The following is a 279,921-nucleotide window of genomic DNA, read 5'->3' on the forward strand; positions in this document are numbered from 1 at the left end:
TGCTGCATGTGGCAGTCCCCAGGCTAGGGGATGAATCAGAGCTGTAGCTGCTGGCCTATGCCAGAGCCACAGCAACACCAGATCTGAGCTGCGTCTGTGACCTACACTGCAGTTCATGGCAACACTGGTTCCTTTAACCCATGAGCGAGGCCAGGGATCAAACCCACCTCCTCATGGATACTACTCGTGTTCATAACCTGCTGAGCCACAAAGGGAACTCCCAGAAGAAAGAGTTTCAATGGAAGGGGAGAAAGTCTCACTGTGAAGACATCAATAAAAAACCCCATGGAGTTAAGGAAGGAGGTGTTTCAGTGAAAAGGAAAGAGGAAAAGAAGCCAAACTGGATGAAAGCAATCATCTCATCCGGAGGATGGAGGCGATGCTGTAAAAATGCAGAGTATAGGACTTGAATATTGTTGAGTCAAGGATTTCATGTATGGGACACCTGCCAGGTGCGTAAACAGAGATGCTCAGAGCAGAGTGTCTGTGATTCTTGGGGTCCCTCCTCGACAGTTCTGTCTTCCCAGCAGAGGAAACCATGCCTTCCTGCCTTCCTGCTCCAGGAGGCTCTGGTTTGTGGTGTGACAGTAAATAAACCTATAGGGGGAAGAGACCTCGCCCCTTGCCATTCCACGATGGCAGCGGAGGAACATTTCTGAACATACTCATCATTTACCAAGCTCTAGAAAAGTATAGTTTAAAATTAAATTTCAAGAAATGATGGTATGGAAATTCCCATTGTGGTTCAGTGATAATGAGCCTGACTAGTATCCTTGACGATGCCGTTTTGATCTCTGGCCTTGCTCAGCAGGTTAAGGATCTGGCATTGCTGTGAGCTGTGGTGTAGCCTGCAGATGCAGCTTGGATCCTGAGTTGCTGTGGTTCCTATTGGACCCCTAGCCTGGGAACTTCCACATGCCAAGGGTGTGGCCCTAAAAAGCAAGAAAGCGGAAAAAAAAAATCGTAGGACTATGTACTCAGAGACCCTATGAAAGAATAGAAAAATGAAATTCTGACAATATTGTCACAAATAATTTTAATGAAAAGAGAGTTAAGCATTCAAAGAAGTGAATGTTGCTAAAGAGAGAGGGATTTGAACTCAGATTTTAAAAGGCTACCGTCACAGTGATTTGAAGGCAGGTCACATCATTTCAATTCCAAAGACAGAAAAGTAGGTTTGCTCTTATTTCCCCCAAGCAGTGCTTGGGGCAAGAAGCAGCTCAGATACACACAGGTAAAGAATGGGACATAGTAGGGAATAGGCTTGTTGGTGGGGAAAGAAGGCCCAGCGTCTCACTGCCCATCTGTCTGTCTGTCTATCTGTCTGTCTATCTATCGACCATCTATCAAATAAGTATCTATTATCTGAGTATCTATCAACCTGTCATCTAAGTATATCTATCGATTGATCAAATAAATGTTTATCAATTTATCTAAATATCTATTAATCTATCACCTGTGTCTATTATCAATCAATCAATTTGGTAAGTAAGTATCTATCTTCTAAGTGTCTATATCTATCTATTATCTAGGTGTCTATCAATCTATCATCTAAGTATCTATCAACCAAATAAATATCTATCAATTTATGTAAGTATCTACTATTAATTTGTCCTCTGTCTTCTGTCTGTCTGTCTGTCTATCTATCTATCTATCTGTCTATCTATCTATCTATCTATCTATCTATCTATCTATCTATCTATCTATCTACCTATCTATCAATCAATCATCCCACTAGTGTATTTAGCATGGGACCAATGGTGTGATGGGTTCTAAAAGATTCCAGACAAAACAGGAGGCCCATGGCTTCCCTTGGAAATGTTGGAAGGCATCTGGTCCAAGCGTTGCCTCTTCAGTTGAGAGCACCGGGGACCCGAGAGGGTAGGTGACTCATGCCAGGCTGCAGAGTCAGCAGAGCCAGGATGAGTATTTGGGGGGGCTGACCTTGGCATTTTCCTCACTGCATCACTGCTTTTCTTTGTTGTGAAAACAGGTTTACCCCCACGAAAGCATGGAGGCATCCTTGAGTCCCCCCCTTCTTTCACATCTTATATCCAATCTGCCAAGAAACCTGGTTGGCTCTTTCTTCCAATCGCATCTAAAGCTGGTCACTTTCACACCTTGCAGGGCTTCCTCCCCTGTACGCTCCTCCACCATCTCCTGGGCTCCTGCAGGACCCACGGACGCTTCTCCCTCCTTTCTCTGTTGCCTCCCTTGCTGTCTGTGTGTTTGGGGATCATTTAACACATCAGTGCATGTGTGTCCTCTGCGCAAAGCCTCCCCAAGCTCCGCACTGTCCTCAGTAGGAGCTGAAGTCCTCGCGTCACCCACTGGCCCCCAGGATCCCTGTATCTCCCAGACTCGCCTACGCTCACAACTCCCTCTTGATCCTCAAACCACACCAGCCTCCCCACTCCTGGACCAAACACACCAGGCCTGTTCACACCTGGGGCAGCTTCCCTGGCTCTTCCTCTGCCCACGTGGCTCGTTCCCTTATCTCCTTAAAAATCTGCTCTCTGTCACCTTCTCAGACCACCCTGTTAAAACTGGCCCCCATTCTCTCCACTCTCCTGATTCCCCTTGTCCTGCTCGTTTTCTTTTTTCCACAAGACTTATCATCATCTAATATATAATATATTCGTCTATTAAGGTTATTGTCGGTCTCCTCCCCAGGAATGGAAACTTACAAAAATATGCATCTTTGTGTTTTATTCTTGGATGCATCCCAAGCTCACAGCATCCCAAGCTCCTGGCACGTAGGAGGATCTCAATAAATACTGGTCGAGCGTTAAGAAATGTGCAGAGACCAGCACGAGGCAGGCCCCTTCCAGAGCATCCGCTTTGAATTCTGGTTTCTGTTTTGCTTCCCTTGTTCAGTGAGTCCACGTGGAGAAGCAATGCAGCCTTCTAGCCCAGCAGTCCCGGTTAGTGTGGGAGCTGTGCCAGCAAGGGAGGCGGCAGCTGTGTGGCCAAAGGAGTCAAAGACTGGAGTTAAGCTGTTTCCGTAAGCTTAACTTACAGAAACAGTTTGTGGGGTGTCTCTGCATCCTATAAACTTGGTCACCCTTGGGGCTCTGTCTTCCAGAGGCAGAAACTGGACCCTCATCTCAGACCCATGCTCCTGGGGCTCGTCCTGCTCCCTCTGGATCCATCCTTGCCCATCGAGTGGGATTCTATCCTCTGTGCTTCCTGCTGTGAGGGGGGGTGCATGCATGGAAGTGTGTGTGTGTGTGTGTGTGTGTGAGAGAGAGAGAGAGAGACAGAGAGAGAGAGACAGAGAGAGACAGAGAGAGACAGAGGGAGGGAGAGACAGAGACAGACACAGAGAGAGCGACAGAGAGCAGAGAGACCTTATTCTCTTTTCTACTGTTTGGCTCTTTTCTTGTGCCCTCTCCCCAGGCCCATTTCCTGAAGAGGAAGCTCCAGAAGGTCATACCTTCTTCTTGGCTTCATGCACAGAGATTCTTACAATGAGCTCTTTCCTCAAGGACTGGGGAGCTGAGAGCTTTGGCACCATAGTAGTCAGGGCTGCCTGCGGCGCTCTCCCAGAGTTCCCGCTGTGGTGCAGTCGGTTAAGAATTTGACTGCAGCAGCACAGGTTTGATCCTCGGCCTGGCGCAGTGGATTAAAGGATCCAGCGTTGCCATAACTGCGGCACAGATTCAGTCCCCGACCTGGGAACTTCCATTTGCAGTGGATATAGACATTAAAAAAAAAAAAAAATCCAGTGGCACTCTCTATAAAAGGCAGGTGCTTTCTCCCCCAAGTCCCATTTCCATCCTGCTCTTCTGGGCTGTGGCATCTTGGGAGGTGGGATGGGAGGCCAGGGCTAAGGACCTTGATTTTTCCAGAGGTCTCAAGCACTGGGCAAGTTCTCTGGTGTCGAGCTTGCGTCGTGGCTCCGCCTGGCATCCCCCTCCTCTACTCTGTCTGCCGGACCTTCCCTTCCTCCAGGACCTGCCTTGCCGCCCACCTCCGTTGGACCCCCTAGCCCGCCCTGAGTGAGCGGCCTTCCTCAGAAAGCCAGGAGCACTCCTGTTGCCTGACTGGTCCTCTTGCCTTCTCTTGCCCTTGACCCTTCCTGCTTCTATCTGGTCTCCCCAAGGAATCCAGATTCCTCAAGGTCACCTCTGTCCACCCCCCTCCTTTCCCTCAGTATCTGGATCTGGATCTTGCTCTGGTGGGACTTTAGCTCTTGCCCGAGAATGAAGGCACCTCCTCCAGGCTGGCTCCCGGGCCTGGCACAGTGTGGAGGGTCAATTGTCGTCCAGGGACTGGATGGAGAAGCTCCTATTGGCCATGCCCTCTGGTGTCCAGTCCATTCAATGCAAGCAGAGCTTCCTGAGGACCTGGTATGTGCTGATTCCCGTGAGGCTATAAAAGCAGATAAGGCACGATTTCTGAATCAAGGGGGCACTACTGGCTCCGATAACTCTACTATAAGACGGGATGACACTGTGCAGTGAGTGACTTGCGTGACCCTGTGATCACCTTCCTTCTGCTGTTGGAAGGGAAGAATGGCGGGCCAGCCAGCAGTGAGTATGATGCCAGAACCTTCAGCAGCAATGGGGAAAGGCTTGAAGGTGTCCACTGGTCACCCTGAGGGATGCACCAGGGTCCTGGGCTCTGCCTGGAAGGACGGGCTGCCCAGGGACCTTCGTGGGACATGGGACCCTTGGAGTCTCAGGAAGGTGCCGGCCCAAGTCTCCGCTTGCCTGTGTGGGATAATGAGCTCAGGTCTGCTCACCGGGCTGGAGGGGAATCGGGGTCTTCTAGATGTGTCTAGGCCTGTGGGGTTGAAAAGGCAGGGGCAGGTTTATTGTGACACAGGGTCTCCCTGATACACCTATTAAAGGAGGCAAGTTCCAACTTTCCTCTGGGTCTGCCTAGCGGGAGATTCCCACGCTCGTAAATGGCCTTAATAACTCTCTTGCCTTTTATGTTGTCGGGAGGCCTGTCGTCTGCCTGATAAAAGGCAGGAGCACTCGTGGTCTTCAGCATGGGACCTGCTGTCCTTCCATCCTCCCCGCGTCCCCATCCTGGTCCCCCACACTGGCCTGCTGAGCAGAGGCATGGTGAGCCGTTCCTACCGCATCAGCTCCGGCCACGGGGTCAGGAACTTCAGCTCTTGCTCGGCCGTCATACCCAAGCCTGAGGCTCACAGCTTTGCTGGTGGCCTGGCCTTCTGCAGGGGCAGTCCAGGTGGCCCTGGCTACAGGTGTCTCGAGGGCTTCAGCAGCCAGAGCCTGTGTGCACTGGGGGCCCCACGGATGCAATGAGTTGTAAATGGCCTCTCCGCAGCGAGGGCAGCTTTGGCTACCGGGCAGAGGGCCTTGGTGGCCCCAGCCCGCCCTACATCACCACTGTGTCCATCATTGAGGGCCTCCTCACGCCCCTCAACCTGGAGATCGACCCCAAAGCGCAGTGTGTGAAGCAGGAGGAGAAAGAGCAGACCAAGTGTCTCAACAACAGGTTCGCTGCTTTCACTGACGAGGTGGGTGTCTGGGTTGTTTCCTGGGGCTGTGGCTTAGGAAACATAAGGGCCTTGGAACCCAGTGATGGACTGAGGTCCAACACTTGGAATCCTGCCCTGCTACTGATTAGCCCCGAGCACACGGACCCTGAATCAGGGTCTTGATTTTCAAATGTTGCCTAGAGACTCCAATGCAGTCCTGGATGTGAAACACCCAGTGGAACCAGAAACACTTTCTGGTGCTCAGTGTGTGTCTGTGGCCCCATCTTCTGGATCTCAGCCATCACCCAGTAAGAGATGCCTGGGCATCTCTTCTTAGGCTGGTGTCCGACCCTCTCCTAGAGGAGATGGTGCCATTCTCAGTGTGGGCAGGGGAGCCAGGACGCAGGGGAGCCAGAAGCTCCCTTCCTCTTCTATCCTGGTTGAGAGACTTTGGAGGAGGCTGAGAATTTCCAGGACTTCAAGCCCAAATGCCCTCCCTGACTCAACACTTACACAGATGAAAGATAGCGAGTTGAGGTGTTTGCGTGGTGGCTCAGCAGGTTCAGAACCCGACTAGTATCCATGCGGATGAGGAATTGCTCCCTGGTCTCCCTCCATGGGTAAAGGATCTGGTGTTGCTGCAAGCTTCGGTGTCGGTCACAGATACAGCTCGGATCTGGCGTTGCTGTGCTGTCGTGTAGGCTGGCAGCTGCAGCTCTGATTCGACCCCTAGCCTGGGAACATCTCTATGCTGCAGGTGCAGCCCTAAAAAGCAAAAAGCAAAAAAAAAAAAAAAAAAAAAAAAAAAAGACAGTGAGTTGAGAGACTTAAGGAGGAGAGCCGTGGAGGTGCCATTGAACTGTACTTCTCTGATGTTGCAAGATCGCCCGTCTATGGTCAGAGCGAGGGAGAGTCACAGGGGCTGCCTTTTTTCATCACTGCCATAAAAGTTCACAAATTTAGCAGCCTAAATTCACACAAATTTATTACCTCATGAAGCCAAAATCAAGATGTCAGCAGGGCTGCATTTTCTTCTGGAAGCCCTGGGGAAGACTTTCGGGGTCAGGCTTTGGGCAGAACTTAGGTCCCTGTGCCTGGGTGACCCGGGTCCCTGCTCCTTCGCTGGCTGGCTGCTGAAGGTTTGTCTCAGCTTCTAGGGGCCATCATGTTCCTAGACTCATGGCCTGGTCTCTATCTTCAAAGGTGATGGAGGTCGAGAGCTTCTCGTGGTTCGGATCTCTCCTCTGCCTCCTTCTCCTAAGCATCTCTTTCAGTCTTCTCCTTTCCTTGTCAGCTTTAAAAGGCCCATGTGATTTCCTTGGGGCCACCTTAATTTTTCAGGATACACTCTGATTTTCAGATCCATCTGCAAAAAAAAGGCAATAAAATGTCCTTTTTGCCATGTAATGTGACTTTTTCATAGGTTCCAGGGAGTGGGCTATGGGCATTCTCGAGGGTCCATTTTTGGGCCTACCCCATGTGGTCTGGGATATTTTCGCAGGATCAGATGTTAAGTCATTCTGTACAGCATAAATTAATCACAAATAAATTGCATGCTCTTCCTGGGAGAAGGGATGAGGTGATGTTGGTAGTTCCTTGGGGAACAATTGTGACCTGCGTTTTCTGACTTTGCCAAATAATTTGGCCTCTGGGGGAAGGTCATGGGATCTGAAGATCAGGGGCCATCCCCAAGAGCAGAGAGAGCTCTGGGGGACCTGGCCCCTCCCGGGGCTGCCCCTGAGTCTCTTTCTCCCACCCTGGGTGGCAGGTGCGCTTCCTTGAGCAGCAGAATAAGCTGCTGGAGACCAAGTGGCAGTTCTACCAGAACCGAAAATGCTGCAAGAGCAGCCTGGAGCTGCTGTTCAATGGCTACATTGAGATGCTAAGGCGGGAGGCCGAGTGCGTGGAGGCTGATAGCGGGAGGCTGGCCTCCGAGCTCAACCACGTGCAGGAGGTGCTGGAGGGCTACAGGAAGAAGTGAGTGTGGCTGGGCTGGGAGTGGTTATAGATGTGGGGTGGGTCTTGGCTGGGCTCACACAACTTTCCTGGAGGCGGAAATGGCTGAAAGTCAGGGTCATCGCAGGCTACCTAGCAGGTGGTACTGCTTTATCGGTCTGCTGTATCTTTGCTTTAGCTTCCAGCTCTTGCAGCCCTATCCTGGGAACTGGGCAAAGATTTTCAGGGAAGAAGAGCTCCCAGCGTGGGAAAGGTGGATCACACCATCCAGGGCACAACCTGACCCAGAGATGGAGAGAGAGGAACAAAGGAAGCAGGAGAATGGCGAACAGTTGGGCTGGGAGCAGTCAGTGCTAGGATGGGTGGAAAGGAGAGGTGCTGGGAGAGAGACCTTGAACATGATCTGGCCCGTGCCATTCAAGGCATCTGATGACCCTGGATAATTTTGTTGATTCTGCAGATAAGTCATCTTGTTCTGCAAGGCTCCGCAATTCAAAGGCCCATGTAAATCTCTAGTCTGGCTGTTACCTAGTTTAGATTCAGTGGGTCCCTGTGAACTTGCTCTTCTTTACCTGGTAGGTACAGACAGAGTGCAGGGTAATTTTGACATAATCTGTCCCGATAACTTTACTGGGAAGTAACTGAAATCCTGGTCTTGGGAGATCAGGCTTTACTGTCCAGATGGGTCCAGCAATGAGTTTTCTCTTCCCCTCGGGGGAGGCAAACTTGGACACAAATTCCGTTTGCCGGTGTCAAGGTCTGTCTCCCGCTCTAGGGGTGTGAGGGCCGGTGATGACAGGGCTCAGACTTTATAGCAGCCCCAGTTACCCCTGTCATTAAAAACTTGTGAAAACCGTGCTCTTGGAACTCTGATCTTCCTTGTCAGACTGGGCCAGGGCTGCTCCAAGGATAAGAGCAAGGGAACAGGCCAGACTGTTAGAGGAGGGCTGTGGAAATGCCCCCAGTGGTCTGGGCACTGTGGGCGGCTTCCATGAGTTCAAGGCCTTGGATGTTGGGGGAGGGGGGATGACCGTCATGGGGCGGGTTGGCCCTTGTGTACAATTTCAGGGTCGAAAGACCCCCCTGCCCCGGAGCATCTGTCTTTCGCTCATCCCACAAATATTTACTGAGTGCCTGATCGCACACCAGGCAATTTAATCCGAGATGCAGAGAGATTCAATGCCTCGTCTGAGGGTTTGCAGTGACATCAGCCTCCGTTTGAACCAGAAACCAGGCACCTGGACTCCGTACCCAGCATCCTTTTAGTGGGTTCTTTATGGCTGAGAAACAGAAGTCCAGAGAGGCCAAGCCTCTTCTCTGAAGACACACAGAAAGTCAAGGGCTGAACCAGGGAGCCATGAACACCTAGGGCTCCCCTGGCCAGCCCAAGGCCCTCATCCCCGGGGACCTCCACCTGTGCCCTCTCTCTGCAGGTATGAAGAAGAGGTGGCTCTCAAGGCCGCAGCTGAGAATGAGTTTGTGGTGCTGAAGAAGGTGAGTGACTCTTCCCACAAGGAGAGGAATTACATCTTGGATGCTGGATGCTCTGAGGCTGGGCATCTTGCCAAGGTCACAATAGTCTGGTTGTGGCAGCCAGGCCCTCCAGTCCCCTGGCAAAAGGAGGCTGGCCCGTGGGTCTGGCTGTTAAAGCCAGCTTGGCCCCGGTGCAGGAACCCAGACTAGGCTGATGGAGGCTTCCGAAGAAGGGACCTCATCATGCTGCTGTGTGGCTTTTTGCAAACTCCCTGATTAGCTGAAAAGGTCACTTTCAAATCATTTTCACTCTCCTGAGGACATTGCCTCCCAGATTGGGAGGTGTTGACTTGCTAGTGACTGGATGAGCTGTGGCCTCATTCAGTGCAAATACAGATGAAAACACCAGAGGGAAAATCTGCTGATGGTTTCCCTGTGGCTTCAGGATGTTGATGCTCTTTGTACATAACATGCTGACCAGATGCCTTATTTGTTAGCAACCACGAAGCAGAGAGAGGGCTGGTAGAAAATCTGCCAGGAGAGGTGTGACCTTGGCCTCAGGCAGGAGAGTCAGCTGCATGAGTGTTGGGTGGTGCCAGATCTGGGTGCCAAGGACCACCTGCTGGGGACGTGCACCCCTGGCTCTGCGGCTACCACGTGGTCGTGCTCTGTGGGCTTGGTGGCAGCAGCCTGACACCTCGGGCTGTCGTGCTAAGGCTCCTTGCTCCTGCAGGATCCCCAATTCTCGAGGAGCTAGAGAGAAGGGGTCAGGCTTCTCTCCACTTCCTATTCCATCGAGGGGTCCCACTGAGGTTTATGTGATGGGAGAGTGGGGGGCTGGGGGATGGCTTCAAGGTTCCCTACAGAGTGCAGAGGTCCAGGGGCACTGAACGTCCCTGTGCCCTGCTCTCCTGTGTGTCCCCTTCAGGACATCGACTGCGCCTACCTGCGCAAGGCTGACCTGGAGGCCAACGTGGAGGCGCTCAAGGAGGAGATGGGCTTCCTGCGGTCCCTCCATGATGAGGTGAGTGTCCCTGTCCATCTCCGGAGGAGCAGGTGGGGGAGGGACGAGGGGGGGGTTTCTTGGTTTTTCTGCCTGGTTCGAGGAAAAGTTTTACCTTCCTTATTCTTCTAGGGCCTCAACATTCTTTCCTTTTGGGACCAGAGGAGGTTCTTCTCTGGTTCAGGTCTCCTTTCAAAATGGAAATGGGTTATGCCCTTCTTTTTGGGGATCAGCATATACACGAGACCATATATGAAATATACATAACCAACAAGGACCCACTGATTGCACGGGGAACTATACTCAGTGTTTTGGAATAAGCCATAAGGGAAAAGAATCTGAAGAGAAGATAGATATGTATGTCTAACTGAATCACTTTGCTGCACACCTGAAACTAATACAACATTGTAAATGAACTATATTTCAATTAAAAAAACCCCAAAACAAACAAATGAAAAATATTCGAAAGACTGTGATTCATTGCCTGTCTACACAGCACAACGTGAAGATTTGCTATGGATATAATAATCGTATCTTATTAATTTGGGTAGTGTGAAAATGCAATTAGAAAACCCAGGACTCTGAACCTATCTGTAATCTGGTGCATTAGATTTATGCAGATAGTCACAGCTGATCTGGGTAGTTTAGGCCCCAAGTGGAGGGATCCAGTTTGTCTCTATCCCTAGAAATCTACCTCTGTGGATTCAGGCATTAGTGGAATTCCACTTTATTCCTTGCCTTGAGGTCAAGGTCCAAAATCTAGGCTTTTATTTAAAAATTTATTTTTTATGTTTTATTTTTATCTTTTATAGGGCTGCATCTGTGGCATATGGAAGCTCCCAGGCTAGGGGTCGAATCAGAGCTACAGCTGCCAGCCTACACCACAGCCACAGCCATGCCAGATCCAAGCCACGTCTGTGACCTACACCACAGCTCACAGCAATGCTGGATCCTTAACCCACTGAGTGAAGTCAGGAATGGAACCCGCCTCCTCATGGATAATAGTTGAGTTTGTTAACCACTGCGCCACGATGGGAACTCCAAAATCTAACCTTTTAGTAAAGCGGCACTTGAAAAAATGTCCTGACTTGCCAGGAGTTTTCTAACTTCTTTTCTGAAGTTTCAGCGTTGGGGCTGTTTTTTGGATTATCCGCGGAAGTGGGAGTCAGAGGGGGCTTTGGAGCGGAAGGCCCTGGTTTGTGTCCCCTACAGGAAATCTACCTTCTTCAGTCCCAAATCTCTGACACGTCGGTGGTGGTCAAGATGGACAACAGCCGGGAGCTCAGCAGGGACTCGGTCGTGGCCGACATCAAGGGTCAGTATGACAATGTCGCCAGCCGCAACCAGGCTGAGGCCAAGTCCTGGTACCAAACCAAGGTGAGCTGGAGGGTCACCTCCAGCAGGGCAGAGAGGATCCTTGGGAAGCTGGAGCTTCCCCTGGAGATGCACCCCTGCACTCAGGGGGGCTGCTGCGGAGGTCTGGGCAGAGCAGGGGCAGCAGGCGGGACTCTCCAGAGGAACAGGGAGCTGGCTCTGCGTAGCTGCATCCCAGCCCCTTCTTCGGCCACCTCGAGATCATCAGCTGTTTCCCCACGTCTGTCTCCCAACCCGAAGTGCGAGCAGTTCAAGGCCACGGTGACACAGCAGGGCGAGACCCTCTGCAGGACCAAGGAGGACATCAAGGAGCTGACCCGTGTGATCCAGAGGCTGACGGCCGAGGTGGAGAACACCAAGCAGCAGGTCAGCGCACTGCTGCTGCTGCGGGTCTGCTTTCTGCTTTCCTCCCGCCTGGAGAGGCTGCTGCTAACTTAGGAGAGGCTGCTGCTAACTTAGGAGAGGCTTATATTTTAACCATCAGCATCTGAAGGACCAACAGCGCACAGGATGTTTAGGGAGAAGATTCATCTGTCTGCCTTTGAATTCTGCTCTCATTGTCCTCCGTGTCCTTTCACTGTTTCTCTCTCCTAAATACACCTTAGACCATATGGTTTAGGGTTGTGCTTGTCTCCTGCTTTCTCTGTCCTCGCCTCTCTCTTTCTAAAAATGGAGGTATATTGATTTTCAATATTATATTAGTTTCAGGTGTATGATGCAGCGATTCAAAATTTTTATCTATTATGCTCCATGTAAAGTTATAAAATATTGGGGATGCTCACTGTGGATTTGATGTGCATTTCCATGAGAATTCGTGAGGTTGAACCTTTTTTCATATACCTGTTAGCACTTATATGTCTTCTCTGCAGAAATGTCTATTCAAGTCCTAAGCCCATTTTAAAAATTGGGTTATTATTACCATTATTATTATTATTTTGTTTTTGAGCTGCAGGAGTACCTTACACGGAAGGAACTTACAGAGGGAGGAGCTCTATTTAGTGTGTGGGGTGTTGTCATAGGCATTTCTCCCTACATGCTGACCTCAGTGGGCCAAAGAATGAGACCCTGGGCAGAGGCCTCTGAAACCCTGGGCTTGGCACTCATCAGCTGGGTAGCTCAGCGCAAGTCACAGCCTCTCTGAGACTCAATTTTTTCATCTGCATAATGGGAATAATGTTGCCTGTTCTGACAAAATCAAGAGTAATGTCAAGGTCAAATAAGATAATATTTTCCAAGGCACAGAAAGTGCCTTGGAAACACAACAGTATAAAAATAGAAGATAATATCACAAATTACCTCATATTAGCAGTAGCCCTATTCTAGCGCTGATATTTCCTCTCCCTAAAGGCTCACTATGGACTTGAGTTTTACAACAGTGGTAACGAACCCAACTAGTATCCATGAGGACTCGGTTTGATCCCTGACCCTACCCAGTGGGTTAAGGATCTGGCATTGCTCTGGCTGCGGTGTAGGCCAAGCAGCTGCAGCTCTAATTTGACCCCTAGCCTGGGAACTTTCATATGCTCTGAGTGCGGCCCTAAAAAAGAAAAAAAAGAAGAAAAAAAAAAAAAAAAGAAGGAAGCTCTAAATGGCTGTGATTTCCCTGCCAGGTTCATTTAACAATGGACCGTTTTGAATGGAGATGAACTAGGATGACCCAGGTCAGGGAGACCCATGAGAGTTCCCACGCCCACATCTTTCTTAAGCTCCTTCCCGCCCCTCCTTCCCCACAGCGCTGCAAGCTGGAGGCCAACGTGGCCGAGGCAGAGCAGCAGGGCAAGGCCGCCCTCAATGATGCCCACTGCAAGCTGGCGGACCTGGAGGCCGCCCTGCAGAAGGCCAGGCAGGACATGGCCTGCCTGGTCAAGGAGTACCAGGAGGTGCTGAACTCCAAGCTGGGCCTGCATGTGGAGATCGCTACTTACCGCAAACTCCTGGAGGGTGAGGAGACACGGTGAGAACGGGGCTCAGGGCCTCTTCTCATCCCCACTTCTGGGGAGACAAGGGCCTTGTTGACGAATCTCCAGGCAGAGAGATTTCAAACAGGGAGGTCGCTGGAGACCTAGAGAGACCAGCCGTTTCCCCATTCCCAGATAGGAAGAAGCTGAGGCTCCGGATAAGGGAAGGGCTCATCCAAGAACGGCCCTAGCCTCCTGGCTGGCGCTCCAGGGAGCTTTCCCCTCCTGCACGGGGACCTCCTGCAGCTCCTAATGCTCATTCCCAGGCAACTACTTGACCTGCTGGTTGAAAGGATGTTTTGGTGGTCACATCTCAGGGGGTTGCGAGAGCTGGAATCATTCAGAAGATTTGTGAAAGGCCATTGGATTGGGGATGCGCTGACAAGGCTTCCTACCCACCCAGAGAGTCGGGTGTCCGGGACCAGCGAGTAGAGCCTCCTTGCCCAGCTGGGAAGACCTGAATCCATCCTCTGGTGATGGGGTTCAGTGTCCCAGGGACGCTGTCATGGGCTTCTCAGGGGAGGAGGTAGAGTTGCTGAGGGGGGCAGAGGGGTCAGGAAAGGGACAGGACACTTCAGGCTGTACTGACAGTTTGAGCCAAGAAGCGATGCCAAGTGAAGTCAGCAAGGGAGGGATTTGCAGTGTGGGTTTACCTCTCGGATGGGGCCTCGGCCTCTCGCCTTGAGGTACCACCTCATTGCAGTCTTCCAGCTGGGTCCCATTGTGGGGAGCAGGCTAGCCTGGGGAGTAGAGTATAGAGGTTAAGATCATGGGCTATGATGGAGTTCTTGTCGTGGCTCAGCTGGTTAAGAACCTGACTGGTATCCATGAAGATGAGGGTTCGATCCCTGGCCTCGCTCGGTGGGTTAAGGATCTGGCATTGCCGTGAGCCATGGTGTAGGTTGCAGACATGGCTCGAATCCCATGTTGTTGTGGCTGTGGTGTAGGCTCACAATTCAACCCCTAGCCTGGGAACCTCCATATGCCACGGGTGCGGCCCTAAAAAAAAGAAAGAAAAAAAAAAAAAAAAGATCGTGGGCTGTGAGCCAGATCACCTGGGTTCAAATCCCAGCTCTAGCTCAGAGCCTCTACGGTTCAGTGTCCTAATCTATGAGACAGACAATCAAAGAACCCACCACTTCAGGCTGTTGCAAGGATTCACTGAGTTACTGGGACGTAGTAAGTGCAGAAAGGAACCGGTGATTATCAGAATGAGACTCTCTCTAGCCAGGGTGGCCATCCACGGAAAGTTTCCTTACTAACTTGGTTAGGGTTAAGAATCTGACAAGAGTGGCACCCAAGGCAGCTGGCTGTGCTGCTGGATTTGCACCACAAATCATGGTACACTTTTCTGTCCATTTCCTGAGGCCTCTGGATAAGCCACCAGCGCTGTCTTCTCCTTTGCACCCATAAACTCTTAACCCACTTGCCAGCATGCAGGGAGGCACTCGGCATCCTTTCATTACAGTAATAGTCACCAGCATGTTAATAACTCAATCATACAATGAATGATGCATTGTTCCCTATGCGTGAGGTTGGAAAAGGTGGTTTAGCATATTGTCTTTTACGTGGCATTTTTTTTTTCTTTTTAAGGCTGTATCCATAGCATATGGAAGTTCAGAGCTACAGCTGCCAGCCTACACCACAGCCACAGCACCTCGGAATTTGAGCTACATTTTCGACCTACACCATAGCCCACGGTAACACCAGATCCTTAACCTACCGAGTGAGGCCAGGGATTGAACCACCATCTTCAATGGGCCCTCCCTGTTGTCCTTTTCATGACCTTTACCTCGTGCATATGGCATGTGTAAATGGATTATGTAAGTCATGCTTGTTGCAGAAAATACAGAAAAATAAGAAAATAAAAGCAGGTGTAATCACTCAGCTTGGAGATAGCGGCTGCCAGCATTGTGACTCAACAGGTACCATAATTGGCTAGAATATTCCAGAAGGGCACCATTCTGAGGCTGTGGCAAAACCAGCTTCATGTGGCAGGAAGGTGAGCCAGAAGCATATTTCCCCTGAGAAGCTGTGGAGGGGAGAGAGGCTCTGAGTCAGGCCAAATGAGTGAGAGTAGAGTTTTGCTGGACTGGAAAAGTTTTGAAACTGGACTGGGAGTTAGCAAAATGGGGGGAGAGACGTAGAACAGAAAATACCGGTGGGTGCGAGGGAGCTGGGAGAGTTTATGGAGAGTGTAAGATCTTGGAATAAATGTCTCATCATTACGAGGTGTTTCCATAGTGTTCACAGCAAACACTAACCTTGGAATTACTGCTCGCCAGGCTTTTTATGCACAGAATTTGCAAAAGTCCTATGAGGTGGTGTTACCATCTCCGTTTTATTTTTATTTTTATTTTTTTGCCACATCTACGGCATATGGCCCATGGAAGTTCCCGGGCCAGGGACTGAATCTGAGCCGCAGCTGTGACCTATGCCACCGCTGCAGCCTAGCCCACAGCTGTGACCATGCCAGATCCTTAACCCACTGTGCCACAGTGGGAACTCCACCGTTCCCATTTTATTTATTTATTTATTTTGATAGGCAAGACATAGATTTATTAAAATAAGATGCTTGTGAGAGAATGCAAGGAGGCTTTGCCCATTCGCATTTTACAGCTGAAGAAAATGAGGCAGAGAAAAGTTAGATGACCTGCCCAAGGTCACCCAGTAGGTAGCTCAGACAGGTTTGAGCCAAGGTGGTCTGTTTCTAGGCTCTGAACCATGAGGCCTCCAGCCTCCCTTTGAATTCGTCAAGTCGGGTGCATGTCTGAGATAGCATTTATTTGTTATTTGGTCTTTGTAGAGCTGAACCCATGGCATATGGAGGTTCCCAGGCTAGGGGTCTAATCAGAGCTGTAGCTGCCAGCCTATGCCAGAGCCACAGCAATGCCAGATCCAAGCCACATCTGTGACCTATACCACAGCTCCTGGCAATGCTGGATCCTTAACCCACTGAGCAAGGCCAGGGATTGATCCCATGTCCTCATGGATACTGGTTGGGTACCTTACTGCTGAGCCACAATGGGACTCCTGAGATAGAATTTAAACCACGGGATTAAACATGGACCCATTCGGATGCTGAGCAAGCTTCTTCCTACCCAGCAGTGTCCAGTTAGGCAGCAGGAGCTCCCATCACCTATTCTTTGTCTTTGCTGGAATTTCTAGGACCCCACATCATCCCACCCAACCCACCCCTATCTTTTAGTACCCTAAGTGTCTGTGGCTGAGAAGTAAACAGGGCACACCGTGGCCTTATGGATCCTGCAGGCTAACATTGCCCTGTCCTTTGGGGATCCCAGGAGGCAGTACTAACACCGATGCCATCTGCAGATAGGCAGGCAGCTGGCCCCTGCCCCTCATCTCTCCTCCCCTCCTTCAGGATGGAGGAGAACTGCCATGCCCAGCGCTGCAGGGAAACAGGGAATCCTGGAAGAGGGACGGTGCAGTGTAACAGAACACGCAAGATGCTCACGTTGAGAAAGTGGGGGACCAGAAGGCACTCTGTTCCGCAGAACAAAGGCACCTAGGCTTTAGCCCACATGATTTTCCTTAAGGAAGGTGATGAGATTATTATTAGTGGGATTAAGGAGGGCGACAAGATTGGTGAGCAGGGACAGGCATAGGCAATAAGATTATCTTCTTAGTGGTATCATAGGAGGTATCCTTAGGACGTAGTGCAGCTGTTTCTAGAATAGCATGGTTACTACATAAGTCCTTTATCCTGTCTTGAAGGAGACTCTGTCCTTTAGAACTCTGTCCATAGATATGTGTCTTCTGCCGAGTCCAGCTGTTCCGTGGTCTCCAACAAAGAACAAGCCTGCTCCGGGAGCAGAGGAACTAGGTTCTAACCACTCACTCTCTTCTCCCCTGCAGGTTGTGTGAAGGCGTGGGCTCGATCAACATCTGTAAGTTTGTGTATGGGGGGCGGACATGATTCTTTGGGTGTCAAGGGTCTTCATGTCAGGTTGCATCTAGCTGGGGACTGAACCTCTGTCCACTGGGCACTGAGTCAGGGAGATAGGAATGGAGAGAAATGGATGGTCCGAAACATCCGGCCCCTCCATGGATCCTTCTGGAACACCTGTGAAGCCTAAAGGGGCAGATTCTGACCCCCTAACTGGTTCTTCTAAAAGCAACCCAACTCTTTCAGCTACCCAGAGTACTCCTCAAGTGGTCCAATATTTTATGAGAAAAAACCATGAGATGTATATGGTGATCAGATGGGGCCACTGAAGGCATCTCTTAAAACTCTCTCTTTAATAATTCAGTGTGTATACAGACCTGAGCCTAGAGGTCTATCTATTCCCCTCACCTTTCCAGCAACCATATTTCTAGAAGATTCCTCTACTGCGATCAATCAGTTTTTGCCTAACGATTTCAACATTTCACCATTAGTCACGTAGAATTAGGTGTCCGCCTCGCTAACCACACTCCTTCAGGAAGAAGATGGTGGTGGTTTTAGGTTTCCCTGTAGTTTTTTTTTGTTGTTGTTTTTTGTTTTTTTGCCTTTTTTTTTCTAGGGCTGCTCCGCACCATATGGAGGTTCCCAGGCTAGGGGTCCAATTGGAGCTGTAGCCACCAGCCTATGCCACAGCCACAGCAATGTGGGATCCGAGCCGTGTCTGCAACCTACACCACAGCTCACGGCAATGCCAGATCCTTAACCCACTGAGCAAGGCCAGGGGTCGAACCCGCAACCTCATGGCTCCTACTCGGATGCGTTAACCACTGAGCCATGATGGGAACTCCTAGATTTCCCTGTAGTTTAGAAAGATTTCATGTCACTGGCCCCCTCCGTGGATGAAGAGAGTTAAGTCACTGGTTCTAAAAAGAATTCTGGGTCGCATGATCTGGAATGAAAGAGTATTCTGACCTGGCATCTCCTTACAGGTGTAAGCCACTCCCAGGGTGGCGTGGTCTACGGGGGTCCCGGTTCCACGGTCCCTCGTGGCCTGGGCAGCATGTCCATCAGCAGTGGTGCCCTCTGTTCCTCCTCTGTAGTGGGGGCCTGTTCCAGTGCAGCATCTGTGCAGTTTGCATAGTGGTGGGTGGGACTCTGGATGGATGGGGTCTCCCGGGGGGTGAGGGTGGAAAGTGGGGAATGGGGAAAACTTGGGTCGCTTAGGCCCAAATGTCAGCTTAGTGATGGTCCCTTACTGGGAACTAACTCTCCAGTGTCCTCATTGGGGTTCTGATTTACTCTTTGAGACCAAACCCTGGGTTTGGCATTCCTGCCAGCTCCACTGGGCTGCCCCTCCCTGTGGTCCGGGAAGGGATGTGAAGGCTTTTTGAAGCAAATTGCATAGTCATTTTCTTCCCCAACTAACATCAGGTCAGCAGACATTTACTGAGTGCTGATTGCACACCAGGCCCTCAGGTCAGGGACCCGGGTAGGGGATGGCAGTGTGTGGGTTCACCCCTGTGCTTTGCCCTTGGACGAGGGGCCGTGCATGTTCCCTTAACACTGAGCGGACAGCAGGGGAAGTGGAGCTGGGGCTCTGGGGGGCCTCTCCTTTGATCTGAGAGATTGTATGTTTCCAGAGCATCCCCAGATGCTCTATGTCAGGAGATGACATATCCCCAGATGCTCTCTGCTCATTTCCAGATGCCTGTGTCAGGATGGAAAGACTGAGGCTAATCTACACACGTTTCTTTTATGGGTGGTTTGGAATTGTATTGTGTTTCAGTGATTCCTGCGTGGCTTCTTTTCTCTTTTGGAGTGCGTGATTAAAAGCCCATGGCAAAAGTTTTCTCCTAGTAACCAAGTCCATGCCTGTGCCCTTCATTTTTCTCCCCAAATGTTGCTGTGCTTCTCCAAGTGTGGTCCGTGGACTACCACCAATGTCGAGATTCCCCAGGGGGGTGGTGGAGGGACTTGTTAAATAGGCAGATGCAGAGCTTTATCCAGAACTACTAAATCAAGAATTCCCGGAGTTCCTGTTGTGGCTCAGCAGGTTAAGAACCCAACATAGTGTCCGTGAGGATGTGGTTCGATCCCTGGCTTCACTCAGTGTGTTAAGGATCCAGCGTTGCTGCAAAATTGCATCTATAGATTGCAGACCAGGTTCAGATCTGGTGTTGGTGTGGCTGTGGCGTAGGACCTAGGTGGACCCCTGGCCCAGGAACTTCCATAAGCCAAGGTGTGGTTGTAACAAGAAAAAAAATAAAGGAATTCTGGGGATGAGCCCAGGAATCTGAGTTTAAACAAACTCCCAGGTGATTCCTTTAAGAACTAAAAATTGAGTCACTGGTTTGTGTGGGCGGGTCAGCTAATTCTGGCGGATTCTCACAGGATCAGATTCATCTTTTTTGCATTTCTCCTTGGACATTGTCAACAGGTCAGAGCCAGTCTGGGTCACTCCCACTGGGTGGAATGGGGACGAAGACAGGAAAGAGGAGAGGGGAATCTGTGTTCACAAGCCTCTGTTAAGTGTCTGGCACATCATAAAAGTATTTCATTCATGGCTCATGGCAATAGTACTATCTTCATTTTACAGATAAGGAAATTAAGGCCCAGAGAAGTTAAGTAACTTTATCAAGGTCACACAGCTATTCCAAGGTTTAAACTGGAGTCTAGGGAATGTCACCCTTCATATACTTGCCATTGCCTTGTCTCAGTTGTTCCTTGGGAATAAAATCCTGGCTCCTCAGAATGCTCCTGGATGAGGGGTTCTAACTGATCCTCCCTTACTGATTCTTCAGAGACAAGGGATGGGAGGTGACATAAAGGAACCTCCTGGAAGCATTTGTAGAAACATCTCCCCACAGCCTCTGCTCTCAGAACCTTGAACAGACCTTATTATGGGGCGGTTTACACATGCCCCTTATGTGAGAATCCAGAATTAAAACTCAGATTTCTGCCCTGATGGCCTGGACAGGGACAACTCAGTGGGGAACTCTGTCTCCAGCCTATTCCTGGACTGACAGGCCCCAAGAAGTCCCACCCACCAGGGAAGTTCGTTCAGAGTCCCCTCTGATGCAAGGGGGCGCCTCGATGTGATGAGATGGAGAGAGGAGTTTCTGGTGGGCAGCCTTCTTTCACTTGTTTTCAGGAAGACCTCTTATTTCTTCTACCTTATTTGGGATTGAAAAAAAAGGATCGTGAAAAAGACCTGACTGGGTAGAAGATAATTTTGCCACAAGCATACACATCTGATCTCAAGACATAGCAAAACCTTGGCGTGGGTCTCCCTGGCACTGCCATCCCTCGGATGCTTTCAGAAGCTGTCCTCGGAGTTCCCGTCGTGGCGCAGTGGTTAACGAATCCGACTAGGAACCATGAGGTTGCGGGTTTGATCCCTGCCCTTGCTCAGTGGGTCAAGGTTCTGGCGTTGCCGTGAGCTGTGGTGTAGGTCGCAGATGCGGCTCAAGACATAGCAAAGATCCTGCGTTGCTGTGGCTCTGGCGTAGGCTGGCAGCTACAGCTCCGATTCGACCCCTAGCCCGGGAACCTCCATATGCCGCCGGAGCGGCCCAAGAAATGGCAAAAAGACAAAAAAAAAAAAAAAAAAAAAAGGTATCAGAGAAGCTGTCCTCAAGAGGCACCTCGGTCCCCTGGGACCCTGGGAGGACCTAGATCTTTTTTAGTGTGGTTCCCCCCTAGTCTCAGCCTCCTCGGCTTAGAGGGTCCTGCAGGGGCTGCGTCCTGGGCACAGCACAGTCTGGATCCCACCACAGTCCAGCAGGGGAGAGAAGCAGGTTCAAAGGGCCACCAGGTCTGCTCTATGGAGCAAAAGGAGTTGTACCAGGCACCTGGTGCCCCAGGGTAGGGCTGGGGAGGGGGCAGTGGTAGAAATGGGGGAGGGTCTACCTTTTGTTCCGACGACGGTGATGCTGGAGGATGTGGATATGCATAGTTGTGCTTCTGGTGGTTCCTTTTTTTTTTTTTTTTTGAACGAGAAAGGTTTATTGCAAGACCATGCAAAGAAACAAGTGGCCCTTGATCCCCCCCATCCCTAAACTCCCTGAAGTGTTTCAACAAAGCATTTTTATTTTTATTATTATTTTTTTATTTTTATTTTTTTTGCAACAAAGCATTTTTAAATGCCAGGTGAGGGTGAGGTGTCATCCTCTGAGGGCCGCCTCTGGCCACTCCTTTCCCTTGCTACTCCCTTCTTCCCTTCATGGTCCCCTAGCACCAAGGGAATAAGAACAAGTAATGCAGGAGTTCCCGTCGTGGTACAGTGGTTAACGAATCCAACTAGGAACCATGAGGTTGCGGGTTCGATCCCTGGCCTTGCTCAGTGGGTTAAGGATCTGGCGTTGCTGTGAGCTGTGGTGTAGGTCGCAGACACGGCTCGGATCCCACGTTGCTGTGGCTCTGGCATAGGCCGGTGGCTACAGCTCCAATTGGACCCCTAGCCTGGGAACCTCCATATGCCACAGGAGCGGCCCTAGAAAAGGCAAAAAGACCAAAAAAAAAAAAAAAAAAAAAAAGAACAAGTAATGCAAACCGTCACCCCAGACTCCCAGAGGGTCCCTGCCCATGTCCACATCCACTCCAAAGAGGGACACACTTTGTGATCTCCTTGGTCTTGGGGTTCATCTGCATTTCTCACCTTGCTTGGCTCGGGTAACAGCTCCAGGTTGTACTTCCTGAGACCCCAAGGACTGCAGCGGGGATTGGCGACCGGGGCGGGGGCGGGGGTGGAGCAGGAGAAGGAGCGGCCTGGGGGTGGGCATTTGTGAGGATGATCCAAAGCAGAGGGGATTTGAGACTCGGTGGAGGTCAGGCGAGCGCGTGGAGAAAAAGCGAACGAGCCGGGTGTTCAGGCAAGAAGAAAATTTATTAGAGGGGCAAGAGAGACGGTGACGGACCCTTGAGAAGAGCCAGTCCCTGCCCTTCTCATGGGGCCTTCTTATACCCCGAAGATGGGCAATTGGATTCCTGGAGGCGGGGGGAGGTTAGTTTCTCTTTCGTCTGCAGCTGGACTCTGGTGGTCACGTAGTCATGAGAAAGTCAGAGGTGTGTGGTGTCCCACGGTGATGGGATTGGAGGGTCTTGGAGTCGGGAAAGTCGGCACCAGCGGTGAAAACAGGATGTCGCTTGAGCAAGGTGGAGAGTCTCATGGGTCAACAGAAAGAGCCGTTGCAACAATGAGCTCCCATGTAGCCCCTAACAGTGGAGGAGGGCTTGCAGCCTCTGAGAGGAATGGAGGAGACTCCAAAGCCCAAGCTTACCTGACTTTTTTTTTTTTTTGCTTTTTAGGGCGGAACCGTCCACATGTGGAGGTTCCCAGGCTAGGGGTTGAATAGAAGCTACAGCTGCCAGCCTACACCACAGCCACAGCAACGTGGGATCCGAGCCACGTCTGTGACGCACACCACAGCTCACGGCAATGCCGGATCCTTAACCCACTGAGAGAGGCCAGAGATTGAACCTGCATCCCCATGGACACTAGTCGGATTCATTTCTGCTGAGCCACGATGGGAACTCCCCCATTTTTTTTTTTTATAATAAAACTTTAATCCTCAATTATTCTTGGAGCACACTCTGCTTTCTGCAAGGAACAGCTCTTTTATCAGGAGAGCACCGTAGCAGCCCCAGAATCCTTTGAAAACAGAAGCGCTTGCTCTGCATTTTTGATGTTGGCTGCCAGGAGGGTCGGGTAGAGGTTTCATTTTTATAAGCTGATGGCACCTCGGGCTGCCATGCACACAAAGCATGGAAACTTATTAAAAACCTATTGATATCTCCCAGCTCCTGGCTGTTTGACTTATCAATGTGTGGTGTATTTGGGGTCATCAGATTTGGCATTTTAGTTATACTTGGCCCAGAACCACGGTACCATCAAGGTGATGTCCCCAAGCACAGACTCAGTCCAGCCATCCAGAACTGCAGGGAGTCGCAGAGCTGGAAAAGGCTTGTCTCACAGATCCCCAGACTGAGGCCCACAGCATGGAGGCTACTTCTTGCCCAATATCTTACTGAGACCAGGCAGACTTGATGCTCAAATTTTGACCTCTTAACTTTTCAACTCGGAAATTTAACCTTTCCTATAAACGGATTCCATTCCTAAATGGAATGTTGGTCTATCGTGATTATAACCACGCTCTCGGGGCACAGAGGTGGGAAAATGAAGAGGAAACAGCAAGAACCTTCGGAGGAGGCGCATCTGGTATGGGCCGGCAAACCTCAAAAAGCAACAGCCCGAGCACTCCGGAGATGGAGGTGCTGGCAGCCTCCAGTGGAATTACAACCCTTTGGGCCTGAAACGAGGATTCCTCAGAATGCATAGGGCCTTAACTTTCCTCCTGGGGACAAGCTGGGGAAGGGGGCAGCAGGGCCAGCCGGCAGGGGGACATCTGCCTGGACTAGTGATGGCCAGTCTGTTCTAATGGGGAAATGGAGCTGAGTCCAAGAAGACGGATGCCTACAGCTCCTGCTCTACAGCTACTCGAGTTCATCCAACCATTCCCAGCCTGATATGTTATGGGGCCCCATCCTGGAATGCAGTTGGGGGGTCAAAGCCAGGAAGAGGGACTTCCTGCTCTCCAGGAACTTCCACTTGATCCAGTGTCCAGATGCACCCAGCGACCTCCCTGGCTCCAAACCACAAGGGGAGGCACTGAGATCCTCTGGATTTGAGGCCCTGCGGGGCAAGAGGAGATGTGTGTGTGGGGGGAGGTAAGCAGGGAGAGAGAGCACTGAACAAAGGCAAATGGGAAGAGGGGTGTGGGATGGCCTGTGTGGCCACGTGGGACGGTCTCGGGAGGCCTCAGAGGGAGGACTTGTCTCCATGGGGTGGAGCCTGCGTCTGGGAAGATTAGCATCTGGGTTGAAGGGTTGCACAGGGCCGAGGAGCAGGTGGGGAAAAGGACTGAGGGCATACACTGGGAACTGCTTTGAACCAGGTGGTAGGAGATGAGTGCCAGGAGTCTGGGATGTGGTGTGCTGGGGGTGGGGTGCAGTGGGGGTGGGGAGAAAGTGGTCACGTGGGAATCTGGAGCTATACAGTCCAGGCCTGAGGGGCACTGAGTGGGAGTCAGGCTAGAGAGGTGGACGGGAAGAGGTGGAATCACTGGAGAGTTGGGAAAATGCGGCTCGGGGCTGGGAAGGACTGGCCAGCTGGAGAGGGTCAGAGCGGAGACATTATTGTTCACAAGATCATGTATCTTTGCATCGCAGCAGCATTTATTGAAACACAGATCAAGACAACCCAGAAGGCGAGGCACCCACAGACAGTCATAACAAGAGGGAGACCCAGGAAGTGGCCTAACCTTCTCCATCCTATCCCCTCCGCATTGGACAGATTCCCTCTTGCACCAGCAGGGGGCGATCTGGAACAACCATGGAGTTTTCTTTGAAATGTGTCAAGGTGCACTGGATAACAAACCTGTCCAAAGTCAAAAGAATTCTCCCCATAATGAGCCTCTCAACTGGGAGGTCACAGGAGGCGTTTGGCTGGAACAGGTTAACTCAGAAGAAGGCAGCCATTCAGAGGGACAAGCAAAACACAAACAAAAATGACCAAGGGGCAAGTGCTTCCTTCCTGCAAAGACCTTCGCAGCTGGGAGAGGGGAGCTGCTGGGGAGGGTGGAGTTCCTTCCTGATTATCAGGTTGTGGGAGGCCTGGCTGGATGGTTAAGCTTATTCCTTGTGCCAGGGGAAGACTAAGCTTCCATGATGTCCAGCCGCTCCAGATGACTGGTAGGGTCCCAGAGAGCTTGGTGAATAATACAAATTGGCCGCAGGTATTTAGAAATCAAATCAGAGTTGAGTGACAGGGCCAGGAATGGCTAACTGAAGCCTGGAAGAGAACCAGGAAACAACTCCCTAAAACATGAGAAGGTGGCGGAGAGCAGCGAAGGGTCTTTCCCTCATGGGAACACATGGAAGATTCTGGAAGCAAGCACACCTTTTCCATTCACACACCACTCTGTGCTGGGGGGACACAGTTACGGCCTCCTGACTCTATGCAAAGCGAACCGACCGGCTGCTCCCACAGCTGAAGCTGGAAGCGCGGGGCTGACAGGGGGCGCAGGAGTCGGGCGCCATCACCGTGATGCTGCCGCCGGTGGCCACGGGGCCAGAGGTAATCTGGCGGCCCGGGGTGGTGCTATAGGTGAGGCCTCCACTGCTGACTCCGCCGCGGGAGCTGCTGACGCCTGTGGGAAGAGAGGGGACATGGAGGGCTCAATGGCCTGCCATGATGTCACCAACCCCAGGGCAGGTCCTAAGCGGCTCCTGTATTACAGGAGCTTTCTCCTCCTCGAAGGGATTTAGTGGTTCACGACTCAGGCCCTGTTCCTCGCGGCATCTCAGCCCTTCTATAGGGCAGCGGGGCGAGAAGAAAGTGAGGGCCTCCAGACCCAGAGGGGCCAAGCTGTCCCATCCTGTTTCCCTGGCCTGCAGTTCACAGATACACCAGTGGAGGGCGCTCAACTCTGCCTTCGGCTGAGTGCTCCCTGTGAGGAGCGGGAGCTGGGGCTGATGGGGGCATAAAAGTTCTCCTCCCAGGCCAGGAACATTCCAGGTTCACAGGGTTTGGCTGTCAGGTTCAGATTCGCCCACGAACAGAGTCATTTTTCTAGGAGGGTTTCAAGCAGGTACTTACAAACGTTCACGGAGCCCACGCCTTCGCACAGCCTATGGAGAGAGAAGCTCTGTTAAGGCTGGGCCCTGAGTTGGGGTCTTTGAGGCAGATGGTTGCTTGGGCACAGGGGGGCCCTCCTGTGCACAGATCCAACCTCTGAGAGGCAAGACGCATTCCCCCAAAGTCTGCATTAGATGCTCGCTTTCTTTCTTTAACCATTTTCTGACCACAGAGACAAAAGACCCTCTGCTTTTCCGCAGAGGTGGGTCAGATGTTGAACTCCACTGGCTGCTTCCAATCTCAGCGACCCGGCCCGCCCTGGATAGCGCTGATCAGGCTCACAGAAAGGAGGGTTGAAGCTAACACAGCAGCGGGTATGAACGGGCTTGGGGCCAATGAAGAGCTGCAGCACAGAGTGTCCTTACAAAGCACATGCCTTCTGGGCAGGCCAGGCTGCAGCCTCCTGTAAGAAGCTACTAGAAGAGGATGGATTTTAGAGGCACCGGTCTTGGGTTCAGGGCTTGGCTCTTGCGCTTATTAGCTGCGCGGCCACAAGAAAGTCGTTGAACACTGGGCCTTATTTCCCTGTCTTTGGATGGGAAAAACAATACTTACCTCTTTGGCTCGTGAGGATTAAAATGATCAGTTAGCACAGGCCTGGCGCATAATAGCCTTCAGTAAATTATTGTTGAAGCTTGGCCTATTCGAGCAGTGAGCAGAGATGCAGCTCACACTTGGGTTCAGGGAAATACACTCCATAGAGGACCAGGGCTGCCTCCTTCTAGACCCCCAGTGTCTTCCTTAGCCCCACCTGTGCTCCTCGCCCTCCAGCAGGCGCCGGTAGGTGGCGATCTCGATGTCCAGGCCCAGCTTGGAGTTCAGCACCTCCTGGTACTCCTTGACCAGGCAGGCCATGTCCTGCTTGGCCTTCTGCAGGGCGGCCTCCAGCTCCGCCAGCTTGCAGCGGGCATCGTTGAGAGCCGCCTCGCCCTGCTGCTCAGCTTCAGCCACGGCAGCCTCCAGTTTGGCCCGCTATGGGAAAGGAGATATGAGGATGAGGATGAGAGAGAGAAAGCACAGTTTGACTCACCTGAACTGAGGGAACTGGGGGAGGGCTTCCAGAGAAAAGGTAGGTTAACTACCTAGGGACGGGTAGTTAATGGGACTATGAACCTGAGTGAGGAGATGGGCATTTTTCACCATCTCTCCTTGGTTGGTTGTTGCTGGGTGGCCAGAGAAGGGGACATCAATGATATGGCTCATCCCAGCTCCAGTGCTGTGTGAAGTGGCAGAGCCCCTGTCACTGCTCAGGACCCCTGCTTTCTCACGGGCACACTGCGAAGCTTGATTAGGGCCAGGTCTTTGCTCTTCTGGGGGGCAAAGGGCCCAGTGCTGCAGTCTGCCTGTGCTGGGTATTCAAGCCCTCCTGGAACGCATACCTGGCACTTGGCATTTTCAATCTCGGCTGTCAGCCTCTGGATCATGCGGTTCAGCTCGTTGATCTCCTCTTTGGTGCGGCGCAGGGTCTCCCCGTGCCGGACCACCGTGGCCTTCATCTCCTCACACTGGGGGAAGCAGAGATGTGCTCAGGATGGGACACCCCATTCATTCAGGACAACATGGATGATAGTGCAGGTTGTGCAGTGCTCAGCCTGGGCAACCATACATGGCAGCCCTACTCTGCCACCCAAATGGAAATCTGTCCTTTTCTTACCATCCCTAAAGATCCAAATCTCCAGACAAAAGAAAGCTTTGCTAACATACACCTTCCACCCTTCCCACTGCCATGTCTAGGAGGCAGGTGTCCTAGGCCACTCACCTTGCTGCGGTACCAGGACTCAGCCTCAGCCCGACTGCGGCTGGCAACATCGTCGTACTGAGCCTTGATCTCGGCGACAACACAATTCATGTTCAGGTCCCGGCTGTTGTCCATCTTGACGATGACGGAGGTGTCTGAGATGTGGGCATGGAGGATCTGGAGCTCCTGGGGGGCCAAGAGCCAATGCTTTTGGTTCTGGTGCCTGGTCCTGGCCATGTACTCTACCCCTGGGGTCTGTGTCCACTCCCTGGAGGGGGCACTGGTCATGCACAACACATGACTCCTACTCCCCTCTATTTGCACACAGCTGCATCGTAGGACAATAAAGCCAGAAGGGGCTCTGGAGGCCAGCTGGGGACAGTCCCCGACTAACAAATGGGGAAACTGAAGCCCAGTATGTGATAAAGGCCCGATTCAAAGTCATTCATTAGGGAGAGTTCCCTCCGTGGCTCAGCAGTTAATGAACACAACTAGCATCCATGAGGACGTGGGTTCAATCCCTGGCCACCCTCAGTGGGTTAAGGATCTGGTGTTGCCATGAGCTGTGGTGTAGGTCACAGATGCAGCTTGGATGTGGCTGTGGCTGTGGCTGTGGTGTAGGACGGTGACTACAGATCCTATTGGAGCCCTAGCCTGGGAACCTCCATATGCCGTGGGTACGGCCCTAAAAAGACAAAAAGTTAACAACAAAAAAGTCATTCAGCAGGCATTGAATGCTAGGACTTGTGATCTGTCCAGGAATTAAGACCCTTCTCTAACTGGAAACCCCTCCTGTCCCCCCCCGCCTCCCATCCCTCCACACATTCGCTTTCATATCCATGTAGAGACCAACATACAGGCACACACACTGCAGCACACAGGCTCACAGGTGCAGAGAGGCCCAAATGCTCGTGCACACCACAGCCCTTGGAACTTGTGTGCACGTGTCTGTGACAGGCATGCAAGACACCCCATTACATGTGTGTACATGCATGTTCCTTACATGCTTCCATCACTCGAGGGGCAAACATGCACACGACCACCCTCTTCCTCCTCCCCGGGTCTCCACGCCTCCCCTCCCCGCTTCCTGGCTGGTTGGCAGGGCCCCCTCACCTCATCATAGAGGCGCTTCAGGAAGCTAGACTCCTCTACCAGGGCCTCCACGTTGGCCTCCAGGTCTGACTTCCGCAGGTAGGCGCAGTCCACATCCTGGGGGGGGGGGGGCGTGTGTTTGGGGGGGAGGCCCAGGGAAGGTTCCTGTGGGGGGTGTGGTGACCTCCCCCACCCACTGGAGGGTGCCCCTCCCTCCTGGCCCCATGACCAGCCCCCTCACCTTCTTTAGAACCACGAACTCGTTCTCTGCCGTAGCCCGGAGAGCCACTTCCTCTTCATACCTGGGCGTGGGGGAGACAGGGGCGGGAGCTGAGAGATCAGGGCTTGGCAAGCATCCCAGCTCCGGGGCAAGCTCTTCTGGGGGGTCCAAAGGGATTAACTCTGTAAACGTTTTCCTGTCCTCTCTTTGGTCTATCTTGTGTGATGTTCGTTTGCTAGCCCTGTCCCAGCCTGGCTTATTCCACCCCAGCGCTGCTGCCTCTGCCATGAGATCAGGCAATGCACACTCTGTCCTCCAGGGACAAAAATCAGCTGTGCATCCGGGATCCAAAGAGAGCTGGTGTCTCAGACAGGGAGGAACAAGAGAGCTGTAGAACCCCGCTGGGTTTCCTTGCTCCCCCAAAGCAGCTCTAAGACCCACTGGCCTCCAAGCAGTTGAGAAACCTACCGTCCACCCTCTTGGGAACTGGGCAGCCCCGGGTGGACAGACGCAGGAATCTTAATGAAGGTGCTTCAAGAGGGTTGTGGGCGGAGCCTTCCAAACCCCGCCCCCTCCTGTTATCACCCCCCCCCCCGGGGGGGGTGTCCCACTCACTTCTTCTTGTAGCCCTCCAGCACCTCCTGCACGTGGTTGAGCTCAGAGGCCAGCCTCCCGCTGTCGGCCTCCACGAGCTCGGCCTCCCGCCTCAGTGTCTCGATGTAGCCATTGAACAGAGGCTCCAGGTTGCTCTCACAGCAGCGCTGGTTCTGGTAGAACTGCCACTTGGTCTCCAGCAGCTTGTTCTGCTGCTCAAGGAAGCGCACCTGCAGCCCAGGGTGGGAGAGAGAGACTGAGCTCGGCGAGGAGCTGCGGTCCCTGAGAACTCTCTTTGCCTTGATGCTCTCAGAATAGGGCCGTCAGAGGACTGGATAGCTGAGCCCTGGAGTGCCTTCCACTCAGGGAGCCCTGCTCCCAGCCCCCTAGAAAGGCACTGAGGGAGTGACTGCCCTTGGACTTGAGGTCAAAGGTCTGATTCAGGTTCCAGGTCTGCCACTGTAAAGGAGCAGTTTTTAAACTCTGGGTGTTTGCTTTTCTCATTTTTAAAACAGAGGTGATAACAGTACCTTCCTTAACGTTGTGGAGATTTTACAAGTTACTACATGTAAAGTGCTTAGAACAGTTTCTGACCCACATTAAGTGTTCAAGCAATTTAACTATGACCTTAATTACCAGTTATACTTCATTTATTCATTTATGCAAAAACACTTATTGAATATTTACTCTGTGGTGCCAGGGATTACTAAAATGTGTGCACGTGCATGTGTGTGCGTACACACACACACACACACACACACACACACACACTCCACACACACACATCTTTGTCTTTGTATGTATCAATTTCATTCAATTCTTCACCACGTTAAGATATTATTTCTCCCAGAGTACAGAAGGGGAAACAGAGACCCCAAGGTGTGAAATGACTAGCTCATCATCTCATAATTAGTAAGAGATGGAGTCAGGATCTGATGTCCCCTGAGTCCCCTTTACCTACCCAGCACAGTTGGTCTGAGCAGCCCACGAAACTCCCTCAGCCTCAATTTGCTATTCAAAAAATGGAGATGATAATATCTGCGCCATTGGGTCATTTTGAGGATTAACTGAGATCACTAAAGAGTAAGTGATAGCGGGAAGGTGTCTTCTGTTGCCCCCTTGCCCTTCATTCCAGACCTCAGAGTTGGATCCTGTCTCCTCTGCCAGAGTGAGACCTTGTGGGGGAGTGGGGGGGGGGGTGGGCAACATGAAGGGAGGGGCAGAGGTGGCCTCTTTGGGAGGCATCCATGGCAGTACGAGGTTTCTCACATTCTGCTGGGCCTCTTTCCCCATTCCCAGCTCTGCATCCACGAAGGAGGCTGCCAAGCCTGGTTGGTTCATTGTCACCCTTCCCCGCTTACCGCTGTCCTCGGGAAAGAAAGCTAATAGCTAACATTTATCAAGCACTTACTATGTGCCAGCACGTTTCAGGCATAAGCGCATTAATTCTCACACCAAGCTTACCAAGCGGCTTCTGTTATACAGACAAGCAACACGCGGCGGAGGGGCGGAGCCAGGATGGGGCTGCAGCGTGGCCCCAGCCACTTCCCCGGGGGTCCCATCACCTGCCTCTTACGCTCCCCACCGTCCCCCACTCTGCCAGCACCCAGTGCTCCGTGTTTCAGCGGCCGCTCTGACAAGCCCACGTTGTCCCGCCTCGGGAAGCACACACGCTTTAGACCACAGACTCCGTTTCTGGACCACACTGGGCCCCCGGTATTCTTTGCTGGATTCGGGTGAGAAAACGGATCCTTCCGCCTGTTTGATTGGTACCTCTCTCCCTCTCCCGGCTGCGATGCTGGCTCCCCTACAGATTGGGACCTTCACGAGGGGAGGGCAGCGCTGGGGCCATCTCTGGACCATCCCAGGCCTGACTGACCTTGTCGATGAAGGCAGCAAACCTGCTGTTGAGGTTCTTGATCTGCTCCTTCTCCTCATGCTTCACGCACTGCGCATTGGGGTCGATCTCCAGGTTGAGGGGCGTGAGGAGGCTCTCATTGACGGACACGGTGGTGATGCAGGGCGGGCTGGGGCCGCACACGCCCCCGGAGCGGTACCCGAAGCTGCGGCCACCGGAGCCAGCGCGGAAGCCGCCCACTGCTATGCGGGGCCCAGAGGAGCCCAGGGCGGAGACGCTGCGGCTGCCGAAGCCCGTCAGTCCCCGGTAGCAGGACACCCCTCGGTAGGGGGCGGCGCTGATGCAGCAGCGGCTGCCAGTTTTGGGGGCCACAGCCGAGCACGAGCTGAAGGTCCTGGTGACCCCACATCCCTGGCTGATCCTGTAGGAGCGGCACGACATGGTGTTGGTCTGAGCGGATGGAGGCTGAGTGAGCGGGGATTTCGAGAGTGGCAGATGCGCTGCTTAGGAAGCTTCTGGCCCCTCTGATCCTCGTTGGTCCTTTTATTGGTGGGGAGAGCTGGGGTTGGCTGCATGAAAGGAGTGAAAAGCCATTTTATGTTGTTTATTGGCTTGGGGAGTTTGCCAAGTAACTCCCCAGGGACTCATCTTAAAGGTGAGCTCAGTGGCGACTCCGGGCCTCCGTAAACGTATTGAAGATGTTATTAGGTATACTATGTGTTTGCACTTTTCATCTTCAAAGCTCGTTTACATACATTAGGTAATTAATTTTCTCTCAGTCTCCTTGTGAGATGGCCTCAACCCACACCCGGAGACGGACTTGAAATCCCCGGCAGTCTGGCTGGGTGTGGGATAGAGGCTGGGGCCGCGGTCCCCAGGGAGAAGTTTGGGCGGGGGCGGGGGTGGGGTCGGGGTGGGGGGAGGTCCCAGGCTGGTGAGACCACCAGGGGTCATTATCTCGGTCCTCCTGGCTCCAAACGGGATACATTCTCAAGGAAATGGTGTTTCAGGGGCTGATGGATCAGGCGAGCCCAAACCTACTCAGGCAGCACTGGTTGGAGGTGGTTCCGGTCCAGAGGGGTCATTTTGACCACATTCCCAGAGGGCTGGGGCACATGGTCTCTTAGAATCTTTTGGATTCCAGCCTAGACGTTTCTATCCTGGAGCCTTCATTTCTCACCCACAAAACTGCAAACCACTCACCTCTCTGTGGCCACAACAATGGCCCCTTGTGGATAATGAGGAGCCTCCCTTTAGCCACTTTCTCCCACTTGGCTGAGAGGCTGGGAGAACCCTGTCCTGGGACAACCCAGCTGCTATGCGCTTGCTCTGGACACCATCCGTTGGCTGTTTGAGAAGAAACGGGTCCTTTGAGTCTCAGCCCCAAGACCACTAGCCTGGAAGGGGGGGAACTCATCCTGTTTGTCACCCCCAGAATTGTCACCCCTAGAAGAACATTCAGAGACAGGGGTGGGAGGAAGGTGGCTTTTCTTGTCCAAGGACACTGATTTCTTGGGAGGAGAGGGGCTCTGGAATCCTGGTTCCTTCTAACCTCCTGCTTCTCTATGTGTCCTGGGGCTGCTTATCAGGATAATGATGGCTATTCTTTAATATTCATTGAACACAAAGAGAATGTGATCTTTTCCCCCAGGGAGGCCAGCCAGGCACCTGAAGGGTTAGGAACTTCAGAAGGAAGAGCAGAGGAACTTCCTCTGAGAGTCACAACCCCTCCAGGGAGCCTCCCAGAACCAAATGCTGTCGTGGTGTCACCATTCTATGAATCCTGCCTCAGATGCTCCATGTTCTGTCCTGGCTCTGCCCTTGTTCCCATGGCCAGACCCACGGAGGTCATTGCCCAGCAGCAGGCTGACTGTCTTCTCTCTTCGCATCCCACACCTGTCCTTCTGAGCAGGGCAGAGACTTGGGGAGGGCAGGGGCAGGTGGCCTCACCAGCTGGCCCCAAATAATCTTCAGATCATAGTCACTCATGCTGAAGCAGCTAGTTTAGCAACCTGGATGATGGCATCCAAGAGGAAACCTGGTTTAAGTTCAGCTTGGACACTGCCTAGCTGTGTGGCTTTGGGGAAGTTCCTAACTTCTCTGAGCTTCTGTTACATTGGCTGTAATGGTTTTTTTTTTTTGTGTGTGTGTGTGTTTTGTTTTGTTTTGCTTTGCTTTTTAGGGCTGCGTTTAGGGCATATGGAAGTTTCCAGGCTAGGTGTGAGATAGGAGCTGCAGCTGCCGGCCTACACCACAGCCACAGCCACACCAGATTCGTGCTACATCTGTGACCTATATCGCAGTTTGTGGCAACGCTGGATCCTTAACCCACTGAGAGGCCAGGGATCCAACCCACATCCTCATGGACACTATGTTGGGTTCCTAATCTACTGGGCCACAGTGGGAACTCTGTGGGATTCATTCTCATCTTCCAGTGTTGTTGGGAGGTTTAAGTGGACGGCACACAAGAATGTGCTTAGAGGACCAAAACCTTCTGTATAAAGGAAAGGGACCCTTGCTTTCTGTTAGAAATACCCCTCCCACCCCCTGCACCCCTCACCCAGCAGAGGGTGGGCCTGCGCCTTGCCCCGCCCGCCTCCTATGCACATTTATGATTTCTTTATCCTTTCAAGGCTGCTTTTAATATTTTCTCTAACCTGATTTCACTAGTATAAAAATTCGGGGGTGGAATCTGGGGAGCACAGGAGATGGTTTCCCAGCCACCACCCTTCAGTGGGGCCCTGCTGGCCTGGGTCCAGAGATACGTTCTTGTGTCTTGGACAGTGAGCTCAGTGGCAGTGGTGTAGACCTAGAGTGTATGGTGGGGTCAAGAGAGATCCAAGCCCTTAGAAATGGAGGGGGGGGGCAGTGAGCATGGGAGGTGGATGGGTTCCCCCCTCCCCACTCTGCCAGCCTGGAGAGCCCCTTTCTCAACTCCTGGAAGCCTCTACTCTTCTTCAATGGTTGAGAAGAACAGAGGACCCATTTCTGCCTCTTGGTAGCAGAAGGGAGTGGAGGCTTTGTCCCAGAGGGACGCTCCTGTATCAGCTGCCCACCCCCTCCATGTCCTCAATGCACACGCACATGTGTGTGCACTTGCACACACACACACACACACACACACACACACACACTGGCACACACACCGAAGCCTCCACTCAGCTTGGGCCTGGGCACTGAAAATGTGGGGAGGAGGGGGAGCAGGGCAGAAGGGAGATCTGGGAAAACCGCACTGCTTTCAGAAATAAGCTGCCCATTCAGGAGCAGGAGGACTACTTAGATGGAAGGTGTGAGCCCCTGGGTGGGTGTAGCAGGAGTGAGGGCCGGCCCCGCCCGGTGCAGGGATGTGCTGGGTGAAGCTGACATCACTGCAGGTAGTGGCTGCTTGGGAAGACTGTCCACGTGGTGCTTCGGATTGAAAGGGCTGGGCTGGAGAAGGAAGCTGAGCCTTATGGGACTGTTCCCAGGTCGCATGGGGCAAGTAAGAAGCTCACGGACCAGGCCATTCTGGCATGATGCCCCCCGGCTCTGTGTTGACCCACAGGACCTGGGTCTGTGCCACCTGCTTCTACCCACGGGAGGGTCAGAGAGCCCAGAGCCCCAGCCCATCTCTCCCCAGCACCCAGCACGCTGCTTAGCGAGACCAGAGCTTTGTCTGGGTGCTAGGGTGGGAGCTGGACCTCCCCTTACTGGCCTCCTCCTCCTTAACTGCCCCCATGTGCCCTATGCATTCCCTGCACCCCTTTCCCTATGCTCAAGTCTTCTCCCCGGTCACGCCTTTGCCTGGAATGTCCCAGAGCAGCCGGCCACCTCTTCCAGGAAGGCTTCGTGGACTAGTCAGAGGGAGGCTGTGATTTCTCCTCTGCTGTCTCAGCACACAGCTCATTAAATGCTCTTCCCAGGGCTCCCCAGGTTACTCCAGTTAGCCCCTCCCACACCCTCTCCTCCAGGGCTCTGGCATTCATCACCTCCTTTGCTTGGTCCTGTCCTCTCCCGCCCCCACACCCAACCTCTGGGAATGAACCCATGGTCCTCCCATAATTTAAAAACTCCCGGGAGGCCACTTCTTCCAGGAAGTCTTCAAGAGCTAATTGGGCGAGCGAGGTTTTTCTACTCCATCCGGGAGTCTCAGGCAGCTTCTATGACTCCCTCTGAATTTCTCCGTTCCTGGGATCCAGCTCTTGGGGTTCCCCAGAGGCCTCGTCACTCACACTCACATGAGTGGAGGAAGAGAGGGTCTCTCTTCCTCCCTTGTGTGGCCTAAGTTGGGATGCTTGCTGGGGGCACGTGCTCGTCCCACCCCAGGGGCTCACCCCCTCCCTTTCCTTCTGTCCTCTCTACTGAGTGCTTAGAATCTCCCTGCTGCTAGCGGGGCTTCCTGGATTAGCCCAAAGACAGGGGAGTTCTGATACCGTCCTGTCTTGCCCTGTCTGCCCTTAGAGCTGCTGCCTGTTAACCTTTGCAGTTTTGCTTTTTTTAAAGGGCCGCATCCACGGCATATGGAGGTTCCCAGGCTAGGGGTTGAATTGGAGCTGCAGCTGCCGGCCTATGCCAGAGCCACAGCAACGTGGGATCTGAGACTCACCTGTGATCTACATCACAGCTCAGAGCAATGCCAGATCCTTATCCCACTGAGCGAGGCCAGGGATCGAATCCATGTCCTCAAGGATACTAATCGGGTTCATTACTGCTGAGCCACGATGGGAATGGCAACCTTTGCAATTTTGAATACACGTCTGCCTGGGTTCTCAGGGACCTTCTCACTCTCATTCCAGGCTGACTGGTTCTCTGGGATTGACCCTGACCACTCCCCATGGGCAAGGCCAGTCTTGAGCAGGTCCTTGGTTGCTACCCCTGCAGTTTCCTCAAGTTGGGCATCGCCCATCACCTTTGCTGGTCTTCTCCACACTTTTATTATGCGCTCAGATCTATGCCACCTCCTGGTGCTGGGACACAGCCCTTGAGGGGTCTTTTAGCCCAGTGACACTTTCTCTGGCCTTTGCAAGACTTGGGTGTGACTCAGGAGCCTATTTGAGAGGAATGAGGTTGGAGCCACAGGGAGGCGCTGGAGGAACACCAGCCCCTCCCCAACCCGTCTGGGGCCCTGCACTGCCTGTCCCTGTCATCACCTCTCTCACCTCATCCCCTTGCTCTCAGCACCCACACTGGTCTCCCATGGCTCCTAAGACGCACCTGGCCGCTCCTGACTCAGGGCCTTTGCACTGGCTGGCCCTTGTGCCCTGAATGTGCTCCCCTCTGCCATGTGGCTCACTCTGTTGCCACCTGTGGGTCTTTGCTCAAATTTGGCCTCTCAAAGAGGATTCCCTCTCATTTCTTCCAAAAATGGCAACCTCTCTTCTCCCTCCCAGAGTGTGCTCCACCCACCTTATTTTGCTCTAATCTACTTTTTTCCCATAGCACTTAACACTTTCTTTCTTTTTTTTTTTACACCACCGCCACAGCATCACAGGATCCGAGCCACATCTGCAACCTACACCACAGCTCAAGGCAACGCCGGCTCCTTAACCCACTGAGCCAGGGATCGAACCTACATCCTCGTGGATACCAGTCTGGTTCGTAACCCACTGAGCCACACTTAACACTTTCTAACACAGTCTATGATAGACTTGTTTATTCTATTTCTGGATTATCATCAGTTTCACCTCTCACCCCAAATAAACTCCATGGAAGTAGGGATTTTGTCTGCGTTGTTCACTGATGGTTCCCAAACACTCAGGACAGTGTTGGAAATATAAGCGCCCGGTAAATACTAAAATTTTTTTTTTACTGTAGCTGATTTACATTAGTCTATCAAATATTTGTTGACTGGTTGAATATGTAAATGAATGGATATCTTGGAGACTTTGGATATATTATGTTTGGCAGAAAATGCCACCTGTGCTACAGCCTGGCCCTTGAACTCTGTGGAGCACATTTAGTTTGAAAACCATGGGGCTCAGAGCATGGCTCTTTCCTGCTTCGGGCCTGTGATTTTCTGAGCATCTGTGGAAACAAAGACCAATAGAAACAGAATGGTGAAAACTGTGTGATGGTGGGCTGGTCAGTGAGGGGTGGATTTCTTTTCTTAAAGTTGCTAGCCAGTGTTGCAATATTTCATCCTAAACACAATTTTGGAGGGGAAAAAAAAAAAAGTTTTTAAAAGACTCTTAGCTCCCCTGGAGCTGCCAATATCTTATCAGGGAAATTGAACATCCCTTCTCTTCCAGGGAGGCTGAGGAAGTTGGCAGCCAGCAGAGGGCAGCAAAACCCCACAGGTAGCCCCACAGAGGCTCGGTCCTGCCAGGTTGCAGGAGCAGAAAGGCTAGGGAAGCTGCCTGCCTGTAATCTCCACAACTCTTTGAAACAGGAACTGTTTTCCCATTTTACAGATGAGGCAAGAGGCTTAAGATGAAGTGACAGACAAAAAAGCATGGTGGAGACAAGCATGGGTTCTGGAGTCAGAGTGCCTCTGCTTTGACCTTGATTTTGTCATCTGTCCAAAGAGAAATAAAGTGCCTGCTGCAAAAGATTGTTGAAAGAATCACTACATTAAAACATGAAATGCACTTGGAACACTGCTCAGTTCAATCCATGTTGACTATTAGTCTCGCCTGCTATTCCCTTTGGTCTCATAGCTGTGAAGTAGAGAACCTGGGATTTGAATGGGGGTCTGGCCACATCCGAGTCCACAGGTTTGAACCTGGTGTTATCTTTGGGGGAGAAGAGATGTCCTAACACCACTGCGTCTCCCAATCCGTAAACATTGTATACATTTCCATTTATTTAAGTCTTCCTTGAGGTCTTTCATCATTGTTTTGGAGTTTTCAGCACACAGATCCTTTTTAGAGGCTTATTCCTAAGCATTTCATTTCGGGGCTCCTTTTGTGTATGATACTTAAAAATGTTTAATTTCCAACCATTCTTTGCTAGTATAGAGAAATGTGATTAATTTTCATATATTGACCTTGTATCCATTACCTTACTAAATTCTCTTATTTGTTCTAGTAGGTTTTTTTTTTTTTTTAAGCTTCTTTGGGATTTTCTGTATAGAAAATTAGGTCTTCTGAAAATAGAAATAGTCTTATTTTTTCCTTTACAACCGACTTGGCTTTTGTTTGTTCTTGCCTTATTTCACTGGGTAGGCCAGCTTCTGTAACTCCAAGAGTGGTGTGAGCTGATCCTCTTTATCTTTTCCTAGTCTTAGGGCAGAAAGCATTCAGTCTTTCATCATTAGGTATGTTGCCAGCTGTAGGGTGTTTATTTATTTATTTATTTTTGTGCCATTTCTTGGGCCGCTCCCGAGGCAAATGGAGGTTCCCAGGCAAGGGGTCGAATCGGAGCTGTAGCCACCGGCCTACGCCAGAGCCACAGCAACGTGGGATCCGAGCCGCGTCTGCAACCTACACCACAGCTCATGGCAACGCTGGATCGTTAACCCACTGAGCAAGGCCAGGGACTGAACCCGCAACCTCATGGTTCCTAGTCGGATTGGTTAACCGCTGAGCCGTGATGGGAACTCCTAGGGTGTTTATATTTGTCTTGCTTTTTTTTTTTTCTTTTTTTGGTACTTATTTATTTAGTAGATACCATTTAGGTTGAGGAAGTTCCCATTTATTCCTAGTTAGTTTTTTTTTTTTTTAAATCACTAACAGATTTTGAGTTTGGTAGGATCCTTTTGTGCATCTATTGAGATAATCATATGATTTTTTCTTTTCAGTCTGTTGATGTCATGAACTTACATTAATAGATTTTTGAAAGCTGAACCAGTCTTGAGTGCCTAGGACAAACTCTCCTTGTCCTGATGTGTTTTCCTTTTATTTGTTGCTGTTTTCAGTTTCCTAATATTTTTGTTGATGGTTTTTACATTTACATTCATGACAGATATTGATTTGTCATTTTTTCTTTTCTTATTATGCCTTTTCTGGTTTTGGTATCACGGTGATGCTGGTCTCATAAGAGGAACTGGAAGTTTTCCCTCCTTTTACATTTTCTTAAGGAATCTGGAATGAGGAGTTCCCGTCGTGGCGCAGTGGTTAACGAATCCGACTAATGACCATGAGGTTGCCGGTTCGATCCCTGGCCTCGCTCAGTGGGTTAAAGATCCGGCATTGCCCTGAGCTGTGGTGTAGGTTGCAGATGTGGCTGGGATCCAGTGTTGCTGTGGTGTAGGCTGGTGGCTACGGCTCCAATTCGAACACCAGCCTGGGAACCTCTGTGTGCTCCTAAAAAAAAAAAAAAAATCTGGGATGAGTTTTTCCTTAAATGTTTATCAGAATGCAGTGAAGGCATTTGGGCCTGAAGTTTTCTTTGTTGGAAGATTTTAAACTACGCAGTCAGGTCAATTCCTTTAGTAGAAATACAGCTATTCAGATAAGACCGGCTTATTTATGGGGTTTAATGCAAAAATGCAGGGCCCCCGTTACAAATTATTATAATTATTATTTTGCTTTTTAGGGCCACACCCACGGCATACCGAAATTCCCAGGCTAGGGATTGAATCTGAGCTGCAGCTGGCAGCCTACACCATAGCCACAGCATTGCTGGATCCTTAACCCACTGAGCAAGGCCAGGGATCAAACCTGCATCCTTATAGATACTAGTCGGATTCGTAACCTGCTGAGCCCCAACAGGAACTCCTTAAAAATTATTAAGAATTTCAAGATGATAGCAATAGTCATTAAACCATGTGTGGGGACTTTCTACAGTTTGGGACCCTTTGTTGCACAGGACACACACTAAGAGTTCTGGCCACAGTTCTGATGTGTGTGTGTGTGTGTGTGTGGGTGGGTGGGTGGGTGCAGTGGGGGGATTCCCTTACCAACAAGCAATTCTTGGACCCTAGCTGGGCATCCCACAATTCAACTCACTTCTAACACTCTCCTACCTGGAGACAGCAGCAGATTCTACAGGTAAAGGATTCCGTCCTACAAGACCGCCCTCCCCAACCCCGTTTTAGATGCCAGCTGCAAGCCCAGCGTATCAGGTAGACTTCTGACCCACTGGCTCTAGATTAGAACTTTCAAAGACCTCCAACTTGGGTTTGATGTATTTGCTTGCGCAGTTAACAGGACCCAAAGAAACATTCTACTTACTCGAGGACCAGTTTATGATGAAATGAAATAACTCGGGAACAGCCAGATGGGAGAGAGCATAGGGCAAGAAATGGGGAAGAGGGCAGAGCTTCCATGCTCATTCCAGATGCACAACTTCCCCCACAACTCCATGTATTCACCAACCTGGAAACTCTCTGGACACAGTCCTTCTTTTTTTTTTTTTTTTTCTTTTTAAATGGAGGCTTCATTACATAGTCATGATTGACTGATTCAACCTCCAGCCCCTCTCCCCTCCCTGGAGGTCTGGGGTTGGGGTGGGTGGTGAGACTGAAAGTTCCAATCCTCCAAACACATGGTTGGGTCCCTTGGCAACCAGCCCCCATCCTTAAGTGTCTAAAAAGGGCTTTATTGATATCACAAAATGCAACATTGTCACTCATCACTTAGGAAATTCCAAGGGAGCTCTGTGCTAGGGAGGGGACACAAAACAAATATGTATTTCTTATTCTAAATCCACATCACTCATGCCCAAGAAGCATCCCTGTCTGGGTTATCTGTTTTTTTCTTGAAGGAGCTTTGACAATTTGTATCTCTCAAGGAATTGCTCCATTTCATCTAAGTTCCAAAATGTATGGGTTTTCAGTTGTTTATAGCGTTTTTTTTTTTTTTATTATCCTTTTGATTTTGTAGTGCCTGTGGAGATATCCCCTCTTTCACCTTTTTTTTTTTTTGGCCACACCCACAACATGCGGAAGTTCCTGGGTCAGGGATTGAACCCACACCACAGCAGCAGTCCAAGGCACTGCAGCGACAATGCTGGATCCTTAACCCTCTGCCCCATAGCAGAAACTCCCCTCTTTCCCTCTTAAATTGATATTTCTCATCCTCTTTCTTTCCCCACCATCAATTTGGCTAGAGTTTTTCCAATTTTATTTTTCTTCTGAAAGAGGTAGTTTTTGGTTTCTGGGTTTAAAATTTTTTGTATTATTTTATTTTATCTTTTGGTCATGCCTGAAGCATGTAGAAGTTCCCAGGCCAGGGATCAAACTTTCGCCACAGCAGTGAACTGAGCCACCACAGTGACATTGCCAGATCGTCAACTTGCTGAGCCATCAAGAAACTCCTGTTTCTGTTTTTTCAGTTTTTAATTTCTGCTAAGAACATCTCCCTTTCATTCACTTCAAATATGTTTATCTTTAGCTCATGGAACATAGTTATAATCGTGCTTTAAAAACTTTGTGTGACTACTCCAACGTCTGTGTCATAGTGCCCCACAGTCTCTTGAACAGGGGAAATTTAATATAGATAACATTGGGAGTTGGAGTCATGAGGGGTTGGCTAGTGAGAAATCAAGAGACCTCTAAAGAGCATAGGAATGACAGGTGTAAGGATCAGCCACTACCCTTAGGGCTGCGCTAGAGATCCCAAGGAAAAGCCATGGCCGAGATGCAGACCTTGTTCAAGAGGTACAGCCACTGCTTACGGGATTCCAGGAATGTCACTTGGTGTCACACCAGTGGAGCTTGCTGGAAACCCACTTACCAGAACTTACCAGAAATCCACCCTCTGGGGTGCTGTGGAAAGCTTTGCATGAAGAAGTGTCTTGCTGAAGACACCCTGCATGAAACGGCCCAAGGCTGTCACTGGAGGGGCCGCTGCTTTCACTGCACCAGCCTGATGCTATAGCAGCCACCTGCACCGCAGGAACCTGGAGCCAGGGAAGCTGCCCAGAGAGCACAATGGAAGGAAAGTCCCCTCCTCCGGCAATGTCTCTCCCATGTCTGTTGAAGTACCTACTGACAAGACTTAACATCGTTCCAGCTGGCAAAAGAAAATCCTTAAAGGGACCAGGTCCATTTTCACAGAGTAGGCAACAAGGGTGAGTTTGGAGCTGAGTCAATAAAGAGATAACTGGCACAGGGCAGACATGGGTCTATTGGAGGAGAGCTACAGATGGGGCCATATGGTTGTTGCCGCCTGAGGATTGTGTATGACTGCACGAGGTAGATGGGGTGGGAAGTCAGAAGCCGTTGAAAGTAGGAAGGCAGGTGGTTGGTGAGTCCAGGGTCAGGCAAGCCTTGGACTGTGAGCAGAGAGCGCCTGTAGGTTCTCAGGTTGCTAGCTGAGGTCTGGGAAAGGCGGACTACAGAAAGATGGAAGATGTGCTTCATGCTGTCTAAGAAGGCGGGGAGGCAGGCAGAGCAGCAAACAGTCATTGCTCTGAGATATGTGCCTGAATGAGGCTATGCCCAGCCAGTGCAGTGTATTTCTACCCTCTGTCCTGTCGTCAGACTCAACTCCGGGCCCATCCCCAAACTGGGCACACTCTCTCCATCCACTTGATTTTTGCATGTGCCGTTGCCTCTGCTTGGGACACTTCCTCCTTAGTATGGCTAATTCATCATCCTTACCTCTCTGCTGGGACATCACATCCTCCAGGAGGCTTTTAATGATGCCCCAAGTTTGAGCTGGGTCTCTCCTCTGTGCGCAGTAGCGCTGACTCGACTCTTAACTCAGCACTGAGCATATTGAGTCGAGATCGCTTGTTTACTTGTCTATTTATCAGGCTGCCCTGTAAAGTCTTTGAGGTCCAAGGCCAAATCTCACTTACTGTTATTTTTCCCGGCAGACCTGGCATGTAGCGGCTGTTTGCTGAATGAATAAACGATGAGAGGCTGAAAGTGGCGTACATGGGGAGGGGATGGTAAGGGTGTACTCAGGGGTCATACACCATGTTAAGAAGTTTAGGCTATTTCTGGAAGGCAAGGGGGAGCCACTGGAGGGCTGTAAGCAGGGGAGAGCCATGATCCGTTTTCTGTGTCAGAGAGATCTCTATAGCAATAACACAGAAATATGTTGGACAGGATCAAGAAAGTGGACAGAAAGACTAGGAGGCCCCTGCAGTGATCCCAGAGGAAATGGAGGAGGCGTGGGCCCTGGGGAGCTGGTGGAAGTGTTGGCCTAGGGGTTGGAGGGCAATGCGTTGCGAGAAGCAGGTGGCTTGGCACTTGTTTTCAGAGCTATTGCTGTGTCTCCTCTTCCTCGCTGAGCTCTGAGCCCCTCCAGGGACAGGCCTGAGCCCTCTTTCCTTGGGTACCTCCTCTGTCCCAGACACCACCTCTGCCCTCTGCAAGTCCCTGGCGGGGGGTGGGGGGTGGGCTAGTGGCGTCTAGGCGACCATGTCCCCCATCTTCAGCATGATCGAGAAAGAGAGGCCAGAGTCCTAGTGATGTCAGCATGGCAAGTTTATTGAAATCCCATCAACACAAAGAGCAGTACGAAGAGGGACCCGCCCCAGCCCAGGCCTCCCTGGAGCTTACAGACACAAACCCTCCTGCAGGGGAAAGGGCTGGGCCTCCCTCACACCTCCAGCAGGGGTGTGGGGGTGTGGTAGGGCCCACCTCTCCATCAGCACCCACCCACCGCATGGACTCACAGGCCAGGGTTAAACCACCAACCCAGGAAGAGAGGCAGCCAGCACATGTGCCACTCGGAGAAGACCCATCTCTGGGGATTCAGGGATCCCTGGGGCCAGCAAAGACGGGGGATCCTTCTGGGTCAGGAAGAGAGGGAAAGAACCTTCTCCTGCCAGGGAAAGAAAGGAACGGGAGGGAGGCAGAGGACAATGGGCCGAAGACATCGGCTGTGTGGAAAGTCCACCCTCCACTCTCCATGTTCATCCAAAGCTGGGATGCGGTGGTGCCAGACGCGTTCATTTCGGCGATGCAGTGTTCCTTTCTCCCCCAACGCTCTGATTTTTGAAATTGTATTGAATCTGCTTTTCTTGAGGCTGTGGGACTGGGTGGCGAGCAGTAACCCAAAGGAAGGAAACTGGGAATCGGGGAGAAGTCAGACCGCAGGACACCGGCCAGGCAGAGCAGCCCTTGGCTTCTTGGCAGGAAGAGTAGGGAAGAGCGGCCTCGGGCCAGAGTCGGGGCACGCGGGGGACAGAAGCGGGAGGTACGGAGACGGTTCCTCTGGGGCGGCGGCTGGCTGCACTCGGCTCTCAGTACTTGGTCCGGTGGGAGGTGGTGGTGGACACGAAGCGGACGCTGGCACCGCGGCTGCTGCGGCCGCCGCTGCAGCTGCTGAAGCCGCCCTCGGTGGGCAGCGGGCAGGGGACGCTGGGGGCGCAGGCCTCGCCCACCAGCACGGAGCCCCCTCCGCAGCCCGCGCTCACCCGGGACCCGCCCACGCTGGAGCTGCAGAAGCCGCTGGTCCGGATGCTGCTGCCGCCGGAGAAAGCGACGCCGCCGCGGGAGAGGCCGGAGCTGGTGACCAGGGCATCAGGCCCGCACACCACGCCGCCCCGGGAGCTGCTTACGGCTGCGGGAGGGAAAAACCATCATCAGAGAGGCTGTCTCATCGACTGGGGGGAGGCAGGCGGGGTGGGCCGGTGGCTTCAGGGGGCGTGACCTGGGTCCAAGTGGTTCCTACTCTCTACACAGTCAATACCCATTTCTCTCTTCCCTTGTCCGGGGACTCAAAGACTGGGACTCCCCTAAAGTCAAACATTCAGACTAAAGGTGGGAGAATTCAGCCTATTCCCCAGGTTATTGGCGTAGAGCTGGCAGCCGACTGTCAGTTATATGGGGCCGAATTAGGGTTGGGTTATGTGGGCAAGAAGTGAGCTGGATTATGCAGCAGCTGGAGCACAGCCTCCATCAAACCAGGGGCTTCTCTTCCAATTCTATCATGCCCCTTAGTGGTCCCCACATTGCCCCTCACCCCCGGAGCCCCTTGTCAGTTCCTCCTGATACACTGATGGCTCTGCTCTGCAGCCCCCCCCCCCCGCCCCCGGTTTCCTTGCCCCTCCATGACCCAGCACCTAGTCCGACTCAACCTTGCTTAGACCAGCCCTCCATCGGTGGAGAGCCCTCCCTTTCTCCTGTCTCCACTTACCAGAGTCCTTCCTGCCCTCTGTGACCCAGCCAGCTTAGCACTCAGCTCCCCACCACAGCTGTGTATATTTGCACTTTTGGATCAGAAATCTGGATTTGAATTCTGGCTGTGCCACTAACTAGCTTTGTGACTCCTGGCAAGTCATGCATTTTCTCTGATCGAGTAAAAGGAGGATGCCCTTGTCTAGTCCTTGCCTGTTCCCCTCCCCCCTCCTCCCGGGGCTTTGAGGGTTAGGTTGACAGTGGATAGGATTCCTCTCTAGAAGAAGCTAATTCTGAGAGCAGGGGCTGGGGCTTGCCTTCACTGCGTCTCTACCCTGCAGAGCTCAGGACAGACTCTGCATGCTATGGGCTCAACTGATACTTTGGCGGTAGCGGCGGTAGCAGCAAGGGGACTTGCGTTCAGCCTTGTCCCATCCCCTGCCATCTGGAAGGGAGGGAACTCCCTGGCACAGGCCTTTCTATTCTTTCCCTGGTCTTTGCCCTCGAAGGACAAGGCCACTCAAAGCAAAACAGCTGACTCTCTTCCAGAACCCTCACGCCCACCAGGCCCTGCCAACCTTTGTGATTGCTTAGCTCTGGGGAGGCAGGCTCAGACTTCAGCTAAGGGGATGCTCACTGTCCAGGGGCCAGAGGGTCCCTGCTGCCCTGGCTGCCATGACCAGTGCAGCCATGGGCTTCTGAACCCCTGTGTGGGCTTGAGTTTATAGGAAAGTTGAAGGGCCCTAGGAGAGAAATGTGTGAAGAGGAAAAGACTGAAGGTTCTTACATATGTCTACTGGTCCAACACCTTCACAGATCCTGGAGAGAAAAAGAAGCAAGTCAGTTGACAAGCAGTGTTGCTGAAAACCTGTGTACTATCAGAGGGTCTCCTTGGCTTAGGGGACCCATGGACCAGTGATTCTCTTCCTTAGCTACACGAGCATCTGGGAAGTTTTGAAAAACTACATGTTCCTAGACCCTGCCCTCAAACTATTGAATCAAAATATTTGACGAATGTCTTCTTTTACTATTTTATTTTATTTTATTTTATTTTATTTTATTTTATTTTATTCCTTTTGTCTTTTTAGGGCCACACCCTTGGCATTATGGAAATTCTCAGGCTAGGGGTCAAAGTGGAGTGGCAACTGCCGGCCTACGTCACAGCCACAGCAACATGGGATCAGAGTCACATCTGTGACCTACACCACAGCTCACAACAACACTGAATCCTTTAACCCCCTGAGCAAGGCCAGGGATCGAACTCGCATCCTCATGGATACTCGTTGTGTTCGTAACTGCTGAGCCACGACGAGAACTCCCTTCTTTTACTTCAATTTATTTTTAACACGCTAACCAGTCAAGTAGAACTCCCTGAGATTCTGGTTCAGGCTGTCTACAAACTTGCACTTAGAGGCATGTTAGAGCCATCTTCTAATCCCCTGCTATGGGCAACTGACTAGGGTTTTCGGAAAAGGTACTGCTACCTCTAGAGAGTGCCCATGTCAGCAACTCCTCACCTGGTCCCCATCTCCGCTCAGTCTTTCTAAATGCTGGACGTCTGCAGCCCTGAGAGCACTTACCGGATCTCCTCGCCTTCTAGCAGGCGCCTGTAGGTGGCGATCTCGATGTCCAGGGCCAACTTGACATTCATCAGCTCCTGGTACTCACGCAGCTGGCGCGCCATGTCCTGCTTGGCCTGCTGAAGGGCGCCCTCTAGATCTGCCAGCTTGCTCTTGGCATCATTGAGGGCCGCCTCGCCCTGCTGCTCCGCCTGGGCCACCGCGGCTTCCAGCTTGGCCCGCTGCAGGGAAGGCAGTTGGCAGGTGGGCTTTGGCACCACCAAAGGGGATCCCCAGGTGGGGCTAGAAACACTGCCCCCCTGTGGGTGGGGTCACTGCTTGGTGCCAAGCCAGAGATGGAACCCATGTAGACTGCTTTCCTCATCCTGTAGTTTGAGGTCGCCAGGAGGTGGAATATTCTTTTCTTCAGTTTCCATCCTCACTGATTTTTGCACTTACTGATTTCTGCTGCTCTAGGATGCAGGGGATCCAGCGTATAAAGCCATTCTTTCTGCCTCACCTGCCCCTGTCAGTCAGCCCCAGGTCTTTCTTTCTGTATGGGAGACTCTCTTTCCCTTCCACGTTTTCCTCCTCCAGGAAGTCTTCCTGGACTAATTCCTCCATTTGTCTTTCTGGGTCCTGGTAGGCTCCCCCACGTCACACGACTCAGGCTCCCCAGAGCTTCAGGCCCTGCCTCCCCAGAGCTTGGGACCCTCTGGGCCTTTCTGTCTTTTCCTTTGCCCACCTGAGCCTTGGCGTGCTCGATCTCTGCATTCAGCCTCTGGATCAGGCGGTTCAGCTCATTGATCTCATCACGAGTGCTGCGCAGGTTGTCACAGTGTTGGCCAGCTGTCACCCGCATCTCCTCATACTGGGGGTGGGGGTGGAGGGAGAAGGGTTCGAAGGTTGGGTCAAGTCCACAGCCCACTGTCATCCATGAGTCTTACCCCAGGGCTGCCCACACCCCTTCCCCGGCACCTTCCTGCCCACCTTGGTCTGGTACCAGGACTCAGCATCAGCCCGACTGCGCCTGGCAATCTCTTCATACTGAGCCTTGATGTCGGCGATGATCCCGTCAACATTCAGGTCCCGGCTGTTGTCCATCTTCACGATGACGGATGTCTCTGAGATGTGTGACTGCAGCAACTGGATTTCCTGTGTTGGGGGATCAGCGAGACAAATGGGCTCAGAGTCCCATCATTGGCTGAGGCTGTACCAACAGGGTCCCCAGGGAAGTGAAGTCAGGAGAGAGAGCATCGTTTGTTCGTTCAGGGCAAAGCAATAGAGCAGATCATCCAAGCCAAAGGCAAAGAAAAAGATGTGGCCCAGACCCTTTCCATTGGACTTTAAACCCTTCTTATACACTCAGAGACATCCCTTTTAATACCCTAATTTGCTTAGGGGACTGTTAAAACCATGAGGGCCTAGGGGGTTGGTGGAGGGGAGAGAGAGCCCTACGAAAGGATAAATTTTCCTTTGGATAACCCACACAGTGGCTGCACCACTCACAGATCATTGAGAACCAACAATATTTTAGAATATGGTAGTCTAGGCATTCCTATATCCCAAGTCCTTAATAGAACTGGGGGTGGGGGGTGGGGAGGGCTGGGAACTGGCCTGCAGGGTGAGGGTCCCAGAGGGAGCTTACTTCAGCCTTTCAGCTCAGAGCCAGACATTCAGATCTGATTGGCTCTAACGCAGACCAAACCGTCCTTAGAAAGAAGCAAAAGCTAGCTAGTTCATTTGACAAATCAGGTAACCATTTTTCTTCCATCTCCTAGCAAATCAGTTTCTCAGATTCTTCTCATTGGTAGACAGGAAGAGACCTTCCTAGAACCCAGTCTTTACTTATTTATTTATTTTTGGCCACACCTGTAGCATGTGGGCCAGGGATTGAACCCGTGCCATAGCAGCGACCCAAGCTGTGGCAGTGACAATGCAGGATCCTTAACCCTTAACAAGAGAACTCCAGACTCCAATCTTTAGATTGGCCAATAAGGAATTGGCTCATAGATCCAAGGAGCTTATTCATAGACCTAAGTCAGGGTACGAAGAAGCCTGCTCTCCTTACCTTCTCCCTTTGTAGATCAATATGTAGAGGGTATAGATTTGATGTGAGGAAAGATGTATGATACCAAATGTTAGAAAATACACTAGTCCAGCAAAGCCCCCAGGGAGTCCACGCCATGTACGGATCTCCTTGGATGGCTCAGAAGGAGTGAACCCTTACCGCCATGTATAGGGTTTTCAGGAAGTCAATTTCCTGAGTCAGGCTATCCACGTTGGCCTCCATATCAGACTTATTTAAGAAAGCTGAATCCACATCCTGCATCAAAGAGAGAAGGATAAAATGCTCATGACTTGTGCACTGTTTAAGCTCTTCACCTAGAGGAGATGGGTAGGAAGATCAGGGATCCGCACAGGGCCAGGCCAGGTGGGATGGCTGGGAAGGTCCTTGGGTGGAAATCCAGCTTAATAACTCTTCTCCTTCTCCTTCACACAACCTGAACCCGCCAGGGATATTGGACATTTCCTGATGCTTATTTAGAGGCAAGAAATCTGGATCATCCAAGCCTCTTAAAAAGTCATCTTTTCAGACCTCTGCTTTCATGAGGACCTAATCCTAAGTAATTAGGGGCCAAGTCAGAACTTTGAAGGGAACCTGTTGTGGCCTTAGGGTGTCCGCTGTGTGTGAGTAGTCACAGGGCTGCCTGGGCAGCATCCTGGGGTCTTGAGAACATTTTCCTGGCTGGGGGAGAAGTTTGCCTGGGCCTATGTCTCTCTCTTACCTTCTTCAGAGCCACGAACTCATTCTCAGCATTGGCCCGGAGCACCACCTCCTCTTCATACCTGGATGATAAGGAATAAGAGAGTAAATTCTCACTCTGAACTGAGAGCCAGTTATTCCCCAGTCATGACCTCTTGCGACCTCTGTGCTCCATCAAGCCTGGCTCCCTGTTGCCACCTGCATGTTCTCATCCACTGTGTCCCATCTTTACAGCCTTTTATGAGTCAGTGGCCCTCAAGTTTCTCTAAATCACTTTTACTTTCTCAAAGTGGATGTGGGGTTTGAAAATCTGAACTTTTTCTGTGCTCCTTTGCTGGAAAATCCTTAGGGTCTTTGCACCTGACCTCAGAGGAAGTGGGACCCAACTATGGCTGGACCTGGGCACTGTTCTCAAAACCAGGGGCTCCTTTTTCTGGGGTCGATTCACTCATTTCCACAGGGGGGATTAGGGACAAATCATAATCAATTCCAGTTCTCCTTTTCCCTCAGGACCCACAGAAGGAATCCTTCTCCCATACATATCAGAGCCCCACCCCTGTCTTCAGGCTGGGGATTGAAACCAGCATTCAACCCTAATCCTTTCAGTGGCTCTCATCTGAGTTTGGCCCCTGCTTTGGGGACCAGCCCATGCCCATCCTTGGTCAGTGCTGTGCAGAAGCCACTCACTTCTTCTTGAAACCCTCAAGGACATCCTGCATGTTGTTCCTCTCAGCTTCTAACCGGGCTCGATCGCTGCTCACTACATCCAGCTGGTGCCGCAGGTTGGTGATGTAGTTCTCAAAGAGGGGCTCCAGGTTGCTCCTGGTACCTTTCTGCTCTTGGAGGAAGCTCCACTTGGTCTCTAGAAGTTTATTCTGCTGCTCCAGGAAGCGCACCTAAATCCACAGGGGCAAAGACATGGCAATGGAAGCACTCCATAGAGTCACCTCCGTGTCGGCTAGTTGCTCAAATGGCCAGAGGTGACTTAACACGTGGTGACATTGTTCCTTCCTCTGTTGACTTGCATTCCTCCTCTAACTCAGTAGGACCCAGCAGAGCAGGGCTATGACCCCTCCTCGTGCTCAGCCAGGCTTAGCTACAGACAGAAGCTTTTGAACCCAAGCTCTTCAGTACCGTTTTCCCCGCAACCTTCTGAGGAAGGTGAGGGATGGTTGACTGGGAAGTTGGAGATTGAGTCTGCCTGAGCTGAGGTTTGCCTATATCTGAAAATGGATGTCAACCATCCCTGGCAGGGAATGAGGAGCAGAGTAAAGTACATTTGAGGTGGGATGTGCATTAAGTGAAAATTTCACATCATTGGTCACACCCATCACCCCAGATACCCTATCCACTGAGGCTGATAGAGCTGGAGGAGAATGTAGAGAACATTTGCTCCAAGCCCTCATTTCAGAAGTGAGGAAACTGAAGCTCACAGGGTTGAGTTCCTAGACCCAGACACAATCAGAGCATCCATCTCCGTGGAGACATGGCATCCGGGATGTCAGTTCCACCTCTATATTCCTCACATCAACCTGAAGATCACTGACCACCAGTGGTTGTTCCAAGCTCTTTCCCTCCATCTAATTGACTCTGCTGAATCTGGATACCCCACATGGGAGAGGGGTATGAATCCTTTGTTTTATACGAAAACGACTCAACTCCATTCTCCATTTCCTTAAGCTGGAATGGCTACCCAGCCTCAGGAACTATGAAAACTTCTAAGAGAGCATGAGGAGCTCAAAGGATAAAACCTCTTAAATCTGGACCAGCCAATACCTGGTGAAAGATATTTCTAAGTGACTAGGTGGAAGGCCTTAGTTTGTCCAGATGTCTTTAGATTTAGCTGGATGGTCCTCCCTCCTCCAGAAGACACTGCCACTGTTTTAGTCTATTCCTCCACGCAGTGCTTTCTCAAACTCATCCTTGCTTTGCCACAGAACAACCCAGAAATCATACTGCCATGTCTTTAGTTGATGTCTGAAGGATCTGAGGTCAAGGTCTATGCCCCAGGCATGGACCAGGTCTTAAGGGAAAGAACACCCCAATGCATTTAGCTCTCACCATCCCAGACCCAGAGGCTGGGCTGTCCCACGTACCTTGTCGATAAAGGAAGCAAATTTGTTGTTGAGGGTCTTGATTTGCTCTTTCTCATCCCTCTTCACCCTCTGGGCATTGGGGTCAATCTCCAGGTTGAGGGGGGTCAACAGGCTCTGGTTAACAGTCACTGCTGTGATAGATGGGGCTGCTGGCACTCCAATTCCTCCAACTCGGTAGCCAAAGCCAGGGCCACCGAAACCATAGCCAAGGCCACTGCCAGCTCCAAATCCCAGACCAACACAACTGCCAGACCCAAACCCCAGACCAGCGCCGCTCCCATCACCATAGCCAAAGGCCATCCCACTGCCAACACCAAAGCCAACTCCACAGCGGATGGGACGAGGGCCCACGGCTGCTATCCGGGGTGAGCATGATCCAAAGCTGATGACACTCCGACTGCCAAAGCCACCAAGACCCCGGAAGCTGGGCCCACTCCTGCAGGAGACAGAGCTGGTCCGGAAGCGGTTCAGGTTCTGGTGGGTCATTGCTGAGCAAGAGCTGAAGTTGCCCACACGGCGACCAGAGCTAACTCTGTAGGAGCGGCAAGACATGATGGCTTCCTGCTTGAGAGCAAAGCGGAGCTGCAGAGTGGGGTAAGCTGAAGCTGGGAGTCCCTCTGAGGCTAGTCGATCCCTCTTGCCCCTTTTATGTGTGTGGGGATCTGAGGGTTGGCCCCATAAAAAGGAAGAAAAAGCCATTTGGAAGCATTTATGAGCTTGGGTAGTTAGCAGAAACTCTTCATGCCTGTAACCTACTTCACAATGAGCTAATCTCAGACACACCTATTCTCCTCAGGATCAGGGCCATAACATCCAACCTATAAACATTAAAAACATATAAATGCATAAACATTATGGTCCTATTTTTCCTGCAAGTCCTCAGTAATTGCCATTATGGGGACATTAATTTGCTTTGGTCATTAATCCAATAGACTTTCCACTTTAAGTGTGGCTAACCACCAGAAAGTTAGGATGGCAACAGCTCCAGCGAGAGGCTTGTAAGGGAGGCATCTATATAGATTCAATCCCCTACATAGATGAGGGGTGTGCGGAAGGGAGGCAGGGTCTGCATAGCTCCAAGTAAGAAATGATGAGCCTATAGCTTATTGCATCCCTGTAGATGGATTAAACAATCCAGAAGCCATTTGCCGTGTTTTATCTATCCTCTATGATCTGGTTTCACTTTTTGCATAAGAACTGAATAGTTAGTAAAGCTCATTTGGGTTAGTGTAGATACATGTCTGATTTGAGACACTCCAAGTAGATTCATTCATTCACTCAATCATTAATTCATTCAACAATTACCAGGTGCCCACTCTATTCCAGGTAATGTACTTGGTGCCAAATGGACAGAGATAAAAAAGATGGTCTCTATCTTCACGGTGGCAGAGGGAGATTAATCTTGAGGACTTCCACCAGTCAATACTTTTGTGGCATAATTTGAGGCTGGAACATGCAATGATGTGGCCTTATATCTGTGTGGAAAGCTAACCACACGATTTTGAGCTCCCCCCTCCCCCAAATACACATTAAGGCTGATCTACAATCCTGTCTGTACAGGTTCCTTGCCTTCTTGATGAATCTTTGGTTAGGATGGAGAGACACAAACCAATAAGCAGCTGGGTGGAAAATGAAAAGTTCTAAGCCACTGTGTATTGATATCATTGTTATCAATATTCCAGATATTTCAGGACCCAGAGACAGGTGTTTGCCTTTTGTAGTCTAGAGAATGACATGATGTATCCTGTTTGTCTGTGCCTGGGGAAAACGTGTGTTTGGATGCTTACTTGGGATTCTACTTGGAAGGATATGTGCTTTTGACTGGAGCTATCCAGCTCGGGTCTTCACTATTCTCTTCCGCTCCAATCTCTATACCTCTTTCTTTTCCTTGTCTTACTGCATTAGCTAAGATTTTCAGTTTGGTGTCGAAAAGGGAGCATCTTTGCCTTAGTCCTGATTTTTAGTGAGAAAGCTTCAAGTTTCTCGGCAATAAGTGTGATGTTAGTTGTAGTTTTGTTTTTTTTTAAATCAAGTTGAGGAAGTTTTCCTCTGCCCTAGTTTTACTACTATTTTCCATAAATTCAGCTATCAGGTGTATTTCCAAAGAGAGAAGAAGCAGAAACATAGTTATAAGAGAACGCTTCTTGGGAGTTCATGTCGTGGCTCAGTGGAAATGAATCTTAGTATCCATGAGGATGCAGGTTCCATCCTGGCCTTGCTCAGTGGGTTAAGGATCCTGAGTTGCTGTGAGCTGCAGTGTAGGGTGCAGATTCAGCTCCAATCTGGTGTTGCTGTGGCTGGGGTGTAGGCTGGCAGCTGTAGCTCTGATTCGGCCCCTAGCCTGGGAACCTTCATATGCAGTGGGTGTGGCCCTAAAAAAAAAGAAAAAAAAAGAATACCTCTCATGAAGATTGCGCAGAGGCTTCCATGTTGCTAAATTCAGTGCTCTGTTCTCAGCCTTCAGTTAACTTAGCAGGATTTGACATAGTTGCTCATTCCCTTCCCTCAAAACGATTTCTTCTTTTAGTTTCTAGACACCACGTTCACCTGATTTTCTTTCCGTATTATCGACTGCTTCTTTTCAGTCTTCTCAGCAGGCTTCTCCTCATATCTCCAGCCTCTACACACCATAGTGTTCTTGGGCTCAGCCTTTGTATCTGCTCATGTCTTTATCTACACTTGTTCCCTTGGTGACATCATAGAGCCTCATGACTTTAAATGCCATCTATCCACTGATGACTGCCGAGGTGTATCTCTACCCTGGACATACATTCTGGGCCCACATATATATTTCGGTCAACATCTCTATCTGGATATCAATGAGGCACCTCAACTTTCATCTGTCCAAAACCGTTCTCCGGATCGATTGTTCCTATGAAATACATTCCACTTGCCAGATTCACTATCCCTGCCATAGTTCAGGCCAAAAATCTGGGAGTCATCTTTTATTCCTCAGCTTTTTCCATATCCCACATTGAATCCATCAAAATATATCTGGACTTCTACTGCTTCTCACCACCCCGCTGCTACCATGTTGGCCCAAGCCCATCACTCCTCACAGGGTCTCTTGAAGTGTTCTCCCAGCTAGTCACTCTGCTTCCTCCATTGCCCCTTCTGTCTTTTCTTGACACCACAGTCAGAGCGGTCCTTTAAAAAACATGGCAGGTTGTGCCATTTCTAAGTGAACTCCTTCCAGTGGTTTCTCATCCCACTCAGAGTAAATGCCACACAGGATTCTACACAGTCTGCCCTCCCTTTTCATGAACCTCATGTCCTTCTGTCCAGCCTACTGCTTACCCTGCTCCAGCCACCTTGGCCTCCTGTGTGTCCATCAAACAGGTAGGAAAACTGCTCACTTTCCCATTTGCTTTTATTTTTTTTTCCCTGTTGGGAGCTCTTTTCCCTCAAATAGCTACATGGCTGAGTCCCTCACCTCTTCCAGTTCTTTGCTCATAGGTCACCTTCTATTTAAAGCCCTCCCACCGCCTTCTTAGCACTTCTTACCATCCCAGATCCCCTCCTACATGGATTTACTTATTTATTGTCGGCTTTCCCATATAATATAAGCTCCGGGCACTGCTGTCTATTTTTTTTTTTTTTTTGGCTATACCCGTGGTATATAGAAGTTCCCAGGCCAGGGATTGAACCTGTGCCACTGCAGAGGCAACACCAGGCCCTTAACCCACTGTGCCACAATGGGAACTCTTGCTGTACTTTTTTTTTTTTTTTCTCCTCTGTGTCCCCTGCTTGGGTGAGTGGGGCACATGGTAAGCATGTTACATAGTTTTGTGGAATGAATGAAGACCCTGCAAAGATTAAAAGCAGGAGGAAAGGGGGAAAGAAGCAGGGGGCCAAAAAGAAGAGGAATTTGGGCATTTGGCTTCATAGGTATTTCAGGAAGAGGAGACTCCAGTTTCCAACATGGACAAGAATGTCCCTGAAGGTGATGATGGTGCAGAAACTCAAGAGCTCAGTGGGGCCCCACCCAGTTTGCCCTGCAGCTCCAGCCTCTTGGGGTGTGAGTCTGGCTGCTTGGAGGAAAGGGCGTCCCCCTCCCCTGAGGTCAGGCAAGTGGGTCCAGGAGACTAGGAAGGGGACTGAGGACACCTGTGGAGGGGAAAAGGTGAGGGGAGCAGGAGAGATGGCATGGAGGACACCGCAAGTATGCTGGGCTGGGGACAGAAGACTTGACCCAGCCCTTGGAGTCAGATGGACCTGGGTTCAATCCCAGTGTTTTGTTTTGTTGTTTTGTTGTTCTGTTTTTGCTTTTTAGGGCCACAACCATGGCATATGGAAGTTCCCAGGCTAGGGGTCGAATCAGAGCAGCAACTGCCAATCTACACCACAGCCACAGCCACATGGGATCCGAGCCACACTCATGACCTACACTACAGCTCACAGCAATGCCGGATCCTTAAGCCACTGAGCGACACCAGGGACTGAACCGCATCCTCATGGATACTAGTCGGATTCGTAACTGCTGAGCCACAACAGAAACTCCTCAATCCCAGTTTTGTCACCAGTCCACAGTGTGACCTTGGCTAGTGGTGCCGCAAGGGTTCGGCAGTGGCTGTCTTTGGGGGAAGGCAATAAGGGGTGCTTGTCTGTAGAGAACGTAAAAACAATGATACATCCAACTAAAAGTCTGTCGCCTTTTATTATCACTGTGCAAATGCGTGCTCTCCATGGTATACCAGTGACCCAAGGAAATTGTTTAACCTCTCCAAGCCTCAGTTTCCTCATCTGTAAAGTGGAATTATAACAACTGCGCAGGATGTCAGGGTTACACATGAAAGTGTCTGGAGTGGATGCTGTGTGGTGCCTGGCATGGTTATTGTCCTTTATGTCTTTCCTTTGCTCTCCTTCCTCCCTCCATCCATCTTTTCTTCCCTCTGCCCCTTCCCGTCTCTTTTTTGCCCAAATCCCCTTTTCACTTCTAAGCTGTCATCTCTGTTCCCATCCAGCATCCCACCTCCCTCCCGCTCTGGTGGCTGTGGCCTCATTTCCCCACCAGCCATTTCTGGGGCTGCCCCGCGTCTCAGGCTGGGCTGGGTGGGGTGGGGGTAATTGAGCCCAGTCAAGCATAACCCCTGTCCTGGGATGAGCTGTCGCCATCAGCCGTTTATAGTTCTGAGGCATTATTTCGCCAGACGATGCATAACACAAACTCAGCCGTTTGTCAGGGGGTGGCAGGTGGGGAGATGGGAGGAGCTGCCCTGGAAACTCTGAGCTGGGGCTTTTGCTGCTCTGACAGTTTCTTCTTCCTGTTGGGAGTCAGGCTGGATGTAATCCTGAGATCTGCTGGCTGAGCCCAGCCTCGGCTCCTCACTGAGCTAATGTAGACCATTGCTGGCTCATGGAGATGCTATCGGCATGGGGGGTGGGCGAGGACTGCTGAGGTTGGGGAAGGTGGGGAGGAAGGGTTGGGAGGGGAGGGGGCTGTCCTGGTTGGCTGAGCAGAGCCTGGGAACCCTGGGCATGCTGCGACTATGCGTGAGTGTGTGTGCACGCGCACGTGTGTGTGTGTGTGTGTGTGTGTGTCTGTCTGTCTGTCTGTCTATCTGTGTCTGTGTATGTGTGAGCGTGTGGGAGGGAAGGAGGCGGACAGGGAAATCCCAGGTGATGAAAAGCCTCTGCAAAAAGCCGCCTTCTTCAGAGTGTTTCCGTTTGGCCAGGGGACAAGTTTGGGCTGGAGAGAGGCACTGGGAGGTGTTCAAGCTGAGACCTGCCCTGGTGACAAGAGAAGCTCAGGAGTCCCGCAGCAGCAGGAAGGAGATGATGGGGAGAGGCTGAAGCCTTCCAACCCTGTCAGACTAATGATGCTTGGACAGAATCTGGACACCTCCCAGGACAGACAAACCACCCCCTGCTTGGGCGCATCCCACCCTTTCAGGCAGAATGATTTTTTTCAGGTTCAGCCCAAATGCCTCACCTGCCTACACAGTTATCACCCGTCAGGGTGAAATGATGCTGCTTGTAGGCGTGCAGGTCACTTTGCTTCAACAAACCTTGCTGATGTGAGCCCGGCATCTAGGTTAGGTGTTGGGACCTTCTATCGGACTTGGTAACCCTAAATTCTCCTCCTCTGCTCACAGTTCCATTTCTTTCTTTCTTTTTTTTCTTCTTTTTTTATGGCCACACCCAAGGCATATGGAAATTCCCTGGTGGGGGATTGCATCCAAGTCGTAGTTGCAACCTATGCCACAGCTTCCACAACCCTGGATATTTTAACCTACTGTGCAGGGCTAGGGATCAAACCCACAGCTCCACAGTGACTGGAGCCACTGCAGTCGGATTCTTCTTCTTCTTCTTCTTCTTCTTTTTTTTTTTTTTTTGTCTTTTATCTTTTTAGGGCCACACCTGTGGCATATGGAGGTTCCCAGGCTAGGGGTTAAATTGGAGTTTTACCTGCCAGCCACAGCCACAGCCACAGCAATGTGGAATCTGAGTCGTGTCTGTGACCTGCACCACAGCTCATGGCAATGCTGGGTCCTTAACCCACTGAGTGAGGCCAGGGATTGAACCTGCGCCCTCATAGATGCTAGTCAGATTCATTTCCACTGAGCCACAACAGGAACTCCTGCAGTTGGATTCTTAACCCACTGCACCACAGCGGGAACTCCCACAGTTCCATCTCTGCTGCCATGTCCCTCAGTCCCAAGTCGAGAGTGGCATTAGTGGGTCCTCTTGGGGCCGCTGATGGGACTGGGACTAAGAAAGGGTCCTGGGGAGCCTGGGGGAGAAGCAGAGGGCACCTGAGGGAGGGGGCAGTGGGGTGAGGAAGGGCCTCCTGGTGAGAAGAGGGACCAGGAAATGGTAGATATTCTGGGGAGACAGATGCAGAAACAGGGGGCTCCCTTCTGGGTCCTCCCCCACTCCCCAGGCCTCCTTGGGCCGTACTCCATCTGTCCTCAAGGGGGCGCTCTGGAAAGGGCTGGTATCTGGATTCTGGAGGCCCTGTGGATGCAGGGAGGCCTCACGCAGACGGTTCTCCCTTCCTCCCCAGGGCAGGGCTGGGGCCTGAGCCTCCCTGTAATGCCAGCACCCAGTGCAGGGCGGGTCCCTGGAGAAGCTCAGGAGATGCTTCCCTGCGTGAGTGATGAACAGCCAGGCCACCACCAGGAGGCACTTTCGTCCTGCCTGCCTGGAGTCCCCGTCTCCCTGGGGAGACAGGGAGGTTGGGGGCAGGGCTGCACAGCATTCAGGGGGATCCCCTGGTGGAGGCCCTGGAGGGGCGCCCCAGGGCCTCTAGTTCACGTCCAGGTCTGAGCTGGGGTGCCTCACTATTGGACTGTGTCTGCCTTGTGGGTGGTTCCAGACATGCCTCCCTCCCCCAGGCGCAGCGGGAGGTGGGGGGCAGGAGGGGGCTGGACCACTGTGGAATAGGAATTCCCAAATCGATGGTGGGCAAGCCCACCTTGCATGAGGATGGGGGAGTCTTTCCCCCCTCTCCTCCTTTGCTCCCCTGAGGTGTTCCTGGGCCTGGGGTGGGTTGTCATCTATGGGTAGAGGGTGGGCGGGCTCTTGGAATCTGGGCTTTTGCTGACTCCTGGCCAGAGTGTCTCTGTAGTTTCCAGAGCTTTAGTTTTAATCAGCGAGGAGCTTGGGTGGCTCTAGGCCTAGGTCCAGAGTGACAGGGCTTCAAGTGGGAACCAAGGCTGTGAGGTCCCCACTGTTCCGTCCCCTCCTTCCCTGGGTGTGGATGTGTGTCCCTTACATGGCCGGCCTCACCCGCCTGACTCTGCGCACTCAGGCTCACAGTTGCTGATCCCTAGCCTGTAGCCCCCTCTGTGTTTCCTTGCTTCCTCTCAGTCCTGCTGGCCTTCGGGCTCCAGCTTGCCTGCCCCTACTCTGGGGACTCTCCCAAGGCCTGTGACTAGGGTAGGACCCTTAGTCATGTCCTCCTTCACAACAAACCTTCATCTATAATTTCTTTTTATCTTTTCTTTTCTTTTCTTTTTTTTTGTCTTTTTTTGCCTTTTCTAGGGCCACTCCTGCAGCATATAGAGGTTCCCAGGCTGGGGGTCTAATTAGAACTGTAGCTGCCAGCCTACGCCACAGGCACAGCAATGCGGGATCTGAGCCACGTCTGTGACCTACACCACAGCTCACGGCAACGCCGGATCCTTAACCCACTGAGCAAGGCCAGGGATCGAACCCGCAACCTCATAGTTCCTAGTCGAGTTTGTTAACCCCTGTGCCATGATGGGAACTCCGCATCTATAGTTTCTTGTTCCAGGTCTGCATCACCGGCCAGGCTGCAAGCCCCAAAGGCATGCCCTGGGCCCAAGGCCCCATTTTTTAGAAACAGCTTTATTAAGATGTAACTCCCATATCATATAATTCACTCACTTGAATTGTGCAATTTAGTGATTTTAGTATATTCTTAGATATGTACAACCATCAGCAAAATTGATTTTAAAAATTCTTATCACCTCATAAAGAAACTTTTAGCTGTCCCCCGCCCCCCTGCCGTCTTCTCCTTCCTGCAGCCCTAGGCAAACACGGATCTACTTTCTGTCTCTGTGGATTTTCCTAATCTGGAATTTCATACGAATGGAATCACAGAATATGTGGTCCCTCTGTCTGGATTCTCCATATTTTTCTTTCTAGGCCTGCACTTGTGGCATATGGAAGTTCCCATAGGGGTTGAAATGGAGCTGCAGCTGCCGGCCCACACCAGCCACAGCAATGCTGGATTCGAGCCACATCTGTGACCTATGCAGCAGCTTGCCACAGCACTGGATCCTTAACCCACTGAGGGAGGCCAGGGATCAAACCCACATCCTCATGGACATTACATCGGGTTCTTAGCCTCCTGAACCACAATGGGAACTCCTGTCTGGCTTCTTTTATCTACCGTATGTTTTCAAAGTTCATTCACATTGTAACCTGTATTGGGACTTCACTCCTTTTTATGGGTGAATAATATTTCATTGTGTGGAAAAACCAAAATTTGATTATCCATCCATCCATTGATGGACATTTGGGTTATTTCCATTTCTTGGCGACTGTGAACTGTGCTGCAATGAAACTTCACGTACAAGTTTTTGCATGAATGTATGTTTTTCTTTCTCTTGCGTATAAACCTATGAGTGGAATGGCTGGGCCACCTGGTAACTCTGTCTACCATTTTGAGGAAAAGCAAGATTGTCTTGCAAAGTGGCTGCACCAGGTTACTGTCCCCACCATGGGCTCGAGATCCTGTGTCTGCTGTCCCTCCTGGTAGATCTGCCCTGACTGGGGCTGCCTTGTTTACCACTGTGGCACCAGCCCCTGGGTGGCCTGACCCATAGCAGGTGTTTGATGAATATATTGAGTGAGCAAGAACACGAGCAGATGGGCCCTTTGGACTCTGTTGCCTGCAGATCTGTAATCCTTGTCCGTTCAGACCCTGACCTTGCAATCTTCTCTGGGAACCTCCCTCTGACCCCTTGCTGGGCATTATCATGAGTTGCTTTTTCTTGTCGCTCCCATCTTCCCTGGCTTTCATTACTATGACTCCTCTGTGGGGCAGAGTCCCTCCAGGGTTCACAGGATGCATAGTCATTTCTGTATAACCAGCTTCTAATGCAGGGCTTGGCACAGGAGCCATACCCTGAGTGGGTATGGCTTTGCCCCAATGCTTAGGGGACAGGAACCACAGGGGGTAGTTTGTGGTGGTGGGAGGGTCGTTATAGGGGATCAGTGAGGCAGCAAGGGAAGGTATCAGGACCCCACAGAGGGTGGAACCAATGCCACCAAGTCTCATCTCTAGGTCCCTCTCCTTAGCTGGGCTGCTGCCCATCTTCCCTGCTTTCTCCAGGCCTGTACATGGTACACACAGTCCAGAGGAAGGGAAGGCAGAGCCCGGGCTTGGAGGCTGCTAAGTACAGATGTGATAGGGGGTCCCATGGACTTTCTCTAGGACACGTGCCAGGGACCATGTGGTAGGGATGCCTATGGGGAAGAGACCCGTGGTTTTCAATGTGCAAGTGACTTGCATGCTCTTGGGGTGCGATGTGCAGGTTTTAAGCGTGATCTGTATGGATCCGCATTTATTCCACAGGCTACTTTCCCATCACTCATATGGGGTTTTCCATTTTGTGTAATAACCTCCATTTCCGCTGCCAACTCCCTGATCCTCCAGCCCCCAAAGGCTGTTCATCAGTCTCCCCTCATTGCCCTTCACAGAGCGGGGTGAAGAATCCTGATTCTGGTAGCCTGTGAACAGTCAGTTTATTGGGAATAGACAAGCCCAGAGGCTCATGGCAGAGACATGGATCCCTGGGTGGGTGAAGCTTCTGCAGGTACAGTGCTGTGCAGGGGTGAGGGGATGAAGGGGGACTCTGGGGAGGTGGGGTCAGCCCAGCACCTCCTCTTCCCCCAGGGCCCATGAGCCAGAGCCCCCACGTCTGCTGAGGGAGCCCTGCATCACTGGAGCCAGGAAGACCTGTTTATATCAGACCCAAAGCAAAAGGAACTCCAGGGAGAAGGAGCAGGACAGGGTAGCCAGGTACAGGGGGTGGGGGTGGGGTTTGATCCCATTGAACAAATAGTGTCAGCTCTTGATTGTCCCTTTGTTCAGTAAATACTCCCTGTCCTTTGCCTTTGTGCTGGGCATTTCTCAGCCATCAGGTGCCAGTGTGAGCTCAGGAAAAAATATGTATTTTCAAAAGGGTAAGTGCCACACACCTGAGCAGGTAAATTTACTGCCCAAGACCACTTCTTGATTCTGTGTGCCTACCATTGGCAGGTCCCAAGTGATCCTGAAATCCTGGCACTTGGCTTTGGGATTCGGAATGGGATTTTGAGGTATCTCCTTTTGATACTTGCAATCATGCATGTATTAGGTGGGCGTTAAAAGGAGTTCACGTTTCTTAGGTGCCTGACAGCGGAGGTAAGAGAGATGGGAAGTGTCGGGGGTGTGGGAGGCTGGATGTGTAAGGAATGTTCCATGAGATCATCCACAAAGCGGACTGTGATGTGATGTGTCCCTTTGGCTTTCTCATGGGGAAGAGAAGGGCTTGGGGGCCTCTGCCCTTCTCTTGGTCCCCCTAGAGCCTGACTGTGAGCATGCCAGGGATTCAGGGTGGGGGTGCCTTTTCTTTCTGTGCATCCCACCCCTACCCCAGGGCCTAGCTCGGGGTCTGCACACAGCTAAGTGAAAAGTGACCCTTGGAAATACCTGAGCGGCAGCTCCCATGGAAACCCAATAGAAACCTTCAGTCAGTACAGGATGGCGGGATTTTGGAAGAGCCTTGTCTTCAACCCTGGTGGGAGGGCAACAACCCTGGCTGGGGGCTGGTGCCCTGTCCCCTGGGCTTCCAGCTTCTGGGGCTGTCCTAACACTTGTGGCAGGAAGGGCTGCCCCCAGTCCCGACCTTCACGCTGGAGTTCCGCCCACTCCCACAGCTGAGCAGCCCCTGGGGCTCGCAGGGGATGTAGAGTTCACCGGTGCCCACGATGCTACAGCCTCCGCTGCTCTTGAGGACACTGGGGCCCCCTGGACAGTACACGGGTGTGCTGACCACGCACGGCTCGTAGAGGACTGCGCCTTTGGAGCTGCTCACAGCTGCAGGAACAGGAAGGGAGGCTCAGGGCCCTGCACCGTGGGCTCTAAGGACCCTTCCCTGAAACATCTCAACCAGGCCCTGTGCCTACCTGCTGCCACTCACCCCTAAGGACACCCCCGTCCCAGCTACCAAAGCCACGTCTCCCACACCAGCCACATTAACTGCTGGAACGTTCCCCACGTGTTTCTCCTCTTTTCCCTAGAGCTCTATCTTCTGCGTCACCCTCTCTGTTTCTATTTGTCTCAGGCTGCTTCAAGTCCTCTTTCTCCAGAAAAGCATCTCTCTGTCTCTACGGTTCCTGGTAGCTTCTGGGATCTGAAGCACCGGGACCGTGCTGCGTGTCTGCTCCTGGTTCTGACTCCCATAGACTCAGGTGGCCCTGAGGGAGAGCCTCTCCATCTGCCAGGAGCTCCCAGGCAGACAGAACTCTTCCTTTGGGGTGGGAGAGGCACGCTAAGGTTCGGGCAGGAGTGGTGTGGTCTGTCTGTACTGGGTCGATCAGCATCCAAGACCCCAGCTCCGCTCCTCCCAACGCCACCCCATGACGGCTCATTTACTTACAAATATTCACGGGCCCGATGCCTTCACACAGCCTGGGGATGAGAGGAAAAAAGAAACACAAGGGAACTCACATTATCACTGGGTCACCATGCTGTACAGTACAAAATTGACAGAACAGTGTAAACCAGCTATCATGGAAAAAAAAATAAAAATCATTATTAAAAAAAAGGAAACACAAGAGAACTGCATCAGGGAACAGGCCAAGGACTGCGCGGCACGCCCCTCCTCCTGTCCGCCCCACGGATCCTGTCAATGAGGAGGGTCTGCAGACTGCATGCCGCTGTGGATTCTCCACCGCTGTGATGGGCAGCGGCAGCAGCAGCAACCAGAGGGCAGGAGAATAGACACACCTGGAGCCCATCCTTGACTTACCTGTGCTCCTCGCCCTCCAGCAGGCGCCGGTAGGTGGCGATCTCGATGTCCAGGCCCAGCTTGGAGTTCATCACCTCCTGGTACTCCTTGAGCAGGCAGGCCATGTCCTGCTTGGCCTTCTGCAGGGCCTCCTCCAGCCCTGCCAGCTTGCACTTGGCATCGTTGAGGGCCGCCTCACCCTGCTGCTCAGCCTCAGCTATGGTACCCTCCAGTTTGCAGCGCTGGGGAGAGAGGGAACAGAAAGGCATTACTGGGGGCCCCAGAGTCCTGGGCTGACTCTCAGAAGAACACTGAGAACATGGTCATTGTGAGATAATAGGAAACAATATATATTGATCTCTGCCCTGGTTCCTGGCACAGAGATCCCCCCCAAACCTTGTAATTTCCTAAGTGATAAGCACACTAGGAGCATCCTTTGTCTTAACATTGGCCTTTGACTCTAATTTCTGACACAGAGTCCCTAAATCCCTTAAAATTTCCTGGGTATTGGCAATGTCTTTGTTTTAATAGGATGACGCTAGGTGGGCTTCTGGGTGGGGGCTGGTCACCAATAAGGCCAAGCCATGATTAGAAGCTTGGAATTTTTCAGCCCACTCTGCCATTCTCTGGAGACAGGAGAGGGGCTGGAAATGGAGTTAATAATTGATCATGCCTATGTGAGGGAGACTCCATAAAAATCCCAATAGTAGATGATTTGGAGAGCTTCTGTGTTGGTGAACAGGTATAGGCCTGGACATGAAGCTCCATCCCCTTCCCACATATCTTGCCTTAACCATCTCTTCCACCTGGGTGTTCATCTTTATCACTTATCATATCCTTTTATAATAAAGTGGTAAGTTATGTGAGCTACTCCAACAAATTAATGGAACCCAAGGCAGGGGAAAGAGGAGTGTCATGGAAACCTCTACTATATAACCAATTAGTCACAACCTGGACTTGGGATCGGCATCTGAAGTGGGGGCATCATGTGAAACTTGGGGGCCAGGCCCTAAGCTGTGGGATCCATTGCTATTTCCAGGGAGTGACATAAATGAGTTAAATTGTAGAATACTCAGCTGGTGTCGCAGAGCTGGTTGGTGTAGGAAAATCCTCCACACCACTGGTGTCAGAAGTGGGAATGTGGGGCTTTCCCATTGTGGCGCAGTGGAAACGAACCCAACTAGCATCCATGAGGAAGTGGGTTCGATCCCTAGCCTTGCTCAGTGGGTTAAGGATCTGGCATTGCTGAGAGCTGTGGTGTAGCTTGCAGGTGTGGCTCGGATATGGTGTTGCTGTGGCCATGGTGTAGAACGGTGGCTACAGCTCCGATTCAACCCCTAGCCTGGGAACTTCTGTTTGTCACAGCTGTGGCCCTAAAACGCAAAAAGTGAAAAAAAAAAAAGTGTGAATGGGGTTGTGGGAGAGGAATGGAGGGACACAGGAGGAAGAGTGAGTTTTCCTACAGTCATGGTTACCTGCCGGATTCAACAGTGCTGTGGGTTTCACCCTAGGATTGTGACATTTGGTTCCTCTGAGGGCTTGGGCCCAGTTCTCCTGGCTATAATACCTCGAGGAGATATGAGAGTTTCACCTTAGATATGCCAAGAAATTTCTCTGTGGCTAGTAGATTTTAAGCTCCTGCTTGGTTTCCACTAGCCTAGGAGAATGGAGCCGTCTGATTTTATGAACTCTGCAGAGTCACCTTGAATTTCAGGATCGTAGAATTACAGAATCTTGGTTGGAAGGAGCCAGGAAAGCATCTTTTCTTATTTTTTTTCCCCCTTTTTAGGGCTGCACATGCAGCATATGGAAGTTCATAGTGGTTGCATCAGAGTTACAGGTACAAGCGTATGCTGCAGCCACAGCAACACAGGATCCGAGCCGCATCTGCAACCTAAACCACAATTCATGGCAACACCAGATCCTTAACCCACTGAGTGAGCCCAGGGATTGAACCCTAATCCTCATGGATACTAGTCGGCTTCGTTACTGCTGAGCCACAATGGGAACTCCCGGAAAGCATCTTTTCTATACTCCCATTTACTGAAGCACCCTTGCTGTCTCATCATGATGAAAGTAGGTCCCCTTGCCTCTGCTGGGGGTCAGCTCTTGTAGAAAGGGCTGTCTCCTTCTTATGGGAGGTAGCACAAGTGTATTCCCTCTATAGCAGGGTTCCCGGCGTTTGGGGTTGGGGGACGGGATGGGCATGCCCCTCACAACCAGGACCAGCCTGTGATGGGGGTCAGCCTGTGATGGCCTCACCTGGGCTTTCACATTTTCAATGTCTTGCTGCAGCCGCTGGATCAGCTTGTTCATTTCCAGGATCTCGTTCTTGCGGTTGCGGAGGTTGTCACAGTGGTTCCCAGCTGTTAGTCGCAACTCCTCATACTGCCGGACAGACTGGGAGGTCAGAACCTGGGCGCTGCTCTGTGGCCCCTCCCAGCCCCCTTTCCCCACTGTCTTGAGTCTCTTCTCGCCTGATTTCCTGGCTCAGGTGCTCTCTGGATTCTTAGGCTTATTCTGTTGCCCTTCCTGTTCCATTGCCGGGCCGTTTTGGGGTCCTTTTCCAGGTTGCTCTTTATTCCCTTCTTACCTTTAACCTTCGGGCTTATTAAATTCTCTAAGCTCCAAGCTCCTTTCCTCTGTTTAGGAGTTCTGTGTCGCATCCTTTTCTCTCTGCCCCAGAACTTCCCTCCCTTTTGCTCCATCCCTGCTCTGGACCTTGGGGAGGGGGTGGTTTCTGTGCTCAGCCTGGGGCACCTAACAGACCAAGGACTGAGGAAGCAGCAGTCTGCCCCCACTAGGGTGAATATGTTTGCACATTCTCATTCAAAACAATTGAAAACACAATGCAACATTCCTCCCTATCTTGGCTTAACACTTTTTTTTGACCTTTGCACTTTGGATCTAATTTCTGAATAGTATGTTATGGATTACATTAATGGATTTAAAAATATCAGCCAGCTTTACATTTCCTGCATGTAATGGATGGGAGTGTTTTGCATAGAAAATGCAAAACAAGGGATAAACACAAATCACTCTCTTTGGTTATTGTGGGAAAGCCTGTAGTCAATATCCATTTTCCTCTTCTTCAAACAGAAGCCCAGATAAGAGATATTTCTTATCAATGAGGTTTATGGCCATTGCTTGGTAGGGCTTCCAGGAAAGCCGTTTAAAGTCAGGGATGACTCAACTGGCGTGTTCCTATTGCCCTCTGTTCTTCCTTCTGCCTGGAATGATCATGTGATATTGGTGGTATTGCAGCCATCTTGGTACATGAAGACACCATGAGGATAAAAGCAGTGTGTTAAGAATAGCAGAATAGAAAGCTAGAAGGAAGCTGTGTTCCTGATGGTGACTTGGAATGCTGGTGTTACCTCTGGACAGTCTATTTCTGTACTTCAAGATATTTGAGAAAAAAGTAAAAATCAAATTTCTTTCAACTGGGAGTTCCTGTTGTGGTTCAACAGAAATGAACCCAACTAGTATCACTGAGGATGCGGGTTCAATCCCTGGCCTCACTCAGAGGGCTAAGGATCAGGCATTGCCATGAGCTGTGGTAGGTCGCAGATATGGATCAGATCCTAAGTTGCTGTGGCTATGGCATAGACTGGCAGTTGCAGCTCCCATCCGACCCCTCTCCTGGGAACTTCCATATGCTGCAGGTGTGGCCCTAAAAAAGACCAAAAACATTTGTTTTAACTACTGTTATTATTATTATTGTTGATTTCTGATCCTCATAGCTAAATACAATTTTTTTTTTTTTTTTTTTTTGTCACACCCATGGCATGTGGAAGTTCTGGGGCCAGGGATCAAACCCATGCAATAGCAGTGACTAAAGCCACAGAAGTGACAACACCATATCCTTAACTGGCTGAGCCAACAGGGACCTCCCAAATACAATTTTTAAATAATAGAGTTATCTTTCTAGTTCTGACTTAGGAGGATGGGAAACTGTGTTGTTTTCCTTGAGGCCACCACAGTGATGGGTGGCTCAGGAGAGCAACCAGAGGAGGGGCCAGCCAGAGTGAGCCCTGGCTGTGGATGGGCCAGAGTCTGAGTCACAAGGCACTGACTCTAGGCCAGTGTCAGATACCTTGATCACCAAGAATTTCCAGACAAAAGTCAGAGCATTGCTGGGGGCACTCCCGGAGAGGGAGGGGTGGGAGGCATTGCCCTCAGTAAATAGTCCAAAGCACTTTAGCACAGCTCGGCAGCTCTGCCCCCCGTGTCTCCAGCCTCATCGCCTTCATGGTGCTTCCTGGCCCTGGGGCACTTCCCTTTCATCCTTCTTTGGCCTGGCTCCTGCTGGCTCCCGCTGGCCCTCAGCTGGACGTAGGCTGCCCCCCTGCTCTGTGTATTTCGATCCCACTTGGCCTCCAAGATCCGATCAAATGCCAGAGCCTCTGCCTTTCCAGTTGCAATTTATTGCTTCCATCCTGGTCATACTCCCTCAGCCTGCTGCTCAACTTCAGCTACCTCGTATTTCTGTTTGGTTGGCAACAGGTTTCTTTCCTGTGGGCTGTGATCTCCTTGAGGACAGGGATGGTCTGACTTCGTATCCTTGTGGTGTCACGAACCCCAGGAAGGCCACCCTTCCCTGGCACCCTATTAGAAGCCGTTGCCACCACACTCCCTACGCTTCACTCTAACTTATTTTCTCTGTAGCATGTGTCTAACCGACATCCACGGTACTTCTATTTTGTTTATCTGTCCCACCCGTTCCTCTAGAATAAAAGTGACATGAAGGCAGGGATGGCTGTCTATCCTGCTGGATCTCTGGCATCTAGGAAGGTGCTTAGCAGGATAGATGCTCAGTAAACAGTTATTAATGAGTGCGCGAGTGAATGAATGAATGGTGTTTTTCACAGACGGGGCAGCTGAGACTGAGATGATCATATTTGTTAAATCAAATTGCCCTCAGGGGCACCGACTGCCCTCCCGGCAAGCCCCTAATTACCTAAATCTGGGGTTACCTTAATCACTGTTTTGGCTCTACCATTAGCAGCCACTCCATGCCATTAGCCTCCTCCCACGCCTTGAAGCCTGGAGCCCTCTTTGCCATCATTGCCAATGAGCACTCCTTGAAGGCTCCTTAGAGAAGTGCTTCCTGAGAGTCTGTGGGTGAACAAAGCTGGGGAGCTCGGATGACAGGCCTGGGGGGTTTCTCACTCACCCTGTGGGGACCTGGCCTGGGGCCAGGCAGGAACAACAGGGGCTGGGGTTTATGAGGCTGCCTGTCCCTATTCGCTCCTCACCCACTTCCTGGGGGAGGGTGGGTCTGAGGTTCCCCCCGCACCACCTGCCTCCCGTCACCGCGCCCTTCCTGGGCCTTACCCGGCCCTGGTACCAGGCCTCTGCTTCCGCTTTGCTGCGGCTGGCGATTTCGTCGTACTGGGCCTTGATCTCGGCAATGATGCCATCCACGTCCAGCTCCCGGCTATTGTCCATCTTCACGATGACCGAGGTCTCTGAGATCTGAGACTGGAGCAGGCAGATCTCCTGGGGGAGGGGGCCGGGGGTGAGGCGGGGAGAATAGACGGGCTCTTTTGAGGATAAAGTGGGGTTGGGAGGGAGGAGGACAGGCGGAGGTCTGGCTCTGACCTTCCCACAGTAGATTTGCCTGGGCTTTGCTTAGCGGTCCTGGCCTTCGATCTCCAACCTGCTCCTCATCCCCACGCTCCACGTACACAGAGACCCAGGATGCAAGGTCCGGACTTCTGGGAGGCTCACTGCCTGAGAAGCAGCTGTCTCGCACTTCTTCAGGTGCTCCCTTTTTTATTTATTTGTTTGCTCTTTTTTAAGGGCCAAACATGCAGCATATGGAAGTTTCCAGGCTAGGGGTTGAATTGGAGCGGTACCACAGCCACAGCAACACCTGATCCGAGCTGTGTCTGTGACCTACACTGAAGCTCGTGGCAATGCTGGATTCTTTCTTTCTTTCTTTCTTTCTTTTTTTTTTTTTTTTTTTGTCTTTTCTAGGACCGCACCCATGGCATATGGAGGTTCTCAGGCTAGGGGTCTAATCTGAACTGTTGACGCTAGCCTATACCAGAGCAACAGCAATGCTGGATCCAAGCCGTGTCTGCGATCTACACCACAGATCACAGCAACACCAGATCCTTAACCCACTGAGCGAGGCCAGGGATCGAACCCGAAACCTCATGGTTCCTCGTTGGATTCATTAACCACTGTGCCAAGACGGGAACTCCAACACTGGATTCTTAACCCACTGGGCAGAGCCAGGGATCAAACCCACATCCTCATGGATAACAGTCAGGTTCATTACCACTGAGCCTCAGGGGGAACTCTAACATGCTCACTTTTAAGTCAGCTTGTCCTGAAAAGTACCTACTGAACAGGAGCTTTCCCACCCTGTCCTCCCCACAGCACTGTCCCCTGGCTGACACCTGTAGCTGTAGGTACCTCATCATACAGGCTTCTCAGGAAGTCGAGCTCCTGGATCAGAGCCTCCGTGTTGGTCTCCAGGTCAGCCTTTTTCAGGAAGGCCGTGTCCACATCCTGCGGCCAGAGCAGTGACAACCATAACCTAGGGCCACCCCTTCTACCAGCGGGGCCACCTCCCAGGCAAGCTGGGGGCAGGCAGGTGGCAGGTACAAGTCCCACTGTCCTCAGGCCCCCGTGGAAGTGAAGGGGTGACAAAGCCAAGGATGCAGAGAGGGGTTCCCAGCCCCAGGACCCCACGCCTGGGCCTGGCCTCCCGATGGGGGAAGCCTGAGGGAGTGGGGTTCAAGGAGCTTTGAGGGCAGCTCCTCAGAGCTCCCCGTGTGGACCCGGGACCGGGAAACACCAAGCTATTGGAGGGAGCATCACAGTGGTTTTCCTCTTTGGGGATGTGCATCAGAGTTTTGTTTTTGATTTGGCAATTGCTGCTTCTCCAGCTTCCTGGGCAGGTGCAAAGACAACCCTTCACACGAGCTGGGAGAAGGAGGCCAGGCCACTCACTGCCCTTCTGCAAGGGGTGGAGCCTGGCCCCCCCTCTCCCAGGGTTGAGGGGCTGGCACCGGGGACTGCAGGCACCTTTGGACCCAGTTCAGGGCTGAGTGGCCCCAGGCCTGCTGGGCCAGCTCAGGGGGGCCTTCTCCCTCTCTGGGCCATGTTTTCTCACCTTCTTCAAGGCAACGAACTCATTCTCAGCACAGGGCCGCAGGGAGAGCTCCTCTTCATATCTGGTGGCATGGACAGGAAAGAAATGTTTTAGCTGCGCTTGGAAAGGTATTGGCATCAGTTGAGGGTAGGAGCCTCTGTGGGTAAATGTGTCTCTCACTGACTGACGGCCCCAAGGAGGCTCCAGGCCACATTCTCTGGGAAGTCCTTCTTTTTATTTTTGTTTTGGCTTTTTAGGGCCGCACCCACAGCGTATGGAAGTTCCCAGGATAGGGGTCAAATCAGAGAGACAACTGCCCTCCTACACCACAGCCACAGCAACATGGGATCTGAATCGAGTTTGTGACTTACACCACAGCTCATGGCAACGCCAGATCCTTAACCCACTGAGCGAGGCCAGAGATCGAACCCTCAACCTCATGGACACCAGTCGGGTTCGTAACCGGCTGAGCCACAATAGGAACTCCTGGGAAGTCCTTCTTAAAGCTACCTTTATTCTCTCTTGCTGCTGAGGAAGCTTACTTCATCCAGTGGTTTCCCCTGGGGAGGTGGTGAAGAGGGGGCTGCCTGCTGCTGGCAGAGCTGTCTTTCCTGAGTGGTTCTGAGAATTGGCTGCAGTCGCCGAAATCCCAGCCAACCCTGGGCCCCTTCTGGCCAAGAGAGTTCTGAGCCTGGGCTGTGCCTGGAGCTCACTTACAGAGGTAGCAATTACCCGCTTTACCAGATCCTCAGAGACAGCCCGGCTACTTCCTCTAGGCTCCACGGGAGCTCCTCGCCCACACACTGCCCCCCAAGGCAGTGGAATCGGGGTCAGGGGGTTCCGTCTGCCTGGAATGACTCAGTTTGATGAGCAGTTCAGTTTGAATGGTTCAGTTTCGAACCATTCAAAAGCTCCCTGTGCTTCCTGACGCCCATTCACCAGAACTCTGGCTTGGTGCAGGTGCTGGACACCGAGCCTGCTGCCTGGGTTTCAATCCCAGCTCTGTCCCATGCTAGTCATGTAACTGTGGGCAAATGACTTTGGCCATCACCCAAGTTAACATCCGCAAAGCACCAGGCCAGTGCCTGGTGCTGGAGAATGTGTGTTTGCTCTTATTGCTAAAATACCATCTACTCTCAGCCTTCTCCTGTTGCCACACCTTAAAAATCCAAAGTCGTCATCTTGAGCTGCAAAACAACTCCTGCCCATCTTGTGTCCTACTCATCAGGAAAAGCATCACCCCTGCTTAGAGGGCTGGCCTCACCCCACCCTCGACCTTGCCACATCTTGCCCATCACAGTCTGTTTAAGTAGTCTCCTCTTGTTTGACATGGTCTGATCCTTCCTTGTCACCTGCTCCTTTTCCATATCCTTTTCTGAGGTCTATTCTGGACTCCTCCTTGATACGAAACCACTGGAATGAAACATAACCTTCAAGGCCCTAAGCAAAATGACACCTCCCCCAGGAAGCCTTCCTGGGCTCCTTCTGCTCTCTCACTCCCTTGGAATTCCTCTCTCTTTGTGCCTTGTAACATCTTGTACCTGTTGGTGCGAATGCGTGGAGGTCTGTGCTGACTGGACCGGGGCATCTTGAGGGAAGGAACCAGACTTTCCCAACTTTATCACAGCCACACTGCCCAGCACAGCGTCTGTCCCCCAGAAGGCATGTGGCTGACACCTGCAGCGTGTGTCCCCTGCCCTGCTTCATGGCTTCATTCCACTGAACCTCGCTCACAGCATATTCACACTGTCTCTTGTCAATGGAGATGCAGCTCTTCTAACCCTTCCCCTGCAACACAGGAGATCCATCCAGGCCACCCAGGACCACGAGGCCACTGATCTGGGCCTTAGCTTCTTGCAAGAAGCACTGAATCTACTGGCCTGTGAGCTCTCCTTTAATGTATGCTTATCATTGAACTTCTGCTGTGTGAGTCGGGTCTGGAGCTGCCCTTCCGGAGGGCAAGTCTAGGCAGCTACATAACCTTAACCACAAAGAACTGAAAGGGAGATAGGGAGACAGGAAGTGATGGTAAGAGTGGGTGGGGGCTGGTGGTGATGACTTCCGGCTGCTGTGATGGGAGGAGGCGGAAAGACAAAGGGGCTTATCAGGAAGAAGGAACTGTGGAAGCCCAAGCTGGGACGGAGGAGGGTTTGGGGATCTCTTTGGGGAATAAGAAGTGTTCAGGATCTGGAGAGCGATTGATGGAAGCTGAGGCAGAACTGGTGGTAGGGCAGAGCCCTGGAATTCCGGGAACGGCAGGAGAAGACTTGTTTTCCATGAAGAGAGGAAGGAGGTGGTGGGAGGGAGATGAAGACAAATTCTCTATTCTCTAATAACTTAGATGGGAAACGACACTGAGAAAGAACGGATGTATGTGTATATAAAACTGATTCACTTTGCTGTACCCTTGAAACTAATGCAACATTGTAAGTCAACGGTAATCCAATACAGAACATTTAATCTTGACACAAATTCTAAATTGAGACTTCCTTGGACATACTAGACTTAAAATCAGCCTGCCTCTCAACTCTCTTGCTGAGAACTCTCTACTTTCATTTTTATTTGCCTGCTTGTTTTGCTGTTTGTGGTTTTTAAAATTAGCTGTGTGGCATTTTATTTCATTTTTTTTTTTCTGTGTCGTATTTGAGAGTAAAATAAAACTCCTAGATTTTATTTATGATTCTAGACTGCAGAAAATCTGTCCATTTTGTAAGTTTAAAATTTTCTAGTTGGATGCAAACAAAACAAAACAAAACAAAACAAAACAAAACAAAAAAACCAACAAAAACCTCCCAGTAAAACAATTACCTAAAAAAAAAGACACAAGCCCCCAATCTCAGCCCTCCTACCATGTGCCAGGTGGGCATCGTCCTCGATGTTCTGCCTACATTATCCCACATAATTGTGCTCCCACACGGTGAACTAAGTTTTCGGCTTCCCACTTAATAGATGGGACATGGGCGCCCAGATTGTTTGTCACTTGCCCTAGGCACCCCCCCATGAGGTGGCAGCAGAGCAGACTCACTTTTTCTTATAGGCCTCCAGCGTTTCCTGGACACTGCAGAGTTCCGACTCCAGCCGGGCCCGGTCCCCGGCCACACAGTCCAGCTGCCTCCTAAGAGCGCAGATGTAGGCCTCGAAGATGGGCTCGATGTTGTTCTGGCAGCACCTCTGCTGCTGCATGAAGTTCCATTTGGTCTCCAGGAGCTTGTTCTTCTGCTCCAGGAACCGGACCTGCCGTCAAGAATAGGATGTCATGGAGGGATGGGGACCACGGGGACCGCAGCTGGCGAGGCTAAGTGCTGGTGGTGGGGGCAATGGAGTCCGTCTGGACTCCCACTTCTGACACACTTCTGCTTCCTGCTGCCAGGGGCTGTGTCTCTGTGTCTCCCCTGCCTGGGGCACCTCATGGGACCCCACCTCCCACCCAGGGTGGCACATTGCAGTGGAAATAGCGCTTCCTCAAGAGGCCTGGCTGTGTCCTCCTACCAGCCCTGCCTGCCTCCCCCGAGCCCTGTAACTTGGCATCTCAGCCCTTCAAGCCTCACTTTACTGCCTAAATGTCCCACTCTCGGTCCTATGGGGAGATCTTTGCACACCTTCCTACTAGTGTAAGCTGGTGTGTATGCCGGGAATTGGGGTTTCTTCGATGAGAGCCCAGGGGTGCTCAGGGGAGAAAGCTCAAAGCCTTGGTCCTAGCACCCTGAGCAACTCTGTCCCATCCTGCATGGCTGAGTCAAAACATGTCCCTGTCACAATGATGTGGCCGGCAGCTGGCCCACCTCCTTTATTTTCTTGGCTTGGAAACTGGGGTTAGGAGAAGCTGAGCGATAGCTGGGCCATAGTCACTGGCAGGGGACATGCGGGCTCCAGTCCTCACCCTGGGATTTTGCAGCTTGCTCACCGTCTCTCAAGAAAACGGTGGAGAGAGTAACGTTGCCCCGTGTGTGTCAATGACCACATCACCAGGAGGCTCCCAGCCTCCCAGAAGGTGCTGTGATGTACCTGCTGTCGGGCCCATGTGGTTGGAATGAGTTTACAACCACAACTTAATGAGATTTCAAAGGCTTTTAACAGTTCCCACGTACTCAAACTAGTTCCTTTAAGGAGCACTTTTGCATAGATTACTTCCTGTCATTCTTCCACCATCACTGTCCCCTCCCCACCCTGGGCAGCAGGGTCCCCAAGGCTGGGGGGTAAGTGGTTTGCAGAGGACCTCAGGGTGACAGTCAGGAATGGAGCCAGTACCAGGGTCCAGATCTCTTGACTGCCAGCCCAGGACTCTGCCCTGAACTTGGGGTCACCAGAAACATTAGCTCAGCGCTTGGCATGTATCCTCACCCCAGGAGCCTCCCTGGGGTCTAGGGACAGGCCAGGAGCAGCTGAGGTGACAGGCCAGTTCAGTGCCTTCCAAAGGCAGCATCACCCTTTACTGAAGCCCTTCAGAGCTGTGGCTCCAGGGTTGACAGATGTAAGATTTTGGTCATGGCTACTTTGTGTCCCCAGCTCTGGCTGCTCCACCTTCTCCTCGTCCCAGCCTGAGCTGATGGCATATTCCAGGATCACAGTGCCAAAGGGTCACTTCAGCCCCAAGGGTCTCAGAAGCTGGTTCCTTTTTTAAAGGCTCATCAAGAAAGGCAGGTGTCTGTCTCTTTGGTTGCTCCTTTCAGTATATAGCATTGCTTTGGAAGTTCCTCCTGTAGTCTAACCTCAGGCCCCCTTGGTGATTTTATCAGATGATATCCAGAGAGAGAGGACATATTAAAAAAAGGACTAGCAAGGAGTTCCTGTTGTGGCTCAGGGGTAACCAACCTGACTAGTATCCATGGGGATGTGGGTTTGATCCCTGGCCCCGCTCAGTGGGTTAAGGATATAGCATTGTCGTGAGCTCTGGTGTAGGTTGCAGACATGGCTTGACTCCCTCGTGGCTGTGCCAGTAGCTGCAGCTCCAAGTCGATCCCTAGCCTGGGAACTTCCAAATGCTGCGGGAGGCCCTAAAAAGCAAACAAAAACAAAAACAAAAACAAAACATGATCTAAGGAGGTTTCAGTGATTAGGAGTGAGAGGCTAATGGATCCACCATGACGTCTTTTTTTGTGTGTTTGTGTGTCTTTTTAGGGTCAAGCTTGAGGCATATGGAGATACAGGCTAGGGGTCTAATTGGAGCTATAGCCATTGACCACCTATGATACAGCCACAGCAATGCCAGATCCAAGCTGCGTCTATGATACACCACAGCTCACGGCAATGCTGGATTCTTAACCCACTGAGTGAGGCCAGGGATTGAACCTGCGTTCTCATGGAAACTAGTCAGATTTGTCTCTACTGAGCCAGGATGGGACCTCCCCACTATTGTCAGTCTCTCCCTGCTCCCCTGGGGCAGCTACAAGGCACTAACTGCCTCTCCGGACCCTTGGGCGAGCCCTCTTACCTTGTTGATGAAGGAGGCAAAGCGGTTATTGAGGCATTTGATCTGCTCCTTTTCATCCCTCTTCACCCTCTGCACCGACGGGTCGATCTCCAGCTCGAGTGGGACAAGCAGGCTCTCATTGATTGTGACGGGGGTGATGCAGGCAGAAGGCCCGCAGGCGGTGCCCACTCGGTACCCAAAGCTAGGCAGGCCACATCTGGAGGCGACCCGGGGCCTCCCAAAGCCCACATTGCACAGGCTCCGGGAGCCGAGGCAGCCCAGGGCACGGAGGCCCCCACTGCCCCCGGGCCGGCACAGCCCCTTGCTCACTGCATAGTGGGTGACCATTCGAGGGAGGACGGCAGAGCAGGAGCTGAAGCTCCGGCTGCCACATCTGGAGCCCTGTTGGAAGGAGCGGCACGACATGGTGGGAGCAAGAGGCAGAGAGACGGGGCCCTGGCAGAAGGACGGAGGTGGGAATGATTAGGTCAGCTCAGCCTCATCCTTTTATCTGGTAAGGGATGCAGCGCTGAGCTGGGCCAAACCCCCAATCACCATGAAATCAGGTTAATGAGCTTGGCATATGGGTAGCTGCTAAGTATCGCAGTGGATAATTAGGGTAGCAAAGAGCACAGAGTGGGAGCCAGTGGTCAAGGCTGGTGGGTCCCATAAAAATCCTATTTGTCCTCTTTCCTTGTTTATGGGGGTGATGAAAGGGGCCAACCAGACAGATGTGTTTGGCCAATTCCATGGCTCAGCCTCAAGGAAAGGGAGAGTTGGGACTACATACCCTTTCATGGTGGGAGGTGGAGATGAATTATATACCCTGCTGCTCTGAGATTAGAGGCTAAATTAGATGTGCTTGAGGAGGCTCTAGTCCCCCAAGGCTGTTTCTATGTTTTTCTGTGGATGCTCCAGGTCTAAGCACCCTCCAGCAGCTCCTAGGTGGTCCTGAAAGCGCCCAGCGACGGAGGCTTTGGGCGTGAGAGAAGCCTCCCTAAACAGGCTGGGCCCTGGCCCTCCTCAGGCCAGCCGGGGTCCTGGCTCTGGTTCAGCCACCCCCTTTCCTTCTAGGGCTGCTGAGCTAGAAGTCTCCAGACAGACTCCTGTCTCCAGAGCCTGGTTAGTCCTGGCTGGAAGGGACTCAAGTAGAGGTGCCTTGCGCTAGAGGAGGGGAGGGGTGGACACTCTTCCCACGACTCTTTGGGCCCTGCATGGCTGTGGGCATAACTGACACCATCTTGGCCTGTACAATTCCTCCTGTCCTTCTGCCCCACCCCCACCCCCAACTCAGGACTGTACTGTGTGGGAAAGTACTTCCCTGTCATCAAGGGCTTTGTGGTTCATAGATACTGTTTTCTAATCATTGGGTCCAGATAGCCCCTCTGCTCTGTTAGTCCTGTGCAACCATGAAAACCTTCCCTGACGTATTCCCGGAGCCTGTGACTTACCCATTCATAAATTTTGACTTAGAAATGCATGTCCTATTTCCAAGCACTGACCCCCACCCTGTACCCCAAGTTAACTATACAATTGTCCCAAGGGTCCTTCAGGGGTACAGAGTGCAGCTTCGAATGCTTCTAGATTGTTCACTTGATCCCACCCCAGAAGTAAGTTACATGGTTGTAAATTGATCCCTTGATTATATGGAGCTGCCTGCTTCATTTTTTTGTCTTAAGATACTGTTTCAGTTCAATAGGTACTTTTCATTCCCTCTATCCTCCAACAGCACCCCCGCCCCAGATGGGGTGGATGGATGTCAGGTATTAGGTCAGGGTTCCTTTCCCTATCTCCCTGCCTGAGTCTCCCTGAGGTGGACAGAACTTGCTCTGGCCCAAGAAAATCTCTGGGGATGGTTGTTGCTTTTAGGAGTTGTTCAGGTGGATGCAGGATACAGTCTTTCTCTCCAGAACCCAAGTCACAACTCTCTGGAGATGCTTGAAGCCCTCTTCCCGTTGTCATCTCTCCCTCTTTCCATCAGTCCCATCAGTGAAACCACTGCTGTGACCAACTGGTCTTTCCCTTCTGCCCTGTGACCTTTTCCCAGGTCAAAATCAAGTCAACAGTTTTAATAGTATCATTTATTAAGTGCTTCTTCTGTGTTGGGAGCACCCTGTGCTCTACACCTGCTATCTCATTTAATTCTTCTGGTGACACCATGATGTAGTTTCTATTTTATAGATAAGGAAAGTGGGGACCAGAGTGGTTAGATAACTCTCCAAGCCACACCACTTATCTGAGACAGACTGGGATCCAATCCTATCCTTTTTGATGTCACCATGACTGTTACCTTCTTTCTCAGCTTCCCCACCTCTGGATTAGGAGACTGGAACACAGACATTTCTTGTGCCTGGCAATTCTCAGTCTAAGTGTGACATTGCACACTGTCCCCTTATGCATTGCCTTGACTTTGGGTCCTGGAATGCTTGGGAGGAGAAGACCGGGGCTTGGAGAGATAAGGGGTAGAACAAGAGACCATAGCTGATGATGAGAGGCAGAGTCAGGCGGGGGTCCTGTGGCATGGTGTCAGGGGATTTTCACTCTGCCCTAGAGTAAGCATTGTGGGTGAATGGCACCTGCTCACAGACAACTCCATTTCCAAGGTCATCCTCTGAGCGTGGGATAGGACATAGACTCAGTCAAGACCTAGAGAGCTCGGTGACCTTTTATTGCAGCGATTTCAGGGAATTAGGCAGGCACAGGGAGCAGGCAGTTCAGAAGGGTTTGAGCTGTCGGAAGGGGAGTGACATTTTTTTCTGAAATTGTGATCTCTCCTTGTCCTGATAGGAGCAGCACGGCAGCCAGGCTCTCTTGCCTTTGGAGTACATTTTGGTCTCAACTACATGGCAGATGTCTTGAGGGCTTACAGCTCTTTGGACTCCATGGGGAAACCACCCCGTGAAGGCCACTCGAAAAGATCTCTGTGTCTCCCCCACTTCCTTACTGCACCGCCACCCCACCTCTGCTTCCTTCAAGGGGCTGAGCCACAAACCCGTTCAGGGGGAGGAAAAACAAACCCCCTCTCTCTTCCGGGTCTGCTGTCTTGGGCTTTCCGTGTGGGCAGAGAATCTGGTGAACTGCCTTAAAAGAGTTTGGTTCTGGCCAGGGCTGGGGATAGGCAAATCCGCACTGTAGACATTTCAGAGACAGAGAGATAGAAAAGGAAATGTTGAGAGATTGAGAACAGGAAATATACTGCCAAATGGATGACTGGGAGAGGAAGAAAAGAGAAATAAAAGAGAGGAGGGGAGAGGATGGAGAAAGGAGACACACAGGGTTAGAAGAGGAGGAACAGAAAAAGAGAGCGGGGAATTCCCATCATGGTGCAGAGGAAACAAATCTGACGAGGAACCACGAGGTTGCAGGTTCGATCCCTGGGCTCGCTCAGTGGGTTAATGATCTGGCATTGCTGTGGCTATGGTGTAGGCTGGCAGCTGCAGCTCCAATTTGACCCCTAGCCAGGGAACCTCCACATGCCTTGGGTGTGGCCCTAAAAAAAGAGACAAAAGACCAAAAAAAAAAAAAAAAGTAAAAGAAAAAGAAAAAGGGAGTGAGGGTGAAGAAGGAGGTGGAAGGCACAGGGTAAAAAGGAAAGTAAACCATGGCTGAATCAAAGGCAAGCGGAAACTCTGGTGCCTGGAGGATTTTTTGGAAGGACTGCTTCCCAAGGCAGTTCTAATACAGGCTGATGGGGTTCCTTTCTTTGTTGTGTCTGTTCCTTGATGGTCTGGGGCTATCTTTCCTTCACTGTCACGTGAGCCTGGCTTCCTGCTGGCTCATCCTCAGGACCTTTCTGATTGGGATGGCAATTTCAATATGGTCTTGAACAAGGCGGATGTGGAAGGGTGTAGCTCTGGACTCTTAGGGAACGTAGCCCCAGGCCACAGGGAAGTGTTGGGTTGTGGATAACGTTGTTCCATTCTAGCTTGAGTAATCGAATTGGTCATATTTTGAAGGGCATTGATTTCTCGTTCAAATATTCGGACGTCAGGAGGGGGCTGGGGAAGTGGCTGGAGGCCCTGCAGGGAGGAGAGGGAGGGCAGTGAGGAGGGACTCTGTGGGGAAGGGTTTGCCACATTGTCTCAGGCGAGGGCACCTGCAGGAGAGGTGTTCTGTCGGTGGTGGGAAAGCAGAGACCTGAACTGCACTCAGCTTCTCTGGGGGCACTAGGGTCAGTTCTAAGCAGCCCCCAAGAGGACTGTGGTCGCAGACAATCTGGGTCAGACAGGAAGAAGCCACTGCAGGGAATGTTCCAGCCCAAGTCTTGGCATATGGCATTTAGAACAGTTGCAATGGGTGCCCGTGGACCCTGGAGGGCTCTGGGATGACCAACAAGTGGGGAACTTTTGCGAGGACCTGTCTGGAGGTGGAGGGATGGACGAGGACTCGCAAGCCACTTCCCTGCTCCCTGTGCCTTCCATTGATTCTGTGCATGGGGGTCAGCAAAGCGGTGGGTCTTAGGGCTGGGGTGGGGGCGGGGTGTAGAGGGGAGGCAGCCGGGTGGGGATGGGGGTGCAGGAGGGCCCTTTAGCTCCTGTAGCTCCTGGTGGACGAGGTCTTGGAAATGATGCGCATGCTGGAGCTGCTGCCGCTCATGTTGCGGCCGCTGGTGGAGCTGAAGCTGCCTCCGCTGCTGCCGTAGCTGAGGCCGCCCCCGGTCATGCAGAGGCCACCGCCGCTGCTGTAGCCTGAGCCCCCCGAGGAGGAGACCACGGCTGTGGAGAGAAGGCACAGAACCCACTGGCAGGCTCCTCCCGGGTGTCTTGCCCAGGGGCTCCCAGGGGACCTCGAGACCGCATCACACGCTGCCTCCACGTACACAGGACGTGGCAAGGGTCAAAGCTTTCCCAGCTGTGACCACACTGGTCTCCTCATTGGACCTGAGTGGATGCCTTTACTGCCATCACTCCCAGAGTTCCTGCTGTTGCACAGCGGAAATGAATCCGACCAGGAACCATGAGGATGCGGTTTTGATCCCTGGCCTTGCTCAGTGGGTGAAGGATCTGGCATTGCTGTGAGCTGTGGCTCCAATTAGACCCCTAGCCTGGGAACTCCATATGCCATGGGTGCAGCCCTAAAAAAAAAGACAAAAGACAAAAAAAAAAAAAAAAAAGATCATCACTCCCATTGATAGAGGGGAAAACAGAGGTGCCAGTGGGCTGCCAAGGTCACATCTGCCAGAAACACAGGCTTTGGGGCCCTGTGCTCGTCCCTCTTCTCTACCTGGGCCTCCCAAGCTGGTGGGGCATGAGGCTCCATATCATGTGTGGGGATCCTTGGCTCCCAGCCGGGAGGGGCCCGGAGGCCATCCAGGTGAACACCCTGGACTGGAATCCCCTCCGCTGTGTCACCCTGAGGCAATTCTTCAGCTTCTGCTCCAATCCCCTCAGTGATGGGGAGCTCACTGCCTCGGGGTACAGCTCTCCCAGCCTGCCAGACACTCGAAGACACCTTTCGCCCTCCCCTCTCAGTGTCCCTTTCTCCAGGTGGAGCATCCTTGTTCTTTTTATTCATTCATTTACAGCCCTATCCTGGCTTTCCAGCCTCCCTTGCGTGGTCTGACTCAAGTAGGGTTAAGGGAACTCCACCTCCCCCTGCTGGGGACATCATCGCGCTCCATGGATGCCGCAGGAGCCTGCTGGTCCTCCTGCGGGATGGCTCCCCCCGCCCCCCGACTTCCCTCCTGGCACCTGAAGCCAAGCCCTCCTGCTCTACTTGTCCAATTAATTTGCTTCAATTCTAAATGCAAGTCTTTAGCCATCGGCTGTTGGATAGCCTCTTGTTAGTAGTGCGAGTTTGAATTCCTGCCAGAACTAGTTGAGAAATGAAATCAGGCATTCAGACTGGGAGCCTATTGCTCTGTCCTGTAACTGGTGTCCTTGGACCTGGGTGGAGCATTTCTGTGACCTCCTGGGGGAAGTCACCATGAGCCTCTCTTCATCCCCCTGAGGTCAAGGACCAAAGAAGACAGGGATCCCTAGGAGGATGTTAATGGTGTCCTCGCCCCAGCTCGCTCACTCTCTGTTCACCAAGTCCTTGTTAGGGATGTTATTAGTTTCCGTTTTACCTCCCACTTTTCTATCGTCCCAGGACATTTACTCACAGATGTTCACGGGTCCGACGCCTTCTCCTGTGAGTCTGTTGCAGAAGGAGAGAGAAAGACACATTTCATTTGCTGAGAAGTTGGAGAGCCCTGGGTTCTTCATATTCAAAGCCATAAGCACAGAGGGTTTGCTGTGTGCCAGGTACTGTGCTTAACAAGCATTTCAGGAGTTCCTGTTGTGGCTCAGCAGAAACAAATCTGACTAGTATCCATGAAGATGCAGGTTCGATTCCTGGCCTCGCTCAGTGCGTTGAGGATCCGGTGTTGCCATGAGCTGTGGTGAAGGTGGCAGACGTGGCTCGGGTCTGGTGTTGCTGTGTCTGTGGCATGGGCTGGTGGCTACAGCTCTGATTCGACCTCTAGCCTGGGAACTTCCATATGCCTTGAGTGTGGCCCTAAAAAAGCAAAAAGCAAGCAAACAAAACCCCATGTGTTTCATTCATCTCATCAGTTGCAGGAAGCTAGTATGGATCTGGGAGGGCACATCCAGCACAGAGATCAAGTCAAGATATTATAGAGAAATGGGCACAGGGAGGGGCAGTCAGTAGGCATCTCTGGGCAGACACGGAGCCCTGGAGCCTCGTCTCAAGTGCGACCTCATTTGTTACGGAGCCTGGGCAGAAATGGCCCTGCCAGTGACTCTCCGGGTAGTCATGGGCCACCTCTTCCTGACACTTTCACCCTGGCTCCTGCTCTGGGTCCCACAGGGGCAATGGGAGGGAGCAGCTGCAGGACGCCTCCAGAGAACAGCTACATTTGAATCCCATTTCGGCCCTGGGCATATCTATGTGGGGCCTGACACTATGGGGCTCTTGGCCTCTGTGTTCTGGTAACATCCATTTGAACCATGGTAGGAGGAGAGGGTCGCCCACCTGCACTCCTCGCCCTCCAGCAGCTTGCGGTAGGTGGCGATCTCGATGTCCAGGGCCAGCTTGACGTTCATCAGCTCCTGGTACTCACGCAGCTGTCGCGCCATGTCCTGCTTGGCCTTCTGCAGGGCGTCCTCCAGCTCGGCCAGCTTGTGCTTGGCGTCCTTGAGGGCCAGCTCCCCACGCTGCTCTGCGTCAGCAATGGCAGACTGGAGTGTGGCACACTGCCGAGAGGACACAGGCATTTGTGCAATCATCCACGGGGAACGTAGCAAGGTGTGGGCTTTAGTTTAACAAATAGGGAAGAGCGTCCTGAAACAGACTTCATGCAAAGGAGGATGGTACTTCATCATCTTTAAAAAGAAGATTAATCTCTGTTCCCTTTGGATAATCTGTGACTTAACCTGGAATGGAGAAATGATTTTGAAGGGGGTGTCCTTTTCAAGGCTGAACTTCTCTGGATTGTGGGTAGGTAAAGTGAGTCAAAGATTTGGGCTTTCTTTTCTTTTCTTTTTTTTGCTCTTTAGGGCCATACTTGCGGCACATGGAGGTTCCCAGGCTAAGGGTCGAATCAGAGCTACAGCTACCAGCCTAGGTCACAGCCACAGCAACGCCAGACCCAAGCCTCATCTGTGACCTACACCACAGCTCACGGCAATACCAGATCCCCAACCCACTGAGAAAGGCCAGGGATCGAACCTGCATGTTCGTGGATACTAGTTGGATTCATTTCTGCTGTGCCACAACAGCAACTCCTAAGTTTTGTATCTTTCCTAGAGGAATTGGTGTCGGGCAGATCTCAGAAAGAAGGCCCTGATGTCCCCAGGGGAGTGGGAGGCTGTCCATTTACATTCCTGGATGGTCAGCCATCTGGGGAGGCTTCGCGGACTGAATGAAGACAGGCCAGGTCTGCCCAGAGGCAGGGGCATGGATGGGATGGCCCCTGGGGGCTCAGCCCTACCTGCTTCTTCAGGTTGTCAATCTCAGAGCGCAGCCTCTGTATCACCCGGTTCAGCTCAGAGATCTCCATCTTGGTGGAGCGGAGGTCGTCCCCGTGCCGGCCGGCCGACCGCTGCAGCTCCTCGTACTGGGAGCAGGAGAAGCAGGAGGCAGGGATGGTCAGGCCAGAGGAGAGAAGGCGGTGAATTCCCAGGGCCCAACAGGCTTCCGAGGTGCTGCCCGGGGGCACTTCCTTTTGCCCCCAGCCCTCTCCATCACTCCATCTCTTTATCACCTCTTGGCTCTGCCCTTCATTCTCCATGTCTGCAGGCTCCACCCCACAGCTGGCCCCTTCCTCTATCCCGCCTTACAGGCCTCTTCTCCAGCACCAGACTTCTCACTCCCACAAACTCAGCATCCTGCAGAGTTGCCTGTCACTCTCTGATTTTAAAGCTTTTTCATACCTCTTTTCCTTGGCACTAGGTGTCATATTCCAAGGGACTCCCTAGCCCACACTCCCTCTCTCACCCCTGCTGGCATTGGTGGCCATCCCTCTCCTCTCTTCTGTAGGGCATTGAAGGTGTGTCCATCCCTCCCCCCACCCGCCCCCATGGCAGAAGGACAGACCACCTCTTGCCTTTGTCTGGCCCTTCCCCCAGGTCCTGATGGTGCCATCTGAGGAGTGCTCAGAACAGAGGGGGAGCCCCAAGCTGAACTCAGATCCCTTTGACCCCATCTGACTGGGAAGACAAGGCTCTTATCTAATCCGCCTTTGAGGCCCCAGTTCTCTACCATTGTTTCCTGAACTTGACCTTGATACCTCACCTTGATCTGGTACCAAGACTCAGCCTCAGCCCGACTACGGTTGGCAATGTCCTCATACTGGGCCTTGACCTCGGAGATGATGCTGTCTAGGTCCAGCTTGCGGTTGTTGTCCATGGACAGGATCACAGAGGTCTCGGAGATCTGGGCCTGAAGCTGAGCCAGCTCCTGTGAGAGGGCCCAGAAGGGAGAGCTGAAGCAGGGTGTGTGTGTGTGTGTGTGTGTGTGTGTGTGTGTGCGCGTGCACATGTGCATCTATGCATGTGTATTGGGAGACTGACCAGGCCCGCAGAATAGACTTGGCATCGAGGACCTCACTAGCACCCTTAGGATGGAACAGCCAGCTTAGGTCTGAAAGGGAGGTCACTGAATTTACCCCCATTCTCTGTCACCACCTCATCTGCACAGAGGGAGCAGCATCTCAGGTAATTCTCCAGAAGTCACTCCCATTGTCAAGGGCATGCATCTTGCTGTGACCTGTCAGTGCTGTGATGTCTCATATTCTGAGAAAATGCAGCCTTTCGCCCCAAATAAAGACATTATTGTGGGAAAGAAAACTGAGTCAGAAAGAGCCAGAGAGATGTGCTGCGTCCAAGCCCCATTTCCCAGCTTTGCTCCGCCCTGCTCCTCGGGCATGGGAAGTGAAAAACAGCTCGAAACAGCAGAAAGACCTGAAAAATTCAAGTCTTGGATTTGCCAAGCAGGTTAGATAGCATCTCTGTGTCAGAGGGACTAGTCATCGTGCTGCTTCCCAGGATTTCTGTGAGCACGAAATGCATTCATGTCCGCCAAAATGGGTTTTGAAACAGAAAATGCACAATTAATTTGTTAGGGATTATTTTTCAAAATCATCTAAGGCAGGGGTTCCCAAAATGTGACCCTTGGACCAGCAGCATCAGTACCACCTGGGAACTTGATTAAAATGAAACAATTTGGGCCCCACCCTAGTCTTCCTGAGTCAAGACTGGTGTTCTAACAAGACCTCTAGAAGATTCTGATGAGTTATAAAATTTGAGCTCAAATCTATGTAAAAATACCCCCTTTCTTTCTTTTTTGGTTCCTGCATTTCCTGTTTCAAGAAATTGTTATTTTTTGTTGTTGTGATGCAATTTGTTTTTTTCCAAATAGTTTTTCCTTGTAGCAGACCTAGCTGGGTCAGCCCAAAGGTTTGCTATTCGGAATTGGAAGCCAACACCACCCTGGTGAATAAGCAGAGAAAGCGATGCCTTTTTTTTGCCCCAAGTCTGTCAGATGGTCTTGGAAGCCATTTGAAGACATAGATCCATGTTCCTGCTCCCAAAACATGGCCAACTTCTGTTGGGCATCAAACATGTGTAACCTCATGGGCGTGTCATCTGTCCTCACCAGGCCCAGCTGCAAGACTCAGTGCACCTGCATTCCCACCATAACATCTCTGATCCCATCTCTACTACTCCCCACTCGCTTACTCCACTCCAGCCACCTGGGCCTCCTCCTTGTGTTCCTGGGTCCTCAATTCCTTCAGGTTATCACCCATTACTGACTGGGGGTGGGGTGGGGAAGGGTGTACCTGGCACCACTTACCGCATCGTAGAAAGCCCTTAGAAAGTTGATTTCGTCCATTAAGGCTTCCACCTTGGCCTCCAACTCCACCTTGCTCATGTAGGCGGCATCCACGTCCTAGGCACAGAAGATGCTGTCACTCTGAGTACCCCCCCTTCCTGGGTCAGCCAGCCCCTCCATCTGTGAATGAGGTCAGAGAACTTCAGCTCCCCAGGTGAGCATGTTTCTCTCTCCCAGGCCATGGCTGGAGTGGAATTTACAGGGGCTGCAAACTGTGTGAGGACCAGGACACTCAGGGAAATGCCCGCCTGCTCATCAGCGGGTGCCGCGTGGAAGGCCCTCCCACGTCATCATGTGGTGAGGACCACCCATCCCCGGGTCTCCCCTGTGTCTGAGAGGCTTGCCCTCCTCCTCAAAATCTGCCCCTCCCTCCCCTTCAGACACAGATGCTCTGTTCTTCCTCCTCCAGATGAACTCCTGAGGCCGGTCCTCCCCCTCCCTCTGCCCATCTCTGCTAAGCAGAAAGGTCCATGGCTCCTGGACCTCCTCTCCTGGAATTGGTCCCCATCCTGTGTCCATCTCAAGCCTGACTTGAGGTCCTACAGACTCATCTCAATGCAAGACCCCGTTTGCCTCCCCTCTTCCTGTACCTGACTCCACCTGGGGAGGGGGCAGGGGTCATGATTTACACTCGGGACTCTGGTGTCCTGACTGGCTTCTAGTTATCTGGGTAACCTGGGGAACATTTATTTAACTTCCCTGACCCTGAGTCTTCTCCCTCCTAAAGTAAAACCTGCTTCCAAGATTGCCTGTGCCAATTAAATAAAGCCTTGCCTGCAGGGCTGCTGGCTTAGGTGACAACTGTCACTCCCAGAAGGGGCCGCCTGGGCCCAGAGTCAGGAGGGAGCACCTTCTGACTCACCTTCTTGAGCACCACGAACTCATTCTCTGCCACCGTGCGCCTGTTGATTTCTTCTTCGTACCTGTGGGAAGGATGAAGCGGATGGGTGCTGGGGGTGGGGTGAGGTCCCGTAGTGAGATGGCAGGTGGGATTCCAGAGCAGACTTGGAAAATGGGCGGCTGTGGCATTGCTCTCCCCAATCCCAATTCCATCAAACAACCACCCCGTCCACCTGAATCCCAAACTCAGAACAGGGGCAACACAGAACCATCCCTCATGCCTCCTGAGGTGGCTTTCTCACAGCTCTGCTCCTCAGAGGTCCCGTGAAGGGGTGCACATGCTTCCTTTTTCCCCCGTGGTCTCACCCCAACCCAACCAGGGTGGTCATGAGGGGAGGAACAGAGGACAGAAGAGGCAGGCAGCCTAGGCCTGGGCCGGCACCTGCACCCCGTGGCTCCCTCACATTGCCTCACTCTTCTGCTCTCAGCCACGGACCCGTGGCCTGGGGAGCAGAGTCTTCAGGCTCGTAAGATACCTCCCTCTTTTCCCTCCATCAAGTTTTCTCATCTTCAGTTTTCCCTTAGGCAGTAAGCTCCCGCTCCCTTGGGTTCCCCCTTCTATCCACCCCCACCCCCCCGCCAACTGGTCTCTGGGAAGGATGTTTTACGTCTACTCTGAATAACCCATTTCCCATCCCACCTCCTATTGGGATCTGCCAATCCCACCCTCTTGGAGGCTCTGGATGGCTGGGCTGTGGTTTGGGCTTTATCCCTTCCATCTACCAGCTGAATAACCTGGGAAGGGTCACTTGACCTCTCAGAGGCTCTTTGCCATCTATGGGTCATCTTATTATTATTTTTAAAACCACAAAGAACTATCCCACATGGCATGCATAGCCAGAATCTCCCCTGCTTTTATCTTTCTTCTATTGTCCAGTAGGATCTGAGAAAACTCTTTCCTGCGACACCATCTTCAGAACTGTGCTCTCTCCTAGGTTCTCTGGGACAACTGATTTGGGTTTCCTTATTAAGTCTTCGTGGTGTCTTTTCATTAAATCTGACCACTGCACCTAACTCCGTGCAATTGTCCTTCTGCATTCCCAGTTCACAGGGCCTCTGCCAGAGGGCAAGCATCACGAGGCCCTGCACGGACCTCTCAGACACCTGCCACAGGAACATCACAGTCCTTTAACCAGGAGCACATTCTCAACAGATCCCCCCACCCCGTATCCCTCCTCTGTGCCTCTTTCCTTCTCAATCTTAAGCTTGTGTCTCCTCCTCCAGGAAGCCTTCTTGGATTGAAACACTATTTTCCCACATTTGCATGATATTGTAAATTGCCCATCTGCACTTGCTTCTCTTGTCTATGTTTGCATCACTACACAATATATCTAACCATCAATACAGTAAAAATAGCTAGCATGTATTACGGGCTTGCTTTTGTGCCAGGCACCAAAAAAGCAGTCTATCAAGTGAGTACTTTGGATGTGAGTTTTGGTTTAATATTCTCCCTCCCCCATGAAGTGAGTACTGTTAATATCCTTTTTAACAGACGAAGTAACTGGGGCTTTGAGAAGTTAGTCTTCTTTGGGTCATTGATCCAGTAAGTGGTTGAGCCAAGATTATAACATCTGACTAGATTTTGCAGTGCTGCTCAGGAGAACGTTCAGTGATGATGGAAATACTCTATGTCTACAACCATTATGGGACCCATTAGTCACATGGGATGACTGGGCACTTGAAAGTGGCTAGTGTCACTGAAGGGCTGACTTTTATATTTTATTTAATTTTCCTTAATTTAAACTTAAATAGCCCCATGTGGCTACCATGTTAGTGCAATTCTAAAAGCTGGACACTCACTACATTATACAAATAGGAACCAAAATTTATTTTGTTTGGACCAAGAACACTAGAAATAAATTAAAACAATAAAAATAAGGAATTGTTCATATCTATAGGCACTAACATGCTATTATGTTTCATGGTGTGTATGTGTGTCTGTGTGTGTGTGTGAAGTTCCAGGGAGAAGGCAGGAGTTATGCCTCTTTTTTCTTCATTCTCCAGCCTTGGCCTGGGTTAGGTTAGATACATGTACATTGCATAAGTCAGCAATGGGGTTATGTTGAACAAAGGTGAGCATGAGATTCTGGGGGCTTGATTCATAACTCATGGGTTGCACTTATATAAGCTTGGATGAGTCAGTTACTATCTCAGAGCCTTACTTTCCTCATCTGCAGGGTTTGCAGAATCACACATACCTCGCTCTGCGTGCCCATGTTAGTTATTGTCTCTGAGCCCAGCCTTTCCCCAAAGCCTCAGCATTCTTGACTGCAGGGTCCCAGTTCTTTTTCTGAGTCCACCTCCTTGCCCTAAGTGTGTATCCTCTTTCCCGCTGGGCACTTCTGGAGCGTGGGGCCTCCCCTGGAGCCTCAGGGGCTGAGCCCCTACTCACTTGTTCTTGAAGTCCTCCACCACGTCCTGCATGCTCTTCAGCTCTACCTCCAGCCTGGAGCGCTCTCCCCCCAGGCTGTCCAGCTGCCGCCTCAGGTTGCTGATGTAGGCTTCAAACATAGGCTCGATGTTGGCCCTGGTGGTTTTATGCTCCTGCAAGAGGCTCCACTTTGTCTCCAGGACCTTATTCTGCTGCTCCAGGAACCGCACCTGCTCCCACCAGAGGTAAGAGATGGTGAGTGCTTCCCTGCAGAGCAGCCTCCCGGAAGAGGGCTCTGGGATACTGGACTCCCAACAGTGCAGGGGGTGGGGGACTGCAAGACCTCAGGGGTCCAGGTGGCAGGCCCCTCCTCCTCATCATGGAAGGAGCCAAGCCAGTGTTGATGCAGTGAGTCTGGAGACAGGCGCTGGCTTGGTTTGGAGGTGGGACAAGTGAGGAGGGCCAGAGGGGCTGGAAACCCTCTGAATACACCAAACCATGCTGATGCGTGGCTGCTGAAGAAGAGAACACACTGCCATGTTTCTGAGTGGGATTTCAATTCCTTTTAAATTGGCAGGAGGTTCTTGGTAGAAAATTCAATCCGTTTTCTTTCCGACCTGGTTTCTCTAGATCTAGAATCTGGACTCAGTGGCCCGCACACTCCAGGAATGCTGGAATGGGTCACTCTAGTCACCCTGAGAGGACCTGGGCACAATCCCAGCCATGTCCCTTACCAGCTGTGTGGCCCTGGACAAACCCCTTCTTCTCTCTGCCCTCTTGGGACCCTGTGCTCTTGTGCTACTATTTTGGTTTGTTTGAATTGAATTGCCCTCATCTGCTCCTCTATCTGGGAGGTAGAATTGGGAAGAGGCAAAAATCATTCTCCCTAAAGAAATCCTTCTGTTGGAAGTGGCTGGGGGACCACGGAGTCCCAGAGAACAAAGGAACAAAGGCTTCAAGACTTTGGGATGGGCAGCGTGTCTACAGAGGGTCTTTAACAAACATACCCCACCACCCACCTTCTCTTCCATTGTCCTGGATCCCAGTCCTCTGCAGCCACATCCCATGACCCCATGACCCCTTCAAATAAACCCAGGAAAGCAGGACCCACAACTTTCCCCTCAGAGCCAGGCTTCTGGAAATCTCACATCTGTTGCTGCAAATGCCAGGCCACAGAGGACAGGAGTCATAAAGGCCTCAGCTGAGCTTTTGATTCTATTTATAGTTTCAAAGTCCTGGGTCTATAGCACAAGGAAATTCTTAGCTTGTTAGACCTGCCCGGGGACTTTAGGGTCCATCTGTCCAACCTAACGGAGGCTGGAGAAGTTAAGGATGCTCCTAGCAGGAGAGCTGAGGATGGAGCCTGGGCTGGTTGCCTCTTAGTTTGGCCCTCTTTATTCCAGACTCCAGGCATGGAGCTAAACAGTCCAGATCCTTGAACTGGTTTTTCCAAGGCATAAAAAAACCCAACTCAGGGATGAACTGACATTAGTACACCTGTTTCTTTTTCCAGAACTGGGGAAATCCCTCAGGTTGACAGCAGGAGGGACTCAGGGCTGAAGTCATAGCTTCCCTCAGACCAAAAAGAAAATCTGAAACACTGAGTACGCCCACTCGCTAACCACGCCCACATCACTAGAGAGGTTGCTATAGGACTTGTCCCTGTTAACTGGCAGGCAAAAGTGACTCCAGCCCACTTTTGGGAGCTGAACTTGTAAATTCCATTCCTTTATCCCCTGCCCTCCAAACGAATTCCTTTTTGTTATCTACTTCTAAGCCAAGTACAGAATCACTATTCATGAAAAGAGCAATGGCCTTGCAGTGGATCAGACAGCTCTGGAGTCTGCAGATGGACATTTTGCTCATCTCATCAAGGTGGGAAATCACCTCCCCCTCCACCCTATTAGCAGGGGTGCCAGCCCCCAGGACCTTGGAAAAGCACAAAAAGCAGAGATCCCCCTGGGCACCAACTGCTTTCCTGATGGAGACCCCACCAGCCTCTCACCTTGTCGATGAAGGAGGCGAACTTGTTGTTGAGAGTCTTGATCTGCTCCCGCTCCTCCTTCCGCACCCGCTGGAGGGATGGATCGATCTCCAGGTGGAGGGGGGTCAGGAGACTCTGGTTGACAGTGACCTCCTGGATGCCCCCAGCTCCAGTCATCATCCCACCTCCAAATCCATAGCCGCTGCAGGCTCCCCCAACCCTGTACCCTATGCCCCCGAGACCCAGCCCATAGCCAGCACCTCCTAAGCTGGCCCGGCCCGACCGGTAGCCGCCACTGATGGAAATTCTCTTGCTGCCCCCAAAGCTGTGGAGGCTCCTGGTCCCGAAACCGCCCCCGAAGCCACCCCCAAAGCTCTTCCCGCCCTGGGACACAGAGATGGAGCTGAAACTGGGCCGGCAGCCTGGGAGGAGGCTGGCAGAGGAAGCACTGAAGTTCCGAGAGCCCCCTGACTTGATGGTGACAGAGGAGCGTTGGGTCATGGTGGGAGCCGGCGCCAGAGGGTGAGAGGAATGAAAATGTCAAAGAGATGAGGAGCCGTTCAAGTCTAGGTCTCCCCAGCTCTCCTTGACTTTTATCCCTTTCAAGAACTGGGCTTGGCCAGAGAAGATCAAAGACCACGCTGTTGAGTTCATCTCAAAGGCATGTCTGGCCACGGCCCGTCTTCCTGCCCCGCTCATCATTGCGGGGGAACACCTCACACAGGGCAGGACCAGGCCTGGGTCCCGAACTCCCCTGCACCCGTAGCCCCCCTCCCCATCCAGGTTCTCAGCCACACGCTGCAGACACTCCCACTGCTTCCCATGTATCTCTTCTCGATTTCCAGGTCTTAGACTCTGAACCCAAGCACTTGACTATGCCTTTCCCATCACGATCACTTTTAAAGGAAAAACCCCATTTATTGAGGACTTAATCTGTGCCAGATCATGTTCAGGTCAGTCATAAGCATTAAATTATTTGATTCTTTTTTCTTTTTCTTTTCAGGGCTGCGCCTGCGGCATATGGAAGTTCCTGGGTTAGGGGTGGAATTGGAGCTGCAGCTGCCGGCCTATACCACAGCCACAGCAATGTGGGATCCAAGCTGCATCTGTGACCTACACCACAGCTCATGGCAACACCAGATCCTTAACCCACCGAGGGAGGCCAGGGATCATGCCCGCATCCTCATGGATACTAGTTGGGTTCTTAACCTCTGGAGCCACAACGGGAACTCCTCTTTGATTCTTATAATAAAGTTGTGAGGTTGCATGAGAGCTACGATAAGTAACTCCTTAATACTTGTCTTCTCATAAACTTCACACAGTGCCATGGAGTAGCTATTATGCTTGTTTTGCACAGGAAGCCATTGAGGTGCAGAGTAGATAAGAAACTCAGGACTGCAGGTTACCGGCTCTGAATCACCATTCCTCACATTGAAGGAAGAGAGGTGGCTTGCCCAAGGCAAGGAGCATATTCAGGATTTCACTCCAAATTCCCGTCCTTCTCCCCCTCTTCTCCGAGGTTTCATCCCCTGGTCACCCCTGGGGATCAGGGACACACTCTCAGTGTCATTTCTCTCCTTTGTGCCATCCTCTCCTTCCCAACCCTTCTAAACTCCAGCCCCTGGTTTTACACTCATCTTCCCACATCCCTCATGGTCTCTCCCTTCCCTGCTGCTTAGTGTCCTGCTCCTTCATTCTGGCTGTGCCTCAGATCCCTGGTTCTTAGCGCCCACCAGTTCCGAGCATGGTACCAAGCTCCGAGCCCATTCCACACCCTCCAAGCCCACACCAGCTTCCCCCACTCTGGGCAATGCCGGGGGCTCAGGCCTGATGGGAGAGGTCCAGAGACTGTAAACGCCCACATTTTTACTGTAAACTGTAAAAATGTGGGAGCTGCCTGCAATTATGGGCCAAAATGGCCCCTCTGCTGGGTGGAAGCATCACCCCCAGGGCTGCCTTTTAACTCCTCTCCTGGCCTGTTATTTCCCAGCTCAGGTCTGCAAGTTGGAAGCTGTCAGGGAACAATCGGCCCTTTGCTGGCAGAGGGCTGGGCCGCCCACCCTACGTCAGTGTCCTCGGAACCCAGTCTGGGCTTGGGAGGGAACAGCATTGCCCTGCATGACATACAGAGTGGGGAGGCTGGGCAGAGCTTCTGCCCAGCAGCTTGGGCTTCTCAAAGAAGGCATCTTAACAAGAGATGGGAGGAAGTGGGCAGAAGCTTGGGAAGGGATGCTCTGCCCTCCTGCCCCTCCCATCTTCCCAAGCCAGTCTTCTTGGCACTCTGAGGGAAAGGGGAAGGTCTGGTGCGTTCTGAGCCCTCCCTATGTGGGGCCCCATGCAGGGTGGAGGGTGGGAGGAGAAGGAGGATTGCTCTGTGTTCTATCACATTCCAAACAGAGGGCTGGACACCAAACACATTACACATGCATTTAATAGACACAGTCCAGGGAGGAAAGAGAGGAAGACTGTACTCCCACGCAGCTCATAAGCACTGTGAGCCAGGTGGGTTGACATCGAGATGGCACAGGAGACACAGACTGCTCATCACTGCATCGGAAGGGAGGGAGAGGGGCGGAGCTGATGGGGAATCTCCAAAAGACAAGCCTACTGTGAATTTTGAAAGAGAGAAGGCTTTGGCACTGAGCGGTACCAGGAGCCATCTGGGGACTGTTGGGAGGGCAGAGGCTGGCTTGGGCTGGGGATCGGGGTTTAGCTGGAATGCCAGGCTTCCCAGCAGCACAGGTGGGCCTCTCAGAAGGGAGATGTAGGAGAAGCCCCCAGGTAAGCAGGAGCAAGTGCAGACAGGCCAGGTGAGTTGGAGGATCTGGCTTCAGGGCAGTGCTGAAGGTGAGGGGCGGCTGCCCTTAGTGCTTATAGCTCTTCCGGCTGGAGGACGTGGTGGAGACAAACTTGACGCTGGAGCCACTGCCCCTGAGGCCCCGGCTGCTACTGGCACTGAAGCCAGAGCCCCCCAGGCTCGTCCCCAGACTGTGCCCACCACTAGTGGTGAAGGAGTAGCCGCTGCCCCCACTGACGCCGAGGCTGCTGCCACCAATGCCGCTGCCAGCTCCGTAGCCACTGGAGACGGTGGAGGTGACCACGGCTGCCGGAAGAGAGGAGACGTTATCAGACCAAGGGCAGGAGAGGAGACCCTTGGGGCATCGGGGCTAGTGCCCCAGAGTTTACGGAGTGTGGATGGTGGTTTGCCTCATTCCAATTCTCTTGCTCACTTCGTGAGGTCACTGTCCTTCATCTCAGCCTGGTTTTCTCTGCGCCCCAGCGTCAGGCATCCATCAGGTCCCAAATGGCTTGCTGCCGCCCTTCTGCTCCTATTTGCTGTTTCCCTTTTCCTTCCAGAGCTTTCTGGAGAATTCTCTCCTCCAGGAAGCTGTTCTGGTCCACACGCTTTCCCTTTGGATTCTTCCATACTCCCCTGCTGCTCTGTCCCCATCTCCCTCTGTGGCCCCGGCTCTGGTGTTTCCCTTCCTTCTGGGAGCTTGTAGGAAGGCATGTATGCATTTCCTTTTGTGTCCCCACTATAAATTCTCTGAATCCTAGAGCAGGGCTGGAATATTCTTTCTCTTTTTCTTCCTTCCTTTCTTTTTTTTTTTTTTTGCCTCTTCTGAAGCCTTTGGAAGTTCCCAAGCCAGGATCGAACCCGTGCCACAGCAGTAACCTGAGCCACAGCATCTGACGATGCCAGATCCTTGACCTGCTAGGCTACCGGGAACTCCAGGGCTGGAATATTCTTGACAGACCAAGTGACAAATGAACCAGTGGCCAGGAATATTCTTGACAGACCAAGTGACAAATGAGCCAGTGGCCAGGCAATTCTGCCCTTTTTCTTCCCTAACCTGCTCTTTTCCTAGTTTTATAACCACCCATCATCTTAGTCCTGATCCTTAATACCTGTAATGAAATCTTACTTGGAAATAGGATCTTGGGGATATAATCAGGTTAAGATAACATCATTAGGGTGGACTCTAATCCATTCTGACCAGTGTCCTTATTAGAAGAGGGAAGAGGTCCATGGGAGGACAGACACCCAGGGAGATGGCCACATGAGCACAGAGACAGAGAGGGGCGTAATGTGAGGCACACCAAGGATTGACAGCTGCTGCCAGAAGCTGGGGAGAGGCATGGAAGGATTCTCTCTAGAGGTTTCAGAGGGAGTATAGTGCTGCCAGCATTCTGGTTTTGGATTTCAGAACTGTGAGATGATCCATTTATGTTTTAAGCCACCTAGTTTGTGGTACTGTGTTGGGACAAACTTAGGAAATGAATACAGTCTTTTAGGTGCTTTCAAGAGAAAGGAAAATTTAGAAGTTATGCCATGCATTCCCAAAATTAGCTTTGAGGGTGTCTGGAGCCACTGGACAAGGACTTCTGGGAAGGAGGTCCCCTGGGTGGTTCAGAAGGATCTGTCTTCTGGAACCATTGGTTAATGTCATTGATTGCTTTGGTGAATCCTGCATCAAGGAAACTGAGCTGACTTGTAGACCATAAGTTGTAAGAGTCATCTCTTGGCCTCACGAGGCCAGCACTGAGCTCCACTAGTGACAACTTCTGTGCTTAGCTGTCTGTGGCTGTGCCAGCTTGCTAACAAATGCCCCTCCTGTTTCTGAGCAGCTGCACCCAACTGCTGGGTCTTGAGCTCCCGCTGCTTGACAGCCTTGGTGGGCTTTCTGCATTTATACTCTGCAAGCTGAGAAGAGCGGCGGGGCTTCTCTGGGAAGGGGCTACCTAGCGCCTAGTTCTAAAGTCCTAGTGCCCAGGGTAAAGTCTCCCTTCAAAGGCTGTGGGCAGACAGGAGTTTTCAAAAATCCTGTCTGCACTGAGCACTCAACTCTGAGCTAGACTGACTGCCCCAGCTAGAAAGGTGTGGAATTCTGGGAGGTGGGAGGGGTAGTGAGTGGGTCTTTCCAACCCAAGCAGAAGGATTACAGCAAACCTCTCATGGCTCCCTTCTGGGGAGTCCTCTCACTTGCAAAGAGGTAAGAATGGTGACATTAAAGACTCTCCTAACACAGCTCTTTTTAATGCATTCAGAGGCTCAAACCCTCTCAAAATGAACCTCATCAATGGGATCCCCTCCAATGCCCTGTGTGTCCCCCCACCACCCAGGCTCTGACACAAGCATACACTCCAAATGACACAAGAGGAGGGTCATACTCACAGATGTTAACTGGAGAAACCCCCTCTCCACTCAGCCTGTTTGGGAGAAGAGGGGAGAAGGAAGGTTACCATGGTGTCCGACAGCTGTGGGCATTCGAAACAACATCTTGAACATTGTTTTAAATGCATTTTAAAAAAAAACCCTTAATTATTTTTACTGCAGAAGTAATGGAGGTTGAATTACTTAAATTATTTAAATATGAGTAATATATTTTTACTGTTATAAAAATAGTAATCTAATCAATGAAATAATGCAGAGTTTGAGGTTCATGGGAGTAAAACCTGCAATCTCAGAAACACATTTTTGGCGTAAACTAGGGAGACATCTTAAAAAAAAGTTAAAGCTGGAGTTCCTGTCATGGCGCGCAGTGGAAATGAAACTGACTAGGAACCATGAGGTTGCAGTTTTGATCCCTGGCCTCACTCAGCGAGTTAAGGATCTGGTGTTGCCGTGAGCGGTGGTGTAAGGCTGCAGACGCAGCTCGGATCTGGTGTTGCTGTGGCTCTGGTGTAGGCTGGCAGCTGTAGCTCCGATTCGACCCCTAGCCTGGGAACTTCCATATGCTTCGGGTGTGGCCATAAAAAGAAAAAAAAATAAAGCTAATCACATGTTAGTGTCAGTTGGAAAGGCAGGGCTGTCATAGAACAAGAAGATCTCTCTTTCAACAATGCACTATTGTCATTCACTGAAGTTATTATAGGTGTGGAGATGAGTCCGAGTCACAAATGTAACAAGACCAATCATCAGTCTATCATTGTTCTACCAACTGGAGTAATTTTGCATCCTGAAGACAGAAGTGGCATTCATTCATAAACACAGGCTTAGAACATTGAAGACTGCTACCTACCTGTTACCTACATTATGCCACTGAATTCTCTTAATAACAACCCTATTAAGTAGATATTATTATCTCATTTTTACGGATGGGGCAATTGAAGACCAGAGAGGTTACTTCATGATCACAAAGCTGGATTTGACACCAAAGCCCATATCTTCGGCCACTAAAGTAAAAGATAGCTAACATTTATTGACCACTTGCTGGGTCCCACACATTGTCCTGAGAGTTAATGTGTAGTCCTTTACTTTAATCCTCTTGATAACATGTAAAATAGAAACTCTGGTTATCTCCATTTTACAGGTGAGGAATGGGAGATCAATAACTTGCCTTCCGTCATACAACTGGTAATTGGCAGAGCACAAAGCTCCCACTAAGCTTTGGGGATCACATGACCTGGCCTCTTTATTCTGTCACTAAAGAAATTGAAGTTCAGAGAGGGGATACTCACTTTCCCAGGCTTACATAGATAGTTAGTGGTGGACCTGTAAGCCCAAATCCTAGGATATTTTATCTTCAGCCCAGAGCCTTTCTTACCACAAATGCAGTCCCACAGTATAACCAAATTTTTCCTTTGGTAGAATTTGATTACCTAGATCCATTCAGGTCCTAGATTTCTATGGGATGCTCAAAGTAGTTCCATCTTAAATATGGGAATCTAATGATGATTTACCTGGAAGAAATTGCATCTGCATTCTTTGTCAGAGCCCAAATCTACCTGCCTTGTGCTCCTTTCCCAGGCAAGAAGGGGCTTGCATAAACCTGAGCCCCCAGGAATGCCCAGGCAGCTGGGGTGGGGTTGGTGCATCTGCCCTCACCTGCACTCCTCTCCCTCCAGCAGCTTCCTGTAGGTGGCGATCTCCACATCCAGAGCCAGCTTGATGTTCATGAGCTCCTGGTACTCGTGCAGCAGCCGTGCCATGTCCTGCTTGGCCTTCTGCAGGGCATCCTCCAGGTCCACCAGCTTGGCCCGTGCATCCTTGAGGGCCAGTTCTCCACGCTGTTCTGCGTCGGCGATGGCTGTTTGCAGGCTGGCGCACTGTAAGGAAAGGGGGAAGCCATTAGCCTTACAAGAGTCTGGATCCTTCTTAGGTAGGAGCCCCACAAGTGTGGCCGAATGACCCAGGAGTGAGTGTGTGGGGAGCTCTGGGCCCTCCCAAAATGTACCTGCTTCTTGACGCTGTCGATCTCGGCTCTCAGCCTCTGGATCATCCGGTTTGTCTCAGAGATCTCTTGTTTGGTGTTTCGGAGATCGTCGCCGTGCCGCCCGGCTGTGACCTGCAGCTCTTCATACTGACAGAACCGGAGCAGAGTCGGTCACCCCCTCAAATGCCGGCCTGGGCACTCCCCATGGAGTGCTGTCCCTCTGGGCCCTGAGCGGGCCCACCCACCCGCTGATCATTCACAATTCCCTCGCTCCCTACTTCTTCTTTTTTAAAAAATTGTTATCATTTTATTTTTATGTTTTGTCTTTTTAGGACCACACCTCTGGCCTATGGAAGTTCCCAGGCAAGTGGCGGAATCTGAGCCACATCTGCAACCTACACCACAGCTCATGGCAATGCCGGATCCCTAACCCACTGAGCAAGGCCAGGGATCAAACCTGCATCCTCATGGATGCTAGTCAGGTTCGTTACCACGCTGAGCCATGACCGGAACTCCCCTTCGCTCCCTTCTTGAACACATCTACCTGCCAGGCATGTCCCAGACTCTGGGACTATCATGAAGAGCATAATCGGACTCCTGCCTACAGTTTATTGGGAAAGATAAATAATAATCGTATCGGCATATTAGCAAATGTATAGTTCCACACTGAGATAAGTATCCCTTAGGAAGTGAACAGAGGCCTATGAAGGCACAATAAAGGAATCTGATCTAGACATAGCAGTGGGGGTAGGACAGGCAGGGAAGTCTTTCCAGAGATGGAGAGGCTCCAAGCATGGGAAGGAGTGACCTAAGTGACGGGGTTGGGGGAGAATATTCTAGATGAGGGAAACAGCCTGTGTGTGAAGACCCTGGGACAGGAAAGAGCAAGAGAGCTCTGGGAGTAAGACACTGTCCTTGGGGCGTTCTTGGTCATGGGGCATTCATCCTGATCAAGTAGGACCATGAATTTTGGTGACCCTCCGGACAACAGTGCTGGGGAAATAGGGAGGAGATGGAAGGAACCAGTGCTGAATGGAGCCCAGGCGGCAGAAGGCCTTGACTTTGTAACAGAACCCTCTGTCTTGGGCGGCTCTCCGTTTAATGGTGCGCATCCAGGACACACCCATTTGGGAGCAATAAATACGCTCTGTGTCCTCCAGCAGAACAGAGAAAACCTCTACCTTTCCCACAGGAAGAAAAGCCCCTGCCTGTGTGAAGATCTGTCCAGTTTTGAAGGTGCTGAATAGCTCAGCCCCTTAGTTTCCAGACACACACATGGTTAAAAGGAACAACCACCTCGCCAACAAAAGGAATCTTTCACTATATATTTCAACCACTCCTCCTAGGGTTAAGTGCATCCCACCTTCACTAACCACCAAAGGACTGCTTCTGCCCTTGCATCCCGGCACTTGACACTCTGCTTCCTTTCTATCCCGTTGCAGGGATAGGTAGGGACTCCGGCAGGCCCAGAGCAGGGCAAGGATGGGAGCCAGCTTGCAGATGAGCAGCTGCCCATGAAAAGCATTTGGCAGAGAACCGATCTCATGGATTGGATCATCTGGGCTACTACAACCCTTAAAGCCAAACTTCTAGCCATATGCAGCTTCAGGCAGCAGCTTATTTTGGTCACCCCAACATCCTTATTTCTAGTACAAATTCTCTTGCTCAGCAAAGCACTCATTTCTGCCTTCCAGCCCCACAGGACCACGCATTCGGCCTTAAACACCTCCTCGCTCCTTGGCAATCTTTTTTCCTTCTCTGCTTCCAAAACAGACTGAAAACCCTCTTATTCTTGGAAGTGTTTTATTAATGCTGTCTTTTCCTCTTCCGTGACTCTTCATTCACTTCATGGCCTCCCAGAGTTTGGGTTCCTTTTACAGTTTACTTATTTACAACTCTGCAGTCCCGCTTGGCAGTGGTAATTCTGTCACCAATCAATAAACCCTTTATTTTTATTTTTTATTTTGTCTTTTTAGGGCTGCACCTGCAGCATACAGAATTTCCCAGGTGAGGGGTCCAATTGGAGCTGTAGCTGCCGGCCTATACTACAGCCACAGCAATGCCAGATCCTAGCTGTGTCTGCAACCTAAACCACAGCTCAGAGCAATGCCCCACTGAGCAGGGCTGAGTCCTCCTGGGTACTAGTCAGGTTTGTTACCACTGAACCACAAGGAGAACTCCCCAATAAACCTTTTAGAAACAATGTTATGACTGTTTCTTGTCTGTTTCAGAATCTTACCCATTCCCCAACTACTTGGTAAGGGATGTGGGAACTGTGACTGTCCTTTTGAGCATTCAACATTGCCTGATCACATATCAGTGTGTAAGTGTAGTAACGTTTTCACATGCACTTCAAGTTAAGTTTTCATAGCATCAAAGACACTTCTGCCAGGTTGGAGGAAACATGGTCACACGTTTCCCAAGGCTTCAGAGAAACTCTAGCCCTGGAACCTACTGTGGAGCTGCTCACACTCACCTTGGTCTGGTACCAGGACTCAGCCTCGGCCCGGCTGCGGTTGGCGATGTCCTCATACTGCGCTTTGACCTCGGCGATGATGCTGTCCAGGTCCAGGCTGCGGTTGTTGTCCATGGACAGGACCACCGATGTGTCGCTGACATGTGTCTGCATTTGGGACAGCTCCTGCAGGGCCAGCAAACTCAGTGTCATTGCAGCATAAAAAAGAAGGGGTCTTGAAATCACATGGTTGACCACCTAGGTCAGAAATCTCTTCTTCGACCTCCCTGGCAGGAATTTTCCAGCTCTTCTCATGCCAGGCTTTTAAGGGGTCCCATGCCAATCCCCAAGGAGTTTCTGGGTCATAGATCAGGGTGATGGGTGCCCCAGCATCCTTTCTCAAGGTTCTCCGCTGTGCTTTTGCCCTGAGGTTGAAGGATGGGTAAGCAGTCTATGAATTCAGATTATAACAAGTTGAATACAACATGTGATTCATATGCCAGGATTAAAGTTTCTACAAGATTGGGTGGGTTTTAGAATTGCCTGTCCCCCAGTGTGACTTCATCACTCTCTACCCCTTCCTCCCCTTTCTCAGACCCAGGTCTCTGCCATCAGAGTGGAAGTGTCCAGAATGAGACATCTTCAGAGGCCAAGAAGCACCCCAACCAATAGGCTGAGGGGCATCTTGCCCTTTGAACTTTTCTGGGAAAGGGAAGGGAGAGGTGGGTCTTGATTCTTTGGGAATGTTACCCAATGACCTGAGATTTTAGGAATCAACATTTTCTCCTTGCTAGGCCATGGGGTTGAGGGGAGAAGCCTTGGAGCTGGGTGGGGTTGAATATGGCAGGATTTCAAGCAGTTCTTCTCAATACCCAAGCCCTGGCTTGGAGTATCTGGGGCGCCATGCCAGCTATGGGCACTCTATGGATGACACTCTGCAACGTCCTTTTCTTTTCAGGCTCCAGACATAGGCAGGAAAAAAAGATATTTGCAGGCTCTTACTGCTTCAAAGAGCATCCGCAAGAAGTTGATCTCATCAGTCAGAGAGTTGACCTTGGCCTCCAGCTCCATCTTGTTCATGTAGGCAGCATCCACATCCTGGAAAGACAGCACAGGATGCTCCACTGAGACCTTGGCCCAAGAAAGCAAGCCCAAAAGAATATGGGAAGTCTCCTTCCTGAACTTTCTAGGTTGGATTTTAGCAAACTCTGCATTGGGGGCTTGGGGGTGGGGGCGGGTGATTGCTGGGTTTCCTGGGCTAACAGAAATCCAAGTGGGGTCATTGGGGCCATAAATGGGGTGGGCAGTTTACGGCAGATTTGAGCTCTCCAGTTCTTCTTAAGTTATCATGATGTCACTTTTCTTGGGTGGCCCAAGAGTCAGTCATCCCACACTCCCAGATTCGGGCTTTTTTTTTTTTTTTTTTTGTCTTTTTTTTAGAGCTGCAGCCACAGCATATGGAAGTTCCCAGGATCGGGGTCTAATCTGAGCTACAGCTGCTGGTCTATGCCACAGCCACAGCAACACCAGAACCGAGCCACATCTGTGACCTACACCACAGCTCACGGCAATGCCGGGTCCTTAACCCACTGAGTGAGGCCAGGGATCGAACCTGAAACCTCATGGTTCCTAGTCAGATTTGTTTCCACTGCGCCACAATGGGAACTCCCCCCAAATTCAGTTTTGAATCTTCTTCTTTGAGAGATATGTCCACGAACCTTCTTCAGAGCTACAAATTCATTCTCGGCAGCCGTGCGCTTGTTAATTTCATCCTCATATCTGTAAGCACAGAGGAGAGGGGGCGGGCTGTTGAGCAAGGGCTTGATTGAACTCTTCCCAGGCTGAGGAGGACTGTACGGGTGTAACAACAGTTAAGAGACCTCAAGTCCTACCAAGCTCTTCCGCTGACCTGTGTGTGACTTTGAGTGATTCACTTAACCTTCACTTCTCCCCCTATAAAAAGGGAAATAATTTCTTCTGCCAGGGATTTTTTTTTTCTTTTGTAAGACTAGAAGGTGAGCATGGAGCTGATGGGAATAAAAACATGTACTTATGCAACTCCATCATCTTAGAGGTGTGCAATGCCAATCTCTAAAAAAATTTTTTCTTTTGCTGCCTCCAATACCTGCTGGAAGTGTGGGCTGGACTTTGTTCAGGACCCTGTTCTGGTCAATTTTGACATATTTTCACTGAACCTCAGGGTATCCACTTAAATTGAGCTTTTGGTGTGTAGGGGTTGCTCTAACTCAGAAACGAAGGGTGAACCAGCTAAGGGGTTGGCAAGGACCATCCTTTCTGTTGAATACCTCACCTACTGCAGCCCAGGGGATGGCCAGTCAAACTTGCCTCCGCAAAGGAGGGTCCAAATGCTTTTACTCTAGTGTGCATCTTAGAAATGCAAGCATCTCAATATCAGAGCCGACATCCAATGGAGTTAAATAATAAGCTGACTGTAAAACAATAGATTGCTTTCCAGAGGCAGGATGTTTTGTGAGCTGGCAAAGCTATCCCTTTGTGGTTATGGAGATAGATGAGAATGGGCTTCTTGTTAATAGTTATACATGAGATGAAGATCCCTTTGTTACCCCACATCTCATGGGAAAATGACCTCAAATCCTAACCTCCCCAATGTGAGTTTTTGCTCTTTGGCACCCCTTTGGTCCTCATAAAGGGTCCTGGGATGATTAAATGTGACCAGAAGGGTCTCCCACTCTCACCTGACTTTGAAATCTTCCACGACATCTTGCATATTCCTCAGCTCAGCGTCCAGCCTGCCCCTCTCAGTGGTGACATTGTCCAGCTGACGCCGGAGGTCATTGACATAGGCATCAAAGAGGGGCTCCAGGTTCTGCCTGACAGTCCTGGTGCCCTGCTCCTGCAGGAGGCTCCACTTGGTCTCCAGAACCTTGTTCTGCTGCTCCAGGAACCGCACCTGGGTGGGAGAAGAAGAGAATGAAGTCTGGAGAAAGTGGGGAAGCAGAGCCAGACACCCCAATTGATAAGGGAGAGAGGAAGAAAGTACAATTTCCACCTGATGCCTATCTGCCAATGATATAATTGACAACTCCAACTCAAGATGGGAAAGCCCTTGAAGCTTCCCTGATGTTCTCAGAGGCTCCACAGAAGCAGCAGCAGCAGGGCTTGGAGCTCTGGATGGGGAGCCTCCATTCCCTACTCATTCCCAGGCTGAGTACTCTGGGTTAGGTTAGTTAGAACTTCGTTCTTCCCTCTGTGTTGACAGAACCAGCTGGCAGGACTCCCCAGGCATAAGAGGGGAAATTCCAATGGGTCCTGCAGAGCAGGCTGGTGCTACCCACTGATACCTCTGCCCCTGGGAGATGCTTGTTGAGCAGGTGCGCTTTCCCAGGGAGGCCATTGAGTGAGTGCTCCCCAACCCCATGAATCAGATGAGCCCCCACCTTACCTTGTCGATGAAGGAGGCGAACTTGTTGTTGAGGGTCTTGATCTGTTCCCGCTCCTCTTTCCGCACCCGCTGGATGGTGGGATCGATTTGTAGGTTGAGGGGAGTCAGGAGACTCTGGTTGACCGTGACCTCTTGGATGCCTCCGGGGGGGCAGACGGAGAACCCGGAGCCCACATAACCCCCTCCAATCCCACCCCCGTAGCCAAATCCACCGCTGACCCCAAACCCGCCACTTGCCCTGCCACCAAAGCCGCTTCGGAAGTTGCTGCCACACCCACTGATGGAGACCCTCTTGGTCCCCCCGAGGTTGTAGAGGCTGCGGCTTCCAAAGCCAGCCCCAGCGCCACTGATCTTTCCCAGCCCTCCGCTGCCCCCAGGAGAGCGGGTCACTGAGACCGAGCTGAAGCGGGAGCGGCTGGTGGTTGGGGTGGTGGCGGAGGCAGTGCTGAAGCCCCTGCGGCTGCCGGTCTGGAAGGCGATGGTGGACTGCCTGGACATGGTGGCTGGGAGAGGCTGGCTAGGAAAGCTCCTGACCTGGGTGCGTGAGGAGGGGGATGGAGAAGACAGGGCATCTGGGGAGCCCCGAACCCCCCGGGACTTTTATGTTCCTCCAAGGGGGCGGGGCGCGCTCATGCCAGCCTCTGATGGCATCCTCTCGGCATCTGCATCCACCAGCCTTGAGCCCCCACTCAGCCCCCCTCTGCAAATGGTGGAAAAGCTGCTGGTTGGCTGCCTGGCTTCCCTCCCCCCACATGGAAACTCCTTTCCAGTCGCAACTTGATCAGCAGTTGAATGAGAAGCGCCTTAATTGCCTTCAGTCATGTCCTAATCTTGCATCTCATAATGGACTCAGAAAACACTGCCTCATTTCTAAACCGCTCTCTTAGGCCTGGGACCAACTCCCTCCTGTCCAAACATCTTGTGTCAACCCCTGTGCCTGCGATTCACTGTTTCCTGTCCCTTCCTCCCCTTTGGTGCTCATCTTCCTCTGGAACACTTTCTCAGCAGTTAATTCCCCCGGGGTCCCCCTCCCACCCCCGCCAGCCGCAGCCCAAGCCTTCCCTCCAGATCTTGAAAATCCTGCTCCACATTCCTCTTTCTCAGGGATCCACCGCCGTCTTGATGGCCCCTTTATTTTTCTCTGAAGCTGCCATCTCTACTGTGTGGGTTACACACGACGTTCTGGGGTGTGAACGTGTGCCTTCGTACAAGTAAGTACGGTCCTGTCTACTCCTGTGGAATATGACCCTCAGGGCCGAGCCCTCAGCCTGTATGAGGGTGAGACGATGAGTTGGAATCCCAGCCCCATTGCTTCCTAGTGGTGAGACATGGGACTCAGAGGAAGATGAGCACCTAATGGGGAGGAAGGGGAAGGAAACAGTGAATCGCAGGCACTGTGGTTGACACAGGGGAGCACATGGGACCAGCCGTGAAACTTCCCTGGGCCTCAACTTGGGTGTCTGTGTAGGGGGGTTTGTGATGACTGTCCATGTGGGAAAACAGCTTTTGCAATACCGAGGACATGCAAATGCTTAGCCAGTGTTTGTTGAGTCTTCGCTCCTGATGTGATCAGGTGTAGTGAAGGAAGTGCCAGCGGGCTGTCCCTCCTGAGGCAAATCCTGTGGGGATTCGAGAGAAGCACAGTAGTCGTTCTTTAATGACAGGCTTGCAGTCTGTTGGGAAGATAAAATGGGAGCCCATTGAGGAACTTATGAAAAGGTTGTTTGCAGCAAAGCGCTGTCTCCCGACTCTGCTTGAGGCTCCCTTATTCTGGAAGCCTCCCTGACTGTATACTCCTCCTGCTGATGGCCAGGGATTCCAACTCTTGAATCCTTCCTCAAAAGGCCGGGGGACTTCCCTGATGGCTCACTGGGTTGAGGAGCCAGCATTGTTGCTATGGCTGTGGTCACTGCTGTGGCGTAGGTTCGATCCCTGGCCCTAGATCTTTTGTGTGCCATATGCGAACACACACACACACATACACACACACACACTCAAAGCCCCAGTGACTGCACTGAGTAGAGGACTTGTTCTCTTCTTCCCTGTTAGTCTTGTTGATGAAGTCCTCCAGCCCCCATCAGTCTAAACTGATAAGGAGTCTCCAGGGCTCCTCATCCCCTTTCTTCTGCATCACCTCCCCGTCCTTACCACAGGGGGAATCAGACAGAAAAATGGTCACATCTTTTGTCTTGCAGACTTCTTGCTTCTTGTGAGAAGGATGAGAGAGTGAGAGAGGAGCTGAAATGGATTCAGTCTGTTTTGTGGATGAAGAAATCTAGTCCCTCAATGGTAAACAGAGGAGACCGACACTGCCCAGCGAGAGAGAGCCAGGTCCCTGGTCTCTCCACACAGGTGCCCTTTCAGAGGTACAGCTGATGGGTTGGCAGATGCTCATCAGCCTGGAATGGCTTGGCACTTGAACTGGCGGTTCTCTGTTCTCTGCGCTACTTCCTCCTTGGGGCTGAGGCCAGGGGGCTGGGCCTCTCCTCCCTTGAAAGATTGTTTGTGAATCTCAGTTTCTACAGGGAACCCGTGAATCATAGCTTTTGTTGACACAGGCCAGGAGGAGCACAGCAGTTCTCCCACCCAGTTGCTGATGTGCCCAGGTCCTAGCTGGGGTGGCGCCTGTGTCTGGGGTGGAAAGAATAATTGTCTGTGTTTTCTGTACTCATTGTAAGATTATCTTTCTCCCAGAAGAAGGGAATCTTGTTTCCTGAGTCATGTTGAGCAAACTTTTCAGAGCTTTCCGTGGAATAAAAGTTGGTGAAGGATCAAGGCTGGGAGTACCTTAGCAAGAATGTCCATGGGAACGGGGCCACGGCAGCTCTTGGCCATCAAGCTTTCTGCATGGAAGCTGCTGCAGGCTGCTTTTCCTCCTGGGTCAGGCCTTTCTTTCCCAAATCCTTTCCTGGGAGCTAATTCCATTGCCATGTCATCCTATGTCCATTCTCATTGCCCCCGGCCATCACCTCTTGTTTGTGGTTGCCCACATTCTTCCTTCCCTCCCTCCTCTCTCTAATTTTTCTACCTGGACTATTGTTTCCAAAGCTAGATTGTCTTACTTTCTGACTTTGGTGAAAAAAAAAAGGGAAATAGCTAAGTCTTACCCTCTTAGCCCCTTGTCCTTCTTCACGTCACCTTCTGTGATCTTGGATCTTCACTGTGAACTTCACCCTGGTGGACCCTGTATACATGAATGCCTAGGACATCCTGGTCTCCCCGACAGCCTGTGTGCCCACCCACTTTGAAACCTCGAAACTTAGAGACTGTGAACACCCCTGTTTTCCTTCTTGCCAACAAGATATTTTATTTCGATTTTAACCTCCTTAATAATTTTGCTTTGAACTCTCCCCCAAGAAGCCCTCTCAGATAAACTGTGCCCAAGGACCAGCCCCTTCACACTTGTTCCCTGAGCAGGCCTGTGCTTGGCTTGCTCACTGGGTGTGCTTTTTCACCTGAATTGGCTTCTGGGTTCATCTCTGGGTTGGGCATGCCCCTCCCCACCCCCCGCCCTGCCTCCTGGCACCCTACATAAAACAGTTCATAGGTTGTCTAATTTAAAGAGCTTTATGGAGTTCCCACTGTGGCTCAGCAGGTTAAGAACCCAACTAGGGTCTGTGAGGATGCAAGTTCGATCTCTGGCCTTGCTCAGTGGATTAAGGATACGGTATTGCCATGAACTGTTCTGTAGCTTGAAGGTGCTGCTTGGATTCCGAATTGCTGTGCCTGTGGTGTAGGCTGGCAGCTGAAGCTCTCATTTAACCCCTAGCCTGGGAACTTTCATATGCTATGGGTGCAGCCCTAAAAAATTAAATTAAAAAATGAAGAAGAATGTTATGAATGTATTCCTTTCTACTCTCCAAATCTCCTGAGTCTCTCCAATCCTTTGTGGATGGGTCTATCTGGGAGGAGGTTTCTTGAGGTTTGGGGAGTGGTGAGTTTAAAAGCTATGGTATGTGATCTGGTGCCCAAGGCTGGGAGTGCCAAACCCCTCTACTTCCCTGTTCCCACCACCTCCTGCTCAGGGTGTCTCTCTCATCCTCAGAGGTTTGCTGAGGCCCTTGGCTGTGGTGGATTTCAAGGATACTGGGCCTGTGGGGGGGCAACCAGGGCTTGAGGTTGGGGGGAGAGGGGAAGAAGGGTTGGAGGAATGCCTCCCAAGGCTGAGGGAGTTGGGGGGGTACACCAAGGAGCTTGGGCTTCCAACAAGGTCAGGGCCAGAAGAGGGAAGGCTAGAGGGCACAAAGGGGATTGAGTCATCCTCTAGAACAGGCTGGCCTGATGCTTAGTCAGAATCCCTTGGCCCAGTGTCCAAAGACTCAGGCCCCAGCCACCTACCTCCAGCCCCTCCATATGCTACGTACCTCTCAAATGGCCCCTTCTTACTGTCTCAGGGAGTCCTGCCTCTAGCTACTAACTATTTACTAGCATCTGCTAGATCCCAGATGTTTGTTGGTCTTGGCACAGGAGATACAGCAGTGAACAGAGCAGACGAACTCCTTTCTTCCTGGATATTACACTGAAAGAGAAAGGGGACTGAGGCTGTTTGGAGGTGCAGTCATAACCTGGGTCTTACAACTCTCAGGAACTGAATATACAGAAGACCATTCCGTGGTGGTGGTACCCGAGATGACCCATCAGAAACATTCCTCAACCTCGACTGGTCATGCTGGGCTGCTGACTTCCTCAACGTAAGGCATCTCTAACAGGTACAGCCCAGCCTGCCCCCTCAGGGGTCAGAACCTCCACCTCAGAGCCTCCTTGGCTCCTACATTCAGTGGCAACAATTTCCTCTCAAAAGGGATTAAACATGCCACGTGACCTCAAGGAACCACTGAGGTTCAGGACTGGGAACACGGACGTGCATCTTTCACTGGGGCCCAGATTCGATGGGCAGGTATGGTGCCTGACATATGTGGGCAAGTGGCCCTCAAGTCCTTTTCAGCCAATTTCAGCAGCAGAATGGGGTGCTCTTTCCATCCAAACTTGTGCTTAAGAGAAACAAGATGAAGCGGCCCCTGCCCTCCACCATCTAGAGCTTCAGACACACTTGACAGATATGCACAGACCATGTGCAGACAGACACATGAACACGTGTCTTAAGAACGTTTACAAATTGATGATTGACATGTGAATGGGGTGTTGACTGGGAATGTCAAGGTGGAGGGGTGTAGTGAAGGAGCAGAGTCAGTCTTTAGAGCTGAAGGAGCCTTAGAGAAGAGAAAACCAAGGGCAGGAACCACTGAAGGCCACACAGCCATCTGGTAGACCAGCCAGAGCTCCCAATCCCATCTGATGCTGCCTTTGGTGGAAGCCTCCTTCACATCCTAGAGCTGGGGGGGAGAAGAGCCCCCTATTGCCCAGGAAGCACAGTTGGTGTTCTTCCTGGAGGGAGAGGGTGGTAGAATGCCAGTGTCTCAAGGGCCCTTGCAGTGCATCCCCATAAAAATCACCTGGGGGGATTCCAATGTGTCTTGGCCATCTACCTCTGTCCACTTTAACAGCCTTCCCTGACCTCAGGAGCGGGGGCCCTTGTCCCAGTTTCTCTGGTTGGTGCTGAGGGAGAGCTGCCAAACAGGGAGAGGAAAGTGGGGGAGGAATGGGATGCCCTGAGGCTCTTCCTGAGCTGTCTGTGAACAGAGGTACACAATACCTAGAAACTCTGGCAAGGTAAACATGGCATGTAGCCACAGCCTGGTGGGCTGGGTGATACTCAAGCACCGAGGGAGGCTCTTTACACCATCCCACTGGCTCTTTGGCTGCTGTTGAGGCTGGGTGTGCATGTCACCAACTGGGAAGTAACAGCCATAAGCATCAACCTCACCCCTGTGCTAGGCTTGGCACTTCTTCATGTCTCATGAACTTGGACATCAAAGAAACACTTTCCTCCTTCCTTCTTTCTGTTCTAATGCTCTCAGCTACAGATATTCTGACATGAGCCTTCTGACAAGACTCATTTGCTCATTTAATCTTTCAACAAATATTTGTGGGATTACCAATGTGCTTGGTGCAAGGATATGAGAGTGAAGGGGGTCCCATCACCAACATTGCTTCCGGGGAGCAGATCATAGAGTGATGTGGTGTCACCATATGGATAGGAGTAGGCATAGGATTGTGCAGGGAGCTCTGACACACCTTCCAGGTGTCCAGGAGGCTGGGCCATGACTCTGGGGTCTGAACCCTAGGCCCTTGCTTGCTAACCTCAGTTCTGCCTTGCCTATTTTGTGGATGAGGGGAGTGAGGCCCAGAACCCCACAAGAAGTTGAGAATAAATTTGAAGTTAGGGCTCTTGTCCCCTGTCCCCTAGCACAGGGCTTGTGCCCACTCCACCTTGGTCCCTGCTGTATTAAAGGTACCTTCCATATGTTCCCACCCCAAGGGGCTTGCTGGACTGTGAGGAGGATAAAACTGACCTAGGTGAAACCATACGAATCATATAAAGTGGCATGTGACAGAACTAAAAAATACGAAATTCAGACAGTGAGCAGCATGACCAATTGCAGGATGGGTGTTGAGGATTGCAGACAAGATTTGCTCTCCCTGTTGGCTCCCAAGGCCACAGTTTTGGGGTACACAGAGGATATGGCCTCCTGAGTGCAGGAGGAGAGGTGGGGGGAGCCAGATGTGTTTAATATTTCTTATGGATAAATCACAGCATGAATCCATCCATGGACCTTTGAGATGAGATTGCCTTGATCTGCTGAACACACACCCACATACCTTGTCTGTAAAGCCATCTTCCTGTCTGAGACCTCTTGGAGATGCATCATTTACATGGGTATTTCCATAGGCAGGAGCTTCTGCATGTGGGGCTATATTTTCCACCACCCCCCAGACGGTCAGGCCCATGGGGCATCCAGCCTTGGCCTCAGAGTCCCTGCCCCATTCTGGACTGTCTGACACCCAGTTGACCTGTGGCCACCAAGCAAGCACCTGCTGATGATGAGGATGGTGACAATGACAACTGTGTTGGAAAAGCCAAGAGCCATTAAGCTGGGAGCAATTGACTCAAGGAAACTGGAGAACCAATAGTTCTTCGTGCTCTGATTCAAAAGTCCAGACACAGAGGGATGAAAAATCAGTACTCATTATTGCAAAAGAGTTCATCTCTTTGAAGAAGGACTTAGGAGAGGATCCTTCCAAGTGGCCAACTCTCCCTATGTCCACTCAGAATACAGTTGATTGAGACACAACTTCCCAGGAGGGCTTCTGGGGAGAAGCCCTCTGTAAAACCAGGTGTATTGCTGGAATGTGGTGAGATGAAATTGGAAGAGACCAGTGCCACATCTGTGACGCAGGTTACACTGAGCAGCCAGGACTTTGCTCTCAACTTCCTTCCTGGAAAAGGGCTCGAATGGTGTATGACCCCACAGCCAGACACCTCAGTGCCCTCTGTGTGATTCTTTCCCATGGATATTCTGGATATGTTCCCCTCAGGCCAATGAGAGACACTAATTCCTTTTAAAGAAATGCTTCAAAGAGCTTTCCATTTGCCCTGAGCGCTGGCTTGTTAAGCAAGTGTTGGCCAACCTGGAGTGAGCCCAGAGACTCATGAAAATGATGAAGGAATTGGGAAATAGGAGGAGTGAGGAGAGGACAAAGGTATTACGCTAGGAGGCCAATCTGTGTCTTCATCATTGTTGTATCCACTGGGGAATACCCTTCAACCTCAGCAAGAAGAATTCAACTCAATATCAAAAGGCTCCTCTAATGGCAAACAGGGAAATTCTCTCTCCAGGGATCTCTCTGGAATGATATAGAGGGTGTGATTCCACAATAAATGGAGTTCTTTTTGTTTGTTTTGTTTTTCTGGAGCATTTAATGTCTCTGTGAGATAAGTACCTAGGTATTCTATCTGGATAAGGTTGTTTAGGTATCATGGTATTTTATAGGTTTTGTTCTAGAATATGGTTTCCCTACATCTTTTTAAAATTTCTCTTCATTTGAAAGAACTGACACTTGCTCAGCCTCTCTGAAATTGGGCCTGCCATTTACTCATATACCTTCATACTTTGCATGCATCAGCCTTGCCTCTTAACTTATGTGGTGTGTGTGTGTGTGTGTGTGTGTGTGTGTGTGTGTGTGTATGGGTGTAGTTCTGGCTCTGCCAGGTGAGAGGAATTTTTTCAAGGGTAGGCACATGATTCAGTTGAATCCAACCTGCACTTAATAATGCACCTACCTTCCTTTAAATGATCTGTGGTGTCCAGAAGCTAGCTCTGTCACAGGTAACTCTACAATGAATTGCTGAGTGACTTTGGTGGGTTGCTGAGTGACACAGGGTGTACATGAGCAAATAATGAAGTTTGGAAAACATTTTTTTTGAGACAAGAGTAATACAGGCTCAAGATAACCAACTTCCACTCATTGTTACCTCATCACCAAGGAATAAATGAGAAGGCAAAGTAGGGAAAATAAGGTTGCAGAGACTGGTAAGGGCTCTCAGGAGGAGGAAAGACAAAATAAAGCTTGGATAGATTCCAGACCTGGGGGAGGAGGGCGAGGGACTCTGGGCCAACTTGGGCAGACCGTCATTCATCTTCCAGTGTGGGTTGGGTTTCTCAGGCTCAAGGGCAACATTGCTTGGCATTTGCCCTCAGTGTGGGGTATGTCACCAGCTGATGTCATGAACCAGCAGATCCCCCATTGAGATAAGGAGCCCACTCCCGTGTCTGCCCCTAGCACCCCAGCACAAGAGCGTCTCCACCAGAGGGCGAGCAAAGCCAGGAAGGGCTGGGGTGGTGGAGGAGGCCAGGTCAGTCCTTCTGGGTCCACACTTGTACCTCTGCCCATAACCAAAGCGAGAATGGATGGAACCAGTCCGTGGGTGAGACCACACCTCCCTAGCACTGGGCAAGAGTACAGATTATGAAAGGAGGCAGGTTGGTCTTCGGATCCTGGCTCTGCCTCCTTCTTGTTACTTAATCATTAGAAGTGAGATAAAGTTTAGCAAATGTTTGGGTACAGGAATCAGTAACTCATGCACTACCTTTCAGTAATTAGAAAACATGACAGAGAAGAAGGTGTTCTAATTCACAACACAAAAATGTAACATCCCTAGGGAAACCTAATAGCAATAGCAGTGACAAAACAAAATGCACACGAAATAACCAGAAAACATTGAAAAAAATGAGAAGAAATTGCTGTATCAGAAACCACCATGATAACTATAAAACATTAATCAAGGAAATTAAAGAAGATGTAAAGAAATGGAAAGATAGTCCATGTTTCTGGATTGGAAAAATTAATACTGTAAAAATAGCCATATTACCCAAAGCAATCTACAGATTCAATGAAATCCTTATCAAATTACCCATGATATTTTTCACAGAACTAGAACAAAATACAATAATTTATATGGAACCACAAAAAAACCAGAATTGCCAAAGCAATTCTGAAGAACAAAAACCAAGTAAGAGGCATAACTCTCTCAGACTTCAGGCGATATTACAAAGCCACAGTCATCAAGACAGCGTGGTACTGGTACCAAAACAGACATACAGACCAATGGAACAGAATAGAAAATCCAAAAATAAATCCAGACACTTATGGTCAGTTAATCTTTGACAAAGGATGCAAGAACATAAAATGGGAAAAAGATAGTCTATTCAGCAAGAATCGCTAGGAAACCAGGACAGCTACAAGCAAATCAATGAAACTAGAATACACCCTCACACCATGCACAAAAATAAACTCAAAATTGCTTAAAGACTTAAATATAAGAAAAGACACCATCAAACTTCTGGAAGAGAACATGGGCAAAACATTCTCTGACATCAACCTTATGAATATTTTCTCAGGTCTGTCTCCCAAAGCAACAGAAATAAAAGCAAAAATAAACCAATGGGACCTAACCAAACTGACAAGCTTTTGCATAGCAAAGGAAACCAAAAAGAAAACAAAAAGACAATTACAGAATGGGAGAAAATAGTTTCAAATGATGCAACTTACAAGGGCTTAATCTCTAGAATATAGAAGCAACTTATACAACTAAACAACAAAAAAGCCAACAACCCAATGGAAAAATGGGCAAAAGACCTAAATAGACATTTCTCCAAGGAAGATATACAGATGGCCAACAATCACATGAAAAAGTGCTCAACATCCCTGATTATTAAAGAAATGCAAATCAAAACTACCATGAGATACCACCTCACACCAGTCAGAATAGCCATCATTAATAAGTCCACAAATAACAAGTACTGGAGGGAGTGTGGAGAAAAGGGAACCCTCCTGCACTGTTGGTGGGAATGTAAGCTGGTATGACCACTATGGAGAACAGTGTGGAGGTACCTTAGAAATCTATATGTAGAACTACCATATGACCCAGCAATCCCACTCTTGGGCATATATCCGGACAAAACTTTCCTTAAAAAAGACACATGCACCCCGATGTTCATGCAGTTCTGTTCACAACAGCCAAGACATGGAAACACCCAAATGTTCATTGACAGATGATTGGATTAGGAAGAAGTGGTATATACACAATGGAATACTACTGAGCCATAAAAAAGAATGACATAATGCCATTTGCAGCAACATGGATGGAACTAGAGACTCTCATACTAAGTGAAGTAAGTCAGAAAGAGAAAGACAAATACCATATGATATCACTCATATCTGGAATCTCATGTACAGCACAAATGAACCTTTCCACAGAAAAGAAAATCATGGACTTGGAGAATAGACTTGTGGTTGGGAGGGAGTGGGAGGGCTTGGGAGCTTGGGGTTAACAGATGCAAACTACTGCTCTTGGAATGGATTTACAATGAGATCCTGCTGTGTAGCACTGAGAACTATGTCTAGATACTTACAACTGGAGCATGACATGACAATGGGAGAAAAAATTATGTGTACATGTATGTGTAACTGGGTCTCCATGCTGCACAGAGGAAAAAAAAAGTGTGTTGGGGGAAATAACAATAAAAAATAAAAAAGAAACCAACATGAAAAAGAAACCTTCAGTAATGACAATGGTATGGCTGCACAAAGAGATGAATGGAATAGAAGAGAAAATATGTGAATTTAGCATGGAATAAAAGTTGTATTTCAATGGGGGGAGGGGAGGAGGATATATTTTTATGTAATTAAAATGTACAAAAGGGAAAAGAACATTTACCCAAATTCCTACTCCTCAGAATCAACCACTATTCATATTTTGACTTACGTATTTGTTTTCACTCTTTTCTCCATGTTAACGTTGTTTAATAAATCACATACATAATAAATAAACACAATTTGTCATTTAGAACAATCCATGGCTCAAGTTCTGGCTAAAATGGCCAACTAGCTGTACTGCTCGCTCTCTCTCCCAGGATCAAGACTGAGTAATTAGAGAGACACATAAAAGCCATGGGTGCCAGGAAACACCAAAGATGACTCACTCTTGTGAGAAACCCCAGGGGTGCTCAAGGCTGTTTGAGCTGATTTGTGTGGGGGCAGGTGGGTGGCTGTAGCCTGGAGATGTCCCTGAGGTAGCAGGGAGGGGGCGGTTTGGAGGGAAAGATCTTAGGTGTGTCCTTGCCTATCGTCTGCCCCTTCACAATAGACATTTGGAGCGGCAACCCAACCACCAGCGCCCTTGTCTGTAGTTCAATATGTCTGTAGTTCATAGGAATGGTTGTCATACTTAGCAAATAAAAATATAAGATATGCTGTTCAATTTTAAATTCAGATTGACAACAGATATTTTTTTAACATAGGTAATTCCATACAGTACTTGAGGCACAGTTCTGCTAAAATATTTTTGTTGTTTACGTGAAATTCAAGTTTAACAAGGCATCCTCCATTTTTTCAGGTGACCCTATTCATAGATGGCTGGAGTAGTAATGCCTGGCCTGAGTGTCAAGCTGCTGACAAGTAGTGGCCTTCACAGACCTGGTGACTCATCAGATCCTGACTCCAGGGTGGCCAGGGAGACACGTATGTGACTTTTTTGGTATGGAGCTTCTCACTTGGGGAGGGAGAACCAGAGCCTGAGCCTGGTTCATTGGGAGGTTTCATCCCAGTTTTTGGGATTTTGTACAGCTTGGCCGTTCCTAAGCTCTGCTTCAATCATGCCCTTGATTCAAACCCTATAGCTACATAATAGCCGTATAGGGAGATCACCAGTCCCAAGAAGTCTCCCCCACTAGGCTTCTGCCTAGTGACCTGGTCAACAGCAAGACCCTTGCCGACCTGTGGACAACCATGGAATAAGGCTAGATTGCAACTTGATATGCGACCAAGGCTGAGGGTCTCTGCTGTGGCTTCGAATTAGCAAAAGGTATTATCACTGTACTGATTATTTGTTCTCATGGAAATTTTTCTTGCTTTTTATTCTCCTGCACACAGATAGGACCTGGTAGGAGTTTCTGTCATGGCTCAGTCGTAACAAACTCGACTACTATTCATGAGGATGTGGGTTTGATCCCTGGCCTCGCTCAGAATCCGGCGTTGCTATGAGCTGTGAAGTAGGTCGCAGATGAGGCTCAGATCCCGAGTTGCTTCGGCTGTGGCATAGGCTGTCATCTGAAGCTCTGATTTGATTCCTAGCCTGAGAACTCCCATATGCTGCACCTGTGCTCCTCCGCCAAAAAACCTGAAAAAAAAGCCCACAAACCAAAACCCAAACCAAAAAACAAAAAACCCCCTCCAAATCAGATAGGACCTGGTAGAGAAAGCCCGATTCTAGAATGAGCTTGAGTAAACATGGCTTAAAAAATTGAGAGTCTCTTTCTTTCTTTCTTTCTTTCTTTCTTTCTTTCTTTCTTTCTTTCTTTCTTTCTTTCTTTCTTTCCTTTCTTTTCTTTCTTTCTTTCTTTCTTTCTTTCTTTCTTTCCTTTCTTTCTTTCTTTCTTTCTTTCTTTCTTTCTTTCTTTCTTTCTTTCTTTCTTCCTTCCTTCCTTCCTTCCTTCCTTCCTTCCTTCCTTCCTTTCTTTCTTTCTTTCTTTCTTTCTTTCTTTCTTTCTTTCTTTCTTTCTTTCTTTCTTTCTTTCTTTCTTTCTTTCTTTTGTCGTTTTAGGGCCGCTCCCACAGCATGTAGAGTTCCCAGGCTAGGTAGGGGTCCAATTGGACACTGACAGCTGGGAAGATTTGAGTAAACCTCTAACATCTATTTTGCTTGTTGAAGTTTGTATAGAAGTTTACACTGAAAATGGCTTTTGGACAGCCTATCACAGGAAGAGTATGTTCCCAGCCAGGACCACCTCTCTGCTAATCTGAGTGCCGTGTGACAACAGGGACCATTTTTCTATCTCACTTTTGCCAACAGTACTTCAAAGAAAAGTCTCTAAATGACACTATTTGGAGGTTTTTAAAATTTATTTCATTGACTTTTTTGACAGCTTCATTTTGTTTCAATGTTATGAAGAGATAATTTATAGACAGTCAAATCCACTGTTTTTAGGTGTACAGCTTTATGAATTTTAACCAGCATGTGTCAAGAGGAGTTTCTCAGTGGAAACCAAGTATCTCTGGGTAAAAGGAAATCCATGGCAACTCATTCTGCACTATGTGACTGTAAATCCATCCACCAAGATTTGGGGATGCGCCTTTTCTTTACTGCTACTTTTGATTGATACAGCTCAGATGTTATGTGGAAGCAATAGCTTTGTGGCAAAAGTCTGTACCTATCACAGAGAGGGATCTGGCGTTTCACCTGCCTCCCATCTAGCCTCTGTTGGGTCAGTGCGATGTTTTCCTGGTGGCGAGTGGGCACGGTGGGGGATGTGTCTGAGGGAGATCAGGCTGGGGACCTACCAAGCCACCAGATGATAGAGGTAGAAAAACAACACCCTCAGTTATCAGATCATGCTTGTATAGCTTCCAAAACCCTGGTTTCCCATTCTTTCCTAATGCTTTTTGAACAACTCCATTTTGAGAAAAAGCCTCCAGTGGCAGAGGGCTGAATAGCAGTTGGTAGTCACCCATCCACAGGATAACTGAATAGCACACGATGTTGACCGACAGAGTTGGGTATGAAGCAAGGTTAGCTGTCAGTGGGGCTGACAGAGGACCAGTGTGTGAGATGAGATAGTCTCAGTACATGACCATCAACACAATCTAGTGCAGAATCATTGTATTAGAAATCTGTTTTAGGAAGTTCCTGTCATGGCTCAGTGGTAATCAACCCGACTAGTATCTATGAGGATGAGGGTTCGATTGCTGGCCTTGCTCAGTGGGTTAAGGATCTGGCATTACCATAGCTGTTGTGTGGGTCACAGATGCAGCTCAGATCTGGTGTTGCTGTGGCTGTGGTGTAGGGCAGCAGCTGTAGCTCTGATTCGACCCTTAGCCTGGGAACTTCCATATACCGCAGATGCAGCCTTGAAAAGCAAAAATAAATAAATAAATAAATGAATGAATGAATGAATGAATGAAAGAAAGAAATCTGTTTTATTCAATGTGACAAAAGAAAGCAAAGAGAGCAGAGAACAATATTATAAGGCTATAACTGCACCTGAGAGGATGCTGTCGATGCCATTTAGGAACACTACAAGGGGAGATAACTTACACATTCTGTGGGGAACTCCCGAGTCCAGCTAGAACAGGTAGGGCCATTAAAATTATAGGAAAGATTCCCTACTCTGTTGGCATGATCTGGTTTGGGTTTGGTTTTCGAGAGGGACAGAGGTCATTTTCTTCCCAGAATCGTAGTGGACCAATAAAACTGAAAATAAGATGAGAACATCAATAGGATGTTGACATATCTTTATGACACTGATTGTTGACCTTCCGATGGTGAATAATGGAAACCTGAGTGAAGTAGGTCTAGACAGAGGAAATGAGGACTTAGCACCTTGAGCTCTAACTCATAAGTCAAGAGATGTCAGAGGCTGGAGAGAAGCAACAACCTGAGGAAAGGGTGATGCATTTGGACAGGGGACCTGGGACAACGTGGGACCAAGAACCAATGGGAGGACTTCAATGCCTTTGGCTCTTCCTGCTGGAGGAGGAGGAGGTGGTGTATCTGATGGTGGAACTGCTTCCCTGAGTGGAGCTGAGACCACTTCTCAGGGCTCTACCACTGCCAGAACTGAAGCCACCTCCAAGGCTGTGACCACTGCTGTAGGAGTAGCCACTGCCTTCACCCAGGCCTAAGCCACTGCCGCTACTGCTGCCATTGCTGTATCACTCGAGATGGTAAACCTCACATGGCCGCTATCTATCTCAGATTGGTCTCTGGATATATGTATGAACTCATTAGTCTCCTGCTTGATGTTGTACAGGTCATCCCTTTGTCTGTCTACCTTGACCTGCATCTCCTTATACTGTAGTCTAGAAGATTAGAGAAGTAGTGTGCATGAGGGGAGGGGCAGTGTGTATGAGCTTTCAAATGAAAACAATGACTTTCAATTCATTTAATAAACTAATTCCAAATGATGTGACATCTCCTTCAGAAAAAGTAGACAGCCCAAGATTATTTGCTGCTTCACAATTGAATAGTTCTGTTCAATCACTGAACACTTGGTTTTACAATAACCTGGTGATGTCCTTCATGATTCACAATCAGGAAGGTATTGAAGGCAAAACTTAATAGCACAATGTCATTAACTCCTTTTTTCTTCTTTACTCAATAGGCTTCATTATAAATTCTTTGGCTACATGAACTGAGCAACGATGGACCTCTTATGAAATCATCTAGTGTCTTTGTACTCCAGAGTCCATTCAAAACGCCACAGTAGTCAGGTGTCCCTGAGTGTAACCATCTGGGAGGGGCAGGTGGCTCCCCTATTGCTGGTGACTGCTCACCTTGGTCTAGTGTAAGGATTTGATCTCAGTTCGCCTTCTTTGAACGATTCTCTCATAAAGGGTATTGACCTCAGAGATGATGCTATCCAGGTCCAGTTAGGGCTGTTGTCCATGGAAAGGACCACAGAAATAGCTGAGGTGTGGCTTGAGTCTGAGAACACTCCTACAAGATATGGATTGTTAATACCTCTGCTTCCAGTGATGCACCTATGAGCTCAAACTCTCAACTATTCTATCCACCTAGACTCTTAAGCAGAAAAATAAACAAACCAATAAACAGGGTGAGGTGCATACCATCTCAAAGTTGGAACATAAGAGATCAATCTGATTGCTAAGGATATTTATCTTGGTTGAAATTCAACCTTATCCATGCAGCATCCATATCCTGGGAAAAGAGGAACAGAGCTGATCCCAGCTCATCCAATATCTTCCAGTTCATCCAATATCTTCTCCCAGGTGTGAGCTCTTCCAGCCTTCAACAAAGGGACATCGACACCCAATCTTGCTAAATCCACCTTCTTCAAGATTACAGACTGCGGGCTTGTTGATTTCTCATTTATATCTAGAAGAAGAGAATGAAGAGAGATGCTTGAGCCAGTGAGTAAAGGATTTGAAAAAGCCTGCCTTGACCCAACATTTTTCATTAAATGAGTAATTCTTTTTTTTTTGTTTTTTGGTCTTTTGTCCATTTAGGGCCGCACCCGCAGCATATGGAGATTCCCAGGCTAGGGGTCTAATCGGAGCTGTAGCCGCCAGCCTACACCACAGCCACAGCAATGCAGGATCCAAGCCGCGTCTGAGACCTATACCACAGCTCACAGCAATGCCGGATCCTTAGCTAACTGCGCGAGGCCAGGGATCAAACCCGCAACCTCATGGTTCCTAGTCAGATTCATTTCTACTGCGCCATGATGGGGACTCTAAATGGGTAATTCTTAAATTGAACTATCAATCTAAGGAGCCTATGAAGTGACTACTCTCTCATCTTCTCCCCTAGTGTATATTTGGAAGTCCAATGCACATTTTATTCATTCAGATTTTTCTTAGGCAACAATTTATAATTTTCACTTCCACTGGATATTTTTCCTAAACAATCATGCCCACAACTGGACCTGGTCACTCAATAGACTTGAAATGTGGGCTTTAGGAAACTGAGTTCATTTCTCTCCTATAGTTCACTAGTTCTTGAAGTCCTCCACCAGGCCCTGCTTGTGTCTGAGCTCCAAGTCCAGGCAGCCACCCAAAACAAGAAGAAGTTCCTTTTACCTCCTGAAGTTGTTGATGTGCTGCTCGAACATAAGGACCAGGTTCAGTCTCACAGGCTTGGATCTCTGCTCCTGAAGGAAGGTCCACTTGGTGTCCGGGGTCTCGTTCTGCTGCTCCAGGAACCACATCTGGAGGAAAGCAAGATAGTCATTTGCAAGACATAGAAAGAAAGTAAGAAGTACCGGTATTAGTAGGTGTCCAAGCAGAATGGTGCTGGGCTACTAAGAAAATGTACAGAGGCTCAGACTGGGAGTTAAACTCCCCTGATTTTCCTTCTCAAGATGTGGCAGATCTTGCTGACAAAACTCTCCCACAGATCTTTGAGCTATTCCTGCCCTATACATTATTGTGCCTGTCAGTGATTTTTCATTTCTTCCTCTCTTTCTCTTGACAAGTAGAATAAAAAAATGCAATTTAAAATAGCTTTTACTTGATATAGTGTTTGGGGCTTTTATTTTCCATATATCTCAGTAAAAGGAATGCTAAAAGTTATGTAATGATTAGATTCTAATCAAAACTCCCATTTAGTGCATGTATCTCTTCTAAAACACTCTTAGATGGTCATGTTCTGATTCTAGAACAATCTCTTTTATAAATATTTGCACACCTCAAATGTTTCTTTTTCTCATGTGGTCAGAAATTAATTTTATTTTTCTTTTCTTCTCTTTGTTTTAAATTTACTTCCTATTGAAAAGATAGCCAGAGCACAAGAGCAGGTTGTGAGTGGCCCTTTTTCGGTATCCCATCTGAGACTCTTTAGTGGTCGACATCAACCCATTCCATCTCTGTTTCCTTTATCTTTGCTTCAGTGGTATCAAGAGTTGAGAATTCTTTCTAGGCAGGAATGAGAGACCTTCAAAGGATCAGCAGTTCTAAGTGATTTCTATCACCTTCCGCCTCTCGTCCACATGGATGTCCTGCATCCCAGTGGAAAGCTGGCCTGAGTCCCATCCTCCTCCCCCCCTACCCCTGCTGCCCCCCCCATCCCTGCCTGTTAGGACATTAGTTAGATCTCTAATCTGGGGACTGAAATCCAAGTGGTGCTCCAGGCTCACTTAATCAATAAAGAAGGCAAACTAACTAACTAACTTTCTTTCTTTTTCATTCTTTCTTTTTTTCTCTCTTCCTCCCTCCCTTCCTTCCTCTCTCCCTGTTTTTCTTTCCTTCCTGCTTGCTTGCTTTCTCTCTCTCTTTCTTTCTTTCTCTCTTTCTCTCTCTCTCTCTCTTTCTTTATTGCCCCACCTGCCACGTTTGGAAGTTCCTAGGCTAAGGGTCAAATTACAGCTGCAGCTGCTGGCCTATGCCACAGCCATGGCAATATGGGATCTGAGCCGCATCTGAGACCTATGCCACGTCTTGCAGCAACACTGGGTCCTTAACCCACTGAGCAAGGCCAGGGATCAAACACACATCTTCATGGTTACTATGTTGGATTCTTAACTTTCTGAGCCACAATGGGAACTCCTTCAGCTACTGTTGTGGATGGTGATTTTCTTCTATACCAGGAGTTGAAACAGCAACAGTAACAACAACAACAACAAAGCCAAAATAACAAACTGAGAAAAATCACCTCTCCTGGTATTTGCATATTGTCCCTGAGACAGGCTGCTCCTTGACCACTGAGCATGGCTTGCTCTGAACCTAGAGATCTGCCCAAGGTAAATGCTCAAAATCTTCTCAAGAATTTTCTGAGCATGTGTCTTGCCTGGATATAGGCATGGTTATCTAAATTCTCCTATATACACAACTGCTTTTGAAGGTCTTCATTTCCCAAAGATTCTCACTCCAGATTAGCTTCTAGACATTAGATGGTCAGAGGATCTATTGTGTATCTTCTACTGTGGCCTCTTGCCCCAGGCCTCTGTGAGTTTGTGTCTGCCCTGTGGTTTATACTAGCTGTACCTGCTGTTTTCTTGACTGCATTTGGATTTATGTGACACAAGGGTAAGAACCTTGCATCATTTCTTCAGGAATCCCTCAGGCATGTTTGAAGAGACTTTCACAGTAATTTGCAAATAGTCTGTACCTGCTCTTTTTGGTTCAAGATGCGTGGGCTGGGTGGTGGCATGTGGGGGAGGGGAGCAAAGAGGTTTGAGTGGGGCCTGGAAAGTGGGAGGGAGGCTGGAGAAAAGTTTGGGAATAAGGCTGCTGGCTGCTCACCAGGTAGAGGGGAGGGCACATGCTAGGGAAATTGTCACCAAGCTTTGTTATAAATTTGAAGATGTATATTTTTGATTGGGCATTTGGTTGGTTATTGTAAACTTTGTTTTCCAGAGCTCCCACAAAGTTCAGACAGCTTCTGGTTGCTTCTTCCATATTTTCTTGGCAGAAGGAGAGTTTGAAGTTCTCCAGTCTGACATTATCCTAACCACACCCTCACTGTGAGATTTTAATTAGATAAATCTGTATATACAGATTATTTTGCAATCTTCTTATTTTTTCATTGCTGTATTCTATACATTTTTCCTGGTCAGTTATTCCCTTTCTATTATACCTCATTGGTACATAAAAATAGGAATATTAAGTGGCCTTAGATTTCAGAACCTGGTCACCACACTTGCTGCTGGGGAAATTCTGGGCAGAGAGTGAGGGGGTACTCACTTAAGAGGCAAATTTTTTGGTCATGAGGTGAGCACAGAAGGATACTGATACAACAGGATGCAGAAGTATTTCCTCTATGTTATTAAACCCAAGACACTTTCCTTCGTGATGTAAGAGCCTGGGGGCGAGGGAGGTAATAATTGCTGAAACTGGGACCAGTGTGGCCAAAAGGCAGCACAAATGAATGATGAGCCATGCACCACATCTTGAGACTTCATTACACAGTCAGAGAAGTCACACCAGGCCAGGGTACGCCAGAGGGGAGATGAAGGATCACCTTACCCCCTTCGTGAGAGTCTTAGTGTATGAGAAGGTGAGAATTTCCATTCTTATTTTGCTGTGACAATTTAAGAATCCAGCATCTGGGAGTTCCTGTCATGGCGCAGTGGAAACAAATCCAACTAGGAACTGTGAGGTTGTGAGTTCAATCCCTGGCCCTGCTCAGTGGGTTGAGGATCCGGCATTGCCATGAGCTCTGGTAGGTCGCAGACGCAGTTCGGATCCCATGTTGCTGTGGCTGTGGCATGGGCCAGTGGCTACAGCTCCGATTAGACCCCTAGCCTGGGAACATCCATATGCCAAGAGTGTGGCCCTAAAAAGACAAAAAGACAATCAATCAATCAATCAATCAATAAAAGAATCCAGCATCTGAATTTTGTTCATAAGTCTTTGGATGCTGAATTTGACAGTAATAGTGATTAAATTTTTCCGGCTGTGAGGATAGTTGGAAGTCACATTCACAGACACACCTTCCTGCATTTGAACCATTTCCTCGAGATATATTTCTAGAAGTAGAATTGCACTTGAGAAGTATGCACTTTCATGTCCCTTGATACCCCTTGTCAGGCAAGTTTTTTGGTCATGAAGTTAATTCTAAGGAAAAAATCAAATACCTTACTGTCTCATAAAATGTTCTTTTGCTCTGATTGGCCAGACATATCTTCTCCAAATGGGCCTTTAGGGTTGATCCCTGGGGGCTGAGGTGCAGTGGTCTTAGAGACAAAAGAGAGAACTAAGCCATTACTAACTATTACAAGCAATACAAAGAAGTGTATACACGATGATGGACCAGATTCCTCCAACTGCACTAGCCAAACATTTAGATGAAATCCTACCTGGGAAGGCCATCTGAGAATTAGGGTGCCAAAATGTTGGCAGTTGTGATTCAATTAAGGAAGAGAGTGAAATACAAAGGGACTGGAAATATCTTTACTACATGAACCTGCATTTGTTGGATAAAATGATTGAAACCACTGATGACAAATCAAGGCAATGAAATAATGCATTGTATTATAAATCTGCTTTATTTAGCAATTACAAGTGAGCAGAGAACAGAGGAAGCATCACAGGGATCCAGACCCTGTACATCATAGAACTAGTCATTTGTGCTTTCATGAAGAGAAGACTCAACAACTGTAAGATGGGGAATCCTGGACAACTGGAGAGCAAGGGGAATTGCTCGGATCTGGATCAGAACCCAGGCAATGACCTTCCAGTGTTGAGCAATGAAAGCTCAGGTGGAGCAGGTGTTGGCAGAGAGGAGGGGAGGGCACGCAGCAACCTCACATTCTAACGCTAAGAGTAAGAGAAGAAGGAAGCAGGAGAGAGGAAGCATCGGGAGGAGAAGGCAGTCCAGCTGGAGAGGGGGCCAGAGACGTTGTGGGACCAAAAGCACATGGCAGAACTTCAGTGCCTGTAGCCCTTCCTGCTGGAAGAGGAGGAGGTGGTGGTGGTGTATTTGATGGTGGAACTGCTGCCCCCAGAGGAGCTGAGGCCACCTCCTATGGCTCTGCCACTGCCAGAACTGAAGCCACCTCCAAGGCCGTGACCACTGCTGTAGGAGTAGCCACTGCCTCCACCCAGGCCCAAGCCACTGCCGACACCGCTGGCACCGCCATAGCCGCTGGAGACGGTGGACTGCACCACAGCTGTGGAGGGAAGGGACAAGATCAGCACAAGACACGCTGACCCATTCATTCTGCCAGACTGAGTCCCATCAGAAGAGCACAAGGACAAGGGAGGGGGCACGCAAAGCTACTTACAGATGTTGACTTGTCCAACACCTTCCCCATTCAGCCTAGGAGAGAGGAGACACGGCCATCATGAGACCTGAGAGTCACAGCTGGACTGCTGTGCACACCCCTTTGTGAGGAGAGTCCGTGGGGAATGCTCTTCCTAAGTGGTTTTCTGAGGGTAGCATCATGGCCAAGACTAGACGGCCTTCGGCTTGAGCTCGTGACTGGATGTCTTGGCGATGGCCCCAGATGTTTGAGGGGGTTGTGTGAGTTACCCACCTGCACTCCTCGCCTTCCAGCAGCTTCCTGTAGGTGGCAATCTCCACGTCCAGGGCCAGCTTGGTGTTCATGAGCTCCTGGTACTCCTTCAGCAGCCTGGCCATGTCCTGCTTGGCCTTCTGCAGGGCATCCTCCAGCTCGGCCAGCTTGTTCCTGGCATCCTTGAGGGCCATCTCCCCACGCTGCTCGGCATCAGCGATGGCAGACTGCAGGCTGGTGCACTAGAGGACAAGATAAGCAGAGGGAACTAGCAACCTGATCTCCAGAGCAGACTAACCATGGTACCTCCTTCCCACTTCGGAAGAGTTCTGGAGCGAGGACCCTTTGGTCGAGTCTTTGTCGGTTCTGCAAACCTTAACTAGCCTAGGAGAGACTAGAGAAAACCTATGCCCTTCTGTGTGGAGCATCGTAGTGAGGATGGGCTGGTGACTGCTGGAAGATAGCACAGCAGATACAAGATCAGGGGACACGGGACGGAATAGATCCACTGGATTGTTTGGAATGTTGACGGCGGATGCTCATTCGCTTAGGCGATGTCACAAACATTCTCTGGGAGGTGGTGATTTGACATTAAACTGTGGAGACCTTGCTTCCCTTCCAACTCATATTTTTGGACAGTGCTTATTTTGATCCTTGTCTTTCCAAGACTTTCTTTTTCACATTTATTCGGAGTGATTTTTCAGCAATCTTCCTCACTCTTTCTGGCTGGTTCTTTTCTCTACCGGCTTGTTTCTTACATGTGTTCTCTTTTCAGTGCCTCTAGACTATATCTTTGTACCACGGGCCCTATCAGGATTGGGCCCGTCATGAGTTTACTACATGCCCCTTGGCTGAAGTCCTTAGGAACTCACTGAGGGGGTAACTGTGTGCCTTCCTCTCCCTGCTGGCCCCTCAGTGCAAGAAATTTCCCAAATGTGGCTGATGCATGCCTGCTGGTCTAAAAAAAACAATGGTTTAAGCTCCATGGTCCCCACCATACCTGCTTCTTGACGTGGTCGATCTCAGACCGCAGCCTCTGGATCATGCGGTTGATCTCGGAGATCTCCTGCTTGGTGTTGCGCAGGTCATCTCCGTGCCTGCCCGCTGTGACCCGCAGCTCCTCATACTATAAGCCAGAGGGAGAGAGGGTGTTTTACGTGGGCTTCACGTGGCAATGGTGACTGCCACGCATTTAGCAAATTAATGCTCCTAGCTTTCCCACGAGACGTTTTAGGAAAAGGGACACCACAAGATCATTGCTGTTCTACACCCACGGCAGACCATCCCTGCCAGGACCACTGACTGCCTAGTTCACTCCAGGGTCAAGAGTGTTCTGCGTGGTTTCTGAGAACCAGCGTCAGGGTGAAGCCGACACAAAGATCTTATCTACAGTAGCTTTTGTCTTGCCTTTGGGTTCTTTGGTTTCCTAGACTTGGACCTAACTACTGCAAAGATCTCCTCTGTTAGGGCAGGGGGCGCATCGCTGTGAGAGGACCCCAGCTTCCTAGAAGGAGATTTCCCCAGGGAAGTCTGTAGCCATGGTGGCCTTCAAGGAGGAGGCCCAGGGAGGCTTCATCAGCTGCCCCCGCACCACCCACCTTGGACTGGTACCAGGACTCAGCCTCAGCCCGGCTCCTCTGAGCAATGTCCTCATATTGGGCTTTGACTTCAGCGATGATGCTGTCCAGGTCCAGGTTGCGGTTGTTGTCCATGGAGAGGACCACAGACGTGTCTGAGATGTGGGTTTGCATCTGAGCCAGTTCCTGCAGAACGCGACATCCTTAGATTGTCTTTGCCTGTGACATTTACAGACGTACCCGAGCCCAAGCTTTCCATCCCTCTCAGAGTCTCGTCAGAGTGACTCGAGCAAGGTGAGGGGAGATGCTTACTGCGTCATAGAAGGCTCTTAGGAAGTTGATCTCATCTGTGAGAGAGTCGACCTTGGCTTGTAGTTCAACCTTATTCATGTAGGCAGTATCCACATCCTGAGAAAGAAGACCAAAACTGACAGTCAGATGAACCCTCCTTCCCAGTCTAGCCACCTTTTGGTCTCCCTGCTTATTCTTCTCTTGGCTGCGGGCAGGGACCCAGAGTGCTCTCTTTCTGCAAAGAAGCATGAACCCCCGACCTTACTCAGCTCACCTTCTTCAGATTCACAAATTCATTCTCGGCCGCTGTGCGCTTGTTGATCTCGTCTTCATACCTGGAATTAGAAAGGACGAGACGTACTTGAGCCAGTGGTGAAGCTGATACACAACAGACACCCTGGGACCCCAGTCTCCCCGAGTGGGATATCCAAATGGAACTTTCCTGCCCGCAAGCCTAAGAGATGAGCTCTGTGGTCCCGAAATGGGTTATTTCTTTACTCGCCCCACCCACCTGGCTGGCCCTGTTGTTCTTTTGGGTCTGGGTATAGGCAGTGATTTTGGTTTCATTTCCATGGCCATATTTGCCTGGGAATCATGCCCTCATGTGGACCTGGTCATCCAAGAGACTTGCAGTGTGGGCTTCAGGAAACTGAGCCCCCTTCTCTCCTGTCACTCACTTCTTCTTGAAGTCCTCCACCAAGTCCTGCATCCCCCTGAGCTCTGAGTCCAGGCGGCCTCTCTCCCCCAGGATGCTGTCCAGCTGTCTCCTGAGGTCGTTGATGTACTGCTCGAACAAAGGCTCCAGGTTCTGCCTGACAGTCTTGATGCCCTGCTCCTGCAGCAGGGTCCACTTGGTGTCCAGCACCTTGTTCTGCTGCTCCAGGAATCGGACCTGGAGGAAGAGCAGATGGTTATTTGCCAGACGAAAGTTGGAAGAGAGAGATGTGAGTTGCCTGGTCCCCAAGCAGACCTGGGTGGTCTCCGTGAGGCTGGGCTACTCCAGAGCATGTACAGAGACTCAGGCTGCCAGTTGTGTTTTCCTTGACAGCACATAGCTATCACTGGCTATGTTCTTCCTTGAAGTTTTAAGGTACCTTCCTCTAAGGTATGGAGGCTGTCACTGTCTTTCCAAGTTTTTTTTTTTTTTTTTTTTTGGTCTTTTGTTGTTGTTGATGCTATTTCTTGGGCCGCTCCCGCGGCATATGGAGGTTCCCAGGCTAGGGGTTGAATCGGAGCTGTAGCCACTGGCCTACGCCAGAGCCACAGCAACGCAGGATCCGAGCCGTGTCTGCAACCTACACCACAGCTCACGGCAACGCCGGATCGTTAACCCACTGAGCAAGGGCAGGGACTGAACCCGCAACCTCATGGTTCCTAGTCGGATTCGTTAACCACTGCGCCACGACGGGAACTCCCCAAGTTTCTTTTATTCCTCTTCATAAGCACAGTCACAGACTAGTTCACAGTAGTGTTTCTTTGGTGTATTGCACAGTTTTCTTGGAAATTATACCTCCATTAAAGTGTTCCCAGATATGTAGAAACTCACGATCAATTTTGAATCCTATTAATAACTGAATTCCAGTTTATTTTCCCATTCAGTGCATGAGTCTCCTCTGAAACCAACTCCCTTAATAGTCAAAATCTGGTTCTGCAGATTGCGTATCTCTATGGATATGTACTTCGTTCTGAGTCTTTTTTCCCCCTAGAATTTCCTTTTCTCTTTTATTTTCGTTCCTCTTGTTTCCCCCCTCTGTAGGGCTCTAGAGCAGTTTCCACTGTAATTCTGTTTTTAATTTGTGAGACCCTTCAGAAGGTCAGGCTAACCCGTTCCTTGCCCTCCTTCCCTTTCCTTTGCTTCAGGGTTATCAAGAGCTGAGAATTCTTTCCAGGCAGAAATGAGAGACCTCCAAGGGATCGGCGGTTCTGAACGATTCCCATCACCTCCTGCCTCCTGTCCACACAGAGCCTGTCCTGCATCCCAGTGGAGAGCTGGCCTGAGTCCCCTCCTCCCCGTGTCCTGAGTCTCTCCCTGGTAGGACTCATGGGTTGGTTCTTTAGTCTGGGGGCTGAAATCCCAGTGGAGGGCAGGTGCTCCAGGCTCACCTTGTCGATGAAGGAGGCGAACTTGTTGTTGAGGGTCTTGATCTGCTCCCGCTCCTCGGTCCTCACCCGCTGGATGGTGGGGTCGATTTGCAGGTTCAGAGGGGTGAGGAGATTCTGGTTGATGGTGACCTCTTGGATGCCTCCGGGGGGGCACACAGGGAAGCCAGAGCCCCCATAGCCCCCAACAAAGCCAGCTCCACCACCGAGCCCAAAGCCACCACTACCAGCACCAAAACCAAATCCACTCCTGGCTCCACCTCCAAAGCCGAAGCCAGCCCCAACTCCGCCGCCATATCCACCAGCGATGGAGATCCTCTTGGAGCCGCCCAGGCTATAGAGGCTGCGGCTGCCAAAACCAGCTCCTCCACACACTCCAGACAGGCCGCCACTGCCCCTGGAGCGGGACACGGAGACAGTGCTGAAGCCAGAGCGGCAGACCCCGGGGACTCTGGCTGAGCTGGCACTGAAGCCCCGGCGGCCGCTGCTTTGGCTCTTCACGATGGATTTGCAAGACATGGTTCCTGAGGATGAGAAGGCTGAAGAAAGGCGTGAGAGGTGGAGGGTAGAGCTGAGGGGAGCAGATCTGTGAGAGGAGCTTCCCAGCAGCAGCTTATATATGGAGAAGAGGGGCTGGGCTCAGTGACCTGCTGATTGGGAAGGGCTGGGCTTTGCAAACAGTGAGATCACATCTGGGTTATTAGAAATGTTATGAAATATGAGGATTGCATTTTTGGTTTCCTTTAGTCAGGGAAAATTTCTCCTGCCTTCCAGCTTTGACTTGATTTCAGTACAATAAGACTATTCTCAACTCACTGAGCTGGGAGTTAGTCACTGTCTTACAGAAAGATTTATACGTTATGCGTGTGTGTGTGTGTGTGTGTGTGTGTGTGTGTGTGTGTGTGTGTGTGTCTGTGTGAGAGAGAGATAGACTAATGTACTGAGGCTCTTCTCCACCTGGAGATTTTCCCAGGAGATATTGTAGATAAACTAAACCACAGGAGATATTGTAGATAAACTAAACCATTGCATATCCCTTAACTGTAATTATAATTCTTTTTATTGATATGAAATTTAAATACGAATTTTTTCTTTCACTTAAAATTTCACTCAGGTATGTTGAATAACAACATAATTAGGTGTATATATTGATCACTAAACTTTTAAAAATAATTATGTCATTGTCAACCTTACTTCTATACTCCCTCACAATTCCCTGTCAGTCCTAAAATATTTGAAAGGTAATCTCAGATATCATATCATTTCTTTAGTATATAATACTATATTTAGCCTAAATGACAGACTTTCAAAAATTAACCAAAATACCTTAAATTTTTGTATATTCATTAACACCAAGAAATGATGTTTAATATTCAATTAAACTTTTCTCTGTTCATTATATTTTATATTTTGATTGTCCTAATAAATATCCATGTAAACCCCACACATTGTATTTTGGTAATATGTCTTTTAAATAATGTCTTTAAAATAAATTAAATCCTTTAATCCCTCTTCAATTTTCCCCTCACTTTTTATTTGCAAAAGTCGCCAAGTTATTTTTCCTGTGAAGTTGTCCATTCTTGGAGTTTACCATTGCATGGTCATGATGTAGCCTGTAAGATGACTGTTAAAACTAGAAGCTGAAAAATCTATTTAAACATTCCAGATATAGATGTGCTAGAATTCCCATTAATATATTGAGTATTGTTATTTACACATTTATTTGCTTAAAAATTTTTTAAAAATTCATGTTTAAGGATGAAAAAATAAATATTCAAAGCCACTCCCCAGACACCCCATCTTGTATAGGGAGACAAGCAGTGTTCCTAGTTCCTGGTGTATCTCTCTAGTAACTTCACTTGGATGTTTTGTGCTTGTCCTGGGGTGTGTGTGATGCTCGTGTGTGTGTGTGTGTGTGTGTGTGTGTGTGTGTGTGTTTATGAAAGAGAGAGAGGGAAAGAACAGGAGAGATGGGAGGATGTATGTGGAGAGCAAGCCCATATGTTTTATTCATATATATGTATACATATAAAATACATATTCTCTTTTGCAATTATTATGTGGTATATGTACATTGTCTTCTATATCTATGTTTTCTCTCAATTTTCATGTAGCGCGCTATGATCACTATTTCACAACTGCTGTTTTCTCCATTATTTTGCATAGCATTGTCTTTTCCTCTTCTGCTACTTTCAGTTTGGCCTTCGTTTCTATCTTGGCTTTTCCTTCCCTCCTTTCTTCCTTCCTTCCTCTCTCTCTCTTCTCTTTTTCTGAGCTCTACTGGTTAATGTTTTAATTTTTTATTGTCTCACTCTATTGCCCCTTTGGTCTATTTTATCATGGTGTTATTTCATTGACTTTTTGAGTGATATTTTTGGTGACTTTTTTCTGTTCAGTGTTTCCTGTGTGCCCCTTATTTTCCCTTTTCCTTGTATTTTTTTTTTTAAAGGAAAATATCCTTTGTGGATCCTGAAATGGTTCCTTTCTCTTTTTTTTATTTTTTATTTTATTTTATTACTTTTTTTTTTTTTTTTTGTCTTTTCGACTTTTCTAGGGCCGCTCCCATGGCATATGGAGGTTCCCATTTTAGGGGTCTAATCAGAGCTGTAGCCACCAGCCTATGCCACAGCCACAGCAACTCGGTATCCAAGCTGTATCTGCGACTTACACCACAGCTCATGGCAATGCTGGATCCTTAACCCACTGAGTGAGGCCAGTGATTGAACCGGCAACCTCATGGTTCCTAGTCCGATTCGTTAACCACTGAGCCACAACAGGAACTCCTCTTTTTACATTCTTTTTTAAAAATATTCTTTGCGAAGTTCGGGTCATGGTCCAGTGGTTAACGAACACAACTAGTATCCATGAGGATGCAGGTTTAATCCCTGCCCTTGCTCAGTGAGTTAAGGATCCAGCATTGTTGTGAGCTGTGGTGTAGGTTGCAGACATGGCTCAGATCCCGAGTTGCTGTGGCTGTGGTGTAGGCCGGCAGCTGTAGCTCCGAATAGACCCCTAGCCTGGGAACCTCCATATGCTGTGGGTGCAGCCCTAAAAAGACAAAAGACAAAAAAAAATATTCTTTTCCATTATGGTTTATTACAGGATATTGAATATATTTCCCTGTGCTATACAGTAGGACTTTATTATTTATCCATTCTGTATATAATAGCTTACATCTGTTAACCTCAATCTCCCAATCCATCCCTCCCTCAACCCCCTCCCTCTTGGCAACCATGAGTCTGTTCTCTATGTCCATGAGTCTGTTTCTGTTTCATAGATAGTTTCATTTGCGTCATATTTTAGATTCCATGATAAGTTATAACATATAATATTTGTCTTTCTTTTTCTGACTTACTTCACTTAGTATGAGAATTTCTAGTTGCATCCATGTTGCTGTAAATGGCATTATTTCATTCTTTTTTATGGATGAGTAGTATTCCATTGTGTATATGTACCATATCTTCTTCTTCTTTTTTTTTTTTTTTTGTCTTTTTGCTGTTTCTTGGGCCATTCCCATGGCATATGGAGGTTCCCAGGCTAGGGGTCTAATCAGAGCTGTAGCCACTGGCCTATGCCAGAGCCACAGCAATCCGGGATCCAAGCCGTGTCTGCAACCTATACCACAGCTCATGGCAAAGCTGGATCCTTAACCCACTGAGCAAGGCCAGGGATCGAACCGGCAACCTTATGGTTCCTAGTCAGATTCGTTTACCACTGAGCCACAATGGGAACTCCTGTACCACATCTTCTTAATCCATTCATCTGTTGATGGATATTTAGGTTGTTTCCATGTCTTGGCTATTGTGAGTAGTGTTGTTATGAACATATGGGTGCATGTATCTTTTTGAATTGTAGTTTTGTCTGGATATATGCCAAGGAATGAGATTGCTGGATCGTGTGGTAGTTCCACATTTAGTTTTCTATGGAACCTCCATACTATTTTCCATAGTGGTTGTACCAATTTACATCCCCCCCAACAGTGTAGGAGGGTTCCCTTTTTGCCACACCCTCTCCAGCATTTATTATTTGTAGATTTATTAACGATAGCCTTTCTGACCAGTGTGAGGTGGTACCTCATTGTGATTTCGACTTGCATTTCTCTGATAATTAGTGATGTTGAGCATTTTTTCATGTGCCTGTTGGCCATCTGTATGTCTTCTTCAGAGAAATGTCTATTTAGGTCTTCTGCCCATTTTTCAATTGGGCTGTTTATGTTGAATAGAAGAGGTGAGAGTGGGTATCTTGTATTGTTCCAGATTTTAGCAGGAAGGCTTTCAGCTTTTCACTGCTGAGTATTATATTGGCTGTGGGCTTGTCATAAATAGTTTTATTATGTAGAGATATGTTCCTTCTATACCTGCTTTGGTAAAAATTTTTATCATGAATAGATGTTGAATTTTGTCAAATGCTCTTTATGCATCTATTGAGATGATCATGTTTTTTTTTGTCTTTTGTTTGTGTGGTGTATCACATCGATTGATTTGCTTATGTTGAGTCATCCTTGTGAACTTGGGATGCATCCTCTTGGTCATGAATCCTTTGAATCCTTTTTAATGTGCTGTTGAATTAGGTTTGCTAATATTTTCTTGAGAATTTTTGCATTTATGTTCATTAAAGATATTGGTTTGTAATTTTCTTTTTTGGTGCTTTCTTTGGTTTTGGTATCCGGTGATGTTGGCTTCATAGATTGTCTTTGGGAATGTTTCCTCCTCCTCCTTGGAAGAGTTTGGGAAGGATTGGTATAAATTCTTCTCTTTATATTTGGTAGAATTCACCTGTGAAGTCATTTTGTCCTAGAGTTTTGTTTGTAAGGAGTTTTAAAATTATAGATTCTATTTCACGTCTAGCATTTAGTCTGTTCAATTTGTCTATTTCTTCTTGATTCAATTTGGGCAGGCTCTTTGTTTCTAGAAACTTGTCTATTTCTTCCAGGTTGTCAAATTTGTTGGTGTATAATCATTCATAATATTCTCTTACTTTTTTTTTTTTTTTTGGTATTTCTGTGTTTTCCAGGTCTCCTTTTTCATTTCTTATTTTGTTTATTTGGGTTCTCTCTTTTCTTCCTGGTGAGCCTGGCCAGAGGTTTGTCTGGAATGCTTCCTTCATAACAAGAACTCATCTTTGAACGAGGTGAACTCCTTCTGGACCTGCCCTTTGCAGACAGTATTCTGGGAGGAGGGGCCAGGCTGCATTCAAACTAATAGGAAATCTCATCATGACACAGGAAAATTTGTAGTTTTAATTCAGTCAGACCCGGGAAGATGGCTGCAGTGTGGCTCACAATTCAGTCCTAGCTTTCTTTGCTTCACAACTACACTCTTTCAATCGGCCTTTCTTCTGATTCTTTACTCAGCCTTGCCTTCATTTTGTCTTAAAATTTCCTGGCAAATAGAGTCTTGCCTGCAGCCCACACGCTCACTTCTGACTATTGAAAACCAGAGGTTCTTGAATTTGCACCTGAGGACGTGTGCTTCACATCCACACAGGAGGAGTTACATGAGTCAGCCGTCACTGGCAGTAAGAAAACCTCTATGGGGTGTTCCTCTGTGGCTACCAGATTTTTTTTTTTTTTGTCTTTTGTCTTTTTAGGGCAGCACCCGTGGCACATGGAAGTTCCCAGGCTAGGGATTTAATAGGAGCTGTAGCCACTGGCCTACACCAGAGCCACAGCAACACCAGATCTGAGCCGCATCTGCCACCTACACCACAGCTCACAGCCAGATCCTTAACCCACTGAGCAAGGCCAGGGATCGAACCCGAAACCTTATGGTTCCTAGTTGGATTCGTTCCCGCTGCGCCATGATGGAAACTCCCTGATTTGTTTGTTTTTGAGAGTGTTCTTTACTGGGTTTTTCTGAGATCTGTGCTGAGGGCAACTTCTCTCTGAGTTCTCTTAACAACTGTGTTTGTATGTTTTTGTGTTTGTCTCTTTCTGTGAGAATGGTCTATTTTTTTGATTGCAGGGTTTTTCTTTTGGTTATTGAGGGTAGGGATTACTTTTAAGTTTCTCGTTCCTGTTGTTTTTAGGTAATGTCTGAGATGGGGAAATGCCTCCCTTTCCTCCAGTAGGTCAAATTCAGAAGCCTCCTATTCAAAATATTTATATTTTAAAATATCATATTGTTTAAGATATTAGCTGGTAACTTAAATTAGAAATATTAGTTTTCTCCTCTCACACTTCATGAAACAATTTTATTCAATGAGATGTGATTGTCTTCAGGGTCTTTCCCTTCCTTGAGCCATACTGGGAGTCATCTGAAAATTTTCTACAAGGCACCACCACAAAAAGACTTACTACTAAAATACAGTTGTATTCTCCTCAGTGGAACAGCCTACTTCTTTTGCTTAATCAAAATTTGTATCTTTAAGGGAGTTTCTGCTGTGCTCAGTGGTGATGAACCCGACTAGCATCTATGAGGATGCAGGTTCGATCCCTGGCCTCTCTCAGTGGGTTAAGGATCCGGCTTTGCCGTGAGCTGTGCTGTAGGTCACAGATGTGGCTCGGATTCGGAGTTGCTGTGGCTGTGGTGTAGGCTGGCAGCTGCAGCTCTGATTTGACCCCTAGGCTCAGGGAACTTTCATATGCCACATGTGCAGTCCTAAAAAGCAAAACAAAGCAAAGCAAAAAAAAAAAAAAAAAAAAAAAACAAAAAAAAAAAAACGAAACAAAACAAAATGTATCTTTAAAATCAAGGGAATAAAATTTAAGAGAATGGTTTACCCAGATTAAACAGTTATCAATATCGTCTCATTGTTCTTCATCTAATTTCTTTTTTTTTCTATATCTAAATCCTCTTTTGTTGGTGTATCTTAAAGGAAATCAAGACATCAAGTCATTTTACTTGTAAATATCTGCATGCATTTCTAAGTAATAATGACTTTTTAATCTAACTGCTTAACACTTTTGCATGTATCAAAACCAATAGTCAGTTCTTATTGAAACCTAATTGCCAATTATGTCCATATTTTTCTGATTATCTCAAAGATGTCTTTTCTTGCTGGTTTGCTTGAAGCAGCATCCTAACTAGATTCACATATTGCATTTGACTATTGTGTCTCCTAAGGTTCTTTCATTCTGTAACAGATTCCTTTATTTCTTTTATATACCTTTGATTTGTGAAGTTGCTTTTTTTTCTACAGAATTCTACATTCTAGATTTGTCTTTTTTTTTCCTGTTGGTGCCACATAAATTCCTCCATCCACAGTCTATGTGCTGTAAGTTGTTTAGAGTCGATTAGATTTAGTTCCATTGTTTCAGGTAAGATTATGTACTCGCTGGGGCTGTGAACTCTCTATTGCATCAGATCATGAGGTTCATAATACTAGTTATCCAATTATTTGTGATAAGACTGATCAGGGGACAACTATGGTTTCAGCCTCTATTTTAAAATGCACAACAATATTTTCATCTAAGCTGTTATATTCATGCACCAATTTTCAGGTTCACTATTTCATTAAGGGTTTCAAAATGGTAACATTCTGATTCTACATCCTGCCCCTGACTTTATCAGCTGGGGGACATCTATAAGAAGGACTCTTCTTCATTTAGTTTTTAGGTAACCTAATGTGCATTTGATTCATACAGGAAAGATAGAATAGGTGCTAAGACTCTCCTCCCTTTGTTTTGCAATTTTTGGAGTAGCAAGTTGGGACTCCAACAATTTCCAAAGTAATCCAAGGAAATTTTAGTTTGATCATTTACATTGTTTTTGCATTTTTTCTTTTTTTTTGGTTTTTTAAAAATGACTTCTATTTTTTCCATTATAGGTGGTTTACAGTGTTCTGTCAATTTTTTACTGTACAGCAAAGTGACCCAGTCACACATACATACATACATTCTCTTTCTCACATTATCCTCCATCATGCTCCGTCATAAGAGACTCTCTTAAATAATTATAAATTCACAGTTTAAAAAATACGGTTGATATATTTCAGTCCATTGCCATCATTAATACTTTTCCTATGTAAACTGTCCCATTTTAGGCACCTACTAAAGTATTCCCTCCCCTGACTATGCTACACCCCTGCCCCCATCATGCATTGGGCTGTGTTGAGGATTCTAGCCAATGCAGCTAGAATCCATATTGTATGGCTCGCAAAGGATCATCCTAGATCACAGAGGGTTCTGGTAAAGTGAATTTTGAATATAGCCTCTAATTGGCAAAATGTTCTTCTATTTGAGGGTGTTATTAAAAAGATGTATTTCCTATATGGACTCTGTACTAGAGAAGGCAATTAGCCAGCCTTCTTCAGAGTCAAATCTGGTACCTAACAACCATTGGTACTGTCCTTCCATGCCTCAAAACAAGTCTTATGCTCTTGCAAAATAAATCTATTTCTCCTTATTCAGTCCTCAGTGGATAAAGGAATGCAATCCAAATGTTTTAGTCTCATGGCTCTTAAATCTAGAGATTGAATCTTTACTCCCTTAGTACCAAAATATGCAACCTTGTTTAATTTCAGATGTTCTATAATTACATCATTAGAGGACATCCCTTCTCTTTTAAAATAACATTTTAATGATGAAAGTAACACATGTTCAACTTAAAAAGTTTAAGTATATAACCTATAAAGAGCACAGTTTACTTGAGTTAACATCAATTTGAGATAACCAATATTATTGTTTTAGCATTAGTCCTCCAATTACTTTTCTGTCTCTGTTTCTTTGTCACTGTCTCTATCTTTATTCAGCTTAGTTGTTTATAATTTGATTTACAAAATTAGAGTTAGTTAAAAATACAGATGTCACTTTGAGCCCACACCTGAAGTAATAAGGTAATGCTTTTTGTAGTAAACTGTTTATTTTAGAATAATTTTAGATGTACAAGAAGATTTGCAGATAGAACTGAGAAGTCCTGTATACCCTACACTCCCAGCTTCCCCTATTATTAATACCTAATGTTGGACGCTCTTGCTGCAGTGAAGGAAACAATGTAAATATATCATTATTAACTAGTTTGAACATCGGTTGGACTTCTCTTAGCTTTACCAGTGCTCTTTTTTCCCATTCTGGGATCCCATCCAGAATACCACGTTGCATTTAGTCACTTAGTCATTATGCCTCTCTCCTTAGACTCCTCTTGGTTGAGACAGTTTGCCAGACTTCCTTTGTTTTGATGACCTTGAAAGTTTTGAGAGCTCTGCCTAGGTATTTTGTATATGGATCAATTTGCCCTTCTTCTTTGTTTATCTCTAACCTCACACACCAACACTGATAAGCCTGGCCCCAATCACCTACCTAATTTTTCAATGCCGGTATACATTTATAGAAGGTTCAGAATTATTAAGCCATGTCCCTGGGAAACAACTTTATTAGCTAGAATACATTGTTTATACATAGTTCCTTTTGCCTTTAGTCTAATAGATTCCAGTCATCTCCAAAATTACTTCCTTAGGCCAGCCTTTTTTCTACCTAACCCCTTCAGTGAGGTTGTTTCATACACTTGTAATACATATATATTCTTTTTTTCACATTCTGCATTCCATCCTGGGCTCTCTCAACCTCATAAATTATTATTTTAAAAAACTCAAACATTAAAGTTTACTCAATGCTACAAAACTCTATGAATTTTGACAAATGCATAGTGTTGTGAATCTACCATTACAGTACCATACGGAAGAGTTTCACCACTCTGAAATTATCCCCGTGGACTTCATCTATTTAACCGGTCAAAGGCTTTTCCCTTTCTGTGTAAACTTTAAAATCAACTTACTGATATCTATAACTGAGCTTGCTGGAATTTCACTTTAGACCGTATTTTGTGTGTGTGTGTGTTGGAAAGAATTTACATCTTAATTTTATGTGTATTCCAATGCATAAATATGAACTATCTCTTCATATATTAAGAGCTTTAGTTTAAGAGTTTATATTCAGCTTTGATTTTTTCATCAGTATTTTATAATTTTCCACAAATGGATTCTCTACATACTTTGATAGATTTATGCCTATGTATTCAATCTTTTGGTGGCTATTATAAATGGTATTGTTTTTAAATCTCAATTTTCATCTCTTTATTAATGATACATATGCTGTCAGTTGACTTTTGTACAGTAAACTTGAATCCTACAACTATGCTATACTGGCTTTTTAGTTCCAAGAAGTTTTTGATACTTTCAGATTTCCTATATAGATTATCATGTTAGCTGAGAATAAAGAGTTTTATTTCTTCGTTTATAATCATATAACTTTTACTTTAATCTCCATTTTCTTGAACCAATTAGAACTTCCACTACAATGTTGAATAAAAGTGGAGAAGGGCCTTATACTTGTCTTGCTCTTGATCTCAGAAGAAAAAGTCCAGTCTCACACCAGTAAATGTGATGTTGACTATAGGATTCTTTTGGGTATGTTCTCTATTAAAATGAGGAAGTTGCCATCTATTCCTTATCTGAGAAGAGATTTTTTTAAAAATTATGAATGGTTGTTGGATTATGTCATGTACTTTTCCTGCGTTAATTAATATAATCATGATTTTCCTTTTTTAGCCTTTTGATATGGTGGATTGCACTGATTGATTTTGAATGTTGAACCAGCCTTGCATATTTGGAATATAATCTCACTTGGCTGTGGTGTAGAATTCTTTTTATATGTTAGAGAATTGAATTTGATAATATTTCTTGAGCATTTTCATGTCTGTGTTCATGAGAGGTATTGGACTGTAGCTTTCCTTTTTTGAAATGTCTTTCTCTGGTTTTGATATTATATAATGCTGGCCTCATGCAATGAGTCAGAAAGTATTCCTTCTGCTTCTAATTTCTAGAAGAGATTTTCAAAAAATTGGCACCTTTTCTTTTTTAAGTTTCATATGATTAAACATCTGGGCCATGTGCTTTCTTTTTTTGAATGCTATATATTATTGATTCAATATTGTTAATAAATAAAGGATAGTTCTTATTAATTATTTCTCCTTATCTAAGTCTAGTGGTTTTGTGTCTTTCAAACATTTGGCCAATTTCAACTAAGTCATCAAATTTGTCAGCATAGAGTTATTCTTAGTTTTCTTTATTTTAGTTTTAAAGTCCATACTCTGTAAGATTTTAATTTAATTTAAATCCATATATACATATACTATATTTAACCTCCTTTTTTGTATTTCTGTGTCCTAGATACTTTTCCTTACCAGTTATGTAACTTCCTTTTTTATCCCCCCACTTTTTAGGGCTGCACTCAAGGCATATGGAATTTCCCAGGTTAGGGGTCAAATTGGGGCTACAGCTGCCGGCCTACACCACAGCTGCAGCAATGCAGGATCCAAGCTGCATCTGTGACCTACACCACAGCTCATAGCAATGCCAGATCCCCAACCCACTTAGCGAGACCAGTGATCCTGTGAACCCGCATCCTCATGGATCCTAGTTGGATTTGTTTCCGCTGTGCCACAACAGGCGCTCCCAAACATTATGTAACTTTCAATATTCCTCATAGGTACACAGTAGTAATGTGTGGTGGGTGGGCTTAGACCTCAGAAGCCAGTCACCACACATCTGCTGTTGGGGGAAATTCTTGGCAGAAAGTGAAGTGTTGCCAAAGTCAGAAGCTGCCCATGTTACTGGAGGAATGATTAGCGTGAACATGGCAGGATACCGCAGAATCCAGAAATACCCTCTATAAATTAGCTTCACCAAGAAATTTCCTCTTGTAATGTGAGAGCCTGGGGACGCTAACAGACCACCCTTGCACTATATCCAGATATTTGCATTACCCTTTCCTAGAAGTCAAAGCAGACCAGGGCACAGCTGAGAGAGGATGCAGGGCCACCTCTTCAGAGCAATAGGACTTGGATTCTTAGAATTTCTGTGAGAGGATAACTGAGTAAGAAGAAAGGCATTTCCACTCTTACTTTGGCTCTGCACTTCAAAAACTGAACATCTGAGTCTTTGGATCCAGAATTTGGCCACTGTCTCCAAATTTTCCCTGTTGAAAAGATTGTTGGGATTCGCATCCATGAAGTAAAACTTCCTATGCTTGTTTTATTTCCTCAGGATAAGTCTCTAGAAGCATTATTTCAATTTAGGAGTGTATACATTGTAATTAGTTTTGTTACATGCTATTAGGAAATATTCTTGCTCATGAGGCAATCATGAGCATAAATTAAATATCTTACTCCCTAGTACCTGTCTTCTGCTCTAATTGGATGGTATTATGATTCTCTGGGGATAATGGGTAACCATTGTAGGGGAGGAGGTGTAGTCTTAGAGTCTTAGTCAGAGAGACTAAGCTGCTAGAACCTGGTCTTGGCAAAAAAAAAAAAAAATGGCTTCAACATGTTGGTTCTATTTACCAAACTGATCTGAGAGGATATCAGGGCATCGGGATGCTGAACTGCTGTTTGATGAAATTCTGTATAGGAGGGGAATAAAACACGAGGGGATAGGGAATGTCCTTCATTCATGAAAGGGCATTTTTCAGATGAAAACCTCAAGAACAACTGATGAGGAAGGAAGGCAAGAGGAAATCATGTTTCATATTATAAATCTGCTTTATTTAGCAATTACAAGTGAGCAGAGAACAGAGGAAGCATCACAGGGATCCAGACCCTGTACATCATAGAAATAGTCATTTGTGCTTTCATGAAGAGAAGACTCAACAACTGTAAGATGGGGAATCCTGGACAACTGGAGAGCAAGGGGAATTGCTCGGATCTGGATCAGAACCCAGGCAATGACCTTCCAGTGTTGAGCAATGAAAGCTCAGGTGGAGCAGGTGTTGGCAGAGAGGAGGGGAGGGCACGCAGCAACCTCACATTCTAACGCTAAGAGTAAGAGAAGAAGGAAGCAGGAGAGAGGAAGCATCGGGAGGAGAAGGCAGTCCAGCTGGAGAGGGGGCCAGAGACGTTGTGGGACCAAAAGCACATGGCAGAACTTCAGTGCCTGTAGCCCTTCCTGCTGGAAGAGGAGGAGGTGGTGGTGGTGTATTTGATGGTGGAACTGCTGCCCCCAGAGGAGCTGAGGCCACCTCCTATGGCTCTGCCACTGCCAGAACTGAAGCCACCTCCAAGGCCGTGACCACTGCTGTAGGAGTAGCCACTGCCTCCACCCAGGCCCAAGCCACTGCCGACACCGCTGGCACCGCCATAGCCGCTGGAGACGGTGGACTGCACCACAGCTGTGGAGGGAAGGGACAAGATCAGCACAAGACACGCTGACCCATTCTGCCAGACGGAGTCCCGTCAGAAGAGCACAAGGACAAGGGAGGGGGCACGCAAAGCTACTTACAGATGTTGACTTGTCCAACGCCTTCCCCATTCAGCCTAGGAGAGAGGAGACACGGCCATCATGAGACCTGAGAGTCACAGCTGGACTGCTGTGCAGACCCCTTTGTGAGGAGAGTCCGTGGGGAATGCTCTTCCTAAGTGGTTTTCTGAGGGTAGCATCATGGCCAAGACTAGACGGCCTTCGGCTTGAGCTCGTGACTGGACGTCTTGGCGATGGCCCCAGATGTTTGAGGGGGTTGTGTGAGTTACCCACCTGCACTCCTCGCCTTCCAGCAGCTTCCTGTAGGTGGCAATCTCCACGTCCAGGGCCAGCTTGGTGTTCATGAGCTCCTGGTACTCCTTCAGCAGCCTGGCCATGTCCTGCTTGGCCTTCTGCAGGGCATCCTCCAGCTCGGCCAGCTTGTTCCTGGCATCCTTGAGGGCCATCTCCCCACGCTGCTCGGCATCAGCGATGGCAGACTGCAGGCTGGCGCACTAGAGGACAAGATAAGCAGAGGGAACTAGCAACCTGATCTCCAGAGCAGACTAACCATGGTACCTCCTTCCCACTTCGGAAGAGTTCTGGAGCGAGGACCCTTTGGTCGAGTCTTTGTCGGTTCTGCAAACCTTAACTAGCCTAGGAGAGACTAGAGAAAACCTATGCCCTTCTGTGTGGAGCATCGTAGTGAGGATGGGCTGCTGACTGCTGGAAGATAGCACAGCAGATGCAAGATCAGGGACACGGGACGGAATAGATCCACTGGATTGTTTGGAATGTTGACGGCGGATGCTCATTCGCTTAGGCGATGTCACAAACATTCTCTGGGAGGTGGTGATTTGACATGAAACTGTGGAGACCTTGCTTCCCTTCCAACTCATATTTTTGGACAGTGCTTATTTTGATCCTTGTCTTTCCGAGACTTTCTTTTTCACATTTATTCGGAGTGATTTTTCAGCAATCTTCCTCACTCTTTCTGGCTGGTTCTTTTCTCTACCGGCTTGTTTCTTACGTGTGTTCTCTTTTCAGTGCCTCTAGACTATATCTTTGTACCACGGGCCCTATCAGGATCGGGCCTGTCATGAGTTTACTACATGCCCCTTGGCTGAAGTCCTTAGGAACTCACTGAGGGGGTAACTGTGTGCCTTCCTCTCCCTGCTGGCCCCTCAGTGCAAGAAATTTCCCAAATGTGGCTGATGCATGCCTGCTGGTCTAAAAAAAACAATGGTTTAAGCTCCATGGTCCCCACCATACCTGCTTCTTGACGTGGTCGATCTCAGACCGCAGCCTCTGGATCATGCGGTTGATCTCGGAGATCTCCTGCTTGGTGTTGCGCAGGTCATCTCCGTGCCTGCCCGCTGTGACCCGCAGCTCCTCATACTATACGCCAGAGGGAGAGAGGGTGCTTTACGTGGGCTTCACGTGGCAATGGTGACTGCCACGCATTTAGCAAATTAATGCTCCTAGCTTTCCCACGAGACGTTTTAGGAAAAGGGACACCACAAGATCATTGCTGTTCTACACCCACGGCAGACCATCCCTGCCAGGACCACTGACTGCCTAGTTCACTCCAGGGTCAAGAGTGTTCTGCGTGGTTTCTGAGAACCAGCATCAGGGTGAAGCCGACACAAAGATCTTATCTACAGTAGCTTTTGTCTTGCCTTTGGGTTCTTTGGTTTCCTAGACTTGGACCTAACTACTGCAAAGATCTACTCTGTTAGGGCAGGGGGCGCATCGCTGTGAGAGGACCCCAGCTTCCTAGAAGGAGATTTCCCCAGGGAAGTCTGTAGCCATGGTGGCCTTCAAGGAGGAGGCCCAGGGAGGCTTCATCAGCTGCCCCCGCACCACCCACCTTGGACTGGTACCAGGACTCAGCCTCAGCCCGGCTCCTCTGAGCAATGTCCTCATATTGGGCTTTGACTTCAGCGATGATGCTGTCCAGGTCCAGGTTGCGGTTGTTGTCCATGGAGAGGACCACAGACGTGTCTGAGATGTGGGTTTGCATCTGAGCCAGTTCCTGCAGAACGCGACATCCTTAGATTGTCTTTGCCTGTGACATTTACAGACGTACCCGAGCCCAAGCTTTCCATCCCTCTCAGAGTCTCGTCAGAGTGACTCGAGCAAGGTGAGGGGAGATGCTTACTGCGTCATAGAAGGCTCTTAGGAAGTTGATCTCATCTGTGAGAGAGTCGACCTTGGCTTGTAGTTCAACCTTATTCATGTAGGCAGTATCCACATCCTGAGAAAGAAGACCAAAACTGACAGTCAGATGAACCCTCCTTCCCAGTCTAGCCACCTTTTGGTCTCCCTGCTTATTCTTCTCTTGGCTGCGGGCAGGGACCCAGAGTGCTCTCTTTCTGCAAAGAAGCATGAACCCCCGACCTTACTCAGCTCACCTTCTTCAGATTCACAAATTCATTCTCGGCCGCTGTGCGCTTGTTGATCTCGTCTTCATACCTGGAATTAGAAAGGACGAGACGTACTTGAGCCAGTGGTGAAGCTGATACACAACAGACACCCTGGGACCCCAGTCTCCCCGAGTGGGATATCCAAATGGAACTTTCCTGCCCGCAAGCCTAAGAGATGAGCTCTGTGGTCCCGAAATGGGTTATTTCTTTACTCGCCCCACCCACCTGGCTGGCCCTGTTGTTCTTTTGGGTCTGGGTATAGGCAGTGATTTTGGTTTCATTTCCATGGCCATATTTGCCTGGGAATCATGCCCTCATGTGGACCTGGTCATCCAAGAGACTTGCAGTGTGGGCTTCAGGAAACTGAGCCCCCTTCTCTCCTGTCACTCACTTCTTCTTGAAGTCCTCCACCAAGTCCTGCATCCCCCTGAGCTCTGAGTCCAGGCGGCCTCTCTCCCCCAGGATGCTGTCCAGCTGTCTCCTGAGGTCGTTGATGTACTGCTCGAACAAAGGCTCCAGGTTCTGCCTGACAGTCTTGATGCCCTGCTCCTGCAGCAGGGTCCACTTGGTGTCCAGCACCTTGTTCTGCTGCTCCAGGAATCGGACCTGGAGGAAGAGCAGATGGTTATTTGCCAGACGAAAGATGGAAGAGAGAGATGTGAGTTGCCTGGTCCCCAAGCAGACCTGGGTGGTCTCCATGAGGCTGGGCTACTCCAGAGCATGTACAGAGACTCAGGCTGCCAGTTGTGTTTTCCTTGACAGCACATAGCTATCACTGGCTATGTTCTTCCTTGAAGTTTTAAGGTACCTTCCTCTAAGGTATGGAGGCTGTCACTGTCTTTCCAAGTTTCTTTTATTCCTCTTCATAAGCACAGTCACAGACTAGTTCACAGTAGTGTTTCTTTGGTGTATTGCACAGTTTTCTTGGAAATTATACCTCCATTAAAGTGTTCCCAGATATGTAGAAACTCACGATCAATTTTGAATCCTATTAATAACTGAATTCCAGTTTATTTTCCCATTCAGTGCATGAGTCTCCTCTGAAACCAACTCCCTTAATAGTCAAAATCTGGTTCTGCAGATTGCGTATCTCTATGGATATGTACTTCGTTCTGAGTCTTTTTTCCCCCTAGAATTTCCTTTTCTCTTTTATTTTCGTTCCTCTTGTTTCCCCCCTCTGTAGGGCTCTAGAGCAGTTTCCACTGTAATTCTGTTTTTAATTTGTGAGACCCTTCAGAAGGTCAGGCTAACCCGTTCCTTGCCCTCCTTCCCTTTCCTTTGCTTCAGGGTTATCAAGAGCTGAGAATTCTTTCCAGGCAGAAATGAGAGACCTCCAAGGGATCGGCGGTTCTGAACGATTCCCATCACCTCCTGCCTCCTGTCCACACAGAGCCTGTCCTGCATCCCAGTGGAGAGCTGGCCTGAGTCCCCTCCTCCCCGTGTCCTGAGTCTCTCCCTGGTAGGACTCATGGGTTGGTTCTTTAGTCTGGGGGCTGAAATCCCAGTGGAGGGCAGGTGCTCCAGGCTCACCTTGTCGATGAAGGAGGCGAACTTGTTGTTGAGGGTCTTGATCTGCTCCCGCTCCTCGGTCCTCACCCGCTGGATGGTGGGGTCGATTTGCAGGTTCAGAGGGGTGAGGAGATTCTGGTTGATGGTGACCTCTTGGATGCCTCCGGGGGGGCACACAGGGAAGCCAGAGCCCCCATAGCCCCCAACAAAGCCAGCTCCACCACCGAGCCCAAAGCCACCACTACCAGCACCAAAACCAAATCCACTCCTGGCTCCACCTCCAAAGCCGAAGCCAGCCCCAACTCCGCCGCCATATCCACCAGCGATGGAGATCCTCTTGGAGCCGCCCAGGCTATAGAGGCTGCGGCTGCCAAAACCAGCTCCTCCACACACTCCAGACAGGCCGCCACTGCCCCTGGAGCGGGACACGGAGACAGTGCTGAAGCCAGAGCGGCAGACCCCGGGGACTCTGGCTGAGCTGGCACTGAAGCCCCGGCGGCCGCTGCTTTGGCTCCTCACGGTGGATCTGCAAGACATGGTTCCTGAGGATGAGAAGGCTGAAGAAAGGCGTGAGAGGTGGAGGGTAGAGCTGAGGGGAGCAGATCTGTGAGAGGAGCTTCCCAGCAGCAGCTTATATATGGAGAAGAGGGGCTGGGCTCAGTCCTGGAAGGTGAGCTTGCAGGTTGGGAAGGGCTGGGCTTTGCAAACAGTGAGATCACATCTGGGTTATTAGAAATGTTATGAAATATGAGGATTGCATTTTTGGTTTCCTTTAGTCAGGGAAAATTTCTCCTGCCTTCCAGCTTTGACTTGATTTCAGTACAATAAGACTATTCTCAACTCACTGAGCTGGGAGTTAGTCACTGTCTTACAGAAAGATTTATATGTTATGCACGTGTGTGAAATGTACTGAGGCTCCTCTCCACCTGCTGTTTCTCACAGTGAAGACACTGGAGATCAAACTAATTCATTGCTTATCCCCTGAGTATAATTATTAGTGTCTTTCATTGTTTCTAGAAGTTAGAGTTTTTGCTTTCTTTAATAGTTTCACGTGGGTAGATCAGTAAATTGACAATATAATGGGCCTCTCCACCTATCACTGGGTTTTATAAAAAGTACCTCATGGTCAGCCTCATATCATCTATACTTCCACCCAATTCCTTATCATTCCTGAAATATTTGAAAGAAAATCCCAGAGATCGTGTCATTTCTTTGGGATATAATTCAATGTTTATATGTAAATGAGTGCGCCTTTAAAATATATAACCAAATACCATTTATATATCCTTAATATTTATATATTCACTAGACATCAAGAAGTGTCTATTCAATATTGAAATCCTGTGTGTTATTCATATTTTTTATTTTCATTGTCTAAATCAGGATTCTAATAAGTTTCATACGTATCATGTGGTAATATGTCCTTAAACAATATGTCTTTAAAATCATTTAAATCATTAAATCCCCCTTCTCTTCTTCTTCTTCTGCCTTTTTTTTTTTTTTGCTTTTCAGGGCCACACTTGTGGCATATGGAGGTTCCCAGGCTAGGGGTCCAATCAGAGCCACAGTTGCTGGCCTACACCATAGCCACAGCAATGCCAGATCCAAGGCACATCTGTGACCTGCACCACAGCTCACAGCAAGGCCAGATCCTTAACCCACTGAGCAAGGCCAGGGATTGAACCTACAACCTCATAGTTCCTACTCAAATTAGTTTCCACTATACCATAACAAGAACTCCCCCCTCCTCTTCTTGACTTGCAATTCATTTGTGAAAGGAACCAGGTTCTTTGTCCTGTGCAGTTGTCCATTCTTGGAGTTTTCCAACTGCATAGTCACTTTGTCTTATTTAACATGATCTCCTCTGCTTCGTGTATCCTGTAAACTGACAGATAAAACTACAATCTTAATGAGCTCTCTATTTAAACATACCAGATGTAGAGGTAGTAGAATGCCTATTTATATATTGATTATTGTTATTTACGTACTTGTATATTTTAAAATTAAGTAAATAATGCATGTTTACATATTTAAAGAAAAAAAATATGCTCAAGGCCGTGGTCTAGCCATGCAGTCCTGTGTGGGAAGACAGGCCGTGTTCCACTTCCCTGTGTATCCTTGTAGGAACTTCCCTTAGTTACTTCTCTGTATTCTTCCTGGGTCACATGTGATGCACGTGATCATGTATGTGTTTTGTATGTGTGTGTGTGTATTTGTCTCCTATCTCTGTGTTTTCCCTTGGTTCTCATGTAATATGATTGCTATCTCATAATTATTGATCTGCCTTTACCTGTGATCCATTATTATTCATTGGCAATGCTTTGTGCTGCTCTCAGCTTGGTCTTCATTTCTATGGTGGCTTTATTTATTCACTTGTTTATCATTGCCTTCCTGTCTTTTCTTTCTTTCTCTTCCTTTCTTTCTTTCTTTCTTTCTTTCTTTCTTTCTTTCTTTCTTTCTTTCTTTCTTTCTTTCTTTCTTTCTTTTTTTCTTTCTTTCTTTCTCTCTCTCTCTCTCTCTCTCTCTCTCTCTCTCTCTCTCTCTCTTTCTCTCTCTCTCTGTTTCTTTCTTTCTCTTTTCTTTTTAGGGAAAGAAAAACCACCTGCAGCATGTCAAAATTCCCATGCTACGGTTCAAATTGGCCAACAGCTGCCAGCCTAGGTCACAGCCACAGCCACAGAAACAGGGGGCCTGCAACCGTGACCTACGCTGCCACCTATGGCAACGCCAGATCTTTAACCCACTCGGTGAGGCCGGGGTTTGAACCCACACTCTCATGGACATGGACACTATGTCGGGTTCTTAAGCCAAACCACAGCGGGAGCGCCTTCTTTTCTAAGCTCTACCAGCTAATATTTTTCTTTTATTGTCTCATTATACTGCCTCTTTGTTCTCTTATTTTATCATGGTGTTTATTTTACTGCCTTTGGGGTAATATTTTATTGTGACCTTTTTCTATTGAGGATTTTCTGTATTTCCTTGTTTTTCCTTTTCTTTGCATTTTTTAAAGGATAGCACTGGGAACTATATCTAGTCACTTATGATGGAGGGCAATATGAGAAAAAGAATGTGTATATGTTGTGTGACTGGATCACTCTGCTGTACAGTAGAAAATTGACAGAACACTGTAAACCAGCTACGATGGAAAAAAATAAAAATAGTTTGAAAAATAAAGAAAGAAAGAATCCCTTGTGGATCCTGGAATGGTCCCTTTCTAGTGAGAGTTCATCTTTGAATGAGGTAAGCTCTTTCTGGACCTGTCCGTTGCAGACAGGATTCTGGGAGGAGGGGCCAGGCTTCCTCCAGACTAACAGGAATTCTCTTTATGACACAGGCTGTGTGAATAATTCTTTTAATTTTAATTCTGTCAAGCCCAGGAGGATGGCTGCAGTGTGTGTGGCTCACAGCTCATAGTCTCAGGCTTTCTTTGCTTCCCCAACACATGTGCCAGTGGGTCTTGCCTCTTACTCATTTCTCAGCCCTGCCTTCACTGTGTCTTAAAACTCCTTGGCAAATAGGGTCTTGCCTGCAGCCCCCACACCCACTTCTGACTATTGCAAACCAAAGGTTCTTGGATATCTACCTGAGGAGCTGTCCCTTACCTCCGCACAGGAGGAGTTGCATGAGTCAGCAGTGCCCGGCAGTAGGAAAACCTCAGGGTTAGTTTTGTGTTGCTGTTTCTCTGTGGTTACCACGTTGCTTGGTTTTGATTTGTTTTTGAGAGTGTTCTTTACTGGGTTTTCTGAGCTGTGCGCTGAGGGCGGCTTCTCTCTAATTTCTCCTACCACTGTGTTTATGTGTCTCTCCTGTGAAAATCGTTTGCTCTTTATTTTGATTGAGGGATTTTAAAACGTTTTTCTTGTGGTAGTTGAGGATGGAGCGTACCTTTATATTTTGGGTTCTCCGTGTTTGCTTTTAGGTAATTTCTGAGAAGAGGAAATGCTTCCCTTTCCTCCACTAGGTTAAGTTCAGAAGCCTCCCACTCACCTATTAATATTCAAAATAGATCTCTTTACACAGCAAGCCAATAACTTAAATTAGAACTATCACTTTTCATCTCTCCCACTTCATGAAAACTGTTTCATCCACTGAGACTTCATTGTCTTCAGCCCCCTCCCTTCCCTGAGTCATGTTGGGAGGCACCTGAGTTTTCTACAAGACATCGTATTTATGGTCATCAGCAATTTTAGCCCAAAATATATTTGTGCTCTCCTCAGTGTGAAAACCGACTTTATTGTTTAACCAAAATTTGTATTATTGAAAATCAAATCTATTTAAAGAGAACAGTATATAAACCACCATGTACCAATCACCCAGATTAAACAGTTATCAGTAGCTGTCATTATTGCTTCATCTAGAATTCATAAAAAATTTCCCTAGTTTTTATACCAAAATCCTCTACTTCTTTTTTTGATACACCTTAAAAGAATTGAAACATCAAGTCACTTCACTTGCAAATATTTGCATGCCGTTTTAAGTAATAATGATTTTTTAATCTTACTGGGTGACAGTTTTAAATCAGAACCAACAGTCATTTCTTTTTTTTTTTTTTTTTCTTTTTGCCTTTTATCTTTTTTTTTTTTTTTTTTTTTTAGGGCCGTACCCGTGGCACATGGAGGTTCCCAGGCCAGGGGTCGAATCAGAGCTGTTGCTGTTAGCCTACACCAGAGCCATAGCAACGCCAGATCCGAGCAGCATCTGTGACCTATACCACTGCTGACGGCAATGCCGGATGCTTCACCCACTGAGCAAGGCCAGGGATCGAACCCGTAACCTCATGGTTCCTAGTTGGATTCGTTTCCAGCGCGCCACGACAGGAACCCCAACAGTCTTTTTTTTTTTTTGTCTTTTTGCTATTTCGTGGGCCGCTCCCGCGGCATATGGAGGTTCCCAGGCTAGGGGTCGAATCGGAGCTGTAGCCACCGGCCTATGCCAGAGGCACAGCAACGTGGGATCGGAGCTGTGTCTGCAACCTACACCGCAACTCAACGGCAACGCTGGATTCTTAACCCACTGAGCAAGGCCAGGGATTGAACCCGCAACCTCGTGGTTCTTAGTCGGATTCGTTAACTACTGCGCCACAACGGGAAATCCCCAACAGTCATTTCTTAATGAAATCGAATAATGCCCATTTGTGTTCAGATTTCTCTGATTATCTCAAAGGTGTCTTTTCTTGCTGGTTTGCTGGAAGCAACATCCCACGCTGGTGCACATATTGCATTGGACGGTCGTGTGTCTTAAGATCCTTTCATTCTGTGACAGACTCCTTTCTTTTCTTTTAAACACCTTTGAGAAATTATGGAGAAATTGATTTTTCTGTGGAATGTTTATATTCTGGAGATGGCGCATTGCTTCCTGTTGGTGCCCCCAAACTTCTAACCCCCGTTTTTCCTATATAATAGTTGTAGTAGAGTTGATTAGATTTAATTCCATTGTCTCAGGCAGGATTATGTTCCAGCTGTTGCTGGGTACCACCTATTGCATCACCACGAGGTACATAATACTAATTGTCCTACTTCAGTGATGTTAAGGCTGATCCAGGGATACCTGTAGTTTCAGCCTTATCCCTTCGTTAAAAAGTACACAATGGATTAGCAATGAGATCCTGCTGTGTAGCACTGGGAACTATGTCTAGTCCCTTATGATGGAGCATGATAATGGGAGAAAAAACAATGTATACATGTATGTGTAACTGGGTCACCATGCTGTAAAGTAAAAAAATAAAATAAAATAACGTATTGGGGAAATAAAAAAATTATGTACACACCTAAAAAAATACACAATAAAAATGTCACCTAATATCTTAATATTCATTGATCCCTTCCCATATTTACTATTTCATTAGGGGTTGCAAAATGTTAACTTACTAACACCCCGCCTCTGCATTTATCAACTGAGAGTCATTTGTAAAGAGGGATTCTTTGTTGTTTATTTTTAGATAATCTAATAAGTGTTTAATTCATCACAGGAAAGGCAGAATAAGTGCTTGATTCTTTCCCTTTATTTTGCAGTTTTCAGAAGAGTGGGTTGGGACCCCAGCAATTTCCAAATGTCAGCAAAGAAAGTTTTTCTTTGGTTATTTTTGTTTTGGGGGTTTTGTGCAATTATAAATTCATAGTGTAAAAAAATATATTTGACTATAACATTGTAAATCAGCTATACTTTAATGAAAAAAAATTTAAATAAAAAAATTAAAAATATATTTGATATGGTTCAGTCCACTGCAGTCATTAAAATTTTGGTGCTTAAATTGTCCCATTTTAGGCCAATGGGAGCTCTTTGGATTGGCTTCTGTGTCCTCTTGTTAGGACCTTATTCAGATTTGACAATTTCCTTCTTTTCTGGGATGAGCTGTCAAGGCTACCTTGTACTTTTCTAGAAACAGACATGGAATCAGCCGTTTCTCTGAGTAGCTCTGGTTCTTTTTATTGGGGAATGATAACCCTAAGCTGGAGTTTTCATGCCATGGATGCTCATTGTTACTGGATTCTTCTTGCTTTGAAGATTGATCAATGGACAGAGCTGGCAAAAATGTAAAAATATACTTAAAAAACAAATCAGAAGCTTATACTAATATTTACTACTCAAGGAGAAGAATATGGGATGATTTTATACCTGTATTTATTCTACTCACTCTGAAAAGCCTGGCTATGAATGACCTAAACATATTACTTATTTGCTTTATCCTCCAGCATACTTATGATAGTATGAAAATAACAATACAAATACTACTATTAAAACTAGGTTTGCTAAACACAGTTTCTGATTTCTTTGTGGCTACTTCTCCTGGTGCGATGAAAAAAAAATCAAATTAGGCAAGGGGAATAGAGAGTTAGAAGAAGGGGATAGAGGAAAATTTTCATGAGAATCCAGATAAATTGTAGCCTGGTAGTTTCAAACAGAAGCAGGAAAGAAGGTCTTCCGCTGTTACAACTGATGGAGAAGAGTCTCTCAAGTGAGGGAGTACAGGCACAGATGGCATTAAACAAGGGACTGCTACAGTTGCATAAGGAGATTGGGGACAGCAGGAGTGTTGGGAGAGGTGGCACATCTGAATAGACATACCTCCAAGAGCATGGTTTTCCTGCCCCCACCCCCTCAGTTTCTAGTGCCAAAGGGACACTCCTGCCATCCGGTAAGTGAGAGTGTTGAGAAGGGACTGCCTGGCAAAAGTCACAGTCAAAGTATCCAGCTACTGTCAGAGATGGACTTCTTAGCCCCCTTTTCTTCCCATCCACGGGTCTGCCACCAGCTCTTCTTTTCTTTAAAATTTTTTTACTAAAGTGTAGTTGATTTACAGTGTTCCTTCAATTTCTGCTGTACATCAAAGTGACCCAGTCACACATACATGTACATTCTTTTTTTTTTTTACATACTATCTTCCATCATGTTCTAACCCAAGAGACTGCACATAGTTCCCTGTGCTGTACAGTAGGACCCCATTGCTTGTCCTTTCCTAATGCAACAGTTTTCACCTACTAACCCATTCCCGCCCCCTCCAGCAACCACAAGTCTGTTCTCTATGTCCATTATATGTTTCTGTTTTGTAGATAGGATCGTTTGTGCCAAATTTTAGATTCCACATATACATGATATTATATAGTATTTGTCTTTCTCTTTCTGACTTACTTCACTTAGTATGAGAATCTCTAGTTGCATCCATGTTGCTGCAGATGGCATTCTTTTAGCCTTTTTATGGCTGAGTGGTATTCCATTGTACATATGTGCCACATCTTCTTAATCCATTCATCTGTTGATGGACTTTCATGTTGCTTCCATGTCTTGGCTGTTATGAATAGTGCTTAAGGCCAAGTACAACAGAGTTAGCTATCAAGGAGTTCTATAGGCATGTCTCCTGGGGCAGGAGCTGGACAGAGACGAGCAGCCTGCTCTCTGCATCTCTTGAAGCATTTCCTCTCCTGACTCTGCTCCACCCCTCCCCCCAGCTCCCCACCAATGTATGGAGGTGTGATTCCATACATTGAGGTGTGCTGGGATTCCAGTCAATGCAGCTAGAATCACATGGCTTACAAGCTATCATCCTGGATCGCAAGGGACTCACATAAGGGACTTTGGATATGGCCTCTAACTGGCAAAAAGTTCTTCTACTTGAGGATGTTATTAAAAAGTTGTATTTCCTATATTTTCCAGGTACATGGGCTCCACACTGGAGAAGGCAACTGGGCGGCCTCCTTAGGAATCAAATCTGGTATCTAGTGACCATCGGTACTGCAAAGTCATTCCTTGCCTCAAAAACCAAATCTTTGCTGTTGCAAAATGAATCTGTTTCTTCCTAGTAAGTCCTCAGTGGGTAAAGGAAAACAATCTAATTTTTTTTTTTTCTCATGGGCCTTAAATCCAGAGATTGAATCTTTTGTCCCTTCATACCAAAAAGTGTAACCATGTTTAGTCTCAGACATCATACAATGATGACGTCATTGGGAACATGCTTTCTCTTTTGAAATAACACATGTTCAACATCAAAAAAATTAGAAGGCACACAACTTAAAAGAAATACAGTTTTCTTGAGTTAACACCAAGTTGAGATAACCCATATTATTGTTTTAGCGTTGGTCCTTCAATTATTTTCTGGATCTCTGTCCCTCCACCTTGTCTCTCTGTTTCATTGTCATTCTGTCTCTCTCTCTCTACCTTACTTACTCTATAATTTTGTGTACCAAATTTGTTTAGTTAAAAATACAAACGGTCCTTTGAGCCCCACACCTTAGATTATTTTGTAATTAACTTTTTTTTTTTTTTTGGCTTTTTGTCTTTTCTGAGGCTGCACCCACGGCATATGGAGGTTCCCAGGCTAGGCGTCTAATCGGAGCTGTAGCTGCCGGCCTATGCCAGAGCCACAGCAACGTGGGATCCAAGCCGTGTCCGCAACCTACACCACAGCTCACGGCAATGCCGGATGCTTAACCCACCGAGCAAGGGCAGGGACCGAACCCGCAACCTCATGGTTCCTCGTCAGATTCGTTAACCACTGCGCCACGATGGGAACTCCAACTTTTTTATTTTAGAGTAGTTTAGACTTACAAAAAATTGTGAGGGTATACAGACATCTTGTATACCGTACACAGCCAGTTTCCTTATTATCATCTTCATGATTATGATTATGATTATATGGCTGCACCCACGGCACATGGAATTGAACCTGAGCTGCAGCTGCGACCTCTTCCAGATCCTTTAACCCACTGGGCTGGGCTGTGATCAAACCTGTGTCCCCAGAGCAGCCAGAGATGCTGCAGTCAGATTCTTAACTCACTGCTCCAAGGCAGGAACTCCTCCTTGTTATTAATACCTCCCATTAAGGAAGCAATGTAAATGTATTATAATTAACTAGTTTATACCTCATTTGGACTTTTTTACCTTTTACCCTGTGTTCTATTTTTCTGTTCTGCGGTCTCATTCCATTGTATGACTTTGCATTTACTCATTGTGTCTCCTTAGACTCACCTTGGCTAACACAGTTTGTCAGATTTTCTTTGTTTTGATAATCGTGAAGTTTTGAGGAGCTCTGCCCAGATGTTTTGTAGATGTCCACAATTGGGCTTCGTCTGGGTGTTTTCTCATGATTAGACTGGGGTTGTGGATTTTTTTGGGTGGAAGACCTCGGAAGTGATGTGCCTTCTCGTCACATCATATCCGTCGTACATGATATCGACATGACTTATCACTCTTGATGTTCACCTTGATCATGTGGCTGAGGAAATGTTTGGTGGATTTTTCTACAGTAAAGTTACTCTTTTATCCCATGTTTTGCTGTAGTCTTTGGAAGGAAGTCATTGTGCCCAGCCCACACTTAAAGGGGAGTCGTTATGCACTCCTTCCTTGACTTGGAAACCCTAGGTAACCAAATGGAGTTCTTCTGCAGGAGAGTTGTCAATCCTCCTTCTTAATTAATGCATGCAATCACTTATTCATGTCTGTACAGACCATGCATATTTATTTTATACTTTGGATTATAATGCAACATATTATCTATCTATCTATCTATCTATCTATCTATCTATCTATCTATCTATCTATCGTCTATCTATCAAGGCTCAAATTGTCCCAATTTGGCTACTGGGAGCACGGAAGCAGCCTTTTTGTTATTTCTTTAATTTGGGCACTGAAATAGTTTCAGGACCTTCTTATTTACATATCCCACCCGATTCTTAGAATAAGTTGTTTCTCCTTTGTTCCTAGGAAGGAAACTTTCATTCCTAGTGGTATTAGGCAGTGTTCTCCAGAGAAAGAGCCAGGGATTATGAGCATGGCCACAACAGAGACTGGAAACAGTGATTGACCCTGAGGGAGCACAAGCCGACTGACCATTCTTGCTCTGTATCCTGAATGTTCCCACTCCTCTTCAATAAAAAGTTGAAGCAGACCAGGACACACCTGAGAGAGGGTGCATCCTTGTTGAGGTAACAAGGATTTGACTTCTTTGAGTCTCTGTGAGAGGCTTATGGTGTAAGGAGGAATGCATTTCCCTTCCTATTTGCCTCCATGCTTCAAAAAATCAGCACGTGCATTTTGTGCTTGAGTCTTTGGATCCTGAATTAGGCCAGTGTATCCAATTTTCACCTTTTGAAAAGATTATTGGGATTCACATCCATGAACGGCAACATCCGCAATTTGTACTATTTTCTCAGAAAACAATTCCAGAAGCATAATTTCAGCTCAGGAGTATGTGCATTTTAATTACTTCTGAAGTGTGCTATAAGGCAAGTTTCTTGGTCATGAGGCAATTTTAATTATAAATCACATATCTTATTCCAGAGTCAATGCGCTTCCAATCTAATTAAACTGTAATGTGATTTCCTGGGGATTTCGGGTGACCTCTCAGCAGGAGGAAGTAGAGCCTTAAAGACCAAGTCAGAGAGACTAAGCTTAGGACATGGTGCAGGCAATAAAAAGGAGACTTTACAACGATGATGGACCAGAACTCTCCCACAACACTTGCCAAACGGATCTGGGAGGAATCATGACCATCATGATGCCAAACAATCATTTGGTGAAATTTTCTAAAGGAGGGGAGTGAAGCACACAAGATTAGGAGTATCCTTCATTCATGAAAAGGCGTTTCTCAGATGAAACCTCAAGAACAAGTGGTGACAGGGGAAAGCAATAGGAAACCATGCACTGTATTATAAATCTGCTTTATTTAGCAATTACAAGTGAGCAAAGAACAGAGGAAGCATCACAGGGATCCACACCTTGTATAGCATAGAACTTGTCACTCATGCTTTAACATTGAAACCTGTAAGATGGGAAATCCTGGACAACTGGAGAGCAAGGGGAATTGCTCGGATCTGGATCAGAACCCAGGCAATGACCTTCCAGTGTTGATCAATGAAAGCTCAGATTGAGCAAGGGGAGATGCAGGCACTCAGGAACTTCAGTTCTAACTCAAGAAGTCAGGGAAGTTGGGAGCAAGAGAGAGGAAGAAAATGGAGGAGATGGCAGTTCAGATGAGAGAGACCTAGACATCGTGGGACCAAGAGCACATGGCAGGACTTCAGTGCCTGTAGCCCTTCCTGCTAGAAGAGGAGGAGGTGGTGGTGGTGTATTTGATGGTGGAACTGCTGCCCCCAGAGGAGCTGAGGCCACCTCCTATGGCTCTGCCACTGCCAGAACTGAAGCCACCTCCAAGGCCGTGACCACTGCTGTAGGAGTAGCCACTGCCTCCACCCAGGCCCAAGCCACTGCCGACACCGCTGGCACCGCCATAGCCGCTGGAGACGGTGGACTGCACCACAGCTGTGGAGGGAAGGGACAAGATCAGCACAAGACACGCTGACCCATTCTGCCAGACGGAGTCCCGTCAGAAGAGCACAAGGACAAGGGAGGGGGCACGCAAAGCTACTTACAGATGTTGACTTGTCCAACGCCTTCCCCATTCAGCCTAGGAGAGAGGAGACACGGCCATCATGAGACCTGAGAGTCACAGCTGGACTGCTGTGCAGACCCCTTTGTGAGGAGAGTCCGTGGGGAATGCTCTTCCTAAGTGGTTTTCTGAGGGTAGCATCATGGCCAAGACTAGACGGCCTTCGGCTTGAGCTCGTGACTGGACCTCTTGGCGATGGCCCCAGATGTTTGAGGGGGTTGTGTGAGTTACCCACCTGCACTCCTCGCCTTCCAGCAGCTTCCTGTAGGTGGCAATCTCCACGTCCAGGGCCAGCTTGGCGTTCATGAGCTCCTGGTACTCCTTCAGCAGCCTGGCCATGTCCTGCTTGGCCTTAAGCAGGGCATCCTCCAGCTCGGCCAGCTTGTTCCTGGCATCCTTGAGGGCCATCTCCCCACGCTGCTCGGCATCAGCGATGGCAGACTGCAGGCTGGCGCACTAGAGGACAAGATAAGCAGAGGGAACTAGCAACCTGATCTCCAGAGCAGACTAACCATGGTACCTCCTTCCCACTTCGGAAGAGTTCTGGAGCGAGGACCCTTTGGTCGAGTCTTTGTCGGTTCTGCAAACCTTAACTAGCCTAGGAGAGACTAGAGAAAACCTATGCCCTTCTGTGTGGAGCATCGTAGTGAGGATGGGCTGCTGACTGCTGGAAGATAGCACAGCAGATGCAAGATCAGGGACACGGGACGGAATAGATCCACTGGATTGTTTGGAATGTTGACGGCGGATGCTCATTCGCTTAGGCGATGTCACAAACATTCTCTGGGAGGTGGTGATTTGACATGAAACTGTGGAGACCTTGCTTCCCTTCCAACTCATATTTTTGGACAGTGCTTATTTTGATCCTTGTCTTTCCGAGACTTTCTTTTTCACATTTATTCGGAGTGATTTTTCAGCAATCTTCCTCACTCTTTCTGGCTGGTTCTTTTCTCTACCGGCTTGTTTCTTACGTGTGTTCTCTTTTCAGTGCCTCTAGACTATATCTTTGTACCACGGGCCCTATCAGGATCGGGCCTGTCATGAGTTTACTACATGCCCCTTGGCTGAAGTCCTTAGGAACTCACTGAGGGGGTAACTGTGTGCCTTCCTCTCCCTGCTGGCCCCTCAGTGCAAGAAATTTCCCAAATGTGGCTGATGCATGCCTGCTGGTCTAAAAAAAACAATGGTTTAAGCTCCATGGTCCCCACCATACCTGCTTCTTGACGTGGTCGATCTCAGACCGCAGCCTCTGGATCATGCGGTTGATCTCGGAGATCTCCTGCTTGGTGTTGCGCAGGTCATCTCCGTGCCTGCCCGCTGTGACCCGCAGCTCCTCATACTATAAGCCAGAGGGAGAGAGGGTGTTTTACGTGGGCTTCACGTGGCAATGGTGACTGCCACGCATTTAGCAAATTAATGCTCCTAGCTTTCCCACGAGACGTTTTAGGAAAAGGGACACCACAAGATCATTGCTGTTCTACACCCACGGCAGACCATCCCTGCCAGGACCACTGACTGCCTAGTTCACTCCAGGGTCAAGAGTGTTCTGCGTGGTTTCTGAGAACCAGCGTCAGGGTGAAGCCGACACAAAGATCTTATCTACAGTAGCTTTTGTCTTGCCTTTGGGTTCTTTGGTTTCCTAGACTTGGACCTAACTACTGCAAAGATCTACTCTGTTAGGGCAGGGGGCGCATCGCTGTGAGAGGACCCCAGCTTCCTAGAAGGAGATTTCCCCAGGGAAGTCTGTAGCCATGGTGGCCTTCAAGGAGGAGGCCCAGGGAGGCTTCATCAGCTGCCCCCGCACCACCCACCTTGGACTGGTACCAGGACTCAGCCTCAGCCCGGCTCCTCTGAGCAATGTCCTCATATTGGGCTTTGACTTCAGCGATGATGCTGTCCAGGTCCAGGTTGCGGTTGTTGTCCATGGAGAGGACCACAGACGTGTCTGAGATGTGGGTTTGCATCTGAGCCAGTTCCTGCAGAACGCGACATCCTTAGATTGTCTTTGCCTGTGACATTTACAGACGTACCCGAGCCCAAGCTTTCCATCCCTCTCAGAGTCTCGTCAGAGTGACTCGAGCAAGGTGAGGGGAGATGCTTACTGCGTCATAGAAGGCTCTTAGGAAGTTGATCTCATCTGTGAGAGAGTCGACCTTGGCTTGTAGTTCAACCTTATTCATGTAGGCAGTATCCACATCCTGAGAAAGAAGACCAAAACTGACAGTCAGATGAACCCTCCTTCCCAGTCTAGCCACCTTTTGGTCTCCCTGCTTATTCTTCTCTTGGCTGCGGGCAGGGACCCAGAGTGCTCTCTTTCTGCAAAGAAGCATGAACCCCCGACCTTACTCAGCTCACCTTCTTCAGATTCACAAATTCATTCTCGGCCGCTGTGCGCTTGTTGATCTCGTCTTCATACCTGGAATTAGAAAGGACGAGACGTACTTGAGCCAGTGGTGAAGCTGATACACAACAGACACCCTGGGACCCCAGTCTCCCCGAGTGGGATATCCAAATGGAACTTTCCTGCCCGCAAGCCTAAGAGATGAGCTCTGTGGTCCCGAAATGGGTTATTTCTTTACTCGCCCCACCCACCTGGCTGGCCCTGTTGTTCTTTTGGGTCTGGGTATAGGCAGTGATTTTGGTTTCATTTCCATGGCCATATTTGCCTGGGAATCATGCCCTCATGTGGACCTGGTCATCCAAGAGACTTGAAGTGTGGGCTTCAGGAAACTGAGCCCCCTTCTCTCCTGTCACTCACTTCTTCTTGAAGTCCTCCACCAAGTCCTGCATCCCCCTGAGCTCTGAGTCCAGGCGGCCTCTCTCCCCCAGGATGCTGTCCAGCTGTCTCCTGAGGTCGTTGATGTACTGCTCGAACAAAGGCTCCAGGTTCTGCCTGACAGTCTTGATGCCCTGCTCCTGCAGCAGGGTCCACTTGGTGTCCAGCACCTTGTTCTGCTGCTCCAGGAATCGGACCTGGAGGAAGAGCAGATGGTTATTTGCCAGACGAAAGATGGAAGAGAGAGATGTGAGTTGCCTGGTCCCCAAGCAGACCTGGGTGGTCTCCATGAGGCTGGGCTACTCCAGAGCATGTACAGAGACTCAGGCTGCCAGTTGTGTTTTCCTTGACAGCACATAGCTATCACTGGCTATGTTCTTCCTTGAAGTTTTAAGGTACCTTCCTCTAAGGTATGGAGGCTGTCACTGTCTTTCCAAGTTTTTTTTTTTTTTTTTTTTTGGTCTTTTGTTGTTGTTGATGCTATTTCTTGGGCCGCTCCCGCGGCATATGGAGGTTCCCAGGCTAGGGGTTGAATCGGAGCTGTAGCCACTGGCCTACGCCAGAGCCACAGCAACGCAGGATCCGAGCCGTGTCTGCAACCTACACCACAGCTCACGGCAACGCCGGATCGTTAACCCACTGAGCAAGGGCAGGGACTGAACCCGCAACCTCATGGTTCCTAGTCGGATTCGTTAACCACTGCGCCACGACGGGAACTCCCCAAGTTTCTTTTATTCCTCTTCATAAGCACAGTCACAGACTAGTTCACAGTAGTGTTTCTTTGGTGTATTGCACAGTTTTCTTGGAAATTATACCTCCATTAAAGTGTTCCCAGATATGTAGAAACTCACGATCAATTTTGAATCCTATTAATAACTGAATTCCAGTTTATTTTCCCATTCAGTGCATGAGTCTCCTCTGAAACCAACTCCCTTAATAGTCAAAATCTGGTTCTGCAGATTGCGTATCTCTATGGATATGTACTTCGTTCTGAGTCTTTTTTCCCCCTAGAATTTCCTTTTCTCTTTTATTTTCGTTCCTCTTGTTTCCCCCCTCTGTAGGGCTCTAGAGCAGTTTCCACTGTAATTCTGTTTTTAATTTGTGAGACCCTTCAGAAGGTCAGGCTAACCCGTTCCTTGCCCTCCTTCCCTTTCCTTTGCTTCAGGGTTATCAAGAGCTGAGAATTCTTTCCAGGCAGAAATGAGAGACCTCCAAGGGATCGGCGGTTCTGAACGATTCCCATCACCTCCTGCCTCCTGTCCACACAGAGCCTGTCCTGCATCCCAGTGGAGAGCTGGCCTGAGTCCCCTCCTCCCCGTGTCCTGAGTCTCTCCCTGGTAGGACTCATGGGTTGGTTCTTTAGTCTGGGGGCTGAAATCCCAGTGGAGGGCAGGTGCTCCAGGCTCACCTTGTCGATGAAGGAGGCGAACTTGTTGTTGAGGGTCTTGATCTGCTCCCGCTCCTCGGTCCTCACCCGCTGGATGGTGGGGTCGATTTGCAGGTTCAGAGGGGTGAGGAGATTCTGGTTGATGGTGACCTCTTGGATGCCTCCGGGGGGGCACACAGGGAAGCCAGAGCCCCCATAGCCCCCAACAAAGCCAGCTCCACCACCGAGCCCAAAGCCACCACTACCAGCACCAAAACCAAATCCACTCCTGGCTCCACCTCCAAAGCCGAAGCCAGCCCCAACTCCGCCGCCATATCCACCAGCGATGGAGATCCTCTTGGAGCCGCCCAGGCTATAGAGGCTGCGGCTGCCAAAACCAGCTCCTCCACACACTCCAGACAGGCCGCCACTGCCCCTGGAGCGGGACACGGAGACAGTGCTGAAGCCAGAGCGGCAGACCCCGGGGACTCTGGCTGAGCTGGCACTGAAGCCCCGGCGGCCGCTGCTTTGGCTCCTCACGGTGGATCTGCAAGACATGGTTCCTGAGGATGAGAAGGCTGAAGAAAGGCGTGAGAGGTGGAGGGTAGAGCTGAGGGGAGCAGATCTGTGAGAGGAGCTTCCCAGCAGCAGCTTATATATGGAGAAGAGGGGCTGGGCTCAGTCCTGGAAGGTGAGCTTGCAGGTTGGGAAGGGCTGGGCTTTGCAAACAGTGAGATCACATCTGGGTTATTAGAAATGTTATGAAATATGAGGATTGCATTTTTGGTTTCCTTTAGTCAGGGAAAATTTCTCCTGCCTTCCAGCTTTGACTTGATTTCAGTACAATAAGACTATTCTCAACTCACTGAGCTGGGAGTTAGTCACTGTCTTACAGAAAGATTTATATGTTATGCACGTGTGTGAAATGTACTGAGGCTCCTCTCCACCTGCTGTTTCTCACAGTGAAGACACTGGAGATCAAACTAATTCATTGCTTATCCCCTGAGTATAATTATTAGTGTCTTTCATTGTTTCTAGAAGTTAGAGTTTTTGCTTTCTTTAATAGTTTCACGTGGGTAGATCAGTAAATTGACAATATAATGGGCCTCTCCACCTATCACTGGGTTTTATAAAAAGTACCTCATGGTCAGCCTCATATCATCTATACTTCCACCCAATTCCTTATCATTCCTGAAATATTTGAAAGAAAATCCCAGAGATCGTGTCATTTCTTTGGGATATAATTCAATGTTTATATGTAAATGAGTGCGCCTTTAAAATATATAACCAAATACCATTTATATATCCTTAATATTTATATATTCACTAGACATCAAGAAGTGTCTATTCAATATTGAAATCCTGTGTGTTATTCATATTTTTTATTTTCATTGTCTAAATCAGGATTCTAATAAGTTTCATACGTATCATGTGGTAATATGTCCTTAAACAATATGTCTTTAAAATCATTTAAATCATTAAATCCCCCTTCTCTTCTTCTTCTTCTGCCTTTTTTTTTTTTTTTGCTTTTCAGGGCCACACTTGTGGCATATGGAGGTTCCCAGGCTAGGGGTCCAATCAGAGCCACAGTTGCTGGCCTACACCATAGCCACAGCAATGCCAGATCCAAGGCACATCTGTGACCTGCACCACAGCTCACAGCAAGGCCAGATCCTTAACCCACTGAGCAAGGCCAGGGATTGAACCTACAACCTCATAGTTCCTACTCAAATTAGTTTCCACTACACCATAACAAGAACTCCCCCCTCCTCTTCTTGACTTGCAATTTATTTGTGAAAGGAACCAGGTTCTTTGTCCTGTGCAGTTGTCCATTCTTGGAGTTTTCCAACTGCATAGTCACTTTGTCTTATTTAACATGATCTCCTCTGCTTCGTGTATCCTGTAAACTGACAGATAAAACTACAATCTTAATGAGCTCTCTATTTAAACATACCAGATGTAGAGGTAGTAGAATGCCTATTTATATATTGATTATTGTTATTTACGTACTTGTATATTTTAAAATTAAGTAAATAATGCATGTTTACATATTTAAAGAAAAAAAATATGCTCAAGGCCGTGGTCTAGCCATGCAGTCCTATGTGGGAAGACAGGCCGTGTTCCACTTCCCTGTGTATCCTTGTAGGAACTTCCCTTAGTTACTTCTCTGTATTCTTCCTGGGTCACATGTGATGCACGTGATCATGTATGTGTTTTGTATGTGTGTGTGTATTTGTCTCCTATCTCTGTGTTTTCCCTTGGTTCTCATGTAATATGATTGCTATCTCATAATTATTGATCTGCCTTTACCTGTGATCCATTATTATTCATTGGCAATGCTTTGTGCTGCTCTCAGCTTGGTCTTCATTTCTATGGTGGCTTTATTTATTCACTTGTTTATCATTGCCTTCCTGTCTTTTCTTTCTTTCTCTTTCTTTCTTTCTTTCTTTCTTTCTTTCTTTCTTTCTTTTTTTCTTTCTTTCTTTCTTTCTTTCTCTCTCTCTCTCTCTCTCTCTCTCTCTCTCTCTCTCTCTCTCTCTCTCTTTCTCTCTCTCTCTGTTTCTTTCTTTCTCTTTTCTTTTTAGGGAAAGAAAAACCACCTGCAGCATGTCAAAATTCCCATGCTACGGTTCAAATTGGCCAACAGCTGCCAGCCTAGGTCACAGCCACAGCCACAGAAACAGGGGGCCTGCAACCGTGACCTACGCTGCCACCTATGGCAACGCCAGATCTTTAACCCACTCAGTGAGGACGGGGTTTGAACCCACACTCTCATGGACATGGACACTATGTCGGGTTCTTAAGCCAAACCACAGCGGGAGCGCCTTCTTTTCTAAGCTCTACCAGCTAATATTTTTCTTTTATTGTCTCATTATACTGCCTCTTTGTTCTCTTATTTTATCATGGTGTTTATTTTACTGCCTTTGGGGTAATGTTTTATTGTGACCTTTTTCTATTGAGGATTTTCTGTATTTCCTTGTTTTTCCTTTTCTTTGCATTTTTTAAAGGATAGCACTGGGAACTATATCTAGTCACTTATGATGGAGGGCAATATGAGAAAAAGAATGTGTATATGTTGTGTGACTGGATCACAACATATACACAGTAGAAAATTGACAGAACACTGTAAACCAGCTACGATGGAAAAAAATAAAAATAGTTTGAAAAATAAAGAAAGAAAGAATCCCTTGTGGATCCTGGAATGGTCCCTTTCTAGTGAGAGTTCATCTTTGAATGAGGTAAGCTCTTTCTGGACCTGTCCGTTGCAGACAGGATTCTGGGAGGAGGGGCCAGGCTTCCTCCAGACTAACAGGAATTCTCTTTATGACACAGGCTGTGTGAATAATTCTTTTAATTTTAATTCTGTCAAGCCCAGGAGGATGGCTGCAGTGTGTGTGGCTCACAGCTCATAGTCTCAGGCTTTCTTTGCTTCCCCAACACATGTGCCAGTGGGTCTTGCCTCTTACTCATTTCTCAGCCCTGCCTTCACTGTGTCTTAAAACTCCTTGGCAAATAGGGTCTTGCCTGCAGCCCCCACACCCACTTCTGACTATTGCAAACCAAAGGTTCTTGGATATCTACCTGAGGAGCTGTCCCTTACCTCCGCACAGGAGGAGTTGCATGAGTCAGCAGTGCCCGGCAGTAGGAAAACCTCAGGGTTAGTTTTGTGTTGCTGTTTCTCTGTGGTTACCACGTTGCTTGGTTTTGATTTGTTTTTGAGAGTGTTCTTTACTGGGTTTTCTGAGCTGTGCGCTGAGGGCGGCTTCTCTCTAATTTCTCCTACCACTGTGTTTATGTGTCTCTCCTGTGAAAATCGTTTGCTCTTTATTTTGATTGAGGGATTTTAAAACGTTTTTCTTGTGGTAGTTGAGGATGGAGCGTACCTTTATATTTTGGGTTCTCCGTGTTTGCTTTTAGGTAATTTCTGAGAAGAGGAAATGCTTCCCTTTCCTCCACTAGGTTAAGTTCAGAAGCCTCCCACTCACCTATTAATATTCAAAATAGATCTCTTTACACAGCAAGCCAATAACTTAAATTAGAACTATCACTTTTCATCTCTCCCACTTCATGAAAACTGTTTCATCCACTGAGACTTCATTGTCTTCAGCCCCCTCCCTTCCCTGAGTCATGTTGGGAGGCACCTGAGTTTTCTACAAGACATCGTATTTATGGTCATCAGCAATTTTAGCCCAAAATATATTTGTGCTCTCCTCAGTGTGAAAACCGACTTTATTGTTTAACCAAAATTTGTATTATTGAAAATCAAATCTATTTAAAGAGAACAGTATATAAACCACCATGTACCAATCACCCAGATTAAACAGTTATCAGTAGCTGTCATTATTGCTTCATCTAGAATTCATAAAAAATTTCCCTAGTTTTTATACCAAAATCCTCTACTTCTTTTTTTGATACACCTTAAAAGAATTGAAACATCAAGTCACTTCACTTGCAAATATTTGCATGCCGTTTTAAGTAATAATGATTTTTTAATCTTACTGGGTGACAGTTTTAAATCAGAACCAACAGTCATTTCTTTTTTTTTTTTTTTTTCTTTTTGCCTTTTATCTTTTTTTTTTTTTTTTTTTTTTAGGGCCGTACCCGTGGCACATGGAGGTTCCCAGGCCAGGGGTCGAATCAGAGCTGTTGCTGTTAGCCTACACCAGAGCCATAGCAACGCCAGATCCGAGCAGCATCTGTGACCTATACCACTGCTGACGGCAATGCCGGATGCTTCACCCACTGAGCAAGGCCAGGGATCGAACCCGTAACCTCATGGTTCCTAGTTGGATTCGTTTCCAGCGCGCCACGACAGGAACCCCAACAGTCTTTTTTTTTTTTTGTCTTTTTGCTATTTCGTGGGCCGCTCCCGCGGCATATGGAGGTTCCCAGGCTAGGGGTCGAATCGGAGCTGTAGCCACCGGCCTATGCCAGAGGCACAGCAACGTGGGATCGGAGCTGTGTCTGCAACCTACACCGCAACTCAACGGCAACGCTGGATTCTTAACCCACTGAGCAAGGCCAGGGATTGAACCCGCAACCTCGTGGTTCTTAGTCGGATTCGTTAACTACTGCGCCACAACGGGAAATCCCCAACAGTCATTTCTTAATGAAATCGAATAATGCCCATTTGTGTTCAGATTTCTCTGATTATCTCAAAGGTGTCTTTTCTTGCTGGTTTGCTGGAAGCAACATCCCACGCTGGTGCACATATTGCATTGGACGGTCGTGTGTCTTAAGATCCTTTCATTCTGTGACAGACTCCTTTCTTTTCTTTTAAACACCTTTGAGAAATTATGGAGAAATTGATTTTTCTGTGGAATGTTTATATTCTGGAGATGGCGCATTGCTTCCTGTTGGTGCCCCCAAACTTCTAACCCCCGTTTTTCCTATATAATAGTTGTAGTAGAGTTGATTAGATTTAATTCCATTGTCTCAGGCAGGATTATGTTCCAGCTGTTGCTGGGTACCACCTATTGCATCACCACGAGGTACATAATACTAATTGTCCTACTTCAGTGATGTTAAGGCTGATCCAGGGATACCTGTAGTTTCAGCCTTATCCCTTCGTTAAAAAGTACACAATGGATTAGCAATGAGATCCTGCTGTGTAGCACTGGGAACTATGTCTAGTCCCTTATGATGGAGCATGATAATGGGAGAAAAAACAATGTATACATGTATGTGTAACTGGGTCACCATGCTGTAAAGTAAAAAAATAAAATAAAATAACGTATTGGGGAAATAAAAAAATTATGTACACACCTAAAAAAATACACAATAAAAATGTCACCTAATATCTTAATATTCATTGATCCCTTCCCATATTTACTATTTCATTAGGGGTTGCAAAATGTTAACTTACTAACACCCCGCCTCTGCATTTATCAACTGAGAGTCATTTGTAAAGAGGGATTCTTTGTTGTTTATTTTTAGATAATCTAATAAGTGTTTAATTCATCACAGGAAAGGCAGAATAAGTGCTTGATTCTTTCCCTTTATTTTGCAGTTTTCAGAAGAGTGGGTTGGGACCCCAGCAATTTCCAAATGTCAGCAAAGAAAGTTTTTCTTTGGTTATTTTTGTTTTGGGGGTTTTGTGCAATTATAAATTCATAGTGTAAAAAAATATATTTGACTATAACATTGTAAATCAGCTATACTTTAATGAAAAAAAATTTAAATAAAAAAATTAAAAATATATTTGATATGGTTCAGTCCACTGCAGTCATTAAAATTTTGGTGCTTAAATTGTCCCATTTTAGGCCAATGGGAGCTCTTTGGATTGGCTTCTGTGTCCTCTTGTTAGGACCTTATTCAGATTTGACAATTTCCTTCTTTTCTGGGATGAGCTGTCAAGGCTACCTTGTACTTTTCTAGAAACAGACATGGAATCAGCCGTTTCTCTGAGTAGCTCTGGTTCTTTTTATTGGGGAATGATAACCCTAAGCTGGAGTTTTCATGCCATGGATGCTCATTGTTACTGGATTCTTCTTGCTTTGAAGATTGATCAATGGACAGAGCTGGCAAAAATGTAAAAATATACTTAAAAAACAAATCAGAAGCTTATACTAATATTTACTACTCAAGGAGAAGAATATGGGATGATTTTATACCTGTATTTATTCTACTCACTCTGAAAAGCCTGGCTATGAATGACCTAAACATATTACTTATTTGCTTTATCCTCCAGCATACTTATGATAGTATGAAAATAACAATACAAATACTACTATTAAAACTAGGTTTGCTAAACACAGTTTCTGATTTCTTTGTGGCTACTTCTCCTGGTGCGATGAAAAAAAAATCAAATTAGGCAAGGGGAATAGAGAGTTAGAAGAAGGGGATAGAGGAAAATTTTCATGAGAATCCAGATAAATTGTAGCCTGGTAGTTTCAAACAGAAGCAGGAAAGAAGGTCTTCCGCTGTTACAACTGATGGAGAAGAGTCTCTCAAGTGAGGGAGTACAGGCACAGATGGCATTAAACAAGGGACTGCTACAGTTGCATAAGGAGATTGGGGACAGCAGGAGTGTTGGGAGAGGTGGCACATCTGAATAGACATACCTCCAAGAGCATGGTTTTCCTGCCCCCACCCCCTCAGTTTCTAGTGCCAAAGGGACACTCCTGCCATCCGGTAAGTGAGAGTGTTGAGAAGGGACTGCCTGGCAAAAGTCACAGTCAAAGTATCCAGCTACTGTCAGAGATGGACTTCTTAGCCCCCTTTTCTTCCCATCCACGGGTCTGCCACCAGCTCTTCTTTTCTTTAAAATTTTTTTACTAAAGTGTAGTTGATTTACAGTGTTCCTTCAATTTCTGCTGTACATCAAAGTGACCCAGTCACACATACATGTACATTCTTTTTTTTTTTTACATACTATCTTCCATCATGTTCTAACCCAAGAGACTGCACATAGTTCCCTGTGCTGTACAGTAGGACCCCATTGCTTGTCCTTTCCTAATGCAACAGTTTTCACCTACTAACCCATTCCCGCCCCCTCCAGCAACCACAAGTCTGTTCTCTATGTCCATTATATGTTTCTGTTTTGTAGATAGGATCGTTTGTGCCAAATTTTAGATTCCACATATACATGATATTATATAGTATTTGTCTTTCTCTTTCTGACTTACTTCACTTAGTATGAGAATCTCTAGTTGCATCCATGTTGCTGCAGATGGCATTCTTTTAGCCTTTTTATGGCTGAGTGGTATTCCATTGTACATATGTGCCACATCTTCTTAATCCATTCATCTGTTGATGGACTTTCATGTTGCTTCCATGTCTTGGCTGTTATGAATAGTGCTTAAGGCCAAGTACAACAGAGTTAGCTATCAAGGAGTTCTATAGGCATGTCTCCTGGGGCAGGAGCTGGACAGAGACGAGCAGCCTGCTCTCTGCATCTCTTGAAGCATTTCCTCTCCTGACTCTGCTCCACCCCTCCCCCCAGCTCCCCACCAATGTATGGAGGTGTGATTCCATACATTGAGGTGTGCTGGGATTCCAGTCAATGCAGCTAGAATCACATGGCTTACAAGCTATCATCCTGGATCGCAAGGGACTCACATAAGGGACTTTGGATATGGCCTCTAACTGGCAAAAAGTTCTTCTACTTGAGGATGTTATTAAAAAGTTGTATTTCCTATATTTTCCAGGTACATGGGCTCCACACTGGAGAAGGCAACTGGGCGGCCTCCTTAGGAATCAAATCTGGTATCTAGTGACCATCGGTACTGCAAAGTCATTCCTTGCCTCAAAAACCAAATCTTTGCTGTTGCAAAATGAATCTGTTTCTTCCTAGTAAGTCCTCAGTGGGTAAAGGAAAACAATCTAATTTTTTTTTTTTCTCATGGGCCTTAAATCCAGAGATTGAATCTTTTGTCCCTTCATACCAAAAAGTGTAACCATGTTTAGTCTCAGACATCATACAATGATGACGTCATTGGGAACATGCTTTCTCTTTTGAAATAACACATGTTCAACATCAAAAAAATTAGAAGGCACACAACTTAAAAGAAATACAGTTTTCTTGAGTTAACACCAAGTTGAGATAACCCATATTATTGTTTTAGCGTTGGTCCTTCAATTATTTTCTGGATCTCTGTCCCTCCACCTTGTCTCTCTGTTTCATTGTCATTCTGTCTCTCTCTCTCTACCTTACTTACTCTATAATTTTGTGTACCAAATTTGTTTAGTTAAAAATACAAACGGTCCTTTGAGCCCCACACCTTAGATTATTTTGTAATTAACTTTTTTTTTTTTTTTTGGCTTTTTGTCTTTTCTGAGGCTGCACCCACGGCATATGGAGGTTCCCAGGCTAGGCGTCTAATCGGAGCTGTAGCTGCCGGCCTATGCCAGAGCCACAGCAACGTGGGATCCAAGCCGTGTCCGCAACCTACACCACAGCTCACGGCAATGCCGGATGCTTAACCCACCGAGCAAGGGCAGGGACCGAACCCGCAACCTCATGGTTCCTCGTCAGATTCGTTAACCACTGCGCCACGATGGGAACTCCAACTTTTTTATTTTAGAGTAGTTTAGACTTACAAAAAATTGTGAGGGTATACAGACATCTTGTATACCGTACACAGCCAGTTTCCTTATTATCATCTTCATGATTATGATTATGATTATATGGCTGCACCCACGGCACATGGAATTGAACCTGAGCTGCAGCTGCGACCTCTTCCAGATCCTTTAACCCACTGGGCTGGGCTGTGATCAAACCTGTGTCCCCAGAGCAGCCAGAGATGCTGCAGTCAGATTCTTAACTCACTGCTCCAAGGCAGGAACTCCTCCTTGTTATTAATACCTCCCATTAAGGAAGCAATGTAAATGTATTATAATTAACTAGTTTATACCTCATTTGGACTTTTTTACCTTTTACCCTGTGTTCTATTTTTCTGTTCTGCGGTCTCATTCCATTGTATGACTTTGCATTTACTCATTGTGTCTCCTTAGACTCACCTTGGCTAACACAGTTTGTCAGATTTTCTTTGTTTTGATAATCGTGAAGTTTTGAGGAGCTCTGCCCAGATGTTTTGTAGATGTCCACAACTGAGCTTCGTCTGGGTGTTTTCTCATGATTAGACTGGAGTTGTGGATTTTTTTGGGTGGAAGACCTCGGAAGTGATGTGCCTTCTCGTCACATCATATCCGTCGTACATGATATCGACATGACTTATCACTCTTGATGTTCACCTTGATCATGTGGCTGAGGAAATGTTTGGTGGATTTTTCTACAGTAAAGTTACTCTTTTATCCCATGTTTTGCTGTAGTCTTTGGAAGGAAGTCATTGTGCCCAGCCCACACTTAAAGGGGAGTCGTTATGCACTCCTTCCTTGACTTGGAAACCCTAGGTAACCAAATGGAGTTCTTCTGCAGGAGAGTTGTCAATCCTCCTTCTTAATTAATGCATGCAATCACTTATTCATGTCTGTACAGACCATGCATATTTATTTTATACTTTGGATTATAATGCAACATATTATCTATCTATCTATCTATCTATCTATCTATCTATCTATCTATCATCTATCATCTATCTATCAAGGCTCAAATTGTCCCAATTTGGCTACTGGGAGCACGGAAGCAGCCTTTTTGTTATTTCTTTAATTTGGGCACTGAAATAGTTTCAGGACCTTCTTATTTACATATCCCACCCGATTCTTAGAATAAGTTGTTTCTCCTTTGTTCCTAGGAAGGAAACTTTCATTCCTAGTGGTATTAGGCAGTGTTCTCCAGAGAAAGAGCCAGGGATTATGAGCATGGCCACAACAGAGACTGGAAACAGTGATTGACCCTGAGGGAGCACAAGCTGACTGACCATTCTTGCTCTGTATCCTGAATGTTCCCACTCCTCTTCAATAAAAAGTTGAAGCAGACCAGGACACACCTGAGAGAGGGTGCATCCTTGTTGAGGTAACAAGGATTTGACTTCTTTGAGTCTCTGTGAGAGGCTTATGGTGTAAGGAGGAATGCATTTCCCTTCCTATTTGCCTCCATGCTTCAAAAAATCAGCACGTGCATTTTGTGCTTGAGTCTTTGGATCCTGAATTAGGCCAGTGTATCCAATTTTCACCTTTTGAAAAGATTATTGGGATTCACATCCATGAACGGCAACATCCGCAATTTGTACTATTTTCTCAGAAAACAATTCCAGAAGCATAATTTCAGCTCAGGAGTATGTGCATTTTAATTACTTCTGAAGTGTGCTATAAGGCAAGTTTCTTGGTCATGAGGCAATTTTAATTATAAATCACATATCTTATTCCAGAGTCAATGCGCTTCCAATCTAATTAAACTGTAATGTGATTTCCTGGGGATTTCGGGTGACCTCTCAGCAGGAGGAAGTAGAGCCTTAAAGACCAAGTCAGAGAGACTAAGCTTAGGACATGGTGCAGGCAATAAAAAGGAGACTTTACAACGATGATGGACCAGAACTCTCCCACAACACTTGCCAAACGGATCTGGGAGGAATCATGACCATCATGATGCCAAACAATCATTTGGTGAAATTTTCTAAAGGAGGGGAGTGAAGCACACAAGATTAGGAGTATCCTTCATTCATGAAAAGGCGTTTCTCAGATGAAACCTCAAGAACAAGTGGTGACAGGGGAAAGCAATAGGAAACCATGCACTGTATTATAAATCTGCTTTATTTAGCAATTACAAGTGAGCAAAGAACAGAGGAAGCATCACAGGGATCCACACCTTGTATAGCATAGAACTTGTCACTCATGCTTTAACATTGAAACCTGTAAGATGGGAAATCCTGGACAACTGGAGAGCAAGGGGAATTGCTCGGATCTGGATCAGAACCCAGGCAATGACCTTCCAGTGTTGATCAATGAAAGCTCAGATTGAGCAAGGGGAGATGCAGGCACTCAGGAACTTCAGTTCTAACTCAAGAAGTCAGGGAAGTTGGGAGCAAGAGAGAGGAAGAAAATGGAGGAGATGGCAGTTCAGATGAGAGAGACCTAGACATCGTGGGACCAAGAGCACATGGCAGGACTTCAGTGCCTGTAGCCCTTCCTGCTAGAAGAGGAGGAGGTGGTGGTGGTGTATTTGATGGTGGAACTGCTGCCCCCAGAGGAGCTGAGGCCACCTCCTATGGCTCTGCCACTGCCAGAACTGAAGCCACCTCCAAGGCCGTGACCACTGCTGTAGGAGTAGCCACTGCCTCCACCCAGGCCCAAGCCACTGCCGACACCGCTGGCACCGCCATAGCCGCTGGAGACGGTGGACTGCACCACAGCTGTGGAGGGAAGGGACAAGATCAGCACAAGACACGCTGACCCATTCTGCCAGACGGAGTCCCGTCAGAAGAGCACAAGGACAAGGGAGGGGGCACGCAAAGCTACTTACAGATGTTGACTTGTCCAACGCCTTCCCCATTCAGCCTAGGAGAGAGGAGACACGGCCATCATGAGACCTGAGAGTCACAGCTGGACTGCTGTGCAGACCCCTTTGTGAGGAGAGTCCGTGGGGAATGCTCTTCCTAAGTGGTTTTCTGAGGGTAGCATCATGGCCAAGACTAGACGGCCTTCGGCTTGAGCTCGTGACTGGACCTCTTGGCGATGGCCCCAGATGTTTGAGGGGGTTGTGTGAGTTACCCACCTGCACTCCTCGCCTTCCAGCAGCTTCCTGTAGGTGGCAATCTCCACGTCCAGGGCCAGCTTGGCGTTCATGAGCTCCTGGTACTCCTTCAGCAGCCTGGCCATGTCCTGCTTGGCCTTAAGCAGGGCATCCTCCAGCTCGGCCAGCTTGTTCCTGGCATCCTTGAGGGCCATCTCCCCACGCTGCTCGGCATCAGCGATGGCAGACTGCAGGCTGGCGCACTAGAGGACAAGATAAGCAGAGGGAACTAGCAACCTGATCTCCAGAGCAGACTAACCATGGTACCTCCTTCCCACTTCGGAAGAGTTCTGGAGCGAGGACCCTTTGGTCGAGTCTTTGTCGGTTCTGCAAACCTTAACTAGCCTAGGAGAGACTAGAGAAAACCTATGCCCTTCTGTGTGGAGCATCGTAGTGAGGATGGGCTGCTGACTGCTGGAAGATAGCACAGCAGATGCAAGATCAGGGACACGGGACGGAATAGATCCACTGGATTGTTTGGAATGTTGACGGCGGATGCTCATTCGCTTAGGCGATGTCACAAACATTCTCTGGGAGGTGGTGATTTGACATGAAACTGTGGAGACCTTGCTTCCCTTCCAACTCATATTTTTGGACAGTGCTTATTTTGATCCTTGTCTTTCCGAGACTTTCTTTTTCACATTTATTCGGAGTGATTTTTCAGCAATCTTCCTCACTCTTTCTGGCTGGTTCTTTTCTCTACCGGCTTGTTTCTTACGTGTGTTCTCTTTTCAGTGCCTCTAGACTATATCTTTGTACCACGGGCCCTATCAGGATTGGGCCCGTCATGAGTTTACTACATGCCCCTTGGCTGAAGTCCTTAGGAACTCACTGAGGGGTAACTGTGTGCCTTCCTCTCCCTGCTGGCCCCTCAGTGCAAGAAATTTCCCAAATGTGGCTGATGCATGCCTGCTGGTCTAAAAAAAACAATGGTTTAAGCTCCATGGTCCCCACCATACCTGCTTCTTGACGTGGTCGATCTCAGACCGCAGCCTCTGGATCATGCGGTTGATCTCGGAGATCTCCTGCTTGGTGTTGCGCAGGTCATCTCCGTGCCTGCCCGCTGTGACCCGCAGCTCCTCATACTATAAGCCAGAGGGAGAGAGGGTGCTTTACGTGGGCTTCACGTGGCAATGGTGACTGCCACGCATTTAGCAAATTAATGCTCCTAGCTTTCCCACGAGACGTTTTAGGAAAAGGGACACCACAAGATCATTGCTGTTCTACACCCACGGCAGACCATCCCTGCCAGGACCACTGACTGCCTAGTTCACTCCAGGGTCAAGAGTGTTCTGCGTGGTTTCTGAGAACCAGCGTCAGGGTGAAGCCGACACAAAGATCTTATCTACAGTAGCTTTTGTCTTGCCTTTGGGTTCTTTGGTTTCCTAGACTTGGACCTAACTACTGCAAAGATCTACTCTGTTAGGGCAGGGGGCGCATCGCTGTGAGAGGACCCCAGCTTCCTAGAAGGAGATTTCCCCAGGGAAGTCTGTAGCCATGGTGGCCTTCAAGGAGGAGGCCCAGGGAGGCTTCATCAGCTGCCCCCGCACCACCCACCTTGGACTGGTACCAGGACTCAGCCTCAGCCCGGCTCCTCTGAGCAATGTCCTCATATTGGGCTTTGACTTCAGCGATGATGCTGTCCAGGTCCAGGTTGCGGTTGTTGTCCATGGAGAGGACCACAGACGTGTCTGAGATGTGGGTTTGCATCTGAGCCAGTTCCTGCAGAACGCGACATCCTTAGATTGTCTTTGCCTGTGACATTTACAGACGTACCCGAGCCCAAGCTTTCCATCCCTCTCAGAGTCTCGTCAGAGTGACTCGAGCAAGGTGAGGGGAGATGCTTACTGCGTCATAGAAGGCTCTTAGGAAGTTGATCTCATCTGTGAGAGAGTCGACCTTGGCTTGTAGTTCAACCTTATTCATGTAGGCAGTATCCACATCCTGAGAAAGAAGACCAAAACTGACAGTCAGATGAACCCTCCTTCCCAGTCTAGCCACCTTTTGGTCTCCCTGCTTATTCTTCTCTTGGCTGCGGGCAGGGACCCAGAGTGCTCTCTTTCTGCAAAGAAGCATGAACCCCCGACCTTACTCAGCTCACCTTCTTCAGATTCACAAATTCATTCTCGGCCGCTGTGCGCTTGTTGATCTCGTCTTCATACCTGGAATTAGAAAGGACGAGACGTACTTGAGCCAGTGGTGAAGCTGATACACAGCAGACACCCTGGGACCCCAGTCTCCCCGAGTGGGATATCCAAATGGAACTTTCCTGCCCGCAAGCCTAAGAGATGAGCTCTGTGGTCCCGAAATGGGTTATTTCTTTACTCGCCCCACCCACCTGGCTGGCCCTGTTGTTCTTTTGGGTCTGGGTATAGGCAGTGATTTTGGTTTCATTTCCATGGCCATATTTGCCTGGGAATCATGCCCTCATGTGGACCTGGTCATCCAAGAGACTTGAAGTGTGGGCTTCAGGAAACTGAGCCCCCTTCTCTCCTGTCACTCACTTGTTCTTGAAGTCCTCCACCAGGTCCTGCATGTTCCTCAGCTCTGAGTCCAGGCGGCCTCTCTCCCCCAGGATGCTGTCCAGCTGTCTCCTAAGGTTGTTGATGTACTGCTCGAACAAAGGCTCCAGGTTCTGCCTGACAGTCTTGGTGCCCTGCTCCTGCAGCAGGGTCCACTTGGTGTCCAGGACCTTGTTCTGCTGCTCCAGGAATCGGACCTGGAGGAAGAGCAGATGGTTATTTGCCAGACGAAAGATGGAAGAGAGAGATGTGAGTTGCCTGGTCCCAAGCCGACCTGGGTGGTCTCTATGGTACTGGGTTACTCCTGAGTATGTACAGAGACTCAGGCTGACAGTTACGCTACCCTGACCATTTTTCCTTCAGAGGATACTGATTTCATCACCTAAATTCTGCCATGGAGCTGTGACGTATTCCATCCTTCTGAGTTATGAAGCCTGTCATTAACTTTCAACATTTCTTCTCTTCCTCTTGATAAGTACAATCACAAATGTAATTTATAGCAGTATTTCTCAGATGTACTAAACATATTTTTTAAGAGACTATCTCAGTTAAAGGGATGTCAAATGTTTAGAATCTAATGATTTAACTCCAGTCCTATTAATGATTGGATTGAATCTACCTTCTCATTTAGCGCATTAGTCTTTTCTAAACCAAAATCCCTTAATGGGCAGAATCTGACTCTATGTAATATTTCTATGGATATATTTTTTTCAGCCTTTTTTCCCCCTAGAATTTCCTTTTCTCTTTTATTTTCGTTCCTCTTGTTTCCCCCCTCTGTAGGGCTCTAGAGCAGTTTCCACTGTAATTCTGTTTTTAATTTGTGAGACCCTTCAGAAGGTCAGGCTAACCCGTTCCTTGCCCTCCTTCCCTTTCCTTTGCTTCAGGGTTATCAAGAGCTGAGAATTCTTTCCAGGCAGAAATGAGAGCCCTCCAAGGGATCGGCGGTTCTGAACGATTCCCATCACCTCCTGCCTCCTGTCCACACAGAGCCTGTCCTGCATCCCAGTGGAGAGCTGGCCTGAGTCCCCTCCTCCCCGTGTCCTGAGTCTCTCCCTGGTAGGACTCATGGGTTGGTTCTTTAGTCTGGGGGCTGAAATCCCAGTGGAGGGCAGGTGCTCCGGGCTCACCTTGTCGATGAAGGAGGCGAACTTGTTGTTGAGGGTCTTGATCTGCTCCCGCTCCTCGGTCCTCACCCGCTGGATGGTGGGGTCGATTTGCAGGTTCAGAGGGGTGAGGAGATTCTGGTTGATGGTGACCTCTTGGATGCCTCCGGGGGGGCACACAGGGAAGCCAGAGCCCCCATAGCCCCCAACAAAGCCAGCTCCACCACCGAGCCCAAAGCCACCACTACCAGCACCAAAACCAAATCCACTCCTGGCTCCACCTCCAAAGCCGAAGCCAGCCCCAACTCCGCCGCCATATCCACCACCAATGACACAACTGCCCCCTCCGATGGAGATCCTCTTGGAGCCCCCCAGGCTATAGAGGCTGCGGCTGCCAAAACCAGCTCCTCCACACACTCCAGACAGGCCGCCACTGCCCCTGGAGCGGGACACGGAGACAGTGCTGAAGCCAGAGCGGCAGACCCCGGGGACTCTGGCTGAGCTGGCACTGAAGCCCCGGCGGCCGCTGCTTTGGCTCCTCACGATGGATTTGCAAGACATGGTTCCTGAGGATGAGAAGGCTGAAGAAAGGCGTGAGAGGTGGAGGGTAGAGCTGAGGGGAGCAGATCTGTGAGAGGAGCTTCCCAGCAGCAGCTTATATATGGAGAAGAGGGGCTGGGCTCAGTCCTGGAAGGTGACCTGCTGATTGGAAAGGGCTGGGCTTTGCAAATAGTGAGATCACCCCCAGCTTCTAGAAAGGTATGAAGAATGAATATTGCTTCTTTGGCTTCCTTTAGTCATGGAGAAATTCTGCTGGCTTCTAGCCTTGACTTGATCCGAACACAATAAGCCGGGATGTAAATTCACTGAAGTCATGAATTAGTCATGTTCTCAAACAAAGGAGGCAAGGAGCTGATCTGTGATAATTGTCCCCTCCTTCTGCTTACTCAGACACTCTTCTGTGTGCCCCCTTCCCACACAGGTTTTATTCCTCCAGCACCACCCTCCCCATCAGGTTGGACTAATAGGCATTTGCCCCATGGCCTGAGCAAGAAGTGGCCTGCGGTGTTTTTCCACCATGTTTGAACCTGTTATTCCGGAGCTCCAGGCTGCCTTCCTGGTGGCCTGGCCTGGGAATGGCGACCTCTTTGGGGGAATGATCCTCCTTTGAAAAGCAGGAGAGACAAAAGGGTATAATTTTTACAGCATAAGTGCAAGTCTGTCCTTTGTGGAATGGGCATTTTCATGATAGGCTAGAAGACCACCCAAGCCAGCCCTGCCCAGCTGGCTTGACTGTGACTTTTTGCAATTTCTACCACGCATGCATCTCTCTTCCCAGTGTTTGCTTTCCTATTGAGCTGATAACTATATACATTTTTTAGGAAATGAAATTTGTAGACATCTTATTCTATGATTTTTTTGGAGTAATCTCTTAGACCTTAAAGAACATAAAGTGAACAGGGCAAAAGTCAGTAAGGGAATTCACTGCATTTTGATTCCCAGGGATTCTGACACTTCTTTAAAATCAAGAATCAGGGCGTTTCCGTCATGGCGCAGTGGTTAACGAATCCGACTAGGAACCATGAGGTTGCGGGTTCGGTCCCTGCCCTTGCTCAGTGGGTTAATGATCCAGCATTGCCGTGAGCTGTGGTGTAGGTTGCAGACGCGGCTCGAATCCCGCGTTGCTGTGGCTCTGGCGTAGGCCGGTGGCTACAGCTCCAATTCAACCCCTAGCCTGGGAACCTCCATAGTGCCGCGGGAGCGGCCCAAGAAATAGCAACAACAACAACAACAACAACAAAAGACAAAAGACAAAAGACAAAAAAAAAAAATCAAGAATCAGACATCTTAATGGGGTGTGTACATAAATTTGAGGAGCATATAGAAACAATGAATCATAAAAATGTATCTTTGCAGGTGTGGTGATGTCACAAGTAAATTCCAAATTTATATTTCTAATCTCAGTGCTTGAAATCTCAAACCTTAGATAACTTCTTGGAAGAGAAGCCTGTTAAGTGAGCATGGTGTTTGGTGTAGAGGGGAATGAGGTTTGTTTTTTTCTAGTCCATGCATTAAAAGCAATTGTAGACATGGTGTTTTATGAGAACATCTGGTTAAATGGACAACTAGGGGAGGAAAGACAAACTGCCACATTGAGAGGATCCTGGGGAAAGCTCTTATGACTACTTAATAAGCAGTTCCATCTCTCCAGCGTTATGGGGGCACACCATCCAAGAGGGCAGGGCCTTCCCTGCCCGAAGGCATGCTAACTCAGCATCTGGCAGGAAAAGGATACCTTCTCAAGACAACGGAAACAGCGCCCCTTCCTCCACCCTGGTTGCACAATGCTTGACCAAGAAATGTGCTTCCACCCAGTTCTGGGAAAGAAGCTTTCTTTCCCGTGGCACAGTGTTCTGATCTACTCTCTTGGAATAGTGTCTTTAGACTTGGCCTGGATGAGACTGGGAGGAGAAGGAAGGGTTGGCAAGTGACACGGGAGTTGTGTGCACTTGTCCAATGTCCTGTGTCTGTGTCAATATTCAATGTCTGCGTCTGCTTTCACACTGTGTCTGTGTCAATATTCAATGTCTGTGTCTGCTTTTCACACTGCAGTGGGGGAATTGAGCAGTAGCTGCAACACAGAGTATATGGCTGGGAAAACCTAAAAGATTTATTAGATAGCCCCTTAAAGAGAAAGTTTGCCAACTCCCAGTTAAGAGCAACAATTCTGGAGACAGAGCACTCAGGCTCATGGTCAGGGTCCCGTGTGTCTTCATTTTTAGAGCTGTAAACTGGGGATGAAAATAGTACTTGCTGCACAGTGATGTGAGGGTTATGTGAAATAATTAAAGGTCTTAGTGCAGCGCCTATATGTAAGTTCTCAATGAAGATGAGCTAATATCATCAGTATAATGGAAGCATGAAGGAGGTTGGTGTGTTCAGCAACCCACAGGAAGCTTCAAGAATTGGAACCCAGGGGTGTCCTGTGTATGTATGTGTTGGGAGCAAGGAGAAAACGCAACCATCATTGCAGGTTTGTGCCATGTTAGTAAGGACCAGAAGCCACACATAAGGATTTGCCCTTGTTCCCGGAGGCATGCTGAGGTACTGAAGGCAGAAGAGCAACAGATCAATAGTATGATTTGCAAGTTTGTTGGCACTTGGAGCAGCAGGCAGGAAAGAGCTCTGTTCCTGGGTGGATGCAGCTCCTTGTCAAGTGGCTGGAAGGGAGGTCAGAGGGAGGGAGGATCCCAGTCCTTGGAGGGAGCCTGGCAGGCTGCCCTCTCCCTCCTGTGGAGTCAACTTCCCCGGTGCCATTCTCCGCTGGGTCTTCCTCTGTCATCTGGGCTATGCACATGGAGACAGGCTACTATCAACCAGAATAGGTGACTGATCCGTTTCTCTTTTACTACTAATTGTGTATCTTTTCTGGGGTAGGAAAGTATTCATCCCTGAATGAAATGTGTAATTCAGTTGCAACAGGAACCTCATATTCAACCTTTTAGCCTATCAGAGGAGGAGGGTTTCGCTTCAACATATTGTTCTGATGCTAAACTTACACCAGCAATGTAAAGTATCATATTTTATTTTGGGCACAAGTATTTCTCCTACTGGTAGATTTCGTAAGTCATTTTCTAACATATATTATATGTTTTGTAGATTTAATATTTATAAAGATATCTATCTTTTTTCCCCAAATCCCCATCACTACCTGCCGGGGAATGATGTCCCAGGAACCACTTCTAGGGACCTTGACCCCCGAGTGAGATCAGTTGAAGGACTCAGGAGAGATGATGAGGGCTTCTGAGACAGTGGAGGGAGAGTCAGAGAGAAGAGACCCTGTGGCAGCTCCATTTCTGTCCATTCTTTCCTAGTCTCACCACCTTTAAAAGGTCAAGTTTGCACCTGCTTCATTTGCTCTTAATTTTCTCTCTCTCTCTCTCCCTCTGTCTTGTGCCCTGTGTGCCCTAACCTGTTTTTAGACTCCCACCCTGGGCTGAGCTGCATTCTCTTCTCTGGAGTCCAGTCCTCTGTCCTCTTCCCCTACTTTAGTGCCCAGGGGAGAGTTGTGTTCACATTCAGATGGGACCCATTGGATGAGAATCGACTTCTTAGATGAAATCTCCTGAGTGATCTTGAGTCGTGTCCATGGAGGAGCTCAAGGGAGTTATGTTTTCCCAGAGGGGCAGGGTGGGGAAGCCAGACCTTCATAACAAGATTAAAACAAAAGGTGATAGTTCAGGCAACTATGTGAGAGAAACTGAAGCAAAAGCAATGTGAGTAACTCCGACAACAGCAAGCTTCCTCCCCAGGAGGCTGCCGAGTTCAGCCTCTACTCTGCCAGGAGAGCCTCCATCCAGTCTGGTGCTGTCTCTAATGTCCACGGAGTGAGCAATGCCTTTGTTCTAGAGCCCAGGGATTAATCTGTACTTCTTGTATTTTTCCCAGCAAGGAGGAAGGCAGGAGGGATCTCCCTGAGCCCATGGAAAGTCTGTCTTGAGAAGATTTGTCTTGTCTTTCTGCCTCCCTGGGTGGGGCTGGAAGATGAGAAATAAGAAATAGGCTATTGTCACATTTCATCAAAAGCTTAAGACTAAGTGCCTCATCCTGCAAAAGCCCCAGTGCAAGATGCCTAATCCTAATCCCACAAACCCCAACACAGAATGATGCTTCTCAGAGGAAATCCCACGGACCCAGTCCTGTCCCTTGGATGCACCCATTGAAAGAGAAACACATGCAGCCACTCACGTAAAGGATGGAGACAGTAGCACCAGAGTTGGAGTGGAAAGTGCAGCCTTCTATGATTTACAGAGTGGTTCAGAAAGCACTGATATTTTCAAAGTTATATTACCTAGTAACTAAGCTGCTTATGAACATGTAGTAGGCACCATTCCCTAGTATTTCTCAATTTTCACACACACATTGTCCACCCATTTTTCACAGAGAATGTAGTGATGAGGTTGCCTATCTGAATACGATACCTTCATGGCTTTATCCAAAGCTGCAGGTAGTTTCTGACAATTCTGTCTTCCAGTGGGATGGGGCTCTACTTTGGGTCAATCATGGGGTCCAGAGGTCAAAGAACACCATCCACAGTGTTCAGTGAGTTTCTCAGTTCAATGCACTGACTTCAGAATTCCTGTTGTGGCTCAGCAGTAATGAACCAGACCAGTATCCATGAGGATTCGGGTTCGACCGCTGGCCTTGCTCAGTGGGTTAAGGATCTGGTGTTGCTGTGAGCTCTAGTGTGGGTTGCAGACGGTGGCTTGGATCTGGAGTTGCTGTGGCTGTGGTGTAGGTCAGCAGCTGCAGCTCCGATTCAACCTCTAGCCTGGAAACTTCCATATGCAGCCAGTGCAGCTGCAAAAAAAGCAAAAAAAAAAAAAAAAAAAAAAGCATTGATCTGCCTTGGGAACTGCCATCCCAAATCTCCAGATGTCACTCCATGTGCCTTACAGTGGGATGTCAAGAACCTCCTGTCTGTCCCACCTCTTCCTCACAGCCTGAAGTAGATGAAGGGGAGTGTTTTGGCTGTCATTTTAGCCAACAAAATTAATGCACAGAAAACAGTCTTGGATGAACTGCAGTGTAATTATTAGCCTATAGATTTGAGGCGTATCATGTGTCTCTAAGGACATCAAGAGTGTACAGTTATAGACAAAAACTGATTATTCCCAATTGATTTTGGTACACATTCTTATAAAACCTAGTCACTGAGTGATAACATTTTTGAAAGTGTTCATTACTTTTTTTTTTTTTTTAGGGCCGCACCCATGGCATATGGAAGTTCCTAGGATAGGGGTCAAATTAGAGCTGTAGCTGCCGGCCTACACCACAGCCATAGCAATGCCAGATCCAAGCCACATCTGCAAACCACACCACAGCTCACAGCAACACTGGATCCTTAACCCACTGAGAGAGGCCAGGAATTGAACCCGTGTCCTCATGGATGCCAGTCAGGTTCATTACTGCTGAGCCATGACGGGAACTCCTATTCATTACTTTTTGACTTGTTCTGTACATACTGGTAGTGGGTAAATAGGTATGCTTGAAAGTGTAAGTCACTGACAAGTGAGTCATTGGGCTGGGACTTAAGGGTGGATTTGGATAAAGGGAACAACTTTTGGCCTTCCTGATCTATGTGGGGAAACTAGTTGGAGGAGAAGGAGCAGTGGGTATCTCATGAGTGAGGCATTTTGATACTCTGAGGGAAGAATGATGCTGGATGTGAGAAGTGCTCTAGAGAAGATGGGGAGAGAATGGGCTGAACCCCAGGGCTGGTATGGGATGAGCAGCAAGAAAGAGCATGGGAACAGAGACGAGAGGCCAGATGCTCCATCATGTATCCTTGGTCCTCGAGAGAAACAAGTGAGTCAAGTCAGGGTTCCAGCAGAGACAGGAAAGTGCCCAAGAAGTGTCACCAGTGGACTGGTTTCTTTCTCTCTCCATGCCTCCATCACAAACCCACCTCCCTTCTTACTCCTACTTCCACTGTGAGCTTCTGGTTTTCACCTCCTCACAACTGCAGGGTGCAGCTCCCTGTACTGTATCATTTTAAAAAATAGTTGGGTAAAAATACTCTAACTCTTTAATAAGATACATCAAGATTCTCCTTTAAATAAGTGATTGGATAAGGTGGAGCCTTATAGGATGATGTCTTACTACCTGTGCCTTCTGGTTAAACTCCCTTTATTTCAGTAAAGGGGAAATATTGGTTAATTATAAATGAACTAGGTAATCCCCTCACCCCAGTTCAGGATGATTTGGAATAATTCTTACCCCCCAAATTCATCTCAAGATCATCTGAATATCCTACAGAGCAAACATGCCTCAAACCATCTCCTTTGAGATTTCTTGGCATTTAGTGACTACTTCCATTTGTTAATCCTTTATAATCTCACTTTAAGCCTAGTGTTGGAATTAGCATCACTGATATCTGGCACAAGACTTTGTAACTAATGTTGCACAGAAGGCCTTGGGGGATCTGATACATTTGACTGCCTTCCAATTTTCCTCTGCCCCTCCCTCAGTCGCTTCCAGGAGATAATTTAGATTTTTCCCTTTGCAGTTCTGCATTCATGGATTCATCGATGGAGTCATTTTCTGACACAAGTATTTCTCCTACTGGTAGATTTCATAAGTCATTCTCTAAGATATATAAATGGGATTCAACCAACCATCGATCGTATATACTATATGTTATATATATTTCCTGGGTTGTGGCTTGCTGTTTTGCTCTCTTCATGAGAACAGAATGAGCAAAAGTTTATACTTTTTTTAAGGCAAACAATTTTTTATGGCGTTTAAGAAATTTTGCTTATCAGTTCATAAGGATATATTCTGTTTTCTTCTAAATACATCATTTTATCTTTTGTATATAGGACTATAATACAGCTGAAATTGATGTTTGTGAATGGTTTGAACTGGGACCTGTGATGCACTTTTTTCCATGGAGACAGCCGATTGACCTTGCACCATTTGTTGTACGAAGTCATCCTTCCCTATTGCTCTGCGATGACACCATTGCTGTAAATCTAGTGAGTCTACTTGTGGTTGGGTTTCTAGTTTCTATGTATGGTCCCATTGGTCCACTTTTCAGTCATTTCCTCAATACCACAGTCTCTTAACTGCTGTATCTTTCTAATAATTCTCAGTATCTGAAAGGCTAAGAATTTTGTTCATCAAGATTTTTTTGGTCTATTTTAGATCTTTTTCATTTCCATACAAATTTTAGAATAGGTTTATAAGTTTCCATAAAATACCAAATGAAATTGGATAGAAATTGCTTTGAATCCATTGTTCAATTGGGGGACATTGACATATTTGCATTGTCAAGTGTTCCAATCCATAAAGATGGCATATATATACCTGTTTATTATCTTTCTTTAGTCATTTTCAACAAACATTTGTAGTTTTCTGTTTGTTAGTTTTGCATATCTTGGACTATAATTATTCCTAGACATCAGATATTTTTGGTGCTACTGGAAATTGTATCTTTTAAATTTCATTTTCGAATTGTTTCTTACCAGTATACCGAAACACAATAGATTTTTATAATTATTTTATCGTGATCTTAATAAATTCGCTCATTAATTCTAATAGTTTGGAGAATCTTTATTTTCTACATACATAATCATGTTATGTGTGAGTAACTGAGTAATTATGGTTTGCTTTCTTTCTTTCTAATCCTTAAGCTTTTTTTTATTGTTTGTTTTTCCTATGTTGCCTTGCATTGGCTATATCTCCGTTACAATGTAGAATAATTGTGTTGGCTATAGTTATTCTTTCCTCCTTTCGGATCTCAATGAACAATTTTGTTCATTTGCTATTAAGTATGCTATCCCCTGTCTATGTTGGGGAGAGGTGACCATTTGATTTCTCTCCTTTTGTTCTGTAAAGTTGTGTATTATGTGATTTTAAAAAAAATGTTAAACCACTCTTTCCTTATGAGAAAACTGATAAGAAAGCCTTAGTGATCCCCACTTTGTGTCTAGTAAGAACTTCAAACCATGTGTGAGAATCCTTGGCCTGGCCCCGCCCCTAACCTCCATGGAAAACCTACTCCAGTCTCTTTCGAGCTATATGTGGACCAGCTTGGGAGGCCTGCCCTGCTCTCTCCAGAAAGCCCTATTATGTGAGTCATATAATTTTCATACCATCTTGGGGTGTGTGTGTGTGTGTGTGTGTGTACGCATAGTCACCAATTTCAATGGTGGAACCACATTTTGAGTGAGGGTGTACACAATCATCGGCCTTGTGAACAGGATGTCTAGATGGTGACTGCTACCACTGGGATTTTTCTTTACTTGTTTTGACTTGCAACATGGAAATATGTACTTTGAACTGCTGCTTTTTGGCTAGTGGGCTCTTTGAGTTGTTCTGCTGCCTGCTGTCAAGCTTGTACTTTGAGTTGTATGGCTTTGTGCTATGTTGGCTGAGTTTTATCAAGCCCTCTGTTATATACATACCTGATCTATGCCAGAAATTTCAATAATTGTCATTTAGAGATATTATGGGATTGGAGCCCTCCTTAAAGTGGCATTGGGTCATGTGTCTCATTCCAGAGCTATCTGTGTGTCTCACACTGAGTTGGGTTTTTTGGATTCCTCTGTAAGCAATGACTAACACTAAGCTCAAGGGAATGACTCTTACTCCCTGAAGATTGGTGTGTGTCTTAAGCAGGTGTTTGCGTCTATTCTATGAAGTGCTCAGGGGAAAGACTATGACCTGTGCAATATATGGTCCTATCAGGTGATCACTCTTTGGAGGATGAGCAGTTATTATGCGGTATGCTGAGGCTGTACTCTTAAAGGCAGGTGGTTTACTAGAACCCTATAAAATGTTTTGCTGCTACAGCTGTTGCCTATACTTCTGTTGCCAAAAAAGATAGCCTCAGGGCTATAGGGGAAAACACATATGGCATCCTTATAGCACAACTAAGGGGTTGACTTAACCTATTTCCATGGGGGAGGCGTCAGACCCTGATGATACTGATTTGAGGCCTTCTGGAGGAAGAAATTTACAGATACAAAGAGGGTAGAGAGAATTCCTCTTTCCCTAGATATATCTAGTAACTAAAGAAAAAAAAAGAGAGAAAGGGCGAAGGGGAGAGAGAGAGAGAAAGGAGGAAGGGAAGAAGGAAGAAAAGATGGAAGGAGGAAGAAAGAACAGCCCAGAGAGAGAAAGGAAGGAAAGAAAGAAACCTGAAAATGGGACCTGGGGGGAGGGGGGAAGGGGCGGAGGACAGGACAAAAAAACCGGAACACAATTTGAGGCCATTGGAAATTTAGAATTTACTAAAAGAATTTAGACACCCAAAAGATAAAAAGAGGTGTGGATTGGCTTTGCAACTCTACCACATAGTTTCTGAATTAACATTAACATGTGCTGAAATATACGAATTGGCAAATCTTCATGGCCTTAATCCATACTGGAACTCAAATCATTCTCATGCCTGGAGATGCCACTAAATTTAAACAACACCCCTGTAATCTTGGAGACATTATGGAACACAAAATAAAGAGCAAACGGGTATGCCTCACCTTAATTATCAGAACTACTGACTTGCCTAAATTTCACGTGATCACATCCCTTAATATATCTCACACTTGGTCATGGACACTCTGATTTAATGAATAACAAATTAAAATTAAATTAAGCCCTTGACACTTACAAACTGATTTGTCAAAATGGGACTCCAAATATCTTCCCCCAGTTAAGATAGTTAGTGTGCCTCAAGGTAAATTAAAACAAGGTCTTTAAAGAGTGAAACACATTATAGGGAATATATTTAGAGAAGGAGTGAGTACGCCCACTGTTTCTCCATTCAGCCACTCAGTTGGGCCTATTTTTAAACTTAGAAAGAATAAAAGTTCCTCAAGGTGATCACCGCACCCCTCATGCTAGGGTCACACCCATTAAGACCCTCTACCCAATATTACTGAAATTATGGACTCTATCCAATCAGCAACTGGGAAATATTTTGCTCTTGTGGATTTGGCTAATAATGTTCTGTTCAGTGCCCATTGGAAGAGACTCTCTGTCTCAGGTTTTTTTTCATCTCTGAAGAAGTACAATCTATCTTTACCCAGACATCGTGGGAGTACCTCGTCAGCTCTGCTACTGCACACAATCATTGCAGGCAAGATCTTAAATGAATCTGACTTTCTCTTGGAGCATGGGTATGATATTGCATTGAGGAACTCCCCCTTCAAAGCGACTGATTGAACACACTCATTCAGGACCAAGGAAGACCCACAGAAGAGCTCAGAGAAAGTGAATGGCCCGTTGTCCCACACATAGTGTAAGTTCCAGACGCCTCCATTAAAATTTTGAAATTATTTGCTAATTCAAGGGACACTCCATCCCTGACTCTGTTAAGAAATTATCAGCTATTGACCCTCTAAGTACCCACATTAGTAGAAGGAGCCCAATATCTTTTAGGCCTTTGGGGAGGGGTCTAAAGGCAATACAGTTCTGTTTTTTATTTGTTTGTTTGTTTGTTTGTTTGTTTGTTTTTCAGGGCCACCTCTGTGGCATATGGAAGTTCCCAGGATAGGGGTCCAATTGGAGCCAAAGATGCCGGCCTACACCACAGACATAGCAACTCGGGATCTGAGCAACGTCTGTGACCTACACCATAGCTCACAGCAATGCCAGATCCTTAACCCACTGAGCAGGGCCAGGGATCAAACCCCACGTCCTCATGGATACCAGTTGGGTTTGTTCCTTACCCGCTGAGCTACATCAGGAACTCTCGGCAAATATCCTTCATTTACAAATTTGGCTTAAGCCCATAATGTAGTTACTTGCAAATTGACCCACTTTGAATGCCCCCCCCAACAAAAAGCTCTATAATCTGTCCAAACTGTAATATGAGGAACACTCCCCATCATGCCCTCCAGAGACACCTGCATTCTAGAGGTTTTAGCAACCACCCGTCAGGCCTCCTGGAGTCTCTGGACCACCCGTGATGGCCACTTTCCCTTCAAGGCCATTCTGTCTTCCTGTGAATCATCAAAAGACTCACACCTGGACAGATGGACACAAGGGGGTCTCTAGGCTGGTTGTAGATCTTGAAAAAAACAATTCTGCCCAACAGCTTATAGAAAAGCATTTTATTGAACACACTCTGGAGGTAGTCAGACCAGATGGAATCAGGGCGGGAACTCTGTTTTGATGGTTTAGATACTGGAAAACTTTGGATTCATCTCCAAAGAGCAGGCTGTAGAGACCCAAAGGCTGATTTGAAGCAGAGCGTAGAATCGGGACACAGAAGACTAGAAAGTGGGGGCTGCACCTTCCAGGAACCAAAGAACGTGGGTCTGCAATAGGCTTGATTGACTACGCTTCAGAAAAAAGAGAAAACTTGGCTTGGGCAACCACCGAGAAGAGGGAGCGCCATAGCCAGCCGCTGCTGCAGCTGGGAGACAGTGACTTGCTGGAGGCTCTTAGCTCTTGAAGCTCTTCCGGGAGGAGGAGGTGGTGGAGACAAATTTGACACTGGAGCTGCTGCCTCCGCCACTGCCAAAGCCCAGGCTTCGGCCACTGCTTGAACTGAAGCCAGCGCCCCCCACGCTGAGCCCACCGCCAAGGCCTACACCCCCGCTGCTGCTGCTGGAGTAGTAGCTGCTGCCACCACCTCCACCAATTCCACCGCCCAGACCTCCACCGAGGCCGCCCCCGAGGCCACCACCGAGGCCACCGCCGAGGCCGCCACCAAAGCCACTGCCACCGCCATAGCCAGAGGAGAGGGTGTTTGTGACGACCGCTGCAGAGAAAGGAAGGAAAACTTAGTGAGACCAGTCTGTGAGGTTGATCCTATGCTTCTAATTGATTTGATTCCCCTTCCCGGCCCCTTTTACAGAGTAGCAGATGAGGCCCAGAAGAACAAAGTCATTTAGTCAAGGTCCTAACAAAGTTGCTGAACACAGCAGGCAACTGATAATGCTACGTCCTTACGGGATGGGGGCAGGGACAAGGCAGGGGGACAGGGTCCAAGACATGTAAGGTATAGGACCTACCCCATAGGAGATAAGACATGAGCCACACTGCTTCCTGTCTCAACCTGTATTGTTTCCCCTCCACCCACTGCTTCTCACTAAGTGTATTAAATAACCATTCAGGGGATGGGAGTGTCTCCTATCTAGAAACAGCAGAATTCTGAGTTGGCACCAAATACCCCATATTGTCAAACATAATTAATGTTTGTTCAAAGTTACTTACAGATATTGACTGGTCCAACACCTTCTCCACTCAATCTGAAAGGGGAAAAAATGAAATAAGAGTTCAAAACTCCCCCACAAAGACAGCATTAGTCTATGTGGCTATCTCCCATAGTCAGGTTTAGAGCTTGTTCTCTGAGCAAAGAGCCTGAAAAACTGCTTAAATTCGAGAAAGAGATAGTGCTCTGGAGGAATTTCCCAAGGAAGAGGACTTGACCAAGACACAGGTTATCAAAGGAAGGTTATAATTCACACTGTCCTCCACCCACTATACGGAAAGCATGAGTAAGAGGTTGTGGGAGCTATGAATATGTAAGAACCAGTTTTTGCCTTGTAGGAGCTTACATTCTGTGAGAAGACTTGGTATGGACAGAAATATTTCCAACAGGAAGGAGGTGGTAGGCAGTGTCAGAAGATTGAAGAAAAATGGAGTATAGTTTGGGAATCTGAAGGCAAGTGAATGTAACTCAGCTGGAGTAATCAGGAAAGGCTTCCTGGAGGAAGAAGTACTTGAAGAATGAGGATGACATTGGCTGAGTTGCTTAGTGGTTCGAAGGAGAGGCAGCATCCTAGACTATTAGTGGCAGGAACAGAGCCAGAAAAGTGAGTTGAAGTCACATTGTGTAGGTCAGCTATATACTGAGGAATCAGATTGGATTGGATTGGATTGGACCATTGGAGTAATGATGGCTAATCATCGTGCACAAGACACCAGCCAGCTATGTGTGTGTTTTACACCCTGTAGTGGAGAAGAAACTCTACTTTATCAAATGTGAAGCCATCCTGGGTTCACAATGTCAGCCATGTCACCCACCTGCACTCCTCGCCCTCCAGCAGCTTCCTGTAGGTGGCGATCTCCACGTCCAGGGCCAGCTTGGTGTTCATGAGCTCCTGGTACTCCCTCAGCAGCCGGGCCATGTCCTGCTTGGCCTTCTGCAGGGCATCCTCCAGCTCGGCCAGCTTGTTCCTGGCGTCCTTGAGGGCCAGCTCCCCACGCTGCTCAGCATCAGCAATGGCATTCTGCAGGTTGGCGCACTAGAGGGGGAGGAAGGGAGGGGGGGATGGCTTAGAGGCTGAGCTGGTCTCAAAGGAGTCCCTTTCTGAGATTCCAGTATATTTGTCCTGGTCATTGTGGATGGTGCAACTTTGAAATGCTGGCTCTTATTCCAGCTCTGTGCATGTACAGGCATGTGGGTTTAGATACGGCAAAACAAAACAAAATCGGTCTCCCTTTCAGAGCTGAGGCCCCTTCCCTGCCTTCTTTCCTACCTGCTTCTTGACGTTGTCGATCTCAGCTCTCAGCCTCTGGATCATCCTGTTCATTTCAGAGATCTCATGCTTGGTGTTGCGGAGATCATCACCATGCCGGCCAGCTGTCTGCTGCAGCTCTTCGTACTGATGCCACCAGAAAAGGGAAACAGATAGAAATACTTTCTCAAGTTCACAGGCAGGAGCTACCAAGTAGTAAGTGCCATGGTTATGTGGGGTCTTAGATAATTTCCTCTTTACTGACTTCGCCTTTCTGAGAAACTAATCTGGAACTCAGTGATATTCGCTTTGTGGTTCTTGAATTTGTGTGGCAGATGCCTTCACAAATGTTCCCCTAACTCATCTCAGGAGGCCTCACAGGTTTCAGGAGCCCCATCCTCAGCCTTTGGTCATGGCCTGGAAGCTTAGACATTGGTCCATCCCTCACTCAGGGCACATCCACCCTAGCACCCACCTTGGTCTGGTACCAGGACTCGGCTTCCGTGCGGCTGCGGTTGGCGATGTCCTCGTACTGGGCCTTGACCTCGGCGATGATGCTGTCCAGGTCCAGGTTGCGGTTGTTGTCCATAGAGAGGACCACAGATGTGTCTGAGACATGTGTCTGCATCTGGGACAGCTCCTGCAGGGAGGTCGGAAGTCAGTCATGTGAGTGTGTGTTATTCAATGTCGGGTCTGTTCAAATCTCCAACTCAGGGTGCTGTGTCAACTTGAGAAAAAACTAATAGCCCCCAACTTTAAAAACTTAGAGAAATTAGTAAATGGTCCAAATCACTACCAAATCTTTTTTTTTTTTTAATTTAACAACTGTGAAACTTAAGAAATTCCTACCATGCAACCTCTCGGACTCGAATTTTCTCAGGTCATAATTTATTTTAAAAGACTCTAGCTGTGTGGTCTGCCAGGCTGGGAGTAAACAGAGAGGGGGTGGTACTCGAGAAAGGGGAGGTGGCCAGGAAAGGTGTACTCAGGCCTTTAATTACTCACTCTAAACCTCACTCTGCAAAATGATTGTTGAAGAGGTCTTTCACTTTAAATTTAACTTTTTAAAAAATAGCCTTTATTGAGTAATAAGGGGTGAATCGTACTAGAGGAGAAGGGAAGACAGAGACATCTTCATAGCCTAGGAGCCACTGAAAGTCACTTAATTCTGGAGATCCTAATCCCTAGTGGCATCCCAGAGACCCTCTCTCTGGGTCCTGAATAGGGGGCATTTCTTACCGCCTCAAAGAACATCTTCGTGAAGTTGATCTCATCCATCAGTGCATCGACCTTGGCTTCCAGCTCCACCTTGTTCATGTAGGCGGCGTCCACATCCTACAGAAACAGGGATGGTTGGTACTGTACCCCACTTCCACCCAAACTTAAATGAACAGTGCCTTAAGCGAGCATAACCACAGGCGACAGTTTCTCTGCTACCCACGCACCTTCTTCAGCATCACAAATTCATTCTCGGCTGTGGTACGCTTGTTGATTTCATCTTCATACCTGGTGGTAAAAGGGATGGGAAGTGCTTATCAGAGAATGAAGCCTGGGGTCTTTACTGCGTAAAGTCAACTGTTGGCCCACAATCCCAATGAAAGGGGCTTCTCACATCTTCTAAGCAGAGAGGGAGGGACACAGGGAGCTTGAGCCCCTGGGCAACCCACCATGGTACTCTTTTCTCTGCAACTGCCTACCAGCTACTCATTCAAGGATTGCTATAGTTCAGTTTTTTCAAGAGCATTCCTTTAGAAAAACTATGCTATTTCTCCTCAAGTTCACAGGCAGGAGCTACCAAGTAGCAAGTGGCATGGTTATGTGGGGTCTTAGATAATTTCCTCTTTAGTGCCTTCGCCTTTCTGAGAAACTAATCTAGAACTCAGTGATATAACCCACATCTAGTTATTTCTCTAGTGCTTCTTTTCAGCTCCCATAGCCTTTGACAAAAAAAACAAAACAAAAAGACAGAAAATTAGCAGCCCAGCTGCTGCTTCATAAGGACTAAAGAAATTATTTGAACCACCAAGCTAGGTGACATCATCAGTTCCTGCTTTGGGGAAATCCATCAAAAAGCTCACGCTATGTATTTTGAGTGTATTAGGGAGGAAAGTCCCCTGAATCAAGGATTACATGACTGCTTTTTTTTTTTTTTCACCAAGTGGCACCAAGGGCTCTGAGCTTATTATTCTGGCTGGAGGTGAAGTGTCTTGCAGAGGGACTGAGCTAGTGGCTAGAGCTTTCTAAAGAAGGAAATGTTCTGAAATGAGGTTGTGGTGATGGTTGGACAACTGTAAATAACATAAAATACATTGAATTATTAAAAAAATGAACCTGGGCTTTTTCTTTTAGTACTTTAGGTGTCTATGAAAGGTATATATTTTCAGCCCATGGTGGAGGCATAAACAGTAGTTGGGTTATAAAGTAGATCTCGTGCCAAGATCCGCCCCAGTCTCCACTCCACCCCAGCTCACTTGTTCTTGAAGTCCTCCACCAGGTCCTGCATGCTCCTCAGCTCTGAGTCCAGGCGGCCTCTCTCCCCCAGGATGCTGTCCAGCTGTCTCCTGAGGTTGTTGATGTACTGCTCGAACAAAGGCTCCAGGTTCTGCCTGACAGTCTTGGTGCCCTGCTCCTGCAGCAGGGTCCACTTGGTGTCCAGCACCTTGTTCTGCTGCTCCAGGAACCGCACCTGGGGACGGGGGAGGGGGCAGAGTTTGAAGATGGAGAAACTCGTATCTCCTGCTTTGATGAGCATTTTCCCAGTTTCCCTCCCATCTCATGCTGTCCCCCTAAACCAGGGGCAGCACCTGGCCCTGGGCCCCCGAGGGGGGGTCCAGAGTGAGGCATCAAACCTCACTCTTATAGAAGGGACAGGACACTTATCCAGGGCACAGGTGGCAGCTGGGCAGAGAGTGGCCCAGTGCAGGGGTGGCTGTGAAGGTAGGCAGGCGGCTGCCCCAGGAACTCATCCACGTTTCTATGCAACCAGCCCCGTTACATGAAGCCCAGAGTTCATCTCTCTGCCCGGCAGTGATTAAGGAGCCCTTGTGGGGTCATCACTGAAGGGGAAGAAGTAGGACCCTTAGCAGCCATTCTAATTAAGAAGGGGGCCCATAAATTCAGGACTCAGAAACAAATAGAAAACCATAACAGCAAACTGTGAAGATGTTTGCACAAAGTCAGGAAGTCTCCCCTCTTCCTGCTTTCTCTGACAATTACTCCACACTTGTGATGGTTTTTCACAGAGAATCGTGGCTCACCTTGTCGATGAAGGAGGCGAACTTGTTGTTGAGGGTCTTGATCTGCTCCCGCTCCTCGGTCCTCACCCGCTGGATGGTGGGGTCGATTTGCAGGTTAAGGGGAGTCAGGAGACTCTGGTTGACGGTGACCTCTTGAATGCCTCCAGGGGGGCAGACGGGGAAGCCAGGGCCACCGAAGCCACCTCCAAAGCCAGCGCCGCCTCCAAAGCCAGCACCGCCACCGAGCCCAAAGCCACCACCTGCTCCACCGCCAAAACCAAATCCGCTGCTGGCTCCACCTCCAAAACCATAGCCGCCTCCAGCACCGGCACCAAATCGGTTCCTGAAGCCACCACCGCTAGCGCTGATGGAGATCCTCTTGGAACCCCCCAGGTTGTAGAGGCTCCGGCTGCCATAGCCTCCAACTCCACAAGCACCCCCAAGGCTGACCCTGCCAAAGCCGCCACCGCCACCCCCAGACCGAGACACAGTGGTGAAACTGGTGCGAGAGACAGACGGGGTGATGGCAGAGGCGGCGCTGAAGCTACGGCTGCCCCCGGTGCGTAAGGACACACTCGATTGGCGAGACATGATGGCTTGTTCCTGGTGGAGCAAGAGTACCAGGCGCTAGTGGTCTGGAGGTGCTGAAGAAAAAGAGCTTGGCGGGACGCGCAGAAGGCGGCTCTGCCACCCAGAAGCCACAAGCCCCCCTTTTATCCTCTAGACCTGGGCTGGGCGGGAGAGTTTGTGGAGCTGTGAATGATTAAGTGGGCTGGGCATGCCTGGGGGGCAGCTGTGAGCTCACCGGCACACCTGCGCAGCGGTGTGGGGCTCAAAGGCAGTCTTCCTGGCAGACTCTGCTCAGGTAGGGATAACCTTGCCTCGCAGCCCTGGCGTCTTGGCAGCAACTTGGAGAGGCTGCCAGCAATTCTCTCTTCATCATAGGGGCCCAGGGCTGTGAGTAGCCCAGAGGGTGCCAGGAAGCCAGGGGGCACTTGCCCAGTGTCCCAGGGATCCTCACAGGACCGTGGATGTCATCAAGCCTCCCAGCACGGTGTACACCGCCCAAGAACGGCGGGCAGAGTGAGACCCCCACTACCAGGGATCTCCTTCTCTCACTCCTTTAGTTGACAGGTTGCTGAGGCTATTTCCGTCCTTGGAAAGCCAAGCATGGCCTGAGAGCTCAGCTATGTGCCTGAGGGGAGAATGAACTGCTCTCCTTTACTGCAAAGTGTCCTTTTTGGGAACAGGCACAGTAATTCAGAGCTGGCTGGGCAGATTCCCCCGCAAGATTTGGGCTGGAAAGACTCCCTGAGCCCCAAGCTCCAGAAACCAAGAATGTAGGACATCCCCAGCCCCCACTGATTCCACTTTGCTCTCTGCAGGGGCAGGTCTATTCCCCCTCCACACCGCAGCCCCTCCTCATTCAGCAATTTCTGCAGCACTTGAACTTTTCCCTTGCTCTTTGGCCCCAGGCGGGCCCCTGTGGGGGTTTAGCAAAGCCAGGCATCCCGTACCCTCAGTCCCTGCCCCCCAGAGTCCTGAGACTCCGCCGGGCAGTCACGTCTCTCTGCAGGGGGAGCTTCTCTGCCCGCTCGCCAGCCCCCCAGGTGTGTTCCAGCAAGCCCTCAGTTGTTCCACTAGGGGAAGAAATGAGTCATCGTATCTGTTGATACAGGCTGAAGGCTGCCGCAAACACATACCTGCAGGAGCTTCTAATCTCATCAGGAACATGTTGAGAATCGGCCTGCCTGTTATAACGGAGAACCACCCCGTTCCAAGCAGCGGGAATTGCTGTGCTTTCTCTGAGCTCCAGCCTGAATCCTCCTTCTGGGCCAGGGCCATGCAAGAGGAATTCTGAGTCGAATGGATCGTCCTAGCAAAGAGACCAGAAGGGGCAGGTTTGGGGGACTAGGCAGCTGGTCTAACAATCTGCCACAGTTGTTTCCAGAAGTCCCTCACCCGGTCTCTTAGTAAGACCGCTCTGCAGAGCTTGTCTGGGTGGGCTTTGGTACCAGATGGAGAAGAAGGGGTCTGGGTGGGTTTTAGCAAGTGTCTGTCTTAAATCAGGTCTCTTTTTTTGGGGGACGGGGTGCTGCAGACCCGAGTGGTACCACATCTCTGCCCCCTCAGGACTCTCAGGCAGTGCTTGGGGTGGTTGGTGGCACCCTTGGGCTGGGGCTGGAGGTAGGAATAGGGTGGGGATGGGTTGGAAGCCTCAGGGCTGAGGGGCTGCAGTCTCAAGAGCAAAGGAATGAGGACGAGCTCCAGCTTGGGAATCTTGAGTCAGGGCCTGTGCTTGGCCACGAGGAAGCCACGGCTGTAGGAAAATGACCCAGAGTGGCTGGGGATCAGAGAGCTGATTGCTCACCAGAGGCTGTGATGAAAAAGTGGGGGACATAAATCCAGACAGACAGGCAGACAGATCGATGGCCAGAGCAAAAGCCTTACAAGGTCTTAGGCAACGAGGTCTGGTTGCCTCCCTAGCTGGAGAATTCCTGAGATGTGCAGAGATGAATTTTATTGAGTTTGCCGACTTCACACTTTGTTGCCTCTCAGGGAGCAGATGTGAGTGTCTCGGGGTCCTGAGACAGACGGGTGGCCCCTCAGTCCCTGACAGAACAGACTTGAACCTGAAGCCGGTGTCAGGGACTCCCCTCTCTTCACTAGGAGGTCACCATCAGGGTTTGTCCCTGCTGCACACACATCCTGAGTCTAGTCCCCGCTGCCCAGGGGACGCTCCACCCTCCTAAGACACTGGGACATTCTTTTCTCCCCATCCCTCCTCCTCCCAGAAAGGAGAAGGACTCAGTGGGACAGGAATGCATTCTGGCTGGCTTGAGAATGGCCAGAGTGTGCCAAGCTGAGATCCAGATGCCAGGGACCAAAGGGTGGGGGTGGCAAGTCACCGTGGCCAAGATGCTGGGTGGGAGGTGGTGCCTTGCTGGAGGAAAAGCAGCTCGCTCTGTGGGAAACCTCCCCCAAGCCGGTGGGGCAGCCCCTCCTGCAATGACAGCTACAGACGGTGGCCATGCTCCCCTAGGGGGGGCCAGGCCCCAGCACCCCTACGGTGTGGGAGAGTCCCACCCAGGCCTGGAATTTTCACTGTGGCAGGAAGAGAGAGATTACACAGAGCTTGCCCAGCTCTTCTTACCCAGGCTTGGCAGGGCACGTTCATTAGCTTCTCTGAGCAACATTTTCCTCATCAGCAAAAGACGAGTGCAAGGCAGAGGGAGCTGCAGTGGCGGCGGCTGCTCTCCGTGTCAGAGGGGAACAGGGGCGACTGTCCTGGCCTCCCTCACGTGATGCGGGGATGGGCAGCATTTCCTCAATATGCATACACATCAAAGACCAGGCAGGAAGTAGTGTTGGTCCAGGTGTCCATGGGACAAGGATTAGCCCAATCCTGGGATGCCAGCCCAGGGCTCCCTCCTCGGAACCCCCATTGCAATCTGCATGCCTTTCATAGAAGAAGATGGGACTTACATCTTTAATGGGAGATGGTTTTGCACCTGCCCTCTAGGTCTCCCCAGACAGGACTCTTCCTAACCAGACAGGTTAGGAAGCACGTCTGGCTCACCTTGGCATCACTGCACACTTAGCCCAGCCGTGCACACTGGAGGTGCTCAGCAAACAGTTTTTGTTTTTTCTTTTTAGGGCTGCACCGGCAGCATATGGAAGTTCCTAGGCTAGAGGTCAAATCGGACCTGGGCAGCTACCAGCCCACACCACAGCCACAGCCACAGCAACGCCAGATATGAGCCGTGACTGCGACCTACACCATAGCTCATGGCAACGCCAGAGCCTTAACCCACTGAGCAAGGCCAGGGATCAAACCCACATCCTCATGGGTACTAGTTGGCTTCTGAACCTGCTGAGCCACAACGGGAACTCCTCAGCAAACGGTTTTGAATTGAATTGACAGACCTAAGGTCATCTCCCTCACTTAAAGCTACCGTGTGCTATTATTTGCAAACCTTCTATCCCATGCATGTTCAGCACAAAAAGTGGGGAGCAATAGTTGAGGCATGAGTCACACCTCACTGGAAGATGGTTGGCAGCCTCCTCGTCGGGGGAGCTCAGAGCCGAGCCGGATCCAGCAGGATGGGGAAGGGCAGAAGGAGCCCGAGAGCCCGCCCTGCAACTCCTCACAAAGCCCTAGCCTCAGGGAGGAATTGAAGGAAGAATTCTCCTGTCTCCACCCAAAGCGAGCAGGAGCTCCGGGTCCCAGCTTTGACCTCAACTGGGTTCTCAGAATTGCAAGGGCAGAGAGGAGCCTGGCCCTTCTGGAGGGGGGAGTGGATCCACTGCCCTCCCCGCATGGCCATCTCTGGCCATAGGTGCCCTGTGACAATGCAAGCCCCCCCAGGACTCTCAGAGCCCACGTCTGAGAAGAGGCCTGGGGAGAAGTGCAAATATCCACATGAGAAGGAACCACTCCGTCTTGGCTTTGGACTGGCTTTGGAGAAGGCGCCCCCCTGCCATTATTTGGGTCAGGGTGAGGGGGGGTAGGGGGGTTTGGAGTTGAATTTTCTTATGCAAGGACTTCACACAAATTATGGGTCACGGCATAGGCACAAAAGCTCGGGACCCTACTCTGGGCCAATGTCTTGGTCCTAATCCAGCCCTTGAATTACGGGGACCCTGGAAACTAAACTCAGACTTTCAGTACAGCTTCCCTTAACAGGTGCTGAGAGACATAGTGGGAAAGGGGCCTGGACTCATTGGAGGGGGCACGGGACAGGCGATTGTCATTTTGAGCTGGCTGGTATTGGCAGGAAGGATGGAGCCAACGTGCAGGGGGCTGGGGGGAGCAGGCTTGGCCCCCACCCCTCAGATCGAGCACGCGATTGGCGCTTGTGGCGCGAGAGCCGCACAACAGAGCTCTCAGCCTCCCTCCAACAGGTCCCTGCAAGTCCAGGGAATGTTCTACCCTCATTGTTAGGGTGTTTTGCCAATGACATACCAAAGTCTTTGAAAATCCCCCTTGTTGATTGAAACTATGGGCTGGAAGTCAACAAATACTTTAATTAGTCAGAGGGACTAAAAAAGGATATACAGCAAAAACCTCTGTGCTCTGTTTTCTCATGAAGGGCGGTTTTATTTTTCTTTTAATAAACCCTCATCTAGGATTTACCCTGTGCCAGACACTGTCCGACAAACGCTGCATCTATGAATCTAAAAGCGCAAATGAGCAATGAAGGGCTTTTCCCATTTTCTCGGCATGTGCTTTGGTCTTTACATATGGCTGTGGTTGTGCCTGGTCCTTTGAGAGTTTGCAGGATTTCTCTACCATGGAGAGGCGGGGAGGCAAGTCATCTATACCAGGCTTCCATCCTATGGGGTCAGAGTCATGCAAGAAAGCCTTTTCACATTCTTAATCTACCCCACTTTTTTTTTTTTTTTTCTGCTCTGTTTTACCCCCAGCACAGTAAAGGCATCCAGGGATGACAAGACAGAGGTAGAGACAGAAGCTACCCTTTTCGAGTGGCTGCTTGATGTCCTGCAGAGATAAGGGCAAGGCACAGGGGACAGGGTCTTGTTTCCATCTCCCAGAGGGTGAGCTCCCATCACTGGGGCATGAGTCAGTACAGACAGAGATGCTACAAAGGGGAAGAAAACAAAGAGACGGCGTGCGGAGGCTGAAGAAGTTATCTCTCCCAGGGCCGGTCTCAGGGAACACGCCCAGAGTTTTGGACAGTCCTGGACGCCAGCGGACGCCAGCGGACGCCTCCCAGGCCAGCCACACCCTCTGCACATGCCCACAGCTCCTCTGCATCCCATAGGCACCCAGGCTGCTGGCCTCACTCCCTGTCCGCTGGGACCACCAGGCACTGTCCTCATGGAAACAGGTTAGCTTTTCCAAGACAGACACAGCATCAAAGGCATCTTTGAAAAGAAAGGGCACAGGAACATGTGCACCTACAGCTGCTCTTTACCCAGAATGCATGTCATGAGCTATTGTGGGGGGCAGTGCACTGGGCCACAGTGGGGAAGCAGCATTGAGCAGGACAGGCTGGGATGGGGTGGGGGAAGCGGAGACCCAGGGCCTGAGGACCAGTTAACCCACACCACTTGTCTGGTGACAGGGGGTGGCGGTGCCAAGGCAGGCTTAGGGAATCCTGTCTGACTTGGTTTCAGGAAAACTCAGTTCCCACAAGCCGTCCCAGATGAGCCTTGGCCAGACTTGCCTCTGAGAATCTTCTGACTCTGATTCCACCCCCACTCTCCTTCTGCCTGGCCGCTGCCCTGCACTGCCTCGCCTGGACCCCAGCAACAGCCCACACATGTGTCATTAGAGGCTGCGAGTCTCAGCCCCCCTTGGAGACCCCCTTCCCCAGGCCAGTGTGCAAGGAGGCCGATGTGTATCCAGGGGGTGGCTGCTTATGGTTGATGTGCTTTGTTGTGGTTTGTTTTGTATTGCTTTTCAGGGCCACACCCGAAGCGTATGGAAGTTCCTGGGGTAGGGATCGAATCAGAGCTGCAGCTGCCAGGCTACACCACAACCATGGCAATGTGGGATCCGAGCCACATCTACAAACTACAACACAGCTCAAGGCAGCACCAGATCCTTAACCCACTAAGCGAGGCCAGGGATCAAACCTGCATCCTTATTGATACTAGACAGGTTCTTCACCTGCTGAGCCACACTGGGAACTCCTGATGGGATTTTACTGCTTCCCACCTTGCTCCTGCCTGGATCCCTGAGAACTTCTGGCACTGACCTGGCCTTTCCAGGGCACAAGATCAGCCTCAGCCGAAGTCAGCTCCAGGGCCCCAGGGCCCTTCCCAAGGGACTTGCTGTGCCAGGCCGCCAAGTCGCACAGTCTGTGGTGCTGACCACAGAACAGAAGAGAAGACTGATGGAAACTTCTTTCTGTCCGGTCCCTCTCCCCACTGAGTCTGAGTTCACACATCCTTCTGTTTGCCGGGTTCAGAGCCCTACCATGCTCTCTGCTGGCTCTAGTTAAATCATATCTTCTGGGGAGTTCCTGTTGTGGTGCATCGGAGACAAATCCAACTACTATCCATGAGGATGCAAGTTCAATCCCCGGCCTCGCTCAGTGGGTAGAGGAGCCAGCATTGCCGTGAGCTGTGGTGTAGATAGCAGACAAAGCTCGGATCCGGCATTGCTGTGGCTATGGTGAAGGCCGGCAGCTGTAGCTCCAATTTGACCCCTAGCCTGGGAACCTCCATGTGCCATGGGTGCAGCCCTAAAAAAACAAACAAAAAATAATCATATTTTCTGAAACAGTTTCAACAGTCTCCTCATTTCACTCACCCATCCCTGGGTTCCCATGGCTATCCAGCCTCAACTCTGCTTGTCCAGCCAGGGGATTCACTCACCCCAGCCCCAAGGCCTCCCCACTCCCCAGCTCTGGTGCTAAGGGGCAGTTAAGCTGAGTGCTACATCTGTCTCTGCCCTTCTTCATCTCGGTCTCTCTCTCAGCCACTCCAGAGATGGCTCCGGATCTATCAATTATCAATTCATTTAATTCTCACAAACCCATGATGTGGGCCTATTATTAAGTAGCCCTATTTTACAGATGAGGAAACTGAGGCTCAGAGACATTCGGTAGCTGGCAAGTAGCAGAGCCCTGATAGGAATCCAGGCAAGTATGGCTCCAAAAGCCCTCATCTTCACTGTGGTTGATACTCGAGTGGTCATGACCCTGACTTGACCTCTAATAGGACGCCCTTAGCAGTGGCTCTGGTCTCCAGCCAGCCTGGAGCAGACACAGAGGGCCTTAGATGCCTCTCGGCAGTCAGTGTTCTCAGCCTCTTCCAGCAACACTGGGGGAGAGGACACTCTAGCCTTGGGTGGAGACGGGGGGATGGACCCTTGAGGAGACCCCTCCCCTCTCTCAACTGTCAGAACCTGGGGCCAGACTGCAGCGGATTGGGGTCGCCCTACAAGTTGTTCCTGGGAGTGAAGCCTAGCCTACTGCCACGCTTTCACCTACCGCCACTCCTGCCCACTTCACTGGCATCAGACACTGAGCAAAGGCTCTGGTGGCTCTGGGGACATGTCTTCCAGAAGGCCCAGATGTGTGTGACAATCCCATGTGTGGTCTGGGTCTTAGTTCAGCCTTCAGCTCGTCCTTCAGCCTCTCATCTCTCCCAGCCCCGAAATTCCCTATGGCCAAGACACCCAGACAGGGCCCCACAGAATGTTGCTCTGGAGGAGCAGAGGCTGCAAACAGGAGAGGATGAAATGGGGTGACCCAGCCTGAGGTTCATTTGGCATTTTTGACCCTGTGGGATGGGCCGAGCCACTCAGTGGCCTCGTGGGGATGACACCAACTCCTTGCACAGGGCAGCCCCACTCAGGAAAGAAATGAACCCCATTTCATTCAGAGAGGCAGCCTCATTTCTTTCGGTGATATTGAGCCTGATTTCTTCCATTCCTGCTTTTGGCTACTGGAGCCTTCTCTGTGCTCAGACTTAACCTGCATTGTCTTATTTGCTACTCATGTATCCATAGGCAAGAAAGCATTTTATTTCTGTTTTCTGAAGCTCAGAAAGGAAATATGTCTTACCTAAGGTCACACAGGAAGTAAGTGTCACACCTGAGAGTTGACCCCGGATCTGGCTGGTCCTAGAGCCCTCGTTCATAACCAGGACACAAGCGGTGGTGACCAGGGGACCTTGAGACACCCAGCACCCCCGTGATCTCCATCAGCAGCCCGCACATCAAGGCCTCCTCAAAGAAACACATCACGTCAGTGGATCGGTGAGCTCCCTGGCAAACCAGCTCTGAGATGGGGCTGCCATACTTTTGTCTCTCTCTAAGTAGACCACAACCCCTAAATGCTAAGCTTTACCCGTGAGAACATTCTGGAGGCAGCAGGCAGGCCATCCACACATCGATGCCCCAGCAAGATGGAGCTTCCCAACTCTCTGGATCTCCAGGCCTGAGTGAGCTCCACTTACCCGTCGCCTCCCCAGGCAGGGCGTGGGTCCAGGAGTGAACAAAAGCGCCTTTCACGATGGCCTCCCCCTGCCCTCACTATGCCCGCTTCCCTCCACAGCAGCCCAGGAGTCCCAACCGGTTCCTGAGTCTGCCCTAAGGCCTTGTCCCACCCACCGCCCTCCAGGCCTCCCCAGAAGGGGCAGCCTCAGCCTTCAGAGCTGGGGAACCACTCAGAGGCTCTCCATGCCTCTCACTCAGAATGTCACAACCCATCTGGACTCGTGGGCATCCTCCAGCTGCCCGCTGACCTGGGCGTCCCGAAGGGCTGGGCCCCCTCACTCTGGCGCCAGCCATGGCCTCCCGCAGGTTGGCACCAGGCCCTTGGGAGAGAACAATAACACCTTATGGTCTGCAATCCCTCAGATAGCACATGGGCCCATTGTTCTGAGTCTGGGGAATGATCTCACCGTAACCCTGTGAACCCGGGGGAGCGAGCCCCGGTCCCCAGGTGAAGCCTGGCCCTCTTTTGCTCAAGAACATGAAGTAGCTTCTTTCTTTTTTTTTTTAAGGGTCGAACCCGGGGCATATGGAGGTTCCCAGGCTAGGGGTCTAATCAGAGCTGTAGCTGCTGGCCTACACCACAGCTCACGGCAATGCCGGATCCTCAACCCAATGATGGAGGCCAGGAATCGAACCCCCATCCTCATGGTTCCTAGTCGGATTTGTTTCCTCTGTGCCACGACGGGCACTCCTGAAGTAGCTTCTCATTGGCTTTAAACTCACCTCCACATTCCCCTGGGTCCACCATCCTTACCACCTCTCCTACCACATATGGTGGAAAGAATAATGGCGCCCAGAGATATCCACGCCCTGATCCCCAGAACCCATGAATGGGGCATTCTACGGAAAAGGGAAGTTAAGGTTGCAAAAAGAATTAAGCTTGTGAATCCCCTTAAAGTTGGGACATTATCATAGATTATCTCCCTAAGTCCAGTGTAACCCCAAAGGTCCTTAAACATGGAGGAGGGAGGCAGGAGGGGAGGTCAGAGAGATGTCGAGTGAGAACGTGACTACCGTTGCCGCTCTTGAGGAAGGGAGATGTGGGGCCATGAGCCAAGAAATGTGGGCAGCCTCTGGAGGTGGAAAAGGGAAGGAAACAGATTCTCCCTTAGAACCTCCCAAGACATGCAGCCCTACCAGCAGCCTGGTCTTAGCTCAGTGATACTCATTTCAGACCCTGATCTCCGGAACTATGAGATAACAAATTTGTGTATTTGGTAATTTGTTACAGCGGCAACAGGAAGTAAATACACCATCCAGATTCTGCTTTGGCCAAGGGAATCTACTCTGCATCCTCCACCACAGGTTACCCCCAACACACCAGCGTCAAGACGTCTCCCTTGCCTCCTCCACCCAGCCCTGCCTGCCCCTCCCTCTTCCTCAAGTCTGCTCCTCACAGCTCCCCTCCAAAATCTGCCCACTTGCCAGGCTCACCTGTTACCTCATTTACTTGTCCAGTCCACAAGCTGTACCTCCAAGCTCTGGCCTAGAGTCCGTGGACAACAACGAACTGGCTACATTCACCACCTACTGGGGTTCTCTGCTGGATGTGTGTTTTTCTACCCCAGGGTCTGTGTGCATTTTGTCCACTGGGCTCAGTATGGATTGGGTCCCGAAGCCCACCTCCCTCAATATTGACCTCCGACCCCTCGGCATCCCCTTGTCCAGGGCTCAGTAGGGGCAATGCCTGGTGCAGACAGAAAGGCACCGGTGCTCACCTGCTGGCTGAGGGCAGAATGAACTTGGGCTGGAATAGACCCAGCCTTTGTTTCCTATTTGATGAGAACGAGCTATCAAGCCATGTCCACTCCACACTCGCCTGGCCTCTTTGGATGGGCACAGACAGCTTGCCAGGCTCTGTCCTGTCTTTTTGAAGGGACTGGTCTCTCTGCAGCTCAATGGCTTGCTTCCTGGACAATTAACTTCACCTATTGCTGCCTCCGTCCACCTTGGTTTCTCCCTCCACCGTCATGGGGTCTTCATACTGGTGATGCCAAGAAAGACAAGATGGTGGTTTGTAGGGAAAAGTCTCTGCCAGCTGGTAAAAATGTGTCCACCCTCGGGAGTTCCTGCTGTGGCTTAGTGGTTAAGAACCTGACAGAGCGTCCGTGAGGATGTGGGCTCAATCCCCGGCCTCCTCAGTGGGTTAAGCATCCAGTGTTGCCGCAAGCTGCTGCAGGGCAGGCTGCAGATGCGGCTTGGACCGGCGTTGCTATGGCTGTGGCTGTAGCTGGCAGCTGAAGCTCTGATTCAACCCCTAGCCAAGGAACTTCATATGCTGCAGGTGTGGCTGTAAAAAGAAAGAAAAAGAAGGAAAAAGAAAGAAAGAAAAAGGAAGTGTCTACCTGGGAAGATGATACCACGATGGCTGCTTCCCTGAAGATGTTGGCCTGGTGGACAAATGCTGATATTCCTCAGTGGCCCAGCTCGTTGAGCAGGGGAGGCTGTGGATACCAGCCCCACCCTTTCCCCAGGCAGTCCCCAGAGGGCTTTCCCCAAATGGCATGGGCTCCATCCATCTGCCCAAAGCCCCGTAGCCTTCCTGGTTGGTGAGGACAAAGAGCACCTTTGTGTTAGAATTTGGACAGAGTTCTAGTCCTAGAGGAGAACGGGGGCGTGTGCCCCATAGGTCTATCTCATAGCGACCCAGCTGGAAGCAGACGCTAAAGACAGTCCTTCACTCGAAAATAGCTCTGGGCTGCTCAGGAATTCCGCCCTCCCCTTGACCTACACCCTCGTGAGGATTCCCATGGCCTGTGTCCTCCCCATGTCCCCGCAGGGCACTGAGCAGCTGGGCCCCGGCTCCTGCATGGGTGGGGGCGCCCCGGACCCAGCACGCTTGTCCCAACACCTACACTTCGGGCTCATAGTACCAGCTTGGGCCCCACCTGGTGAGTCAACTGGGCAGGCACCTCTGAAGGCCTCCAGCACCATCAATTACCTGCCACGATCTGGTACCTGATTCCAGCTGGGCCTCAGGCTGGGCGGCAGGCTGCCCACGTTCTTCAATCTGTTGTGCTCAGATCCAGGCTGTGATGGTTTTCTTTTCTTTTCTACTAACCCCAAACCCCCAGCCCATTCCATGGCCTCCCCCTCCGCCTTGGCAACCACAAGTCTATTCTCTATGTCTGTGAGTCTGTGGACAGGAATCCTGACATGTCTGACACAAGGTCTGCATCCAAGAGCCTCTCTCTCTCTCCCTGTTCTCCTTCATTTGCTCCCAGCAACTAGAATTGGCCCTCAGCCCACCTGTCCAGCATCTCTCCGCAGGCACCAAGGAACAATGGCCAGCAGCCCCCTGGCCCGCCCTGTTCTCTGCCTGCCTCTGAGGGCCTTGGTATTCTCCCTCCCACCTTGGCTAGTTGGAGGGTCACACGGCACTTGCAGGAGAGACCAGAGAGGGCGCTCTTCCCCAGCCCCACCAGAGGCCAGGGAGGGGACTCTCCTCTCTCCAGACCCACCGGCCCATTTCAAACAGGTCTCCTAAGAAGAGAGTTCTTCCTCATTGTGAACGGAAAGCAACCTCCCTGCAACAGCTGGTTTTGCTTTGTGGAGTTGAATAGAGGAAGATCAATTCCTCCCTCCCTCTGGCAATTTTTTTTTTTTAATATTGGGGGACATTTCTCAATGGCTCTCCACTCTCTGACTCCCAGGACACTGACTCCCAGGGAGAAGAATGTGGTTATATCCCAAGCTGTCTACACTGTCGCAGCCTGCCTGACCCCGCGCTTTTCACCGCCTAGGGAGCTGGCTGCAACCCAGGTAGCCAACCCAGCCCTGGGCTGGGCTTTCTGGCCTCCCTGGCCAGTGCCCATCTGCACCTCTCTAATATGGTTACGGCTCCTCAAGTGTTTCCCAAACTATCGTCATTCCAGTGCCACCATTAGGATTTTGCCCATGTCTCCACACAGAGAAAATACTGTTATTTTCTTTAATAAAGAAAATATTGTTAATAAAGAAAATATTTTTATTTTTATTTATTTTTTATAATCCTAGATTCATTTATTTTTTTATTCTAGTTGATTTATAATGTTCTGTCAATTTCTGGAAGAAAATACTTTTTTTTTTTTTTTTTTTTGTCTTTTGTCTTTTTGTTGTTGTTGTTGCTATTTCTTGGGCCACTCCCGCGGCACATGGAGGTTCCCAGGCAAGGGGTTGAATCGGAGCTGTAGCCACCGGCCTACGCCAGAGCCACAGCAACGCGGGATCCGAGCCGCGTCTGCAACCTACACCACAGCTCACGGCAACGCCGGATCGTTAACCCACTGAGCAAGGCCAGGGACCGAACCCGCAACCTCATGGTTCCTAGTCGGATTTGTTAACCACTGCGCCACGACGGGAACTCCCAGAAAATACTTTTAATATATATTTTAATACGTATTTTAACATGTTTAACAAAGAAAATACTGTCTAATAAAGAAAATACTGTTATTTTCCTGAATATTTGTTAAAGGGGCTTGCATGTTTACCTAAGATATTGATTTTATAAGGCAGCTTTGTTAACTGCCGAGTGACATCTTTTCTAATCCACACCAAATGATGCCACAACTACAAAAAGGCCGAAATGATGTGTGTTCAACACTTCAGCAGAGAGGAAGCTGTGACCCTGGGTCCTCCCCCGCTCACCTCATCTTCCTCCTCCATCCTCTGCCTCAGATCCCTTCCCCAAGTGCATCCAGCTTCCTCCTTCCTGGGGCCTCAGGAACAGGAATAGACCCTTCTCTCCATTTCCCAGCTTCCTGCATCCCTTCTCCAGCTATAAATCTGCATTCTCCGCTCTTGAGCCTGATCCCCCACCAAGCGAGGCACCCCCTCTGTGGCACTTAGGAGTGTTGGGGGCCAGGGGTAATACCTGGGCTGCTTCATATTCTACATCCAGCTATGAACCTGGGCCAACAGGTACACCTGACCCAGAGTCAGGGAGGTGGAGAGTCCATTTCTGTAATTACACCACTGAGTGTCTAGAAAACCACAAATGAGCACGTTGAAAGCCAAATGATAGTCCTTAGAGGGTGAGTGTAGCCAGTGGCAGCTTCTGACCAGTCCGTCAAAACAACCAGGGCTGTGGGCAGTTCAACCCAGGTATGTTTCCGAGAAGAGGGTGTAGCCAAGGCGCCTGAGCCCATCCCCCTTAGACAGGTAGCACCTACCTAGAGATGCTGAGAAGCACTCTCATTGGCTTCAGGCAGGACCCGGGAGAAATTCCTGAAAAGTATCTCAGTTCAAGGCATCTGCCACTCCCAGTGCAGACTCATGACCATGATCACACTAGCCACCCTGTCAGGACGGCCCAGACCACATGGGATCCACAGGGGCCCTTGCATGGCCTTGACCATGTCTAGCGGTCCTGCCCAGTCCACAGTGCTGCCTCCAGCCTTACCCTTTGCCCTCCCAGACCAGTATCTTTGGTCCCACCCAGAGTCCCCATCTGCTCTGGACCAGCTCTCCCTATACCAGTGTCTCAGACCTGGATCCCAAAGACAGAACCAGGCCCTGGAGCAGACACAAGACAGGGATAGTGAATTTCTCCCCCCCCCCCCCCGCTCTCTCTAGCACATGGTACCCCATCAGGGTAGGACAGAATGTGGGGACCACTTCTAGCCAGTGACCCCAAGCACGTTTCATAGTCTCTCTGGCCCTAAGTTTCTTTATTCATATAAAACGGATATGAAAGTCCCGTTGTAGCACAGTGGAAACGAATCTGACTAGGAACTATGAGGTGGTGGCTTTGATCCCTGGCCTCACTCAGTGGGTTAAGGATCTGGCATTGCCGTGAGCTGTGGTGTAGGTCGCAGACACGGCTCAGATCTGGCGTTGCTGTGGCTCTGGCATAGGCTGGTGGCTGTAGCTCCGATGAGACCCCTAGCCTGGGAACCTCCATATGACATGAGTGCGGCCCTAAAAAGACAAAAGACATATAAAATGGGGGTGCTAATGGAGTTGTTGATGAGGATTGAGTGAGCAAACATCCGTAAGGAACCCAGCTCCTGTTCTGGTGCACAGGAAGCCCTCAGCAGACAAAGCTGTTATCATTATTCCTACCTTCAAAAGTTCTCTCTGTACTTATTTCCCATCTGCTTGATGGGCTCAGCACCAACCCTGGTCTGCTTCATCCTCCTGGACTTTGAGCTTGGCCTATGTGCCTAGTTTCTGCCCCAGTCGTTGTCCCAAGTGTGGATCCCCTAACCAGAAGCACCTTATATTTGGGTGCAAGGGGGCCTCTGCCCTGGACTCCACTTTAGCGGGCCCTGCTCTGGGCTCTTCTATCTGCCCTCTCCCCACAGAACAAGGAGCCCACAGGACGCCAGGGACAAGTTCACCTGTAGCCACACTTCCCTTTTGGACAGCTGAAGTAACCAAGAGTTCAGAGTTCCCTGCCCAGTGCCCCCAGCCCACATCCAGGCCTGTGCAGGCTTCGTCCCAGACCCATTCTTGAAACACAGACTGCCTTGCTGGAGGGCACTCCTCCAGGCTGCTTGCAGGTTGTGGCTGGAGTTTGGAAGTGTAGGCTGGGGGTTACAGGAGGTCCTTGCAGCAAGGACAGATCCGAGGTAGGATGAGAAAGGGGCAGGCTGCAGGCAGGAGCTGGGAGTGCTCTCTGCTGCCACATTCTGACCGAGACTTCTGAGAAATTCCAGAGTGTTCCATTTGAGCCTGGGTGCCAGGTGGTCTGTCGGGGGCCCAAAGCCCAGATATCTCAATGGGAGCAAGGTCATCTCCATAAGTTCCTGGGCCACCAGCCTGGAGACATTTTGGAAGTGAAGTCTTTGGATCATTGGAGGGAATAGGGGCTCCCGGGGTGCCTGGGGGGTGCCTGGAGGGCTTTCAAGTGATCTCCAGATGGCAGACATGGCTGACTGTATTCAGCTTGATACTTCTGGTCCCTGCGATGCAGAGGGAAGGTGCTGGGTTGTCCCCCAGCGGCAGCTGAGTGTTAGGTGGTATCTATAAACTGGAGGGAAAATTCCAAATGGAGGATGTTAACCATACCATCAAGATCCCACCCAGGCTCCAGACACGGTTTTAGCCGACCCAAAAAGCAGGAAACAAACACAGACCAGCATGGAGGAAGTCCCCAGGACCAAGATAATTTAAGGAGCTGTTAAACCTCAAAATAAACAGATCCAAAAGGACTGTTAAAATTCACACTTAAGGACCTAAATCCTCCTTCCCTGTTTTCCAAGCCCCCTTCCCCTTTCTCCTTGAGACTACGTGACCTATCGCAGGAAACCCTAACTATAAAGCCACCCTTGCCGCAATCCAGGGTGCACTGAGTTTTCTCTGCTCAGTGCTCCTGGCCACTCTGTTGGTCAATAAACCTGTTTGTGATCTCACTGCTCCAGTCTTTGTCCTCTTCGACTCCACTGTCCTAACACTGAGATGTCCAAATGTCTAGAATAATTTTTGACCAAATGTCTAGGCACATTATGGCCCAGTCTGCATCTAATCAGTTTAACAAAGAAAAATCTCGTTTTGATCCTTGGCTCGAACCCGCATGTCTCATTTGAAAATTCCCTTTGTTCTTATCTCTGACCAGTGTTGGGCTGGAGCAAGTTCTGCTGGCTTATAATAGACAATTGATCAATTGTCAAGAGTTTTGTGAGCTGGTTTTTAAACATAACCATAATGCAAATGAAATTTATAAACTTACAATGAAATAAATTAAATTCAAAGCAAAGGTAAAAAATGTTAAAACTTACCACTTCCTATCTTACTATTATCTAAACTCTTGGGGTTACTTACATCTATGGAATCTGTAGGGTGGAAACACGATACAGTGATGGGATATTTCACATCTCTGTCCCTCTGAGATCAGTGACATTATCCAATTAGAGCTTAATTTACTGGCTGTCTTTTCTTGTACTTTTTAAAGTGAGATATAAGAAAAATATAACATTATATTAATTTCAGGTATACAACAAAATGATTATATATATACACACACATATGTGTATGTGTGTATATATATATTTTTTTATTGTTTTGTTGAATACCTTGGGCCATACTGTCTATCACAGTTGCCACTGACCCCGTGTGGCTATTGAGCACTTAAAATATGGCTGGTCCAATGTGGGTATGTTGTAAATGTAAACTACACACTGGATTTTGAAGACTTGGTGTGAAAAAAGAATTTAAAATGTATCATTAATAATTCTTGTGTTGGTTACATGTGGAAATGATAATATTTTGTATACATTGAGTTAAGTATAATATGTTATTGGATTGCATTTCAGCTTTTTTTCGGTGTGGCTACTAGAACGTTTTTAATTATATGTCTGGCTTGCATTCCACTTCTCTTAGCCAGCCTTGGATTAGCTTTAATTAAGTGACGGCAAAAATGTTATGCAGATTAAACTTAAATTTGTCACGTCTGTAGCCATTAGGTTGTGAATAGCAAAAACACAACCAGAAAAACAAAAACTTGACAAAATAATCTTCCAAGATTCAAAAACTGTTACCCAGTTTAGCCAGGAAGTCACTCACGCCACCAAGGAACAAGGAAAGCTCTAAAAACCATCTTCATTCTTTCAGCTTCATCTTAATAGTTAGCATGAAAATATGAACCCATATTCATGCCGGAACTATACTTGTTTGTTGGTTGTAAGCACAGGCTAGCTATGGATGTAAGAGCTTAGCAAAATTCAACTGAAAGCATTTCGTGAGACTCTGTAGGCTTTGTCGAGTTTATAATAAAAAGTATTGCATATTTTATTATTCGTAAAGTATGCATTGCACATCTTATATATCAGTAAAACATAAATTTATGTATGTGCATATATATGTGTGTATATATACACATAAGTACATATATGCATGTGGTGTGTATATATGTATGTGTGTATATTTACATATGTACACTTTTTTCAAAATGCTGGTTAAGCATTTACCAGCATGCCGGTGTCTCTGACCCTCTTACAACCATGTCTTTGTGGCACTGACTGTTCGTCCCCACTCTTCACATTCCAGATCTGCTGGCCTCAGTGATGCGACTGGGGTCCCTCCCCCTCCCTTCTCCGGGCACTCCTCCCCTCTCCCCTGCCCCCACTTTGTTCCACTCAGGATGACTTTTTCAGTCTATTCTCCTGTCACTGGTCCTGGCTCACACCCCAGTTTCCAGACACCAGCCCTGCTTGAAGAGTCAATCATGGTGCCACAGAGATTCCGTTCCCAGGCTTGGGGCTTAGACCGAGCCCTGCCTGCCCGCGCTTGCCCTGAGACCCTCACAGCTGGAAGTCAGCTCTGGCAGTAACTCCTGGCAGGTCTGGCCCTCAGGCAGGAAAGGTGGCCATTCCCAGGCTGTCGAAGACAAATCTGCAGCAAGACAGAGGTGGCTGAACCACAGAGAGGGGTGTGGTACGAGGGAGTGGCTTCAGGGAGCTGGCATCTTCTTCCCACCCTCACGGAAAAGAGTGAATTCACCTTGGGACAGTTCTGTCCCAAGCACCACAGAGGAAAGCATTGCACCAGGCTCTGCCCACCAGGGACCCTGGAGGAAAAGACACCTCCACTGGGACTACAGATAAAAAAAGCAGGGGGCTCTTGGGGGGCCAGGTAGCAATCCCTTTTAATGCAAACCACAGACTTAGCAATATTTACGTGTCAGGGGCCAGGCAGGGTTTTAGGAGGAGATTCCAGAGATCTGGTTCAGGGGCAAAAGCTCCATCCTGGTGGGGAGAAACGGAGAAGGAAGCCGTGGGCTCTGAAGACCTGGGCTAGTTCGCTGGAGGAGGCAGTTTCCAAAACACAGGCTCAGATACATCAGTCTGTGGGACAAGGTGAAGAAAGGAGGAGACAAGCACTCTTGCTGCTGAGAAATCAAATGAGGATCAAAGTCCCAATGAAGCCTAAAAATTACCAGTGGTTTCCTAGCTTTCATTGCCTCTAGTATGAATAATAATAATAACAGCTAACACTTACTATGAACATTTTATATCTCAACCACAACGATGCCACGAGGTAGTTATTATTATTCCCGTTTTTGCAGAAGAAGAAGCACTTGCTGTGGGGAGCAGCCCTGAACGGTGGAGTCTGGAACCAGCGCCCGCGCCCCTCCCCCACCCCAGCATCCCCTCTGCAGGATCCTCATCACCATCACTCCTTTCATTCATTCCATAGCTCCTGCCCTTTTGCTACGGGCTTCCTCTTTAATGTTCCTTTTCAGGATTTTCTCAATGTCATGTAGTTGACCCATTGTTTGGGTGAAAGCCTGAGATGGGAAGAGGATGCACGTAAATGCCAAGACTCAGCCTGCACTCGAAGCAGTTTTCACTGGTCTGGAGCTAAGGGAGAAAAGTAAGCACCATGCAGCAAGTTCCTCACGTGGCTGACTTTATTTAACCTCGAGGACTGATGTTATTCCAAGAGAGGGTTCTTTCCACTGTTTAATTGTCCCTTGCTTTAATGAAATGATATGTTACCAGTAGATGGTAACTGATCCCATTCTGGCACAACTAGGGGCTGGCCGTCTCAGCATCTGATCTGAAATCCCGCTTGACTGTGGACTCAGCTCCTGGCACTCTCTCACCACACACATCTTCCAGGCGGGGGAATTAATCAAATTTAGGCTGCTGAGAACACACGAAGGATCCTCAAAGGTCCCAAAGCTCCATCACCTTAATGGTGGAGGCCCGGCTGCCCTGCCAACTGAGGCCATGCAGAGGGAACACCCCGATCTTTCTGGCTTCAGAGGGTGTGGTGTCCCCACAAACCCTCCTTTTCAAGCCTGCCTCAGCCTGCCTGGGGCCCTTTTCCCTGACGCTCCATTAGCTTACTTGAAATGGCAAGGGGGTGGGGTGGGGGAATCAAACAGGAATCTTCTCACAGCCCATCCTTGTCTTATCATCTCTCAGGCAGCCAGAGCCATGATTCATCCACCTTTTGTTTGCTTTGAGGATTTTCTATGGCAACCTAGCGGCCCCGCTCTCCTGATTTGGCTGGATTCCAAGACAGTCAATGAGCTATTCAAGCAAACAAACAAACAAAAAAATAGGACCAAGTTGGGGGGGGGGAGTCAATCCTAGAGCATAAACATATCTGCTATTTCTAGTAATGGAAAGAAATCTTGGATCATCTATGCTTCTGAATTATCTGCATTGTGGCCTATTCTTCATTTCTGGATGCTTTTTCCCCCTCTTCTGCCAGCACTGTCAGTGGATGATCATATTCAGTCTCGAATAGGGAGAACAGAGATAGCTACGGCAGAGAATGGGAGACACTTAAACTTGAACACATCTTCTCTCCCCGAGCTCATGTTGGTAAGACCACAGGGGTATGAGGGAAGGGTAGGGATGTGGGCCAGTAAGGTCAGGCTCCAGGACCCAAGAATATCCAGCCCTGAGAGGCAGATAGTGAGTGAGCCAGATGAGAAACAGTCTTCAATTGCTGGGCAAAGGAATGCATGGGGGATATGGAGCCAGGATCCTATGTGGACAGAGGGGTGTCAGTCAGACACGAAGCGGAATATTTCTAAGGCCAGGTTGTGAGACATGAGCACTCCGAGTCTCCCCAGAAAGAGCTCCAGAAAAGTGGAGATGCCTCTGTTGCAAAGGTAGCAGTGGTCTTCAGCTGGCTAGACTGGCCACCACAGCAATGTCTAGACAAAGGACAGTGTCCAGAAGAACCAACTCACATGGCTAGGCTGTGTCCTTCATGCATCTCCAGATTCTTTTCACTGGTCTAGGATTTCATGTTGATGCTTCTACTTCTAGACTCCAGCCAGCTTCTCAGGATAAACTGCCTGCTGCAGTCTGCTTCAGCCCCACTCCCTCCAAAGCACCCCCACTCCCCTCTACTTAGCTTACCTCTACCTCTTCCTCACAGCCTCCCTTGTTGTCCCCTCCTGCTCCTGTGCCAGGGCCACCACCACCCCACTGTCCCGGCCACTTCTGGCACTGGAAACCAGGACTTCAAGAGGAGCTTGATCAAGGTGTTGCCTTGAAGACTCCCACCATTGAGGGTTGTGCTTCTATGGGTGACAGGTAACAATGGAGCCACAGTCTCTGTGGAAAGTCTGCAGGATGTAAAACTGAGATGGGTTACATAACAATCAGGAGGTGAAAAGAGAACTCAGCCCAGTGCCTAGGACCCAGAGACATCAGGCTTCTGATGACGGAATATGATGAAAATTCCCACAGAGAATGGGCAGGGAGCCTGAGGGATGTCAGGGTAGGGTGGGAAGGAACACATAGCACCTAGGTAGGCAGAGACAGGTGGTTCCCACATCAGCAGGCAGGGTGGCAATGTGGAAAGAGTGTGGGCTTTGGAGAGACAGAGCTCATGGAATCCTGGCTCCAGGTACTGGTTCTATGGCCCTGGATTTAGCATGTCTGTCTTGAGAATAACAACATCTGCTTCAGAGAGGTTACACAGGTGACATGTGCAGCCCAGGGAGATCATGATCCACAACAGGGGCTCCATCAACATCAGTTTCCCGTTCCTTCCCTTGGACCCGCACCTGGTACTCTAGGCTTGAGTTATAGGAAAGAGTCTATGAGGCTTCACAGATGGAGAAAAGAAGCTGAGCAGAGGTCAAGTTCAGGGAGCTTCAGCCTCTTGACAGGACCCCAGGGTGCAATATGAGACCCCCTTTGTTCTCCTTGTCTTCCTGAGATGTCCTGAGGGTACCAACATCCATATCTACAGCCAGCCTGACTCAAAGCAGCCCTGATAGTCCCCCAGCTGGGCTGCTGTTATATCTGACCTCTCTGCTGCAGGGGCCTCCAGTGGGATGTCCCAAGGGCCATCTCCTATCAGTAGCCACAATGGCTGCCTGGAGAGGAGTCTGGAGGTGAGGGCAGGGGATAGTTAGCCCACCAGCTTGCACTGGGTGCAAGTGGTGTGCCAGGCACAGGAGTACAAAGTTGAAGACGAGTCAGTCTCTGTCGCTGGCTTTGGGGGAGGTGATGGAAAGGAATGAGTAAGGTGGGTAAGGGAGCAGAGATAAGGTCTCAGAAAGCCATGGGCACTTGCCAAGTATCAAAAGCCTTCACTATCTGCATCTGAGGCAAAGGATACCTGATGACTCTTCTCTCTCCTCTCCTCCCACTGTCATAGCCAAACACAGCCCCTCTATCCCTGGAATGCCCTCCTTGCCCCCTCCAGGCTCCCTCGGGCACAAGCCTTCTTGTTCAGTGGGACTGTCTAGCTGTTTCTAGGACTGTCTTAGACCAGTCTCCAGACCAAGAGATGCCCCAGCATCTCCGTCATACCTGGCGATTGACCTTCTGATGTTTCAGTTCCTCTCTGCGGCCTCAGAGATTGGGTCGGAGGTGCCACGTGGGCCACTGTCACCCCCTTCCCACTGTGGGAGACCACTTAAAGTGTCATGGGTGCTGGACCAGGCCCTTTAGTCAGAGTGGAGCTACACTCTTTGCAGTGCTCTGTGGCTCCCACACCAGATTCAGCCTCTACAAGCATATCTCATACTTTATTCACTTGCACCAGCTTTTCCTCCACCTGCTTCATTCCTGAGTGGTTCCTCCTGCCTGTAGGACTAGAAGCTTCCTGAATACAGGGACTATTACTTTGCTTTCTCTTTCTCCTGCATCCACTCTACAGATTATCCCTTTGACATGAAGAAGACAGCAAAGGGGGACAGATATGGGGACAGGACTTCAGCCCCATCACAATGCTCTTATACCCTTGGGATCAGCTTTCTTCATGCCCCTCACCCTCTGCTGTGCCCACACCCCATCACCACACTATTATTGTGCACATGGCCATGACTTTTGCTTGACACAAAAAAGCTAGGCTATTAGGTAGAGGTTTCTGAGCTTCCCACCCTCCTTGTCCCTTCCAGAGCTCATCCTACCATCTGTGGTCCCTTGACCCCTTCTCTATTATTCCAAGTCCTGGCTACATTTGCTGCATTGACTGGAGTGTGAACCTCTCTTTCTCCATCAGCCTTCTTCCCAGAGACTACAAATATGTGTGCTATGCACTCATTTCCCACTACCTCCTGCCCCATCTCTCTCTCTCCTTCATGGTCAAGTTGACTCCAACCCACCCCACTCCCACTTTAATAGGCTTTCTGCCCAATTCTTCCCCAAGTCCACATGGACAAGGTCCCTTCTACCACCCCCATCTCTAGACACAAAGCCATCTTTTGAATCTTGGCCTTTCTGCAATATTTGTCCCTCTCGATCCTTTTCTTCTTCCTAAGAATTTTTCCTTTCATGATTCCTGAATGCCCTCTCCTTTCTTTACCCCTCTGTATGATCACTCCCCCAGAGCCTCTTGAACCCCCAGGGCTCTGATGTAGACCCTCTCATCTCTCTTCGTGTCCTCTCTAGCCCCAAATTTCATTTTGGCTGCCCCAAGACCTATGGAGTTCCTGAACCAGGGATCAGATCTGAGCTGCAGTCTTGACCTAAGCTGTTGCTGCAGCAGTTCCAGATCCTTAACCCACTGTGCTGGGCTCCCAAGACGCAGCCAGCCGATCTCATTGCGCTACTTTGGGAACTCCCCCAAATTCTCTTTTTTTATTTTGCCTCATCCACAGTTTGCAGAAGTTCTCCAGCCAGAGATCAAACCTGTGCCGCAGTAGTGACAGTGCCACATCCTTAACCCACTGTGCCACCAGAGAGCTGCTCTCTGTCACCAAATTCTGATGCTTCCCAAATCTGAATCCCTGCCCTCACCTTTACTTCTAAATTCAATCACTTACTTACTAGACATCTCCACTTGGCCCTGCTACAGGCACCTCCAACTCAGCTTCTCCAAACCTGGACTCCACATCTCCCTTTCAGAACCTGATCCTCTTCCCATATTCCCCTTCCCCGTAAATGGTGTTACTGCCTGTCACTAAGCCTGAAACTTCAAGGTCTCTCTAGACTCTTACGCACCCCCCCACACACACTCACCATGGCAGGCAGCTGCCAAGATGGCACCTAGTGACTCTCACCCTTTCTCCTCTCCCTGAGAAGAGTCCCAGGCCCTTGGGAAAAGGCCTGAATGCACAGATGGGCTTGTTGCAGCCTACAGAAACTTAAAGTTCCCAGGATGAGGTGGAAAGGAAAACAGAGCACAGGTCCGAAAGCATTGCTCTAGGTCCAAATGCCCTTCATGCCTTTACTTCGAGCTTGGTTCTCTCAGCGAAATCTCCTCCTCCTTAGGAGCCAAGATGGGGCAGATGCAGTTCAGTTATTAGAGATTTTACTACTCTCAGGTTGGAAGGGACCTTGAACATCATCAAGGCCCTTGCCACTCAAAGTGAGGTCCAAGGGCCAGCAGCATCAGCTTCATCCATGAGCTTCGTAGAGATGCAGACTCTTAAGCCCCAGCTGGGCCTACAGAACCACGGTGTATTTTAACAAGATCCCCAGAAAGTTGACATGCAAATGAAAGTTTGAGAGGTATCGGTCTGGCCAAACTGTCCATCCAGTTCTTAAGTCCCTATAATGACAGCCAAGAATGGTCGAGTCTGTTCTTGACCATCTCCAATAACGGTGAACACCCTAGCTCTTCAAGCAGCCCATTCCATCTTGGTTCATACCAGTCCTCACTGCATGGTTCCCCCCTTCACCCATGTCCTTGGCTTCCCCACTTCCCATCTCTTACTCTCACCCTATCATGGCTTCAGGGACTCAATATCCATAGCAATCATCCCAGGAATTTATCCCAATCCCAAGCCAATATGAACCCATTCAGAAGGTCAAGAGAGATCCCATTTCTATGGCTCTTCCTACCCACTTTTTATTCATCTTCCTGCCCTGATGTCTTTTAAGCCTGGTTGTTAGAACTACAGGCCTTCATTCTAAAGCTCTCAGAAGACAGAGGGAGCCCAGCCAGAAAGAACTGCTGGGCCCCCAGGTCTCCCTCCCCCAGACCATGTTCTCCTACTGGGATGGTGCATCTCCAGATGGTGCAGGCAGGTCCAGGAGCTGCTTGTTACCTGTGGACAGGAACACAGATGTGTTCGAGGTCCTGGCCTACTGGTCCCCTCCTGCAAGGCAGTGGGAAGCTCAGCCCAAGGCCAATAGGCCAGGTCTCCTGACACTGCAGCATGAGGAGCTCCCTGACTTAGGATGCACCTCATACTCTGAGTGCATGTGAACAGGCCTCTGCCCTGTTGGTCCTCACACTATCTGGGTTTGGGGATCCAGCAGGAATTGCCATGACAACTAGTAATATTCCAGGAGCGATGGATTTGGAGTCAGCAACCTGGGCCAGGCTCCATCACTTGCTCCTTCGGAGGTTCAGTTCTAGTGTGTGTGAGTGGAAAATGAGCATGAGATGTGGTCCTGAGGGTGGGGGAGATGGAAGCAGCTCAGCAGCAGAGGACGGCCAGGTCATGCTAACTCGAAGGGCACTCACAGCTCTGTGTAGTCCGGAGAGAAACCAGGACCAGCTTGGTTGCAACTCTGACTCCCAGGGCCAGCCCATTGGGACCTCTGGGAAGCTGGTGTCTTCATAGCCCTTCTGCCTGAGCCTCCAGCTCCGCAGAAGTCCCCTCCACACCTTGAGGACATGAAGGACCGTGGGCCTTATCCCCATGATAGTGAACTTGCCCTTCTTTTCCTCTGCTGTGTTTGTCTCTAGAGACCCAGTTCCTTCCCTCTGCTCCTCCTGGGCTTCAGGGAGCAGAGGCTACACATGATGTAGTTTCTACTTCCCCAGATGGCCTCTGCCCTGCTTCCCATATCCCCAGCTTCCCTGATTTTCCACAGGCCCATCTGCACTCCTCCACCTGTTGATGCCATTGAAGGCTACAAAGCGCTAGGACTGTCCAGCAGCCCCTCTGCTCCATAACCTGCCCACCTCGAGGGCATGACCCCCTCACCCACATCGGGGACCATTGCCATCCTGCCATGGGTGTGTTGCAAAGAGCACGAGGCTTTGGGGTCTGAGCCTGGCTCTGCCCCTGACAACCTAGGTGACCTTAGATGAGGCCCCTGTCCCTCCCTGGGTTGAGACTGAGGTTCCTTCACTGGTGAAATAGAGAGATTCCGGCTATGCAGCATGGAGGGCTCTCTGCCCCCCACATCAGGTCCATGGGAGAAGTCAGGGCAGCACTGAGCCCTCTTCCACACTGACCTTGAGGTTGAGCTCCTACTGGGCAGAAGGAGCAGACAGGTAGCAGCACTACCAAGGACAAACTCCTCTCCAGACTCATGCACTGAAGCCAAAGCCCTGACCCCACTCTCCACTCAGCCCCCCTAAAATTAGGTAGGCGAGGAACAGGATACCTTTGGAGTCTTCCCAGCCCAGGGTGCTTGATGACAGAGAGGGGATCTGATCCTCAATGTTTTCAGCTGTAAAATGGCAATAGCAGCATTTCCTCACTCTCAGTGCTGTTCAGACAATGGTAAACCTGGTAAACTGTGAAGCCACAGGGGGGCGCCAGTGAGAGATGGGCTAGTATGCCACACCATTCCTTTGATCTGCGGCCATGGCAGGGGTTACTAATCAATCGTGCCATTCTTTTTTGGTGGAGAGGGGGGCATGCCTGGAGCATAGGGAAGTTCCCAGGTCAGGGATTAAACCCAAGCCACAGCGGTGACAACACCAAGTCCTTGATCACTTGGCCACCAGAGAACTCTCTCAATCATGCCATTCTTCCCCTCTGGATCATTAGCACCACACCCAAAGCCAGTGTTTCTCAGACCTGGCAGCTCCCTAGAACCCTTTCACTAACTTTCTAAAAATACCAGCGAAACTTAGGGCCCCTCCAGGAGCCTGACTTAACTGGCTGGAACTAGAGGCTCAGGCATCAGTACTTTTAAAAGTTCCCAGGTTATTTTTCAACTGATTTAAAGAACCACTGCTCTTGGCCCCCACAATCCAATGAGCATATAGACTCATGTAGCACAATGGCCACCCTACCTACTAGTCCTTGTCATTAGTCCCTTTCTCCAGAGCCCTCTCTTGTCCCCCAAACCATCACCCAGCCCTCTCACTCTCAGACCCATCAAGCTGGTATCTCAGGTCTGGACCACGGGCCTGAGTGTGGGGCTCCCGCCTGTCTCCTGCAGGAAGCTCCATGCAGTCTCCTGCACAGAGATCTGCCGTTCTCCAACAGACCCAAACCCAGAATCACCCTGCCCACCCAGGAGACCCCTGGGGCAGAAAGGGATATGGGAGAGTTCACTTCCCACTGCCCCACCTTGCCAAATCTGGGTGATAAAATGGCAACATGTAGAGAAACAGCCTCTATCCCCACATGTGAGAATCTAGCATTTCTTCTAAGCCTTTCAACTGGAAAGTGCTTTCTGCCATCTCACCTTAGTCCTTGGTGCTGCAAAGGAAGCAGGTTGGCAGAGGCTGAGGAAATGGCAAAGTCTCTACCTAGTTCTGGAAACACACACACACACACACACACACACACACACACACACATCACCTTCTCAACTAAGGAAACAACTTCCAACTGAGTCTCCATCTCCTTGCCCTTCTTTACCCATGCCTGCTGAATGATGGTGTTGATTTCCTGTTTGAGGGCAATCAGGAGGCTCCAGCTGATGGTCACCTCCTGGGGTGGTGGGGGCTTCAAGCCTGGCCCTGTGGCCTTGCCCTAAGCCCCAGCCACTACTCTCCAGTCCTAGCCGCCAGCTCAGCCCATCCACCCCGTCCTCTAATCCCTCCACCTCCATATTTGGAAGCTCCCTCCAGCCCCCAAAGATGTCCTGGCTGAGGTTTGTCAGCTCATGCAGATCACTGAGAACTTTGTCCATCTGCCCTCCTTATAGCCTTCCTCACCTCAGGGCAGAACAGGCTACCACAGTGGTTCCAGGGGGGATAGGCGTCTGGGGCAGGGCGGGGAGTGCTAACTGCATAGTCACTAAATTTCACAGCCAGCCTGCCCCAACTCACTCCACCTCAGTCCAACCTCAGGGACCCAAAACTTTTTCCCTATCTTAGATTCTCTAGCAGAGAATCTAATCAGTATGTAGGGTCCCCTTCAACTTGTTCCCTCCTGGAAGACCGCCCCCCCCCAACCCAGGAGGCCAGGATCCTGAGAGTGAGGAACAGGTTAAAGCAATGCAGATACCTGTCTGCAAGCCCCCATTTTCCCTTAAGAAAGACCCAGTTCTTATAAAGAGGCAAGGGTCCACTCAAGAACAGGAACTTTTCTGCCCGTGGACACAGGTGACACTTTTGTTGAAAGCCACAAACCAGGCTCTGCACACACCCTCTCTATGCTTATCCTTCTTCTCTCCCCACTCCATCTCCCTGTAGCCCCAAGGGTGCCCCCAGCCCCTCTGCTATGTGTGCTCTGAGAGCATCTTCTTTTCCTGCTCTAGAAAGACCAACCTGGAAATATGGGCTGCACAGGTGATATGCAGTGGTGCTCTGCATGTGTCCGTGTGTGTCCATAAGGGTGTGGGGTGCCTGCTCATGTGAGCATCAGAATGACTACTCAGACACCAAGCCATTAGATTGTGCTGTTTATTGAGGATCAGTGGGAGGGCCTTTAGGAAGAAAGGAGAGATGAACGGGCCTCCTCTTCTCTGTGGATGCAGAGAAGAAAGTGCTGTGGGCTCCACTTGGTCCACTCAGAATGAGCCATGAGCCAGCCAGGGTAGGGTGGGAGGATGGCCCTGCTTGGTCATTTGTCCTTCAGCCTCCTTTTCCTGAACACAAAGCCAGCTCTGCCCTTAGGAGCTCCAGTGTGAGAGGGGGACCTTGGTTTGAGACCCACAGAGCCAGACAGAGTAATGAGTGACTGAGCCAGAGCCTGGGCAGAGGATGGAAGGCTGGGAGCCAGGGACTGAGCCGATGGCATGGCTGGGGGACCAGAGCCAAAGAGGCAAACACAGGCACGTGCAGGAAAGAATTTCACAAAGCTCAGTCATCCTTACCTGTCCAGGTTCAGGAAGACATGAGCTGGGAGGAGTGAGTGGCACGTCCAGCACCGGAGGTACGAGAGCAAGGTGGGCAGAGTGGGGTGGGACTGACAGAGGGCTAGGGAGAGGGCACGTGGGAGCCGGAGCCAGCGACGGTAGGAGGGCCCTGGGCAGCCCTCTCCTCTACCGACTGGCTTTCTTGGAGGGGGCACTCAGGCTGGAGCCCTTCCCCAGGGCATCCTTGTAGTCGGTGGTGCTGCTCCGGCTGCGGGTCTCCCCGCCTCGGACGCTGCACACTCCAGAGATGCAACTGCCGCTGTTGGCCACATAGCCTCCACTGACCGAGCTGGGCCGGAAGCCATAGCCACTGCTGCCGCTGGTGGTGCTGATGATGGCTGCAGGGGGAGAGCAGGGTCAGCCCCCGCAGGCAGAGGCGGGGGTGGGACCAGAGGAAGTCACCTTTCCCCAGGGCAGATGGGGCTCCTCTTTGAGCAATGGGTTAGGTCAGGTTTCTGGTCACCACTGACCCCCTTCACACTGGGGAAAATATCTCCAAGACAGCTTTCCCCACGCCCTGACCTTGTCTTGCTGAGCTTGTATCCAGTTTAGCTGGTTCTTAACTCTCAGAGGTCTATCTCTTTGGTCCAGGTACCAGTGGATGCCCCCACCCCTGCCTCTTCTATTAGCCTCCCAGTCTCCAACCTCTCCCTCATGTCAGCTGTCCTACAGATGGCATCTTTTGGAAACTGTGATTTAACTCTTAGCCCTGCGGAGAAATCCAGAGATTCAACACCATGAGCTTGACCTCTGAGATCCCCGATTTGCTATTTCCCCAGGCCTGGTCTGATCTAATTTGCAACCTGGCTCCCCAGGCTTCACACCCACCCATCCTCATCTTCTTGCACTATGTCCTTTGCTTCCCCACTGCCATAGTGGTGATGGCCTTCCACACAGCCATCCCCTGGGAACAGGGAGACAGAGTGATAGAGAGGAAGGAACCCTGGGCTGGGAGTCGGGAGGCCTGATTGCTGGCCATGCCCTGCCATCTGGCTGTGTGATCTCAGGCGAAGTGTTTTCCCTCTCTGATCCTTACATTGCTCATTTACACACACAGGGTGTAACTAAGGCTCTTTTCTGTCCATAGATTCTACAATCTTAGGTCCAAGCATGCAAATACTTACAGATGCTGACAGGGGAGGGAAATTCTCCTGACATCCTATTAGGGGAGAAATAAAATCAGAAATAAAATAAACAGCCATCCAACCTATGATGTTAACCTCAAAGCTAGTGCCCCCACCAGCCTGATGTGGGGCTCTGATTTTAATAGGCACCTATGGAAATTCCAAGGCTCCATTGGCACAAGCAGAGCCCGGGAAGCTATGGGGGTCACCCCTGAATCTTTGGGGTAACCGGGCAACAATCCAAGTCAAACAGTAGTTTGCATGAGATGCACGTGTAGGTGTGGCATGCATCTCATGCAAACTACTTGGTGCTCGGGCACCAAGTCTTTCCTTCTCCCAAGGACACTGGGGAAGCTGGAGAGTTTGCACGGGAACATCTCTGACAAGCCCATCTTGTACTTGGACAGGCAAGGAAGATGGAACAAAAGGCCTGTTGTAGTAACACTTGTTTGCAGGGGAGGGATATGCCCAGGTACACCCAGGAAGTTGTGAGGATTGAATGAGCCAGTCCACCTAACACAGTGCCTGGTATGAAGCAAGCACTCGTATCTGGGAAGGCATTGTTAGTTACTATTCCTATTCCTGGCATCGTTGCCCCTTCACTTCTTAAGAATTCATCTTTTCTGAATTAGGATGTGTTAGGCTTTCTCCTTTGGTCCTTCCCAAAGCCCTGGGGCCTTCCTTCCAGAGCATCCCCCACTGCCCCCTCACCGGCACTCCTCGCTCTCCAGCAGCTTGCGGTAGGTGGCGATCTCCATGTCCAAGGCCAGCTTCAGGCTCATGAGTTCCTGGTACTCCCGCAGCATCCGGGCCAGCTCTTCCTTGGCCTGGTGCAGGGCACCCTCCAGCTCGTCCAGCTTGGCCCGGGCATCCTTCAGGGCGTTGTCTCCCCGCTGCTCGGCATCAGCGATGGCCGTCTCCAGGTTGGAAGCCTAAGTGGGAAGTGGAGAAGTTGGAAACCAGAAGGGCTCATTGGAGTCATTCATACCCAAATCCCACTCATTCTTTGAGACTCTGGGGCAGTGATGCCCACTCCACCTTTCAGACCCCCTGCTCTTCTTCGAGTTAGAGCCCCTTCTGGGGCTGGAAAGTCCTTCTTTAGCTTTATCTTTACTCCCTTGTGCTTAGACATTGGTGGTGATGAAAAATAGTGCATTCTGCTTCCTGAGATGCTGGCCAATTCAGCACCACTTCAGTTCATTGTGAAGTCATTTACTTGGCCACCCTGTGCTGAGGATACAAAATGAGTTAGAATAAGCTTGGCCCTCTGCACTTAAATTGTTTACGGTCTGGGAGGAGAGATCACTGGAATACGGTGTTGCAGGTACAGTGACAATGTCTGCCCGAGTGCATGAGACCACACACGAGGACACGAGGGAGGAGATTCTCCAGGACAAACTTATTTGCCGAGTGCTTACCATACACCCAGGCACTGTGCTCAGCTCTACACATGCCCTTCGTCTAATTTGCCTCCTCCAGTCCTCACAACATCCTGTGCAATGAGGACAAGAAACTTGCCTCACATCCCAGAGCTACTAAGTGTTAAAACCTATGGGAGAGCGGAAAGAGCTCTGGACCAGGGGTCAGGAGACTTGGTTCAGATCACAGCTCTGCCACGCACCGCTGTGCAATCCACTTAACCTCTCTGAGCCCCGGTTTCCTCATTTGCAACAATGGGTAATGTTTGCCTCACAGGGTCTTTGTGAGGATTTGGTGTGATAAAATGATAGGAGCTGCTGCTCTTGTTATTATAGATGAGCATCCTGTCTCCTCACCTACTAAACTGAGACTGTAGCCCATATTCCCAGGAGCATCTCTGTGCAAGGCTTTAATTAATATCTGCAGAAGAAGGAGTTCCCATTGTGGCTCAGTGGTTAATGAACCTGACTAGCATCCATGGGGACGTGGGTTTCATCCCCGGCCTCGCTCAGTGGGTTAAGGATCTGGCATTGCTGTGAGCTGTGATGTAGGTCACAGACGTGGCTCGGATCTGGAATTGCTGTGGCTGTGGCGTAACTCCGATTTGACCCCTAGCCTGGGAACTTCTATATGCCATGAGTGCGACCCCAAAAAGATAAAAGACAAAAAAAATCTGTAGAAGGAACTTGAAGGGGTGCTCTCTGAACCCTTCTCAATCATTTCATCTGCAAAGGCGTATTAAGTAGCTACTATGTGTCAGGCGCTGTACTAGATGGTGGGAAAACAATAGGAGCAAAGCAGCAATTACAGAAGTGTGACAAGTACAGGGGTGGCATGGGTTCCAGGACAGCACACTGATCATTCGGGCAGGAGAGGCAGAGGGATATGGTCCTAGCCCACCCTGGGGGATGAGAGGAGGCTTCCTGGGAGAGAGGGCTTCGAAGCAGAGGTCCTTGGGGCAAGCAGCAGATGCGATGCCCCAGGTTTGCTTGCTCTAAGAATTGATGCAGTGACCTCTTTGGCCCCTTTTCTTTCCTGGGCAGAGATTAGGGAGGCTGGCATCCTCAGCACACTCGTCCCCTCTTCAACTGCTCCCACTGGCCCTCAGCAAAGACAACCAGCCACCTCACCTGCTTCTTCACGTTCTCAATCTCTGAGCGGATTCTCTGGATGAGCCGGGTAAGCTCCGAGATCTCGTTCTTGGTGTTTTTGAGGTCATCCCCATGCCGGCCAGCTGCCAGCTGCAGCTCCTGGAACTGGGGAGTCAAAGCACAGAGCCATAGATGGGTGTGACAAGTGTGATGTGGGAGTGTCCGGTGGCTGGGAGTTAGGCCATGCTGGGCACTTACTGACATCGCCTCTGCTCTGGAGTTGGTCAGGCCCAGCCCTTCTGCCTGCTAGGGTTACCCCCACCCCCAGCCCCAGCTCACCTTGGTCTGGTACAGCGCCTCGGCCTCAGCCTTACTCTTGAGGGCGATCTCCTCGTACTGGGCGCGGACCTCGTCGATGATGCTGTCCAAGTTCAGGTCACGGTTGTTGTCCATGGACAGGATGACGGACATGTCGCTGATGTGGGACTGGATCTGAGCGATCTCCTACAGGGGAAACAGAGATGGTCTCGGGGCTTGACTGTCAGAGGCTGACAACCTCCCCCCAGTGAGGTGAGCAAATCCCAGTGCTGTCATCTTAGAGGATCTGATCCAAGGTCATGGCTCTCTGGGCATAGCTCATTCCCTCTAGCCCCCAGACAGACTCCCGCTGCCATGAAGATAAGCCCAGCCCCATTTCTTTCCCACCCGGAGGATGGAGATGAGGAGCCTCTGAGGGTTGAAATGAAGACGAATGAGTGAACAGGTGGGCCTCCCTGTGAGCGGGGGCCATGGTGCCTCCTCCCAGCCCCTGAAGTATTGTGCCCACTGGCCACACTTAGAGGGGCATAGTGGAGAGACAGACTTACAGCTTCATAGAGACACTTGAAGAACTTGATCTCCTGGTCCATGGAGTCCACCTTGGCCTGCAGCTCCACCTTATTGGCATAGGCTGCATCCACATCCTGAAAGATAACCCAGCCATCCCCAGGTCACTGCTGGTGCAGCCGAGAAGCAACATGCACCCCAGCCCGGGTCCCCTGCACTGAGAAATAGCCACTTCTTCTCTTTGGGGAGCTCCTGGGAAATGGGAGGAAGGAGTAAAAGGCCCAGTCCTGCCCGGCCCTGTGTATAGGCTCTCCTCTAAGGAAGGAAGATGGCCAGGCAGCTGTCAGTCACCCCTGTGATGTCTGAATGAGGCCCCATGACTGCAGGGGGAGCCCCTGTGTGTCATCCTCTGCTGCTCTTCCCTGTGGACAAACCCCTTCCCCATTAAGCTCTCAAGAATGCCATCACTGGAGTTCCTGCTGTGGCTCAGCAGGTTAGGAACCCAACTAGTATCCAAGAGGATGGGGGGTTCAATCCCTGGCCTTCCTCAATGGGTTAAGGATCTGGCGTTGCCATAAGCTTTGGTGTAGGCTGGCAGCTGAAGCTCCTATTTGACCCTTAGACTGGGAACTTCCATATGCCACAGGTACCACCCTAAATATACGTGTGTGTGTGTGTGTGTGTGTGTGTATGTACATATATATATATATATTTATGAATGCCATTATCCTCTCTGCCTTTTTGCTCCCTTTTCTGGATAACCTTGCATCATGGTTTTCCCCTGCCTCCCCCGCACTATTTCTGAGTCAGTTCACTGGCAGGCTTAGCTCTCCTGGTCCAGGCCAGCCCCAGACCCTGAGCCTGCCATCCACTCACCTTCTTGAGCAGTACAAACTCGTTCTCTGCCGCCGTCCGCCTGTTGATTTCTTCCTCATACCTGCAGGAACGCCAGAGCTCAGTCAGTTAGTATATCTCACTGAGAGCCCTTGGATGCCCAGGGAATACCCAGAGCAATGGACAGTGTGCCCATCAGAGGACACAAGTGCAGAGTCCAGGGCCTGTGAGGCCAACCAGGCAAGGAAGGCTTCTTGAAGGAGGGGGTGTGGTCACCAAATTTGGAAGAAGGTGATTTTTGAAGGTCCACCTTCAAAAACGAGGAAGGAACAGAATTCTCGTTGTGGCCCAGCAGGTTACAAACCCAACTAGTATCTACGAGGATGAGGGTTCAATCCCTGGCCCCACTCAGTGGGTTAAGAGTAGGGCGTTGCCGTGAGCTGCAGTGTAGGTCACAGATGTGGCTCAGATCCCACATTGCTGTGGCTGTGGCATAGGCTGGCAGCTCTGATTAGATTCCTAGGGCTGGGAACTTCCATATGCCATGGGTGTGGCCCTAAAAAGAAAAAAATAAAATAAAATAATTAATTAAAAAAAAAAGAGGAAGGAGCATGTGGCATGAATGTCCTGTAGGAAATCTTGCGTTTGTCCTAAGTGCCAGGATGGAGGAGCAGAGTTTTCTTGGGGTGATTCTGCTTGGTATGATAAGGACCTCTGCCTCCACCCCCAAAAATGAAGCTAAGGGTGGCTGTGGGGATCCCAAGTGAATCATTCCTGTTTGACTAGCTCAGAGACAGTCATGGGGCTACCAGGATGTCCCCTGCCCGCTCACCTCTTCTTGTAGTCCTCCACCACGTCTCGCACGCTCCTCAGCTCTGAGTCCAGCCTCACCCTATCCCCGGACAGTGCCTCCAGCTGCTTCCTCAGGGTGCTGATGTAGCCCTCGAGGATGGGCTCCAGGTTGTTCTTACAGTTGTTCAGGTCCAGCTGCTGCAGCAGCTCCCACTTGGTCTCCAGCACCTGGTTCTGCTGCTCCAGGAACCGCACCTGGAACCCAGTGCCCAGAAGTGTTGAACTCCCATGGAAATAGTCACACCTGTCACTCCCATGGCGTTGCACAAAGCACTCTCCCCATGTTCTCTTCTCTACCCCTCATAACAGCTACATAAGCTGGGTGAATCATTAACCCTACTCTCTGGAAAGGAAACTGAGGCATAGAGAAGTTGGGCTTCTTGCCAAGGGCCAGTGGTTTAGTAAGTGGTGGAGCCTAGCACTGAACCCAGACTTGTGTCCCCATAACCCATGCCTCCAGTCACTCTGAACCCACCATTGGCCAAGCAAGCCCAGAACAGGGGCAGGCCTGCAAGTACCAGGACAGAGTCAGACCGGGTCCCTCTTTGGAAAGGTTGACCATTCTAAAGAAGAGAATCTTGCTCTTCATTTTCTAACATATCAAGCTCAGTAAGGCTCAATGATCTAAGAACGTCCAGGTATCCTAAATTCCTACATTGGGCCCCAAAACTCCATCTCTGCTCATGGCATCTTCCTGCTCCCCAGCCCGGTTCCTCAGAACCATCTTCCCTAGAACAAGCATGGCCCATGGAGCAAGATGGACCTATAAAATTCCCCAGGCCATAGTGTTCTCACAAGGCCAGGAAACTGTCCAGAACAGGTGGATCTGCATATGCCTCTCTTATATGGTTTTAGGTTTTTTCAATCTAATAAAGGGACTTCCCTTAATTATACATGAGCACAGCTACCATTTAAACAAGGTTGTGTTCTATCAAATCAGAAACACAGGACATTGGAAAACTCTTTCTGGAATTCAGTGTTGAGATGGGATTGGCCCCCAAACAGCTTGCCTCCAGCAGATAATCCAGCATTTGGTTTGCTTAAACCAGCCCCGACTTCTTCATGTCTATCCATAAGACTGGTCATTGAGCACAGAGAAAACCCTACACCCAGGACACCACAATACACATCTGGACTTCACTTCTGGATGGTTGATAGAATTGTATCCATTTCTCTGGCTGTCTGGCCTTCTGGGACTGTACTCCTCTAAAGACTAAAATTATTTGGGAATAGTCTCGGACTTTGAGTCTGCTTAACCCTTACCACAGGAAGACCACCTTTTTTCCCCAGAGATGACTGTCCTCATTTTTGTCTTTCTTTCCACGTCTGCAGACTTTACTCCTTAGTGAGGTTTGACCTGCCCAGCCAAGGTCAGTCTACTCCCATCCCCCTAGGCCCCAAACCTCAGAAAACTTTGATCTTCCAGATGTTAAAAGGCTTAGAGGTAAGAAAGCACAGAGATGGTGCTGGTCCCTGAGGTGAAAAGGACCAGCAGTGGGTCTCCAAGCTGGAGTCTTGAGCTGTGAGGAGGCTAGCCTCTGATGGCCACTGACCATTGCAACACAGGCTTTGTCCTGAGTGGACCCATCCTTAGTGCCTGACTCTCATGTAGCCAGCATAGCCCTCTGATCCCCAGTAGGGGGTCTGGAGGCAGGAGGCTGAGCATCCTCACCTTCCATCCCCCAGAGATGACCTTGGACACAGCACCACCTCCATGCTTTTGCTGATATGCAAAATGGGAGCAATCATTTCTTATCTACAAAAAGTCAGGGCCTATCTGGGCTGGACAATCCCTTGAAGCCTCTTCCAGACCTTTAATTCCTTTCCTTCTCAACATCCCTCCCCTAGCTCTCAGAGATAAAAATGATAACAACCACCTCCATTTAGGGAGTACTTAGTAGGTGTCAGGTGTTGTGCCAAGATCTTCACATGCATTGTCTTTCATAACTCTGACAATGACCCCAAGAGGTGGGTTATTATCTCCCTTGTTGAGAGGAGGAAGCAGAGGCCCAGACAGGATGAATGACTCTCCACACATCCACCCAACTGGCTATGTGGTTGGCTTAGCCACAGGAAGCTGGGGTCTTCCCATTAGAGCCCCCACCAGTAGAGATTGACCTACCTCTGTCTTCTCTTGGGAAAGACTACACAGAGAATCTTAGCATAAGTCACCCTGAAGATAGAAAATACCTGCCTTGTCTACAGTAAGTGCCTCCTCATTTCTAACCTCAATCCCTCCTGCTGCAATGCAAGCTCATATTCTAAGAAGTAAAGAAAAAGGCCGTTCGCATTTCCCCCAGGTCCTAGCAGACCCACCTTGTCAATAAAGGAGGCAAACTTGTTGTTCAGTGCCTTGATCTGCTCCCGCTCCTGGGCACGCACTTTCTGGATCTCAGGGTCCAGCTCCACGTTGAGGGGGGCCAGGAGGCTCTCATTGACGGTGACCTGGTGGATGCCTCCAGGTGGGCACACAGTTGGGCACACAGGTCCCAGGGCCACGCTGCCAAACATGCTGCCAGCAAAGCCACTGGCCCGGCCCCGGCCAAATCCATAGCCTCCACTCTTTCCGGTGCTGTTGGCCATGTTGAAGGAGATGCTCCGGATGCCGCCCAGGTTGTACAAGCTCCGGCTTCCGAAGCCTCCACTGAGCCCTTTGCCCCCTGCCCGGTAGGAGGACGAGCTGCCCCCTGAGAGCACAGCCGAACAGCCACTGAAGCCCCCCTTGGATGCAGCTCCAGACTTGCAGGTGAATTGGCGGCTCATGCTTCTGGTAGAGATGGAGCTCAGATGCAGGAGGGACGAAGGCAAACTCCCACTGGGTTCTGCAGGTTGCAATGAGGACTGGCAGGTGCCCTTCTTTATATATGCTTAGCGCTGGGGCTCGTGGCTGACCAGTGGAGAGCTTAATTCATGGGTTTGGCTTGCCTGGGAGCAAGAAGTCATTTTCTCCGTGCTGAGCTAGAGATCAAGCCTCCCCACCTCTGAAACAACATGAAACCTTCAAATTGCTGGGCTTGCAAGCCTTGCTCATGTAATTTGGGTCTTATCTAATTAACCCGCTGTTATAGGGTAATTTGCCCCAGGACCCAGCCTCTCTAGGGGGATGTCACTGGCTCTTTCCCATCCCTCTCCTGATGAATCTTCTCTCTTCGCTGTGGGCTTCCCACTGGGGGCCAGAGGCCAGGGAAGGGGTGGACTTCCCTAAACAGGGCAGGCTGCTGGCTAGAGTATCTGGGGCTCCAACCACAGCTGTGTTCTCCTCTTTCCTGGAAAGGGACCATTCTTTCAGCCATCCACCCCTCCCCCAGGCCTCCTGAGATACATACCACTGATGGCCCCCTCTCCTAACCCACAGGGGGCAGCAGCTCTCTCAGCAGGGCATCAGGAATGCAGTGGCCTGTTCTCTGGCAGGGACATGAGCAGCCCAGGTTAGAACCAACCCTGAATAGAGGGGGCCCTTATGCTTATGGCAAGTTCTCCAGGAAATGGGATAGCCACATTTCACCTCTCTCAAACTCCCATAATGAGGCAGGCTAGAGGCTGTGCAAGGGACAAGTGACACCTAACCCTTTAAGCACTGGACAGAATGAAGACTAGAAGAGGAGACTGGACTTGGACAGGTGGCTGAGAAATTCCTGGAGTCAAGTGGAGGAAGTATGGACACAGCAGAGAAAGGCTTGTCCAGTGCCTGGAGTTTTCGCCTCCTAGGTGGTCTCCTTCATCATTTCTGTCTTTCCTCCAATGTGTATTTGCTAATAAGACTAGGAGAAACCTGAAGAGAGGAACTATCTGTTTAGAGTTCAAATGAAGAAGCTGTTGTCCCAATCAAAAATTGGGCAGAAGACCTAAGCAGATATTTCTCCAAAACCACAGAAGGCCAATAGGAACATGAAAAAAGGCTCAACATCACTACTTATTAGAGAAATGCAGATCAAAACTACAGTGAGGTGCCACCTCACACTGGTCAGAATGGCCATCATCAATAAGTCTACAGATAACAAATGCTTGCGAAAGTGTGGAGAAAAGGGAACCCTCCTACGTTGTTGGTGGGAATATAAACTGGTGAAGCCGCTATGGAGAACGATATGGATGGTCCTCAAAAAATTAAGAATAGAGTTGCCATATGATCCGGCAATCCCACCCCTAGATATATTTCCAGAAAAGAAGAAAACTCTAACTTGAAAAGATACATGCACCCCAAGGTTCATATCAGCACTGCTTACAATAGCCAAGACATGGAAACAACCTAAATGTCCATCTCCATTTTTCAAACTTTTTTTTGGCTGCACCTGTCCCTACATGGAATTTCCCCCAGGCTGGGGATCAAATCTGAGTGACTTATGCCACAGCTGTGGCAGCACCAGGTCCTTAACCCACTGTACCACAGTGGGAACTCCATCAATCTTCTTTATCTCTGGATAAAGAAGATGTGGTATGTGTATACAAGTACATACATACCACATATATTTAGAACATTACTCAGTCATAAAAAAGAATGAAATAACACCATTTGCAGCAACCTTGACGGACCTAGAGATTATCACACTAAATGAAGTAAGTCTAAAAGAGAAATACAAATATTACATGATATCACTTACATGTAGAATCTAAAATATGACACCGAAGAACATATCTGTGAAAGATAAACAGACTCACAGACATAGAGAACAGACTTGTGGTTGCCAAGGGGCATGGGTGGGGGGAGGGATAGATTGGGAGTTTGGGATTAACAGATGCAAATTATTATATATAGATAAGTCCTACTCTATAGCACAGGGAAGTATATTTAATATCTTGTGATAAACCGTAATGGAAAAGAAGATGAAAAGAATGTGTATATATATGTATGTATAACTGAATAACTTTGCTATATAGTAGAAATTAACACAACATTGTAAATCAACTATACTTCAATGAAATAAAATTTTTTAAAATACTCCTTAAAACCCTGGATTTAGCCTCATCTCCTCTCCTGTGCCCTGCACGCCTCTGTCCATTGACACCTGTGTGGAGGCTGCCATGTTCCCCAGGACTAGGGGCCTGGGCAAGGGTTCCATGTCACCTAGTCACCTCCTCTCTCTGTGCCTCCCCTCAGGGTCCAGGACCAGCCTCTGGACATCCTTCCCCAGGTGCTAGAGGACTGACAGTTGCTGAAGCAGCAACCAAATGGCAGGGATGTTGCATCTTCAGGGAGCTTCTGGACCTGCATCCACCTTGAATAGCACCAGGTAGAAGCCCAGGTCCAGGAGTCGGCTCCCAAGATCTGAATTCTACACCACCACCCAGCTGGGCTTAACCTTAAGCCTCAGCTTCTTATTATCAGTGGGATAACTCCGTGTGGGGCGGCTGTGAGGATTACATGTGTTAATTCATGTAAAGCCTTGGTAAGTGCCTGATATATTTCAATGTCAATAAATGTTATCAATGACCAAGACCTAGAGTAAAGTAGAACATAGCAATCGGCCTGCTCTCTCCTCTTCTCCTGTTCTCTCTCCATCCTCTCCTTGGGGAAAGGATTCTAGATAAGCACATTCCCATACAATGTCATCTGCTGTTGGGGGACAAGGAGGAGCTGGCCTTTCCAGAGGTCTCAGACTCAGGAAATCTCTCCATGTAGACCATCTCTGATAATGGAAAATTCGCCATTAGGAATACTAATAGCCACTGTCAGATGAGTGCCTGCCATGTACAGGACTTGGTAGGAGGCATTTTTCAAAATACTAAGTGTATTGGTTTTAATCCCTTTATCAAACCCTTGCTGAGCACCTACCCAGTGCTGAAGGACACAATACAAAGCATCCTTCCCTCAGAGAGCTTAGTTCCTGGATCCCTCCAAACGCAGGTATCCCTGGGAAAAGCATCTCATCAATCTATGAGCAAGTCATTAACACCTTAGCATAAATTAGTTAATTAGATGCTGGCCATTAGGAATGAAACACTCAATGTTGTTGATGCAGATGATGATAGAAGAGGAGGGAGGGGCATTCTGGGCCACCCACAGGAAGGGTGGGCCCAGGTGGGGCTCCTGGGGTGCTTACTGGTGTTTTTGCTGGAGGAAAAAAGGAAGGGAAAACCAGCAGAGGGCTGCAGCTCAAGCTTACAAGGACCCTGCTTAATGAGATCTGGGGAGATTTAGGGGCAGAAAGAGACAGATCCCCCTGTTTTGGGAGGGCTCTCAGGCTGGTGGGGGTCATAGGATGTGATCTATCATGTCCCATGTCACAGCTTCACCTTCCTCTCACTCCCTTCACCGTATGGGATTGCCCACTTTTCTAGGTGGGAATCATATTCTGAGCAATGCTTGGCCAGACGCGGAAGCTTATCTCTGAGCTGCAGTTTTACTCACCTTGCTGGCGGGAGGTTGTCAGATCAGAGAATCAAACCCCTAAGCTTCCAGGAACATCTAGTTTGAATGTTCGGGAAAAATTTAAATTGCTTGCTAAATAAACTACATTTGTATGGCTCTTGGTGTCATGGCAAAAATATTTTGTTTGATTTACACAGAGAAGTTGTAGCTTTCTTTGTATTTTTGTTTCCACCTCTGTGACAATGATCAGTTTAGCACCTTTGTGTGACTCCATGGCCTTGGACAGGACACACCGGCCCCTCACACTCAGCGTTCTGAGCTCCTGAAAGCCTCCAGAGAAGAGCTCAGAGAGAGAAGGGCAAGAAAATCTAGTACAATCCAAGAGAGTGTTTGCTGGGTTATAGAAAAAAGGAATGAAATGTGCAGAGGAGAGGCCAGACCTGGAGACATTGAATCCCCCAGGGCTGCCTGGAGGAGGGATTTTGGATTCTAGTCTTTTAAGGGGAAAAACCTTGGGTAGACTGGCAAGGGGAGTGGTAAAGCAGGCTGGCAAGAGGAAGGGCATTTGTGAGGAGAAGACTCTCTAGGCTGGAGTGATTATCAGGGAAGGGTGGCCATGAGTGGAAGGACCTTAGGTCCCAAGCTGTGCCTATGACAGGATGAGCAACAGAGAGCCATTGAGGGCTCTGGAGCTAGAGCCTGAGAAATACACATTTGAGGAAGCAGAACCTAGCAGCTATGTGGGGAGGGTGGTGGAGGCAGGGAGGCTGGAGACCCTGAGAAAGGGGCAGATGGTTCTCTGAGCAAATAATTGTCTCCAAAATTAGGGAGAATGAGCTGGGCTATTTGGATGACATCAGCATCATCCTGCCAGCCTTGCTCAGCAAATGGACCCTAGAAATGAGTATGTTGTTTGTGAATCCCCCACATGTCTCCCTCCTCATCCCCCTCTATCCTCCTGTAGTTTCTGGCAGGCGGGGTGTTCAGCCCCACGTCACCTGGATGGAGCGAAGTCCCTGGGGGACTTGGCCACTGTCAGAGCCACCCATCTGTGGGAAGGACACCTGTTCAGGAGGTGTGCAGCTAGCTGGCAAGGCCAAAGATGAGCTCACCCAGAGGAGCTAGGATATAAAGGCCAGAGGAGGACTGCCCTACCAGGCACTTAGCTCTGTTTCTACCCTGGTTCGGCTGCCAGAGAGGTGCCTTCCAAGACTGCCTGGCCCCCTCGCTCCCTCCTTGCTCAGCTCTGCAGCTGAAACTATCACCTTTGAACTTCACTGGCCATCTCCTTCCTTCAGCCCCACCCCAAACCTCTGGCGAGGTGTGTGGACATGGGACTCAGGACACAAGTCCTGGTCCTGCCATGTGACCGTGGGCAGGTCTCCCAACTTCCTAAGCCTCTGTTTCCACATCTCTAAAAAGGGGGTACTAACACCTGTTCCACCTACTCCCCAAGGTGGATGGCAGGTACCTTGTAAATAATAATGATGATGATGATGATGATAATCATAGTTAACACCTAGTGCAAGCTCTCCTGACATTACTCTAAGCACTACACATCTATTAACTCATTTCATTCTCACAGCAGCCCTGTGAGGCAGGTACTGTTATTATCCCCACTTTACAGATGAAGATATTGAGGCAAAAGGAAGTTAAGTAACTGACTGGAGGTTACACAGCTAGTGAGTAGCTGAGTGAGTGTTCAACCCAGACAGCCTGGCTGCCACCTGCTCTCTTAGCCAGTTTGGAACACTCTCCTGGCTTCCTCATGTTCAAATGTCCAGTGCAGGTGCCTGCCCTACTCCAGGGCACATGGCCAACCGCAGCCCCAATTTCCTGTTCCCTTGGACACCTGAAGCACAGGGTGAAACACTGAACTCACGGACACTGACTCCTCCCACACATTTCTTCCTGTCCCAGACCCTCAAGCCACCAGATCTGACCCCCCAGCCACCAGATCTGACGCCCCTCCCTTCTCAGGCGGCTTGGCTTTGCTCTTTTGAAGACAATTAATGTAAATGAAGGACTTGGGTGGGTGTGTGTATGAGATGATTGCCATTATTCCAGCCTCCTGCCCACTAGGGCAGGCTCATTCTATCCCTTAAGACAAATCAAGACACTCCTCTAAAAAACTTCCCGCGAGCCCTCTCTGGATCAACTGCACCTTTCTGCACACAACCCTGCTGCCCAGATGCCGTGAGCATCCTACCAGTCTAAAATGATCTAACCAGTCCCTCAAAGGCTGGGCAATGCTCTCTGCTCCTTGGCCTGGGGATCTGGGCTCATGGCATGAACTATAAGCACTGCCTGTCAATTGACAGAGGTGCTTCCATATGTGACAGAGGCTGCATGGGGGTGCACATCTGCATGCCAGTGGTCATGGACATGAGCTTGAGCAGAATGATGTCCATCCAGAAGGGACTGTTGTCTGTGATTGACACCCACTGTGATAGGTTAATGCCTTATTCTACCGACTGTTAAGTAGCTTGAGTATCTTCAGTAGACTTGAGCCTGTGAGCTGATAAGCACATGTCTATGCATATGCATCTGGGTTTCTGATGACAGCCCCCCTGACGACAGGCCCCCTCTTAGATTACTTACTGCTTTCAGACTTCCACATCTCCTTACTGCTTTGTTAGTGGCACACAAGCAAGAGCTGATTGTCCTGTTTTTATTATATTCTTTTTTTATAATAGCCACAGGGGATGTCATGCTTCCTAGCTGGAAACCGATTGAGGGAATCAAATTCACTTATTAATTCAACAGTGAAAGCTGTAGGGGTTCTGATTCATTGGCCCCAAAAGAACATCTCTTCCCAGGGGCAGAAGGATGGACAAGGTGATGTCTTAAGTTCAGAGCATCTGTTTCTTTGTTTGTTTCTTTTTCTTTTTCTCTTTACAGCCTCACTGGCAGCATATGGAAGTTCCCAGGCTAGGGGTCAAATCAGAGCTGCTGGCCTATATCACAGCCATAGCAACACAGGTTCCTTAACCCACTGAGCAAGGCCAGGGACTGAACCTGCATCCTCATGTATACTAGTCAGGTTCTTAACCCACTGAGCTACAATGGGAACTCCCAGAGCATCTGTTTCAGTGAGACTTTCTCTACCAATGAACATAGATGAATCGGCTAAAGCCTCATTCTACACCAAGCTTGAAACCCAGGGACAATGTTTGCAAAGATTAGAAAATGAAGAGGTCAGAGCAGAAGGAAAGGCACAGGGAGGCGGGGCAGGAAAGAGTGAATGAGTTTCAGGAGGTAGGGCACAGACACTGTGACTGCCATCCTCTTTTGTATCAGTGATTCATCCTCCAATTACTGAGCAGGCACCACATACCAGGGATAGATGCCCTCAGCCAATCAAATGGAGGGAAGTTATCTCCATTATCCTACTGGCCCCCACTGCTCTCTCTGCCTATATTCAGGTTGCTATTTGCCATAGAATAGGTGGGAAAAGCTGGGAGCGAAGTCCAGGGACACAGCTTCTCTGGCCTCTTTTCTGCTACCCCTCACAATCTTATTTTTTTTTATTTTGATGAAATTCACAGAACATAAAAGTAACCATTATTTTAAATTGAGAAATTCAGTGGAATTTAGTAAATTCATAACACTGTACAATCACTACCTCTATCTAGTTCCAAGCATTTTCATCAACCCAAATGGAAACCAAGTACCAGCTAGGAGGCACTCCCCATACCCTCTACCCCAGTCCCTGCAATCACCAAACCTCTATGATTTACCTATTCTGTCTTAGGTGGAAACTCTGAACAACAAACCAGCCATAAAAGTGTCATCATGAACTACAGGTCCACTTCCACCCGTACTTGCCACCACCTCAGAATATTATTGGACATTTCTGTCTGTTTAAACTTGGGCCAGGTAAAAATTAAAACTCCCACCTGGGGAGTTCCCATCGTGGCTCAATGGTTAATGAACCCAACTATTATCCATGAGGGATGAGGGTTTAATCCCTGGTCTTACTCAGTGGGTCAAGGAGCCAGCATTGCCATGAGCTGTGGTGTAGGTCACGCAGATGTGACTCAAATCCTGAGTTGCTGTAGCTGTGGTGTAGGCTGGCGGCTATATCTCTGATTTGACCCCTAGCCTGGGAACCTCCATATGCCATGGGCATGGCCCTAAAAAAGACAAAAGACAAAAAAATAAATAAATAAAAATAAAATAAAACTCCCACCTGGACCAGACCCCAACCAACATCCCATGACTACGTGACTCAACACACGACCCCCACCCTATAAAATTTAACTCTCTCTAAATAGCAGGGGATATGAGTTCTTTCTCAGTGCTCCCGGCAACAATCTGGTCAATAAAACTTGCTCGGGACCTCACTGCTCTAGCTGAATGTTTTTTCTTCTCTCCTGTGTGCTAGTATTCTGGATAGTTCATATGAATGGAATCATACAATATGTGACTATTGGGGTCTGGCTACTTTCACTTAGCATAATGCTTTCCAGGTTCATCCACACTGCAGTATATACATCCTTCTTTTTTATGGCTGAATAATATTCCATTGTAAAGCATATAACACAATTTTTATCCATTCAGATACTGATGGCCATTTGGGCTGTGTCTTAGTCCTTTCAGGCTGCTCTAACAAGTACCTTAAAATAATTTTTAAAAACCCCACTAATCCTACTCACGAGGGCTCCAGCTTAGTGTAAGCCCCCCAAGGCCCCGTCTCCTCATACTGTCATCTTTAGGAGTTAGGATTTTTTTTTTCTTTTTAGAACCACACCTTTGGCATATGGAGGTTCCCAGGCTAAGGGTACAATCGGAGCTGTAGCCGCTGGCCTACACCACAGCCATAGCAATGTCAGATCCAAGCTGTGTCTGTGACCTACATCACAGCTCATGGCAATGCCGGATCCTTAACCCACTGAGTGAAGCCAGGGATCAAACCTGCAACCTCATGGTTCCTAGTTGGATTCGTTTCCGCTGCACTGTGATGGGAACTCCTAGGGGTTAGGATTTTAACACATGAATTTTGGAGAGACACCCATTCATACCCTAGCAAACTGTTTCCACTTTTGGTTGTTATGAACAGAGGTGCTATGACCAGGCACATACATGTATTTGTTTTCACTTCTTTGGGACATAGACCTAGGGTTGGAATTGCTTGATCAGATGACATTTCTGTGTTTAACTTTTGGAGAAACTGCCCAACTGGTTTCCACCATGGATGAACTATTCTACATCTCTTTCAGCCACCTACACAAGTTCCGATTTCTCCACTCCTTGCCAACACTTTTTATTTTACATTATACTTTATTGCAGCCATCCTGGTTGGGGTGGAGTAGTACCACTCAGTGGTTTGGATTTGCATTTCCCTGATGAGTAACCACTTTGAGGGTCTTGTCCTATGCTTCTTGGGCATTTGAATACTTTCTTTGAAGAAAGGGCCTTTAAATTCCTTTGTTCATTCATAAATCGGGTTGTTTTGTCTTTTTCTTATTGGGTTGTAACTGTTCTTTATATTAGTGGCCAGGCTGCAACAGAACTCCCATGACTCCCAGGGCACTGTTCCCAATACCCATAGTGATGACAGCAATAACATCAGAGAGAGGTATTTGGGCAGAAAGGCCACCAGACTCCTGGGCTCTTGTGCTTCCCAAGTTTTGTTGAATCCTGGAAGACACAGAAAAGGCCTCCTTAATGCATGAAAGGCACAGTGAAGGCAATGGAGTTGGCTGCTTGGGACCAGAGGATCTGCTCTCACAAGATCCCACCTCTGTTGCCCTGAGGACTGTAGTGGGAAGTATCTCCAGTCATACCTGTACCATGAGACTGATCAGAAAGCTGATAAGAGGGCTGAATTCTGCCTTGGAAACCCATCTGACTCCATAGCAACTTCACAAAATCTAAGACCTCCCACCTGACCCCGACCCCAACTGCAACAAGCACACAAAACCTATTGTGATGGTGTGATTTAAATTCTCTCTCCAGGAGTCTATGAGTCCATCTTTCTAGTTATTTGATTAAACTCTCTTCCTCCTCCAGGAAGCCTTCCTTGCTTAGCTTCTCCAGTCTGCTCACTTCTTCCCACTGCAGCCATGGGCTGCCCTTCCATGATTTGTACAGGTACATGGCTTTGCAAATATGTCCATTTCTCCCATCAGCCTGAATTCACTTCCAGAGAGGACTTCAGGCTCCCAAAAGGCTTGTGCATGTGTTTGGGGTGAGGCACATCATCATCAGGGGATGGGCAATTTGAGGAGATTGATGCATTGACAGGAGTGCACTTCTGACATTACCAAAAGCAGTTTATTGAATATACAGCAGAAATCCAGAGTCCTTCCCTCAAGCAAAGGAAGGACTAAGTGTTGCCATTCTCAGAAATATTTACAGCAAGAACCAGGACTTCCGGGCTGGTTGGCACCACCAGAGACAGAGTAAGCTCCCCCCACATTGACCACAGCTCCTGGCAACAGGAATTGAGAATCAGAAGCTACTGCAAGACATAACCCCAGGGAGAAGCCCAAAGATAAACCACATACCCGCCGACAGAAAGGCAACATAAGTCCCTCATTAAAAGAAAAGTGAACTTCACATTCCCTTTATTAAAGACACAGTGACATGCCATGGAAAGCACATGGACCTGGGACGCAGCCAGGTCTGGGCTCAACTCCTGACACTGGTACTCAGTGGGTGACAGAGGCAAATTCTGCAGCCCTCCAGAGGATGAAATTTCTCATCTGACCCAAGGATGCTGCTTGCATCTGCCTTGCAGGATTGAGTGAGAATTTGAGGCAGTGGAAGTAAGGAGCCTGGCATGTAGTTGGTACTTAACATATATAAGCATTCATCACCTCCTGGTTGCATGTCCCTGTGTTCACCCTCCATGTGGCAAAGGAAGTAAAGCTCTGAACAACTGCTGACTCCACTGATGCTATCCCCCCCCACCTCCCTCCCCCCTCCCTCCTTCTCTCCCTGCTCCTCTCCTTTCTCTCTAGCAATGATCACAGCTTCCCAGGGCCAAGGAGGTAATTATAGCTTGTGACCCAAAGCTTCCTGCCAGCTGAAGGCAGCAGAGAAAACAGGAAGTCGCAAAGTCCCCACAGAACCTGGGGAAATGGGGCTTTAATGGCACCAGTGGGAACCTGACAGTGAGACAAGCCACAGCGTGGCGGTCCTAGGACTCAAGGGAGGGGTTGGGTGTGGCAGACATTTCTGGATGAGGCGGCCGCAAGAGCATCTCTTCTCCCAGGTGTTGAGGTGAGTGGGGCCCTGAGGCTTTACCGGGTGGCTTTCCTGGCTGGGCCGCTAACTGGGGCACTCTTGCTTTGGGAGTCCTTGGGGTCTCCCGCTTGTGTCACTTTGGCCCTGGTCTGCCCACTTCGGGTGCTGCCGGAGCTGCTGGCCACGGTGCTGGCCCCAGGGTCGCTGCTCGCCGAGGAGCCAGGGTGGTAGCCATAGCCACTTGCGCTGCTGCTGATGACAGCTGAGGAGGAAGGGCCAAGGACAGGGGAAGGAGGTCGGATGTGTCAGTCAGTCAGCCACTCCCTTCACCCCACAGCAGCCCTCAGCTGTCAAGACACACCACAAAGATGGGTCAAGACCCAGTTACAGGGCAGGCTCTGTGCGAGGCGAGGACCACCCAGGAGAGACACAGTGCCTGGCCTCCTGGAGAATCTAGGACCACTTGACTCCCAAGTCTGTATTCTCCACCCTCCCTTAAGACGGTGATGCCCAGGAGAGAGACAGGAAGGAAATGGGGTGGCCATGACCTCGGTCACTGTTTCCCCGGGACAAAAGGCAAATAAGCTTCCTCTGAAGCCAGAGAACATGCAGTACCTGACACTACCAGAGGCTCCTAGATAGTGGGAGACAAAGAGTGGAGACGGCATCACTTTATCCTATCTAGCCAGAATCCCCATTTAGCCAGATGGGCCAGATCTAGCCCTATCTAGCCTACCTCTCCCTTCTAGCCAGAGTCCCAATCCAACCCCTCTCTCAGGAATACTCACAGATGCTCACAGAAGAGGGGTTCTCACCAGACATCCTATAATTCAGAAAGTGAGAGAAAGATAAAGCCTCAGGGAGGTGTCTGGATTCCACTAAATCTTGATGGGTTTGCTTTTTGATGTGTTTCCTCTGAGTTCATCCTTACACAACCCATGGGATGGTAATTATAATCCCCATTTTACAGGTGAGAAGATGGAGATGCAGAGACAGGGACCAGATAGCTGGTATACAGCAAAGTGAGGGATCAAACCTGGGTCTGTCTGACTCCACTGGTTCTTTTCATACCCCCACTAGACCTCTGGTGCTTCATGGTTTGCATCTAATCTCCTTTTGCAGGGAAGCTGCAACTGGGCTCAGCGGTCCAACAGTCCCCTTCCGTGCTCATGTCGCCAGCACTGCCATCTTTCATCTTTTACCTCCCAAATGGCCCCTCGACCCAGAAGGGAGCGCCCCAAAGCCCCTTCTCCTTGGTACTGACGTTCCCCTTCCTTCGCTCACCGGCACTCCTCGCCCTCCAGCAGCTTGCGGTAGGTGGCGATCTCCATGTCCAAGGCCAGCTTCAGGCTCATGAGCTCCTGGTACTCCCGCAGCATCCGGGCCAGCTCCTCCTTGGCCTGGTGTAGGGCACCCTCCAGTTCGTCCAGCTTGGCCCGGGCATCCTTCAGGGCATTTTCCCCCCGCTGCTCGGCGTCGGCAATGGCTGTCTCCAGGTTGGAGCACTGAAAAGTAAAGAGCAGGGAGAGCATCAGAACACAAACTAATTGTTAGGTCTTGTAGGTGAGCTTCTGATCCCTCACTTTATAGATGAGGCCCAAAGTGATGGTGAGTAATATCTACAGAGCCAACACCAGCATCTGGGTCTCCTCTATTTTCTATTGCAAATAGATATTTAAAGGCCTTGTGAAAATCTCTCAGAACGGTTGCATTTTGGGACCACAAGGAGGAACTTGGGTGCCTGCAAGCTGTCTAGTGGCTGGGGTGTGGGCCACCAATGGCTGTAGGTTCTAAGTCTGCCGGGTCCTGGAGAATCACACTGAGAACCAGCCAGGATGCCCCCAAGGACCAGACAGCCTGCCAGAGCACCACTGTGATCCTATTCCTGCCTGCAAGACATCTCTCAGAGGGGACACCTCCTACTGGCACCAAAAGTGAGTGTCTCTGGGCTATTCCGCACTCTGTAGGGGAGGTCCGTCTAAATGCTCCCCAAGTCTGGCCTGAATGGGTAAGGAGCCTTCCCTTAGAGCAGGAGGTTAAGGGCCTGAAATTATACCCATGACCTCAGGCAGAGCCCCTGGGCTCTGATGATCATCTAGCAGCACTGTGGTGACAAGTCCTAACAGAAAAAGGACCATTCTTCACAGAGTCTGTGAATCAGCCATACATAGAATCAAAAAGCTGACCCCATATTCCCCACGTCACCTTGTTGTGAGCATGGTGGGGGAGCGGGAGAAGCTGGGTCTCTGCTCTTTCAGTTCAGCAAGTCTATTGCTGGCAGAGTCGAGCTGGTTCCCCAGGGGGAAGACACAGGAAGGGTTCCCTCCCCCCTTAAATCATCTCCCCACTGACATGCTGTTTAAGGTTTGCTGTTTTCAGGTAAGACAGGATCCCCCCAGATGAAAAGGCAATGGTACAGCAGCAGGGGACCCAGAACAGCTTCATCTGCTGTCATTCTCACTCCACACCAGGACCAGCCCCTGCCCTGAGGGCAGGAACTTAACATGGCCACTAAGGCACATCCGACACACCCCTCACGTGAAGGGGACATGGGGCAGGTTTGTTACACACAGAAAAAAATTGAGAAAGATGGAAAAAAGAAAGAATTCTCTTTTTTTTTCTTTTATGGTCGCACCTGTGGCATCTAGTAGATTCCATGCTAGGGGTTGAATCAGAGCTGCAGCTGCCAGGCCTACACCACAGCCACAGCAACAGGGGATCCAAGCCACGTCTGTGACCCACACCACAGCTCACAGCAGCACTGAATACTTAACTCACTGAGAGAGGCCAGGGATCAAACCCACATCCTCACAGAGACAAGCTCGGGTGCTTAACCTGTTGAGCCACAATGGAAACTCCTGGAAACCTGAATTCTAATCCTGACTCCGTTAATAACCAGCCAAGGACCCTGGGCAAGTCCTTTTCCCTCTCCAGCCCAATTTTCTGATCTGAACTGTGAGAGTCAGATGAAATAAGCTCGGGGGCTCCTCCAGTTCTGAGCGGGGTGCCAGCTCTGAGAGCAAGGGTGCCAGACAGCATGGGGGAAGAGGGACATGGATGGCCCGGGGCGGGGAGGACCTCCTAAGCCAGGTGAGGCAGATCTACTCTTTGCTCGAGGATGGGTTCCAGTTTCTCCATCCCGGGGGGTGAAACTGAGCCTCAGTATTCTCTGTGGGGTTGCTGCCCACCTGCTTCTTTACATTCGCAATCTCACACCGGATCCTCTGGATGAGCCGATTCAGTTCCGATATCTCGTTCCTGGTGTGTTTGAGGTCATCTCCATGCTGGCCAGCCGCCAGCTGCAGTTCCTGGATCTGGTTTTCCAGAGATAGGATGTTGGTGATGGGACAGGACTTCCCCTCCACACACACCCCACCACCCAAGGTAGGGGAAGGGTCCTGAGCAAACACCCTGATGCTGGAGCAGGAGGTGATAGAGGGGGACCTGGTCATCCTTCCAGATGTTTGGTGCTGATTCTGACCAGCGAGTCCACCAGTTTCAGAAACAGACTCACAGACATGGAGAACAGATCTGTGGTTGTCAAGGGGGAGGGGGAGGGAGTAGGAGGGACAGGGAGTTTGGGATTAGTAGATGCAAACTATTACACTGAGAATGGATAAGCAATGAGGTCCTACTGTATAGCACGGGGAACTCTAATCTCTTGGGATAGAAAATGATGGAAGATAGTATAAGAAAAAGATGATGGAGGAGAATGTAAGAAAAAGAATGTAAATATATATGTATGTACGACTGGGTCACTGCTGTACAGCAGAAATTGACAGAACACTGTAAATCAACTATAAATTTTTTAATAAAATAAAAGGCAAAAATGAAAGAAAAAAAGACCACCTGTTTCTCTAAGCAGAACCTATTTGCTGGGCTTACCCACCATTCTCATCTCCCTGCCTAGTCTTTCCTGGGGTGGATAAAGGGAAGATGCAGTTTGCATTTATTAAGTACTTCTGAGATACAAGTGTTCCGATCCCCTCCACTGATTTAGCACCTCTGTTTAGAGGCATTTTTAAAGGCCAGGTTCTGTTTCAGGTACTGGGGATTCAACAGTGAACAGAATAGGTGAGGTCCCTGCTCCCATGAAACTTAGATTCTCCTGCAACCCTTTCTTAGTGACAAGTAGAAGCCCAGTGCCAGGGGCCACATGTACCCTAGGGATGCTGGGTTGTTGGCTCAGGGCTTGTAGTTCAGATTCTTCCCCTCTCCCTTGGTCAGCCCTCCAGAGAAGAGGGGATGACATAGCCATGGATTTAACCAAGGAGCCTGTGATCCTTGATGTTGGTGGAATTTAATGACCATGAAAGAAGTGCCAAAGCAGAGCAAGTGTGAAGCCCCGGAGAGAGCCCAGGTATTCAGTGACAGCCCAGAAGTGTTTCACTTAAAGGGGTAACTCCTCTCCCCTAGAAGGCTCCTAGAATCCCACTTCTTCCTCTTGGAAGTCATCCCATGATGATCAGAAGAAAGCTCAAGGCATCCTCTTCACTCCCTGCTCCTCTCCAGGTCCCAATATCTACTCTCCCCCATATTTGCTACTCTCCTTCTGCCTCATGGTGACCTAGCCAATCCCTGTTTTATCACAGGAACACCTCATTTCCTCCTCCATCAGAGGATTACCTGTCTCTCTCTGTTGGAGAGACCAGTTTTCTGATTTATCTTTGATCATAGTCTCTGCCAAGAATTCTCTTTGAGTAGAATGTCACTAAAACATTGGTTATAACCCTTCTTTCCGTCAACACATCTCCTAAGGAATCTCTCACATTCACTGGTGGAGAATTCCCAGACAGGAGGGCTGGTGGAGGACAGAGACCCACCCAGGGCTCACCTTGCTCTGATACAGCGCCTCAGCCTCGGCCTTGCTCTTCAGGGCGATGTCCTCATACTGGGCGCGGACCTCGGCGATGATGCTGTCCAGGTCCAGGTCCCGGTTGTTGTCCATGGACAGGATGACGGAGGTCTCGCTGGCATGAGTTTGGACCTGGGCTATCTCCTGAGTTGGGAGGTGAGGACAGAATCAGTGTTCCCAATCTCCCTCCCCTGCCCAACAGTCTTCTGGGCCTCTGGTCCCTCGCAGAATGGGCCAAAGTACAGGGAAGAAGTGCCTGCTGAAAATCTGCCTGTTGGAGCTGAGGAAGAGGTTCACATGGCAGGATGCACCCCACAGGGGCAGAAGGTCATGGGAGGCATTTCCTACAGGTGACAGGATCAAGAATCTGTGCTTTAGTAGAACCTCATGGAGTCATTTTTACCTGCCTGAAGACAAGGTCATTATCATGGACCCAATGAGATTGTCTCCTGTGTGTATTAATTCTGGGGACCAGGAACCTACACTTTCATGGTCTCCTAGTCCATCAAAACATCCTTCATCTGTTCATCCTAAATCCCTCCTATTAATATCTCCCTGGAAGAGCCAGGTGAAGCCCTCAGCTGGAAAGAAGTGCAGTTGGGGAGGGGGAGGAGTGTCCTCACCGCATCATACAGGCACTTGAGGAACTTGATATCTTTGTCCAGAGAGTCCACTTTGGCCTGGAGCTCCACCTTGACCGTGTAGGCTGCATCTGCATCCTGCCAAGAGGCACCCAGAGCCATTAGTCAATACAACCTTCATCCCATCACCTGTCCCTGATTCCAAAGCCATCTGATTTCCTTTTTTTGTCTACCGAGGGAAGCATATTGATGAATAAAAATCCCTCACTATTGCTTTTCTCTCAGATTCACTGCATTTTTGGGAGTAGGGAAAGGAGATGTGGGCCTGCTCATCCTCTGTTACACCTGGAGGAAACAAAGCCCAGAGAGGTGGAGTCCATTTCCTCAAGTCACACAGGAAGACCAAGCTGGATCAGAGTGTCCCAATTCCCAGATCAGAATTCTCTTCAGTCTGTCTGTCCATTGCTTGAGTGGGAGGCCCACCTCTCCAATTTGCCAGAGGCCAGAATGTGACTCCATCCCTATTCAGGCACCAGCTGCTCTCCAGAAGGCTGGGGCTGCAGTCCTGAGTAGACTGGGTTACAAAGTGGGTGTGAGAGAAACCAGAATCCATAGGCTCTTCTCTCCCTCACTTTCTTTTCTTTTCTTTTCCTTTCTTTTCCTTTATTCTATTTTATGGCCATACACATAGCACATGGAAGTTCCCAGGTGAAGAACTGAACCTGAGCCACAGCTGTGACAACGTCAGATATTTTAACCCACTGCACCAAGTCAAGGATCAAACCTGCACCACTGCAGCAACCTGAGCTGCTTCCATCAGATTCTTAACCCACCGCGCCAAGATAGGAATGCCCTCTCCCTCACCTTCTTGAGCACCACAAACTCGTTCTCAGCTGCTGTGCGCCGATTAATCTCCACCTCATACCTGGGGACACAGGAAGAAGAGATCAGAGGCCTCAAGGCCCTCAGCCAAGGACCTCTTCCTCCAACTGGCCAGATAAGTGCTCAGGATGCAGAGTGCCCACAGGATCTCCTGGAGGTGAACACTGCAGGGGCTGCTGGCAGCAGTTCTATGTCCCTGAGTTGCCTCATTTACTTTCCACCCTCTGGATCCTAGGAAAACATCCAGGTGCTCCAAAGCAGCCACCAAACCAATCAGTGGATCAATAAGCATTAGGAACTCCTTCCTATCATGCAGGCAGGACGTTCTCATCAAACAGAGAAGTCCATCGCCCACAACCAGAGGAGAGGTATGAGCCCTTGACCTTGGTGCTTGCTCTCTGAACTCCTAAAAAAGTGGCACAGATATTGGGTGAGCCCAGGAGCCTCTGGAAACAAGATCCATGACCTTGGCTGGGCTCACTCACCTCTTCTTGTAGTCCTCCACCAGGTCCTGCATTATTTTCAGCTCCGAGTCCAGCCTCATCCTGTCCCCAGACAGAGCTTCCAGCTGCTTCTGCAGGGTGCTGATGTAGCCCTCAAGGATGGGCTCCAGGTTTTTCTTACAGTTGTCTAGGTCCAGCTGCTGCAGCAGCTGCCACTTGGTCTCCAGTACCTGGTTCTGCTGCTCCAGGAACCTCACCTGAAACCATAATGGATGCTCTCCTGTCTGGATGAGCACTGTTGAATCCCCAGGTTACATAAACTTTTCTAAAGTCATTTGGCTCCAGTCCTGACCCTCCACTCTTGGAATTCCATGCAAACTAGACTCTTTACAAGTGCTCATTCCATAGCCTTTTGGACAAAACCCATCACTGAAAACTCACCAAAGAAGGAGAGTCTATAGCATTCTTCTGTTGCCAGACCCAGTTCTCAGGAGCTGCCCTTTCTCTGTCTCAGCTATGTGTTTCTTTTGTACCAGGAGCCCTTCCCTCTGAATAGTGTTGATTCTATCAATTCTTCATCTTCTTTAAAGAGCTGAAGATGCATCTAGCTGTCCTCCAGAATCCCATCACTTCTTTCTCAAGGTAGGGCTACCCTTTACCCAATTTCCCACCCTTCTCTGTAAAATCCCCCAAGGAAGCAACACATTCCTTTAACCCTCCACACTACCCAGCTCACAGGTTTCTTCTTCTCCCTGCTATGACATCCTGATGTCCAGCAGCATACCTTCATCCACAAATCCACAAAGCCCCATGCACACCCAGGCAGCAAGGAATCCCTCACATCTCACTGGACTGTCTCATCCTCCTGGGGGACCCACCTTGTCGATGAAGGAGGCAAACTTGTTGTTCAGTGCCTTGATCTGCTCCCGCTCCTGGGTGCGCACCTTCTGGATCTCAGGGTCCAGCTCCACATTGAGGGGGGCCAGGAGGCTCTTGTTGACAGTGACCTGGTGGATGCCCCCAGGTGGGCACATGGATGGGTACATGGGCCCTAGGGCCATGCTTCCAAACATGCTGCCAGCAAAGCCACTGGCCCGGCCCCCTGCATACCCAGAGCCAAGCCCAAAGCTGTGACCTCCAGTCCAAACACCGCTGCTGGCCGCGTTGAAGCACACGCACTGATTCCTTCCAAGGGTGTGGAGGCTTCGGCTGCCAAATCCAGCCCCAGCTCCTTTGCCAGCTGCACGGTAAGAAGCTGCACTACCCAATGCCTTCCTCAGCACCGCTGCCGAGTGCCCACTGAAGCCACCCTTGTCACCACCAGACTTGATGTTCAGTTGCCGGCTCATGGTGGCAAAGATGGAGTTGACAGAGCTAGAGGAAAGTAGTCACCAATGGATGGAGAGCACTCGACGAGGCACAGGAGTGCTGCCTCCTTTTATCCTGTCCATCCCTTGTCACCGGAAATGGGTGTCTCTCCACTATCTCCTTTCTTCTTGCCGAAGGGCCTCAGGCCATGGGGGATTTGTAGAACAGAGATCTCCAAGCCCTTTGCAGCAACAAAGTGCTTCTGATAGCGAGTGGAATATGCTGCCCTAGCAGACCGGAGTGGTCTAATCGGGCGTTAATCTGTGCTCCTAATTAGGGACCTGGAGCGTTATCCCCTTCAGAGATCTCCTAACTTTATTTTTCTAAGGCTGCCTCTTTCTTGCTTATCTCTCAGCAGGGAGCAGGTGAGATGCCCCATTTTGTCCAGAGAAGGCTCATCGGAAAGCCCCAGGCTTCCTCCCCAGAGAATCCATCTCCTATTATCTGGTCTCCTCAAGGAGCTGGGGTGATGGTGTCAGGGAAGAGGAAACTCAGAAAGGACCTGATGGGTGTCCTCAAAGATCTATGGACGGGAAGGAAATTCCAGGGCTCATTCTCTGGGTCGCTCTGAGGACCACCGCTCTCTAGCAATGGGCTGAGGAAGGAGTGGAAATGACAACTTTGAGTCTGCATGCTCTCCAGCAGAGGACTGTCTGGAGCTCTCTGTACCAGGCAGGGACTGGGTGACGGTCACCTAGATATTGCCTTTTCAACAGAGAGAAACTTTTCAGGCAGCCGGCAGTCTCTGTAGCTTTTTTTTTTTTTTCTCCTGGACAAAGTGATCTGCCCGTGTGAGGTCAGGCCGTGAGCAGCCTCAAGAGCTGGAAAACTGACTCCCATGGGGAGAATGCCTCCTGCAGAGCTCCCTTGGGAAACACTTCAAGCCCAGTGACCAAGGTTGGGTGACACCCACCCTTTATAGCTCAGGGAGTCCTTGGAGGGGGGGCGGTGGTGAAATTTTGAAAATTATTTCAAAAACGGGCATCTGGTAGCTCCGACCCTGACCACTTTTAGTAGCTAAATTTGGGAGCCTTGACCCATTTGGATTGGCCAATGTTAGTAGACAACTGTTTTGGTGCTGGAGAGGGGGGCGAGGGAGGGCCATGAGCTGGGCAGGGAGGCTGAGCCTAGGCCTGGGAGGCTTTCCTATCACGGTGTTCCCTGCATAGCCCCTGAGGCAGCAGTGGAAGCTTCTCCAGGATCCCCATCTCCCAGCCTTCCTGCCAGGTCCTAGCACGAAGTCATGGGAGGGTGCAATTGTGGTTTTCTAAGCCAGATTGCAAATGTTATTGAATGAATGTCAACAAATGATGTAAACCCCTTGGCTGGGGGTGACGAATATCTGGTCCCAGCCCCCAAGGAGCCTGGAAGACCAGCGAGAGGAATCTACACAAAGAACTTAACCCTAGGCCAAAGATCAGGAAAAAAACAAAGGATCAGAGGCATGCTGGGGAGGAGGAGCTAATTTTCATTGGAGTTCTTGGGGCCTGCAGAAGGTCAGCTTATACCCCCAATAGCGCTCTTGGTAGGGCTGGTGGGGCTAGATGCTGCCAGACATGGAGGCGGGGTGCTTGAAGTATCACTTGCAGTAATGGTAGCAATGGTGGCAGCAATGTTGATTGCCCACATCACGTGAGCAGGCATCATGCCAAGTACTGTAAGGATTTCTTTCTTTCTCTTTGGAAGTTTCTAATTTCTTTAAATTTTATTGATGTGTAGTTGATTTACAATGTTGTGTTAATTTCTGCTGTACAGCAAAGTGATTCAGTTATATGTATATACACACATCAATTCTTTTTCAGATTCTTTTCCCATATAGGTTATTGTAGAATATTGAGCAGCCTTCCCTGTGCTTATACCTTCACGTTACTAACTTCACTTTGCAGTTGAAGAACCTGAGGCTTAGGGACTTTGAGGAGCTTGCCCAAGTTCACTCAGCTAGCAAGTCAGCACTGAGAATTTCTGTGTGTCTGGCTTCAAAGTCCACATTCCTCACCATCACGATGCCATGACGTGATGGAGGTGAGAGCTGGAGCCATAGACACAAAGACTTTCTGATGCGGGAGTCATATGTGGCAGCCGAAGGTCTGACTCCCTCGTACTTGTGTTTCTCTGTGTTGTTGAGACAATTGATGACAAGAGGAGAAAGGAAGGTTGTCCCTGAGTGAGGCTGGGTGAGGGGGCTTAGGTAAGGTAGCTGCTCTAGATGGGGCATCACTCTGGGGCTTAGACAGAAAGCCAGCCAAAGTTGGGATGGGTAGAGGGAGGAAAAGACTCATGTTCACCCAGGGCTATTTTATTCTAGAATCCTAGTAGCTGGGCCTTCCCTGAGGGGCTCCAAAAGGGAAATTAACATGTTTCTGGGGCTCTGAGGCTCCTGGGCCCAGTCTGCTCCTCTGCTGCATGGCTAAGTGTGAGCCCCAATCTGCTAAGGGAGCTGGACCTCTTACCAGGAAACTCAACACAAGAGCATTTACAGGAAAGGAAGAAGGCTGGATCTTCAAGGCTGGAGAAGATTTAGTGTAAATAAAGAACAGAGTTTCAGGAGCCTGGGGAAAGGCTGCAGAATGAACTGAGCCCATCTGTGCTCGGAAGTGCCAGGCTGGGGAGAGCCGGGGCCAGGGCTAGGGGTTCCGGTGCCCTTCGTGTTCATTCCACAAGCACTCAGTGCATGCCTCCGTGAGCCTGGCCCTGTCTTGGGGGCTGGTCAGTAAGGGTCTAGGGATGATGATGATGGTGATGGCTGTGATGGTGATGGTGGTTGTGACACAGAAGGAAGAGGAGGAGGCACAGGGAGTTCCCTTATGACAGAGTTGTGACCATGGCCAAACACAGGCGCCTTGTGACCATGGCCAAACACAGGCGCCCCTCCTAGGAAATGTAATTGCAGGAAATTGCCTTTGGCCAGCACGGTAGGATCTCTGACAGTTCCAATCATCACATTGCTGGCTACCTTTTAATTAGTCATCACACTTCGCATCCCAGTCTTTGAGTTCACTGGCCAAAATGAGTGTCCCAAGGCCTGAAGAGATTGGTTCATTCAATAAGTAGAAAACTGAGCACCCCTGTGTGACTTGCTCTATGTTAGACATCCAGAGAGAAACTTCTAAGACACTCACCTGCCTTCTAAGAAGTTGACAATGAACAGGAGACAAAATATAAGCACGTGAAAGTGATCTTGCCATTGTTATTGCTATAGTTTAACTTCACATTTTTAAATAAGTGACTAGGACAAGCTGTTACATTGGGTTTTCTGAAGTGGGGGTTGGGAAGGGGAAGGTGGGCCAGAGTGGACAGATGCATCCCCAAGACAAGTGAATAGCCCAGGTGGGCCATGGGGGAAGGTTGGACTTGGTGGGACTTGGGGAGCACAGGACGATGGGAGAAAGATGATGGAACAGGCCAAGACAGTTCCCTAATCCCCAAAGAAAGTGTGAATCATGTGAGGGTCTTCAGGGGAAGCAACTTCACAAAGCTTGTGCTTTGGGTTCAAGAACAGGCTCTGTGTCACATGAGGAGAACTGTGGAGGAGGAGGGGACCCCAGGATTCCTGAGGGGCCTGAGCCCATGTGCACCGAGTTCTCCCACCATCTTGGCTAAGGGTCTTCCTGGAGGTTAAGAATCCTGCTCTAGGAGTGCCCAGTTGTGGCGCAACAGAAACAAATGCAACTCGTATCCATGAGGATGCGAGTCTGATCCGCTCAGTGGGTCAAGGATCCGGCATTGCTCTGAGCTGTGGTGTAGGCTGACAGCTGTTGCTCCAATTCCATGCCCTAGCCCGGGAACATCCATATGCCACAGGAGTGGCCCTAAAAAGCAAAAATTAATTATTAATTAATTTTTAAAAATAAAAACTAGAAAAAAAGAAGAGTCCTGCTCTACAGAGAATACCACACTGGAGGTAAATAGAAAGCAGTGTCGTGAATAATCCCAAATGAACATAACCAAGGCACATCTACTTGGTTTGAGAATGGATAGCAAAGCCTCTTTTTTCTCTTGTCCATTGGCCTTTTGACTATTCCCAGTCACACTGAAGGGAGCCAGCATTCTGTACACAGTAATTATGGAAGAGATGAGGTAGCTTGAAGCTTGAAGGATTCTTGAAGGAAGCTTGAAGGGTAATGAGACTTGGGGGCAAACCACAGCCCCCTAGAATGCAAAGGACCTGAAACTGAGTTCTCTCATTTGAAAATGAGCTCGGTGCAGAAACCTGATACTCTCGGCCTGTCTGAACCAGTTTGAAAGGAGCCTGCTTTTCCATCCTCATTCAGAGTTAGTTAGCTCAAGCAAAAGAGTTTATCTGCTTTTCTTCCTCTCTCTCCACACCCCCTCCCAACACTCTTCATCTTCCTGACATGAGCTTCCCTGAGTCCTAGAGTATCAAGCCCAACAGCAGATGAGAGAGGCACCTGCAAGCTTGGGCCCAGCTCACTGTTGCAATCTGGGGCCCTAGATACAGGGCTGGGGGCACGGAGAGGGGAGAGTATGTACAGGGAGTAAAACAGAAAGTTCTGTGTTTGTGAGATGGGAAAGGAGCAACTCTGGGCACAGTAGATGAGGGTAAACACCCCAGGCGAAGTGACTGGAGCAGCTAAGGACCATTTTGTAGGGGTACCTACTGTCCAGGTTTGCCCAGGATTTGGAGGTTTTCTAAGCAGGATATGGGACTTACATGATGCTACAACCTGAACGGTTCTGGAAAATCTGGACCGTTGATCATCTTACCATCACCCACCATGTTGCAGAGTAGAGAGTACCAAGCTCTCCAGTAGTTGGCGGGCATCACTGAAGTTATATCTCTCCAAGTCTGTGAAACTTCAATGCTCAACCAATTCCTTTCTCTCCATCGCTCCTGGTCCCTGGCCCCCCACCCCCAACACACATGCATTAGCATGAATTCCCCAGCTTATTAAGAAGACAGGTAGATGGTTGCTGTCAATTTCAATTCAATTCCATTCTCATTGATCAAGTCCTGCTATGTGATAAGGCGCTGTATTGAGCAAAAACACAGACAGGCATTCAGCATGGTCAAAATTCCCACTTCTTGATGCCACTTTAGTGTAGAAGGCTAAAGTTCTCTGATGTTTGGGTCGTGACCCTTTATTTATCCACACTTAGCGGAGGATGTTCAGTGACCTGAACCCTGGCACTGGTTCCCTTAACACCACTGGTCTCGAGGAACCTTCTACGAACCCTCGGCGGCCTCTCACCGCAAACACCATTTCTGAGTCTGGGGCCTTCCCCATGCCCTCCCTTCAACATCTGCATCTCCTTCCCTCTCTCTGTTGTGGTCCTGCTCAGGCGGGCCACGCCCAGCCTTCCCTCTTCAAGACAGAAATAGCAGAGAACTTTAGCCAAGTGGTTGTGGGTCCTCTGTGCCAGTTGGGAAAAGCCATCTCTTCTTCTGCGCAGATGCAGCCTTTCTCTGGGCTTCAGAGCTGGATTTCAGCCCCCACTCACCCCCACTCTGAGCCCTAGCACTGGACACGACCCACACAGCCCTCAGGGAAGCCCTGGGTGCCTGCCTGAATATCAAGGACAAACTCATGCTATGCAGGTGAGTTGGCACCACTGGCCAGGTCCTTCCCTGCTCCTGTGGGGAATGGGGCAGGGTCTCCTGGCTCCCCCCTGAGCTCTCACCCATTGCTCCAGGCCTGACCTCTGTCTTCCTGTCCCCTGGGTCTCTTCCTCTCTGAGGCCCTGGGGGAAAGTAATGGTCTCCTGCCTCCCACCTCTGGCCCCTCTGGGTTCTGTTTCCTGGGAAGCCTCCCCCACCCCCACCCCAGTCCTCTTCCCTCTGGTTCAGGGATCTGTGGACTAGCTTTCACAAAGGTTCCTGGCCTGGGTACCTTTGCCTTTAGCACCAGCACCTGTTGGATGTGCCTCCCTAAGCTCCTCATTCTTTTTTTTTTTTTTTTTCCTTTTCTCTTCTTTTTTTTTAATGACTGCATCTGTAACCTGCAGCAATGTATGGAAGTTTCCCAGTCAGGGGTCGAATGGGAGCCGCAGCTGCCGGCCTATGCCACAGCCACGGCAATGCCACATCCAAGCCTGCAACCTATATATCACAGCTCCCTGCAACGCTGGATGCTTAGCCCACTGAGCAAGGCCAGGGATTGAACCTGCCTTCTCATGGACACTGCATCAGGTCCTTACCCACTGAGCCACAGCAGGAACTCCAGCCCCTCATTCTAAATTCTTTCTTCCTCCTCCTCCTCCGGCTCCTAAAGCTTTTATGACTGGACAGATCCCTTAGCCCTTCAAGCACTCTAGTTCTCTCTCTCCTCTTTTTAAAAAGAAAAGCCCTCTGGACTCTTTACAACTCCACCCCCAGCCCCTGCCTAGTCATCACTGGTGCTCCCCGCAGCTCCAATGCACAGAGGTATGTGGAGACAAGCGCTGTCTTGCTCTGGGAAGGACACGTTCGCTTCCATTTGCTCTTTTCAAAACACCACCGGGCTCCGACTCCTCTCTTATTTCATCTATCTCCTCACTTCAGACCCCCCCACACACCCTCAGCCATCTCTGGAAGAAGCTTGCAAGGTATTTTCTGACCCCCGGACTCCTTTATCACATGACTCCTTTTTTGGAAAGAGAGCGGGGAGACTGGGGGTAATGCCTTAATCTTTTGATCGTGGCTGTGAAGTCTGATGCCTGATCCGCCTCTTCCTTTGCCCATTTCCAAAGCAATCAAGCAGACTGAGAGGCAGGCTGTAATTAAGCCAGTCATCGCTAATGACAAGCCCTCTATCTTCCATCGGAGCATTGCACACCCTGATCCAAACAGGAGGGTGTGGCCCGCCCCACCCCTCCCCCACCCTGTCCCCTGGGGAGAAGCCAGAGTGATGGGCTGGGGCTTCCGGGCACCTACTTCAGGTGGCGGAAGGAATGCCATCCCCCATGCCCTGTCATGTTCTGAACCCCGGGGGTCTTAGGGACAGGAGTTAGGGGAGTGACAAGAGAAGGGGAGGAACACCCAGGCAGTGTTTTGGGCAGAAGCGATAAGAGGCCTGGATGACCACAGGCAAGGCAGGGACCAGGAGGGGAAAAAAATCTAGAAGTAGGATGTCCAGAAAGACATATAAGAAATACGCCAGTGTTTTACAAAAAGGGAGTTTGAAGAGACTGGGTGGTGGGGAGAGAGGGGTTGGTCCTGAGAGGAGGAGCCAAAGCATAGGGAGGGAGGAGGAGGAGGCCTGAGGCTGGAGGCAGGGGCTTGGCCGGACCCCTCTGCTTATCCTTGTGTCCTCAGAAGGCTTTCCTTCCAGCACCAGCCAGGCAGAAGGGCTGAGCTAGCTACTGGCTTCAGGGAAGCTCCTCACTGCTGTGCAGAGGGGCCTAAGCACTACCCCCAGGCTGCAAGCCCTCTACCTACTTAGGGGCTCAGGCAGGTAGGGGCTGAGCTGTCACCCGACACTGGCACCTGAGGCTGGGGTCCTCCATCTGGGGCTGAGACCACAACCCAGCCCTTTCAAAGAGTTCTGTCCACTTTCCCTTGTAGAGAAGGAGGCCTCGAGACCAAGTCCCCATGTCCCCCATGTCACAGGCCCCACACTGATTTAAGGGGGATGTTATGTCTGGGCTACAAGGTATGACACTCAGCTATGGGTTCAGGAGGCTGGTTGTGAAAAGAGCTGCAGGTCAGAGAGTGGGGGAGAGTGACGGCCACCAGGATGCAAGGCGTCTGCCATGTGAGTCAGTGAGCACAGGGGACCAGGGCACCCGGGCTCCTAGATAAGGGGAAGGGAACAGAGGGGCAGCGTGGGGCAAGGGTCAGGGGCTGCATTTCCTAACAGAGAGCCAAGGAGAGGGCTGTGAGGGACCAGTGACCATGGGAGAGAACCTTCTGGAAATGGATGTAGGGTGGGAGGGCCAAAGAAAAGGAGGAAGAGGTGCCAGACTGGGATCAGAATCGAGCTAGGAGCTAGCCTGACAGTCATGCCTCAGGTGTAGACAGGAGTGATCATTGGTTGAGGGCTTGCTGAGTACCTTTAAACTCATTTCATCCTCACACTAGTCCTGCAAGATAAATAATCTCATTTCCCACCTTCCCAGGGAAACTGAGATGCCCAAGTCATAATTATAAGTGGCAAAAGAAACAAATTCTCAACTGGCCGACTGCAAAAGTGTGTGTCCAGTGAATGGGTGACTTCCTTACACAAAGGTCCCCTCCAGCCTGGATCTGCCAAGTTGTGGTTCTTTCAAGTCTGCTGGGCTGGGAGCAGCTTGAATCTGGAACTTGGTACTGCATCTGGAGTTCCAGCAGGAAGGATCTGGACTCCCTGAGAGCTCCCCTGGGGATGGATGGATTGGCAGTAAGAAGGAGGGATTCAGGTGGTAAGCCCCTAAGGGGGACCAAATCTACACTGGCTGTAATGTGGATGCATGCCAAGGGTTGGGGGGATGGATGGAGCGATGGAAATTGGTCTTCAGAAGAGAGACCCATCTCTGCTGGTCCATGAAGCACTTGCCAAATGAGAGTATCAGGGCTGAGGGATGGTCCCAAGGTGGCAAAAGTGGTGGAGGCTCTGGACGGGAATTTGGAGGCAGCTGGCAAAGGGCAGCTTAAACCTCAGAACAGCTGCCAAGTGTAACCTTAAGGGTCCTTAAGACACTTCCAGTCTCCAACAAGTCATGTCCCTTTCACCTTCCCCAGAAGCCTTCCCAGATTATTTGTGTTCAGCTCTGATCTCTTCCTTCCTCTGTAGCCCATTGGCTGTGTCTTGCCAGTGCCTATATGCCTGGATCATCTGCTGCATGAGAGAGGTGCGCTTGTCCCCCCTTGCAGCCAGGACAAGAGCTTGCTTGCACCCAGTGCAGGGACAGTATTGTCGAGGGTGGGGGTTCTCACTCTGAGGACCTCTGAATCAGCACTAATATTCTTAGGTGCCTGTCAAGGAAGAGCCCTCCGAAGGTCCGAATTTATATAAACTAAGGTGAGGAGTTTTAGGCAGTGGCAACACCATCACCACCACACACAACCCTCTATCCTGAGAGGAGAGGGAGGGGAGACAGAAGCCAGAGCCTGGGCAACACGGAGGCTGGGGCCAGCCTGGGCACGCCAGGGAGCCAAACAGCATCTCCTCCAGCTGGCAGCTCCACGGGCGCACACAGAGTTTGTCCAGGATCTTCCCACACCCTCTCCCTTTTAGGGAAGGCTTTCCTCCAAAGGCACAGGAATGGAAGGTGCAATACCTGGAGCTGATGCCAGAGGGCACTGTAGGCACAAAATATAGGCACCAAGGAGTTACTCTTGCAGCCTGGAAGTCAGCCCTTGGTGATTGAATGGGAACAAAGGTGTATCAGTGAATAGACTCGATGACCACCCTGGCACCGCACTTAGCCCATCTGAGCCAAGTCTCTGGACACAGTCTTGCAGCAGATTGACTGCTCATAAACCAGTGCACAGCTGGAAAACACTAAAGGCCCCATGAACATGCATTAATAGAAATTATTAGAATAACAACTAATATCTCTTGGCTGCAAATGATACTTCAGGCACTGTATTACTTCCATGATCTCTGTTCATATTTTCAACTCTCCTCCACAGTGAGAACTTTCACAGGTAAGGAGGCATCGTGCCTGGAAACACAGACTCTGCCATTTACAGTGTGACGTTGGGTGGGTTATTTCACCTCTCTGAGCCTCCACATCCTCATGAGTGAGATTTGCATTATTATAATCATATCTTGTAACAGCAGTACCTACCGGGTTGTTAGGAGAATTCATCATCGCCAGACATAAAGCCCTGAGAACAGTACCTGGCATATAGAAACACTCGGTAAAGGCCAGTTTGTACTGATCCTATTTTGCAAGAGTAGAATCTTGTATCTGGTCGCAACTAGCTTTTAGAAGAGCCAGACTTTGAAGCCAGGCATGTGACACTCAGCCAGGACGCTAGACCTAGGCAGGCATGTGCCTGACACAGCCCTAGCTTACGCCTGCTGTCTGCAAATCCAGTTTAGCATATGTTCAGAATTAAAGTGTCCCAGCTTGCTTGATAAATTATATAAACTGCATACATACGGATATATGCAAAATATGAATTAATTAACACAAATGTGTTTCAGCATTTGCATGCTAATTCATCAGGACACATGTCTGTTCCATGTGCTCTTTCTCCCCAGCAAAGGTGGCTGACACTAAGCCATGAATTCATGTGGCAAACGTTATACTGAGTGCTGACCGTGAACCAGACTGAGAGCCCTGGAAAAGAACATGGGCAGTGAGGGGTTGGGGGGGAGAGGAAAGACAATATATAGCTAACACGACACCAGGAAAATAAAGCACCATGTGTGATATAGGTTCAGGAAGAGTGCTGCAGCTGTGAAGGCCCCCGGTCCCCACCCTGCTGCTCACCAGCAATGTGAACATGGGCAGAGCACTCAGCCATCCGGGCCTCCATTTGCTCACCTATAAAGTGGGGGGATGGGGAAGTTGTTGGGCCACCAGCTCTAATGTTCCTTCTCATTTAATGCGTGATGACTTGATGGAGTCCACCCAGAGGGATGAGAACACACATGCCCATGAAAGGTGGCATTTCAGCCAGGCCATGAAGGATGAACATGCTTCCAGGAAATGGGGCATGGACACCTAGGATTGAAAGGCCAAGGTCCTGCTTCCAGGAATGGGGCATGGACCCCTAGGATTGAAAGGCTAAGGTGTGAAGAGTCCAGGCCTGTGGGGAAAAAGACTGGAGTGTGAGACTAGGGAATGATAGGGCAGAGAGGGGGTCATGGGCCCCTTGAATGTCACCCTTAAATGAGGTTCATCCTTGGAAAATGGCCTCACCCTGAAGACTCTGCTCTCAGTACCTTGCTCAAGGCAACCATGCTATCAGCTTCTGGGAAAACAAACACTCTTGCAGAAACACACACTTGCTTCAAAGAGCACCCTTCTTGATGTGGTACATATATACAATGGAATATTACTCAGCCATTAAAAAGAAGGAAATAATGCCATTTGCAGCAACATAGATGGACCTAAAGATTATCATACTAAGTGAAGTAGGTCAGAAAGAGAAAGACAAATACCATTTGATATCATTTATGTGGAATCTAAAATACGACACAAGAATTCCCATCGTGGCTCAGTGGTAATGAACCCAACTAGTAACCATAAGGATGCAGGTTCCATCCCTGGTCTCACTCAGTAGGTTAAGGATCTAGCATTGCTGTGAGCTGAGGTGTAAGGCAGACGTGGCTTGAATCTGGTGCTGCTGTGTCTGTGGCTATGGCTGGCAGCTATAGTTCCAATTCAATCCCTAGCCTGGGAACTTCCATATACCGCAGGTGTGGTGCTAAAAAGACAAAAAAAAAAAAAAGACATAGCTCAACATATCTAGGAAACAAAAACAGACTCACAGATAGAGGGAACAGATTTGTGATCACCAAACGGAGGGAGGTGGGAGAGGGAATGATTGGGAGTTTGGGGTTAGCAGAGGCAACTATTATATATAGAGAATGGATAAACCTCAAGGCCCTAGCATATAGAACAGGGAATTATATTCAGAATCCTGTGATAAACCACGTTGGAAAAGAATATGAAAAATTATATATATATATGCATGTATATATATAACTGAGTAACTCTACTATACAGCAGAAAGTAACACATTGTAAATCAACTATACTTCAATAAATTTTTTACTTTTTAAAGAGAGCAACTTTCCTACTTCGTTTAATATTTCTTCACAGAAGTCATTACTAGCTGGCAGCATATCCTGTGTGTCTTTGTTAGTCGCTCATTGCTATTCTCCCCACAGACTGGGAGCTCTCTGGGGACAGACTCTGTGTGCCCATTGGTTGACTCCGGCATTCCCAGGGCCTGACAACGCCTGACTCCCCAAAGCCTGGTCCAGAGAACCTCTGCTATGTAGACATAGTAGACACAGATGCATCCATAAGCAGGTGGACATGCAGGCCTCAAATTTTAGGGTGGAAAAGAATTGGATAGAAGAAGAGGAAAGAAGGTGTGACGGAGCAGGATTGGGATGGGTTGGGAGGGGAGTGAGGAGGAAAGGAAGAAGAAGGAGTGACTCTGGCAACAAGAGGCAGTTGTGGGGAGGACACTGTAGGTACTTTGAGAAGCAGAGTGAGAAGCCCTGCTGGAGCTCGAACACCTGACAGTCCTGGTGTCATTTGGCTCCTTGATCACAGTGACCTGAGTCGCTTTATCAAGGGAGTGATAGTGCCATTATGTGGAGTAGGTGCCCCAGGGCACGGGAAGCCCCAAGCCGCCCAGAGGCACATCAGGAACAAGTCTCAGTTGTTTACAAGGAGCAGCTCTCACTGAATGCCCACCTGGCCAGGACTGGACAGCAAAGATCCACATCAGGCCAGGGACCCAGAGGGAAGCAAGAACCGGACCAAGAAAAGTTGGACAGGGTGACTCAGATGCCAACATTCCAGGCAATGGAACTGATGCTCAGAATCAAATGGTATTGATCATTTATTGCAAGAGAAGCAGAGGCCGGGGTATGACCCCAATCGTAGGACAATGAGACACCCTTGGCTGTGAAGGACAGAGGGACTTGTCCGGCCACGGGGAAGCATCCTGGGTATGTGTGTTATCTGCATTCAGGGCAGTGGCCCAGGGAAAAGTGGCTGAGGAGGAGGTCACTGAGAGAGGCCATGGCTGTACTTCTTGCATCTGTACATTGCCTGCAGAGGACAAGAGGAAGCGGGAATGGGACTGGGATTGTGGTTACAGAGGAGGTATTCCTGACTTTGGAAGGGGCCCTGAGGGAGGAGACGAGGATGGTAGATGGGGTTGGGGGGGAGGGAGTGGGGAGATGCATGGGGGGGTCTAAAGCTTTCTGCTCACAGAGCCAGCTTCACCTGCCCTTCATCTCAAGGCCTTTTTGGTTGCACGTCTGCTGCCTGAGGTTTTAGCAGGGAGATCCTTGAACTCGCTGCCACAGCTGCCTTTGGTTTTAACATCTACTGCTGAAGGTTTATAGCTGTAAGTGCTGGAGGCGCCAAAGCCCACGCTGAAGCCAGCCCCTCCTGCCCTGGCGATGGTGTTGCTGATGACGGCTGTAATAGGCAAAAGGAGACCCAGCCCAGTCAGCCTCCTGGGACATCCCAACCACTCCCTTGGTTCTCTCCCCTGGGGTGGCTTCCCGTGGAGACACATTCTTTGCTGTGGTATTTTTAGTTTACTAAGATTTTCATTAGCACTGATCGGTTTTCATTTCCTTGGCCCCAGGTATTTAGTCTTCTCCTAATTAGTCTATGTCAACCTATCAATACTGGATTGTAAGCATCAGCAGACGCTATCAGTGAGTTTCCTTCTGAGTAGGACCAGATGAAGAAAGCCCCTTTACAGAGACCTTCTGATGCTGATGCTAAAGAAAGGGGTTGCTTGGAATATCCCACAATAGAGCACCGCCCTTCACTCTCTCTAGCTTTTAAATCTAGAGGAGGTCATTTCTGCTTTTTTCATCATTCATCTATTCAGGCTCCCCTCAGTCCCTCTTACTGCCTTTATTATGGACTGGCCTCCAAAGAAATGGAATGTGGCCATTAAGTACCATTCTCAGAATAGACTTTTGCATTGTACAACATTGTCAAGTATCATTTGACCTTTCTATAAGTTATAATTTTGTATTTCATGATATTATTATTATTATTTTCCTCCTTGGTTACTAAAGCCAGTTCCCTCTGTGAACCCCCAAGTCTCCCTTGAACTCACTCTTATTCTGACTTCTCTTTAGTGGCATGGAAGTAGAGGGACTTAGACTTTCAGTAGGTAACCAAGGGAAGAACCAGATCCTGCAGATACTTACAGATGCTCATGGAATTTGGATAGTCACCATACATCCTGAAGATGAAGAAAAAAAAGCAGATAAACCCTCTATAATCCATCACCCACTGATCCAGGGAGTCACCTCTGTGAATCAGCCTCTCCTCTCAGACATGCCACCTTCCACCCCATCCTGGCCTCCCTTCTTCCCAAACACACCAGTGGGATCTCTCGAGAAACAGAGAATGAAGATCTACTGCAAGAAGTTAGCTCTCCATCAAAATGGCTTTGGTATTATCTGATGTATGGGATAATTGTGCCTCTGCATTCAGCTAGTTATCCCATTGGTCTTAGGAATTTAAGAGGAGTGAGCTGACATCTCTAGACCTCAGGCTTTGGCAGAGCAACCTTGAACTTAGCTGACTCTTGGAAGCCATCTTCCCCCTCCTCCCCTTAAAAATGCATCATAAAGGACCAGGGATGCTCTCAATTTCTATAATTCCTCCCCTACCATCTCTTCGGGATGTTTACAGTCCAGTCCTTCTTGCTGTCTAACTTCAGTCTTTCCTACTGTACCATGTCAAGACCATTCTTTTTAAGGTTTTATCTCAGTAGGATCTGACCAAAACCAAACTGTTTACTTTTGGCCTTCATACTAAAGCAGAGAGATAATGCTCCAGGCAAAACATATCCTCCCTCACCTGCACTCCTCGCCCTCTAGCAGCTTGCGGTAGGTGGCGATCTCCACGTCCAGGGCCAGCTTTGTGCTCATGAGCTCCTGGTACTCCCGCAGCATTCGGGCCAGCTCCTCCTTGGCCTGGTACAGGGCGCCCTCCAACTCATCCAGCTTGGCCTGGGCGTCCTTCAGGGTGCAGTCGCCCCGCTGCTCAGCATCAGTGATGGCTGTCTCTAGGTTGGAGCACTGAGGAGCAAATAGATTCAGTGTTTTGGGTCAGAGTGCAGTTCTGAAATCCTGCTCAAATGACCTCTCCTCATCTGGTCCTGGCTGATAGTAAATGCTTTGAGGTCTTCCTGGTTTCCCCATCTTTGAGCATCACTTAGAGGTTAATCTGTCCCTCCCACAACTCCAGGTACCCCGGATCATGCCATGGCATGTGAAGCTGGAGTGTCCTCACCTTGGGGGAGGGGAAGGGAAAGGCACTGAGAAGGTGGCCACCTGGGCACATGACTCCAGCTCTCCTTCCTGGTCTGTAACAGTACCTATAAGAGTCTAAGGCCAACCCTGAAAAGTCTCAGGGTCACTGGCCTTAATTCTGCCCTGCAGTGTAAAGGTTGGAAGATACTGTAAATTATGGGGGAAAATAATTGGAGACCAACAAAGCTCCTATTAATAAAATGTCTGTCCAATAAACCTACCTCACTAAGTATCTGCCCTTCCAAATTCCACAGAGCATCATGCTATGCGGCACCAGCCCTAAATAATACTTTTGCATAACTGACAGGTTTTACAAGTTTACAAACATCCATTCTAGGTGTTACTTGCAGCAGCAAACTGCAGGTGGGGCTCAGCGCTGCATCTGCCGGGAAAGCTTGGGCAGGGGCAGGGGCGAGGTGCTGCTGGAGCTTATTAGTCTCGGGTGTGTGTTCCAGACACTGCGCTATGGCTTTGGTGGGAAATAAGTGCCTGGCTTCTTTTTCTGGTGTGTCCCCTTCTTCTGGAATCAAATTTGCTTCATCCCCAAGGAAAACAGTTGATCCCAAGGCCAGATGGAATTTTTGGGTTTTGTTGTTGTTTTTAATATATATAACGCGGGGTTTTTTGTTTTTTGTTTTTTGTTTTCATTACAACTGGTTTACAGTGTTCTGTCAATTTTCTACTGTGCAGCATGGAATGAATAAGCAATCAGATGGAATTTTTGACTGCTGTGTAGCTGACCCACAGCCATGAAGGCACCCACAGTGTTTTGGGAAAGTGGTTTGTAGCCTAAGACACCTAAGACCCAGCTGCCCAACCGAGGAAAAACATGTGCCATCTTTGGGACTATGGAAGTCTAATTATTTAGGAGGATGGCAATAAACTCTACAACTTGAATTCAAACAAACTGTCCTCTGCTCCTTTTCACTGACTGAGCAGACAAAGCTGAGGCACTCCAGAAGTTTGGGTCTTGTAAAAGTGACGTGAGTTGAGAAGACATGAAATGCTGGCATCCTTTGAAACAATTAGCACTGGATTCTGGGGCCACCAAATGCAGAGTCTGTATGTGAAATTGTGGGCTTCTTAGGTAGAGAGGCCAGAGCAACAGGAAAGTACCTGGGCTGAGGGTCCCCAAGAGGAGCCACCCAGGGGATCAAATATGGAGAGTGGCCATCACCAGCTCCGCCTGGAGGACAGCTCCCTGACGTCCAAAGCTCCGTAGCATCCTCACCACAAAAAGTCACTTTCTGGTAATAAGCTCTCGCAACTATGAGCACATTGCATTTTATCAGATAAATATCATAATTGGATACCTGGGGTTGAACTGGAGCTGCAGCTGCCGGCCACCACCACAGCCACAGCAATGTGGGATCTGAGCTGCATCTGTGACCTACACCACAGCTCACGGCAATGCCAGATCCTTAACCCACTGAGCGAGGCCAGGGATCGAACCCACATCCTCATGGATCCTAGTCAGGTTCATTAATCGCAGAGCCATGAAGGGAACTCCTGGGTACCTGTCTTTCATTTATGCAGAACTTGATTAAATAAAAAACACTGTAAGTTCCTAATGAATCTGCTTTTTTTTTCTTTCCACTGCCATGAGCCTACTGCACCAAGAAGGTGTGTGTGCGTGTGCTCAGGCACAGGACAGGGGAGGGCAAGGAGATGGGGGACTTGACCTGCCCAGGAAGCTGAGACCTTAAACCTTATGCCACAAACTCTTGGAAACTCAGGGGTTTGCTTGCTTCAAAATCACAAGTGTGGCACTAACAATATGTTCCTATGGGGAGCACACAGCCCAAGCACAGGGGAAGGCAAACACAGAGCTGAGCCCTGGGCCATGTCCTGTGTGAGGAAGTCCTCCTTTCCTGCTCTTTTCTAACTTTTTTCTTTTTAGGGCATGTGGACGTGCCCAGGCTAGAGGTCAAATTGGAGCTGCAGCTGCTGGCCTACCCCACAGTCACAGAGATGCCAGATCCAAGCTACATCTTCAACCTACACCACAGCAATGCCGGATCCCTAACCCACTGAGCAAGGCCGAGGGTCGAGCCTGCATCCTCATGGATACTGGCTGGATTCTTAACCCGCTGAGCCACAATGGCAACTCCTCCCACTCTTTTCTAAACTCCACTGCCCAATCTCCTTTCTCCAGCATGGATTTATCATGTGAAATTTTAAAACACTTTCACCTACTGCACTGAGTCTAAACTCCACTGCCCAGCTTTGAAGACCACCCTGAGTCCCCCCTTTCCTACTCAGGGGTGTCCTGCTCCAAAGCACCCCACCCACTGAGGGCCTTCTGCTTAGGGTGGGTGCCGCTTTGGCCAGCACACAGGCCATGAACATGTCTATCTCACATCCACTAGTCCTGCTGGTTCCCTCACCAGACTCTTTCCCTCATTCCTCCCACTATAATCCCACCTCCTGCAGGAAGCCTCCCTTGGTCCACAGAGCCCCTGGGAAGTGCTTACAGGGCACGATGCCCAGTGAAGGGGGGTGCTTCATCCTTCCATATGGGTTCCAACTGTTCTCTCGTGAACTGTAAACTCTGGAAGGAGGGATCTTGTCTTACCCTTTATCTATAAATGATCCCATACCGATGGGTGCTATTAGCTGACTCATTTCCTAGAACCCACCTGCTTCTTCACACTTCCTATCTCCGCGCAGATCCTCTGGATCAGCCGGTTGAGATCTGAGATCTCTGCCTTGGTGAGTTTGAGGTCATCCCCATGCTGGCCTGCCGTGACCTGTAGCTCCTGGATCTGCGGTTGGGGGACAAGAGACAAGGAGCACAGGACAACTGAGAATTCTTCCCTTCAGGGTGTTCAGAGGGGGGACCACAGGCCCTTCTCATTATCCAAGCAGAGTGGGCACAAGGGAGGGAGGGGGGAGGAGACAACTCTTTCCTCCTGGACTGGAAGGCCTTGCCCCAGTTCAGCAGGATCCTCGGATTCTCAAACGTGAGGGCCTTGATCAAGTTTGAGTTTCCTATCCGTGCTTCAACAAAGTTGGAAGCAAAAGAAAAGCTGAGATATGTGGAGCATCCACAGAAATCAAGTCAGCATCTTATTGGGGCTATGGCTGGTGAGGCTTCAGCTGTTAGCATGAGTAATGTCAGGGGAAGGGCACAGCCCGTATATGTCCCCAGCACATGCCAAGACTAGGGTTGATCTTTGGACCATGGGAATCCCCTTCCACAAGGCCCAGTGAAGGAAGTCTCTGCCCAGCCCCAATACACAGGCACACACACAGACGATGACAGGGTGACAGCTGGGGTCACTGGGCCCTGGCACACTTGGCAGTCAGCTCACCTTGCTCTGGTACAGCGCCTCAGCCTCGGCCTTGCTCTTCAGGGAGATGTCCTCATACTGGGCACGGACCTCAGCGATGATGCTGTCCAGGTCCAGGTCCCGGTTGTTGTCCATGGACAGGATGACGGACGTGTCGCTGATGTGAGACTGGATCTGAGCGATCTCCTGGGGGACAGTTCGCAGAGTGGAGCCAGTTAAAGGGTCCCTGTGAGGTGGGAACTTCTCTTGATCCTCTCCAGCAACACCCCCACTGCCCTTTCCTGCCCTTCCTGGGGTTCACACTCTGTCTTCAGCAGAGCCTCAAAGTGCCAGAGCTTGTGGGTGTTAGATGCTTGGAGCTTTCAGTCCCCTTGTAGACTGCCCTCTCTATCATGCACGCAGGACTGCTCCCACCCTATTCCACTCTCTCTGCACCAGTGACCACCTTTCACCCTCAGAATCAGTCTGAACTCCTTCCATGGCACTCAGCTTCCTCTACAGAGTCGCCGAGAGCCCCTCATGCCTCTCCGGGCCCTTCGTGCTTTAGCACAGCTCAAGCTCCTGGATCTCTCCCAGTCCTGCTCCTTCAGGCTTGAGCATCATGCCCTTTCCAGCATCCTCAGAGACCTTGCTCATCTCTCTCCAGCAACCTTCCCTGACAGCTCCAGCAGAATTCACCGTTCCTTCCTCTGCTCTCCCAAAGCTCACCTACATGCTGTTTTCTGTACCAGATACTGGCTTCCTGGAGAACAGCAGTCTTTTCTTCTCCATCATGGTCTCCTCAAAGCCTCTCTGACTGCCCAGCACATGGTAGGGCCTCAGGAAATGTCAGCTGCACCAAGTCAAAAGGCCTCTGCCAAACTTTGGTCCATGCAACAACTATCCAGGCCAAGGACCAGAAACCACTTCTAAGAGGAGCAGACCATACACGAGAGGTCAGGAGGCCCTCACCCCTTCGTACAGGTACTTGAAGAACTTGATCTCGTCTGTCAAGGAGTCCACCTTGGCCTGGAGCTCAACCTTGTTCATGTAGGCAGTGTCCACATCCTGGGGGAGACAGAGAGGGGCCAGCTGCCTCTCCCACCCTCCCTCCTGCCACAAGGAGCCCCAGGTTCTTTATTCTCTCCATTCCCACGACCCCACACTTCACAGGGAAGCCCAATCCCTTGAAGAAAACTAACCATACACTAGAAGTGTAGCAAATGCCCGGAATTTAAGCTGGCAAGTTCTGCTTCCCAAACAAGGGACTTGGAGAGAGGAGAGGGAAATCAGAATCCCAGCCACTCCTGCACAAGGGACTAAGAGGCCCATAAAGGCCCTTCCTTCAGCCTACACACATCACTGTGCCAGGTGCTCAGGGAGCCTTCAGGCTTCCTCCAACCCTCCCTGCCCTCCTCTCACCTTCTTGAGCTCCACAAACTCATTCTCAGCAGCGGTGCGTCTGTTAATCTCCACCTCATACCTACATGGGACAAGAGAAAGGAGACAGCATCACCACTGGCATAATTCATTTCTGCATATGCTTGAGGAGCAGTTAGTGACCACCTCTGTGCCAAGAGCTGCAGAGCTGTGGTCTACGACCTGGGCTCCATGTACCCCCAGGGCACGCAGAGCCTTCCTAAAGGGGATGAGACAAGGACAAGCTTAAAGGAATCGATGGCCAGCTCTTTCATCCATAGGCTACCCTAAAATGTATCTGCCTGGCAATGCACCTGGGATGGAGGCGTCATGCAGGTTCTGCTGTTCCACCTCCCTTTCACAAGTACTCCTCCCCTGTGACAACAGAAAGACACACCCCCTCTGCCAGCTGGCACCTTAGTACATACTGCAGCTCAGGGGGCGAAGCCTCCCAGTCACCAAACCAACCACATTCCCCTTGCAGCTGTGTGTTATGCATGTTTCTTATACAGATTTCTATTCCAGGTGAGGCAAGGTCTTGGAAATACGGTGTTTGGATGGGAGTGGATGTTCTTTGTGCACATATATTTAGCTTGCGGAGGTAAGAGTATTGATTATTTCCTTTAAGACCTCACCATTTCATCTCTTATCATTGTCAAAGAACACATTACAGGACATTTGTGAGACCAAACAAAATAGAGCATTGGAAAGACATAATTCATGCTAGAAAGGGGTTTTTGTCATATACTTTAATACAAGCAATCCTTTTCAGCTTTTTACTCCTTCCTAAGGCATGTCACTGGCTGCCAAGTGTGTGTATGGGGGAGCATCCTTTGTTGAATGGCTGAAGTAGTACAGGTTAGTGAAATGGGTTATTTAAGATGTGACTAGTAGTATCTCGTTAGCACAGTAGGTAGTGTGACTGGAACATTTTCTGAGACTGTCAAGTTTTTTGAGTTACATTGGATAAAATACAGAAAAGAATTAATATGATTTATCTCAGATACCATGTGTGCTATTTAAAAGGTAATTAAAACTTCTTTTTCTCTAATTATACTATAAAATCATATTTTCTACTGTGGTCAATCTTTATCTCACAGTATACATTATCACATTAGAATCATCCAATTAACAGAAACAAAAGTATATGCTAGTTGCAGAACTTTTAGCAGTTTACATCTTTCTATTTCATAAAATACTTATAAAAAGTTTGATCATGATGGCTATCAAAATTAATGACATTTGGAGTTCCCATTTGGCTCAGTGGTAACTAACCCAACTAGGATCCACGAGGACACAGGTTCAATCCCTGGCCTCCATCAGTGCATTAAGGATCCAGCCTTACTGCAAGCTATAGCATAGGTCACAGATGTGGCTCTGATCAGGCATTGCTGTGGCTGTGGTGTAGGCTGGCAGCTGCAGCTCCAATTCAACCCCTAGTCTGTGAACTTCCATATGCCACAGGTGTGGCCATATAAAAAAGATAATAACTAATTAATTAATTAATTAGGGGCGTTCCCACTGTAGCGCAGTGGAAATGAATCCAACTAGGAACCATGAGGTTTCGGGTTTGATCTCTGGCTTCACTCAATGGGTTAAGTATCTGGCATTGCTGTGAGTTATGGTTAGGTTGCAGACGCAGCTCAGATCCAGCGTTGCTGTGGCTGTGGCATAGGCCGGCCACCGTAGCTCCAATTCAACCATAGCATGGGATCTTCCACATACCTCGGGTGCAGCCCTAGGAAAAAAAAATTAATTAAATAGTTCCCATGTTTTAAGTGCATGTTTATATTTTTATTTGAATTTGGAAATGAGGCCAGATTTTTCTGATAGGATGCAACCCTTATGTCTCTGGTTTGACAACAAAAGTTGGATTTTCCAATTAAGCTAGATGGCAGATGCTTTCTATAAATTGAATGAGCTAAAGCTTTGGAAATTGTGTTTGAGTGTGTACACATGTTAAAAGCAAGGGATCTCTGGAGGAGTTCTTTAAGCCTGTCCCCACAATCTGTATGTATGCTTTCAGAAGGTGGGGGCCCAGTCACTCCCTCCCTCAGGGTCTCCATGCTGTGTTCAGGCCAGAGTCCTGCTTTGGGGAAACTTCAGAATAGGGATGGACAGGCAGACTGAACGTGGACCAGGAGAAAGTGCTCAATTCTGACCATTTCTATCCCCTCATGGAAGAAGTCATCTATCCCCAGAACTCCTGGCACCTGGAAGCAAACCACCAAAATATTAGATCGTCCTGAGCCTAAATGCATCACTCTCGCCTCATTGGTTCAACTCGAGGGAGAAATGATCTCTGGTTCCATGTACATCCTCAGTCATTCAATCATTCTCTTTAATGGTGGGAATCAGTAGCACAGAGATGCCTCGTCAGTTAAAAAATAAAAAACAAAACTAATTTTTGCAGAGTTTCCGCTGCAGTGCAAAGGGATCAATGGCATCTCTGCAGTGACAGAACACCGGTTTGACACAGTTCGGCACACTGGGTTAAAAGGATCCAACATTGCCGCAGCTACAGTGTAGGTCGCAACTACAGCTGGGGAATCTGATCTGGGGCCCAGGAACTCCGTAAGCCATGGGCGGCCCATAAATAAATAAATAAATAAATAAATGCTTTGGGATTGGAAGGATGTCACATGTCCTAGAAACTCCCACTGAAAACCTTACTCAGGAGCAGCTACAAAGCCAACTGGGCTGTTCCTCTGGTTTTGAGACAATTCTCTTCTTCCCATTCTCCATTTCCAGTGTTAGAAATTGAGCACATCATTTCCTAGGCAACTTGGAGCACCATTTTGGGTACCTCTTTTATCTTCCTGAGTCTCATCCTGTCTCCATCTTCTCCCTCCCTTATGGGAAAGGAAATAGCAATGATATCACCAAAGGATCCAAGAAGGCAAAAATTCTGGCTCCAAATCACAACCTCATCTGTAATGGAGACCCTCCAGTGGCATTTCTCTGCCTCCCACTCACCTCTTCTTGTAGTCCTCCACCACGTCTCGCACGCTCCTCAGCTCCGAGTCCAGCCTTACCCTGTCCCCGGACAGTGTCTCCATCTGCTTCTGCAGGGTGCTGATGTAGCCCTCAAGGATGGGCTCCAGGTTGTTCTTATAGGTGTTCAGGTCCAGCTGCTGCAGCAGCTCCCACTTGGTCTCCAGCACCTGGTTCTGCTGCTCCAGAAACCGCACCTGGAACCCAAATGTGGTTAGAGCCCCAAATCCCACACCCAATGCTGTTGCCTCTAAAGAGTGGGGACAGGGCCCTAGATATCAGATGCCATCATCCTGGAATGGGGCGGGGGGCAGGGGGGGGGAGGCAGGAAAGAGCAAGGTTCATCAGAGAGTGGATTCAGCCAGGTGAGGTGACATGCCATCTTGTCTGTAAGATAAGAAATTAGATCCAAACTAAATGAAGTCAGGAAATGGGCTTAAGCAATCCTGTTGTCCACCTCCATGACTTATGTGAACAAAGCATCTCCTTTTTCTATAAATGCTGGTGTTTTCAGAGTGAGAAGAAATGAGAAGCAAGGAGAACAGTGATTGGGGAATGACACTGGAAAGTCACTCTGATGGGTCTTTCTTAAATGGAGGCTAAATTGCTCTGGGTTTGTTTCTTTGGTTTTCAAAGCAGATTGATTATCACATTTTTACAATTTTCCTTCCCTCTTGACTGAACCCTTCACTTTTTTGTGCTAAATAACTTCAAGCCCTCTCCTACTCACCAGCATTCCTCTTCTCACCAATCCCTTTAGCTGTTTCTTCCTCCCCTGCCCTCTCTCCTCCAACCACCTCACTTCCTCTTCCCAAGCATAGTGGTAAGAGACATGGGCTACTGTCACCTGTTCTATTAACCTGGGCACATTTCTTAGCCTCCCTCTGCCATAGTTTCCTCATCTGCAAGGCAGGATGATCGTTGACTCATGGGCCATGTGTTGACCAGTGATGACCACTTGGGGCAGCAACAGGCACTGAGGAATGGCGGCTATTACTAGCATGGTATCTAGCTAGACCTTCTGGCCCAGGCAAAAATAAGAGAAGCCCATTCTTTTTTTTTTTTTTTTAAGGGCCACACCCGTGGTATATGGAGGTTCTCGGGCAAGGGATCCAATCAGAGCTGCAGCTGCTGGACTACACCACAGCCACAGCACCCACAGGATCCAAGCCTTGTCTGCTCCCTATACCACAGCTCACGGCAATGCTGGATCCTTAATCCACTGAGCAAGGCCAGGGATCAAACCCATGTCCTCATGGATACTAGTCAGGTTCTTAACCACTGAGCCATGATGGGAACTCCCAAGAAGCCCATTCTTGGTCTCCTCCCATTCACTGGGGTCACTGCCTATGAATCTCCAGAGCCATCTTCCCCATTACCCCGATTTCTGGGCACAGACACACTCACCTCCACACGACTACCTTCCAGATCCTCTCCCCTCAGCCTCACCCTTCAATATTCTGGCCCTTTCCTCTCACCTCCTCTAGAATCCTTCCTGGCTTACACCCTTATCCTACTTCCTACCTTCCCACCTTTCCCATCCACCAAGCATCCCGTCCTATGACACCACGTGTCCTCAAGGTGTGCCCCATCTTTCTGATATCAAGAACCCTCAGAAGGACCATTCTACACAGCCCTTGCCCCTGACATAGCCCTCCTTTCCCAGGGTCTTTTCCTGCAAAGAAGGAATGAAGTGCTCTTTCCGGGGAGTGTGTGCCCAGCACAGTTCTAAGTAGCTTAGAAGCATCTGAATTATCTTCTTTACAACCCTGTGATGTTAAAGCTATGCTTGCGCTCATTTTACAGAAGAGGAAAGGGGAGCTCAGAAAGGGTAACTAACTCCCCCAAGTTCCCACAGCACAGTGTGAGAGCAAGACCCCCGTGTACACTGCTCGTGGATGCAGAGACTGGCAGATGTTCCAGGACCCACCTTGTCGATGAAGGAAGCGAACTTATTGTTCAGCGCCTTGATCTGCTCCCGCTCCTGCGCGCGCACCTTCTGGAACTCGGGGTCCAGCTCCACGTTGAGGGGGGCCAGGAGGCTCTTGTTGACGGTGACCTGCGGGATGCCGCTGGGCGGGCACACGGAGGGACACGCGAGCCCCAGCCCCGCACTGCCGAAAACGGTGCCCACGAAGCCGCCCAGGCGGCCACCGCCTGTGGCTGCACAGGGACGCAGCGCGGAGCCCCCCCGCCTGGAGGCGGTGCTCAGGGCCAGGCGCCGGCTGGCCCCAGGGTTAAAAAGGCTCCTGCTGCCAAAGGTGGCCTTGCCTTTGACGCCAGCCCGAAACGAGGTGCAGCAGCTGCTGACCCGGCCTGAGATGACTGCCGAGCAGCCGCTGAAGGCCAGGCGCTCCCCTCCAGAGTAGAGGTGCAGCTGGCGGCTCATGGCTGGGAGGTCACGGGCTGCTGGGCTGCGAGGGACCAGGCGAGGGACGCTGAGCGGCTGGGCTTTCCGTCCGCACTCACTCCTTAAATAGCCGGAGCTCTGGGCCGGTTGGAGTCAGCCTAATTTGTAGGTCGGAAACATCTTTAAGGCTATATGGAGACTCTTGGCTCTTCTTAGGTTAGGAAATTACCATCTCCTCTCTGAGATTTTTGTCTCTTCCACCCTGAACTCCCCATGAATCCCCTATAAAATGGCCCAGAACCTCCCGCATTGTAGTAATTTGGCTGCCTTATCTCCCTTCGATGCCCTGCAATTCCGGGGATTATCACTGCCAAGATCTCCAGTGGAAGCTTTCAGTAGGTCTGGCCTTTCTGGATGGGTGGGGCAGGGGAGAGGGAGAGGGAAGTGGGTGGGGGGGAGCTGGTGGGGAGAGATGGGGGCAGATGTTCAAGCTGGTGCTGCTTCAGAAGGACACGAACAGGGTCAAGAATATTCATCGTTAGTCTGTCCCATACTGCTTCCCCAGGCCTCTGGATGCAGCTGGTTCTGTGCAGAGTCTTGAAAGGAAGTTCCCAGAGTAGAGACTTCTGGCCCATTTGCAGGGATTTCTCTGTCTGGGAGACCAGACTCAGTGACAGATAAGGCCAGTGAGAACTCTGGTCACAAGTGCTGGTGGGTGCTTTGGGGCCAGAGCTAAAAGCTTCCTCCAGAAAAGCATTTCTGGAGTAAGAGTTTGGATGATACTGGGATAGAGGGAAGAAGGTGGCCTGGGGAGATGGCACAGAGAAGCTTTAGGAAGATGGTCTTTCCTGAGGTTTGGGTCTTGGTTTTGTTTTGGTCTTGGGTTTTATGTTTTATTTGGTTTGGGTCTATGTTTTGTTTTTGGGGTTTTTTTTTTTTTTTTTTGGTGGTTTTGTTTTTTGTTTTCTTTGCTTTTTAGGGCCACACCACGGCATATGGAAGTTCCCAGGCTAGGGATCCAATCCGAGCTGTAACTGCCGGCCTACGCCAGAGCCACAGCAACACCAGATCAGAGCCATGTCTGCGACCTACACCACAGCTCACAGCAATGCCGGATCCCTGACCCACTGAGCAAAGCCAGGGATGGAGCCAAGTCCTCATGGATAC

The 279,921-nt window shown here is 49.1% G+C and overlaps 14 protein-coding genes across 14 annotated transcripts; 1 reads left to right on the forward strand and 13 right to left on the reverse strand.

Annotated features, from left to right (window-relative positions):
* Positions 1–5,072: 5,072 nt before the first annotated feature.
* On the forward strand, positions 5,073–18,264 carry LOC100525573 (keratin, type II cuticular Hb5-like). Its single transcript, XM_013984607.3, is given in 10 exon segments — positions 5,073–5,265; positions 5,268–5,494; positions 7,224–7,432; positions 8,845–8,905; positions 9,813–9,908; positions 11,100–11,264; positions 11,502–11,627; positions 12,995–13,215; positions 17,096–17,127; positions 18,113–18,264. Coding segments are annotated over 10 exon segments (1,482 nt in total).
* A 6,070-nt stretch (positions 18,265–24,334) lies between these two features.
* Positions 24,335–31,836, reverse strand: LOC100524022 (keratin, type II cuticular Hb5). The gene is made up of 9 exons (XM_003126159.6): positions 31,342–31,836; positions 29,484–29,692; positions 28,890–28,950; positions 28,670–28,765; positions 27,578–27,742; positions 27,198–27,323; positions 26,570–26,790; positions 25,780–25,811; positions 24,335–25,330 (listed from the first exon to the last, which is right to left on the reverse strand). The coding sequence occupies exons 1-9, from the start codon at positions 31,759–31,761 to the stop codon at positions 25,137–25,139; spliced, it is 1,524 nt and encodes a 507-aa protein (XP_003126207.3). The 5' UTR covers positions 31,762–31,836; the 3' UTR covers positions 24,335–25,136.
* Positions 31,837–43,601: 11,765 nt separating this feature from the next.
* On the reverse strand, positions 43,602–54,349 carry KRT84 (keratin 84). Its single transcript, XM_003355397.5, has 10 exons — positions 54,078–54,349; positions 51,679–52,496; positions 50,270–50,478; positions 49,605–49,665; positions 49,046–49,141; positions 47,806–47,970; positions 47,561–47,686; positions 46,837–47,057; positions 46,044–46,075; positions 43,602–44,699 (listed from the first exon to the last, which is right to left on the reverse strand). The coding sequence occupies exons 2-10, from the start codon at positions 52,375–52,377 to the stop codon at positions 44,380–44,382; spliced, it is 1,929 nt and encodes a 642-aa protein (XP_003355445.4). The 5' UTR covers positions 52,378–52,496; positions 54,078–54,349; the 3' UTR covers positions 43,602–44,379.
* A 7,530-nt stretch (positions 54,350–61,879) lies between these two features.
* On the reverse strand, positions 61,880–77,138 carry KRT82 (keratin 82). Its single transcript, XM_005652548.4, has 9 exons — positions 76,685–77,138; positions 74,279–74,487; positions 71,275–71,335; positions 70,572–70,667; positions 69,483–69,647; positions 66,408–66,533; positions 64,167–64,387; positions 63,795–63,826; positions 61,880–63,232 (listed from the first exon to the last, which is right to left on the reverse strand). The coding sequence occupies exons 1-9, from the start codon at positions 77,087–77,089 to the stop codon at positions 63,003–63,005; spliced, it is 1,545 nt and encodes a 514-aa protein (XP_005652605.3). The 5' UTR covers positions 77,090–77,138; the 3' UTR covers positions 61,880–63,002.
* Positions 77,139–79,310: 2,172 nt separating this feature from the next.
* LOC100621351 (keratin, type II cytoskeletal 5-like) lies at positions 79,311–92,821 on the reverse strand. The gene is made up of 9 exons (XM_003355393.6): positions 92,275–92,821; positions 90,291–90,499; positions 87,861–87,921; positions 86,960–87,055; positions 85,400–85,564; positions 84,597–84,722; positions 83,639–83,859; positions 82,767–82,801; positions 79,311–81,378 (listed from the first exon to the last, which is right to left on the reverse strand). Exons 1-9 carry the CDS (start codon positions 92,752–92,754, stop codon positions 81,191–81,193), a joined length of 1,581 nt encoding a protein of 526 aa, XP_003355441.3. The 5' UTR covers positions 92,755–92,821; the 3' UTR covers positions 79,311–81,190.
* Positions 92,822–94,666: 1,845 nt separating this feature from the next.
* On the reverse strand, positions 94,667–107,695 carry KRT75 (keratin 75). The gene is made up of 10 exons (XM_003126168.6): positions 107,438–107,695; positions 105,290–106,962; positions 104,583–104,797; positions 103,584–103,644; positions 102,868–102,963; positions 101,887–102,051; positions 99,432–99,557; positions 99,083–99,303; positions 97,430–97,464; positions 94,667–95,356 (listed from the first exon to the last, which is right to left on the reverse strand). Exons 2-10 carry the CDS (start codon positions 105,785–105,787, stop codon positions 95,118–95,120), a joined length of 1,656 nt encoding a protein of 551 aa, XP_003126216.5. The 5' UTR covers positions 105,788–106,962; positions 107,438–107,695; the 3' UTR covers positions 94,667–95,117.
* An 18,478-nt stretch (positions 107,696–126,173) lies between these two features.
* Positions 126,174–131,719, reverse strand: LOC110260665 (keratin, type II cytoskeletal 6A-like). The gene is made up of 9 exons (XM_021091687.2): positions 131,133–131,719; positions 129,707–129,921; positions 129,304–129,364; positions 129,051–129,146; positions 128,760–128,924; positions 128,162–128,287; positions 127,183–127,403; positions 126,931–126,965; positions 126,174–126,816 (listed from the first exon to the last, which is right to left on the reverse strand). Exons 1-9 carry the CDS (start codon positions 131,646–131,648, stop codon positions 126,575–126,577), a joined length of 1,677 nt encoding a protein of 558 aa, XP_020947346.1. The 5' UTR covers positions 131,649–131,719; the 3' UTR covers positions 126,174–126,574.
* Positions 131,720–143,589: 11,870 nt separating this feature from the next.
* On the reverse strand, positions 143,590–148,845 carry LOC106507259 (keratin, type II cytoskeletal 6A-like). The gene is made up of 9 exons (XM_085025042.1): positions 148,259–148,845; positions 147,120–147,334; positions 146,717–146,777; positions 146,464–146,559; positions 146,173–146,337; positions 145,575–145,700; positions 144,597–144,817; positions 144,345–144,379; positions 143,590–144,234 (listed from the first exon to the last, which is right to left on the reverse strand). The coding sequence occupies exons 1-9, from the start codon at positions 148,772–148,774 to the stop codon at positions 143,993–143,995; spliced, it is 1,677 nt and encodes a 558-aa protein (XP_084881168.1). The 5' UTR covers positions 148,775–148,845; the 3' UTR covers positions 143,590–143,992.
* A 10,526-nt stretch (positions 148,846–159,371) lies between these two features.
* LOC100737483 (keratin, type II cytoskeletal 6A) lies at positions 159,372–164,889 on the reverse strand. The gene is made up of 9 exons (XM_085025040.1): positions 164,303–164,889; positions 162,877–163,091; positions 162,474–162,534; positions 162,221–162,316; positions 161,930–162,094; positions 161,332–161,457; positions 160,354–160,574; positions 160,102–160,136; positions 159,372–159,991 (listed from the first exon to the last, which is right to left on the reverse strand). Exons 1-9 carry the CDS (start codon positions 164,816–164,818, stop codon positions 159,750–159,752), a joined length of 1,677 nt encoding a protein of 558 aa, XP_084881166.1. The 5' UTR covers positions 164,819–164,889; the 3' UTR covers positions 159,372–159,749.
* Positions 164,890–175,396: 10,507 nt separating this feature from the next.
* LOC102164968 (keratin, type II cytoskeletal 6C) lies at positions 175,397–180,650 on the reverse strand. The gene is made up of 9 exons (XM_013984758.3): positions 180,043–180,650; positions 178,898–179,112; positions 178,495–178,555; positions 178,242–178,337; positions 177,951–178,115; positions 177,353–177,478; positions 176,376–176,596; positions 176,124–176,158; positions 175,397–176,013 (listed from the first exon to the last, which is right to left on the reverse strand). The coding sequence occupies exons 1-9, from the start codon at positions 180,577–180,579 to the stop codon at positions 175,772–175,774; spliced, it is 1,698 nt and encodes a 565-aa protein (XP_013840212.3). The 5' UTR covers positions 180,580–180,650; the 3' UTR covers positions 175,397–175,771.
* Positions 180,651–191,621: 10,971 nt separating this feature from the next.
* On the reverse strand, positions 191,622–197,916 carry KRT5 (keratin 5). The gene is made up of 9 exons (XM_003126173.5): positions 197,249–197,916; positions 196,463–196,677; positions 195,437–195,497; positions 195,231–195,326; positions 194,467–194,631; positions 194,013–194,138; positions 193,558–193,778; positions 192,745–192,779; positions 191,622–192,289 (listed from the first exon to the last, which is right to left on the reverse strand). Exons 1-9 carry the CDS (start codon positions 197,816–197,818, stop codon positions 191,970–191,972), a joined length of 1,809 nt encoding a protein of 602 aa, XP_003126221.2. The 5' UTR covers positions 197,819–197,916; the 3' UTR covers positions 191,622–191,969.
* A 27,657-nt stretch (positions 197,917–225,573) lies between these two features.
* KRT71 (keratin 71) lies at positions 225,574–235,016 on the reverse strand. Its single transcript, XM_013985231.3, has 9 exons — positions 234,504–235,016; positions 232,168–232,382; positions 231,378–231,438; positions 230,543–230,638; positions 230,016–230,180; positions 229,716–229,841; positions 227,878–228,098; positions 227,167–227,201; positions 225,574–226,380 (listed from the first exon to the last, which is right to left on the reverse strand). The coding sequence occupies exons 1-9, from the start codon at positions 234,948–234,950 to the stop codon at positions 226,169–226,171; spliced, it is 1,578 nt and encodes a 525-aa protein (XP_013840685.1). The 5' UTR covers positions 234,951–235,016; the 3' UTR covers positions 225,574–226,168.
* Positions 235,017–244,754: 9,738 nt separating this feature from the next.
* On the reverse strand, positions 244,755–253,860 carry KRT74 (keratin 74). The gene is given in 9 exon segments (NM_001243814.1): positions 244,755–245,950; positions 246,477–246,511; positions 246,973–247,193; positions 248,877–249,002; positions 250,523–250,687; positions 251,167–251,262; positions 251,989–252,049; positions 252,492–252,706; positions 253,328–253,860. Coding segments are annotated over 9 exon segments (1,596 nt in total). The 5' UTR covers positions 253,799–253,860; the 3' UTR covers positions 244,755–245,744.
* A 12,803-nt stretch (positions 253,861–266,663) lies between these two features.
* On the reverse strand, positions 266,664–278,793 carry KRT72 (keratin 72). The gene is made up of 9 exons (XM_021091690.2): positions 278,335–278,793; positions 276,387–276,601; positions 273,414–273,474; positions 272,964–273,059; positions 272,034–272,198; positions 271,359–271,484; positions 268,265–268,485; positions 267,607–267,641; positions 266,664–266,854 (listed from the first exon to the last, which is right to left on the reverse strand). The coding sequence occupies exons 1-9, from the start codon at positions 278,791–278,793 to the stop codon at positions 266,664–266,666; spliced, it is 1,569 nt and encodes a 522-aa protein (XP_020947349.1).
* Positions 278,794–279,921: the final 1,128 nt, after the last annotated feature.

This window comes from Sus scrofa, chromosome 5, assembly GCF_054392235.1.
Source record: "Sus scrofa isolate SSC_HxYL_T2T_F1_AM1 chromosome 5, Sscrofa_HxYL_maternal_Yorkshire_Landrace_v2.0, whole genome shotgun sequence".
In the NCBI taxonomy this organism is placed as follows: Eukaryota; Metazoa; Chordata; class Mammalia; order Artiodactyla; family Suidae; genus Sus; species Sus scrofa.

Coding starts and splice junctions, on each gene's coding strand:
- KRT82 (XM_005652548.4), bottom strand. CDS start 77,089: ATGTCGTGCCGCTCCTTCCAACAGGGCTCCAGATGTGGCAGCCGGAGC. Junction 66,534..69,482: donor AGGCCTGGTACCAGGGCCGG/GTAAGGCCCAGG, acceptor TCTGTCCGGCAG/TATGAGGAGTTGCGACTAAC. Junction 63,233..63,794: donor CATCGGGCCCGTGAATATTT/GTAAGTAAATGA, acceptor CTGTTCCTGCAG/CTGTGAGCAGCTCCAAAGGC.
- KRT72 (XM_021091690.2), bottom strand. CDS start 278,793: ATGAGCCGCCAGCTGCACCTCTACTCTGGAGGGGAGCGCCTGGCCTTC. Junction 273,060..273,413: donor AGTTTGTGGAGCTCAAGAAG/GTGAGAGGAGGG, acceptor TGTCTCCCCCAG/GATGTGGACACTGCCTACAT. Junction 267,642..268,264: donor CTAGAGGGCGAGGAGTGCAG/GTGAGGGAGGAT, acceptor CTTCATCTTCAG/GATGTATGGTGACTATCCAA.
- KRT71 (XM_013985231.3), bottom strand. CDS start 234,950: ATGAGCCGCCAATTCACCTGCAAGTCTGGAGCTGCATCCAAGGGGGGC. Junction 232,383..234,503: donor TTGCCTCCTTTATTGACAAG/GTGGGTCTGCTA, acceptor ACTGGGTTCCAG/GTGCGGTTCCTGGAGCAGCA. Junction 229,842..230,015: donor AGGCGCTGTACCAGACCAAG/GTGAGCTGGGGC, acceptor TTGACTCCCCAG/TTCCAGGAGCTGCAGCTGGC.
- LOC106507259 (XM_085025042.1), bottom strand. CDS start 148,774: ATGTCTTGCAGATCCACCGTGAGGAGCCAAAGCAGCGGCCGCCGGGGC. Junction 146,778..147,119: donor GTGGAGGACTTCAAGAAGAA/GTGAGTGACAGG, acceptor TTCTAATTCCAG/GTATGAAGACGAGATCAACA. Junction 145,701..146,172: donor AGTCCTGGTACCAGTCCAAG/GTGGGTGGTGCG, acceptor TCTGGCGTATAG/TATGAGGAGCTGCGGGTCAC.
- LOC110260665 (XM_021091687.2), bottom strand. CDS start 131,648: ATGTCTTGCAAATCCATCGTGAAGAGCCAAAGCAGCGGCCGCCGGGGC. Junction 129,922..131,132: donor TCGCCTCCTTCATCGACAAG/GTGAGCCTGGAG, acceptor CTCTTCCTCCAG/GTCCGATTCCTGGAGCAGCA. Junction 126,966..127,182: donor CTGGAAGGCGAGGAGTGCAG/GTGGGTAACTCA, acceptor CCTCTCTCCTAG/GCTGAATGGGGAAGGTGTTG.
- KRT75 (XM_003126168.6), bottom strand. CDS start 105,787: ATGTCCAGGCAGTCCACCATCGCCTTCCAGACCGGCAGCCGCAGGGGC. Junction 102,052..102,867: donor TGCGGATGCTCTTTGAAGCA/GTAAGAGCCTGC, acceptor CTGGCCCTGCAG/GAGCTGTCCCAAATGCAGAC. Junction 95,357..97,429: donor GGTTTCTCCAGTTAACATCT/GTGAGTATGACC, acceptor CTCTTCCGGCAG/CCGTGGTCACCTCCACCGTC.
- KRT5 (XM_003126173.5), bottom strand. CDS start 197,818: ATGTCTCGCCAATCGAGTGTGTCCTTACGCACCGGGGGCAGCCGTAGC. Junction 196,678..197,248: donor TCGCCTCCTTCATCGACAAG/GTGAGCCACGAT, acceptor CCCCGTCCCCAG/GTGCGGTTCCTGGAGCAGCA. Junction 192,290..192,744: donor TGTTGGACCAGTCAATATCT/GTAAGTAACTTT, acceptor CTTTCTCTGCAG/CGGTCGTCACAAACACCCTC.
- LOC102164968 (XM_013984758.3), bottom strand. CDS start 180,579: ATGTCTTGCAAATCCATCGTGAGGAGCCAAAGCAGCGGCCGCCGGGGC. Junction 179,113..180,042: donor TCGCCTCCTTCATCGACAAG/GTGAGCCCGGAG, acceptor CTCTTCCTCCAG/GTCCGATTCCTGGAGCAGCA. Junction 176,159..176,375: donor CTGGAAGGCGAGGAGTGCAG/GTGGGTAACTCA, acceptor CCTCTCTCCTAG/GCTGAATGGGGAAGGCGTTG.
- LOC100737483 (XM_085025040.1), bottom strand. CDS start 164,818: ATGTCTTGCAGATCCACCGTGAGGAGCCAAAGCAGCGGCCGCCGGGGC. Junction 162,095..162,220: donor TAAGAGCCTTCTATGACGCA/GTAAGCATCTCC, acceptor CGCGTTCTGCAG/GAACTGGCTCAGATGCAAAC. Junction 160,137..160,353: donor CTGGAAGGCGAGGAGTGCAG/GTGGGTAACTCA, acceptor CCTCTCTCCTAG/GCTGAATGGGGAAGGCGTTG.
- KRT84 (XM_003355397.5), bottom strand. CDS start 52,377: ATGGCTTTTTCTTCCTTTTTATGGGGCCAACCCTCAGATCCCCACACA. Junction 47,687..47,805: donor AGTCCTGGTACCAGACCAAG/GTGGGCAGGAAG, acceptor CCCCACCCCCAG/TATGAGGAGATGCGGGTGAC. Junction 44,700..46,043: donor TGTTGGACCAGTAGACATAT/GTAAGAACCTTC, acceptor TCCCTCCCGCAG/CCGTAAGCAGCTCCCGGGGC.
- LOC100524022 (XM_003126159.6), bottom strand. CDS start 31,761: ATGTCGTGCCGCTCCTACAGGATCAGCCAGGGATGTGGGGTCACCAGG. Junction 29,693..31,341: donor TTGCTGCCTTCATCGACAAG/GTCAGTCAGGCC, acceptor CCTGGGCTGCAG/GTGCGCTTCCTTGAGCAGCA. Junction 28,766..28,889: donor AGTTCGTGGTTCTAAAGAAG/GTGAGGGGGCTG, acceptor CCCCCCCCCCAG/GATGTGGACTGCGCCTACCT.
- LOC100621351 (XM_003355393.6), bottom strand. CDS start 92,754: ATGACCCAACGCTCCTCTGTCACCATCAAGTCAGGGGGCTCTCGGAAC. Junction 87,922..90,290: donor GTGGAGGACTTCAAGAACAA/GTGAGTAGGGGC, acceptor TCCTTCCCACAG/GTACGAAGAAGAAATCAACA. Junction 85,565..86,959: donor TAAGGGCTTTCTACGATGCG/GTAAGTGGTGCC, acceptor GCCCTCTCACAG/GAGCTGGCTCAGCTTCAGGC.